Source organism: Schistocerca nitens, chromosome 2, assembly GCF_023898315.1.
Source record: "Schistocerca nitens isolate TAMUIC-IGC-003100 chromosome 2, iqSchNite1.1, whole genome shotgun sequence".
NCBI classification, from domain to species: Eukaryota; Metazoa; Arthropoda; class Insecta; order Orthoptera; family Acrididae; genus Schistocerca; species Schistocerca nitens.
This window is the reverse complement of record NC_064615.1, coordinates 1159653315-1159941672: the sequence shown is the minus strand read 5'-3', so window position 1 is coordinate 1159941672 and position 288358 is coordinate 1159653315. Positions and strand designations below refer to the sequence as shown.

At 42.3% G+C, this 288358-nt stretch overlaps 1 protein-coding gene and 1 non-coding gene across 2 annotated transcripts; both read left to right on the top strand.

Annotated features, from left to right (window-relative positions):
- The first annotated feature begins 56373 nt into the window (after positions 1 to 56373).
- On the top strand, positions 56374 to 56447 carry Trnas-cga (transfer RNA serine (anticodon CGA)). The gene has a single exon. It is a non-coding gene; the product is annotated as a tRNA-Ser (tRNA).
- An 11483-nt stretch (positions 56448 to 67930) lies between these two features.
- Positions 67931 to 228418, top strand: LOC126235614 (dehydrogenase/reductase SDR family member 11-like). Its single transcript, XM_049944326.1, has 5 exons — positions 67931 to 68062; positions 82515 to 82677; positions 97850 to 97979; positions 103854 to 103976; positions 228274 to 228418. Exons 1-5 carry the CDS (start codon positions 67931 to 67933, stop codon positions 228416 to 228418), a joined length of 693 nt encoding a protein of 230 aa, XP_049800283.1.
- Positions 228419 to 288358: the final 59940 nt, after the last annotated feature.

Sequence of the window (288358 nt, the reverse complement as noted above, 5' to 3'; positions counted from 1 at the left end):
TTAGAACAGTCTGAGTCTGCTTAGGGTTGAGATTAATTCGCCATGTTTGCATCCAGGTCTGTAGTCTTTCTTGTGTTGTTGTGATCGAGGCTGCAAGGCACCAGCATGCCGCGTGTTCTGTGTATAACTGGACGTTTTCTGTCGGTCTATTTACGGATGGAACAACGGTGGTTTATAGGGAGATCGCTGAGGATACTTAGTCCTAAATTTTCACGTGCTTCCAGCAGTTCGTCACCAATAGTGTGATTGTAGAGCACCTGTTTTCTTTTCCTACTGACGCGCAATAAATTATATTTGTTTACGTTTAGGGTCAACGCCAGAGCCTAACCCATTTACCAACTGTTTGCAGGTGATTCTGGAAATCGATAATACCTCTGGTACTGCTAGTTTCTTGTAGGCAACAGTATCATCTGCGAAGTCTTAAAGAGCGTCCTGCGCTTCCTACTATGTATTTTACAATGATTATAAACAGTAACGGTTCTAAGGCATTTCTTTGATGAACTCTGGAGATTACATTTACATCTGATATTTTGTTTCATTAAGAGCGACCTGATGAGCTCTGTCTGTAGGTAAGTATTGAATCAAGCCGCAAATCTGGTCCGATGCTTGATAATCTCGTGGTTTTTTCACTAAATGGCAGTGCGGGACCGTTTCAGATGCCTTCGTGAAGTCAAGGAACGCGGCATAAACCTGAACACCGTTGACTCTAGCGTTATGGATCTCATGAAGGAACAGCACGACCCGAGTTTCTCAAGATGTCTGTTTGCGGAATCCATATTGATTTTCATAGAGGAGATATTCGTTATACAAAATCATCATAATTCTTGAGCATGAAACATGTTCCGTAATTCTACATCAGATTGACACCAATGATATGGATCGATAATCGTGTTCAACCGTTACGCGTGCCTTGTTGAAGTCGAGAACGACCTGTACTTTTTTCCAGTTGCTAAGTACTCTTCGTAGCTCCAATGGTCTACGAATAATCGCTGCTAGAAGGCGGGCAACTTCTTTCGCATAATCTCTATAGAATATTATAGATATATTATCTGGTTCTAATGCCTTTCCACTACCAAGAGATTGTAGCTGATTTTCTTTTCGGCGATCGGTTATGTCAGTATCTGCCGTTTCGACGTTCTTACGATGATTGAAAAGAAGCACTGTGTCACGATCTTCCGCAGTGAATCAATTTCGGAAGACTGAATTCAACATTTCGGCCTTCTCTCTGTTATCTTCCGTTTCGGGGCCAGCATCATTGCTGAGTGAATGAACAGAGGATCGCTTACTGATTTTACGAGTATGTAAGACCAAAACCTCTTAGGGTTGTTATTCATATGTTTTGACAAAATTTTACTTTCAAAGTCACTGAACGCTTCTGTCATTGCTCTCCTTACGCTCATTTTCGCTAACACCTTTCGTTTGTCAGCTAGGTTTTGCATTCTCTTGAATTTGTGTTTACATAACACGATGTTAAACTGGTGTTAAGCTACGCTGGGTCTTTCGCGTCCATTAAGACTTTGTTCGGAACATACTTGAACAGGCCGGACGGTGCGGCCGTGCGGTTCTAGGCGCTTCAGTCTGGAACCGCATGACCGCTGCGGTCGCTGGTTCGAATCCTGCCTCGGGCATGGATGTGTGTGATGTCCTTCGGTTAGTTAGGTTTAAGTAGTTCTAAGTTCTAGGGGACTGATGACCACGGATGTTAAGTCCCATAGTGATCAGAGCCATTTGAACCATTTGATCAGACGTGTCGCCATCGTCAGGTGCGCTGACAAACTGAGCTCCTGAGGGCGCGCGGCCCACTGACACCCGCTGCCCCCACCAGCCACCACGTCCTTTGGCAAATGTAATGCTCGCCCAGATGCTGAATTCCGTGTGTGATAACCCATGGTAACTTGTACAGTGTTTCCTCTCATTTAGGTGTTCATTTTTGAGTATATATTTCTCCAAATTATCCCAAATTTCACTGTCTGTAGCTTCGCTAATTCCCCTTTCGTAAATCAATTCCTTACTAGGAGATGAAACATAAGCTGTAAGAAATGAAGTCGAACGTCTGGAACAGATGATCGACTGGTTAGCGATCAGCTACAGAGCAATATTAGTCTGTGGTTCTTTACTAATTTGCTACAGTTACATTCACCAACAACCGAAGGCTACAGACGTGGTGCCTGTGTCATGATCGACTACATATCTCAGCCAACATATTTTGGGTTTGTTACGGTCGTGAGTTTCAAAAGCTCAATCCAGCCACAGTTGTTGGCCGCTCTTGACTGAGTCATAGCGTTGACAGGAACATGACTTGATTCTCGTTGCCATTCGGTGCTATAAGTTAGTAAGAAGGGAACTCAAGAAAACTGGGCTCTCTGTGCCTTCTCAGAACGATAATGATGGTATACAACCAACGGCAGCCGCTTCCGTTACAGATGTTGCTTGGGAAAGCTAACGAGCACAGTCAAGATACTCCCGCTGGCTGTGTGTAGTGATTTGGGGTGGGAGCTGAAGTGCCCGCAGAATCCTTTGGAAATTTTAACTGGCGGAAGAATTTCTCGTATCAGTACAGGCGTATCAAAGTCTACGCATAGCTTGCCAATGTCCTGGATCCACATGAAAGATATTCGTAGGCACATGTGCACCTATCTCGACGATCTCGTGAGTTGTTCGCGGCGTTACACTTACAGGTGCGGCAACCCTAAAGGTGGCCCACAGTTTACATCTCGTGCCTGGATCGTGGAAATGCAGCAGTGAGGAGTCACTGTTCGCCGGACAAGCATTTACCATACAGCCGCAGACACAGTTGAACGGCACCCTCGAAGTGGGGAGACACACGGATTCACTGTTTAGCTCAACATACCAAATGGGTACAGTATATCGCGCAGTTTCAAGACCAGTAATTACGCCTGTCAGTGTTGCGGTGCATTTACCTCCTTCCCAAGAAGAGGTATTGCAAAGCAAATTGTCAAACACACTAACAAGAATGAGGAGGAAGGAATCTCACCAGAAGGCGCAACATGATCAGACAGCCGAGCATCCTGCGTTTAAGGAAGGCGATTTGATTCTAGTCAGAAACCATCGCCCTTATGATCTCTCAGAAAAGAAAGTAGTCAAGATCTGTCCGCTGTATGACGGTCCCTGCGGAGTCATATAACTTCTGGGCGACCACCGCTACCTAGTTGTCGACCCAGAAACCGGTGCCGTGAAAGGCATACAGAACACTGCAGATATCAGGCTGTTGATCTTCCCTTCACGCTAATGGATTAACTTAAAACTCCACTTTAGCATTCTCAAGTTTAATTTCGTAATGATAGTGTAGTTCACTTAACATTATTTGCTTAGGGATAAAGGGTGAGGTTCTGACAATTATCCTTTATGCTATATATTCCTGGGGTAATGTACTCCGAGTTAAGAGTTGTGATTTACGTGACTGTGTGGTGATTAGCAGGTACTAAGAAGGAAACTGGGGAAAAACTCACGGAGTTCACTATGCACAAAGCCTTTGCAAAAGGCTTGCAATTTAGTGAAACAGTGTGAAAGAGTGGCATCCGGAAGTATAGAGCATATGTCTGGCAGTTGGTATAGGTGACAAGGGTAGCAATAAAGTGGATTTAGATCTCCGTGGGGCATGTGGAAAAGGGATAGCGATTGCCTTGCGTGACAGGCATGATATGAGCAATCACGAAACACTCCCCCACTAATATTTACTGGACACAGATAAGGTTTGAGAATCTACCTGTAACGCCAAGTGCTTCACAAGAGTTGTGAGAAATCGGACTGAACCACCTGCCCCCTCCCATACACATACAGAGGCCAGAATCTAGACTGAAAACCATTTTTTTTTTTTTTTTTTTTGGATCATCAGTCTTCTGACTGGTTTGATGCGGCCCGCCACGAATTCCTCTCCTGTGCCAACCTCTTCATCTCAGAGTAGCACTTGCAACCTACGTCCTACACTGCACTATACTACACTACACTACAGTACTTTGTATTAGAACCAAGCTATTGTCTGCATAGTTATCCCATACCGCACTGAGGTGCAACTCAGGACTCACAGGGGCTGTGCTGCTGTGTCACCAAAGGTGTGGTGAGTTGTAGGTGGCTGTTGGGGCCTCAGAAAATCCATCCTTGGCCTCTTCGAGGCTCATCTCCTGACTGCTTCTGGAAGGTTGTATCTTTTGCCGTGTTGTGAATCGTTTTCATGATGCGTGGCCTTGTCTTCATTGCCTCTCTGCTACGTAGGCTTGAAGTTCATAAACTGATGTTTTAGCCTTAACTGAATTCAGCTGATTCCACAGTTCCTCATTCCTTATTATGTTACAGACTATAGTACTGACAAAGACGTTCCTTTCGTTGTTTGTAACATGTAGGCTGATGGCACTTTCTTAGACGATTTGGTCAGGGTGCCGATTGCTCCACGTTAACAAGTGTACCTTAGTAAGCAGTTAGGTATGGACCACGTCCTTACAGCTATTGCTGCCCTGCCCAGATTTCACGTCATTCTCTATCAATGCATGCAATCATTTTCTTATTCGATGTGGCTCATATGCCCAGTATCTCTTTTAACTTATCATGTTCGCCATTTGTCAGCCAAAATTGTGGACCTGCCTTATTTAAGCTTAGGTCTAGAGACAGCATGCCTATTATCAATGCAGCGCCTCAGACGGTGTTGATCTGTTCGGACCTGTCCGGTGCAGGAGTACGCTTCTCTGTGCTCGCCGTAGAGTCTGGGCTGTCCTAACCTTTGTGGCTCTGTGAGCCCAAAACGCTCGATCTCCAGCCCACAATAGCGATTACGATTGCACTGCGGTGCGTTATTTCTGGTCTCAGTGACAGCAGAAAACTCCTTTTGGCCAATTGCTGCTACTTCATTCAGGATTTTAATGTCTCTCTTGCAGAAGATTACTATATGTCCGTGAAATATTTGCGCTTAGTCGACGTTGGTATCAAGATAAACGGCTGCTGTGATTCAGACCGGGTATGGGAAGGCAATTTTCTCCGTGGCTGTACATCTTCATTGGTTATCCACGGAGAGAAACTGATGTCTATCGTGAGATACTGCAACCACAAGCCCAGTTTTTCCTTGGTAGAGTTGACCATACTTAATGGACGGTTTTTCGTAGTTGCTTCTCATTCGCGGTAATAAGTGCTCACATCGAACTGCGACGGGACGTAAGTTTTGCGTGATGGAAAGTATTCACAAACTAAAATGACAGCTACGTCTCTGAATCTGAAACGTATTGACCGAAAACGTGACACGCCACTATAAGGCCCAGGAGGATAATCACGTAGCATATTAAATGTAAGGTTTTTAAGGGAAGAAATTTCCTATACATACTTCTTTCTTTTAAATGAGTAACTGCGAATTATGAAGGTTGTTGTTTAAAGGTTTTGGATATATTTGTGAGATAAACATCGGCATGATTAAGTACATTTTATTCTGTAGCTCTTCAGTTATCCAGTTAAAAGCGTTTTGCCATTTCTTTATTACTCTCAACTTTTGGGTACAGGTATAATTTCTGATGTGAAACGTATCTGCACATTTCGCCCTGGTCCATTCCTTTTGCCTTACTATGAAACGTCTTTATTCATTCAGTTACTCCGTTCTCATCCTTTTCATCTGGAACGTTTACGCTGTCTTCTTTCCTTCTCTCTTTCGTTCTCATTTTTCCCGTACTTTTCATGCCCTGCACTGATACATAAAGGGGTGCGCAAATCTCCCATCTGTAGCACTTTTGTGTTAGGTCATGTTTCGAATTTAAAGAACTTCAGTGGAATGTGTACACGCCATTTTCAATGAGGGTGTTTCACAGGGAGCTCTTCTATTCATACGCCCAACCTGTCCAGTTGACTTAATGTAGAAACAACTGTAAGCATTGCTCCTTCGTTAATTCTTTAACACGTTGAACGTATTATCAATGTGTGCTACTGTCCACTCTTCTTAACACGACATTTACCCCTCACGATCAGGTGATTTTGACGCTCACGCCATTCAGTGTCAGTTGTTTTCTCCAAAATCAGAAATAAATTTCAATACACTGAAGGAACTATAGATTGTCGCGTTGCTTTAATGCATAAATTTACAAATTCCACGGCGAATGTTTCTTTCAATCATATTTCGTACTCATTTTCGCCAGAATATCACAACATGAAAATGTTTCGATCTGATCACAATAAAATAAAGCGAGGAACGGTTCTAGCTAAACTAACTGAGAAAAATGTGGGTTTTGCTGAATGTCTCTATTACCCATTTAGTTTGTTGTTTTGGGCAAACTTTTAATTAGATTCCGGATTTTCGGTGATGAAGAAATAAATTTTTTATGTTTTCTTCTTTTCTTACGAGGATTGTTGTAATGGATAACAGACAGTTACAAACAAATCGCGTATGGTTTGAAAGTTTTCTACTGTCACAGACGATGGTAACTCTTCAGCATTGTGTCCAGGCGAGGCTCACAACAATGAAACATCGTGGAACGTCGTGCGTGCGTTGCCTAGCATTTGTCTGCCTGGTGAACTTAAGCTATTGGGGTGCGTATCGTTGATTGTAGAAAAAGAATCTGCTGAAAAGTGAAGTGAGGTGCACATCTGTGCTAGAAGGAGTTAAGTCGTCACCGAAAAAAGGTTTATTACTGAAGAGAGGCAGATATCAGAGGAAACCATGAAGCCAGTGGAGGTAAGTGACCAATAACTGTTTACACTGAGCCATCATCAACGTCTAAGGAGAAACCTCGACTGTGTGCATCAAACAAAAAAACCGTTACTGTTGAATGATATTATCTCATACGTCCTAATCAGAATAATATAGAGCTTCGTATGTGGGACTCACAGTCTCCAGCGAGAATCGCCTGTCACTGTACATAGAAATCTATACTCCGCAAGCCACTTTACGGCGTGTGGCCGAGAGTGCTTCTGAATTCCCACCTTTCCTGTTGTATTCGCGAAAGGTGCTTGAGAAGATAACATAATAATTCGCTACCGTAACATCTCTAAACACTCAGGGTTTCACATCATTATGACTTCGCGAGAGCTGGAAACGAGAAAATAATATCCTGTCCGATTCTCTTCGGAACTTACTCTCTCGCAATTTCAACAGTAGCTTCTCCACGGTATACAACAACTCTTTTACCGTCTCCCACTGGAGTTGAGCATTGGCATAACGCTCTCGCACCTGCTAAACGATCCCGAGACGACACATATCCTTCTCCGATGGGTCTCCTGCAACTCTTTTATTACTCCAAGACGATAAACGGCATAGAGTAATGAGCAGTACTGAAGCATTGGTCTAACAAGGCTTTTGTAAGTAGCTGTTTTCGTGGATGAATTTCATTTCCTCAACACTCTTCTAGTGAATCTCAGCTTGGGATCTGCTTTTCCTACAATTATTTGTACACCATCACTCGACTTCATGCCGCTTCTGCGTGTTTTATCGTTGTTTCAGTTTCCATTGATATATCGCCAGTACCGTAATCGAACAATAATGGACTTCTTCAACTATCTATACACAATGAGTTACAATGAGAAGAATTTTCACGGTACTACCTGTTCCTGTGCCACTAATTGATTCACTGCAAAAATTTCTCCATTTTGCTTATAGTCTTTTGGCATTTCAACCTTTCTATAGACGATAGATTCACCACCGTGTAGCCTCAAGGAACGTTCGACGTTAACCACTTAGCTGATCAAGATCTGTGTTTACAGAAGCCTCTTTTTGAACTTTCTTCCTGCAAAAGCTTAATAATGCATAAATATAAAAAAATATTCCACTATTTTCCGAAAGATTGTCTTGGCAATACAGTGATATAATTATGTGCATCTATCCGACGATCCTTTTCGAAAACGGGAATGGCCTGCAGTTCTTATCCAATACGTTGACAACCTCAGTTGCTCATACGACCTACGATAAAGAGTTACTTGAAGGATCACAAGTTCTTAGAGTAATCTCTACAGAATATTCCAGCATCTTATCAGGTCCCAATGTGTTTCCTCTGATGAGCGATTTTAGTTGATTTTCTTTTTCGTGATAACTTGTCTCAAACTACCACCTCGGCGTTTGTCCAGTACCCTATTGCGGTCATCCGTGGTGGAAGATTTTCTGAAAATCGAATTCATTAGTTTGGTTTTTTATTTAAGGCGATTTTCGGGGGACTGTTGACTCTGCAAAGAATTAACACTTAAGGGATTCGCAGTATGGCCTGTTTGGTCTCTATAAAACTGTCGATGTGAGCAACGTATACTGCTTGAGCTAATTTACGTGAAACTAGTATCACCAGTCCACAGAGTAGATGCAGTAATAGGGAATAAGAGGTTGCTAAATTTTAGCTCTCTCTCACTGTCTCTGATGTGTTCGTGTTTCTCCCAAGCGTAGTGAGTCTACGTCCGGTACAGTGGTTCATCAGTACTTCTCCGAACTACCGCCATCAAAGATAAGTCTTTTGCAGTATGTGCTATGCAAATAGATTGCCTTTCATCCGGTGTCAACCAAATTAAACTTTTTGGTAACCAAGACTATCTGAATGCGATCGCTTAATTCCTTAACCACGCGTAATCCGAATGTAGCACTGTGGTAGCAAAATCAGCATTCCACTTAAGAATTTTATTTTCATTAAGTAAAGCCTGTATGTCCAATCACCACAAAAAAAATTGTGTTAAATCCACAAGAAGATGGCTTTGAATGGAAAATAAAAGATATTGCAGCTATAAATCATTACCACTACTTCCTCACAACATCAGAATTTTATTTTCCCACTGCGAAGAAACTACGTTCGTATAGCAACTTATGATCAGCATAGCAATAACATTGTTGTTTACTGAAAGTGATTCGAAATATTTCATACAGGTTGACATGCTCAGATAAATGTGATAAATGTCATTTTTAGCTGTTGGGAAGTCGAGGTACAGTACCTTGCACGACGGTACGATGTCGCGTCGACAACACATAAGAATTTTCGTTCCTGTCACAGCATTTTATAGCTAAGTACTGTGAGTAAGAAGAGAATTCAGGGTTTGTAAATGTTATTTGCATGTTCCTCAAATCTCGATATTTAGTCTTTTATTCGGACACAACGGTATATCAGTCACAGAAAACGTTTATATGGAATATAATTAGTTAAACGCCTCTAAGTGTGTTGTGCATATGTATTAAAAGATCTACTATCATAAAAAACGTGTGGCAATGCCACCGTATTTTATCATCTTGCTACAGCTGCATTTTGTGCTGAGGTGTACATTGACAACGCAACGACTCATAGTAAACGCAACTAGCAGTTATTTTCCGAATCTCTAATGTTTATCCACTATGCATTGGTTGTTGGTACATTTACTGAAATTTATGACTAATGCAGTGAAGGTAATTGTTTAGCGTTGTCGATAATAGAATAGCTTCACTACTTTGGGAGACATCACAGACTCAAAAAAGACGATACCTGTGAACCATCTATTGTGTGGGAAGTTATTGATTTTCCTCTTGAAATATTGAGTGAATTTCTTGAGTTCCAGGTACGAATTTGGAAGATGGAGACTTAATTACTAGGAGTCGAACTATTGACTAACGATAATAAAATTTGCCAACAGATCAAAAGGATGTCTCGAGCTGTGATGGGACTTTAGCTTATGCGGCGGATCACAGTATCACAATATAGCTGAAAGGAAAACGTGGGTGACGTGCGGATAAGACATAGATGTGCCACCGTAAGGATCATCTATTCTCAGGTGTACCGATGTGGCATCTGCCTGAAGTACGGAAATGAGGTAAATTTCAGCTGAGATCGCTGAAAAGCTGGAAACGTAGGATACTCCAGTGTATTAACTTCTACGCCAACGTGTGCGGATCTTCTTACTCGTCCACATTCAAAATATACGTCGTAGCTGATTAAGATTTAAGATTTATGTGCGCCGCTGGGCAATAGACGCATTAACGACACCCATTCCGTTCCTCCTTCGTTGTCGTTAATCTCAGCAAATTACTGGTAGTCCTCTCTTACGAAGGCTATTCCACTATTAAGGTGTGCTGGGTCGCGAAGTCTAAATCACAGGGAAAATCCGATGAAACCTTGCACAGATGTCTCCGGCAGTGTCCCAGTTATGCCCGTCGATCGCGTCATGTGACTCTTTTCAGTTGCCAGAGAACGGAGAGCAAGTGAAAATTCACAGGAAATAGTGTCCCCCACCAAGAACAAGTGCCTGCCGAGAGATTTCGCCTTATCACATGCAGCTCACGTAACGTGCTAGGCATTTCCTTCTTCGTGTCATTTCTGGCCATACACTGCAGCGGCGGTGAAGGTGTTCCTGCAGCGTTTTCGCTGAAAAGTGTTTGATCACCTGCCCTACAGCCAAAAATGGTTCCCTCTGAGTATCGTCTCTGCTCAAATGAACCGCTCTCTGTAAGGAAGAGTTAGTTTCAAATGGAACAGAGACTAGCGTTGCGACACGTGCAACAAATCGGCGCCTTGTATTGGTCTCAGATCATTCACCATGCAGTCCCGGCTAGACAAGACTGCAGGCCGGCGTATAGAATTCTCTGAAAGCGCAGGTAGCTGCCGTCTAAGGCTAGGGTATTGCAAATGCAGTACAAAGATGCGACATTTGTCTAACGCTGAACGGCGACTATGTAGAGAAGTAGGTGGATGGTGCAGCCATGTTTCGCGAACCGATGGATGTTGCGCAATGGTTAGCATACTTGACTCGCGGTCGCGAGGACGACGGTTCAAACCCAAGTTCGGCTATCCGGATTTTTCGGATTTCCGTGATTTCCCTAAATCGCTTAAGGCAAATTCTGGGATGGTTTTTTGACAGGGCACGGTCGTCTCCCTTCTCCATCCTTCCATAATCCGAAGGGAGCGAAGTCCTCGCTGTTTGGTCCCATCCCCAAAGACAACCAACTCATCCAAATAAATCATTTTTGACTATCACCGTGCTTTCCATTTCGCGACCGATCGGATCTTTATAATACAACAGCACTCGTACATTAATCTGCCATATAGGCTGAAACCAACTGGGTCGCAGAGTAGACAAAGTGTTGATTTATCTGAAACTGGCATAAATATAACAGACAACACCCATTATAGTTTTACCTCGTAGGAATTCTATTACTGCTTTATTTGGCTTTAGTTTATTGAGCCACACTCCAAAAAGCTTGGTACAAATACAAAATAATATATGCTGAGTAAGCAGAATATAAGTAGAGCATACAGTGATTTCAATTTATTGTATAATTTCCTCGAAGGGCCATGGTTTGTAGCTAATAAATATTCACATATCACCTACATACAGAGTATACCAAACCCAACTCAGGAGAGAAAGAGAAGCGAAGCATACACATGGGCATTATCACCATTATGTAATCGCAGATAATACACAAATTTCGTATAATCATGTTTTTACCTCCTGTAAATCAAAAAATATTTTGTATCCTCCTGGATCTTGAGCTTAGATATCATGAGTGAAAATTTTATGTCGGTGAACAAAGTTTTTTCTGTGACCAAATAAAACTGAAATATTAAATTACAAAACTTCTTGATATTCACTAAAATATTAGGACACATAGCATATACTTTACATAAGTACTCCCACACGGTTTTCATCCTCATAATGACTTATTTCCGCGGATTAATTTGCTGACATCTACTTAAAAACCTGGCAACTGAAACATATAAATGTGCAATCACAGCAAATTATTAGTTTATTATTATATCTGAAGATACAATAAGATAATTTTAGCCGGATGTGGTGGCCGAGCGGTTGCAGGCGCTTCAGTTCGGAATCGCGCGACTGCTACGGTCATTCCTCGGGCATGGATGTGTGTGGTGTCCTTAGTTTTGTTAGGTTTAAGTAGTTCTAATTTCTAGGGGACTGATGACCTCAGATGTTAAGTTCCGTAGTGCTCAGAGCCATTTAAATTTGAAGAAAATTTTACGTACGAGGCGCCCTCAAATAGTAAGATAGAGATTCTCATGATAGGCCAAGTAACTTTTATTGAATGCTCTCCTACACTTCAAACTGACACAGATACATGAGACAGTTTAGCAACATAGTTACCAAATCTCTGTAGACAGGTCTCGGAGCCTTCTCCCAGTCATTCAATTACTCGATGACAGAAATCGGCTCGTTGGTCACGGAGCCTTTCCAGAACTGCTACGTGAATGTCTTCATCGCAGGAAACCGCGATTTCTTTGAATCAGTTCCTCGATGATCTAGACATTGTCGTCTATGGTCGAAGTCGATATCGATGGCCTTCCTTTCCTATCAGCATCATACACGGCCGTTCAGCATTGGTTAAATTGATGACACCATTTAAATACAGCGGGACGCGTCATTGTATTTTGTACGCACACAACCAGAATTCACGGTCAGTTTGTGTGCAATTCAGATGTTTTGCCCACACGAATCGGACTGCCTCGCGCAGCTCAACTTTGTAGCAGCTTTCCAGTCGCCGTTCCATTTCACTCTCAAAGCGTGACGCAGTTAGTATCCGTAACGCAGTGTAGCTGTGTCTGCAGGAGTCTCAGGACATGTACTCTCTTCTCATAACGCGCCAGTCCAGTTGCGCAGTGATTTTAGCGTGGGACAACGTGTGTTACTCTCTGAAGTAGCTGCGTATATGGCGCTATTCTGCTATTTTTATGGAATTGCAAGAAGTTCCTTTTCCCTGTGAGACAAATGTATTTAGTGCACTGCATAACATGAAACCCTTACATCCAGAAACGCACATCTGAATCGACTTCCCTCGGTTGTATTCAATATCTCGTTGGGCACGACACGTGCCATGGAGCGTCTTTCCTGTAAGTGTTGGCTCAGGGTTTGGTTTTCTAGAGCATTTCCTCATTCGAAATGTATCGCTTTTGTCATCACATGTCACCTCTTCTTCCTCACTCTCTTCTGCGCCTTGTATTGTCTACTGTGAATCTGAATGTATATGTCGTTGCCGAATGTGTACCCAGTGCCACGACGTCTTGCTCAATACTAATGAATCCGAAATTTTTAAGTGAAATTCTTAAGGCTTTTTAAATAGAGCATACGTTATTAACAGTCTACACCTTAATTCTTCATGCCTAAATCACCTCTGCTTGCACTCTTTCATTACTATCAAAGCGAAGTTCTCGAAGGTAATCTTAAAGTTCTGGAAACAGATGGAAAACAAAAGAGACCTAGTCGGGAAAGTATGGCCGATGATCGATGACAGTGGACACAACAGACGGATTGTTGCAAGTGTCGCAGACTCGTCTGTGTTCCATCTGTAGACAAACTCTCCGAATTCGTATTTTCTGTTTTCTGCGACTCTGTTTCTCACGCAACGACATCGTTGCGTTACACACACACACGTTACACGCTAAAACTCGGAGCACTGTAGCGCCAGCGTAATTCAACTTGCGTCTTCGAAGCGGAAAAAACAACCGAGTAATTTGCATGACATGTAATACCTCAACCGATATTGAGAAAAGAATAAAAAATTTGGAGGCATTACTTTTCAGCACGCTCTCGTACATCGAAAAAGTTTATCTTTACATTGTTTTCAGCAAATAAAGCGCCTCTTATTCTATAGAGGAATATATACACATATACAACCTGAAATTACCTTTCTTTATCCAAACAACACTAACACTGCGATAAACAGCTTTCTGGAATCAGATACTGAAACTTATTGGGCGATTGCAGAAACGGAACCAAGTGATGAACAGAAAACACATGGTGCAAAGTACAACCTACAATCAGGCACAACAAGTTCAGTTAATTACCTGACCTAGACCAAAAAAAAATAAAATTTGGATATTTCGTGAAGACTGTGAAGGATATTTCAGGATCTTCATGATGCAATGAAACAGTAGCACTTGACGGAAGGGAGACTTTCAAGATCTTGCTGGAAATAGTTTCTCTGCGTTTTCGATGTATCTGTAGAAAAACAGTTACCAGCCTCCTCCTCTTCTGAAATTTTCGAAACCTGCTGGACCTTCTAATAGGTCCTTGTATTGGAGTGTAGTATTGACTTCTTTGGTACTCTAAAACGCCCCAATCCTCTACCCATTCTTCCTTGATCAGTTTCGTCTTCTGCAACGTGAAATCTGAGGATGGTATATGACATTAATTACAGGGCTAGAAACACCGCCCTCGTTCGCCATCTGTTCGTTCTAGTCATTGCAAACTAATCCCACCCAAGTGACCTCGGTCCCATGGACAGAAGATTCTCGTACCTCTTCGCCTATTTGCAGTACCCGAATATTCATTTTACTGATCCATAGTCAGTGCTGAAAACATTCGTATACACACACATTTGGATTGTTACGCTACAGAACGTTCCGGAGCCCCGCGGAACAACCAGATTTGAGAGTCTCTCGAATCGTTATAGCTTGCGCTGTAGAAATTAGGAAATGTCATGGGAGACGAAATTGCTTGGAATATTTCAGCTTCTGGACAAGAAATACACGTCGTACTGCTGAAATCTCTTGAAAGCACAAGCCACCAGTATAAACATGAACACTGTTCGTCGAATAAGACAGTTGAACTGATTGTGCCAAAACAATTTTTCGTAAAACCGTAGTAGAGAATTTCGAGGTTTACAAACAGATGTAGGAATGGAATAACACATGGGCCATTGTAGATATCAGATTGAATTCAACCGCAGGTGTTGCACACCGGATCTAATGCTTAAACTAGTAAGGAATAAAGACGCCACATATCCGATTTCGGTTTTATATGCGGAAGAATTTCTCTTACATCCCGTATGAGGGTGATTAGCCTACTGTTGGACTGCTGCCTCTCTAAGCCAATATATCTTCTCGCGAAGTACTTGGTTGTCAAGCACAAAATCTAACGAATTTTCTCTGGTCTGGGTTCCAGTTACGATTTCTGAGTTTCCTCGTTGTACTCCACAGATCAGTTATCTTAATATCTCTATTCAACGTTTCACAATTCTACACAAGACGATTTTAGCTATTTTTTACAACCCGTTAGTTTCGCATCCGCCTTCTAGCAGTGAGGTTGTCTGCTGAAGATAAGGAGATCTTATATTGCTTAAAGGCAAGTCCACGTTGCGCATGCGCAGTAATTGTGAGGAATCCGTATTCCATGCCACAGAGCTGTTAATCTGTAACGAAGTAGCATGTCGTTTTTGGGATGGAGAGATCTGTCATATTTAATACACTGCAGAATGTGTAGCAGGATACGTGCTGTGGATCCGTCTGAGGCGCAACTGCTACTGTATTCTCCACGATAGTTTGAAAGAGTGGCAATTTCCTTTGTTAATGTTCAAGGAGAGTTAGGACAGAATTCCACGTTCTTGCTGTCGGTTTGTCATCAGAACATTAGGGAAATGATCTGATCCTAATGCGTCATGCCATATTAAGGAGGAACCCCATCATCTGGTAACGAGCGTAACGTGAGACCGTCAACAGAGGTGTTTTTGTGGGGAAGACCCATCAAGAAAGGACAGCCATGGTTGTCATTTGACAGTATGTAAACAACAGCATCGGTAGTAAGAGTGTGAAAGCATTTGTTACAGAAAATCGATTTTAGACAGTGAGTTAATATTAAAGACTTAAAGGCACATGTAATAATAGCAAATATTACAACTTCAAGTTGGTATCAAATGGCTCTGAGCACTAAGAAACTCAACATCTGAGGTCATCAGTCCCGTAGAACTTAGAACTACTTAAACCTAACTAACCTAAGGACATCACACACATCCATGCCCGAGGCAGGATTCGAATCTGCGACCGTAGCGGTCGCGCGATTCCAGACTGAAGCGCCTAGAACCGCTCGTCCACCAAGCCCGTCCAAGTTGGGATCAATATAGAAGAACATGGCTGTTGACGAACAGATTTGTTCGTCAAGTGCTTTGTTCTCCTATATTGTATACCCAACAGGAGCATCGTCTTAGTGTCATTGTGCTACAGTGCAGGCTCAAAATATGAATATTTCACGCTATCTCTTGCTGCGGTAAGCGGACGCAATTGTTTGGTGCCTTTTGCGTTTGATATGGTGTACGGTGTGTCATAAGAGTCTTGTGGAGGCACCATTAATTTATGGGTGGTTGTCAGAGAACCACTCAAAATTGTTTTCTCATGTATGCTTTCTACCAAAACCGAGCCGCGGATTCCAAGACGGATTTTAATAGCATATGACTGGATTTCCTACGATATACTCCTACAGTACCGAGCCCAGATAACCTTGAAAGTTGTTTTCATATCTTTATCCGTTTCCGTGAGCCGAAGTTCGAAATTTACCCTACTTGAACAAGTAAGATATGCATGTGTAACGGGGTGTGAGGCGAAATAGTAGTTTATACGACGGAGATTCAAGAGTTTCTACTGGTAATGTATTTGTCGAAGTTGATCGTATTGTTCCAAGGTAAAGTCGCTGGCAACCGAAATGTACTGCTTCAAGTTTATGAGGTGCACCTTCGGTATCCATAATCGATGACTGAGCGGAGGAGGCCCTAGGGCATGTTCAAGAGAATGGTGGGCTCCACACGCTACCAAGTTACAGCTACAGATATCATAATGTTAATGCTGTTTCCTGATTACAAGAGATATGTGATCACCCCATTTGAAGCGCGTTCCAAACACCACAGGCTTCAGTCCCCTATGGGAAGGAGAGACTCTGTAATAAAATGGGTGAATTACACCGTCGCAACCATCTCCGGTTGAAGAGAATTATGGAATATTTCTGAGTTGAAATTGTTAGATCGTTGACATCAAAACAGCGTGTTAATGCGTAAACTACTTTGTCTAAAGCCATACAAAGATATTCAAGATCATTCCGTATAGGATTCAAGACGCTGATTAGGCTTCAAGATCGTGGTGTATAGGAGAAAGGTATAAATCATCTGCAAACCGGATAGTTTCAATGCCGGGTGAAATGATGTTTTACGTGGTCCGTATCTCGTGTGTACGTTTAATACATATAAGGGCTGGGCATGGAGCACTGAGGCAGTCCTCTCTAGGTTGTACGAGCAATTTGTTCTGCAGTCAGAGCACTGTATCTTAGGAAGGTTTGAATACCAAACAAAAACGTATCTGGAATACACTTATCGCTTGATTTTTGTAGTAGAAGTGAAATTTAAACATTGTCGTGCGCACTTTTACGTCGATAAACGCTAATGCAAAAATCTTGCCTAGTGTTGAACGTTAGAAAAATTTCAAAATGTATAATACGAAGAACGTATAGTTTCAGTTTTCCTTCGGAAACCCCACCTGGTTTTCTGAATGCAAATACTTCTATCGCAGCTACCACTCGGAGTGGGTCTTAATAAACTGTCTAAGGGTCCTTCTGGATCAAGACGACGTTGTACTTCCGGCCATCCAAATACCGTTCAAAGTTCGTAGAAACTTTGTCAATGCACTATTTGGCGAATTACACAGCGAAGGATGGTGAACATGATCCACTACAAGGACAGAGTTCGTCGAGGACTGCAGCATTTTCTTCAGCTCTTTTAGCTAAAAAGGTGATCGCAGGATATGGCCAGATTCTACAGCTACTGGTGGAATAACGGGACTGTAATCGTGAGACAAGCATTTGGTCCAAGCTCAACTTGCGATTTCTGAGTTTTCATAGTGTATTCAATACATGGGACATCTTAATAACACTATTCAACGTTTCACAATAATTGTTTGTTTCAGATGTTCCTGACTTTTTTTTATTTTTACAATCTGTTAGTTGTAGCATCTGTCTTCCAGCATTGCGCGTAGTCTTTTCAAGATATGGAGATCTTATATTACTTACGTGCTAGTCAACGCTACGCAATCATGTGTGAACATCCCGATTCCATAATATCACAGGGATGTTAACGTGTAACGAAGAAGTGTAATACGTTGTGAGGCGAAAACGTAGTTTATGAAGTGGCATAGCACCGATGAACAAGTTGTAAAGTGTCTTCATTAACATCAGAAGTGTTCTGGGAAGCCCACGTTGTAGTACTGAAGCACAGGGGAAGTTGTGTGCGCGTTAAATCTTCTGTGAGGTGTGAAATTAGATGCGAAATATTTGTTTCATATAAGTGATGTATCAAAATTTTACTGGCCCATAATTTCTATCCATATGAGTGATGTGCCTTACTGTAGCTGGCAAAAGTGGGGAAGTAGCGGAAAAATGCTCCTACCGAAGGACGAAAAAGACAAACACGGTCTTGTTTAATATAATCTGACTGAAAATTGAAGTACCAGCTCCCTCATCTTACTTTCCACAGCACCTATAAAAATTTTCGCAAAGGTTTTGGCATGCAGGCAAATTCTCGCGCTTTTTTATGCAGAGAGAGAATGTTAAAGCGGCAGTGGAAAAGGCACAGATATACTGGAAGATAGAAAAAAGTGGTTGTGGCATAGAAAGATCGAAGGAGACATTAGTAATGTGAGAGAAAGAGAGTGAAACAGTGGCATAGGATCGTAGTTGACAGTGCTAGGAAAAGAGTGAAGGAGACTGTGCCAGTGAGACAGAAGTGAAGGGAAGGTGCAGTTGGAGGTGAGTGAAAGCCAGTGATAAAGAGAGACAGCGTCGATGACAGTGACATCGAGGACGATAGAGATAGCGACAGTGAGAAGGCGGCGGCAGTTTGAAGGGGTGAATAAAATAGTAGCAGTAAGAGAGAGCAAGAGGGAGGCAATGGCAGTGAGGGGATGCAGTAGTAGTAGGGGTGTGGGTTACAGTGAGGGGAGTCTGTAAGAATGAGAGATGAGTTGCGGGTTAAATAGAGTGCGAATACGTTTGCGTGCAAAAAAAACATGTGGGATAGTTTTAAAGGTGCTGAGGGAACTATAATGAGGCAGCTGATAGACCATACTTCAGTCAGAGTCATTTCAAACAGGAGAATATTCGAATTTTGTGCTCCGATAGGATTCGTTTTCTCCGGAACGAATTTACCTATCTTGCGATGTTAGCGTTGAGATCCCCACAGAGCACCAGAGGTTGTTCAACTTTTACCAACAGTGCATTCCACTCCACTTCGCTTACATTGCTTTACGGGGAGAAACATACCGATAACAGGGAGAACGATACAAAACGTAATTATATCTGTGCTACTGCTATCTACAGTCTTATAGCAAGGGAACTGATCTGTCGGTCCGAAAAGTATCTTCCTCCCACAGCAGGACAGGGACACCGCCTTTCCACTCTGGCCTGCTCGACCTGATAATAAAGAACTCTCTAGAAATGATACGTCTGTCTTGTGCCAAAAAGGTTTCGGAAACGCAAGCTGCAGATATAATTGGATATGAAATCTCTCGGAAGACTTTCTTGATTTTCTTTGGCTGACCGAACGCTCCACTGAACGACCCCGAAAACCGTGATAGATGATAGCACATACAATTCCATTTCTTAAATCTCTTATGTGTACCTGTACTTTGGTGGGGAAGAGTACCTCGGTTGTTAATGTGATACTGCTGGTGTTACGCGTGTACTGATAGTGGCTGCCATTCTTCGTGAACGTCGTGAAGGTTACTTGCGTGCCTGCTACATGACATGTCGTTCTTTCCTGGGATAGAGGAGGCAGGGGGATAGTCTGCCAGTTTCCAGCACTCTTTATGTGATATTTTGTAGTTTTAGGGTATTTTTCAAACAAATTGAGGAAAGGGTCAAGTCCATGTGAGAGGTAGTCCACAAAAAATTCGTAACTTACTGACTGCTCTGCAGCAAGAGTTTGAGGCGGTGTCATTTTGCTGTCTGAATACTTAAACTCTGAATCACACTTGTTCTAATGTTCTTTTGTCTTCGCAGGTGCTTTACAGCATTTTGTGCTGTCTGTGTCTTCCCTGCAGGAAGAAGACACGTGATTTGGGGCAGAAATCAAAGAAAGCACGTTCGACGGAAGTCTATGATTACAGAAATGTGGACATGGAGAAGGTAAGCACTGAGCAGGTCTAAGGTGTATGAAAAATTCCACAATGAAGCCAACGCCCAGTTACATTACAGTTAATATAGTCACTGATACAGCACCATACAGAATCTCACTGTATCAGTTTCTGGACTCGGCTAAACTCTCTCACCTACTCGTTATAAACAAGCCATCACCAAACGACAGCTCCTCCTGCAGTGCACACTGACCCCACCGTTTTGTAAGTGCATTTTCAGCGACAGTGAAATAAGTGTGGATCGAGCCACGTAACCCAATTGCAGCCACACGTCTTCGTATCCATCACCCCCGTAACACTAGCCGCTCGCTTTCCTATGAACTTCGGATTAGCGTAATAGCTATACCTGCTTACAAAAGGACTCGTTATAACTGGTGATAACGGAAACAACACGAATGGTTGGCATTAAGCTAGTAAACTGAACTGAAGAAAACATTTCGGCTATACACGTACGCATCCCGGACCGACCAAAACTTCCATATGTCACATATTGCCCATATTATCTATGTTCGCATTTTGTTGTGCATGCGGAGGGAGAGACTAATTATTACAACCATCACACAGTCTGTGTTTATACGATGTCTGTATATTACATTACAATTTCCTTCAGTCAAGCATGCAGTCATTAACGGTTTGAGAAAAGAAGACCGCGTACTTACGTTCTTCCTACTAGGAGGCAATTTCTATACATAATGTGGCAATCAGTCGCAACGCTGCGGACAGCAATATCCTGTCTTTAATAAATAGTAAAGTGAAGTACGCATGAAGCCAACCGAAAATTACATTCAGTCGATATTGTTACAGATTTGTGGGTCAAACCGTAAAAACATGCTTGGTAGGATTAAACATCGTTCCTTTTGAGAATATTTAGGAGTAGCACTTGATGAATGGTTCAAATATTTAGGAAAACTTTATATCTTTTAATGGATAACTTCATTTCCATTTGTAGATGTAACCCAGTCATGTCACACAATCGCAGACTACGCGGTATTAAAATAGGTGCACAGTAGATTGTAAAACGTCTACAGTTATTTACGTCATCAATACTCTTCTCAGCGTGCTACTGCGAGGAATGTGACATGTTTCCCATTTCTGACATCATGAACTTAACCATAGCTTTATGACAGAGCATTATTTTCATGACGCCATCAATAAGGATATGCGTTTAGTGTACACAGATGGTTCAAATGGCTCTGAGAACAATGGGACTCAACATCTGAGGTCATCAGTCCCCTAGAACATAGAACTACTTAAACCTATCTAACTTAAGGACATCATACACATCCATGCCCGAGGCAGGATTCGAACCTGCGAACATCGCGGTCGCGCGGTTCCAGACTGAAGCGCCTAGAACCGCTCGGCCACTCCGGCCGGCCGTACACAGATGTGTGTTCCTTAAATGATATTTGATGTAGCAGGCTTATTCTGTACCAGAGAGGCTTCCAGTCTTTATGTTCTAAACGAATTTTCAAATTCGTCTCATTCGTCAGTAGCATAGAGATCACAGTGGGACGATGGCAGCACAATGAATTTGCCTTCTGCGGGCACGCGCTCCATCGACTATACTAACCGAGAACGACACACGACCTGTCCTCACAAGTGTACTTCCACCAGTGCCTCATTTCCCGACTTCCAAACTTCACAGAAAGGCAAAGGTCTCGTACTCGAGTTTCAGTCCGGCATATTCCGGCATTCATATTTCACTACGTTTTTACTGTATATATCTATCCACATTTGCTTCACATATTCTAAACCTTCATTGTGCAAACAATTTTTCTCCTTTAAAGCGCCAGGTTAACTATTACAGGATGCCTTAGCAGTAGCCATATTACCGTGCCACAGTTTTGTCTAGTGTTTTCCATTACAAACCTCACGTTTTCATTCTTGTAGCTTTTAGTTCTCTGCCTTATTTGATGTCTTAATTTATAACCGCCATCTGTAGCACCGTACTTCACATCTCTTAAACGGTACAGTTATGGACTGCATATGTTGTATAAAATCTATTTCAGTATTGTAAGTCAAGTGTTTAGAATGTTCGCATCTGTTAGAAAAATATGCAACCCACTCTTCCAGGTTTATGGACGCTTGAAAAAGAGGAGGGTGTCACAAGTGCCTTCTGTGTTTGAGATATTTCCCTGCCAATGGACCCCAGAATCAGCCAGTCACATCAGGAATGGAGATAATAGTGTGGACTGTACGCTGAAGGGCGGCTATGCAGAGGTAAGTCAATATCAGTACAGCCGTGTGAAGTAAACTCGAAGAAAGGGTAAGAAAGAACGAGAGCGAAGAATGACCAAATAAAGTATCAAATTGTATGCTTTGCAGAATCTGTTACTCTGCCGGATAACTCTTTCATCTGTACATGAAGGACTAAATAAGAATTGCATTTGATTACAATCCAATATTAGTTTCGTGCATTGGTTACAAGAATCTAAGGTAATTCTAAGGTGCAAAGGAGCAATAGTACTTGTGCACTAAGCTTCGTCTGTAAAACTGTCAGGGCTTCGGAATGTATCACTCGTGTCACACGCAATAGTGTTCTTCCGCACTCCACCTTCACCAAATAAGAAACAAAGGTTAACAGTGACTCAGTGCACCAAAATCTGGCAAGAGCTTTCGACGTGCTACCTCAGTCTCCAGTAGGCAAGATATGGACATAGGGAGTGTTAGTTTGGATACCTGTGCACTTCCGTACATAGGTAAAAGCGTATACCTTCAGTTTAAAAAGAAGACGAAATATGACTTTAATTTGTGTGCAGTAATTTCAGGAAGCAGTACGTATCCACTGTAGAAAAATGAACACAAGGGCACAACGATATAACGTATGTTACAGTTCCAGTGCCTGTGACGCTTACCAAGAGCTCATGCAGGAGAAAGTTTAGAAACTTGAAGAATAGCTGATAAGAAAATAAATAACCGGAACAGAGAACACAGACGTGTTAGAGAAGGTATTAGAGCGTGGGGGTTCTTAAACAAAAGATAACAGTGCTGTCGTAGAGACCCCATGTAATGTTCCAGAATCGAAATTCGAGGCTGATTAGGCAGTGTCAAGGAACACAAAAGATAAACTCAAATGACGATGGTAAGAATAAGCTAAGAAAAACTAGTGTGATCACACTTCAAATTTATTTGATGTTGTGTCATACGTTAACTGTTTGTTGATGCCTTAGCACTAGTAGCAACAAACTACACATAATTTACTAAGTGTGCTCCATAACTATCTTACTTTGTCTTTTCCCCTTGTATCTCTTAGTTCTCTACCTTATTCGCTATCTTAACTTTCAGCACACATCAATAGCACCGTACCAAAATTCTTTTAAAACTACAATTATAGGCTACTTATTGAATATATAGTCTGTTTAATTATTACAATTAAGATATCTAAACCTTTATATCTGCTGTATACATGACGTCTTGTCTAAATTAGTGATGGTAAAAATAAAACTCCCCCAGGTCCGTATATTTGGGCGCTTCAACGTGATAAATGTGGACGAAGAAATTCCTCCGTCTGTTTCCCACGATTTCAAGCTTCCTGTAGAACCTCGCAACCGCCGGAAGAGACGAGAGAAGAAACAGGAAAATCCCATTGATGTAAGTCAATATTATTACTACCATGATAAATAAGCAGGATGGAACGGCCAGACAGCGTGAGAGGGAAGAATGCACAGATAGTATTTCAGATGGTATGCACTGCGGAATCCGCCACTCTGCCAGGTAATACACTGAAAAGCCAAAGAAATTGGTACACCTGCCTGGTATCATGTAGGGCCCCTGCAAAGCACCCAGAGTACCGCAACACAACGTGGCACGGACTCGACTGACGACTGACGTAGTGTTGGAGGGAACTGACAGCATGAATCGTGCAGGCCTGTATATAAATCCGTAAGAGTTCGAGGGGATGGATATCTCTTCTGAACAATCGATAATGATCATGTCTGTCTCCAGCTGCACACGCCTCACACCATTACTGGGCCTCCACCAGTCCCCTGTTGACATGCAGGGTCCATGGATTCATGAGGTTGTCACCATAGCCGTACACGTCCAACCGCCCAATACAGTTTAAACATAGAGACTCGTCCTTCCAGGAAATATGTTTCCACTCATCAACAGTCCAATGTCGGTGTTGACGCGCCCAGGCGAGGCTTAAAGCTTTCTGTAGTGCACTCACGAAGGATATACAAGGGGCCTTCGGCTCCGAAAGCCCATATCGATGATGTTTCGTTGAACCGTTCGCACTCTGACACTTGTTGATGGCTCAGCATTGAAATCTCCATTAATTTGCGGAGAGGTTGCTCTTCTGTCACGTTGGACGATTCTCTTCAGTCGTTGTTGTTCTCGTTCTTGCACGATGTTTTCCCGGCCACATCCATGTCAGGGATTTGATATTTTACCGGACTACTGATATTCACGGTACACTCATGAAATGATCGTACGAGAAAAAAAAAGGATGCCATGTCCCATCACTCGTTTGCCGGATATAACATCACATTCAAACTAAGTTAAACCTTCATAACCTGCCGTTGTAGCAGCAGTAACCAATCTAACAACTTCGCCAGACAGTTATTGTCTTATACAGGCGTTGCGGACCCCAGCGGTGTATTCTGCCTGTTTACATATCTCTGTATTTCAAAACTCATGCCTATAGCACTTTCTTTGGCGCTTCAGTGTATTATTGGGAATCGCTCGAGCTCCATACGTGCTTTCAGAGCATGAGAGACCGCAGCTGACACTCAGATTTACAAGAAGAGCAGAGAGAGACATTCACTCTACTATAGACCAATAATATTATCCTCAACTTGTTACAAGGCCCTAAGGTAAAACTAAGGTTGCATGCAAGAATATAAATTTTGAAAGGAATGCTAGGCTATGAAACTGAAGAAGAAGGAAGATGAAGAACAATACACATAGGGAGACATGGCTCTAGTATAATTGGTGTAAATTTATCAAAGAATACGATATTAATATGTTCGGAGGAATTATGCATCATCTTATAATATAGCAGGACAGTGTGAAAGGAGTATGAATTTAAAATATGTAAAAAACAATATATCGAGACACTGATAAACATATAGAAAATAACTCTACATGAAGTATTGTTAATCAGGCGCAGTATTTCAATCTGGCGAAAGATACAGAGTAGCAATATCAAAATATATTTATATTTTCGTTAGTAATCTTCCTTTTTTAAATCTACCGGCACAGTTATTGTAAGATCGCAAGTAGTAACCACCAAAAACCATCGAAGACGTTACATATCATACGGTTATAAAAGGATGCGTCCTGTGTTTACATCATCATAGTCTTTCTTGGTTTCACTCTTTTGCATGGTCTAATCATTTTACGTCATGACACGCCCTATCCCACTGTATACGCGATGGTCTGATTCTTTTTTTCTAACGTGCCCATATCTTCGCAATTTTAACATACATCAAAAACACTGTATTTCACGTTTATTACAGTCTACAGTTAAGCCTTAGTTATTTAATATTTAATCCATTTATGAATGCTGTGAGAGACGTCTAAAGATTTCTGTCCTTTAGACACATGCTATTCTAGCTCAGTCACTAATGATAAACCTCCCACAGGTCAATTTTACTTGGGACTTCGGTGAGGAAGAGATGGCTGAAGAGATTCCACGTTTTGAGGGCGAAACTTCCGAACTGAGCGCTCAACCTGAAATTTTACCGCAGAAACCAGAGTTGCTCGATGCTCCGCAGGAGTTCCGTACTGAGGTAAGTCAGTAGCATTACTACCATGAATAGTTAGTAGGGAGAAATGGCCTGACAGGGTTACAGCGGAGAATATCCAATTACACGTCTGACTGCATGCATTGCAGAATCACCCTCTCTGCGAAATTTGTTTACTTATTTGGAATGTCTCACGCTCCAGACATTCCTACATGACAGTAAAATGCAGTCGAAAATCAAGTTTACATGAAGGACTGTACAAACGATTGATTTTATTATAATTCAGTAATACTAAAGTCCATTGGTTACAAGCTGTTAAGGTAAACTTCAGATCGAACTCAATACTACTGTTGAGATACAGTAAGCTTCAGTTGTAAAATTTCCATGAGTTCGGAATGCCACTAGCGTGACCCATGTCGGTCTAAAAGGAGTTGGGATGCACCGATTATAGACGACAGCCTTGTAGAGTCGCAGCTGGTAGAGCTCTACTGCTGGCCAGACTCTCATCTGTCCATCGGTGTCGTAAGCTCGAGGCAAACGTGTAGGATTAGAAGCTGGCTTTCAGTTTGCGACGATCGCGTTATACACGCAGTGCGATTTGGAATTGTGGGCCGAGCGAGATTGAAATCGGTTGCCTCATTATTAACGCAACTACGACGAGGATAGTGTTGAGCGATTTATGGAAACGTGGAGTACATAAATCCGCGTGGCAAAAGTGAAATTATCACAGAACGTACTTCTTGCGGAAATAAATCCTTGTTTACCTTGTGTCTTTAAGAAAGATATAATACTTTACTGAAGCATACGACCGTATCAAAGCTGGACTGTTCTGATTCTTGCCACTAAGCTTAAGTTGACCAGTGGTTGCCAGTAGATTGCGTCCTCAGCCATTTTGTGGGAGAAACAGACGAGGTCGGCTACTGGCCTCACTGTACTGTAAATGTAGACCGCAGTTGCACAACTTGTCTCATCAACACACACTAAACAGAGGTATCATTGCGAAGACGTATCAATAGTAAACGGAAAAGCTACGATGCAGTTCTGTAATTGTGTGACATTACGCAGACCTATTAGTTGAAATGATGTCTCGGATCCGACATCCGGATGTCAGGGGATTTGAAACCAAGAGCTGGAAATAAATGACTATGAACGCCACTAGTTAACATGTTGCTTGGCAGTAGGGGATAGATAAAGAAGACAGAAGGAATCACAACATCTCAATGATTGTAGCCGACTAGATGGTGTACTTATGGAATATTCTATAACATCCACAAAGGCGCTCTACTGGGACTCTTTTATCTACCTTCTAACATAGTTCACACCTAATTGCTCCAGCTAAACTTTAGTGGCGTCTGTTTTGTCTTATTGTGATACTGCCAACGGTTATTCTAATGCTGAAGCTCACGTGATCTTTTAATTACGTTCTTGATGAAAACTATCTGGATAAGTAGACTGTAAGAGTATAAAAATTGTAAGAGGATACGAGCAGTTGGCAGAGACCACATGGAATCAACGGCACAAGCCGTAAGGAAAGGGCGAATGAAGGGTGGCCGAGGCATATTCGGTACAGGTTCTGACAGACGTACCACGAGAACTGAAACAGTGCCATCCCATCTGTTCGTCCACACCGGTATCTATCGGATTTGATGCCGAAGTTATAGATAATTACTATAGTATTACGACGTCTTTGTTGAATAGCAATTCATAAAAACTAATATGACAAGAATTTTCATTTGTACAGTCAGTAGTCGGCTGCCTTCGAGGCTACATTATTTAAATGAAACAGTGTTTTGGATCACCTTCCGTCACAGGCTGAGCAACATCTTATGAGGCAAACTCTATATCTACATATATGCTCCGCTCGCCACCATGCGGTGTGTGGCGGAGGGCACTACTCGCGCTATAGTCATATTTACCCCCCACCATCACACACACACACACACACACACTTTTCCACTCGCGAATCGCACGAGGGAAAATCGACTGTCTGAACGCCTCAGTACGAGCCGTAAATTCCCTTATCTTTGAATGGTGATCATTGCGGAATTTGAAAGTTGGTCGTAATAATATGTGCTCTACATCCTCGGCGAAGATAGGATTTTTGGAATTTAGTGAGCAGCCCCTTCCGTTTAGCTCGTCGTCTATCTGCAAGTGTTTCCCACTTCAAACGTCATAACCATGTAATCAGAAGACAACGAATGTGCGAAATACGACTTACATAGTAGTATTTACCAAAAGACTGCGCTTCTTAGTCACAAAAGAGGATTACCTCTGACCAATTTTTACTTCAGGTACTTAATCAGAGTAAATGAATAATTTAGTAGGAAATGGAAATTTGTGCAAAGTGTGTTACGGGTTCCGCTGGTCCTGTTATAAAACATAGTCAAGATGCATCGAATGGAAAAGAACACATGCTCTTTCACCCATCATCCTCTCCCATATCTAGACAAAGTTTTCTAATGACCTCGTCAACGATGGTACGTTACGTCTCAATCAGCATACTCCCGTCATTGCGGCTGCCACTGCACGTACTTTCTACATGTTATGTTGCCTCGCCACAGCTGTTCAAATGGTTCAAATGGCTCTGAGCACTATGGGACTCAACTGCTGAGGTCATTAGTCCCCTAGAACTTAGAACTAGTTAAACCTAACTAACCTAAGGACATCACAAACATCCATGCCCGAGGCAGGATTCGAACCTGCGACCGTAGCGGTCTTGCGGTTCCAGACTGCAGCGCCTTTAACCGCACGGCCACTTCGGCCGGCGCCACAGCTGTGCTGTTAGGGATACGTCGGATAATATCTTTTTGTAATTTACTACTGTGTGGTTGATGGTGTTGCACTGGTTATCTGAAATCCTAAGGAAGTCGAATACTTTATTGAATGACACGAGCTGGGACAGATTCTATACGGCTAAAAACGCTCCTCACACTTATTAGCTGGGATGATTTGACCGAAGAGAGTGACGCACATAAATGCACGCAAAATAGTTCCACGTGATAACACAGTAATAATTCTAGATATAAAATTGTTACCACTGCATGAATACAAATGTGTGATACGTAACGAAACAGAAAACATTAATGAGAAATATATTACTGAACAAGACGATTACTAGTAATGCATTAGGAAGTAATTCTATTTATTGGAGGTTAAAAATATGAAATCATACGTATAACAGACATCAGTTAAGTAGAAGAACAACATCTGTTGGGGGGAAGCGGCTGTAACTTTATTGGAGTGAATTAAAACATAAATCTTTAACAACAACAGAGCAATCATACAAGTTCTGGTATATGACAGATGAACGTGAAAGACGTGTGAACGTTTTATACTTGACTAAACATTCTTCTGCGTGATCATTTTGTATTATGGATTGCACGAAGCACTGCATGGGCAATAACCTGCTTCTTATGTTCGAACCTGAACGTATCTTAACAATTCTTACTTTCAAGCGCCCGATTAATTATTCCTCCTTGCCTTACCAGTATTCACGTTAGCCTTTCTCATCAGTCTGGCCCATAAAAGTGTTCCCCCTCCATTACATTCCTGTACCTGTCACTTCTCTACCTCTATCTTACTTCTTAACAGGCATCTGTAACACTGTTCTTCAGCTTTATTACAACCTACACATAGAGATCTCGTATAAGCCATTTTAGAAAGTTAAGTCAGTGTGTAAGGTTCTCTGTAGGTTAGACGCTTGCCATTACAGCAGAGTCAGTGATGATGAAGTCAAACCGTCCACAGGTCCGCGTCATTGGGCGTTTCGACGTGACCAATGTGCTAGAAGATTTTCCACCGCTCGAAGACGGCGCCTCTAAACTGACTGTGAACGCCGAGACTATATGCAAGAAAGCAGAGGTGGAATTCGTTGATCTTCCGAAGGAGGATCCCGCTGAGGTAAGTTAGTGTTATTGGTACAATGAAGAGCTAGCAGGAATAAATGGCCACTCAGTTTGGAGCAACGAAAAGACAAATACATCTCAGACTGTCTGTATTGCAGAAACAGCCACCCTGCCGGACGATAATTTTCGCGAACCGCTCACAATCCGGTTACCTTTCACGAATGTAAAATGTAGTCGACTGTCTCGTTTACATGAAGGACTAAACGAGAGATTCACTATATTCAATCCTATATTACACTCTAAGACAAAAGAACGACGCGCCACAAACGAATTATCAGAATGGGAAGGATATCGGTAGACGTGATGTACAGGTACAGACAAACAAATGACTATGCTTTCAAAAACGTTGGATGAGCTTAACAAACTGAGCAAGTGAGAAACGCTTTGGTACACCTGTGGACCTTCTCCAAGCAGTTGGTGGCCTTGGCACTGATTGATATCATTGTTGGATGTCCTCCTGAGATATCCTGCCACATTCTGTCCAGTTGGCGCGTTAGCAGCTCAAAATCCTCAGTTGCTTGAAGGTTCCCTTCCACAATGCTGCAGACGTTTTCAATTGAGAAGAGATCCGGCGACTTTGCTGGTCAAGTTAAGGTTTGGCAAGAACGAAGACAATCAGCAGAAACTCTCGTCCTGTGCGGAAAAGCATTATCTTGGTGGAATTTAATCCGAGGATGGTTTGTCATAAAGGGCAATAAAACGGGGTGCAGAATACGTTCGACGCACCACTGTGCTGTAAGATTGCCACGGACGACAACCAACCGAGTCCTGCTATGAAAGGAAAAGGCGCACTAAGCATTATTTCTGGTTGTCGGTCCATACGTCGGGCGACATTCGAATTGGTATCTCACCGATGTCTGGGGTGTATATATGCGTTTTCAGCTATGTATCTCTTTGACACGAGTAGAATTGTCTTCAGCGAAGAAGCTCTCTTCGAGTTGAGCACCGGTGACCAAAGAAGACGTGTCTCAGGAAGCCCCTGGGCGCCGCCCTCCGTACAGTCTGACAGCCAGGAGTGACGGTCTGGGGCGCCATTATTTTTCACAACTGGAACTACTTGGATTCCATTCGCGGCACCTTCACAGTACAGCAGGACGTCGACGATATTCCATGCAACGCTTTGTTGCTATCAAGGGCTTATATTTCAGCAAGGTGAGAGTTTATACTGCCGCCTTTCTTGCTTCTCAGATCCTACCATGGCCATTCAGTTCGTCGGCTCTCTCCGCAATTCAGAGCATTCGGAGTGTTATGCGTAGGCTCCTCCGTCCAGTTCGAGATTTTGATGCTCTAACACTCCCATTGGCAGAATATGCCACGATGCCAACAGGACATCCAGTTACTGCAGTAATCTGTGCCGCGTCGAAAAACTGCTGCTATAAAGCCCAGACGAGGAACAGCGCATTATTGACTCCCTCAATTTGTGAAGCCCTTTCTCTTACATAAATAATTCAGTTTAACTGAAACTGTAGTAATTTGTTTGTCTATATATGTACATCACTTGGTTATTTAGAGTGTACTCACGTCCTCCAATTACTAGACACTAAACTGAATCCAAGGTCTAACGCGATGGTATCACTAGAGATTATAAGCTCCCACTACACAATTGTCTCGGGTTCGATATGGTTACATGGCACCCTGCAACGACTTGAGTCGTGCCAGTTGTAGACCATAGTTTCAAGTGATTTCAAGTACCTCTTGCTTCAACGAGATTGCATCCTTAGCTACACTCCTGGAAATGGAAAGAAGAACACATTGACACCGGTGTGTCAGACCCACCATACTTGCTCCGGACACTGCGAGAGGGCTCTACAAGCAATGATCACACGCACAGCACAACGGACACACCAGGACCCGCGGTGTTGGCCGTCGAATGGCGCTAGCTGCGCAACATTTGTGCACCGCCGCCGTCAGTGTCAGCCAGCGAGGGCGTATAGTGGGCATGCGGGAGGCCGGGTGGACGTACCGCCGAATTGCTCAACACGTGGGGCGTGAGGTCTCCACAGTACATCGAAGTTGTCGCCAGTGGTCGGCGGAAGGTGCACGTGCCCGTCGACCTGGGACCGGACCGCAGCGACGCACGGATGCACGCCAAGACCGTAGGATCCTACGCAGTGCCGTAGGGGACCGCACCGCCACTTCCCAGCAAATTAGGGACACTGTTGCTCCTGGGGTATCGGCGAGGACCATTCGTAACCGTCTCCATGAAGCTGGGCTACGGTCCCGCACACCGTTAGGCCGTCTTCCGCTCACGCCCCAACATCGTGCAGCCCGCCTCCAGTGATGTCGCGACAGGCGTGAATGGAGGCACGAATGGAGACGTGTCGTCTTCAGCGATGAGAGTCGCTTCTGCCTTGGTGCCAATGATGGTCGTATGCGTGTTTGGCGCCGTGCAGGTGAGCGCCACAATCAGGACTGCATACGACCGAGGCACACAGGGCCAGCACCCGGCATCATGGTGTGGGGAGCGATCTCCTACACTGGCCGTACACCACTGGTGATCGTCGAGGGGACACTGAATAGTGCACGGTACATCCAAACCGTCATCGAACCCATCGTTCTACCATTCCTAGACCGGCAAGGGAACTTGCTGTTCCAACAGGACAATGCACGTCCGCATGTATCCCGTGCCACCCAACGTGCTCTAGAAGGTGTAAGTCAACTACCCTGGCCAGCAAGATCTCCGGATCTGTCCCCCATTGAGCATGTTTGGGACTGGATGAAGCGTCGTCTCACGCGGTCTGCACGTCCAGCACGAACGCTGGTCCAACTGAGGCGCCAGGTGCAAATGGCATGGCAAGCCGTTCCACAGGACTACATCCAGCATCTCTACGATCGGCTCCATGGGAGAATAGCAGCCTGCATTGCTGCGAAAGGTGGATATACACTGTACTAGTGCCGACATTGTGCATGCTCTGTTGCCTGTGTCTATGTGCCTGTGGTTCTGTCAGTGTGATCATGTGATGTATCTGACCCCAGGAATGTGTCAATAAAGTTTCCCCTTCCTGGGACAATGAATTCACGGTGTTATTATTTCAATTTCCAGGAGTGTATTTGCTGAAAAAAAAAACAGAGGAAATTACCTACCTGCTGGACAGTAATTTAAACATTGACCGCAGTAGCATCGGTTCGTCTGCTCGATTTCGCACCAAACAGAAATATTATAGCGAAGACGTATCATTATCGAAGGAAAAGATTGCGATGTACTCACATGTCTAAACGACGTAAGAAAACCTATTACCTGAACTGGTCGCCATAGTAGGGTATGCTAGTGTAATAGGATATGAAACCGGGGGCAGAATGAGATGTCGCCTGAATACCACAGATGAACATGTTATGAAGTATAATATCATCGGTATAGCAGTGAAAAACAATTACATTACTACAGTGACTGATACCCACGAGAATTTGACGTCCCATGTAACGCAGCTTTTAGGAACCGACGGAATTATGGCATTAACGTAGTAAGTTTGGTAACGAGGACTTTCGTTTCATCCAAAGTTACATCTAAGGACATGTCGGGAACAGATGTAAGATTCATTGAAATATTTATGACGAACAATGATACTGAGCCTTTCTGCTGTGACACAGTGATAATTCACTGAATGTTACACCAAAGAATGCGGATAACCTAACACACAAAATAACGGTGAACGTTTTATCATGTGATATGACAATAATAGTGAACAACGACGAGTTTAAAAGAGAATGGTATGATGAAGTGTGTTGAATGTCAGGAGATTAATAAAGCTACTGCATGTGAAGGTACAAGGACAACTCCTATGTTACATAAGTTCAGTCGCCACTGCTACCAGAATATACCATGACAGAATATTTTTCGTGTAAGGATCCGTCTGTTTAGCCTCACCCACTATTTTGCTGTGAATAGCTTCAGTACAGCTATAACCCTTAGTACGCATGGAACAGCCTACTATTAGAATTTCAACCAGAGGCACAACCGTTGTTCTTGTTGTCTCCTGTCTGAAGAATGGCATTATGCAGCTCGCCACAGTAGTCCATCGAGTGAGAGCCTCTTGGTTTCTTCATAACTATGGCAAGCGTGATTCATGAGTCCACTTTACATGTTCAATTCTTCATCCATCAGCATAATTTTACAAACATCCCACGTTCCACGACCACACACACTCCCTCAGTCCTTTTTCACCAACCTGATAACCCCCTCAGGCTTTATGATGCATCCTATCAACAGATTCCATCTTTTATTCACGTTCTGTCATAAAAATATATTTCTCCCCAGCTCGATTGAGTTGCCACATGTAAGGCACGCCCTAGGTCCACTTCGTCTTCAGAACTCTCATGGAAAACTCCCCTTAAAAACCATCTGCTCTTTTCTGCCCTGAACTGCTTACAGTTCACGTTTCATTCATGTACAAGGCTAGAATACAGACAAATACCTTCAGAAAAGACCATGTGACATTGGAATTTGTCTTCTATGTTAAAAAATTTTGCTATACGCGTTCTCAGTTTTACATCTTCTGCACTTCAGCATCCATCTGAAATTTTTCCACCCAAGTAGCGAAACTCATTTGATACTTTCAATGTCATTTCCTAATCCATTTCCCTCCGTAGCTCACAATTTCTATTTTATTCTACTGCATTTTATTACCTTACTTTCACTTTTTTAACGTTCGACTAACAACATATTTTCAATAGGTTAGGTTACCCATTTCGTTCAGCTGATAATTCAAGTAAAGTACCGTCTCTGATATAATTCCACTGTCATCGACTAAACTAAAGTTTTATTTCTTTTATTCCAGAACTAAAATATTCATTCCAAGTTTCGGTTTCCTTTCCGTATTGCTTGCTGAATGTCCACACTGAATAACATGTGGAATAGGCTAAAAGCCTGTCTAATTCATGACTCGCATTTCGTCCTTGTTACCTTCAGAAGTGCAGCAGGTATGAACGTCGGTTTGCTTTGCTTCAGTGTATCTCCCAAGTCGTAGAATTGAGTCAGTAATGGTTCGTGCATCTCTACATCCCTCTTGAACCTAAATTCAAATTTTGCCAGTCTAATCATAATTTCGTGTTAGTTCTTTTCCAATCAATCCATTAACATTCACACTCCTTTGGAATTTTCCCACTTTCGAAGTGGGATCATTACATGTGTTTGAAGACTGAGAGTATGTATCCAACCTTGCACGTGTTACATGCCTGGTGAACTCTTTTTTTCTTGCTTCTCACTATGATCCCAATAACAGTAAAGAAATTTGGCTACTCGAGGTGTCCTTCTTCTACATATGTCTTTAAGTGGCCTGTGAAATTCGTTTCACAGTATAATGTGTTTCTTCTTACCCTCGTCTAATTCCTCTTTCCTTTCGATAATAATTACTTCAAGCTGGTGCTCTTTGTTGAACCTGTCCGTGCACTGTATCCCAGTTGCAGTTTATCCTTTCTTGCCTCATACTGTCTTGCAATCTGAGCCCTAGGTATTGATTTATGTGATTGAGTTTTTTCCAAAGTTTTCTTAAATTTTCCTGTGTCTATTATTCTCACTATCAAGTTTAGAGTTTCTTCTCCATTATTTTTAAACTTGTGTATTCACATCTGCTGGCTTAATTTTCTGTATTTAGGTATTTTCTTCTTTCGTGAATAAAATTCATTACTGATGAGTTGTCTTTTCCTCCGTTTGATCCTATGCATCTTTCATTAACACATCTCTTGAAACCAACCGTTCGTCATCTTTTGCAATACATATCCCTTTCTGAATCAGCGGTTGCCTAAACCTCCCTTTGAAACACTCGAAAGTCTTCTGAAGTCTTCTGGTATCTCCAGGTTTCCAAAGGATACATAGCTTTCTTTCACTTAAAAAAAAAAAAAAAAATTAAACTGATTTCTGTGCACATTTTTCCAGGCACCTTTCTTTACAATTACTTGCCCACAGCTCATGGTGCTCTGTTTTATTTTATATTCTCTTGCTCTCGAATTCCTGCCTTGCATCACAATTACTTGTTTTCTCCTTACATGCAAGGAATATGTTTTTTCTATTTATACTTTATTTATTTCCACCTTATAATTATGTACAAGCTAGCAGCCTATGGTACTAACCTCATGTAAGTGTAGGACTGGTATTTATCTGGCTACTCATGTTCATCTGGCTAGTAAGTTGTTCGGCCGCATTTCTATTTTCTTGTTAATAAATAAATCATCTCATGAGAAATTTCCTTTTGCTTTCAGCTGTAGGAAGTACCCCACGCCTCAGCCAGGTAGCAGGCTTCACCAGTGAGGCAGCTGCATACACTGACACTTTACACTATACGCCGGCAGGCAGTGAGTTGTCTTTTCGTTTGCGATTCCATCATTTCATTGCAACAGATTCCCTCATACCCTGACGCCCAGCACAATATCACATATTTCCGTATTTACTTTAAGTTATGTTGGGTGTCCAGAAACCGCAAAATGCACTGAATAAGCAAATGTGCACTAGGGGAAGGAGAGGAAATGGGTAATTTTGGAGGACTCGTAACAGCTGAAATCAAACGATGCTTATAACTGACACACAGATCTTCATTGAAGAAAAGTAAACCACCGAGTTGGGTAATTCCCAGTTACAAGACTGCTCGCAAGCAGTTGAACTATCCGTTTTAGATTAACACCAACAAATTCAGAACAGATAATTCGATAACAGTAACAACACCCACATCAGACTGACTTACAAGCAAGGAATTACACTGAAAGGACAACTTAATTAATAACCTGCCAGAAATCGTATCAGAGTGTATCTAGTTAAAGTCCCGTTGCTAATAGAGAGATCTTCAGCGGTATCCCATTGAACATTGTGCGATAGACGAAGACTCTTGTTTGTAAACAATTTACATCTCTTTTATATTTTTTAACGGTTAGCAGCCGTACGGTATTCTCTGAAGGCTGGACTTCTTAGTGTCATTTTAGCGCTTCTCTGACGTTGACAGGACGTTGTGCTCCTTTCCTGGATTTGATTATACTCTGCTGCTACAACTCGAAATCTTCTATCATTGCTCGTGGAACTCGTACATGAGGCCATCTTTGGCGATTGAATGTGCTCGTATATTATAAATGTTGTGAGGTTGGTCTAAGATTTTTAATTTTCTCAAGCAGTTTAATGCTGTTTTGTTCAACCAACTAGCCTATCATGAATGACTTCATTAAGTTCATTATGTAAGTCTCTGGCTCTAGACCATCGGAGTTCTTTGAAAATGAGTCTCAAGCATCTCTTTCATATGATTTTAAAAAAATTTATATTTGTCTGGTGTACTGTGCCTCAAAACGAACTTCTGTATGTCATGGCCTTAATCGTAAGTGCCTTATAACGTCTAATTTTTATATTGACGATCACGTTTTCGCTGTCTAGTAAGTCATGTAGGGCATCAATTAGTCTGATCGTCTTCCCTTTTTTAACTTGTATGTGTAAGTTGAATATAAATTTATTGTCTAATAATACACCTGGGTATTTGACGTGGTTGCTCCCCTGTATCTTTGTGTTATTGATTTTCAGTCGGCCCCTCAGGTCTGGTCTTCTTGTGGAGAACAGGACTAAGCGTTTCTTATCGGCACTTAGACGCTCCATGTTATATTTTGTCCGCTGCTCTGTGACAGTCAGATGCCTCTAAAGGCGGCCTATGGCTGCATTCACTCTGCCTCAACATCGTTTGCTAAATACCCCAATTACAAGTTTATAAATTCTAACAGACCGGAGACGACATGTAAAAGTGTATTATTTATTAGCTATCAGCTGTTATGAGTATCGTTAAAGCTTCTTTTTATTTCTTCTCTTCTTTGCAATACACGCGTAATAACAAGAATGGTATTCCATATTAACTGTTTGTTCGTCACAGTGTCTGGTTATACTTTGCTACTATTATTTTATTACGTAAGTCCTAGGTGAAGACTGATTTTGTCACAACTATAGCTATGCTGTTTGCCTAGGTGGACGCTGCTGATAATGAAAAACCTCGTAAGGAAGTGGAGGAAGGGGCAGCCGAGGATTTCAGCAGCCATGCTTCGGTTGCTGCTTCCAGCAACTGAAGAAAAGATTTATTTGTTCCAATAGTTCTTGTTTGTTTGGAGTTTTTTGTTCTCTTCGAGTTATTTGTTCAGTTTTGTTCTTTGTTCTTGTGTTCGAGTTTTATTTTTGTTGAGTTTTGAATTTTCATTACCAATCTTTTTCTCATTTATATACAAAAAATAAATCTTTTGTTTTTCGTCAACTGTTGTCTAGTTCTTTAAGTGTGTTGCTGTAAAATGAGAGTTCACGAACATAGTTTCTAAGAAGTTCATTTTCCTGTATTTAATAGCAAGCAATTGTAGACGCTTTACATTCTGGAAACTGATCAAAGATAGCTATTTAAAATAAAACAACACAGCCTGCTGTCAACCGAATGCCGAACACGAGAGCCTCTCGTCCACAGCACCAAATACATTGTCACCTCACGGCTGAGCCATTTTATGTAGTCTTATAGACGTGGGTATAGTGCACTTCTCATTTCGTACACAGCCAGATGCCATTCAGAGAAATAATATATATATAGATATATGTATCCTTGTTGCCACAGGATACATTACTTGTAATTGATCACCATATCCAGCTGTATTACCAGCAACAACTACGATGAGCGTTCAAGACAGTCTAAGACACTTGAAAACCTGAGTACAGTGCCATAAATAGGGTAAACATGTACCTCCGACAGTGGCGCATATTTTAGCTTAGTTTACTATACCACATTCACTTCACAATGACACACTTCATAAGATGCTGAGAAGCTCAATTTAATTTTATAATTTTTAGAGTTGGTTCGATAAGTGTGTGTAATGAGAGGTAGTACCATATCTCCAATGACTATGGGTAAAATCATGGCCTGGAAATTTGTCCACACTTGTGAACAACTTATATGGGGGTATATACCAGCCATAAGATCTTTAGTACTCCCTTGGATAAAACATTGATGGAACTTTGCGAAGAACTCTCATAATCTACTTTCTCCTACGAAGCTTACTTCCATGTAGCAGATGCGTACATATCTGAAGATTGCGCGTTCGTACCGATATAAATCGGCGCCCTCAATCTGATGTTTAAAAGACATTCAAGAAGCAAGGCAGTGCGTAAAGAAATATTTGCCAGTCAGTTGGGTATGTATGTATTTTCTGTTTGCTTTATATCTCCTCTGTTAACTACAAATTCCCGCTGATTGCTTCTTTCCTTATTCCATGGTGATACTGTAATGGACATTTTCTCCGCGAAATAACGAAGTGCATTTTCAGTGATTCATTAAATATGTAACGATAATGTGATATAAGTTATACCACTGGTTTTTTTGTTATTTTGTATTTAAGTGTCAATTAAATTGAAGTATTTTAGATATTGTAATGTTACAAGCACTTTGGACTGTATGCAGTTTACAAGTATAGAGATCGCTTTCGTCTAGCAGGAAAACTTTTATCTGTGCAAAATTTTGATAAGGAGGAATCGAAAAATGGTAGGGGTCAGTCGCTGATGGCGCTCGGTGACCTAATGACGAACAGACAGGACAAGAAATTCAACCAGTGAGAAAGAGTGATAGTTTCGAGGAAAGTGAGGGAGTTTCTTTGTGACGAAAGTCACTAGATTTTATGTAGAGCTTAGAATTATCGTAACGAGTAGAAGAATGCTGTTTGACCATGCAGAGACGACCAGAGTTTTAAGAATAGACACCGATGTTAACGGTATAAATGAAGAAGAGGATATGCAACACAAGAATATTTCAAGCAAAAAGATAGAAAAAATATCAAAAAAGGCGATTCAAGACTGTAAAATTAGACAGTGAATAAATGCATGAGAAAAGAAAAATCAAGCCATCAGAAGTATGAGAAGAACTAGCAGTCATCACAGAACGCTAGCGTACAGTGAATTTGCCGAGGCTGAGTACACTGAATAGTTATCAGCTTTATTTTCATTGAGGGAAAACTATGAACGTCAATACTAATGTGGATGGTGTTGTGAAAAGTGACTGTTTAGCGGCCTACCATGTTTATAGAATTTGGTCTGAGAATTGACTGTCTATTAAAAAATTACCTGTAATGAGGACCAAAGCAAACATTATTTGAAGAGTGTTCCTCAACACATATTTTGTGCAGACGTTAATTATAGTTAGAGTCATTTAAAAGACTTTGAAGGTTAGGGAATGTTATCCAAAAGAACGATTGTTGAGCTGATATATTTTTATATTCACTGAAACAAAGATCTGTCTTGCAATTAGATGTTGTTCTCATGTTATTAGAGACTGTATGATTTCTGTATAGTCAATATTTTTCTTGTACTTTAAATTGCAACAGTTGGTGTAGGTTAAGTCCTGCATAAAGTTTGCCCTCCTGCGAAAATGAATAATTCTCAATTATTATAATGAGGTCGGGCTACTCTCAGTGACGATTCTCAGACCCCGACACTAAAAACGAGCAGTGTACTTTATAATTGATGTTTAAAATAGTCAGTTTGTCAGAAATGCTTCAGGACAAGGTTTTTAAGGAATAGAAAACTGCGCTTGGCAAGTCATGATCCTAGCTCCGAACTAAGTAGTCCCCTTGGCTATCTACTAACGGTTACTAACGTTGCTGGAGGTCTTGGAAGCAAGCAGGGAAATTTTCAGTTGTGGTGTTTCTAAGTTCATTTCTCAAAGCTTATAGGATGTCTGCGATATCTTGATGCAACTTTCCATTCAGTCACCTCTTCATTCGCGGAAACAAGGAAAAAATTTGAAGGCGAGAGATCGGGAGAATATGGTGGATGTGGGATGTCAATAATAGAATGACTGAACAGATACTCGATAACAGATGAAGCAGTGAGGTGTCTTGCGTTGTCATGCAGTAAGAAGCAATGTTGTGAATGCCGCAAATTAGGGAGGCGATGTCGAATTGCTTGTCCCAAACCTTTCAAGACTTCGATGTAAGCAGTTTTGTTCACTGTTTGACCTGGAGGAACATACTACAGGCGAACTTATCCTTTAGTATCAAAGAATGTGTTCAACATTGTCTTTGTTCTCGAAGATTGTCGTTTGCTACCGGTAGCACCAAACTTAATCACTAACAATAATTTTTGACCGAAATGTGGAATGACTCTATCCAGTACTTTAGCAGAATCTCTTCGTCTTCCCTCTTTCTGTTCGTCTGTTAGTGTTTGAGGGACGAGTTTGCAGTATTTTTCCGTTTGCCTAAATCTTCGCATAAAGTCTCAAGACACATCAAGATTCAAATTGAGTTCTCCTGATGTCCCACGCACAGCTGCAAGTCGCTTGGAATAAAAGCCTTACACGCTCCTCGTTTGCATCGCTATGTGCTGTAGACGGGCGACCAGATCGTGTTCGTCTTGATTCGAATCTCTGTCTTCACGAAACCCTTTGTATTCTTGAAATTGCCTCGCCTGCATTTATTGCCCAGTTTCACTAGAGGTTTTCCAGAGCTTGATGCAGAACTTTACACTCACTCTTTGCTCATGATCAGTATCCATTGTGTTAGCGTCAATAATGTGCCAAAAACCCAAACAGTGTGTTGCTAAGCACACCACTGTCACATCGTTAGTTTGTACGGTAACATTGCAGAGGTCATTTCAGGAATGGACACATGCCAGGTAACATAAAAACAACATTTGTCCTTTTTAGTATTGCAAACTCAGAAACAAAAAACCTTGTCCTAGAATTTTTCTGACAAAGGGAGAGATTTAAAATATTTGCTTCTGTTTATCTTTTCCTTTTACTGAAACAGATTGAATGTTCCTAGGATCTAGCTTTCCTCTGATTAGTAAGATATGAGTAGTAGTTGTGCGTTAATAGATAATATGATTGTCTAACTGTGGCGAGCTTGTAATACCACAAAACGTGTAATCAGATTGATGCAGCTGCCCTCTCAATAAAGTAGCTTAATAAAACAAAAAGTATCGCATTTCTGAATATTCATTATGGGCCACTAGTTCTGAATGAAATATAAATTGAATTGACCCCGAGAGTATTTAACTTGTTACTTCTACTCAAGGCTTCGAAGAAAGCTTGTTTAGCAACGCATGTTGACTCACAAAAACTGTGCTTCATTTAACATTGGAATGGATTTGAAATAAAACGTATAAGATTTATTACTTGGACTATTATTGTGCCTCATGTACACAAAAGTCCCCATAGTGACGTCACCTAAAGTAACATGTATCACATGTTGTCCTTAGCACCCCCTTACAAAAATCAGTTTTTCGACGGATATTTGAAGTGATGTCAGGTACAGCTTATTCGGTGAATGAAATACCGACTTGCTAAAGCCAACCGCAAGATAAAGCCATTTCATAAACAGAACTCAGGCTATTTCAAAGAATCGTATTCATTGAGAGTCACTCTGTCCTCAGACAGACAAATTTGCACAAACCAACAAGGCCTGCACACTGCCAGCATTTTGTAGTGCATAATGGTTAGATATGCCCAGGAGAGCTTTGTTGGTAATAAAGTTTCTGACACCTACCAACTATTGCCGATTCACACACACACACACACACACACACACACACACACACACACATATATATATATATATATATATATATATATATATATATATATATAAAAAAATTGGCTGGCACATGGCCAAGCCGGTCCGGCACGTCCAGACCTGCGCGTGACCTTGGGGAGCGAAAACGCGGAATCGGCCCACTAGTAATACTAGGTGGGGTCGATTCGCTTTCTAAAGGGGCCCCCACTGGGGCCACCGCAGCCCGACAAATCATCGGGCGTACCGTGGAGGAAGTATAGTAGACGTAATCATTTTAAGTTTGTAACGTATTGTAAACCTGAAACAAGTGCAGACATAACAAAAGTAAGAAATTGGGCTGAACTGGAAAATCAATGTATATGTAAAAATAAATTGTTTCAAGGAATTAACCCGTTTTATGTTGGATTACAAATTGCCGGTGATGAACCGGAGAAAAACGATGTTGTTCAAAGTGAAGTAAAGTATGTAACATTTGTTGTAAGAAACCGTGTCTACATGACATTTTGTAAGCGTAAAGGAACTGTCACCTTTTGAATAAATATTGTTGTTACAGCTCATGTCTGCGTTGGAGTTCTTTTATTCTAATTGGGAACACATCCGAAATTACCCGGACGATCTTCGCATCGCCTTCCTAGTTCCTACTACACAGGATCGCATCGACGACTTGGCATTGACGTTTTATGGCAATAAAATCAACTACTCTGCTGCCGTGTTAGTGTTGGAAGAACTGTGGTTTTATAAGCCAAATCTAGTGCAATTGATTGAACAATTGAACAAATGTTACATACTTTACTTCACTTTGAACAACATCGTTTTTCTCCGGTTCATCACCGGCAATTTGTAATCCAACATAAAACGGGTTAATTCCTTGAAACAATTTATTTTTACATTTACATTGATTTTCCAGTTCAGCCCAATTTCTTACTTTTGTTATGTCTGCACTTGTTTCAGGTTTACAATACGTTACAAACTTGCCGATATTCGTATCACCGTACAAATACAATTGCTTCTTACGTACCGTTTTGGTCCGAAAGGCCTCATTATACCACTTGACCACACGGCCCGCCCAGCCATTGTAAACAAGATGGCACTCAGTCAAATTACGAACAGTAAGCTTCTTCGCCTGAAAAGATTCGAAGTATTTCTCAATAAAACGTACCCGTGACCAATTATTGACTAAAAATGGGTCTGTATAGTCAACAAAATTTGTACGTTCGGCCCAACGCCTAAGACGCACATTAAATGACAACGCTGAATCGTTACAATTCGAAATAGGTTCTGCATCATATTTAGTAATGTAAATTAATACAGTCTTCCTGCTACGGCACTTCTGCACATCGAAAACACCGTTAATGGACCCAAACATAAATTCAATATCGGACCTGACATCTGTAAGATATTTACCGTCGGCTAACTTTATATATGCATGTATGTGTGATGCATTACCTTTAGCGAACGGTTCTTCGGCAACACAATACTCCAAAACGTTCCAAATTGACAACACAGTGTCCGAAATTACCCGGACGATCTTCGCATCGCCTTCCTAGTTCCTACTACACAGGATCGCATCGACGACTTGGCATTGACGTTTTATGGCAATAAAATCAACTACTCTGCTGCCGTGTTAGTGTTGGAAGAACTGTGGTTTTATAAGCCAAATCTAGTGCAATTGATTGAACAATTTCGTCTTGCTTATAGAGAATTCTGTTTTATGCCAAACGGTGTACGCTGTGCTCATCGTTATTTTGATTTCCGACAGGGTAGATACAGACCGCTGTGGTACACATATTAGAACCACGTTAGTAAGCTCACAGCCCTTCTCAGACACACAGCCGTAGACCATCCTAGAAAATGGCCTCACGGGTAGTGAGGTCTCCCTGTCAGGGTAGAGACAAATATAGGCTTGTGAACAAGTTGTCAGAAGATAAAAAGAAATGGCATTGTACATGTACCATGTATGTGAACATTATCGTGCGCAGTCTATTACCAGGCTATTTTATTTTCTGGATATTGCAGGATGGCGTACCACCTGCGTCCCGCTGTGGGATACCGTCGAGCAGTGCATGAAGATGTTACCGGTCGTGTACAATCGACCGAAACCCAAGAACATAACACAACTACTAATACACAGGGAAATAGGCCTCAAGAAAACACTACACACACACACACTCACACACACACACACACACACACACACACACATATATATATATATATATATATATATATATATATATATATATATATATATATATATATATATATATGTGTGTGTGTGTGTGTGTGTGTGTGTGTGTGTGTGTGTGTGTGTAATGACACAAACCTGTTCCTGTGTGTATGTGAAAGCAGCAATAATTTCCATGTGTCATATGTATTCCTCAGCATGTGTAAATGCAGGCACTTGCAACAACACATTATTTCACGCTGTATGATAGAACATCATATCCATACCATAGTCATGGGCAGATGAATAAGAAGCCTTCATTATTGTCCTGCTTTTATATGGCCAATGACTTTGAAGTTGATTACCCGGTTGGCTGGGGCACTCCTGCGCTTGTTAACCTTATCATGTACACTGTCACAGCAGATCACATAAGAAAAGTCAATCAGTGGGTTGAAAGGCGAGAGAAAAAAATCCCTTGCAGATAACTGAGATGAAACAAACCGAATCTATAGGATTTGGCAAATATCCAAATATAATGAACAACTGTCATCAGACGCTCTTAAAACTGGAGAGCATGTTCAAACTTTTTTATCAAGGTAAAAAGAAGAACATATTCCGACCTGATCGCTTTTCACAACCTCTACCGCTAGGAAATCGTACTTATTCGCAAGTACAATCAGAATTAAAATATTTCATTATCCACTATATAGTTGTTAATTTGTTTGATAAATAGTCTTGACAAGTTTCTACATGTTCATCCTGTAATTATCATCAATGTCTGTGAGAGCAATTGTATTCTATGCTCTTGAGTAACAACATTAGTAATAATTTTATACATGTAACACTGATTTAGTACAATATAAGAAGTTTCTAGGAATGATACTTGAAGGATGTTACCCATATCGAAGGCATGACTGCAATATGAGTTACATTATTTACAATTAATAATAAAAGCTGTGCAAAACACTTAGATTGAAAAAGCTCTTGCATAAGAGGCAAATGAAAATCCCCACAAAAATGAAAATGTACATGACTTAGTCAAAGCTATGGCCTCATTGTTGTCGTGATGTAAGCGAACATCAACAGCTCATATGTGAAAGTAATACAAACTACAATTTATCTCTACGAATCGGATTTCTATCAATACCAGCACATACACATGGTTTCAAAACACACGATCACTGATAGTCAAACAGTAGGCCTACCTTTTGGTGTAGAAACTCCTAATGCTAGTGTCATGAGGTCTCTCACTGCAGAGTGTCGCTTCATAATGCAGCCTAATTTTAAAATACTCAGTGAGTACAACTTTGTTTAACTGGCGAAGGGAGGACAGTTTGTGATATGTTAATTCAACTAAGGAAAACATCATTGCTTAAGTTCTGTAAATCTGCTGTGAACAATTTTTTCAAGGGGTTTTTAACATTTAAAATGGATGTTTGCTTTAATACTCTCACCCATTTTGCAGATAAAACAACGTTATTCGATGGAATAGACAAGGTACCTGTGTTCTAATGTTCAAGACCGCTGCCAGTGGGACACTGGACATAGTACCAATTGGAAAATACTGCACTTAACTTTTTGACGAATTTCCTGGCCACAAATCCAGCAACGTATCCGACAACATTATTCAGATATCAAGTGAGATAGCTAGATGCGTTATATAACCATGGTCACTATTTATTAATGCTATCCCTGGAACAGATGGCAACTGATTGCATTCAACTTCTTCATTTACAGATTAGTTTATGTTACGCTGAGAACGGCATCGTTGGTAGAACAATTTGCAGTTGTAGGTTTTCCAGTTTGGAAGTGGACCAGAAGTCTCTTTAAAGTAGCTTCAAATTGCTGAGCTATGGGTGTATAATTCTGACCCCCCCCCACCTCCCCCACCACTAAATACCGGGTGATCAAAAAGTCAGTATAAATTTGAAAACTTAATAAACCACGAAATAATGTAGATAGAGAGGTAAAAACTGACACACATGCTTGGAATGATATAGGTTTTATTCGCACCACCCCATATTTCTAGACGCGTCAAAGACCTGTTGCGCGCGGCGTTTGTTGATGATCGTGTGCTCAGCCGCCACTCTCGTCATGCTTGACCTCCCAGGTCCCCAGACCTCAGTCCGTGCGATTATTGGCTTTGGGGTTACCTGAAGTCGCAAGTGTATCATGATCGACCGTCGTCTCTAGGGTTGCTGACAGACAACATCCGACGCCAATTCCTTACCATAACTCTGAGCATGCTTTACAGTGCTGTTCACAACATTATTCCTTGACTACAGCTGTTGTTGAGGAAGCATGGTGGACATATTGAGCATTTCCTGTAAAGAACATCATCTTTGCTTTGTCTTACTTTGTTATGCTAATTATTGCTATTCTGATCAGATGAAGCGCCATCTGTCGGACATTTTTTGAACTTTTGTATTTTTTGATTCTAAGAGAACCCCATGTCATTCCAAGAATGTGTGTCAATTTGTACCTCTCTATCTACATTATTCCGTGATTTATTCAGATTTCAAATTTATACTGGCTTTTTGATCACCCGGTACTTCCAAGTGATCTTGACTAAGTTTCTGTGCCAATAAAAATGTAATTCCTTGTGCAAATCTACTTGTAATATTGTCATACACAACTAGCGACGAACACAAATGATCATGCATATAAACCCAATTCATCTTGTGGAATGCACCAGTAATGTTCCCCCAACAAATTCTTTTAATGTAAACAGCCAATATTTCGCATCCTTTACTTATGTGCGTACATCACTGTACGTAGTTGGGGCTAGAGGTCTTTTGTATCCCCTGCAATATAGGTTCCTATTACTTAACATGTAGAACAAATTGTGTGCTGTTGCCTCACAGCCCTGAAACTTGGACATTCACAATTTTTTGTCACAGTATTCATTAGCATTGGCTACACTTCCACTAAATGTCTTTTCAGCAAGTTTAACCTTCATGGGTTCTTTGTGCCAATTAATACGGCTTCTTTTTAGTTCTGTCCCCAAATGCAAACCCTCTTGCCTCTGTAAGTTCCATAATTCCACAAAATAACTGCATTATATTCAGTCAATTTTATGAAAATCATCCCCTTTGTGGCAAGACAGTCTCTCACAAGTTGTGTGATGTGGCAAGCATCCAACGGAATACGATCTTTTATATCTGTTGATAGATTTATGAATCTTGGTTTCACATCGTCTGCACGAAGTTCATCCCCCAAATAATGAGCCATCACCAAGTTAACAGCGGTACATCAAATCTTAGGAAGAGCACGTTAATATCTATGTGTTTCAGGAAATCAAGACAAGCCAGAACTAAATTGTTACTTTCACTACCACTCAAACCACATGAAAGAAAATACCCCACTGGAATTTTGCAGTAGTCTCTCAGTGCAACAGCCACGAAGACCAAGCCATCTTTTACCTCGGATAAGTCATCACACCTAGCTTCAGCATCACAATCTGCATTTCCAACAAACCACTGACCATCAAATTCTGTGTGCTTCCTGATGGGCATTTATTTCATCATGAGAGAGACCACAACTTTGTTTGCCCTTAGTTTTAATATGGCGTGATTTCAAGATACGTGCAGTTTTTTCTTCTGCACAGAACTATAATTTACCATTTACTCCTTGGTGCCATTTTCGGTAGGATATGGTAACGTATTTTCAAAAATTTCTCTAACGTTGTCATAGGCTAGGCTTGAAAAAAGTTAAAAGTGAGTGCAAATTTACATAGCTCTTTAGCGTAGTCCTTTCCATATTCTCCTTTAAAGCTACTCAATAGATGGACAACAACTGGTGGGAAAATATTCTACAAACAGAAAAGGAACAACTTGTGATAACAACTGAATAACAAATTTGCCTAAAATTACACAAGTGGACAACTTATTAGCAGTAAAATGTGCATTTAGAGTAATTTTAGTAAGAGTATGGCAGGTGTATACTACTGCCCTTAAGCTCCAACACTTGTGTTTGAAAGATTAAATGTACAACATACAAAACAGTAAACATATCTTTGTAGCGATATACAGGTAATAAGACAAAGCATTTGCAAGTATTGGTTTACCTCCGCCATGTCAGCTGTTTTAATTATGAGGGTAGTTACTGGAGCAGTATCGAATTTGTTTGTTAAATGACGGCGTTTCTGTCTCTCTAAACGTAATTTTTTCTTCGTCACTTCAAGTCTAAATGTCGCAAATTCCACAAAATTAGTCGGTTTATTTGGAGATAAAGTTACTGGTTCCTTTGTGTAATCCCCTATATACGATTGTAAGAAAGTTGTTGGCCATTTTAGTTGATGTAGATCTGTGACAGGACTAAAAAGAAGCAATATGATGACAAAATTTCCTGCACTGATTTTGAACACAAATTTAACGTTTTACTGCTAGCAACTGCAGTTATACAACGTATACATAATCAGCTAATTATGTTATCATGAAATAGTTTGCACATTATGCTAACCGACTATTTCTGTGTACAGTATATCTTGCTCCTTTTGAACCACACTTACAGTAGAGAATTTCTGCGTGGGAAAACTCCAGCTGCAATAATACAAAAATAATTTATTCATTGCAGAAAAAGGAAACTAAGACCATCTTCAATAAAAAACTGAGTCATGCAGAACTGCCTACCATAATCTAAAAGTTTTAACGTTACCATCCATTTACATGTACAGAACAATTTCGTAAATCGTTGCCAGTGTATTACCAGGGGAAAAAAAACCATGTGTTCATTCACATGACAACAAATAAAGGCCAACGTAGAAGTATGCCACACAAGCTGTGAACTACTGAGAAAGCTTCTTGGTACTCGGTTGTAAAACTTAACTTCCTAAGAGTGTACAGGGCAGGATGGTTAAAAAGGTATTCCGGAAAGAGCTAAAGGATTATTTAATGGAAACAAACTTTATGCATCACATAGTTTTGGATGTATGATCTGTCGTTAAGGAATATACGAATAGCTTTAAGACCTAAATATTAATCGAGAGAAAAATCTATGCAGCCTACTATCATTATCACCAAATTTATGATATATATTTTAATATGTAGGCTATGTATTTTAAGTATTAGATTAAACTGACTTGTCCTATATTACAAGTACACACACTGTAGATAATGTAATGATATGGAAACAAAGGTAAATAAATAAATGAAACATTTTGATCTGAGTAACCTTCCAATTGTCTGTTAACAAAAAATTTTCCTCAGCGATACTATTCAGCTTTTTATTCAAACTAAACCAATCTTGAGCTAAATGTAGTTTCAGATGGAATCAAATTATACGTGTAAGTCAGTCAGACTTGTGCACAACAAGTTTCGTTGCAATCGTTTCTATGAAAGTACAAACAAAATGCTACTTATATAACATTTTCGGAATTAGACGACGCTTCTTCTACATTTTTCCGAGTTGGTGATTTCCTCTTTTTTCGCTGAGGTGCTAAGTGCCTAGGAAGATCAAAAATTATATATATGAACATAGTAACTGTTCTCGAAAGAACAGCTACCATTAATGACCGTGTATTTTCTCTGGAATGAATGATAATTAATTGAAACCCCCAGCTGCCGACAGGTGTTGTTGATATACCTCGATGGTGACAGCTGAAAATGTGTGCCACGACCAGGATTCGAACCCGGTATCTCCTGCTTACATGGCAGACGCTCTATCTATCTGAGCCACCGAGGACAAAGACGAACAGCACGACTGCAGGGACTTAGCCCTTGCACGCTCTCTGTGTGAAATTTAAGAGGATGCTTTCTTCTTCAAATGCGCCGCTATTTCGGCTTGCTCCTAACTATCATATGAACAGTAGTCACAATCTCATAAACAATTTTTCAACAAAATCCCCAAACAGAGTAATTAATATCTCTCAAATATCTGTACCCGGTTTGTCTCCCCGTACATAATTTTCATGACGTAATCGGTAGACTGACTACATACCGACGCTTCAAACTCGTTAATTTATCTGAAATTCAACTGAGGCGCTATAAATAGTTTAGGGGACGACTTCTGTTCCCTTCTCGGACATAAAGGAAAACTTCATCGATTTACTAACAAAGCTATTCAACTCTACAACAAATATACTACCCTAAAGATAGGAAATGTAAGCAGGAAGGCTGTACCCTGGCTAACTGAGGAACTAGAGACGCTGTATATCGGGCATACAAACAGTGCCCCACAGGTGAAAATCAATCCGCTTACAAGCAGAAGCAGGAAAGAGTCGGCCAAGAGGCGACAGATGTAAAACGCAGGCATGGCCAGAAATTAACGTACAACAGAAATAGACCAGTTGACCTACAGGAAAAGCTGCGTGGTCTTGGTGTAGGCAAAGTAAAAGCTGTAGTTGTTCCAACTGTCCCACCCGAAAAAATGAATCGATATTTCACATTACCTCGGAACACAATTGAACTACAAACAAAACAGAGACTCACTGATTATCTCAAGGGAGTAAACGACTCTAGCCACGAAAAGTTGTATCTATAGCATGTTACTTGCAGTGTGGTAAAAAATGCAATCAAGAGTATCGGATCAGTGTCTACCGGACACGATGGCATCGCAGTCCAATGGTGAAGCTTATTATTGAGCCACTACTGCCCACTATAACAGACGTATTGGACCACTCTTTAACTACAAATACTTTCCCTGTGCCCCCAGCTGCCGACAGGTGTTGTTGTTACTAAAATAATTTATTACTTGCGCTATTATTGTGCCTCATATACACAAAATTCCCCATTATGACATCACCTAAAGTAACATGAATCACAAGTTGTCCTTAGCACACCCTTACAAAAATCAGTTTTTCAACGGATATTAGAAGATCATGTCAGGTACAGCTTATTCGGTGAATGAACTACCGACAGCAAGATAAAGAGATTTCACAAACAGAACGCAAGCTATTTCTAAGAATCGTATTCTTTGAGAGTCAGTCTGCCCTGAGCTAGACAGATTTGCACTAGCCAACGTGGCTCGCCCACTGCCAGCATTTCGTAGTGCATAACACACACCCACACACACACACACACACACACACACACACATATATATATATATATATATATATATATATATATATATGGGTGTGTGTGTGTGTGTGTGTGTGTGTGTGTGTGTGTGTGTGTGTGTGTGTGTGTGTGTGTCCGGAAACGCTTAATTTCCATGTTAGAGCTCATTTTAGTTTCGTCAGTATGTACTGTACTTCCTCGATTCACCGCCATGATTTCGTACGGGATACTCTACCTGTGCTGCTAGAACATGTGCCTTTACAAGTACAACACAACATGTGGTTCATGCAAGATGGATCTCCTGCACATTTCAGTCGAAGTGTTCGTATGCTTCTCAACAACATATTCGGTGACCGATGGATTGGTAGAGGCGGACCAATTTCATGGCCTCCACGCTCTCCTGACCTCAACCCTCTTGACTTTCATTTATGGGGGCATTTGAAAGCTCTTGTCTACGCAACCCCGGTACCAAATGTAGAGACTCTTCGTGCTCGTATTGTGGACGGCTGTGATACAATACGCCATTCTCCAGGGCTGCATCAGCGCATCAGAGATTCCATGCGACGGAGGGTGGATGCATGTATCCTCGCTAACGGAGGACATTTTGAACATTTCCTGTAACAAAGTGTTTGAAGTCACGCTGGTGCGTTCTGTTGCTGTGTGTTTCTATTCCATGATTAATGTGATTTGAAGAGAAGTAATAAAATGAGCTCTAACGTGGAAAGTAAGCGTTTCCGGACACATGTCCACATAACATAATTTCTTTCTTTGTGTGTGAGGAATGTTTCCTGAAAGTTTGGCCGTACTTTTTTCTAACGCCCTAAATGATGATGTGCTACAGACGCGAAATTTAATCGACAAGAAGAAGATGCTGTGATATGCAAGTGAATAGCTTTTCAGAGCATTCACACAAGGTTGGCGCCGGTGGCGACACCTACAACGTGCTGACACGAGGAAAGTTTCCAACCGATTTCTCATACACAAACAGCAGTTGACAGTCGTTGCCTGGTGAAACGTTGTTGTGATGCCTCGTGTAGGGTGGAGAAATGCGTACCATCACGTTTCCGACTTTGATAAAGGTCGGATTGTAGCCTATCGGGATTGCGGTTTATCGTATCGCGACATTGCTGCTCGCGTTGGTCGAGATCCAATGACTGTTAGCAGAATATGGAATCGGTGGGTTCAGGAGGGTAATACGGAACGCCGTGCTGGTTCCCAACGGCCTCGTATCACTAGCAGTCGAGATGACAAGCATCTTATCCACATGGCTGTAACGGATCGCGCAGCCACGTCTCGATCCCTGAGTAAACAGATGTGGACGTTTGCAAGACAACAACCATCTGCACGAAAAGTTCGACGACGTTTATAGCAGCATGGACTATCAGCTCGGAGACCATGGCTGCCGTTACCCTTGACGCTACATCACAGACAGGAGCGCCTGCGATGGTGTACTTAACGACGAACCTGGGAGCACGAATGGCAAAACGTCATTTTTTCGGATGAATCCAGATTCTGTTTACAGCATCATGATGGTCGCATCCGTGTTTGGGGACATCGCGGTGAACGTACATTGGAAGCGTGTGTTCGTCATCGCCATACTGGCGTATCACCCGGCGTGATGGTATGGGGTGTCATTGGTTACACGTCTCGGTCACCTCTTGTTCGCATTGACGGCACTTTGAACAGTGGACGTTACATTTCAGATGCGTTACGATCCGTGGCTCTACCCTTCATTCGATCCCTGCGAAACCCTACATTTCAACAGGATAATACACGACCGCATGTTGCAGATCCTGTACGGGCCTTTCTGGATACAGAGAATGTTCGACTGCTGTCCTGGCCAGCACATTCTTCCGATCTCTCACCAACTGAAAACGTCTGATCAATGGTGGCCGAGCAACTGGCTCGTCACAATACGCCAGTCACTACTCTTTGATGACCTGTGGTATCGAGTTGAACCTGCATGGTCAGCTGTACCTGTACACGCCATCCAAGCTCTGTTTGACTCAATGCCCAGGCTTATCAAGGCCGTTATTATTGCCAGAGGTGGCTGTTCTGGGTACTGATTTATCAGGATCTATGCACCCAAATTGCGTGAAAATGTAATCACTAGTCAGTTCACGTGTAATATATTTGTCCAATGTGTTATATATATTCTCAGCATGTGTAAAAGCAGGCACTTTCAACAACACATTATTTCACGCTATAAGACAGAACATCCTATCCGTACCATAGTCATGGGCAGATGAATAAGAAGCCTTCATTATTGTTCTGCTTTTATATGGCCAATGACTTTGGCCCTGATTACCTCGTTGGCTGGGCCCTCTTGCTCTTATTAACCTTATTATGTACACTATCACAGCAGATCACATAACGAAAGTCAATCAGTAGGTTCAAAGGTGAGAGAAAAAATCAATTGCAGATAACTGAGTAGAAACATACCGAATCTATAGAATTTTGCAAATATCCAAATATAATGGACAACTTTCATCAGAGTCTCTTAAAACAGGAGAACAGGCTATAAACTTTTTTATGAACTAAAAAGAAGAACACATTCCAAGCTGACCGCTTTTCATAACCTCTACTGCTAGGAAGTCGTAATTATTTGCAAGTACAATCAGAAATAAAATATTTCAATAACGACTAAATAGCAGAAAATTTATTTGATGAATAGTCTTGATAAATTTCAACATGTTCCTCCCATAATTATCATCAATGTCTTTGAGGGTAATTTTATTATATGATATTGATTAACAACATTAGTAATAATTTTATACGCGCAACACTGATTTTGTAAAATGTGAGAAGTTCCCAGGAATGATACCTGAAAGATGTTATCCATATCGAAGACATGATTGTAATATGATTTAAATTATGTACAATTAACAGTAGAAGTTGTGCAAAATATTTAGATTGAAAAAGCTCTTGCATAAGAGACAAATGTAAATCGTCATAAAAATGAAATGACTTAGTCAAAGCTATTGCCTCACTGTTGTCGTGATGTAAGTGAACATCAACAGCTAATATGTGAAAGTAATACAAAATACAAAAATATGATATTAAATAGTGTAAAATGTTAACTCAAGACCTCGCTGTGGATGTGATGTAACTGAAACATACGTAGCTAGCATATCAATAGAATTACTGTAAGAAGCTTAAGCTTAAGGTTGCTCTCAATAGCTAACTTACAGGTATGTAATTTACGTGTACTATCTTAACTATTTTATAAATCTGAGCACCCATCTCATTCATGCTCTTCTTTGGGGTAGAATTGTATATACCAAAAAACGGAAGATTATTGTTTTGGCAACTTCATCATGGTCGCATGAAGTACACATTAAATGTGTAAAATCACTAAGTTGATGGAGATAATCTATACAGAAAAGATCAAACAACTCTTAATGCTCGAGACCCGATTATTTATCACACCAACGATATTACTGCAAAGCATTATGAAGTGGCTTCCAGTATAGCCTAGTGATACACAAAATTTGCCTCAGGTGGCATGTGCAGTTGCTTAGCTAATGTTGTAATTACCAAGGCTCAGTACGTGAGAGCATTAATGAATGAAGATGGTCCACAGTGCTAGAGAATTGGTCCTTGTCTTGTTAAATTAATGTAGATGAAGTTACAAGTGTCATGCAACACATAACAGTTCGCCATCTGTGAAACATAGAAGGATAAGTGTTGTGTACATAGTTCCGCGTAGTCAATGCGTACACAACTTTCCCAATAGAGCGCGCCCCACTAAGCACAACAGTGCAGGCACAGCGTTCGTCCGTCTCCGCACTACGAGATGGCGCTGTCTTAGAGACGGACCAAATTCTGCTTCCGCCGACCCGCATATTAATATGTCTCGCAGCCAATGAGATTGCTGCTGACGTAGAACCTTTTCTCCTCGTGGATCACACTCGTGCAGTGATATCTGAATGCTCGATGTATTATAACGAGTGTACAGACCTCCGATTAGTCAGTCTGCATTTGTCTGCATTAGTCTGCATTTTTCTGTACCAGTCTATAGTCAAGTTTCAGTCTGCGCCTAATAAGATTACCATATCCCTGTACGTAGCCATGAAGATAAATGAATAGACACTTTGTCAAGTATCACAGATATGTGAGAGTAAGATTAACGTCCCAAGACCAAAGGAACTTCAGATTGTCAGTTGTAAACTGCATCTAGAATGAAGTTACGTTATGTCTTTGCTTTTTATTATGTTAATAAATGTGTGTGAATATTAATCCAGTTCTGTTTAAAGTTGGTCACCGTCAATCTGCTACTCTAAGTGTACAAGTGGCATTTCTATCGTCTGACCTAACGGCAGAAGATAAACACGCCACGATAAGACCAAGAGACATATTGCTGACACTCGCCTACTTCCTTAGAACGACAAATCAAATAATCTGATGGTGTGCGTATCAAAGGTCTTACAGTATGCACACCACAATAAGAAATGAGCTTGTATTTATAAACTTGAAGTAGCAGACATACACATTATTCGTTAGTGTAACAAGGAATGGCTGATCTTTTAGTGGCTCCAGAATTACCTTCCATGCCGTTTGGTGGCTTTAGGAGTATGATGTAGATTTATGGCGCGTGCTCAAAGACAGGACGCTAATCGTTATCTTTGGCGCATCAAGTATACGGAAAGTATTAAAGTATACACTACAATGACAATATTTCGTTTCATTACTATCAGGGTTGTGTACTTCTGCTTAACTACATAATTTGTACTGAATTTAATTGATGAAAGGTGCGAATCAGAAATAAAGATTTTATATTTCCGTTACCTTTATAATATTATTGTTGTATCTCGGGCAGACAATTGTTTTACGTTGGAAGGGCGCAGTAACTTTGTTATTTTCTGCAGATTGTCTCTTTTCTGCTTGCGTTTTCTTAGATTTTTTATCATACCAGGGGAAAAGTTCACACTGTGAATGGATTTGACGCCGGCCGGGGTGGCCGAGCGGTTCTAGGCGCTACAGTCTGGAACCGCGCGACCGCTACGGTCGCAGGTTCGAATCCTGCCTCGGGCATGGATGTGTGTGATGAAACTTCCTGGCAGATTAAAACTGTGTGCCCGACCGAGACTCGAACTCGGGACCTTTGCCTTTCGCGGGCAAGTGCTCTACCACTGAGCTACCGAAGCACGACTCACGACCGGTACTCACAGCTTTACTTCTGCCAGTACCTCGTCTCCTACCTTCCAAACTTTACAGAAGCTCTCCTGCGAACCTTGCAGAAGTTTGGAAGGTAGGAGACGAGGTACTGGCAGAAGTAAAGCTGTGAGTACCGGTCGTGAGTCGTGCTTCGGTAGCTCAGTGGTAGAGCACTTGCCCCCGAAAGGCAAAGGTCCCGAGTTCGAGTCTCGGTCGGGCACACAGTTTTAATCTGCCAGGAAGTTTCATATCAGCGCACACTCCGCTGCAGAGTGAAAATCTCATTCTGGAAACATCCCCCAGGCTGTGGCTAAGCCATGTCTCCGCAATATCCTTTCTTTCAGGAGTGCTAGTTCTGCAAGGTTCGCAGGAGAGCTTCTGTAAAGTCTGGAAGGTAGGAGACGAGGTACTGGCAGAAGTAAAGCTGTGAGTACCGGTCGTGAGTCGTGCTTCGGTAGCTCAGTGGTAGAGCACTTGCCCGCGAAAGGCAAAGGTCCCGAGTTCGAGTCTCGGTCGGGCACACAGTTTTAATCTGCCAGGAAGTTTCATATCAGCGCACACTCCGCTGCAGAGTGAAAATCTCATTCTGATGTGTGTGATGTCCTTAGGTTATCTTGGTTTAAGTAGGGGACTGATGACTGCAGAAGTTAAGTCCCATAGTGTTCAGAGTCATTTGAACCATTTTTTGAATGGATTTGACTTTTATTCGCATTTTATTACGCTCGATATTCAACATATTACGTACCTTTACCCACCTTTCCTAAACGTGGATGATTGCTTGGTTGTGTGAACGTCTGTGTAAATACGAACGCACGCACATCGATAAATTTAGATGGGCCTCTTCGGTCCCGTCTTTGGGCCTTGGAATGGCCGTAGGATCTTTTCCCGGAGGCTACGTTGTGTCGGCAGTCTAGCGGGTGCGAGCAGATGGGGGAAGCTCGGTCTGCTTGTTCATTCTTAACGAGTGGCTTCACGATTGGTTCCTTGAAGATCGCTGCGCAAGAAAAACGATTGCTTCAATTTTTTATGCTTAGGAAATACTGAAATGAGAAACCAGCTGCTGTGTCTGCTGTCTCCTGACTGGAGGAGCCTCTCGGAAAACTGAAAAATCACTTTGTCGACTGGTCAGTTCGCCACTTCCAAGTTTTTATCTGTCTCTTTCCTCGGAGTTGCTACAGACTGAAAGTTGTTCAGATGCAGCAAACGCTGTTCGGGATCTGTTTAGTGTGACTGCCACTGCTGTACTCACTAGAAATGTGATTTTAGTTGTCAGATAGTAAGTGTTACCATGTTAGGAAGTATCTACGATTTTTAATTAATTTGTCAGAAGCACTTTTTGGACACTTCGTGAGTGATAAATATCTGATCGTTTAACTAGATTCAGTTAGGGAAGGCCTTGTTCCTCATCCAGTCATGATTTACTTCTTGCATCGCGATCCTTATTAAGTTTCTTGATGTCTTTCCATTGTCGGCTTCAAGCCAGTTTTCACAGCTCGTCTGCCCTAGAGATGGTGACCTAGTCGTCTGCTCTCTTTAAGTGTCTCGATTTTTGTTTCACTTAAGTGTCCACTTCGAATTTTTCACTTAACCTAATCCTTACGGAATACTGTTGACTAAAATTGTTAAAGCAGACACCCCTCAAGGATCGATAGTGAAAGGACTTTTTAAATTATAAGTGTTTACAGGAGTTGAGTATTTCATTCTGTTTCGTGAATAAATGTAGCTTGGAGTGAACTACTAACCCAAACTTCTCCCTAACGTGCATTCCAGCACACCATCCAATATTCCTGTGCTCATTAACCCCAACTGCCCTGTAATTAAAATCTATAAGAACACATATATTTAAATTTTGTTCCTCATCGGCCGTTCTCAAGTTTGAGTTCCAATTCCCATTGCAAACTTTAGTAAAAACAAAAAAAAGTAATTACGACCAAATTCAATTAAGATATCGTATGACTTCAACCAGTTCGGCGTAGTGGGTGTCCGAGAATGATAGACATTTGTGGGGTCCTGCCCATTCGTCTCGTATAGAATGCCTAAAGGATGCAGCGTTCTCGGAATGCTGTACAACAATTCAAGCAAAATCACATTAATAGTTTTTCTTACAAATAAGAAGAATGACAAAACTTAACTTCTATGTACAACAAGTGGTCGCAAGCAATGGGCGACATGCAAACAAGTGTCCCTTGCTATATACAGTGTTATTAGTGTTATTACAAGCAACTGATATGGATGACACGTCACTGCTACCGTTGCAGTCTCTGCTGGGCCGTGGTGATGCTGTCCGAATACTGAACGGCCGAGGCAGGCAGGAGCGGCGCTTATGTTCTCCTCTTGTAGAGGCCGCTGCTGTCGTGGTGTGGTCCTAATCAGCGGACCACTGGCCGACGTCGTCTCACCGCCTTCTCTTCTCTTGGGCTCTTCAGCTTCGTTGTGGCACTTTTGGTTTCGCCAGAACAACATTGTGCAAAAGGAAACATGAAACTTCGACAATGTCCACGTTACATGCCGAAAGCCCGTCCCACAATATACTCAGTTATTAAAATTTAGACGATATCAGTATTTTTTAAAGCAATTGGCATGTTTTAACCTAGACGAATCTAATTAAGGTTAGTTGAAACAGTTCCTGGTCTCAGCGGAGCATATAAAGACCAGTACTTTCATAAAGGTTTCGAAAGAATACATCAAAACGTATGTGGCGAATGAAATACCGAATTGCTTAACCACAGGGAGAATCAAACGCAGTTTATAAACGGAAACTGCAAAACTGAACTGTAATCGCAGGAAGGCACTCTCCCATGGCATTCTGTGTCTGACACAGATATACTTCGACAACCCAACATTCTCACCAAATACTTAGTAAAGAAAAAATGGTTATCTCTGATGCAGAATAGTCGTACAAGACGATTATTAATTTCACACAAGTACTTCACACATACAAACGTACTAATGCTTTCATATATTGCTGACTCTGTGGCATGCTGTATTGTGGTTTGATTGTGTGTTGTACAATTTCAGCAAGATTACAATAAAATTAGTTACTTGTTATTAATGTAGGAAGTGGTTTTATTTAGTCACTGCTTTTCCGATTAATGATCATTATTTTGTTAAAGAAATCTCCACATGGAAAGGGTTAGCAATGTTGTCTGTCAAGCAGTGTAAATGGAACTAAGTTAACTAAAAACAGGAATCGTATATATGCCAGCAAACAAGCTAAATGTATGATACGTAATATGAACTAAACAAGAGTAATGATTTTATTAATTTTCAGTGCTATTGCATAGGTCTCTTTACTAGTTGCAGATCGTTTATCGAATTTAACGCTACTGTTTTTCGAGATGGCAACACTTTTCTTTCAGGAAAATGAACAGTTTTGTCACACAATACCACACTCACACAACACTAATGTATTTTTTCGCGTCAAAATATTTCATAAAAGTCTTTACGAAATAACCAGGCTTCATACATCAGCATATAAGAATTTGTATCACATAAGATGCTGTTTCCATTTATAGAAGTTCACAATATTTAGGGATTACTCGCAGTCTAACTGGAATTTATTACCTAAGATTGGGTTCTGGGCCACCAATACACAATTATTATCACTATTGTGAGCAACAACATTTATGTCTGTATAGAAAGTTAATTTAAAACTACTGCTGCAGTATATCACTAAGGTGGCGGCTATCGTAAGACAGTGACTTATCGATTCTGCTCCTACCCCTGTTTTACTATTAACAAATAATATATATTAAATCTTTTTGTATCTTTACTATATGTATTAACATTTGAAAATATTTCTTAGTGTTAATCGCTTATTATTCAGCATTTCCCAATAAACCGCACTGTAGATCAATAGTTCCAATGGCTGCGCTTCTTTGTAGCTGCTCAGAAAACTTAACATTTACATATGACGAGAGTCAAAATGAAGTAAAACTCCAATCAAAGAAGATTTATTTCAGTGACACAAAATGGTTCAAATGGCTCTGAGCACTATGGGACTTAACATCTATGGTCATCAGTCCCCTAGAACTTAGAACTACTTAAACCTAACTAACCTAAGGACATCACACAACACCCAGTCATCACGAAGCAGAGAAAGTCCCTGACCCCGCCGGGAATCCAACTCGGGACCCCGGGTGTGCGAAGCGAGAACGCTACCGCACGACCACGAGCTGCGGACTCAGTGACACATAAACTATATTTATCTACTATTAAATTAACAACATAATACACTTTCTTACGGATATCTGTGTTACCAGACATCAATCACATCCTATCAGTACAACAGTTCGAAAAAGAAGAAGGATTATTCTAGAAGAATCATAAGAAAACAAAAGAATGAGATTGCCATTACCTTTCTCCATAGGTATTGCCTGATATATAGTTTCTTACAAAACATTAAATTATGTCATTTACAATAATTATTTGTTTTTTACTAACGATGAAGTCGTTTTTATTAATATGGCAAGAACGTTCATTCACTTTCCACACACAATGCAGTCGTGAATATTATTGTGAGTAAAATGTAGCCGTGGGTATTACAACTCTCAGAGACTTCTCATCATGTACGAGGGGCGGTCAATAAGTAATGAAAGGCATTTATTTGCTCCACCATTTTGGTTAAAAAAATACATATTTTGTTGTGAGACATCGTGGCATATTCCTGCTTCACACCCTCCAGTTTCATGGAATTCCGATAGGTGGTGGCGCTATACGTGGCCTTCAAAATGGCGCCTGTAGAGGAGGTGCGTTACAAGCAGAGAGCCGTCACTGAGTTTCTTTTGGCGGACAACTGGAGTGTCGCAGATATTCAAGCTGCTTGCAGAATATCTACGGATATATGGCGGTGAACAAAATCACGATGACTAACTGGGCGATGTGTCTGTCATCATCACAACGAGGTCGCGTAAGTCGGTCTGATAGCCAAACTGCCGACCGGCCGTACACAGTTGTCACTCCTGCAGTGTTGGAATGTGTGGACTCTGTCTTTCGAAGTGATCGATGAGTCACAATCAAACGCAGTTCTGCACAGCTGTGTGTCTCCGTTGGTAGTGCTGACACACTCAAAGTCATCTGCTAACATTTTGCACCTTCAGACTTCCATCTGTTTGTCCAGTGAAGGATGCAGTCTCCGGGAAGCAGTACGTGGGTGATGGAGAGCTTACTGATATAGCAAGACGATGGCTCAGACGTTGGCCTGTAGAATGGTACCATGCGAGACTACAGGCCCTCCCAGTAGGGTGGCGTAAGGCTGTCACACTGAACGGAGGTGATGCTGAAAAGTAGGATTTTGTAGGCAAAGCCTGTGGGGAATAGTATGGAGTATTTGAATCCATAATACGCTCTCAGGATAAAAAATGGTTGCTTTACTTACTGAACGCCCCTCACGTATATACAGTCGGCCTCAAATGTTCAAATGTGTGTGTAATCTTATGGGACTTAACTGCTAAGGTCTTCAGTTCCAAAGCTTACATACTACTTAACCTAAATTATCCTAAGGACAAACACACACACCCATGCCCGAGGGAGGACTCGAACCTCTGCCGGGACCAGCCGCACAGTTGTCGGTCTCAACGGTACACCATTTTACACCGTAAGAAAGGACACCTTTCTCTATCACAGCCTCGAACAGAAAAGAAAGAACAAGCAGGCTCTGTTTTCCTTCGGAATTCGTAAAAGAATGCCTAACATCTCAGCTCTCTTTCCATTGGTTGGCTTAGGTTATTCACGTCCTAAAGAACTCAAGCAGAGAAACTACCTTAACAGACGTTGCAGTGAAAGTTTATCAGTGGGTTCTGCGATAACAACAGAAGTTCGTCGCGAATAAGCGACACGTAAGTAACTGAAGGTTAGCAATGTGCAAATATAACAAACATATTTCATTTTGATAAGACACGCCAAAAGGAATCGAGGAATGAATCGAGGAATGCCAGTTTCGAAATAGAGGAAGAGTGGAGAGTTAAAAGTACAGTAGAAGACCAGGGTTAGAGTACAGTAACCAGGTTCAAATTGATGTAAATTGTGGTTAAAATTTATGTAAATTTCGGTAGTTACTCAGAGCTGAAGAGCTTTACACAGAACAGACTAGTGCAGAGGACTGCACGAAGCAGTCTTCGACTGATCTCCACAACGACACAGAAGTGTGCAACGCTAAATTATTTACAGATGGTATTCAGCTAGGAAAGCCGAAAATTGAGAAAAGTATTCTTCGCAAAATCTAGGCCGAATTCTTTGTTTTCTCTGTTGTCCTCAGTACTTGACGCAAATTTTTGGATATCCGTCACACCCAATTTGATATTTTGGCTTTCTTCCTGTTGCACTGGATTTCAATGCAAGACCATCCACGGATGTGGATCTGTACCTCATCTGATCTGTACGACCTAAAATTTCTTGGAATATCTTTCGATATGTTCTCTCATTGAAAGATGTATTACTTTCGTCACCGATACATGAAATGTGATAGTTTTCATCTTTCTCCAGAAATTGTGTTATGTTGTGAGGATATAACTTCGCAGGTCTTCCTTGAGACGGGATGACAGTGACTGTTTTCTATTTTGGATAAATACAGATACTCTCGATGGTTTTTTCATGAGTTTCCTGTCTTTTTGAGCAGTTTGTGGGTGTGGCTTCCATAGCCGAAATTATCACATTTGTTAAAATATTCTGGGTTATTACTAGGGTTGTTACCTGAATTTTTGTGAAGAAACCCAACTTTAAAATGGAGAAACACGCATACATCAGCTGTTCCGAAACATGTTCTGCAGTCAGGAGAGCATCACATTCTGTTTGGTTGGAAGTCACGCGCCTGCATTATCATACGATATGCAGGGACACGATAGAGATTATTAAACATACCGATAATTTAATGAGATTAAGCTGATTGTGAAACTGAAAGGTATCTTTAATCCGCTGCTATAGAAGATGAGTACTGTTCTTCTATCATGGGGTGATATCATAGCGAATGCAGTAATCGACAATGGCCAATTACGCTAGAACTTTGAAAACATGGCCGGCCGCGGTGGTCTAGCGGCTCTAGGCGTGCAGTCCGGAACCGCGCGACCGCTACGGTCGCAGGTTCGAATCCTGCCTCGGGCATGGATGTGTGTGATGTCCGTAGGTTAGTTAGGTTTAAGTAGTTCTAAGTTCTAGGGGACTGATGACCACAATAGTTAAGTCCTATAGTGCTCAGAGCCATTTGAACCATTTTTTTTTAACATGTGGCAGCATCTCTCTGCAGGGGAGCACGCAGAAACGAGCTTTTATTGCACTCAGTAATGAGCCAGCAGCTTGCATACTGGAACGCAAGTCGATTTCTTCGAACTGTACACAGAAGAGATAATTAATATAGAAGTATCTTGAAGGACGTCTGCAGCGACTGGATACAATGTTGTGGAATTAATCGGTCCGCGTAACTGCTACAATCACCAGTGAGTATACGACGAGTATAACCAAAAGAAATGTGAACAACTGACACACACAGTCTGTTAGATACACTATTATGCGCGACCGCCGCAGAATATACTTCACTCGGACATAATGCTCGCACAACCACACAGAACAGTGTTTTGACCACGACTGGCATTTTCGACGTACTGTGAACGTTGCACAGATGGCGTTCGTGGCCAAATAGAATGGCGCAACTTTCCGCCTTGGCTCGGAGCTGAATTTACGTCCAACCATGCGTTTTTCGTGGTGTTTCCTTATTTTTACTCAACTTCCGTACAACAACACACACGCACACTAATATGCCTTCCATACTGAGATTAGTGTCAAAGGCTTGCAGTTAAGGCAAATGCAATTTGCAGTTGAAGGTGACAGTCTGCATTTTATTGAAGTGTGTAAAACATAAAAAAGGTAAAACAAAAGGAAAAAAGGAAGATTGGGTTTAACAACCCGTAGATATCGAGGTCATTAGAGATGGAGCACAAGCTCGCATTCTGTTAAGGGTGGGGAAGGAAATCGGCCGTGCCCTTTCAAAGGAACCATCCCGACATTTCTCTGGAGCGATTTCGGGATATCACAGAAACCTACATCTTGATTTCTTACTTATCACTCCATTAAGTTCTCATTTCTCTGATTCATCGAATCAGTAAATTAGTTATCGCCAAAGGTATCTTTCACGATAATATATGTTTATGCTTATTACCTTGTTCTTTCATTTTATTATCGTAAAGCCTAACTCTGAATGACACTGTTTTCGTAGTCTTTATATTCGTGACTGTAGACGATCCAGTCCCATTTACGTGACCACCTGTCGAAACGCTCAACAACCACCTTTTGTAATGCACACTTGCAGGTAGAGAGTCAGTGAGGCTCTGGAAGGTACCGACAAGGACGTGGCGTGGCCAGCTGCTCTATGGATTTTGAACCTCAAGATCAATGGCGTGAACAGCCGGCTCGAGGTGGTCCCATATAATGAGCCAGATCTTATATAGGGGCAGTTTGGTGATTAGGGGAGTCCAGAAAACTCATCCTGGTGCTCTTCGAATCTCACGTGTACACTGCGAGCTGTGGGATGTTTTGCATTGTCCTGCTGGTAGATGCACGAGAATAATGTCACCCAGGGAATGCCACGAAAATGTACTCCAGACCATGGTGCAGTCCGCAGCTCGTGGTCGTGCGGTAGCGGTCTCGCTTCCCGCGCCCGGGTTCCAGGGTTCGATTCCCGGCGGGGTCAGGGATTTTCTCTGCCTCGTGATGACTGGGTGTTGTGTGACGTCCTTAGGTTGGTTAGGTTTACGTAGTTCTAAGTTCTAGGGGTGTGATGACCACAGATGTTAAGTCCCATAGTGCTCAGAGCCATTTGAACCATTTTGAACCATGGTGCAAGCGTGTAAGCTTGCGACGAATGTCGCAGGGCCGTACGCGCCAACGGAAATCTGTACGATGCAGCATAAAACATGATCCACCAATCGCCGCTCAGAGCACGTTCAGTTGCGGTTCTGGCGTGCGAATTCCAGCCTCCGTCGGCGATGAACAGCAGTCAGCATGAGTGCAGGAAGCAGGCTCCTACTGCGGAGGCGCAAACGCAGCAACATTCGCTGAACGGGCATTGAGGAGACACTCATTTATTAAGGAAAAAAAAAGTTTGAAAATGCCTTCCTGACATAATGTTTCTAGTGTAAGAATTATAATATTTACTATTTAAAACAACTGTCACGAGCATGCGACAGGAATGACGAACAAAAAGCAACGTTGCCTAAACCTGCAATATATAGAAATAGGAAACGACAAGGACGAAGAAGAAGTAGAAGACGAAGCTGAAAATGAAGGAAAGTATGCAGAGATTAGTTTTAAAGGAACCAGATTTTAGTGACCCATAAGGAATCGTAAAGATTCAGGCATATTGGGAATTTTCTTTGTTCATGGCGTCAGGTGAAGTGTACAAACGGAGGGTGAATACGGGAAATAAGATGCTTGTTCGCCTCACTGAAGGTGCTGCTCTCATTATGGAACGTACAGAAGCACTCGGACAACCAACAGTACATGTCCTCCCAAGAGTGCGCATATGCAATGAAGCTGACGGTGGGATATTCTAGAATTTATTGTCAACTATAAAACACTTGTAATGTGATATGTACAATAAGCCTTAAGGGGATTCCTTCAAAAAATATATTTTGGAATTTTCACTCCGTAAAAAATGTTGTAACGTTTACAAACTGTTGTATGTGTATGCACGAGTAAACTTGATATTTTATTGATCAGTACTGCAGCTGAATATCACTGTACATTAAGCTCTACTATCTCGGAAACTATTCCGAATATGGCGTATGTCCATATGATGATTTTGCCCTCAAATGATCGTTCTTTTCATATGCCTGAAAAATGACCACACCTGCCGAGAAACCCTGTACATTAAGGGTTTGCAGTTTAATTGTTTTCGTGTTTACACATTTAACACTTGGTTGTGTGAACCAGTGCCTGAAGCTATTTGAAGTGAAATAATAGTGTAAGGGACGTTCAGTGTGTAATGCAACAAATATTTCTGAAGGCAGGTTGGTTTGATTTACCATTCCAGTGCAGGATATTGTTTCTGAAGTGTTGGCAGAAGAGCCAACACCGTGTTGCTAGAGGAGGCCGAAATGCACGCTTTTAAGCTCACGCAGATTGGCGTGAGGTCTGGAACAGTTAAGGGAATTAATAGTAGCAAATAAAGTACGTAGTTGATGTAATACTTAACTTTAATCCATAATTGGTGAACATTGGTCTGACGGTACAGGCATCACAATATATATAACAATCTCAATATAAACTGTTAATGGCGCCTTGCTAGGTCGTAGCAAATGACGTAGCTGAAGGCTATGCTAATTATCGTCTCGGCTAATGAGAGCGTATTTGTCAGTGATCCGTCTCTGGCAAAGTAGGCTGTACAACTGGGGCGAGTGCCAGGACGTCTCTCTAGACCTGCCGTGTGGTGGCGCTCGGTCTGCTATCACTGACAGTAGCGACACGCGGGTCCGACGTATACTACCGGACCGCTACCGATTTAAATGCTACCACCTAGCAAGTGTGGTGTCTGGCGGTGACACCACTGTTTCCCTCTCATTTGGATACGAAACTCTACTTTTTAGCATAATCCTCGTACAATGAGAGGGCCTTACCCCTCCCTACCACGCTGGCCTCTATGCCCGCATGGTACCTCCTACTGGTCGACGTCGGAGCCAACGTCAATAACCTCTCCATCATCCACGCACTGGTTCTTGCGGAGTGCATTATTCATTGGACCGGAGAGATGGGCCTCGGAAAGTGCGAGATCCAGCCTAAAGGGTGAATGAGGAGTGGAGTTTTGTAAGCTCCTCTTGGATACGCAGACATATGTGAGGTGTTGTGTTGTTATGGAAAGGGAGACAGTCATTTACATTTTTGTGTCAACGAACATACTGAAGTCGTTCCTTCAGTTTCATGAGTGCACCAGAGTAAACTTCAGAGTTGGTCATTACATTATGAGGGGTACATCAAAGTATCCACACTACGAACAGAGATGTCGAGCACTGCAGCGAGGTGTCTGTCTGTGATCCGTCACTCATCTCGAATGAAAACGTCCACACGTCCCAGAAGTGCAAGAGTCACAAACGTGTGCAGCGAACCGGCACGTGGGACATCGGTCAGGTTTCCACCAAAAGGAACATAATGACAGCACTCCGCTCTTTGAACGCACCTGCATTACTGATGCCATTTTTAAGGCTATGTATAGAGTCGCCACATACCGAAGCTTCATAAAATTATAGAAGCTGACGCATGGTATTCCGCGATGTCCGCCAACAAATCTTCATGTTTTCAACAGAAAGGGACAGAGAAAAAATGTGTTATATTACTTATTGAACTCTCGTAGAACAATACCTTCATTTCAAATGTGGAGTTTACTCCGTCGACGTTATGTAGCTTAACAAAACGGTCGTCTGCAAACAAATTGTTTGGAACAAATGCTGCTACGTTTTTATTTATTTACATACAGCTGCGGTCAAACCGAATGTCGGTTTGAATAAGACAAAAACTGCTCTTGTACCTGTTCTAGGTTCTAGAAGCTACTCGTTAAGGCGTTCCACTGAAGTCGTCCATCGGACAGACAGATCTGTTTGCCCGCCGGCGGAGAGGAGTATGGACTGCGATCGGGCGATAACGAGCTGCCCTTGCCGGAGCTACGCGGGCCGGCTGTCCTCTGGAGGCGAACAGCCGCTGAGGCGCGCCACTTGCTGTCAGGATGGAGCGGTACGCAGGTCGCGTCGCCCTGGTGACGGGCGCCAACTCCGGCATCGGCGCCGCCACCGCACGGGCGCTGCTCAGGAGGGGGCTCGAGGTCGTCGGCCTCGACAAGAGGATCGACAGGGTCCAGGTAGTTAACTAACCACCAGCCTCGGTACAGCATCTCAAAAGTGGACAGGTTCAAAAAATTGTGCCAGTACTTCAGTTCGAAGCGTTATTTAGCTAACTGCCACAGAAACAGCATGGGTTTCAGAGCAATAGAGAAATGAATGTGATGTATTAAGAGTAAGATCTTACTTTTTTCTATTTTTAGCTCAGTCACTTTTTTATGACACAATCGGAACTGGTTTTTAGTCTTCAAAGCCCATCCTCAGATGCTACTTTTTTTGAGTCATCAGTCTTCTGACTGGTTTGATGCGCCCGTCACGAATTCCTCTCCTGTGCCAAACCCTTTATCTCAGAGTAGCACTTGCAACTGACGTCTTCAATTATTTGCTGAATGTGTTTCCATATCTGTCCTCCTCTACAGTTTGTCCCCTTTACATCTGCCTGTAGTACCATGGAAGTCATTCCCTGATGTCTTAAACAGATGTCCTATCTTGCTGTCCCTTCTCCATGTGAATGTTTTCCTTTCCTATCCGATTCTGTCCAGAAACCCTTCTTTATTACCTTACCATTCAATCTACTTTTCCACATTCGTCTGTAGCACCAGATCTCAAATACTTCGATTCTCTTCGGTTCCAGGTTTCTCACAGCCCATTCTTTACTACCACACAATGTTGTGCTCCAAATGTACTTTCTCAGAAATTACTTCCTCAAATTAAGGCCCCTTTTACCGGTGCTAGTCTGCTTTTGATGTCCACCTTGTCCCGTCCGACACAAGTTATGTTCTTGCCTAGGAAGCAGAATCAACCTACTTCATCCACTTCGTAATCGGTCCTGACGTTAACTTTCTCACTGTTCTCATTTCTGCTACATCTCATTACTTTCGTCTTTCTTAGATTTGTACTCATTAGACTGTTCATTCAGTTCAGGAGATCATGTAGTTATTCTTCGCTTTCACTCAGGATAGCAATGTCATCAGTGAATGGTATCATTGATATCCTTCCACCATGAATTTTAATCCCTCTCCTGAACATTTCTTTTTTTTCCCTCATTGCTTCTTCGATGGTACAGTAGGGTCGAAAGACTGCATTCCTGTCTTACACCCTTCTTAATCTGAGCACTTGGTTCCTGGTCGTCCACTCTTATTATTCCCTCCTGGCTCTTGTACATACAGTATATGACCCGTCTCTCCCTACAGCTTACACCTATTTTTCTCAGAATTTCGAACTTGCGTATCCCACTTCTTTGCGTATTGATTCTTCCTGACTAATCTCTTACACTTCAGCCTGCTCTTCATCACTACTGCATTCTGATCTGCTCCTGGGTACGCCTTACAATCGAGTATCTGATTTCGGAATCTCTGCATGTGTATGACGTAATCTAAGTGAAACATTGCCGTATCACCCAGACTTTTCCAAGTATACCTCGTCCTCTTGCGATTCTTGTACAGAATATTCACTATTTCTAGCTGAAATTTATTACAGAACTGAATCAGTCATTCTCCTCTCTCATTCCTTGTCTCACGCCAATATTCTCCTTCCCTTACAACCGTATTCTAGTCCCCGATTACTATTAGATGTTTATCTCCCTATTCGAGCTGTATTACCCGCTCATTATCCTCATACACTTTCTTTGTCTCTTAATATTCAATTTGCGGTGTCGGCATTTACACATGAACTATCGTTGGTGTTGGTTTGCTGTCGATTCTGATAGAAGCAACACTATCAGAGAACTGTTCACAGTAACACACTCTCTGCCCTTCCTTCTATTTTTAATGAATCCTACTCCCGCTACACCATTTATTGCTGCTGTCGATATTACCCTACACTCATCTGACCATAAATCCCTGTCTTCTTTCCATTCCACTTCACTGACCTCTACTATGCCTATAATGAGCCTTTGAATTTCTCTTTTCAGATTTTCTAGCTTCCCGACCACGTTCAAGCTCCTGACAAATCCACGTCCCGACTCGTAGAACGCTATCCTTTCGTTGGTTATTTAACCTTTTTGTCATGGTCACCTCCCCTTTCGCTGTCTCCTCCCAGAGATCCGAATGGGGGACTATTCCGGAATCTTTTACCAATGGAGAGATCATCATGAAACTTTTTCAGTTACAGGCTACATATCTTGGGGGTACAGGTTATGTTTCTTTAATGCAGTGATTTCCATTGCCTTCTGTATTCTAGATCGCGTTTACTTAAACTTATGGGCTGACTTTTTTCTGGTTCATAAACATTTTATCTTTATCTGTTATTACTTTTATGTTGTAATTTCATGTACTGACACGTTCCATGACCTTGGACGTTTGATATTGTTGATTCTCCCGCCCTTAGGGGCAGTTTCCTAAACCGAGGACAAGAGAGTGGCCTTAACCTCCGTCCGCTCCATCGCCCTCTTTGACAAGGCCGTTGGCAGGAACAGGGTGATTCTTATGTCGGAAATCTTCACCCGCCAATGCTGGTTATTAATCAATATTTAAGTAGTTTCGTGTTTCGAACTTGGGACCGAAAACGTCAATCAAATGAATAATCAAAGACGATACCCCTCGACCACTTGTGCATCACCAATGCTGCTATGGACAATACGAAAGGTTACAGTAAGACCTGAAACAAGTGCTATTTTTTTCACTTGGTTTACTTGTGAGCTTATTAATGTGCTATAACAATGTATATGGTTTCATACATATGAGCGGCATTTGATGGACGAGTGCTCATCACCGTCTCCACAAACGGGATGTTGTTTCTTCCAAATGTATTAACAGTTCTTGCTGCTAACAAGTGAGTCCGACTGTAGGACTGTAACACTCTAAACACTATTCCCTGAACTTGTCATATTCACAGAGACTCAAAACTCGCTATCTAATGTCGGTAAACAAACAAACCAAAACTTACCATAATGTTGTGTTTGGCCTCTATATGCACATGAGTGAAATCCTTCAATAGAGTCCAGATTTTCTCAATACTGTTAACCGTAATGAAAGCGTCGTCCCTACGAGGATTCCCATTTATTTTCACGAAGCATCTTGGTGATACCCGCCTGTTGCTCGAGCGTGTAGTAACAAATCAGGCAGACCGTCTCTGAATTTCTTCGACATCCTCCTTTAATCCGTACTTATGGAGATCAAAAATACTGCAGCTGAGCTAAATTTTAATCAGAATTCTTCCAACGAATTTAAATAGATAAATCGCCTTCCCTACTGCCGACACTGCTTGCCCGTTTCATTTCATATGACTTTGCAGTGTTACACGTAGACATACAGAGCGTAACGGGTGCAATTTATTTTAATTTTATACACACGTCAAGTTCCGCAGGACCAAACTGAGGAGCAAATGTCCGAGGTCATGGAATGGGTCAGTACATGAAATTATAACATAAAGGTAATAGCAGATGAAAATCAAATGTTAGTTAACCAGAAAAATGCCAGTCCGTAAACAATCGCGATCAAATAAGCTAATATTGTTAACAAGAAATGACAGTAAGGAATAGATATATCTATATATATTAAGAGGCCAATATCAAAATACCCTGACTCGCGAACAGTCGTCGACAAGAGGTTCGTGAACTTTCATCACTTATTGCCCGAACCGCCCGTTTCTCAGCCAAAATTATCCTTTTGTAATGGGAAGAGTTACCCTAAAATGTAATACCATACGGCATAAGCGAATGAACATAAGAAAAGTAGACAAATTTTCGTGTGGAACGATCACTCACTTCAGTTACCGTTCGAATAGTAAAAATGGCAGCATTAAGTCTCTGAACAAGATCCTGAACGTGGGCTTCCCATCTATCTGAACACCTATAAATTTGAACTGCTCAGTTTCACTAATCATATGCCCATTTTTTGAAATTAAAACGTCGGGTTTTGTTGAATTGCATGTTACAAACATTAAAAATTGAGTCTTACTGTGATTTAGCGTTAGTTCATTTACTACAAGCCATGAACTTATGTCATTAACTTCACTAATTCACTTTGGCAAACACGGATGGCATAGAAACAAGTCTAAAATAGTCTACATTAACCCTTTACCCTTTTTATAAAGCGGCTTTACTACTGAGTACTTAATCGTTCAGGAAACTGACCATTCCTAAAGGGAAAGTTACAAATATGGCTAAATACAGGGCTAACATGTGCAGCACAGTACTTGAATATTCTGCCAGGCACTCCATCATATCCATAGAGTCCATAGTCTTCAGTGATTTAATTATTGACTCAATCTCTCCCTTTTCTGTATCACAGACGAGTATTTCAGACATCATTCTCGGAAAGCATTTGTCAAGAAAGTTATATGATTCCCTGTAGCAATTTCATTTTTATTTAATTCACCAGCAATGGTCAGAAAATGATTGTTAAATACTGTAAATACATCTGATTTATCAGTAACAGAAATATGTTTTCCAGGAACTGACTTTATATCGTCGACCTCATGTTGCTGACGAGACACTTACCTCACAACTGACCATATGGCTTTAATTTTATCCTGTGAGTTAGCTATTCTGTTTGCATAACACATACTTTTTGCCTTCCTAATAACATTTTTAAGCAACTTACGGTACTGTTTGTAATTGGCTACTGCAGCTTGATTGTGACTACTTCTAGCATTTTGATATAATTCCCGCTTATTCCATTTGTCAGCCACGCGGGCTGCCTTTTACTGCTAGTACCCAGTTTTAAACGTTCTAATGGAAAGCAAATCTCAAAGAGCATGAGAAATGTGTTAAGGAAAGTATCATATTTGTCATCTATGTTATCGGCACTGTAAATATCCTGCAACTCTTGTTCCTTAACGACGTTTAAGAAACTGACTATTGCTGTTCGATTAACGTTCCTACATAGTTTGTAATTATATGTGACGTCTGTTTGAGTACAAAAGCCTTTTAGTGTTAAAATCTGTGCATCATGGTCTAAAAAGCCATTCACCCTTTTTCTAACAGAATGCCCATCTAGTAATGAAGAATGAATAAAAATATTGCCTATGGCTGTGCTACTGTTTCCCTACACGCTAGTTGTAAAGAACACCGCCTGTATCAGATCATATGAATTTAGGAGGTCTACCAACATCCTTTTCCTGGCACCATCATTTAGAAAATTTATATCGAAGTCACCACATACAATTAATTTCTACTACTTCCTACAAAGTGAATCAGGATCCCTCTCTAGCTTGTGCAGAAATGATCTGAAGTCAGAGTTGGGGGACCTCAAACAACATTAATTAGCAGTTTAGTGTCACTAAGTTCAACTGCCCCTGCTCAACATTCAAATATGTGTTCAGTGCAGTGCTGTGATACGTCTATGGACTCACATGGAATTCTGTTTTTTACGTACATAGCCACTCCTCCATCCCGCAAGGGATGAAAAACAGCCAGCTAATCTGTATCCTGGTAAAGGAAGCCTCTGAAGTGTGAAATTATTTAAGTGGTGCTCCGATATACCAATAATCTATAAGCAGTTCACTAACTTTGCCTCTAATACCTCTTATATTTTGAAAAAAATATGCTAATTCCTTCTCCACTTGGAAACATGACGTCCTCTGAAGGTGAGCCCTTTGTTAGAGGGACTTGCTTTAAGTACGTGCTGATATTTCTACTGCTAGCTGAGGACAGCGTACTGAACAATATTATATCTTTATTCATGTCACTGCAGACTAAAAGTCATAGTCAGTACAAATCATATATTTTCAGGTGTGAAGTGTGGACGTGTAGACGCAAAAGGCTTAGTGTATACTGACAGGCATAATACTCTTAATGGTGCAGTATGGTCCTGCAGTAAGCCTCAGGTCGTAAAGTTTCTGATGTGTTTGTGGGAAGACTGTTCCAAGCAGAGAAACAACAACCAGCACGCTGGTGTGTGTACACATCAAGGTCCTTTGTATGAGAATATCCGCAACTACACCTGTTACAGGCTGTCTAATCTCCGTGTCTGTGTCCTTCAGCACAACACTAATAGTGTACCGAACAAGACAGCAGTGTTATCCCTACTCATTTGCATTAATTGACACTTTTCTACATTTTTAGCAAGCTCTCATTCATCATACCAAATTGATATTATCTCCGACTCATCCTGTAGCCTCTAACACACTCAACGAAAACACTGTCCCTTACATTGCAGTGTAGTCAGCAAACAGTTGCCTTATCCATCACATCTTTTATCCATATATAGAGAATAAGACAGGTTCCATCACTCGTCCCTGACATACTCCAGGTAATAATCTCGTCTCATTTGCCCTCTGGAGCAACGTACAAGGTAGTGTTGTATATTGTCGGACCTTCATTAAAACACAATAGAGCATTGCGTGGAATGCATTCTGGAAATCTAAAAAAGTTGAATTTGCCTGTTGCCTTTCATGAATGGTTTGCAGGTTTTCATACAAGAAAAGGACAAGTTGAATTTTTCACGAGCGGTGCATTCTCAATCTGTGCTGATTTGCGGACAGAAACTTTTCTGTCCAAAGGAGATTTATTATTTTGCTCGATAGCGTTACGGATCCGTTCATCTACTCTTCTTACAAGCACGACTCACCTGCGCTTTTTTTACATTCACTTGAGACTTCGCTGTGGGTGGGAGATTATGCGAGCTAGGTAACAGACCAGTGTCCAAGAGTACTCCCCGTAACACCGAATACCGCATTCCGTACGGACCCGGCGACTGATTTCTTTTCAGCTTTTTCAGAAGCTTATCTATACCAGAGATGACTATGACTATGTTTCCTGTACTGGGGTTTGTGTGACGGTCAACCGATGATGTCTGTACTATATTCCGCCTTGAGTAATTTTTTAAAAGCAAAATTAAAATTACTGTTTCCATTACTGTCTTCTGTTGTCACACCAGACTGGACTGTTCGATGAGTGACTAAATAGAAGCCTTCGACTCAGTTGCTGATTTTATGCACGGCCAGAAATTTCTCCAGGCCTCGTCAAGATCTGCTAAGGTATGGAAGTGGAATTTGTGTGCTTCTTGCTTCTTCTGACAGATGCAAGAATTTCTACTAACTTTTGCCTGTCGTCAGTTCCGTTTCTGTTTTGATCGTTGTGCAATATTCCGAATTTTCTTATTAAACCACGATGGGTCTTGGCAGCCCTTAATCCACTTAATACGTGGCTAGCTGGGTTAAGGTTGTAAGGTGAGAGATGTGCTGTCTAGTGAACAGCGGGCGCCGACAATAAATAACTTTAAGTGTGATGCAGCGTGTTGCATAATTGATGTTTCAGATGATTTTGTTTCTAAGTCTCAGTTGTAGATATCGTTCGTGTGTTTTGTTGACAAAGTGTCTTTTCGTTCTTGTCGAAGTGGTTTAGATCATGTTGTTACAACGACGATCTTATTAAAATGGCGAAATTTTCAGTAGCAAGAAATAACGAACGAACGTCGACAGTAACACGAACACGAAAAATATTTTAAAATACCAAAACTGAAAAGTGTAAGCTTCACGTTAAAGTGTGACCTCTTTTGTTAACTGTTTCTTGTCGTTTCCTAGTAGTGCAATGTAATGCATGAAAACACAATGTTGTGTATGTTCTACAGAATTAATTTATTTAGTTGGCCGGTGTAGAAGGCCATCATTAGACTTTAAAACACTATCATCATCTAACGAGTTACAATATTTGTAAACAATATTCGAAAATATGTTACTCATCTAGACTGAGGCAAAAACACATAATAAATATCATCTTTGACAGTGCGGTAGCAACGCAATTAAAAAGGTAAAAATTTTAACAGTGAACAGATACAAAATGAGCAAACAAGGAAAAGCATTAACAATAACCTCACGAACACTGCCTATGTAACAATTTATATCAATCAAATGAAACTTCATCGTTCCTAAACAATTTTTTCAAGTCTCAAACATCTATTGTGTATGTATGGAGACAGACGTAACGGACGGAAATTTGTACAAAGGCCGGGATTCAAACGCGAGTGTCCTGCTAGTTAGGCAGGCATGCTAACCACTGCATCGCCCTGGCGGAGTGGCTTTGCAGAACTGCAGGGCCTACCCCAGCAAGCCTCCATCCTCAACCAACCTCCCATTCACTTCTCAGCCCACTTGGCACAGCCTCTAAACTCGAACAGTGGAGAGACGCAGGTACAAACTTCCATTCGTCACTTCAGACTGCGTATATACAATTTACATCAAATTAACTACCCCAATAAAATTGGTATTTGTCAAGACTAACAAAAAGTAGCTTGAGGAGGTATTACATACGAAAAGTGAGACAGAAACAGAGTAAAAGATAAATTAGACAACTATAACAACAGAATTTATGAAGTACTTACACGATTACAATAAAATAAAAGTAAATACAGGAAACTGGAAGAATGTTAATAAAGTTGGCAGCGTTAGATGGAATGGAAATCTGAAAGGATTAAGAGAAGTTTAGAGGAGGAGAAGTATCGAGCGGTCTTTCATCATTTGATATTAAATTATAATTGTGGGCCAGATGTATGTTGATTTCCAGGGCTTCCAATACACTGAGTTTCTGGCCTTAGTCTGCTAAGTGAAATGGGACAATAACTGGTAGCTGGAGTCTTCTCAGTACATGTTCAGCGAATGTGGGGTAATCATTCTGCGACCACCTGTTGATTTCATGTTCTGCCAGCAAAATTGCTATCCCTCTGCCTGATTGGCCAATATAAAACTGATCATAATAAGGACAAGTAATTTTTTATATCCCACTTTACCTGTCCTAGCTATGGTATTGTACACTGTTCCTGCAATCAATGCAAAGAGCAGCAGAGCAAGCATAGAAGAGGAATTGAATTTTCGGTTCTTGATTCCGCTGAAAGTTTCGATCTGTCAGCACAGGATTGTAGCTATTGACTGTGACAAGAAATTTGTGCCTCAGCCTAGATGGGTAGCTTCCTTTCCAGTTTTACGATATTGCTCTGCGTGTGTTGTTAAGAAGAACGATGCAATGTGCTTTCGGACATGCATGCATGCCTGGCATTGTGGTGACTACAGCCGTTATGAAATACATAAAATTTATTCACATTAGCGAATGCGAAGAACCATCAGCTTAAGTGAATGACGACAGTGAAAATTTGTGCCCACCCGAGATTCAAACCTGGACTTCCAACTTTATATGAGCATTCACGTTTACCACTTTCGCTATCCGTGAACGACTCATGGCCAGACCTAAACTTCCATATGTCGTCTTTCCTGCAACACAACCTGTACTCGTACACACATTTTGTAATTCCCGTACAGGGGAGGAAAGTTTAACTGAAAGTCGCTGTCCAGCGTTGCCAAATAAATTCGATAGTGCAGTTCGTTCAAATGTCTCTGAGCACTATGGGACTTAACGTCTGAGGTCATCAGTCCCCTAGAACTTAAAACTACTTAAACCTCATTAACCTAAGGACATCACACACATCCATGCCCGAGGCAGGATTGGATCTTGCGACCGTAGCAGTCGCGCGGTTCCGGACTGAAACGCCTAGAACCGCTCGGCCACCACGGCCGGCTCGATAGTGCAGTGCCTGTCGTGATAAGAAGGACGATACACTGTCCTTTCAGACACGCATGCATGCACTTCTGAACCTCATGGATAGGATATAGCAGCCGTCCATCTCGCCTCCCTCCCCCCACCCCCAAGCAGTTTCAGCGTTCAATTTCAGGGCAGCTAACGACTTTTGCAGTGTCTTCCTGACGTCCAGAAAGAATTTTAGTCTGCAACAGAATACGTGCAGATCTGAAACGCCGTTTGTACCAGACTAGGACTCGAACCAAAAACCTTTCCCCAAACTGGTAAATACTCTACTGACTGAAATATCCAGTCGCAGGTCGTGACTCACGATCCACCCACAAATCTATAGTTCTATCAGAGTTTCTACACTTCTTAGCTCGGCATACCTTATAGGTTCAGAACTCCTGGAAAAAAGGATGTTATACAAAATTGACTTGCCCACAGCCTGAATCATTGATCTTGGAATCAATTTAACACTTCAGGAGAGTATTTGCTTGAACATTCCGTCATATAATAACCGTGTGCTACACACTGGAGTGGACTTGTAACTAGGGAGGGAACAAATGTGTCAACATTCAACGTAAAATTTGGAGTGTTCATAGAAAAGACCCACGTGAAACACCAGAAGGAAGTATACTGCGCGTGAACAGGTGATGTTAGAGGTTACAGCAGTAATACGGCAGCCTTGGTGCTGGTTCACTTTCGATACCAAATTGATATGCAACTTAATTAAATTGTGGCAGTTGATTGATTTATGACGTTAACATATTATACTGCTAAGAGATTTTTCATGTAACGCCACCCCCTCAACCTCGCCTTAACATATTGGTCTTTAAATTGATTTATGACATCCTTGGGGTTCATTTATGATCCCCTGAGGATACTCTGCCCTCCTGAGAAAAACCCCTCAACATCCCCTTCATCTGCCTCTTCCTCCACCCGTCTACGAATTCTTTTCGCCCATAGAAATCACATCTGATGTCAAATTAATTGACTAATTAAATTTATTAACTGGTTAAATCCATGCCATCTGGGTAATATTCTAGCCACACCGCCCTCACTCTCCCTCCCCTCCCCATACTAGAAATTAGTAGGAAAGAACTCAGTTGATTAGCTAATTGGCGAGATATCGATTGCTCCATATGAAATATTGTTTAAACAATTTCTGCTGGACGATGCAATGTGTGGAATATTGTTTATTCAATATTTGTGGTTGACGATGCAGTATGGAAATTTTAAATTATTGTGGTGCTTCTTTATTCCAATCATGCAAGGAATGCTGTCATCGAACACTCACCACACGTAATTACTCTGTCACAGAACGCCCTAAACATATCTGGCGAAACTAAACTGTTGATCATGTCGCTGACTGCCAGACTGACCACACTGCACAGCGCCCGCCACTGGCCAGGGACTGCCCCAGCTACGAGATCGCGATAATGCTCCACAGACAAAGGATCAGGTAGTGGCATCCGTCCCAGATTGATACCAGGCTCACTTCCTGTCCTCCTCTCTCTCTCAAGAGAATACTTCCTGTTTGTGTGTACCAACGTATGCGAATACACACACCAAGATATCCTCCCCACACTTCCTCCCTTCCAAACGCACCTGTCCCCCTCAACACTCACGCAGATGAAACTCTGTTAGTGGCTATGTACATTTGTTCTCACACTTCCGCTGCTATGGAAGCCTGTAGCAGATGGAACAAAGACATTAATACATTCAGCAAGAAGTAGGCAGAGTGTGTTGTGTACCCCACTATTCCCTTGTTTGATATGAACGAAGTACTGGATACCTGATAAACCCGCAACTGTGGATGTCTTGGAAATACTCCCTCACTCCATAATATCGATTGAATAATTAATTAAATCGATACTCTTCGTGGCTCTTCCCTTCATTCGATCCCTGCGAAACCCTACATTTGAGCGGGATAATGGACGACCGCATGTTGCAGGTTCTGTACGGGCCTCTCTGGATACTGAAAATGTTCGACTGCTGCCCAGGCCAGCACATTCTCCAGATCTCTCACCAATTGAAAACGTCTGGCCAAAGGTGGTCGAGCAACTGGCTCGTCACAATACGCCAGTCACTACTCTTGATGAACTGTGATATCGTGTTGTAGCTGCAGAGGCAGCTGTACCTGTACACGCCATCCAAGTTCTGTTTCACTCAATGTCCAGGCGTATTACGGCCGTTATTACGGCCAGAGGTGGTTGTTCTGGGTACTGATTTCTCAGGATCTACGCACCCAAATTGCGTGAAAATGTAATGACATGTCAGTTCTAGTATAATTTATTTGTCCAATGAATACCCGTTTATCATCTGCATTTCTTCTTGGTGTAGCAATTTTAATGGCCAGTAGTATATTCAGCAATTACGTCAAGAGCCCGTGCATGATGTGAAAACAAGAGTGACCTGTGCAATTACTACAACTTGAATTACTGAGTCGATCATTTCCCTCCAAACCGAAACATCTTAATCGGTAAAGTTTACGTGATCAGTATACTGTAACCTTTGTCGAGAACTCTCTACTATTGAGAAGACCTACGGCTGTATCATGCAAAACAGTGCGAGAACATGGAGAGCAATTGAGTCAGAGACAGTAGTAAAAGATACGGTATTTGTTCCTTATCAAGAGTGTAACAAAATTTAATTTGCACCGATTTCAAAATGTAGTCTTACTGTTTAACCAAAACAGGGCATCGTTGTCTTTTTATTACCTACACAGAGATCTATAGTAAGTCTGAACATCAGCCACAACTCGTCTATGATTTTGGAATTTGGAGTAAGGGCTCTATTGCGTCTTTTAGGTAGAACTGTCTATCAGTTCCAATATTTGCGAATGATCCCCTTGATTTCTTTATAAATGTTTTCTCTTGGTGACCAACATCGCTAACCATGTTCGCGAATCACTATCTCTTTGTCGGCGGATTCAACATCTTCTACTTTTCTTGTTGTCAGCAGGGCTAAAGTGTTTCTCTCACGCGATTGTTTTGAAACTCGTTTTTCGGAGGAGTTATCTGATGACGGATTTAATATTACTTTACAAGATTGTTTGTTCTTACTGTCGATAATGTAAGTGAAAGTTTCATGGTTTGTACTAGCTACATGAAAGTAGCCCCTTTCTGCTAATGTATAGTTGAGCTACATCCGTGTAATTCAATTTATGCTATGTTGAATGGCTTTACGACAGGCGCTTCTAATTCTGACATCATGTGCAAGCATGCAGTTATCAGACTAACTGGATCACCGTTAAATACTTTCGTCTGTGTGTACTAGCAGTTACGTTTTATTTGAATTTCGCCTAACCTAATAATTTTGCTCGCCCAACCACGAGGAGAGTTTCTGTCCCAACTTTGCGATGCATATTCCCTTTACTGGTGAACGGCGTGTCTAGTGTTATGTGAGAGTTATTTGAAGCTCTCGCTCCGGCAGATGACAACTAACACTTAAGGAATCTCACGTCCCATATTTGATATTACATCGGTTTCAGTTACTGGGTTTTCAGATTACGAATTTTTATCTGGAGATCTTTGGGAATTTCGAGTCACACTCAACAAAACGTGTTGCACACGCCCTCTCTTCCCTCTTGGCCGCTTCTGGTCTTTGGTGGACACTGGGGTAACTGTACGAGTCTCCGTAGCTCGTGGATTCTTCAGGTAAGCCCTGCACCGAACTGACGAAGTTTCTGCTGTAGACAGTCCACTTGGCTCCAGTTCATAGCAACATGCTCGGGCTTTTCATAGTCTTGTACTGTACGTTCTTGGTATACATATATCCAATTGAATATACCCTGAACTGGGGTAATTTGATGTCAAGGAATAGATATTCCAGTTCGCGTTCGTTATTCAGTACAAGATAATGAAGTCAGAAAAGCAGCGATATATACAAGCGACTTGAGACTCAACCATGTCGAAATGATACTGCTTTTGGAAAGCCTGGCAAATAGTTGTTCACAGGTGGCTCGATGACATGAGGCATGCTTGCAGAAGCTGTGTACTTTGCAAAGATAAATATGAGCCGCTTCTGTCTGGGACCCACAGAAAAATCCGGGCTAACACCTATGTTACCTCCTTTCTGACAGATCATACAATATGAAACAAGTTGGCGGACTCTTGATATGTACCGATTCCATGAATACTTTCTTGCCCGTTGCGAGGGCTGCTTGGAGAAAAAACTGCAAATTATATAGTGCAGGTCGTCCTAAGATGACTTGCTACGTCGCAAGAACTCCATAAATCCAAGTTTCGTTGAATAACGCGCTGCTCAGATTGCCCGACAGGAGCAACAATTGGGACACACTTTAATATTCCTTCTTCACCATGACAATTATCAACCACATTTAGCTGAGGCAACGGCAGAATGGTCAACATTATGTTACGACGTCAGCTTCAAAGAAACTGGGTACCGAACTATCTAACAGCGCAAATCACATCAGCCCTACTTCCCAACAATTCTAGTCTAATGCGGAAGATTTTCACAATAGGTTAATAGCAGGCCATGTGGCTTCCAATAGTACGGCACACCTGACGTAGACGGTATCCTATCTGAATTGTGGTTACTGACAGTTGAAGAGGTGGTTTTTTAGTTTTAGGTGCACTAAGTAAATTACAACAACGAGCAGAACACCAACTAAAGTCCTAAAAATTGTTTATTTCTCATACTGATTTGCTATAAGTTCTTAGAAGAATTCTGAAAATGTAAGTTTTTGGTTGTTACCTGCTTGGTGCTTTAATTCGATTAGTTAGTGGCGAAAGCTTAACACTGAATGACTATGTTAAGTTTCTTCACATACATGATCAAGTTAAGTGAGGCTACCTGTGTTCACGAATTCCGAGGTTCTGGGGAAACAAGAATATTATCATCCTTAGTGGCAACAGCTTCTTTCTTCATGTAATTACAGCACTCACTTGTGTAGAATTCAAGTTTGTTAAATGGCAAACTTGATCTATCTCCTAATGATTTTTTTTTCTTCTGTCCAGTGCAGATTCCACAAATCTGTCGTTTATTTCTTGCAGGCTCGAGAACTGAAGGACGCTCCGGGTAGGCTCTATCCATTGCAATGTGACGTCAGCTGCGAGGAGAATGTTCTACGGGCCTTCAAATGGATCAAAGAGAATTTAGGAGGGGTCGATGTTCTTATCAACAGCGCCGGCATTTGCAGAGAAAACCTTCCAACAAGTAAGTGAGCCACAGTTCGTCTCCGTTCAAGTAAGAACCTTGAGACATCATGATGCTGCAAAGGATCTGGAAAGAGATTTATAGTTTATACGAACAGGTGGTAAATTACGCACACAGCCGGTGCTGAAAAGGCTTCTTGTACGCTTACTGTTTCTCTCTGACCACGGCTGGATGTCTTGTTTATATCGTGTCATATGTTTGAGACCCAGAGCAAGGATCAGGTGGGCCAACTTCGTGAGTCATCTATCATTCCCCTCAATAAACATTTTTATTTAATAGTCATTCTATCACAAGCCAACTAAAAGTTACCAAGAATCTTGCTAAATTAATACAGATAACTGAGGTTTTAAAAGTAATATCGCAATGCATAATGACATTTGCACTATACTTAAAATTACAAGTGGTAGTATAAGAACATGTCAACGGTGCAACACAGTTATGGCCCGATTACAAAGGGGCGTGGAGTAGCCGCGCGGTTTGAGGCGTCATGTCACGGAGTGCGTGGCCCCTCCTGCCGGCGGTTCGAGACCTCCCTCGGGCATGGGTGAGTGTGTTGTTCTTAGCTAAAGTTAGTTTAAGTAGAGTTTAAGTCTAGGGGCCGATGACCTAAGCGGTTTGGTTCCTTAGAGATTCACACACACCGATTACAAACAATAGATGAAATAAACGGGTGGCAGGGCTGAGTCCGCACATCTAGCAGCACAACTGTGGGCTAACCCCACAACAGGACTTGAATTCAAGTTGAACAAACGACAAGTAAAGTACGTTAAAATGCATACATCTCCAGTGCATCAGTAAGCTCCAGACCTGCTCCGAGGCAAACATTGGACACAAGTACATATAATGTTGGTGTCCAAAGTCTATTAGCCACCTCACGCTAGGTGGTACACGATCATGTTAAATATTCCTTTTACTAACAATAATGGGGAGCGTAAGGCAAACGACAACACTTTGGTGCCATAAGACATTGTTATTCTCGTCCCATATAGACAAGAAAAGGACAAGCTGGCCAAACGCAATCGTCGTGTAAGAACCGTGCAAACTGTAATACTTGACTGATTGGCTACAACGCTGTTACACACAAATCAAGTACTTAATAAGCTACTGGGCCCCTAAAACAAAATAAACTACCGGGCCCCTACTAAAATGGTAATGACAATTAAACCCATAATATCTTTAAAGAAATCAAAAAACTCTGCTCAGTTTGCCCAAAGGCTTTCATCACATTCCCACAAGAATCTTGCAATAACAGAAACACTGACAAAATTACTTTCTCAAATGACCAAAGCCATGTTACCAAAAGAATGGAAATAAACTGCTCAGCTTGAGGTTGAAATGGGAGATCCGCAGAAGCGTGTGTGACCTGCCAACACCTAGACCTCGTGCGATGACGGGAAAGCCGCCGAAGCAGAAGGAAGACGCGTCCCTGCATCGGACCAGCAGAACAGCAACGCGTCAACCGCTGCCGATACATAGCTGTCAACATATACCAAAGGACAAACAGCAGACAAGTTTGACAGAAATTAACATACACAGTAGTATATAAGCTGACATTTAAAATTATTTCCAAGGAAACCAACTATTAAAACTTCAGTATAGGAGCACCCCGTTCATAAACATTGGAAGTTAACCTTCCTACAAATAACAAGGAACAACGTAAAAAGTCATTTAAAAGAATAATTACATAATAATTGAAGCAGTACCTTTACTGGGGCGTCTTGGTGACTGAATGACACTGTAATTCGCTACGCACCAAATGTCAGATGGTCGGCCATAAGGGCCGGCCGGAGTGGCCGAGCGGTTCTAGGCGCTACAGTCTGGAACCGCGCGACCGCTGCGGTCGCAGGTTCGAATCCTGCCTCGGGCTTGGATGTGTGTGATGTCCTTAGGTTAGTTAGGTTTAAGTAGTTCTAAGTTCTAGGGGACTGATGACCTCAGAAGTTGAGTCCCAAAGTGCTCAGCGCCATTTTTGAATTTTCGGCCATAAGGTCTACAACAAACAAAAATCACACTCAGTAGTGTCAAATAATCAATGATAACAGTGACTTCAGGTACCAGATTGACATTGCACAATGCAAGCTTGGCGCTTGAAGAAACCTCCAGACTGACACACACAGGCCCGAAAGGTGTCACTGAAAGGCATAAAAGAACCGGATTCGTGGCCAGCTAGCATCGTAGGACAATTAACAGTCTTTAAGTACAGTAGTTACTGAATAGTCTTCGTACATGATTTCACGTTAATGCGAAGGAGGCCAATAGCTTCAGGACTCCAAGTAGGGACTGGATAACACTGACCTCCTGCTCGTAGCTGCTAACAAGAGGTTCAGTACATCTCGGCGTATTTAGCCCACCACAATTAACTGATGCATTTCGTGACGAGAGCCGCTCTTTGCCCCCTCAGCTCACCGGCACCAACGGTAAACGCTACATGAAAAGGCGGGACCTACGAACCAACGGTCAACGGTTTCAACTCTCTGCATTCGTCAGTACGCCAGCTACTCAGACACACCCGTCCAGATGCGACTTCCATACACCACTCCTTACTTCACAGCTCCAGAGGTAACACTCAACCAAGCAAAGATGATACGACGAGGGCCAGAATCGATGGAACGCGCGCAGAAATGGCGCCAGTACGATCGCACTAGCGCACCTTCACAGAAGCAACCACTACTCATTTTTGTTGTACAAATTGCGTGTAGCATAAGAAGTAAAACTGTCACACAATATTGACACAATTTTCGATAAAGCATTGTTCAGTTCACTAAGTTTGATACGCCCAGTCAATGAAAGTGGGAAAGAGGCAGCAGGTACAACAAAGAAAAGAATCATACGCTACTCTGGGAAAATGCTGAAAGCAAACCAGCCGTCTACGACGTTCCAAGATGGCAGATGAGGCAGTTCTATGATGAAATAGCAAAGACAGTGTGTGGCGGTATGCCCTATCATGAGCCCAGCTATAGACTACGTAGCCAAAGAAAACTAATAGTATTAGGCGTTCACAGGCGGGCAGATAAGGCAATGCCATGTTGAAACGGCAAACACACTGCGAGATAAACCAGTTGTTGAGACTAGCGATAGGACACGTAGCTGTTGTTCACAGCTCACGGAATTTGAACGAAAAATAAACAGGTGGAATCTCTTAGCACACACACACACACACACACGAGGGAGGCCTAATTTCGTCCTATATACGTATAAGCAGGAACTACCTCGAACTGGGACACAGGCTGACAATTACAGTAACTGTAGTGCTGCGGTATGAGGGAGATATCAGCGTATTACAGTATTCGAATCTGTGGAATTAGCTTGAGATAACGCCCATCTGCTAATCTGTATCGTTCTGATCTGTAGTAATATCCGTACAACGACAGTTACAATCATTCCATTATACAGCTGATGGTTGCCCATAATCGCAACTGCGAATACATTTCATGTCACTGAAGGCTGTCGTCCGTTGATTAACAGCGGCAGTAGCGGCGCAACATTGGCCTGACCTGTCTGGGGTTTGAATGAGTCTCCAAGGCGTGTGCTGTACAGGCCTAGACAGTTATCCTGGTAGACGACACAGATTAATATAGCGTTACTATAGCTAGAATAAACTGCCATTCGGTTTTATTATCTCTGATCTCAGATAGCTATTGCTTTCCTCGAAGCCTTCCCAACAATTGGTAAAATCTTATTATTTTATACACACTGATGAGCCGAAACATAATGATCAATTACTTAAAAGTCTGTTGGTCCACATTTGGAAAGCAAATGAGCGGCGACTCTGCGTGCAATGGGTTCTAGAAGCTCGTGATAGGTTTTCAGATGTTTTCCCCGGTCAAATATTATTTTTAAGCGTACGTGAGGAAAAATGTTACGGTTACTTTGTGATTGGAAATCTTCGCAAGTGAAGAAAAATCCTTTTTATTAATAATTTGTGGAAAAAATTCGTTTCATGCTCTAGGGGTAGCGTCTTTGATTCATAATCAAAATGTCTTCGGTCCCGCGTTCGATCCCCGCCACTGCCTAAATTTTGATAAATAATCAGCATTGGCGGCCGAAGACTTCCGGCATAAGAAGTCAGCCTCATTCTGCCAACGGCCTTGTCAAAGAGTGCGGAGGAGCGGATAGAGGTTCAGGGCACTTTCTTGTCCTAGGGGTGGGAAATTGCCCCTAAAGGCGGAATAATCAGCAATGGTCAACGACATGAGGATGCAGAAGGCAATGGAAAGCACTGCATTAAAGACACGTAACGTGTATCCACAGGACATGTGGCCTGTAATTCAAGAAGTGTCATGATGATCTCTCCATTGGCAAAAGATTCCGGAATAGTCCCCCATTCGGATCTCCGGGAGGGGACTGTCAAGAGGGAGGTTACCATGAGAAAAAGATTGAATAATCAACGAAAGGATAACGTGCTACGAGTCGGGGCGTGGAATGTCAGAAGCTTGAACGTGGTAGGGAAACTAGAAAATCTGAAAAGGGAAATGTAAATGCTCAATCTAGATATAGCAGGGGTCAGTGAAGTGAAGTGGAAGGAAGACAAGGATTTCTGGTCAGATGAGCATCGGGTAATACCAACAGCAGCAGAAAATGGTATAACAGGTGTAGGATTCGTTATGAATAGGAAGGTAGGGCAGAGGGTGTGTTACTGTGAACAGTTCAGTTACCGGGTTGTTCTAATCAGAATCGACAGCAGACCAACACCGACAACGATAGTTCAGGTATACATGCCGACGTCGCAAGCTGAAGATGAACAGATAGAGAAAGTGTATGAGGATACTGAAAGGGTAATGCAGTATGTAAAGGGGGACGAAAATCTAACAGACATGGGCGACTGGAATGCAGTTGTAGGAGAAGGAGTAGAAGAAAAGGTTACAGGAGAATATGTACTTGGGACAAGGAATGAAAGAGGAGAAAGACTAATTGAGTTCTGTAACAAGTTTCAGCTAGTAATAGCGAATACCCAGTTCAAGAATCACAAGAGGAGGAGGTGTACTTGGAAAAGGCCGGGAGATACGAGAAGATTTCAATTAGATTACATCATGGTCAGACAGAGATTCCGAAATCAGATACTGGATTGTAAGGCGTACCCAGGAGCAGATATAGACTCAGATCACAATATAGTAGTGATGAAGAGTAGCCTGAAGTTCAAGACATTAGTCAGGAAGAATCAATACGCAAAGAAGTGGGATACGGAAGTACTAAGGAATGACGAGATACGTTTTAAGTTGTCTAACGCTATAGATACAGCAATAAGGAATAGCGCAGTAGGCAGTACAGTTGAAGAGGAATGGACATCTCTAAAAAGGGCCATCACAGAAGTTGGGAAGGAAATCATAGGTACAAAGAAGGTAGCTGCGAAGAAACCATGGGTAACAGAAGAAATACTTCAGTTGATTGATGAAAGGAGGAAGTACAAACATGTTCCGGGAAAATCAGGAATACAGAAATACAAGTCGCTGAGGAATGAAATAAATAGGAAGTGCAAGGAAGCTAAGAAGAAATGGCTGCAGGAAAAATGTGAAGACATCGAAAAAGATATGATTGTCGGAAGGGCAGACTCAGCATACAGGAAAGTCAAAACAACCTTTGGTGACATTAAAAGCAACAGTGGTAACATAAAGGGTGCAACGGGAATTCCACTGTTAAATGCAGAGGAGAGAGCAGATAGGTGGAAAGAATACATTGAAAGCCTCTATGAGGGTGAAGATTTGTCTGATGTGATAGAAGAAGAAACATGAGTCGATTTAGAAGACATAGGGGATGCAGTATTAGAATCGGAATTTAAAAGAGCTTTGGAGGACTTACGGTCAAATAAGGCAGAAAGGATAGATAACATTCCATCAGAATTTCTAAAATCATTGGGGGAAGTGGCCACAAAACGACTATTCACGTTGGTGTGTAGAATATATGAGTCTGGCGACATACCATCTGACTTTCGGAAAAGCATCATCCACACAATTCCGAAGACGGCAAGAGCTGACGTGAGAATTATCGCACAATCAGCTTAACAGCTCATGCATCGAAGCTGCTTACAAGAATAATATACAGAAAAATGGAAAAGAAAATTGAGAATGCGCTAGGTGACGATCAGTTTGGCTTTAGGAAAAGTAAAGGGACGAGAGATCAATTCTGACGTTACGTCTAATAATGGAAGTAAGGCTAACGAAAAATCAAGACACTTTCATAGGATTTGTCGACCTGGAAAAAGCGTTCGACAATATAAAATGGTGCAAGCTGTTCGAGATTCTGAAAAAAGTAGGGGTAAGCTATAGGGAGAGACGGATCATATACAATATGTACAGCCGGCCGCGGTGGTCTAGCGGTTCTGGCGCTGCAGTCCGGAATCGCGGGACTGCTACGGTCGCAGGTTCGAATCCTGCCTCGGGCATGGGTGTGTGTGATGTCCTTACGTTCGTTAGGTTTAAGTAGTTCTAAGTTCTAGGGGACTTATGACCTAAGATGTTGAGTCCCATAGTGCTCAGAGGCATTTGAACCATTTGAACAATATGTACAACAACCAAGAGGGAATAATAAGAGTGGACGATCAAGAACGAAGTGCTCGTATTAAGAAGGGTGTAAGAGAAGGCGATAGCCTTTCGCCCCTACTCTTCAATCTGTACATCGAGGAAGCAATGATGGAAATAAAAGAAAGGTTCAGGAGAGGAATTAAAATACAAGGTGAAAGGATATCAAAGATACGATTCGCTGATGACATTGCTATCCTGAGTGAAAGTGAAGAAGAATTAAATGATCTGCTGAACGGAATGAACAGTCTAATGAGTACACAGTATGGTTTGAGAGTAAATCGGAGAAAGACGAAGGTAATGAGAAGTAGTAGAAATGAGAACAGCGAGAAACTTAACATCAGGATTGATGGTCACGAAGTCAATGAAGTTAAGGAATTCTGCTACCTAGGCAGTAAAATAACCAATGACGGACGGAGCAAGGAGGACATCAAAAGCAGACTCGCTATGGCAAAAAAGGCATTTCTGGCCAAGAGAAGTCTACTAATATCAAATACCGGCCTTAATTTGAGGAAGAAATTTCTGAGGATGTACGTCTGGAGTACAGCATTGTATGGTAGTGAAACATGGACTGTGGGAAAACCGGAACTGAAGAGAATCGAAGCATTTGAGATGTGGTGCTATAGATGAATGTTGAAAATTAGGTGGACTGATAAGGTAAGGAATGAGGAGGTTCTACGCAGAATCGGAGAGGAAAGGAATATGTGGAAAATACTGATAAGGAGAAGGGACAGGATGATAGGACATCTGCTAAGACATGAGGGAATGACTTCCATGGTACTAGAGGGAGCTGTAGAGGGCAAAAACTGTAGAGAAAGACAGAGATTGGAGTACGTCAAGCAAATAATTGAGGACGTAGGTTGCAAGTGCTACTCTGAGATGAAGAGGTTAGCACAGGAAAGGAATTCGTGGCGGGCCGGATCAAACCAGTCAATAGACTGATGACAAAAAAAAAAAAAAAAAAAAAAAAAAGCTGAGCCGTCATTCAGCTTAGAATTTTGAAGCATGGATTACTCGGAAGACCAATGAGTGATCACAAATTCCCATTCCCCCTATGGCATGTCCGTATATTCTTAGGTGGGGTGTTTATATGGAAACATGACAGAGGACAACTTTGAGGTTGTGTGACTGACTGTTCTTAATTATTTATTCCAGGGTGTCTGTGTACGCCATGGTTTTCACAACACAGTATGATGTCTTACATGTAAGATGTGAAATTCTCCAAATTGCTGGCATGATGGCAGTAAACGTACGTCGAACAGAATTCATCTGTCTCGCAACGTGTGACAGAAACCTTCGGCTTAATGAACCCCATAAAACGCATTGCACACAGGATGACAGATCAGGACTTCGAAGCGGCCACTTCAAAAGTACACGCGAATGGACAGAACGACATCCAGTCCGTTTGTAATGAAATGTCTCATTGAAGCTTTCTCTAATGGCGATAACAGAATGGACTGGTACCCTATCCTGCTGAAACCACATACGACCGAGCAGTCCCCGATCTTGCAGATACGGAATAAACAAATCGCGTAACATGGTGAGATACGCAGTGTGATTCACAGAACCGTTGAAGAAATATGGAGCTACCAAGTGGGTTACAGACATTGCAGCCAATGTCATGACATATGGTGGGTTGTGTTCACGTTAGTCATAAAAATATTGGTCTTCTTTACTCCAGAAACGTTTCTGGCTCTTGCACTGCGATATATTACACACTTGTCCGAGAAAAACAATTTGTGCCTTGAAGGAATAGTTGCTAAGTCATCAACCATTCACCCCCACACAAGCCTAATGACTTTTCGGGTGTCGTTACCATTCATTTCCTTGGCAAACGAAGGTTTGAATGCCTTTAGCTTGTAATCATTCCTCATATGATTTTGTAATGTAGAGTATGGAACTCCCAATTCCGATGACCGCTTACGAATGGACTTCTTTTAGCGAACGTTCGACAGGCACTGCATCCTCCAGATAATTTTGCATTAGTATTTATAGTCTTCCTGATCGCATCTCATGTTTTATACATTGAGATGAAATTGGTTTTTCTCACACCGTAAAATTGTTAGGTTTGGTAGGAAATATTTATGAAACATTGCATTGAAATCTAGACGAATATTTCTTATTGATTTTGCTGTATGAGGTCGTTCGTGAACACACATGCTCATCACGATCCGTTCCTAGATGGTGCAAGTGCGCTCATCAGCCATGATTTAGATATATGTGACTGCCTACAAGAAAAAGAGAACAACGTAGCTTCCCTGCAATACATAGGGGTTAATGGGACTTTGTGATAACCCTGTAGAAGTAGTGACGAAGAAACAAGCAGGAAAGCGCCCCATCTTCTATTTACAGGCGGTCATTAGTCCTTGACGTCTTATTTTCACATGCCACACATAATTATAGCTCTTTTTGATGTAAATACGTATTTGAGACAGAGCCAGATATGGGAAACAAGTGAGTACAACAGAAGTGAAAGATTTACAGTCTAAATTATTTTGAACTATAACTCCAAAATTAAATACGTCAACCAGAATTAAGTGATGTCACTTGCAGAGTGTACAACTAAAATGTATTCCCTCTTTCTCGTTCCGTGAGCAGAGGCAAGCGTGCAGTGCGGAGGGAGGAGCACAACGACCGCCGCGGGGGCGGGAGGGGGGAAGGGTGTGACAGGCAGGGAGCAGAGGCTAATAGAGATCTCGCATTACGTCTAATGTGCACGCTTTGCGCTTCGTACCGATTGCTTGCTGTAATTCACATGATAGGCGGGAGAGAAAAGTTTTGTGTCAGTGCGTATGTACGTAGACTGTTATCTTCACATGTGGTATATATTGACAGCACACCACAAAGATAAAGAAATACCCGCTCACCTGTTAGTCGCGAACTGACGGACTGTTCGCTGCAACGCTGAACAGTGGTAGATCGCCGACTATGGCAGAAGTTGCAAAAGGCACGAAACGTATAGAATTAAGTCAAAAAATTCCTAACGGAACTGTGGCTCTCAAGAAACAAGACTAAGTGGACAGACGATAGCATGTGAAATAGGACCCGCAATAATACTGGTTTGCATTTGGCTAGCTATTTCGCCGTGAGACAGAACAAATATTGGCCTTCTTACAACAAAGGAAAGCACTGATAAAGTCAGCCAAATTGCCATCCTCACGTGCACCCATTATGTTCGTATTTTCGTCTTCGCTTACTTCAACCAGTGCTTCGCTAGTCTCTTATATTTTGTACTAAAGATGGACGACTCCATCAAATCTACTTTCCGCTTCACCCCTGTAGTTTTATGAAGTTTCAACATCTGGCGGCGCCATACGTAGAATTCAAAATGGCGTCTGTAACAAGTGGTGCGTTGCAAGCAGAGAGTTGTTGTTGAGTTTCCTTCGTCGGAAAACCAGAGACTCACAGGTATTCGTAATAGATTGCAAAATGTCTGCGAAGACCTGGCGCTGAACGAAAGTAGGATTAGTCGTAGGGTGAGGCGTTTGCCATCATCGCAAATAAGGTCGCGAAACCTTGCGATCTCCCGCGGTCTGGGCGGCCGCACACAGCTGTCACGCTTCATCTGTTGCAACGAGTAGCCACTCTCATTCGAGCTGATCGACGGATCGCAGTCAAATACGCAGTCGTTCTCCAATTGGAGTACTGAAAGATGTGGGTTCCTTGGCGACTGACAGGTGACCAAAAAATAACTACGAAGAACCGTCTGCGTGGAATTGCTTGCCCGTTAAGAGGTTGATCGAGGCAATTATTTGTAAGAACAGCCACAAAGGCGATGAAACACGGGTTCATCACTTCGAACCGGAAATAAAGCAGCAGTCCATGGAGTCACGCCACACCACATCTCCTGTGAAGAACAAAGCCGCATCCTCAGACGATAAAGTCATGGCGACGGCCATTTGGGATTCTCAAGGGGTTATTCTGTTTGCTGCCCTACTTCACGGGGCAACGATCAACTTTGAACTGTGTTCTGTTACCTTCAGGAAACTGAACGAATTCAGTGTGCTCGACGCCACAAAAATGCAAACAAACTGCTCCTTCTCCAAGACAATCTAAGCCCTCACACAAGTATGCGCACCCGAGAGTACAGAACTTCGTTGGGCTGTTCCTCCTCAGCCACCGTACGGCCAGGATCTCGCACCTCCCGACATTTGTTGGGTCCAATGCCTCCGATGTCGTCCAGTAGAGTCGTACCATGTCAACATACTGCCTCTCCCAGCGAGCCCAGCGAGGTGGTGCGAGGCCGTCACATTGAACGGAAATAATGTTGAAAAATAGGGATTTGTGCCAAAAGAGTGGGGAATAATAAGGTTTAATAGAATCCTGAATAGAACCAACCTGCTTTCAGAAAAGAAACGCTGCGTTACCTATTGAACGCCCCTCGTCTATGACCATCAAATCTGCCCAACGTCGCACGGATACACAAAAGAAACCAAAAATTGTTTTCACCAAACAAAAGAAGGAAACTGCGTAGCACGATGCCTTTGCAGCTAGAATTTGCGACTAGAATTAGGGAATAACTACTGCAGGGAACTAGAAATGCTTGAGGATTTATCTAAAATTCGCTTTTGCATTCCTATGTTCTTGCCTTTCATATTAGTACAGTCATTCTTAAACAAATGAATATGACATAGTAAAGAGTAAGGCAGATGAAATAATTAAAATGTGACGTAAGATTTTAGTTATTGTTGTCAATTGCTTACGTACGTGAATGGAGCTTATTGATACTGCCGGCCTTTAACGTTAACATGTTAAGACGCACCTTCTTAAGGAGTGGTTGCTATGAATCTCGGTCCCAGGTATCGGGCATAACTATCAGCCCATATCAAACGTCAGTCACCCTATTTGCGGTAGTAACCCCCCCCCCCCCCCCAAAGAATGATTCTCCATCTGTCCCCGCTCCGATTTTACACCCCCCCCCCTCCCCCAACACCACCACCCACAATGACACGTGCCTGTAACTCTACCAAGGTGAGTTCAGCCTTGCGACGGGAAAGGATCAAAGTCAGTTGGCTCAACAGTGGACACTATGAGGAATGCTGGGATAGATGAAGAATAAACTGGAATTCAAATAGCTGAGACAGATATCTTACAAATGCAGATGACCCCATACTGGTTGCAGAAGGCTTGGCTCTGAGCACTATGGGACTGAACTGCTGAGGTCATCAGTCCCCTATAACATAGAACTACTTAAACCTAACTAACCTAAGGACATCACACACATCAATGCCCGAGGCAGGATTCGAACCTGCGACCGTAGCGGTCACGCGGCTCCAGACTGTAGCGCCTGGAACCGCACGGCCACTTCGGCCGGCCGATTGCAGAAGGTGGAAGAGAGTTAAACATCCTCTTACTCAAAGTGAAAGGAGGAAGTACAGAGGCTGATCTGAGTTAGAACGTCAAGAAAACGAAAATTATGCAACTGCACGTATCACTTCATGGCATACGGGAGGAGCAAAAATGGAGGTAATTTCTGTGATGTTGAATGCAGCTACGAAATCAAGAGACCGTTACTGTGGTGTCACTACCAGACACCACACTTGCTAGGTGGTAGCTTAAATCGGCCGCGGTCCATTAGTACATGTCGGACCCGCGTGTCGCCACTGTGTGATCGCAGACCGAGCGCCACCACACGGCAGGTCTCGAGAGACGTACGAGAACTCGCCCCAGTTGTACGACGACGTTGCTAGCGTCTATACTGACGAAGCCTTTGCTCTCATTTGCCGAGATACAGAATAGCCTTCAGCTAAGTCCATGGCTACGACCTAGCAAGGCGCCATTAGCCTTAGATAGCTTGTATTTAAAGAGTCTCACTTGTATCTCCACTATCTCCAGATGTCTCATCAAGAACGATGTATACAAAGGAAGGATTAAAAGATAAGTAGTCCAGAAGTTACGAATTTTCTTTATAGCATTCATTAAGTCTCCTGTTTCAGACCTCACTCCATCCTTCGTGAGTTAACGCGTGCATCTTGGCCGCCTCTTTCAATTAGTGTGCGTAGTGTTGGCAAGTCTGCCGACACTACAGTTACCGCTTTGAGGAGAGGGGAATTACAACTCTGGCAGTGTTTTAAGGAGTAGAGACGTAACTTTACAACAAAAATCTGTATAGTCAGTTGTGATATACGGATGTAAGACCTGAATCGCAAGAAAGGCTGAACGGCGTGGAATTGTGGTATTGGAAGAAAATTCTTAAGAGTTCCATGGAGTGAAAAGAGTATGAATACAGTAAATAAAAACCAGACTGCTGCTTAAACGGTATAATAAAGAAGCAAAAAAACAGACCTGCTTTGGGGACATTACGAGAAGACACCATTCGATAGAAAAGACGGTAATGCTGGGCAAGATCGGAGGCAGAAGAAGAGGGCGGGCAAGGATGAGATGAATCGATGGCGTCACATCAGTAATGGATTCGGAGCTTCTGCAGGAGAAAATGCAGGACTGAAGAAATCGACATGCTCTAGTTCATGGGGTCATGGAGAGTGGGAATCGACTACACAAATAGAGAGATAGAGAGAGACACTACATACCAAATTAATGCAGTTTTACTTGTTGGATTGATCCGAGAGGGCGAGCTAATGCTTGTTCATCTACCCTCTTACTTTTATCCATTTTTAACCAGGGTTATACAATGGAATAATTCCCTGCCGCATTCATTAGTATAAGTTTGGCACAACCACCTTGATTCTCAAACGCAGTTTGTAAATAGCGAGACAAACGAACGTTCATCCACTAGACAGTGGACCAAGGCAGGTAAAAGACCTGGATGTGTCAGGTTGTGTACTAGCAGAGCACCTCTGTGATGCGACTTGCATTAACTTCCTTCATCAATATTGTTTGTATTTACCATTTTGTAACGAAGCAATTATGTATACCTTTGGTATTATAGGTATTTTTAACCTACAGAACTTGCTTCAATAATTTTTGTTTAAGTTGAGTCTTTTTCAATTAGGCAGCAGGTTCCATTCGCACAGTACGATTGAATTATTTTACGATATTCTCACTAGAGGCGACTTGTTTTGTTTTAGAGGTGTTCTTTGTAGTTTAAATTCATAAATTTATTGGATGTTAGATTTTAGGCACATTTCTGATAAAATATCAGCTACAAATGATTTATGATGATTCCTTCAAAACATTAACGCAATACTGAAATTGAAAAATAAAATATGAGATTAATGAAATATAATGAAATAAAATTTTTTGATAGCAAAGGAATTACAGTGTTACGTACTGTTTCATAGTGTCGAAAGTGGGACGCTTAAAACTAAAATCATTGACACAAATCCTCAGCGAGGCGACGAGTCTATTTACGCAGACAATGGTTTAAGAACATGAGAGCTTTCTAAAAACATGGTCAGCGTCCAAAAAGCATTACGTAGAGTGGAAAAAAATGTAATATCGGAAAGTGTGAACATATTGGATTGAGACTGATAAAGAGAAGGTTACAAGTGTTGGAAGCCAATAAAGACCTGTTTGCATCCCATCTACTGGCCAGTGACGAAACGTGAATATACAGGGTTGTGCTAAACAGTCTGAATAGCACGTAATGCTGTTGCAGGGTAAGATGTGCTGATAAATAATTCGATACGTTGCGCCGTGTCCGAGTAAAAGACAATGGAAATCAGGCCGTTGCAACTTGAGCACGCAAATTCAAGAGGCCCGCCAGAGACAGTGTCGCCAAACATGATCGTTTGTTTCCCGAATACCGAGCAATAGAGCAACACAATAATTGGACACGGGACGGCAGTAAGGATCGAACCAGAGCCGAAGGCTGAGTAGTCTCGAATGTTGGCTTCCTTGCTATAACAACTGATACCAGCTGCATCTGGCGGGCCGCTTGAATTTGTGCGCTCAAGGACCTTCAGTGCTTGCTATTTCTGAAACGGCGCAACGTATCGAGTTCTTTTCTTAACAACTATTTCTCAACTCAGCCTACACTGAAACACCCTCAAAAGATTTTCAGACTGCATCCGACCACCCTGTATATAATCCAGAATGAGAAAGGTCCAGGTACATGCGACGCATCACCTTCCGAATACTAAACAAATGTAAGAGGTAGCCATCGGCAAAAAAATTCATAATTACTATTTTTGGAATGATAAGGACGCAGTTCTTGATTTTCTGTAATGCCGCTGTTCGTAAATAGCGAGGGACACGTTCACCTTTTACAAGCATAAAGTCGTCACTACCACGAAGAGATTACACAAGAACACGGAAGCGGTTCAAATTCACAATGGTAATGCCAAACCGCACGAATCTTTGGCAGCTAATCTGGCACCTTCTTAGACTGGATCAAGATCCCTTACGCTTCGCACAGTGCAGATGTGACACCCTCCGACTTCTACAGGTTGGACCCGTGGAAGACAGTCTTCAGCGTCTCAAATTGATAATACTGGTGACATAAAGTGGCTGTGAAGACGTAGATACAACAGTTTGCACTCGACTTCTTGTGACGAGGATTACAGAATCGGCTTAAACGGCGATGCTCTGTCACTACATTTAAAATAGTGGCTGTTCTGAGTAGCTTCATTGTATACATGATCACTAACTTTAACAGCATAAGCATTTCGAATGATGTGACGGTACACAGGGTTTCACTGCAGTCCTCGTCCTTCGCTTTATTGCTGACTGATGATGGCGGCATGATGTGTTCCCAGCTGGACAGACAGCCGAGTGGCGGCACACACTGGACGTCAACGTCCTGGGGCTGTCCGTCTGCACGAGGGAGGCCGTCCAGAGCATGCTGGACAGGGGGGTCGACGACGGCTTCGTCATCCACATATGCAGGTAGACCTCAAAGCGCCTATAGCAATACTTTTTCGTCTTGTGAGTCTGTGTAGAGGTATTCTTAAAAATACAGCCATTCAGCATGTGACTGTCAGGGAAGATGCTTTATTGGGCTTCTTAGCTTCCGATAAACGTTGACATCAGCTACCGTGTGAGAATCATTCTTTCGGGTACATCAAAACCGCCCTATGCTCGAATTCTGCACTGACACCTGCGATAGCTCTGACATGAAGATCATTTCATGAGATACCTTAGGGAGGAAGTAATAAGTTTCTTGACAGTTCTTGGATTACAGTACTCCTCTTCATCATGTAGCAAATGTATGTAGCAATGTACAATGAGATTGGTTCAGAATTCTCCAGTGCCGTGCTGTTTATTGCGATTCTCAAGGAATAATCCACATAGATTAGGTGGGAAAACGTGGAACCGAACCTGAACCTTATTATACTTCATTCCCGGATCGTTTTACACTTGTGTTGGCTGACGGAAAACCTAGGCTGGCACACAAAAAAGTGCTCTTTCACCAGTATAATGCTCCATCCCACACATCAGTGATAATGGTGTAACTGGGCTTTGAACTGCTTCCTCATTCGCTTTGCACACGAAGCTCAGCTCCAAGTTACTTTTTTCGGTACCATAACTGGAAAGTTTGGTTTGCTGGGGAGGAATTCTCAACAAATGAAAACGTTACAGCCGCAGTCAACGAGTATTTCGAAGAGTCTGACAGAACCTATTTCTATTGATGGGATGAAACAGCTGGCAGATCGCTGGACCAAGTGTGTTTCCCTCATAGGAGACAACGTCTAGAAGTAAGGTGAGTTGTTTAACGAGCAACTTTTTTCCATGATTTTTCACTACACTTAGTAAACCAACTTCGTATTACCACACAGCTTAAAATAAATTGTTGCATTACGCCTCATTTGACGCCTACTGTTAGGTTGCAGATATTTGTAATCTTGTACTCTGTTTTTTTTTTTTAGACCTATCATAACTATTTCGGTTTTTTACGTTCACCAAGTTATCAGAGCAGAAAAATGTACATATTTAAATATACTTTTTTCAGGATTTGTAGATTATCTACCCAGCTATATAACTAGAAACGATTTTTCGTGGTATAAAAATTGAATATTGCTTTGAAAAACCACAAGCAATGTCATCTCGTAAGTACACTTTTGCAAATTTTCGTGCAGGGTTATAAACGTGCGTGATACTTTTCCTGTTATGCTTAGTTTTACACTCATTTAGCTTTCATTATTAGAAGACTAGGTACTTTCTTTACAATTTGGACAGTACAATTTCAGGTGATGATATCACTGTGTACTGTCGTTGAAAAATAATAAAATGATTTCCGTTTTATGAATACCCTTTTCTCGAAGTATTGGTACATATTTATAGCTGCTAAAAGAACAAACACTACCTCACTTGTTACAAACAATGTAGTGTTTACCCAGCTTAAGATAACACTTGAAGATTTGCAGTTGGTGCAAAATTGAACAACTGCGCAATTTACAAGATTCTGTTTTGTTGTTGTTGGGCGTTTTCGTTGCCGAATTTCCAATCAACGTCTCACGTTTCGAGAATGGCTAGAAGTTCTTGTATTTTTGCGTGTTTATTAACGAACATGAAAGCTGACTCTCATCTCCACAGTCTACACTGGTGTCCAAAATTAAAGCAACAAACCACTATTTTCCCGTCCCGTGCCTAATTCACGATATAATCATACAAAATGTCGACAGATGTCCGTACAATCATGATCTGCATAAAAGATAGCATTCCGGTCAACGGACAAGCACGCCAACGTTGACGTCAGAACACCCATCAAACGAGGTAGTATTTGTCGAGTTGTCCAACATCCACGGTCGTGGTGTACACTGCCACAGACGGTGCAGGGCGGCACAGAGAAGTCGCCAATCAGACTCTCTGCAGTGGAGAGCCGTACAAAGAATGGAAGCAGGACAGTCGCAAACTAATGTACCCCGATGGCTTAATGTGAATCGTTCTCTTGTTTACAGATATCGAAACTGTATCCCGATGATCAGGGCGGGGCCGACCACGTGTAATATCAGAAAGAGAGAACCATTATTTGGCTGTAAGAGCACGACGGACCGCCTTAGTAGCGCATGGCAGCTGGCGTCTGACATCGCTGCACCCGCTGGACGTGTTGTAGCGAGGCAAACGCTGTGTAGAAGGCTACAGCACAGAGGCCTTTACTGTCTGAGATCTGCTGTATGTGTTCCTCTGACGTGTCATCTCAGAAGAGCCATGAACATGCCACAGTTGGCCAATGTTCTTTTCACAGATGAGTCCCGTTTTTGTCTGGAGAGTGATTATCGACGCAGACGCATCTGGAGGGAACGTGGAACTCATTTTCGGAATCCAAACATTGAGGAAAGACAGTGGTATCGAGGAGGATTCCTAATGCTGTGGGCAGGGATTACGCTGACTACTCGAACATCTCTTCATTAAATTGTACGAGTGAACAGGCAATGTTTATCTGATGTCAGTTATCGCGATGAGAACTTGGGACCTCATGTGCAGTTCTTGCGAGGTGCTGTGGGCCCATACCTCGCACTGATGGATGACAGTGCTCGACCTTCAAAGCACGGATGATTGATATTCTTTTGGAAGCGGATAATACTGCTCGCTCCCCAAATTTGAATCCCATCGAACATGTCTGGCATGCGCTAGGAAGACAGGTTGTATCACGTCAGCATCCACCAACCACTCTCCAAAGCTTCCGAGCAGCTCTGCAGGAAAAAATGGCGTTATTGCCTCAACATGAGACTGATGACATCATTCACAGCATCGCCACTCTTAGTCAGACATATATTGCAGCCAGAGGTGGTAACACCCCATGCTAAGTACATTAACCAGTTGTCGGAATGTGTGTGAAAATGCTTTAAGTTGGAAAAAACGAAGAACATCTTTGTCTACCGTTATAAATGGTGCAGTTGTTTACGTTCTATATTTTTTACGTTGTTTCTACTTTACTGTCACCTGTTTATATTGTTTTGTTGCAAAATTAATGCAATCTTGCACTATTTCCGTTTGTTGCTTGGATTTTGGACACCGGTGTAGATAAGACGTTTGATTGTCAGAAGAAAATATTTGCATTATATCCGGTTTTCCCGATTGAAGGAATCGTTGCAACGGGTCTATTTTCTCTTCCCTTTAAAATACAACGTCTATGAAAGAAAGTAATGTAGCATTCTGTTACGATGTAGAATTCTCGTGCTTCTAAGGAAAGACGAAAATTCGCATTGTGCGAGACGGTGTGGTGGGTAAAAAAGGCGGACTTTTGGATTTCAGACCCCCGTCCAGCGATCCGCATGGAAATTTCCTGTGGTTTCTTTGTTTATTTTAAGGCCCAAGCCAGAATAATTCCTTCAGGGTCACCACCGTTGATTTCCTAACATGATCATTGTTAAACTGAACTAGTGTTTGTCCTAGTAACCCCGATATCGACGGAGCATTAAAACTTCTTCGCCTAGACCTGACGAAGTGCATTTCAGATGGTTTCAAGTCCGCAACATAGAGAAGACTTTAATGCGAGTCACCGTCTCTGTCCTGTGTAAGACCATTTAGTAAAAAAGAGAAAAAAAAATTATGGTATACTTTTTTGTGTTCACTCGGACTATAGAAACGAAGGCACTCAGTTATTGTAACCTACAGATCTTCATAACCTACTCTCTGTAGAGCTCCATGCATTTTGCTGTATCTGTGTACTAACGCATCATGTGCCAAAACCACTGCCCAGTAGTGATAAAACTGTGACTTGCTCACTGTTACGACCAATAACATGCTGCAGAGTTGAAACCAACATTAGTAATACTCATCAACGAAAAATTCCGCGGAGGAACTAAATGTACAGCACCTCTGGTGTATCAGTTCCTGCACATGTCGAATCTATCAAACATTCTCCTCACACGTAACCCTCTGTTTCATTCCTATGGTTGGTAGGGAGGAACCTGGAAATTCTTCAGTATCACACTGAAGTTTATGTATTTTAAGGATAGAAAATAATGATAAATACAGACTTGTGTTCATAAGGGTCCCGTCACTTCAGTGCTAGTACTACCCCTTCTAATTTCGTGTGATTATGTGTGATAGCAGTAAATGACATGATGGCAACGGTGTGGTATCGCCGAATAAGTGAATTAAATTAGCCTTGCCAATGACAGTCCCCAGCTGCGGTAGTCCCCAAGCTGTGACGATACTCCACTCTAAATTGACCAAGATCGGTGACTGGAGACTAATTCTAGGAAGAGTAGAACAACCGCGCACTGATAATACTTTTATTATAAAAACAACTACCAAAGATACAATGCAAAGTGAACATTCACTGAGACAGAACGTTAACTCCAACTCACTAACCTAAATTGGAGATTCGCAAATCGTTCATGACGTGACTCGAAATCGCGTCCCCGCTAATACGACGGAAGCACTTAAGCGGCCGACACTGATTAACATCGAAGTTACGGAAGCCTCTAGCCTTACTGGCACTGACAATGAAGGGCACTGCGATCAAAGAAATGGAACTTAATACACATACTGTTAAAAGAGTTCCTATGTGCCGAGCCGTGGTGCGTATATCGCTGAATTCAATTCTGTGAAGAACAATTCTGCAGCGATTATCTGGGACCTACTGCCAGTGGTCGCAGAGACAAAGTGCGTTGCGTAGCTGAAAATTCTGACTACACAGAGGACGTCAAATGGCGTCTGCAACCTCCTGGGGTCGAGGCCACTTCCGTCTAATGCTGGACACGAATTAAGAATTCTACTTCCTTATAAGCCAGGAGCAGAGACATTTCATAAATGTAAGGTCGTAAAGAAGCACTCTGTAATGACTTCGTCTCCCCGAAGGAGCACAGGTACGTACCTCTGCTCACAGAGAGACGAATGATGGCGATCCTATTGGCAACATCAGCACATTCGAATCTAATGCTGCGACAGTTCTCTGACGCCTCGCCAGCAATGTCTCAAAACGGTATCCACCTAAGTTTTTCACTCACCGACGCTCACCAGAGAGCTCTCAAAATCGCTTTGTAGCCAAATATATCCTACCGACACCACCAAGAGACGCCCCCCGCCAGAAGCGTCCAGTTAGTAAACCTCCCGTCGTTAGTGTGTATTCTCCTTACAGCCATTCACAGCCCCCACTACAAATTGAGTACCTTCCACTCTACACATCAAGAAGCTATCAGTCAACGTGTTACAGCTCATGTTTAGCTCAATAGAAACTTCTAGAACATATTATGACCCCTCCTCCATCTGCAATTGAACTAACCAAATTCGTTTCTGTGTCTTTTAGCAGGAATGTGGCTTGGCCTTCTCATAAAAACTTCTTTCGGCCGTTAGCACGCATTTGCGGCAGGCATTCCACGTATAAAAGGCTGTTCATGGCACTCTCTACAATCTCATGCTTTCAGCATCATCTTGCCTAAGCCTCCTAAGCGACCACAACCAATCACGAGAAGCTCTTTTCCACTGGCCTCACGAAGAGGCGACAGTCCTGGGCTGTAAACTACCAGCATTCTCCTTTTAGATCTATGAAACTGGCTTCCCAGCAGCCCTTGTTCCATGTCGATCACAGGGACCATGAAGTCCCACTTTCGTCTTTCTGTCAGAAAATTACACTTTCAGTTATCATCTCCACAGAAATGTTAGTATGAGGCTACCCAGTATCAACCAAGAAACGATTAATTATTCTATAGTTCCCGCCCCCTAAAAAATGCGATCCCCTACTAAGTAAATGAAATACGAATTGTCAAAATTATTCATGTTTGGTGGTTAAATCTTGCCGACTTACACAGTGTATAATCTGTATCCATATAGTACAGGCAGTACAAGTTTGTTTCTTTTTCTTGTTTCCAGTATAGCTGGCCACATCATGCCATTCGATCCATTGTGCTCGATGTACCACGCCAGCAAACATGCTGTCAGGGCTCTGCTTGAAGGACTGAGGATGGACCTGGTTGCCAGGAACAGCAAGATAGGGTGTGGGGTAAGTTTCAAATGCATTATGTTGTTACGTTTCGAAGCCTCCGAGCAGGACCGGTGTTTCATAATTTTGTGATTACGTAAATACACTTTTCAATCATACAGAATTTTCCAGTCTGGTAAACACACAGTTCAAACAAGTATATATAAATTGCAGGAAAGAGAATGGATTGAACAGAACGTTAAAAAGCAAATTATAAGTATCCAGGCTTCGTGATAGAAATAGGAAGTTAAGTAAAGAAACCATTGCTAACACAATCTCACAGATGAATTCTCCACTATGGAGCAGACTGTGTGCCCCTCTTAAACTTGCTGTCTGTCTGATGCAGTGCTCTGAGTTTTTGACTCCAACCTGAAACCTTGACTTCGGTAGCAAGACTCCTACTGGCTGACTTACCCACACAGAACCCGTCTTCTTACTTCCGCAGTCGCTCTGCCTCCCTTCACTCCGTCCTGCGCTCCAACCTTCACAGAAGCTCTCCATGGGCACCTTGGTTCACTGTCCTTCTTGAAAGAATGAATATGGGAAGAAATGCAATGAAGTAATCCCCTGTTGTCGCATTTATCTAGTATATAAGATTTTCAAATATTAAAGTCGTGTAACAGTAATTGTTTATTCCGTGCTTGGAATCCACAAATAATCCGAATTTTCAGGCCTAGTAAGATAAAGACGCTGCTCAGCAATTAGACTTGCAGCGAGGAATTGACCATTTTACCTGCCATGCTGAAATCAGTCGTGCATGAAGGCGAAAGTGTGCCGACATGACTTGTCAGTTTGCAGTTGAGGCTGCGTGGTGCCGCGTGGCTGTTGACAGACATCTGGTGGCTTTTATCTTCGTATTTCTCTGTAGCCGGCCGCGGCTTTACAAGCAACACTGAGAACAGTTCAATACACATCATGTGCGATGTTTTCTCAGTAATCGTTCTGCAGGAGAAACGGTCACTCGACATTGGCACAGAGCTGCTGTCCCATCCAAATCGATCGTTTCCTGTCGCCCAGAGTACATATGGTGAATTTTATCTGCAGTAATTTAACTGAATGGGTGATATCCAAGCTATATTTTGGCAGTTGTAGGTCAGTTAACAAGAACACAGTCGGAAAAGTGGACTGAAAGAAGAACCATACGACACTGAAAGGAAGCTGAGAATGTCACAAAATGACAGCAGATCTTTGGATGAATGCAAGACTCAATCAAAACTGAATAGGAGACAGACTGAAATGTTCCCTGAACGCTAAATCAGAGTGCCCACTCTGAAACACAGTCACCTCTTCACTTTCAATGCCCTCAGATCAAACAATTCCATCCCCTCGATGGCCCGTGCTCAGGAGTTTTCTTCTTCTTCCCCCCAATATTGCTTTTGATGGCACTGAATTTTCCATACTGTCACCATGTTAATGGTGGGCTCATTTCCACAGTAGCACAATAAAGGGCAGAAATTAAGTAGCTCCACCCTGTCATTCGACGTTACAGGCTGCCAACCACTTCGATCCCACTCCAGAGAATAACTCCACGGCGACCAGTATCGAGACAAGATGGTCCCATGGCAGTCTCAATAAACTCGAGGCACCAATCACAGTCTGCATCAAGTTCCCTACATACTCACACGCCAGCTTTTCGTGAATGCGTCCAAGTTTCTGTTCTGTGCATTGAAGAGTCGCCAACATGGCACCAGCTCAACAGAAGGTCCGTTAGCTTCTACTGGGAAGGCCTTTAAGGTTCCCACAAACGTTTATCAGGTACTTGAAAACTCGGTGTCATCCATTAGTTGTCTCAGCCTTTTAATGGGATACTCATTTCAGAGTGAAGTGAAACACAACTACCATTTTTCAGTGACTGCCGGGGAAGTCTTGAAATTCCTGATAATAAAGCGTGGCTTAACTGGAAGCCTATTGCTCAGAGCGTTGCATAATTTTTAGTACACACAAGAGGTCGTCACTTCATCGCTATTCAGATGTACTTCTGTGTAATTACATCTGTAATATCTTACATAGAATAAAAGGAACCTCAGTGTTGTAAATATTTTATTAACTTATCTTCAAAGCTAAATGCTTCGTGGGATGATAATCATTGAACACCATTTTGTAAATGAAGTCTGGTTTACTGCATTCTTTCTATTTTACATCACGTTATATCTAACTGTAAACGGCATGGATTCACGTATTTTACATACCACTTCGCTATGTTCCAAAGCCCTTTCCCTCTCACCTCCTGTCTATTCTCTACAGTTGGTGTTTTTATGCTTTTGTTTCCTAACAGGGAGTCTGCCGATTGTCAAATGACGGTATGTTCGTATGCTGCTCCTGTGTGAACGATTTTTTGAATGTGAAATATAAAACTTTGGATTTCGTTGTGCTGTCTTCAATTGCCACACCAGACTGATCAATAAGAGACTGAATGGACGCCTTAGATCCGCTTAGCAGGTTCTATGCAAGATCTTTCGCTAAGGTGTGACGTTGGTAGTTGTTGTATGCTTAGCGCACAGAACTTTTCACAGACGCACTTGTCATCATTTGTGTGTCCCCTTCTGAACCTAGGGTACAGTAGGCTCTGCTTACTCAGCATCTGGGCCGGCCGAAGTGGCCGAGCGGTTCTAGACGCTACAGTCCGGAACCGCGCGACCGCTACGGTCGCAGGTTCGAATCCCGCTCGAGCATGAATGTGTGGCATGTCCTTAGGTTAGTTAGGTTTAAGTAGTTCTGAGTTCTTGGGGACTGATGACCTCAGAAGTTAAGTCCCATTGTGCTCAGAGCCATCTGAACCATCAGCATCCGGCAAATTCCGTTGTTAAACCATGGTGGGTCTTTTCCATCCTTTATCCACTTACTAGGCACGCACCAGTTCAGATCACAATTTGCAGTCTGCTTAAACTTTTCCCACAATTCATCCACATCCATCTTACTGGAACTAAGTGATGCCAATTCACTGCCTAAGTGAGATTTTACTATCTGCTTACCTGCTCTATCCAGCAGAAACACCCTTCTAGCCTTCTTGACATTTGTTAACTTTCGTTATCATAGTTGCTACAATGAAATGGTTCAAATGGCTCTGAGCACTATGGGACTCAACTGCTGAGGTCATTAGTCCCCTAGAACTTAGAACTAGTTAAACCTAACTAACCTAAGGACATCACAAACATCCATGCCCGAGGCAGGATTCGAACCTGCGACCGTAGCGGTCTTGCGGTTCCAGACTGCAGCGCCTTTAACCGCACGGCCACTTCGGCCGGCTGCTACAATGACATCATAACCGCTTCTCCTCGTTTGTATGCTGACATTGTCGATAAGGTGCGGCCTATTTGCAGCTACAAGGCCTAAGGATTTCCATCGCTTGTGGGCTGCCTAGCTAGCAGCTCAAGACAATTTTCAGAAAATCTCTTCAAAAGTATTTCACATGACTGACGTTTTGTAACCCCCACAATGAATGCATAGACATCCCAACCTATACTTGGCAGGTTAAAGTTGCCTCCAACTAGTATTGCTTGATCTTGGTATTTACGCGGTAAAGACCGTAGATTTTCTTTGAGTCATTCTAGAACTGTCAAAGCGGAATGAGGCGGTCGTTAAAAAGTCCAACATTGAACATAGATTCACCTACACCTGTTATATTCGACCAGGTGACTTCACTGTTACAGTCAGCTTCGACCTCAAAAAAAAGGTTTAAATGGCTCTGAGCACTATGGGACTCAACTGCTGTGGTCATAAGTCCCCTAGAACTTAGAACTACTTAAACCTAACTAACCTAAGGACATCACACACATCCATGCCCGAGGCAGGATTCGAACCTGCGACCGTAGCAGTCGCACGGTTCCGGACTGCGCGCCTAGAACCGCGAGACCACCGCGGCCGGCGCTTCGACCTCAAAAGAGACAATATTTTTGCCAACTGAAATGAACACTCCCACTCATATGGCCCATAATCTGTCTTTACGATATACGTTCCACGAGTCGCTAAATATCTCAGAGCTTTCCACTTCGGGTTTCAGCCAGCTCTCGGTCCAGAGAATAATTTGAGGGCGACAACTCTCTTGGAGGGCAGTAAATTTGGGAACTTTATTACGAATACGTCGACAGTTTACTGATAAAATTGTGACAGTCGAAATGGCTCTACTCTGAAGTCAGTTTGACTCCCCTTTCTGTGGATCTACTGACGAGTGTTCATCAGAGACCTTAGCCTACCATCTAGCCAAAAAACCCTCATGTGAACTCCACAAGTACTCTGCTGAGCAACTGCTTCGTTTGTGTTGTGCACCCCTGACCTGTTAAGGAGTGTCCTACAAATCCCCACACAATAATGCAGGTCTAGAAATCTGCAGCCAAGATCGTCACAGAGTCGACGAAGAATTTGGTTGAGATCCCCCACTCGGCTCCAAATTAAAGAACACCGACCAGCTCTGGGAACGATGTTGCAAATTGCTAGCTCTGCTTGCACCCCACACACGAGTCCAGCAGTTTCCACCATCCCCGCCAGATGGCTGTACGAACTGAGGATCGCTTCAGGATCCATGCGACAGGCATCGCTGGTGCTGACGTGAGCCACAACTTGCAGACGATTGCAACATCACGCTCTGTAGCCACAGGCAAGGCCGCCTCCAGATCTCGGATGAGGACGCCCCAGCAGACATACTGAGGGCACATTGGATTTCTTTCCAGCCCTGAACGCTATCTGTCGAATGGGCTCCATAACGCGCCTAACATTACAGCTCCCAATAACCAATAAACAGCTCCCCCTGCTCGGGCACTGCTGAAGGAGCGTCCACCTGTCCACTCACAGGGTGAATGGGCGAGGCCAGGCTGCCAGTCTCCACATAGGCCCTTCACCTCATGCGACGTGACAGCGTTACTACCCGCCACTCACCCTCTGTGACGGCGAAACAGAGCCCATGGGCTGAACAAGTGACACCTGAGGTGTCCCATGTGACGTGCAAGACTCGTGATGTATCATCAATGGTCGCTGCTGCGTTCAAGAGCTACGTTACTGGCTGTTCAGTGAGCAACTATTGCGCTGATGACTGGATGAAATAACATTTACAAAAGCGCGAGATTAACCCTCTTAAACATAGAAACGCACGAAATTTACTAAATACACTACGTGGACGCACTCGTAATACGTACGTCACGTCATAGGAGAAACAATTTTGGATACTTCGTCAGTACGACGATTAAAGTACTAGTGGTCGATTGCTAGTTGTATCAATGGTCCCTTGAAAGCCTCTCTGTGTATCTAAAATCCCAATCGTCCAAAACATAAATTAATGTGTACACAGGGTCCAGGGTCCGGAATGTAAACTCACGTCCTAGCATTGATGTTCAAAATGTTCAAATGTGTGTGAAATCTTATGGGACTTAACTGCTAAGGTCATCAGTCCCTAAGCTTAGACACTACTTAATCTAAATTATCCTAAGGACAAACACACACACCCATACCCGAGGGAGGACTCGAAGCTCCGCCGGGACCAGCTGCACAGCCCATGACTGCAGCGCCCCAAACCTCTCGGCTAATCCCGCCCGGTCGGCATTGATGTCTCCAGCAGGCAAGGCACAGGTATTGCTGCAAACTGGAAGATCGGCCTGATCTCTAGTTGCAGCAGGCAGGTCAGAACACCCACGGTGCAAGTCGGCTGTTCTCAGTTTCTGGACCTTTCGTGATACCGAGAAGATTATTTTGGACCTGATCTGTGTCTCAGGTTGAATCAGAATGTCGTATCGTGCATGATACTGCTGCTTATGAGTCATCAGTTTTCCAATTCGACTGCAGCTGCAAGTGATGCAGCAGTATGCGTTGTGGTTCCAGCTCACGGCAGCTGCAGAGCTATAAAGGTCATTTAACCTTCCCGTCTATATTTATACAGTTGGTGTAGGAGGTAAATTGTGCAGAGCGAAAATGCGTCCAAATTCCGAATAAAGGCCTCAATACAGTTCTGCCTAAATTGTGCCGGGAAAAGTTTGGTCTTAATACAGCACGCGGGAGGTTGGATTAACCACATTCAGTGAGTGGTCCCTCCCTGCTAAGCATCATGCGGATGAGCTAAGTTAAGAGGAGTACTTTTACACCGGCAGTGGCGATGGAACAGTGTGTTTTCATTGTGATGGTGTTTTAAAGCGTGAAAAACGATGATCCGAGGACAGCACAGACTCTGTGGTTCTCCAAATGTATGTTTGGGATTCGTGTGAAGGACACTGACTCTGTGGATGCTATCTGTCGACCGAAACAGGCGATAATTACTGCAAACGATGTGTGAAATATTAAACCAGAGGCAGATATTCTGAATAAAGCAACGAGGATATCCGTCTGTGCAAAATTTGCTTCCAAGACGAGGGCAGCGCAATGTTCCATTGACGTCGACATGCTATCACCTGTGTTAAACGTGCATTGTGCACTCTTCATTTCCTCCAATGTTGCATGTTTCTTTTTTGCAAGATGTTAAACTTCACAGTTCACCTAACTGATATCTAACTGTTGTAATGCGCAATAAATGTATTTTTTTGTAAGCAAGTTCACTTAATTCATAACCCTGCCCACGAGCTAAATTACGTGTTTATACATACCCACTGAAAACAGCTGTACGGAGTGTCTGAATTATATACAGCAACGCTCAGACTTTGAGGTAGGGACCTGATTTGGAAATCCATATAAGCAAGCAGTATTAACATCGCCACCGGTGTATGGTGCTATTGTTACACATGCCGGTGGGCTTGCTGAAGTGCTATATACCCGAACTTTATGACGCATTACAGGTAGAGTGACATAGTTTGAGAGCACTATGTCAGCAGTATCGGCTTGTTGTTGATCGTTAACACCGCTGCGGTTTCACCTTCCTGCTGCAGTCAAATCGTTTACAGCACATGAGAACTGGGTAACACATGACAATTTATCATCAACCACTTACAGCAGGTTCCGCTCACTGTATTCGAGCGCACAGTCCGGTAATGTGTCTCCTGCTCTTGCACGCTGTGTCTCCAATGCTGCTAGCGTTGGGTCGGAAGCCCCTCCGCTGTTTGTCTACTGGATTAAAGGAAACCGATAACTACTATATTCTGCCCGCATGCTATTATAATAAGATTCTCGGACTCCAAAATAAGCGGAAGCGTTATTCTCCGCAGTACCGTCGGTGGTACGGTCTGTACGTCGCTATTTGGTACTCTGTCACACAAATCGCGGAATTTACCATTAAATTACGCCGTTACGTTATTATTGGCCAGCATTTATTTTCTTCCGGCATATTAGACGAAGCCGTTAGTTTACACACAGCGCAAGTATCCTGCCTCACGAAACTGCACTATAAATCTGCATTAACGGAACCAGCTTGCTTCGGCAGTTCTGTAAAGTTGTTGCAGTGCAGAGCGTTGGATGTTCTAGGGGACATGTTGCATATAAGCGACACGTAGGGTTGTGCTATACGATAAGAGTGTTTAATATGGATGACCTCCAAATGTAGAGTAAAAGTTATGTTTCATATATGTGTCAAATCAGAAGTCCAGAAGCAGGCAACGTTATTAGTAGCCAGCTTATAGGTTTTACGAAGTGACCACGCACGTGGCTGAACATGGTCGTGTGTTTGATATCTGTGCAACACAGTGTAGGTAATAACTTGATGTCTCTTCAACTACTCTGTTATGGAATATAATTACGTTATATGGGCAGCTACTGGAAATTCCGCACTACTATTGCTGCTGTACTCACATTATTTCCCGTGTAGTGTGGCTCTGTTGTCTTCAGAGCGGCACCGTCATACTGCTACACTGCGATGTTGAGGTACGTGCCTCATAATATTTGCAGCTGTTTTGTGTAAGCTTTCCTTATTGGAAGTCCTAGTATGGATGATGTGGGAGAGGGTTTCAATTAAGCGTATATTCTAGCTGAGGCAGCATCATGGGCTGCTAGAACCTATGGTTGCGATCCACTAATTTCTTTTTAGAACATGACGACTTCCACATCTACATATCTGTACGTTATAGATAATAGCATCTCATTAATACGTGTTGTGGCATTTGTTTAGTCTTGTTTAGTCTTTATAGCAATGGAGTGAATTCATACGAAGCGTACCAATTCGAATACTCGTCGCGATTTTGTTTGTGTTTCGATAATCATGTGTTTTAGTGAATTATACAGAAATCTTAGATGCGGCAGTATTTAATCTGTGCTTGCGAAGTGCGAGGCGCCTCGCAGTATATTATAGTACACATTTTTTTTTCCCGAGGTTCAACTCTGACATTATCTTTGGAATCGTCACATATCCCAGTGTTACCTTATTTCGTTGTATGTTTTTGTAAGCTGTACATTTTCTTCTGTCACCAAAGTAATATTTTTTGTAGTAAAAAAAATTGTTCTTTGCTTCCTTTCCTAATAAGACAATTATGTTACAAATATGTTTGTGGTAGTGTAGATAGTTACTGATTTCTATTTTCGCAAGGCGTATTTTGCGGAAATGCAACTGTAAAGATCGAATACTCGCAGTAAGTATTTAACAACGTGAACAGGTGGTCATTAACTCTGGCAATACCAAGCCATTTTCAGTAACGTGTATTACCAAGGGGGACAGGCGTACTTTGTGCCAATCACAAAAAAATTAAAAATAAATAAAATTCATTAATTGTACTTGAATTACATTAGTGACATACTCCTGGAAGACCTATTGATGGATAATTAGGATCCAGAACATGAACATTTCTTTTAAAACTGTTTTTAGAAATTCGTTTTACATCTTTCAGTTGAGTTTAGGAAGTCTAATTATTTGGAGAAAAATTAGTAGTAAAAGTCGTTAAAGTACTATTGAAGTACACTACACTAGAATTTAAAAAATATCATACAATATAAAATAGTATAAAAATATATAATATAATATTAACAAATATAAACTTAAGGTAATGTACAAATAGTTTAGGTACATAATATAGTTTTTTGACAAGATTTATTCACCACTTTTTTCGGAATCTACTCACACTTTGAACATACAACAGTTTTTTTGCTCTGTTTGTCACAAGAGTATCTGTTATAATTGTTGCAGATTATTGTTGTTTTGTTAACTTTGTTGTACTTTTCCGCTTTTGAATGGCTTACACTAACACACAAACGACATCTACCTTTACCTCCATGAGCTTTCTTTGCACCGAACTTCTGCTTGATTTTCCGTCCGAGAATACCCTCCATACTTGAAATTACAGGCTTTGGCAGTCCTGCAATATTTGTAACCCTTTCTTCAACGTATGGTTTCATGAGCAGTAGTCCCAGTTGTTGAAGAAATGGTCGTCGCTTATTACGTTTTTTTCTTATTCCTACCTGGGTAGTTCTACAAAAATAGTGTATAATTTACCGCTGCTATGTCCACATGAGTACAGAAAACACCTCTCAGTTGAATATTTCCCTATCATTTGATCTATCGTGTCAACGCCATCTTTAGTGTCATTATAATGTAAATTTATAATTGTTTTCTACTTAGTGTCAGTAGGTGAACCCACAGCAGATTCAGTGTCTATTTGAATGCCAACGTAGCATATATTTTCCTGCAGCTATAGGCCTGAATAGGTTAGTTTTACGACATCGAATTTTAAAGCCTAATTCCTAAAATGATGACTTTTGATCTTTACCTTGGGGTGCATACTTCAGACTTTTGTCATTAATTTAACGACTGTACATTTGTGGAAATTAACTTGTTGTGTCGGCAGACTTGCCAACACTACGCACACTAATTGAAAGAGGCGGCCAAGATGCACGCGCTAACTCACAAAGGATGGAGTGAGGTCTGAAACAGGAGACTTAATGAATTCTATAAAGAAAATACGTAACTTCTGGACTACTTAACTTTTAATCCTTTCTCTGTATACATCGTTCTTGATGAGACATCTGGAGATTGTGGCGATACCAGTGAGACTCTTTAGATACAAGCAATCTAAGGCTAATGGCGCCTTGCTAGGTTGTAGACATGAACTTAGCTGAAGGCTATTCTAACTGTCTCTCGGCAAATGAGAGCAAAGGCTTCGTCCGTATAGTCGCTAGCAACGTCGTCGTACAACTGGGGCGAGTTCTCGTACGTCTCTCGAGACCTGCCGTGTGGTGGCGCTCGGTCTGCGATCACACAGTGGCGACACGCGGGTCCGACATGTACTAATGGACCGCGGCCGATTTAAGCTACCACCTAGCAAGTGTGGTGTCTGGCGGTGACACCACATAAACACCACATAACTCACACTTTCTTTTACACTGCAGTATTGCAATATTGCCACATCAGACAGAATTTTAACCTCTAATAGAAATGTAAATTTTGCATTTTTCTTGCTGCTGCTGTTTTTTAATTGACACTGGAGCCATCTATTGGCGTGGTGCATAGATCGAACTATGGTCTCGATTTTACAGTGCAGTATTCTGCTGGTGATTGGAGGAATTAGGATTTGCAATTATTTCGCGTTTTCTGGGTTTGTGTAGTAGCATTTAAGCTACAGATCGCTTTCAACAAATACGAATTTTTAATTTGTTATTTATATTTTCGAAGCAAATGTTGATTTTTAATTATTTACAGAAGAAATATCGATTTTTCATGCAGCCATCTGGTAAGTAACAGGAGCAAGTAGGATGTGAAAATGGAATTGCTGTTACTTATGTTTTCAGACCTTGTGGGACAGTATTTAAAGTAAAAATCTCATTTTCAGTGAATAAGAATTTGTAATTCGTTACTTATATTTTAGAGCAAATGTTGATTTTTATTTGTGAATTAAGAAGTATGCAATTTACTTGTTCCAGTATTCCACGGCAAATGATACTTAGCTACCAACGTGAGGACTGGTATAGGCAGTCCTTAAACCAATATTTGGAAGTTAGTGATGAAAAAATAGCTGCAGAGTGGAAGTCAAGGTTTGCGGAATGTTGGAGAGTGGTGTAGCGGGATGTTTCATGCAAACAGTAGTGTATTGGGGGATGGGGGGGGGGGGCTGTTGAAAGTGTGATATGGCATGCATGTGAACTGAATCTCGCTCCCACGAATGCGAGGGGTGCTGAGTGTGTGTGTGGAGGAGGGGTGGTGGGGCGGGGGGGGGGCGTGGCAGGGGGAGGGCTTAATGCAAAATATGAAAAGCTCAATTGCATGAGATTCCCCAGAATCGCCTCTAGGTTGGGCTCAAGGATGTCTCTTTCTCTCCCTGTCCTACTACTTCTAGAATGGACCAACTTTCTGTGGTAAGATATTTGGACTTAAATTTTAGTAATTCAAATGGAAATCAGTTTGAAATGAGGGAAGCAGTGGTGTTATGTGGCTATGATCCAGTGAGTTTTGAAAAGTAAATAATAAAATGATTTAACGAAGATGAAAACACAGCTAGATAGAAGCAGTGGTCAATAATACGATTATGCTGTATCTATGAATGGGAAATATTCAGGTATGCCGTCAGGAAGTAAAGCATTTTACCTAGGTACTGAGTTTACATGTTGCTCATTACACAACAAAATTTTCTACTAAATGATTCCGTAATGAATATGTAGGAACTGCAACAGTTTTAGGACAAAGGGCCATGTATATATGTGTTCTTCAGTGATTATGTGTTTCAGAGATGACAAATAAAAGAAACTGATGACTAACAGACGTGTTAGGCCCTGAGGAAACTGTTCCGAACTAGATGGACTTCCAGATTTGATTCATTGCTGCCAAACAGAGTTTCATACAAATTTCGCAATGCCTATCCAGTACAATTTCGGGGAGCAACGAAAGAAGCGAGAGAAGTTTAATTTTTTAATGGATGGAAGCATTTGAGTTCGTCCTGCCTCTTGTATTCCACATTAGGATTTTGGAAAATAATGACTTCGTTTCTAAACTACTGCATTCTTGTACTACTGATGTTTCTAAGCGCGGGTTCCTATTCTAGTTTTGTTCCTCGAGACACATTCAATAATCCCTTTTCCACATCGCCACCCCCTTCCGCCGACGTTTGTTGTAGTATTCCTGGGATACTGTATGTGTGTGTGCGCGCGCGCATGAGTGTATAAAGCTCTGGCCCTATATTTCCGTTTCACTCGCTTGCCAGATCAGCCAACCCAAAGAGGCACGTAGAAATTTTACCTATGTTTCAGGAAGAGTTAAAACAAATCCACGCCTTCAAAACGTAATGGAAAACTGACAATGAAAGTTCAACTGTCTAAAAGTAGTGAAATGAGTCTTTATGTAATTTTACCTTCGTAACATAGCTAACAGCTATGGATTTCTGAAGACTTTTGGGCGAATGATGCATGTATAAGTTCTTCATTAGCTAAGAGCACACACCATTCTGTGGATACAGTACACACCTACTCGAAAGCATCTGTCTCACAGTACTTATATACGACTGGAAAAATAGTAGCTCAGTAAGCTGACTGAGTATGACCAGGCATGAACTTTACTGTACATATGACAAACATACGCAACTCTCAGGATTGTCAAAGAAGAATTCACACAATATTTTAATCAAATTAACCCACTGAATTCTCAAGAGAGACTCCATCACTAAATAAAGACGTTTACTAAAGTCAACTTCATACTTTCCATGGGATCTAAAATACGACCTTTAGGGAACAGTAATTTAATTATGTAATAGAAATTATTCACTATTTATGAGTTGAACACTTTTTGAAAAGTGCATCTGACCTAGCAACTCTACTTTATGTTTTCTAGACTGGACACGTCTTTATTTTACAATGTATGAGGGGTAATTTGGAAAGTAAGGAATGATTGGTCGCGAAATGGAAACCATCCGATCAAACTTTGCGCAGATGTGTTGGACAGTGTCTCTAGTATGTCAGAGGATAGTGTCAGGTCGCTCTTTTCAGTTCTGAGTGCACAATGAGCGTGAAAAGATGCCCAGAGAATGATGACTTCCACAAAATATGATGCGTGGCGGGAGTTTTTGGCCTGGTTTCACGCAACTCCACGTAATGTAACTGTCATGCATTATCTTCTTCATGACAGTTTACGGCTGCACACTTCAGGGACACTGAGGACACTCCTGCAGCGTTTACCATGGGAGGTGCTTGATCACCCACCACACAGCCCGCAATTTGCTCCCTAAGATTTTCGTCCCTGCTTTGATGTACCGCCGGCTATGAAGGCAACATTTCGGCACAGACAACAAGCTGCAGACCAGCGTAGAAAATTGTCGGAAAACACAGCAGGCTGTCTTCTTGATGAGGGTATTGTATAGTTGGTACAATGCTAGAACAGACGTCTAAGTCGGAGCGGCGACTATGTAGCGAAGGAGGTGGAAGTTGTAACTAACTGTTGTAAAACATTTTTGATTTTCACTGTGGTTTCCACTTTGTGACCGATTGTTCCTTACTTGCCGAATAACCGTCGTACTTGTAATATACTTGAACTGGGACAATAATTTTGAGAAATATATAAATGATCCTTCGATAAATATTAAATTTGAAGGGGAAATAAAACAGTTTTGAAAATTAAACATTATCTTCTGTTTGTTAAGGTTTGATTTTTGTTCTAGGAAATATCGCCAGGAATTGTGAAAACGGATATATACAATAACTTAAAAAAGTATTCGCTTGAAGCACTGGAAAATATGCATACGCCTATGATGGAACCTGAAGACATAGCGGATGCAGTTATCTATATGTTGTCGCAACCTCCACGTGTTCAAGTACGTACTGATAATGGTCGCAAAGGTGCAGATAACCTTTTCTGTGTCTAACATATTTATTTAAGTAGGAATTTCTTCTTCCTAAGAAAATTACAGACTATCATAGTTAATCCAACATCTTGCATAGATTTTTTGAACTGGAAAGACAGGTGTTCAAAGTTTGATAAAAGTTTCATTAAGTTTTATAGTGTTAATAAATAAAACATTGGTTGTTACAAACGCACACTGTTCAAAGTTTGATAAAAGTTTCATTAAGTTTTATAGTGTTAATAAATAAAACATTGGTTGTTACAAACGCACACAGCCCATTTCAGATAAATATTAAATTTATATTAAGGGCCAATAATAATAATAATAATAATTGAGGAACCACCTTGTTGTACTATAACAGGATGTAGAATATTGACAGTGTAGTAGTGCTCAGGAGGATTTTATGTGACACAGTTGAAACTGACAAAGTGGAACCAAGTTTTTGGGTAAGAAACAAAAGTGGCATATTTACTTCAGCTGATTCAAATGAAAATAAAGGAGAGCATAAAAATGGTGAGAACAATAGGAGAGAATTTTCTTCTGTTTACCTGTGAAAAAGAAAAGAAGCTTTGGTCGGTAACATTATCACGATCACATAGGAAAAACTACGACTTGTTGTTAAATGTAGCTTGTATATACCAGAAGTAAAATACCACTATTTGAGCGCAAAGAAGGCAAATGTAATCCTCTATAAAAGACTTTAACTGAAAAGTGGGTAACCAATTGCGTCAGTCCTCATTCCGACGACCTCACCAAGGATATTGGCATGTGAACTATTCGCACTCTTTTAATAGAGAACATTCTATTTCCTTTTGCCCAAAACCCTCATTGTAGGGATGCCATTATATTCATCATCTCCCTCTCACTGCTACTCTTTACATACATACGTCTCCTTCCCATGTCTACTTCTTCTCCCATTGGACTTTCTCCTGTCTGTCAGTCTCCCATTGTCATTGTCTTCATGCCTTTCTCTCGCTCTTCCTTACGACTGTCTCCTTCTTTCACTTTCATTGTCTCTCTCTGTCACATTACCATTGCTATCTTTCTTTGTCTCCTCTCCATTTGTGTCTTGGGGGTGGTTTCCTCGAGGCTTTGGCCTTAGACGAGGAAACGTTAAAGCGTGGGTGAGGTGGGAAAAGGTGGGCAGGCTTTTCTTGTCAACTTTTACTGGTTGGGAGGGAGAATGGGAAGGTTGCAGACCCCTTAAGCCTATGTGTGGTTCCAGTCATCTTTCTTTCTGGTTTCCATTGTCTCCTCTGTCTTTAGTTTCCACTATTATTACATTCATCCATTTCTGTCTCCCCCAAACCCTCTCTCTCCCCCTCTTTTCTAATGTCAGTATCTCTCTGCTACTGTCTTCCAGCACAAGAAAGCGCGAATATGTTCACATGCCAACAACTTTTGGTGGGGAAAGCGGAAAGGGGACTGAGGCAGCTGGTTCCCCACTTTTCTCTGAATCTTTTACTGGGTAAGCGTATTTGTCTTTTCTGTGCTCCGACAGAAGAATTGTTCAGCTAGTTCCCTTCTTTTGCCTGTTACAGTGGGGTGTGCTGCTTGTATAAGATGAAATCTGTATCTCAGCAAAGTTTTGACATTTTACTTGTATACTTTGCCTTATTTACATAATTCCACACATGTAAACGAAAAATAAATACACGTATCATAAGGTTGAAACAGAATCGTTTTCCGTTCAATAGAAGTTCACTTTACAGTACTTTACACAGAAGAGCGCAATGTTTTTAGGCTACGCCAATAGTATACCAATTCATGCAGTGTTTGATTTACGAGTACCAAAAATTTAGTATGACAATTTTTTGTAAGGTGCCTACGATGTCAAGTAGCACCAACGAATAGTTTCCAGGTCAAGATAGTGGCGTCAGAACCCTTGCAATGAACCCAGAACCCTTACCATGCTGTCTCTACGTCAGTTAAAACTGCATTTACTCCTCATTCAGATGTTTTACATGAGTATGTACAGTGAATTTGGACCTCTGGATCCCTGTAACACATGTTAAAATCGAAAAAGGTTTAGAAGTTCCCAGAGATCATCATGTTAAGGACATATGGTAAAAATTTCAACGATTTACCATTACAGAAGCGACCAGCACAACAAGTAGTACTTTTGGTGCCTAAAATCATGGTGTTTACGGGTTTTTTCAAGTACAGCCATTGAACAAAGAGTAATGTAATAAAGTCCACACTAGACTGCACCTGATGCTAAAGAACCATACACTTAATAATGTGAACAATTTAATTATTATCAACAAAGTAGCCTGTGCCACAGCTAGGTTTAACTGCAACACATAGACTGCCATAGCTCATAAAGCAAATAAAACCATAAAAGAAAATCTTAAGGAAAACAAATTTTCAATATCAGTTCAAATTAAAGAGATAATACAGACATCAACAGGAACTTTTCTAGGTATTGCGCCATTTTGAAAAGTCGGATAACAGCAACACAGCAGTTATTGTGTGACTACAACTCCAAACCACTTGACTTTTTAGAATATAATAGTATCACTATACTAAAAACAGACCACGCCCCTAAATTATAAGAATCAACTGAAAAAAATTCTTAAAATTTAAACTTTCTTCGAACCATTAATGAAGCCCAGTACCGTGTTGTAATGAATAAACAATCCACGAGGCTGAGGTCTCAACTTAAGATTCACAAAAGTGGTTGTCCTATGCGTCCAATTGTAGATCTCATAAACAACTCAGGACACAAAATTCCCACAAATCTTAATAATATACTGAAGAAATATTAAACTATTGAAGTTACCGAAGGCACCTTCACAACTGTGAACTACGTGAACGTTTGTGTGGACCTCCTGCATCCCTTCCTGCTTGATGGCCGCCTCGACGGCAGTGTCATATTGCAGTAGGATAACTGTCCGTGCCACAAGTCCAGAATTGTGCTAAAGTTGTCTGAGTGGTGTTACAGTGCATTCAAATGACTGTCCTGTGTTGATCACTAGTTTCAACTGATCTGAAACATATAGGACACGTCTGGAATGCTATTGAGGCCAGCTCTGTTCGCAGAGACAGTAGGTTCGTAATTTGTGGCAGTTGCCTTACCTGTGCGTTTCAGTCTAGTCCCACATACCTGCAGAAACGCATCAAGAAGTTCAACATCTATGCCACGCTGAATGGCTGCTGCACTGCGCTTCAAAGGTGGACGAATACGCAGCTAAGCAGCTGGTCCTAGTGTTATGTCTCATCAGTGTAGATATTTCTGTGAACGCTGTTGGGGTTTTACGGGAATTACATAAATGATTGGGCCGCTCTCAGTCCCCGCTCGAGTATCCCCGTTCTCTTTTCATCTTACCTGCCAAGAATTAGTAGTGTGTGAAGAGAACAGATGGAGACACAGTTCTGTCTCGGTCTCAATAAGGGAAAGTGCTGCGAGTATTGTTAAAAATAAAGTTTTTGTGATTTGGATTCTGGACATAGAGTTGACTGAGCAAGGCAGGGTTGTAGTTGCGACCGAGCCGTACTTATTTCACATCAAAGGCATCGCACATATTCTCAGCAGCTGCCGGGCGGGAGGCCAGATTGTGGGAGCGAATGGGCATTTGCGAGAAGCAGGAACACCCAGCGTTGCTCTCTGGATGACTAGCCGCGAGTGTGCACCAAATACTGCAATAGAAAATCAGCAAGGATACTTAGACAGAAACACTTTTAATTAAAACGAGAAATTGTAGGTTTAGTAGGAGGCTCACTGAAAAAAGAAACCAGGAATTTAACACTAGCTAATACTGAAAAATAATATCGAAGGTACGCAGTATGTGAAGCACCCAGAACACATGACCGGATCTCACTATAATTTGGTACATGTACATACCATCGGTTGGTACGTAAATGATCCGACTTCCAAATTTGTCGCTGGTAGAACGGACATCGTGGTGCGTCAGTGTCGTTCGTGTCCAGCGCTGTTACCAGTCCTCATAGGGTTTACGAGGTGCATGAACATCGCCAAGTGTTGAGTGATCACTGTGAAAGCCACATAGATACCACGTACTCCAGTGACACAGCGTTATCAGCACGTGACAAAAGTACGAAATGTCTCCATTTGGCCACTAGGTCGAATAGTGCACTGTCCTGATTTGCGATGTTGCTTTGCATTGGACGGCGTGGGAATATGAGGGAGGGCGTACTTTTTATCAAGATTCCGGGCCTCTACAACACACCACGGAACGGGAGGATTGTCGAATCGTGCACACATCCGCACCTGCCATCCGAGAGAAGGTACTGAACATTCTGTCTAATCGCTTACCATTATTAAGAGACCAGCAGCAGGCAGACTAGGGAATTACCGTCCCCTGCATAGGATAAAGTTACCATCACCACACAGGTGGGTGCGTTTGGAGTGGAGCTGAGACTAGAAAGCATGGACTGCTGACGAATGGCGTCGCCCAATGTTCAGGGATGAACCATAGTTCACGACCCTGGATGACCATCGACGGCGAATATGGCGGCGAACTGAGGAGAGGTCCCGTTCCTCCGGTGTTTCGGAGAGGCAAAGTGGTTTGCAGCAAACTATTCATGTGAGGAGCCATCGGCTGTGAGTTCAGGTCAAGGCCGGTCGTCATTGAGGAAACTTTGACGGCAGAGCGGTACGTAGCAGACGTCGTGCGAACTCAAGTGTTAACACTCATGCAATAAAATCTTGTTTTCATTTTTTAACGGGACACTGTACTTTCACTCATGGCAGTGATTCTGTGAACTGCCTGGGCTATACTGCGTTACTCTTGTGGTCAACAACATCGCTAGATCTCTCCTGGACAAAGAATGCGCATGCGCAGCTCGGTCGTAAACTCCGTTCAGTAAGAGTTTCCAGGGTGTCAAGGAGCCGCTACTGAGGGCCAGCATGCCTCAGGAGAGGACACAACGTCCTTATGGCACACTTCCTAACCTAATCTGTGCATGCATCCATGTCAAGGAAAGTGAGGCTGTTATTGAGGCCGTAGGAAGCGTTACTCGGTATAAACTTCACCATGTCTTCTGGGAGCGTCCAATTATTTTCTTGTCCAATGTGTTTTAACTGCCGCTGGAAGGCAAAACTTACGTTTCAGCCAAGGTTGCTGCGACCTTCCCCTGCGAATGTATTGGGTTCAGTCATCTAGTAACAATTAACAACAATGAGTGCTCTGTACCCTGAAAACTTGCATGTCAGATAACAACAGATAGCACCTTAAAGCATAAATGTTGTTCACAAAATTGGAAGTGCTTTCGGGAATCTGTTTTCGTACTGTAATAAATATTTGCTACTAATGCAGCATTTTAAATCCCTATTTCTTGGTTTCTTACTGCCTGTGACAGACATATTTGATAGTTACGGTATATACTATGTTTATGTATTTACTAACTTGCTTAAGATGTGTATACTCCACAGGCATAAACATAATTAAAATTTATAAATAACAGTAAACATTCTAATACTTTCTGCAGATTTTTCGTTCTGTGTACAGTTGTAGCAACCAACGCTAGAAACGCATTTTATTACTGTCATGTATTATACAAATTATTAGATAATTGTTGTAACAACAACGATATTAACGTCTCGACATCGGGCGTGATATGAGCCGACAACAACAACAACATGACATGACCTGTCATGTTATAACTGACTCAGGCCATTGCTTATTAGGAGTAATCTTATTCTAAGATTTTAACTTTCCCAAACACAAAATATACAAAACCAGTAACAGACAACAGGGTAGAGTGACGAAATACTGAACCATGGGCTAAAGCTGAAGTAATACAGTGCTACTCGACTTGGTGAATATCATACCGTAAAATGGTTTAAGAAAATGTCGTGTTATGTCTTTGCTTTAATGCATTTCTATTTCTCACTTGTTTACGTGGATGTCTTCTCTTCTGTCTGCTTGTATAACTGCGAATAATTATCCTCTTTCTGTTGCAGGTCTACGATATTATCATTCGTCCAACAGGAGATTTATATTGCTGACGAAATATTAAAGTGCTTCATAAAATTCACCGAAGACGCAGCAAATCCTCTTACAGGAGCCGTACTCGCGTATACGACGCAAAATGCAATACAAAATTCAAATGCATAATATAAGTGTGAACAGACAAGAAAATAGTTTCTCGGTATAGTATTTGGTAACGAAATTCTTCAGATTATAGCTTGTTGTTAAACCTTCAGCTTTCATGTTCACACTGGAAATAGCTCACAGAGCCTCTGAGCTGGAGACTACATCTGTGGCATCATCAGCAATACAGTAAAAAAATACACAGTGGAAAATAAACGTGACACACGCTACAACAGAGACAAACTGAATCAATCTATGCATGTGAAGCAGCCCTGTCAATTTTCTGAAGATCATGGGTTAATAACTCGTATATTAACAAACTTCATTAACATCAGTCTTTTGTTATGTGTCTATGATTGTAAGGTTCTTCTGTTGCAGTGGAAGATTAAAAATTAAAATATGTATGAAACGTCGGTGCCATCCAATGTGAGTGACTGATTACTTACGAAACAAGTCACATAAATGGATGTGATTCCCAATTTCAGAGGTATTCAAGACCAGAGAAATCATGACAAGAAATATATGAAGGGTGGAAAATGTCAACGTTCTAAACATGTTTTGTTTTCAAAATGCGTTTTCAGAGCTCTTGTGATTTTAGTACTTCGTTTCATGACATTGGACTTGTTCCAAATGTCAAATCACGGAATAAATCTTTGCAACATCATTACCAGAAGCTACATGGTCTTTGTGAGAAGCAGTGCATACCTCAGCAGTTCCATCCGCTGAAATTACGTACTCGTTCCATGCGACTCAGATGCATACAACTGACTACTTTGAACTTAAAGACGCTGCTGAAACGTTGTCAGTGCGGGCGGTAAGATCTCCAAATGCCCTTTCTTCAAGATGTCTGATCCTCACCCATATCACACAGCTATTAAAAATGTTTACTCTGACACAGAAGAATGGAAAACTGTCATTGTTTTCAAAAGAGGAAACACCATGGCAGGTCCATGCCATGTCGTACTTCATCTCAAAACCACCCATGGTTTACCTTTTGACAATGCTGCCATTTCTTCCTCAACAGCACAAGCAGTTTACGTGTAAAACTTCGCAACAGATGAAGCAACAGAATTCGATACCGAGGGACTTTTTCATGAATTAAATTTTGCCACACCCTTGTAAAGAAAGAAGAAAAACCTTTCATGTGATGGTCCATGTTCAAACTAAATGTAACTTACCAGTATGGAAGTAATAAGTAATATCTAACAAACCTGTAGTTGCATCCGTTATCCTGCGTATTCGAAAGAAATATTTTATCACTGTAGGTAACATTAATATCAGTGTATTTACAAATACGTGGTGGAAGCTGATTAAGAGATCAGATGGGGAATAAAAAATTTATACACGCTTAACTTTCATTTAAAGTTTTTATCCCTCACAACAAGAGTAGTGTGGCCGAAAATATTGTTCTTCAGGTTGCCGGAGCTATCGAGAAATACCTCCGTTTTTCATTGTCCCACTCCACAAACATGTCACTGCCCTTCCTAAATCAAAATCGGGAGCGAGTTGCCTCAGTGCACCTCTTCTTCGCCTGAACCTAGTTGCAAATCCCATAACACACCTGTTTAGTGCTCCACTTACAGCAGTATCACAAGCTCATAAACTTGCTATCGCGACTACTACGAGCAATACAGGTAGAGTTACTGAGCTATTACTACCCTGAGAAATACAGAAAAATTCTCAAGATTGTTTCTTTACGTTTCTTGCACAGGACTGTTGCTATCACTCCCGATCCTGTTCAGAGTTGGATGCTTATCAATGCAGTTCGCATAATTATCCGTAATGGTTGAACAACGACTTTTATGCACTGCAGAAGGAACATAAAACCCAAACATATACATAAATGTAACAATTAAAAACTTAATTGGCATGAATTTATCGTAACTGCGCACATCAAGTTAGTCTAGTCTGACCTGAAGGTGTTTTAGATGCAGCCCTACCATAAAATGTAACTCCTTACAAATGAGCAGAGCTAGTTTTGGACTGGAAACAGGAAATGTGTTGTGTGAAGTTAAATGAGGTTGGGATTACACAAGACAGCAGTGACACACGTTCTGTAAATTGCGGTGGTGTGCAGTGTTCTCAGGCATTGACAGTGGACGTCGTCAGCGACACTTGAGTTGACTTATAGAACGTGTCAAAGTGGTAAGCCTAGCTTGTCACTCATATCGTTTTTGCATTAAACAATGTTTTACTTAGCCGGCCGCGGTGGCCGAGCGGTTCTAGACGCTTCAGTCCGGAACCGCGCGAATGCTATGGTCGCAGGTTCGAATCCTCCCTCGGGCATAGATATGTGTGATGTCCTTAGGTTAGGTTAGGTTTAAGTAGTTCTAACATCTACGGGATTGATGACCACAGATATTAAGTCCCATAGTGCTCAGACCCATTTTAATCATTTTTCAATGTTTTACTTAGGAGAAACAAGGAAACACACACTGCCACAATCATGGCTTCGTTTCAGCCTGAAACCATCAACGTCAGTATTCGGGCAGTGCTGGCTCTTGACCAAAGTACCTCACTCGTGGCGTCACCGATGGCACCGTCAGATATCCTCACTCCCCTCCCTCCGCCCATGTGACAAAGTCTAGCTGCCTTATGTATAAAATGGCTGTATATTCAACACTGTAAGGTCTTCGTATGTTTACTGCCATTGAAAATAGTTCACCTTTGCTATACTGTGAAAAAGCTGAATGAGCGCACTGCACGAGCAGTGAGTAATATCCTTGACTGTGTTTATCTGTGGTTCGCTTGCTCGCCTGTGAGTTTTGCAGCGCTAGGGCGTTCTTACTTGAAGTATAATAGTGAGCAGTTCAGTTTTGTAGAGAAAGAAATTCGGTAATTGTGAATCTGAAGGCAAATATCTGGAATATTTTATTATGGAGATGACAACTTGTTTGTAAACATATGTCATTGGTCCTACTCATAGAGAAGATTTTTGGAGGAATATTTCAAGATAGCCAGTGCACGGTAGGAATGAAATGCTTGTTTGGCAGAACTGTTAACTGAGGAAATTTTTGTCCCTTAAATGACGAATAAGATTCATGATTAGCGTTAATTTGATCTCTTTGTTCTTATTACGTCACAAGTAACACTATTGACTACATATCCGTAATTTTTGTAATTAGAGGATTTCGTAATTTTCAGTCATCTTATGTTATATAGTCCCTTTTTGACAGTAATCAATGGTTAATTTTTCAAGAACGATTTTCATTAAAGTATAAGTCACGTCAATTATTCTTAGTGAAGTTTTGAATGTTGTGTCCAGTGTGCATTGCCCCTTACTCCACATGAAGCCACAGATTGTGTTTGACGAGCAAAAACAAATTTTGTAGTATTTAGTTTATTTTCTCTTTAGCTGTTGCTTCTGACGATTTCAGTTTGCTTTCCAGAACGCCAGTATATCAGTCATAAAATAGAATCGTGAGCAAGAGGTAAGTTACTTTTTTTCAGGGCAGATCTCACTTCGCACAGTTCATAGTCAGATTTCTCAGGTGTTGAGCCAAGCAAGCAGATTAATTTACAGAATTTTTCTTCTGAGTAGAACGACGTCTTATTTTTGTGAACATTTCAAGTCAGAAATTGGACGTCATGTCATGCAACTATCATAATGTAGTTCAGTACTGAGTTTCAGTTAAATAGTATGCGCTGAATGCAGAGTATGTTACATTTGGCATTTAATTAGATCAGTGTTAATTATTTCAGATTCAGTATTCCAGTGATTTTAAAGCTTTGTTACATAATAGTGTCCAAATGCGCGACGCAGTAGTTGAATAGAATATGTAATTTGCACATCCCCCAAGGAGGGAGACTTTGAAGAAAGAATATTTTGTATTTTAATTGACACATAAATTTTAATGCAAAACTTAAAAATTAGGAGGATAATCAAAAAAATAGATGTTTTGCTCTACCCCTCAGACATCATGGAAGAAGCAGATAAATTATCCAAGCATAAATTAGCAGGAAATTAAAAAATGTTCGATGTCACATTCTCATAGTGACAGAAATAGGCCAATTTAACAAAATACAGAATTCAAGTTGGCCACTGTGTTTTTCTCTCATATCACTGAGGAAGAGGGGATTTAGTCCTAAGTATAGAATCCTCTAGAAGACTGGTGCGATCGAGACCTGCGAGAAAGACAGGCCGCTGCGCATAAGCCACGAAGATAGGTCGAGCACGCTTGCTAGCTCACTCAGCTCAGGAACAAACTGCGTACCTACACCTGTTAATTCGTAACTGGGTGTGCATCTACAAACGAGAATTGCATCTTCTACTTGAAACCACTATTATGTAGTTTTATTGTTAGTAATCTCAAAACGATATGAAGTCCATGGGCCTACTAATAATTAGTTACCGCTGTACTGGGGTAGAATGAAATAAAAATCATGCCAAATGACTACCAGTTGCATAAGGTACCACATCTTGTATAAAATGAGGACTGTTATGCAGAAAAGACTAACTGCTATAAAAAAGGCGTTATACCATTTATGTCAAGAATTGATCGAAAATTTTATTTCAGGGCTACTAATCAGTCAGACTTCGTAATATCAGATTCCAGTAGAAGATGCAATTCTCGCTACTACATACACCCCTAGTTATGAATTAACGGATTTGGAAACGCATTTTGTCTGCTGAGTTGAGCGAGCGATCGAGTTCAGACCGCCGGCCGAAGTGGCCGTGCGGTTAAAGGCGCTGCAGTCTGGAACCGCAAGACCGCTACGGTCGCAGGTTCGAATCCTGCCTCGGGCATGGATGTTTGTGATGTCCTTAGGTTAGTTAGGTTTAACTAGTTCTAAGTTCTAGGGGACTAATGACCTCAGCAGTTGAGTCCCATAGTGCTCAGAGCCATTTTTTTTTTAGTTCAGACCTACATTCGTGAGGTACGCCCCACGGCCTGTCTATTTTATCTGCAATCTCTATGGCGTCAGAAACCAAGACGCTAGGACAGAGGGAGCTAACGCGGCTGGCCACTTGTTCTAAGGGTGGAATTCCACATCACCCGCGAAAATTCACCCACAGCCCGCTAGTAAGCCCTGCTAGCCTCGACACTTCTTACAGGAGCTTGTCAGGTTGTGAAGTTCAACCTGTTGCAGCAAAGCACTGACAGCTGACTGTTTCGTACTGCTACTGTGTGGAGAGCCTGGTGTTAAACAAGCAGCATCTTCTGATTCAGCGGACTTGAAAACCTTCTGTTTTTCTTATGCTTCTGGAGCATAGGAAGCTATATGCTTAAGCACAGCTGGGGATAAATATTCATACATAAGATCAATTATCAGTCTTGAATTGTTTTCCCCACTGTTATAACAAAAACGTGCCGGATTTCTATTTCTGACACTATATACATTTCCAACTCTCACACCGAAGGCTTACGAGTACGAAAGAAAACTTCCCATAAAGTCCGACACTGCATTTAGGAAATTCACGAATGACACTGATGGATAGTACTTGCTGCCTCCAGTAATGTTACGGGAGAACGTCAAGTCCATTAATGAATATTTAAGTGCATTATTGAAATAACTTGACAAGCTGAAAGGGGTATTTCGCTTAGACCTTTCATTGGTCAAAGATGAGAGATTGGCAGCAATGAGATGTGTTTAAGGGAAAAAAGTGCAAAAATGTTTATGAGCATACTTACTTCACAGTTTTAAAATTTCGAGTTTCTTGTCAATATTATGATTATTATAAGCGAATGTCCCCATTGGAGAACGATAATCAGGTGATTTTCGATGTTTCTTAGGGTTCTTCTTATTTTCCCAATATTTCTTCATTTCCTCCCTGAAGACTTTCTTTCGTTCTTCAGCCCACTTTGCTCGGTATCGTCTTAGATCCATTTCTGGAATAAACTTCCACTAGTCAATTTTGCTTCTGAATGTATCCCTGGTTGATGTGTTTGTTACCTTAATTTTTGCTTTCATCAAATCCTTCTTAACTTTAGTTACCCAAGGTATTGATCCTTTAAGGGATGTAACATAGTTCAATAGACTTGTGGTTAGTCTGTTTCCGGGTAAACTGTCTAGGTGTCCATAGAACTTTATTCCTCTTTTTCTGACGTCAATTTCGATGTTTGATACTTTTTCTGTTGTCTCGATTGTTTGCAGTCTGTATCCATCTCGTGTGTATCGTGGTCTCAAAATTTTTCTAATAAACTTTCTCTCTACTTTCTGAATTTCTTGTAAATCTAGTTTTCAATTCAGTGAGTGTGATTCACTTGCATATGCGACTGTCGGTTTGATTACTGTGTTGTAGTGTCTGATTTTAGTGTCTTTTGGAAGGCATTTTTTCTTACCTAAATTTAAAACAAGCCTGGCCACTTACTTGATTTCCTTCAATCTGATTTTTCTGCTATTTTTTAAAGCCCTGTTGGTTCAATAATTCCACCGCGGTAGGTAAAATGTTTGACTCTGTTGATCTCACCTCATTTTTTTAAGTTTCGGAATATCTAACTTGGAACACATGAATTCAGTCTTGTCAAAGTAGGTTTCCAGGCCAACCTTCTCTGCACATTCTTCGAGGGTCTCGATTTGTTTTATTGCTGTTTTGTTGGTTACAATCGCCAAGTCATCTGAAATCGCGAAGCATGGAAAGTTCAGTTTTCCTTGCTCTCTTCCTAGTTCGATTGAATTCCAAAAGTTTTGTATTCTTAGTTCCATTTCCCATTCTTTCATTACTTTGTCTAAAACTATGTTGAATAATAGTGGCGGGATCCCATCTCCTTGTCTTACCCCTGTTTTAACTAAGAATGGTTACGAAATTTCATATATCAATTTAATTTTTGATTTGGTTTCTCACAGTGTTTGTTCGAACAGTTTTCGAGTTTTCGTATCTAGTCCGCGTTCTTGTAGAGTATTGCATAGATATGGTCTGTCTATAGAATCGTATGCTTTTTTTTAAATCAGCAAATGTGCAGAGCAATGGTTTCGTATTTATTGATTTAATTTTTAAAATAGTTTTAAGATTAAAGATCTGTTCAGGGCACGACCTATTAGGTCTAAAGCCTAATTAAATTGAAACTGTATGTTCTAGCTGTTTTTGTGCTCACTTTAGAAGACACGAGGATAAAATTTTGTGAGTGACCGCAAAAGTAAAATGTCTCTGTGCTTGTTTGCATCTGATCAATCACCCTTTTTGTGCAATAGATGAATTAAAGCACATTTCCAATCCTCTGGAATTTTTTCTGTCTGCCAAATTTCTTGGATGACTTGATTAATCTCTTTTCAGGAATTTGGAGCACTGTTCTTCAGTAGTTCATCTACAGTTCCACCTTCTCTCAATGACTTATTATTATTGAGCTTTTTAATGTGACTATAAATTGCTTTTTCAGTTGGCGGTACTGAAGTTTCTTTCATATGTGCTGGTTGTAAACTGGGGAATCTCGTACATCGTTGTGAGCAGTTTTGAAGTCGTGAGATATATTTGGCTAATTATTGACAATTTTCTTTGTTAGCTAGAGCCAATTTTCCGTTTTGTTTCTTGAAACAAAGGTTTCGTGGAATGCGTCGTTTCCTATCATACAAAGAATTCCTTCCTCAAATTAAGGCCTCCGTTTGATGCTAGCAAACCTCTCTTGGCCAGGACTGCCCTTTTTGCCAGTGCTAGTCTGCTTTTGATGTCCTCCTTGCTCCGTCCGTCAATGGTTACTTTGGTGCTTAGGTTATGTACTTTGTGACCATCAAACCTGACGTTAAGTTTCTCGCTCTACTCATTTCTGATACTTCTCATTACTTTCGTCTTACTTCGCATGACTATCAGTCCGTATACTCTACTCATCAGACTATTGATTCCATTCAGCAAATCTCCTTCAGTTTCACTCAGGTTAGCAATGTTATCAGCGAATCGTTTCTTTGATATACTTTCACCTTGAATTACAATTTCAATATTACACCTTTCTTTTATTTGCCTAATTGCTTCTTCGATGCACAGATTGAACAGTAAAGACGAAAGAGTACATTCTTGTCTTACACCCTTTTTAATCCGAGCACTTCGTTGATGGCCGTCCATTGTTTTATTCCCTCTTGGCTCTTGCACATACAGTATATTACCCCTCTCTCTATAGCTTACCCCTATTTCCTCATAATTTTCGTATGAACCTGTCTTGATTTTTGTTTAGTCTTGCTTCCATTATCAATTGCAACGTCAGAATTGCCTCTCTGGTGACTTTACCTTTCCTAAAGCCAAACTGATCGTGATCAAACACATCCTCAAGTTTATTTTCCATCCTTCTGTATATTATTCTTGTCAGCAACTTGGCTGCATGAGCTGTTGAGCTGATTGAGACAAAATTTTCGCATCTATCAGCTCTTGTTGGCTTCGGAATTGTGTGGAAGATATTTTTCCGAAAGTCAGCTGATATGTTGCCAAACTTAAATATTTTACACAACAACGGGAATAGTCGTTTTGTTGCCACTTCCCTCAAGAACGTTAGAAATTCTGATGAAATGTGATCTATCCTTTCTAAGTTCTCCAAAACTCTCTTAAATTCTGCTTCTAATTTTGGATTCCCTGTCTCCTATAATTCGACACCTGTTTCATCTTCTATTCATCAGACAAATCTTACCCCTCATAGAGGCCTTCAGATTACTCTTTCCACGTATCCGCTCTCTCCTCTGCATTTAACAGTGGAATTCACCCTGCAGTCTTAATGTTACCACACTTGCTTTCCTATAAGCTGAGCGAGTCCTTCCGACAATTACTTCTTTTTCGATTTCTTCACATTTTTCATGCAGGCCTTTTGTCTTAGTTTCCCTGCGCTTCCTGTTTATGTCATTCCTCACCGACTTCTACTTCTGTATTCCTGAATTTCTCTCAACATTTTTGTACTTCCTTCTTTCATCGATCATCTGAAATATTTCTTCTGTTACCCATGGTTTCTTCGCAGTTACCTTCTTTCTACATCTGTTCTTCTTTCCAACTTCTGTGATTAGTCTCTGTAAAGATGTCCATTCCTCTTCAGCTGTACTGCCTACTGAGCTATTCCTTATTGCTGTATCTATAGCCCTTGAGAACTTCAAGCCTATGTCACCATACCTCAGTATTTCCGATTCCACTTCTTTGCGTACTGTTTCTTCCTGACTAATTTCTTAAACGTCACCCTACTCTTCATCACTGCTACATTATAATCTGTGTCTATATCTGCTCCTGGGCATGCCTTACCATCCAGTATCTGATTTCGGAATCTCTGATGTTGTTGTTGCTGTGGTCGTCAGTCCTGAGACTGGTTTGATGCAGCTCTCCATGCTTCTGTAACCTGTGCAAGCTTCTTCATCTCCCAGTACCTACTGCAACCTACATACTTCTGAATCTGCTTAGTGTATTCATCTCTTGGTCTCCCTCTACGATTTTTATCCTCCACGCTTCCCTCCAATACTAAATTGGTGATCCCTTGATGCCTCAGAACATGTCCTACCAACCGATCCCTTCTTCTAGTAAAGTTGTGCCACAAAATTCTCTTCTCTCCAATCCTGTTCAATACTTCCTCATTAGTTATGTGATCTACCCATCTAATCTTCAGCATTCTTCTGTAGCACCACATTTCAAAAGCTTCTATTCTCTTCTTGTCCAAACTATTTATCGTCCATGTTTCACTTCCATACGTGGCTACACTCCATACAAATACTTTCAGAAATGACTTCCTGACACTTAAATCTATACTGTATGTTAACAAATTTCTCTTCTTCAGAAATGCTTTCCTTTGCCATTGCCAGTCAACATTTTGTACCCTCTCTACTTCGACCATCATCACTTATTTTGCTCCCAAAATAGCAAAACTCCTTTACTACTTTAAGTGTCTCATTTCCTAATCTAATTCCCTCAGCATCACCCAACTTAATTCGACTGCATTCCATTATCCTCGTTTTGCTTTTGTTGATGTTCATCTTATATCCTCCTTTCAAGACACTATCCATTCCGTTCAACTGCTCTTCCAAGTCCTTTGCTCTCTCTGACAGAATTACAATGTCATCGGCGAACCTCAAAGTTTTTATTTCTTCTCCGTGGATTTTATTACCTACTTGACCATAACTGAAATCTTACGGTATCAACCCGCCTTATCCATGTATACCTTGTGATTACTGAAGAGACTAATCGCTACTACTAGCTGAAATTTATTAGAGAAAATTAGCCTTTCTCCTCTCTCATTCCTTGTCCCAAGCCCATATTCTCCTGTAACCTTTTCTTCTGCTCCTTCCCCTACAATCGCATTCCAGTCCCTCATGATTATTCGATTTCCGTCTCCCTTTACGTATTGTAGTACACTTTCAATATGTTCATATACTTTCATAATCTCTTCATCTTCAGCTTGCGACGTCGGAATGTTTTGTATCCCGCCTGGAAGGCGGCGCATGGGTTGGATCAGGAAAACGTGAAACACGTCGGTACTGCTGTATGAATTTAAATCCCCTTTACTCAAGCAATAAGAATACATAACGTGGAATGTGGTGCGAAGCTGAAGCGAAGTGTCCTGGCTGGCTGCACCTGATGAAATGGGTTGAATCTGTAGCGGAGCTCGTAGAGCTGCACAGCACCAGCTAGAGGATGCAGCCGTCGGTGTCTCGTGGTAGTGCCAACCTTTGAAACTATGTGGCCTCGTTACTATCGATACCACAGCATGTATACCTGAACTATCGTCGTCGTTGTTAGTTTGCTGTCGATTCTCATAACAACCCTGTCACTGATCTGTTCGCAGTAACACACTCTCTGCTCTACCCTACTATTCATATAGAATCCTGCTGCCATTATACGATTTTCTGATGCTGTTGAAATTACCTTATACTCATGTGACCAGAAATCCTTGTCTTCTTTCCACCTCCACCTTTCCACCTCACTAAATCCTACTATATCTAGATTGTGACTACATTTCTCTTTTCAGATTTTCTAGCTTTCCTCCCACGTTCTAAATTCTAACATTCCACGCCCAAACACGTAGAACGTTATCCTTCCGTTGGTTAATTAATCTTTCTCTTATGGTCACCTCCCCCCATGACAGACCCCTCCTGGAGATCCGAATGGTGGACTATTCCGGAATCTTTTGCTAGTGGAGAGATCAGCATGACACCTTTTCAATTACACTCCATATGTCCTGTGGATACACTTTATGTGTCTTTAATACAGTGCTTCCCATTGCCTTCTGCACCCACATGCCTTTGATCGTTGCTGGTTCTTCCAGCCTTTAGTGGCAGTTTGCCGTCCCAAGAACAAGAGAGCCCTGAACCTCTGCCCGCTCCTCTACCCTCTTTGACAAATCCGTTTGCAGAATGAGGGTGACTTCCTAGGCCGGAAGTCTTCGGCCGCCAGTGCTGATTATTAACCAAAATTTTTGCGATGGCGGTTTCGAACCCGACACCGAGGTTGTTTTGATAGTAACGAAAAACGCTAACCGGATAGCTCGGGCAATATAATCATCATGTACAAATGCTTTTTACCAACGATGTTGTAGCAAAGAACCGTCACGTATACATCAAGATGGTGTCACTCCCAATCATATGATTCTTCTTGTGAATCTCAGGCTGATGTTTGCTTTTCCTACTATATTTTTTAAATACCGGTGTTTGATTATAACAGTCTGAGTCTTCTTAGGGTTGAGATTAATTCGCCATATTTGCATCCAGGTCTGTAGTCTTTTTTGTGTTGTTGTGATCGAGGCTGCAAGGTACCAGCATGCAGCGTGGTCTGTGTATAGCTGGACGTTTTCTGTCGGTCTGTTTACGGATGGAACAACGGTGGTTTATAGGGAGATCGCTGAGGATACTTAGTCCAAAATTTTCACGTGCTCCCAGCAGTTTGTCACCTATAGTGTGATTGTAGAGCACCTGTTTTCTTTTCCTACTGACGCGCAATATATTATATTTGTTTACGTTCAGGGTCAACGCCAGAGCCTAAGCCATTTACGAACTGTCTGCAGGTCATTCTGGAAATCGATAATACCTCTGGTATTGCTAGTTTCTTGTAGGCAACAGTATCATCTGTGAAGTCTTAAAGAGCTTCCTGCGCTTCCTACTATGTATTTTACAATGATTATAAACAGCAACGGTTCTAATACGTTTCTTTGATGTACTCTGAAGATTACATTTACTTCTGATATTTTGTTTCATTAAGAGCGACGTGTTGAGCTCTGTCTGTAGGTAAGTATTGAATGAAGTCGCAAATCTGGTCCGATGCTTCATAATCTCGTGGTTTTTTCACTAAATGGCAGTGCGGGACCGTTTCAGATGCCTTCGTGAAGTCAAGGAACGCGGCATAAACCTGAACACCGTTGAACAGCGTTATGGATCTCATGAAGGAACAGCACGACCTGAGTTTCTCAAGATGTCTGTTTGCGGAATCCATATTGATTTTCATGGAGGAGATATTCGTTATACAAAATCATCATAATTCTTGAGCATGAAACATGTTCCGTAATTCTACAACAGATTGACACCAATGATATGGATCGATAATCGTGTTCATCCGTTACGCGTGCCTTGTTGAAGTCGAGAACGACCTGTACTTTTTTCCAGTTGCTAGGTACTCTTCGTAGTTCCAATGATCTACGATGAATTGCTGCTAGAAGGCGGGCAACTCCTTTCGCATCGAATATTATAGATATATCATCTGGTTCTAATGCCTTTCCACTACCAAGAGATTGTAGGTGATTTTCTTTTCAGCGATCGGTTATGTCAGTATCTGCCGTTTCGACGCTCTTACGATGATTGAAAAGAAGCACTGTGTTACGATCTTCCGCAGTGAAACAATTTCGGAAGACTGAATTCAACATTGCGGCCTTCTCTCTGTTATCTTCCGTTTCCGGGCCAGCATCATTGCTGAGTGAATGAATAGAGGATCGCTTACTGATTTTACAAGTATGTAAGACCAAAACCTCTTAGGGTTTTTATTCATATGTTTTGACAAAATTTTACTTTCAAAGTCACTGAACGCTTCTCTCATTGCTCTCCTTACGCTCATTTTCGCTTCACCTTTCGTTTGTCAGCTAGGTTTTGCATTCTCTTGAATTTGTGTTTACATAACACGATGTTAAACTGGTGTTAAGCCACGTTGGGTCTTTCGCGTCCATTAAGGCCTTGCTCGGAACACACTTGAACAATGCTTTTGAATTTTCCTCATTTGTTCTCCACGTCATTGTCCCAACACTGAATATTTGATGCTGACTATTCACATACTGTGCAGTTGCTTGTAAAACCAGCGCTCATAGTTGCCAGCACGGCTTTATTGTGACTGATACCTTCCTCTACGTTAACTGATTCGGTAAGTTCCAGGTCTGCTTGTTTGTAGGAGGTCTAAGACGTTACCTTCTGGAGTCTGTTCTCTAACTGTCTGCTCGAAGTAGTTTGCGGACAAAACATTCACAATAATAGCGCACGAATCCCTACCTCTGGCGCCAGTGTTCATAGCATGACTCTGCTAATCTGTAACTGGTAAACTGAAGTCACCCCCTATTACAACGGCACGATCAGAAAAAGTGTTGTCGATGTCCTGGAAGTTCTCTCTGAAGGATTTACCACCACAGCTCCTAACGAAGGCGATATATAAAAGCATCCGATTACCATTTTTAGCGAGTTTTCAAGCTTGACTTCACCTAGGTTAATTCATGTTCGGAATCCGTGATGTCCTCCTTAGATATTATCTAATTCTTTACCTCAATAACTTACCAATTCGTATTTCCCTAGAATCAATAAACAATGTTTGGCAACAAGTAAATGAAATAAGCTCTTATCTTTACCGGCAATGGGTCAACTCTCGAAGAAACAGTTATAGCTGAAGGGAGGTTACCACTTAGTCCCACAGTCTTTCTGGAACATCTTCACACGACTTTTTTTACTGCTTGTTGAAGGCGACGTAAAAAATACCTTCATACTCTCCGATTGTTTTACAGTTTCCTTCGTTTGTTTCCCTTGTCGTTATTGACGGTATGTACAACCTAATGTATTTTTTTTCACACGTAATTTCGTGATACAGTTGGTCGTTGTGCAGGCAATAAATCGAATAGCCTCTCAAAAAGTGCTGAACGAATGTACTCAGAACAACACACTACCATGGAACAAGAGCACTCGAAAATACCAACTGAACGCTGTGGTCTGGCTTCACGTGTTGGTACCACGTTGGAAGTCATTGCAGACTATGATTTGGGGAAGGAACGAAAGGAGCAGACACTGCAGGCTAGCGCGCGCGGTTCTGCGTACCTAAATAGTTTATCACTCATCACTGAGCAATGACGCAGTGCTCATTATTTTGCTGTGAACAGCGGACGTAATTGATAAGTTGAAATAGCCTGAGGTTAATAACACCCAGTCATAATAATTTTATTCGTATCACAATTATTATCATCACTCTCCATGGCTGAGTGGTAGCGTTCATGCTTCTCGTGTGGTGGACAACACCCTATGTCAGTTGGCCTCAGATGTACGCGACTGGTTTTAAGAACGTTGTGAGCGATTCGAACGAATTTTTCGACCAATCAGATCTCCCGACACTAATCCCATCGAACATTCTACACTCCAGTTTCTAGCGTACACAGCTTCGCTCACTGTCTCCAAATGCCGGCCGGAGTGGCCGAGCGGTTGTAGGTGCTTCAGTCTGCAACCGCGCGACCGCTCCGGTCACAGATTCGAATCCTGCCTCGGGCATGGATGTGTGTGATGTCCTTAGGTTGGTTAGGTTTAAGTAGTTCTAAGTTCTAGGGGACTGATGACATCAGAAGTTAAGTCCCATAGTGCTCAGAGCTATTTGAACCATTTTTTGGCTCCAAATTACAGAATGGCAACATGTAAACTGAAATAGCAACAGTGAAATACAACTAAAAAGTGACAATCGATGAATAAATCCATGACATACGGAATATCATCATGCAAAACAAGAACGCTACGATGTTATGCCCTGAACTAACACACTGCAACAGTTGCGAAGCTTTCATATGTGGTGTCACCGCCAGACACCACACTTGCTAGGTGGTAACTTAAATCGGCCGCGGTCCTGTAGTACATGTCGGACCCGCGTGTCGCCACTGTGTAATCGCAAACCTAGCGCCACCACATGGCAGGTCACAAGACACGGACTAGACCTCGCCCCAGTTGTACGGACGACATAGCTTGCGACCAGACGTACGAAGCTTTCCTCGCATTTGCCGAGAGACAGATAGAATAGCCTTCAGCTTACTCTATAGCTACTACCTAGCAAGGCGCCATTTGTATCAGTGCTTATAGCTAACGAATATTCAAGAGATGTATTCCAACAAGAGAATAAAAGTTAAGTAACATCTACGTACTTTTCTTCTTATTCATTAATAAGTCTCATGTTCCAGAACTTCAAGCCCGTCTGCGTTAGTTTAGCGTGCACCTAGCTACCTCATTGTGTCTATGCTTTCTGAAATAGACACAACATCATATACACGGCACAGAGTGTACCCGTGAGGCCGTCAGGCGGGGGGTGGTTGCGACCGCTTGTGCACATAACCCACATCGCAATATTGTCTAGATTTTCGATATGTTCCATCTTTACTGCAGTCGGAAACATCGATGTACATTTCAAATATATGTAACAACTCAGACGCTTCCAAAAATGTAGTCGTACATCAATATCATTTATTGCAAATTTTTCAGCACTTCAATTGTTGTGAGGGTAGCGTTATAGAATCGATACTACTATGCGTCTATTGGACTCGTATTCGCGAGGACGACGGTTCAAACCCGCATCCGTCCTCCTTGGTTTAGGTTTCCCGTAATTTTCCTAAATCACTATAGGCAAAAGCCGGGATGCTTCATTTGAAAGGGCACGACGGACTTCCTGCACCATCTTTCCCTAATCTGATGGGACAGACGACCTCACTGTTTGGTCCCCTCCCTCGAATCAACCAACGAACCAACTATACGTCTGTGTCCGAAGCCAGATATCAACAGCAGTTGCCAGCCGCGGTGGTCTAGCGGTTCTAGGCGCTCAGTCAGGAACCGCGCGACTGCTACGGTCGCAGGTTCGAATCCTGCCTCGGGCATGGATGTGTGTGATGTCCTTAGGTTAGTAAGGTTTAAGTAGTTCTAAGTTCTAGGGGACTTATGACCACAGATGTTGAGTCCCATAGTGCTGAGAGCCATTTGAACCATTTTTGAATCAACAGCAGTTGCTGCCTATCCTAGGCTTCCGGGGGAAAGAAAAATTTCATTTTCAATATTTCACGTAATTATTGACCGAATTTAAAACGCTATCACAATGTACTTATTAAGAAGTGTTATCTTAGTGAAATGTTTAACACAATAAGAAAAGTATACAGATAGAAATCTCATGTTTTTCTGGAAGCAGCGTACCTGAAGGTGGCCAGATACCTGGACTTTATTGATGAAGTATTTGAGAATGATATCACTTAGGGACTTCCAGCAGACTTTGCACATAATATCAAACCTTTATGAAACTCTTTCTTCCTGACACCCACTGTAAAATGACGAATAGGATAAATCTTTTTGGAATATTAAATTTTGACAGACTTCTGCATCAGACATGACGATTTAATTTATTAGTTCCTCACTATGGCCTCTACTCTGAACACAGTTTCCAGAATGTGTCTATATACCAGTGAACGTGCCAGTAAAGTTATATGATTCTGCGACACGAAGTTTAGGAGGTATGACGTCGCAGACATGTAGATAAGTGACAAAGTAGCTTCTGCTAGAACTGGCGTGCAGTAATAGTTCAGTGACGTTCCAGTTTATTTTCTTTACTACCAGCTCTATTCGCAACACACTTTACAGACAGAACCTACATATATCATTGAATATTCCTGCAAAATTATATCATTGTACAACACTCCTGCAAAATTATATCATTGTACAACACACACTTCAGGAGATATGACGTCATAAACATTAAGATACCTGATAAACTTGTCTGAAATGGTTCAACATCTGAGGTCATCAGTCTCCTAGACTTAGAACTACTTAAACCTAAGTAACCTAAGGGCAGCACATATCCATGCCCGGGGTAGGATTCGAACCTGCGACGATAGCAGCAGGGCGGTTCCGGACTGAAGCGCCTACAACCGCTCGACCACAGACAATATTCGTGCAGTGTTCCGTAATGAGAGCGCTTAGCGACTTTCAACAAATTTTAAACATAATTTCAATTATTTTGCACAGTTTTTGTCGCTAATACGTTTAACGCCAAACATTTGATACGTTAACTCATTTGTAAAGTAATCAATACTTGTAAGGTCATTTATACTTGGGAGTTCCATTGTCTAAGGAATCTGGAGTTTACCGGTATTGTACTGAACCTCCTGGATCCTCACTTCGATCCTAGTCGCCGCTTGAAATTTAAATAAAAATTGTCAGTAACGGAGCCCAAACACTTTGAGACCCCAAACGTTTTCTGCCAACGCTTTGTTCCACAGGGATTGAGCGAGTAGATGTCTAGGGCATCTCCCACTTCTCCTCTGTAACATTACTACATAAACCACCTTACAATGCATGGCGTACGTTACTCTGTGTACCATTGTCGCTCATCCCCTTTCTTGTTGAAGTTTGCAAATGAGGTTCAAATGGTTCAAATGGCTCCGAGCACTATGGGACTTAACTTCTAAGGTCATCAGTCCCCTAGAACTTAGAACTACTTAAACCTAACTAACCTAAGGACATCACACACATCCATGCCCAAGGCAGGATTCGAACCTGCGACCGTAGCGGCCGCGCGGTTCCAGACTGTAGCGCCTTTAACCGCTTGGCCACCACGGCCGGCTGCAAATGAGGTGAGTGAAGATCAGTTGTAGGTGAGTCTCCGTGTGAGCTCATATCTCTCTAACTGTACCTTCAAATGGTTCAAATGTCTCTGAGCACTATGGGACTCAACTGCTGTGGTCATCAGTCCCCTAGAACTTAGAACTACTTAAACCTAACTAACCTAAGGACATCACACACATCCACGCCCGAGGCAGGATTCGAACCTGCGACTGTAGCAGTCGCACGGTTCCGGACTGCGCGCCTAGAACCGCGAGACCACCGCGGCCGGCCAACTGTATCTTCACGGTCTTTACATGAGATGTAAGTTTCTAAGCAATATACTGAGTCTTCCAGGAAAGTATACTCAGAGAATAATTTTAAACATTTCTCCAGTTTCTCTCGGCGTCTTTGTTGATCGAAGAGGCCACGGGTGCACAGTCGTTTCGTAGTGTCGAGCGGACACAAAATTTCGGTGATCAGACGTGGCCGGCGGCTGTGGACTAGCGGTTCTAGGCGCTTCAGTCCGGAACCATGCTACTGCTACGGTCGCAGATTCGAATCCTGCCTCGGGCATGGATGTGTGTGATGTCCTTCCGTTAGGTAGGTTTAAGTACTTCTAAGTCTAGGAGACTGATGACCTCAGATAAGACGCGCTCCTGCCGTCGTAGCGGAAGGAGCTCTCAGCCGGCGATGGTCGGTGCAACGGTAGCTATTGGGGTTTAGGCCTCGCTGACCGCTCTGCTCTACAGAGAGTTCCTTTCTAGGCGTCAGTAGCGCTCGGTGGATCGGCGGAAGGTTGAGCTTGCTCCCTTTCGTCGAAAAGCCGCGTAGCTCGCGGAGAAGCTCTATTGTCGTCAAGAGTCACTGACTCACAGCAACCCGTAACTTCGGTTACAAACCTAGCGAGACTCTCTCGTTCTTTGTTAGGGTTAATCAGTGCCCGGGGCCCGTTCACGTCGGACCACCCCGCGTACTGTAGGCCACTTCTCTTCCTCCGCACCTCCTTTAGGTGCCGCGCCACTGCACCAACGGCGCACGCTAGGCCGTAGGGCAATCCCCCCTCTTCTGTAGGACCTTCTAGCCTTTTCTTTTCAGAAAAAGCATAATTGTCGTGCCCACCTTACCAAATAAAGCTCCTAAACACTATGATGGCAGATTCCGCCGGTGTTTCCCCCGCCCTAACCCGCAGCATGGCTGCAGCTAAAGAGGCGCGAGAGTCGGCTGTTCCCGTCGACGTCAGCGTCCCGCTTGCCGCCGTTGAGGAGGTGTTGGCCGACAAGGACCGGCAGATCGCTGCGCAAGCGCAGGAACTGCTGAGCCAGCGTCGGTTGTTAACCGACCTCTGCGGCCCAAGTGAGTCCCCCACACGAACAAGCACACTCAACATTACGCTACACTCACCTGCAACTGGTGACTCATGCACCACTGTCCCACTGCGGCGGCTGACTCCAATGGCGGAACCAGCAGCCGCAGATGCGGACACAGAACAACACTACACTGGGCCCTGGCAGGTGGAGGGCCCACGTCGCAAACAAAGAAACACGCAAACAAGCGAGCAACCACACTCGCAAGGTAGCCGAAAGGCGCTGCTACCTACACCAAAACCCGCACTTCCGGTTAGGAACACGAAAACAACAACAAACACGAGCCGACCTGCGGTCAGCAACACCGTACAAGTACCAGCTGCAGCTACGCCCGCACAACAGAAGACTGGTTTTCCCCCAGTCGTAATCCAAAACTACGGGGACCTCAGCGTCCTCAACACAACATTCGCGGAAAGGCACGCACCTTGCACGCTACACACAAAGTACTCTGGGGATAGGGCCTCACTGTACGTATCAACTAACAATGAATACAAAGATCTCCTTATCTTCCTCAAAGAAAAGGAAATCGAACACTATACGTACAGGACCGCCGAAGAACGGACACAGCAGTACGTGGTAAAGGGGGTGGACCCCAGTACCCCAAACAACACTGTACAAGCGGCGCTTAACTATCTTGGATTCGACTGCAAAAGTGCTTCCAGGATGACAGGCTTCCGCTCCCACCACCGTCTACCACACTACCTGGTTGAGATGGCCGACACGGCCACCTCCCGCGGCCTTCTGCAGATAAAAAGCCTTCTGCGGATGGACGTAAGGGTAGAAATCTACGAACCGCCACAGATCCCCCAACAATGCAACAACTGCCAGCGGTTCGGTCATTCGGGCCTCCGCTGCGGCCTGGCACCCCGTTGCCGCGGATGCGCTGGCAAACACGCATCCAACACATGTACACTGATACATGAAAACATACGCCGTTGCGCCAACTGTGGCCAAGCCCATGCGGCCAACTACAGGGGCTGCAACGTGTACAGAGAGGCGCAGAGGCGCAAAAACCAACAGTCAAGGCCATCCAACGTCATAACACGACCAAGGCCCGCACCAAACCCTGTCAGGAACGGAGTGTCGTTCGCCATGGCTACACGCCCTGGAGGAGCGGTGCAGGCCGCGGAACCTCTGCGCCCAGCACACGCACCCATCACAACCGCTGCGACAGCAACACAATCGTCTCAGCCAACAAACGACACTGCACCCACACCGGTACCAACACCAGCCCCCAGAAACAACACGACCCCACCCCCTGTAGCCACTGCCTGCAAACCTACACATAACACACAAGAAAACACACTAACACAAGGAACCCCAGAACCAAAAACCCAGAGAAGGCGTAGGCGAACACATGGAAACAGGAGCGGGAACACACGTGCACCACAACAACGCACCCAGCGACAACAAAACACTGACACACAGACACACAGTCAGCAAGCCAGTGACACTACCACACGCGCTACCCCACCCCCGACAACGTCTGACACACAGGCACCTCATGTTCCACATAACAACAACACAAGCGCCAGCCCACACATAACGCCAACACCCGCACCAGCGGCCGCCAACACCACAATCGAGCCACAGGCCGACACACACAACACCAACACAACATCTGGGGGTTTATTGGAAGCAATATTCCCCCGTCATACGACCGCCCAGATCCTTCACAAGGTCTGGACGGTCGTCACCACACTCTGCACACAGCTCACGACTGCTCAACCCGGGCAGTACTTGGCTGTCATACAAACAGCATTCACCACACTGTTTGCACCCATACATGGATAATACGCCACACCCCGCCCCCATCGCAAACAACCAGACACTAACACAGATCCTGTTCTGGAATGCAGACGGGATCAACAACAAAAGGGCGGAATTCGCCGCGCTCATGGAGCGTAAGGGTATCCTTATCGCACTGTTGAGCGAAACTAAGCTCAAACCACGCAACCAACTAAACTTCACCGGTTACTGCGTCTATCGTACCGACCGACCGGACGGCTCCGGTCACGGCGGAACAGCCATCATCATACACAAAGACATAGAACACACAAACATAGTGCTCCCTGAACTTGAAAAACTAGAGGCAACCGCCGTCAGGGTCATGTTCAACGGAGCCTACACTACACTGGTGTCAGTATACAACAGCCCTAAAAACATCAAAACACGCGACATCAGCACAATACTCAACATATCACCGCGCGTAATAGCCGCTGGAGATCTTAACGCTAAACACCCGGACTGGAACTCACGAATACGAAACTCCAACGGCAAGAAACTATACGAACACGCACTAGGACGAAACTACATCACACTAGCGTCGACCGAATCGACGCACATTCCCTACCGGAGGGGACACAGGCCAGACGTGTTAGACATGGCCCTCATCAAGGGCATAACAACGACACTCAACGTTGCCGTTGAAAACGATCTGCCCTCAAATCACCAACCCGTTATACTATACATTGAAGAAACACTGCAGCACATGGAACAACGCAGGATGTTAGACTATAGGCGCGCGAATTGGACCCAGTTCAAGGAAACGCTTGACAGTCGCATCCCACCAATCCACGCGATTAACGAGACAGCCCAAATTGACGAGGCAGTCTAAACCCTCACCGGCGCCGTCGAGGACGCAATAGCCGACACCATACCAATCCGCACGCCACAACAACACAGTGCTGCCCTGCCCCAGGAAATCCTGGGCCTAATCTCAATGAGGAACCGCCTCAGGAGACACTGGCAGCGTACCAGGCGCCAGCACTTCAAACGGCACATTAACAGGCTCCAGGGTATAATCCGGGAAAAAATACAAACATTCAAGACACAACAGTGGGACCAGAAACTCGAAGGGCTAGACTCCACGCGACCTGGCGTGTGGCAGCTAGCCCGACACTTCACCAGGGAGAAACTGTACACCCCCACGCTTCAAGGGCCAGACGGACCAGCATATTCTGCGGAAGAAAAAGCGGAACTGATGGCCCTCACACTCGCAGCGTCATTCACACCGAACCTGGATCCCTCAGACCCAGCGTTCACACTTGCTACGGACCAGGAGGTCACACGCATCCTGGCCCAACCGGCGCGCAACAACATCCGACAAGCTAGTACAGCAGAAGTCAAATGGGCCATCATGCATACCACCGCTAGGAAGGCCCCTGGTCACGATGGCATTCAAAACCGTGTCCTCCAGGAGTTCACGGACAAAGCTGTAGATTACCTAGCACACATTACGAATGCCATACTCAAGCACCAACACTTCCCCGCCTTTTGGAAGACGGCCAAGGTCCTGATGTTCAGGAAGCCGGGGAAAGACCACTCCCTCCCACAAAATTACCGACCCATCAGTCTGCTGAGCGCGCTCACCAAGATCGTTGAGAAGGTAATATTGAAACGACTCACCAGGCACTGCATAACAAACGACACCCTGAGACCGGAGCAATTCGGTTTCAGGAATCACCACTCAACAACACAACAACTCCTCCGCGTCGTTGAATACATAACACACGGATACAACACAAGCAAGGCAACTGGGGCGGTGTTCCTGGACATCGAAAAGGCTTTCGATCGTCTATGGCACAACGGCCTAATACGCAAACTTAGTGACGCAGGGTTCCCCGACGGGCTCGTACGTCTCATACACTCATATCTCACGGATAGGAGTTTCAACACTGACGTGCAGGGCAAACAATCGACACGACATGGTATACAGGCAGGAGTACCCCAAGGAAGTATCCTAGGGCCCTTACTGTTTAACCTCTACATTAACGACCTCCCAGCTACACATAACACGACGGTAGCAATCTACGCGGATGACACTGCCATCCTTGCGCAAGATTGGAAGCCGTCTAACATTAACTCACGACTACAGACCGCACTCAGAACGGCGGAGCCTTGGCTGGTGAAATGGCGTGTTAGAGTAAACGTCGACAAGTGCGAGGCCGTTCTGTTCACTAGAAGACCGAAGCAACTGCGCAAACATCAGCACTGCAACCCAATAACACTACACGCACGCCCAATACGTTTCCGCGAGAAGGTCAAATACCTCGGTGTCTGGCTGGACAGGAAATTACTCTGGGGGGACCACATTCAAGACGTGACCAACAAAGCTAACGCGAGGCTCAAACAACTCTACCCTATGCTTAACAGGCACAGCACACTGAACAGGAGGGTGTCTAGGTCCATGTACATGACACTTATTAGACCCCTGATGACGTACGCAGCCCCTGTCTGGGGATACGCTGCGCCAACTCGCCTGCGCCGTCTGCAGCTCATACAGAACAAAGTACTCAAAATCATAAGCAACGCTCCGCGCTACACACGCATCGCGGACCTTCACCGGGAATACCGGCTAGATACTATCTTGCAGGTATTCCAAAAACTCTCCACACGACTATACAATAACACGAGACACTCGCGCAACCCGTTTATCCTTTCTCTGGGTAACTACGACCACAACCATAGATGGAAGCATAACAGACCAAAGACATTACTGGCTAGGAACTGAACATCTATGGTCCATAGAACGCTAACACGACAGTACTGGCGAGCCCCTGCAACACAGTTATTACTGGATATCCAGATGTGCGACTAGCCGAAAAACAGGCAACCGCACGGAAACCGTACTGTACACAGCACGCAAACCAGCCACACACACCCCCTACACCGTCTGTGAGTCGATCTATGACCGATCGCCCACTAACCCACAACGACCTTGAACTGTTGCAGGGACGCAGCAACTACAGCGAGCGCCGCAACAGGCTCCAACACCGACAAAGGTAACGATGCACGATACCTCGAACTAACTCAACCACACCTTGCATGCACTGTCGCAGATAGCAAGCCGCTACTGCCCTTACTACCCGTCCTACTGTCGCAGAGGTTTTTTTCCCTTGGCGCTGGCCTTGGCACTTTTTTTCCTCTGCTCTTAAAACCGCTACCCTTCGATCGTTTTCGACCACTTCTATCTCCTGATGGACCATGTTAATGAGTAGTCTTACCCAGACGCATGGATAACATCACAGCCCGCATCCTGTGACGCCTGATTCATAAACTAACATGTTTACGGAGGTGACAGTAGAACTTTTGTGTTGGTCACCACGTTGGTGTGGGCGTGGAGGGGCCCCATCCTTTATTTGATGACCTCAGATGTTAAGTCCCATAGTGCTCAGAGCCATTTGGACCATTTGATCAGACGTGTCGCCATCGTCAGGTGCGCTGACAAACTGAGCTCCTGAGGGCGCGCGGACCACTGACACCCGCTGCCCCCACCAGCCACCACGTCTGCGGTCGCGGAGACGCTGGCGTCGGCGTCTGTGACAGCGCTGATGTACGTTCCCTGTCCATCGTGGTCGCCAGATCGTTTTGTTTGCTGAGCGTCTTCTTAATTAAACTCAATGCATGTTCCCAAGCCTTCAAGCCTTGCTAAGATTATAGCCGCAGTCTCGGTTGATGAGACCGTCCCTGGTGCTAATCTCTGTGGTCTCTCTAACGACGTTGTCCCAGTATTTGGGAGTCTGTGGCGAGATCCTGGTACGTTCGCAGTCCGTCGCGTGACCGTCGGGTAAACAGTGCTCTGCGACAGCTGACTTATTGGCGTACCTCAGTCGAGTGTGCCTCTGGTGTTCTCGGCAACGACGCCCGACGCTGCGCCCTGTTTGTCTTCTCACACTGGCATTGAATCTGGTATACGCCGGCCTTCCGCGGCTTGTGAAGGTCTTCCTCTTCAATAAACATCCGAGTTTTCTGAAATTGTAATCAATCGTTTGTTTTCACCTTTACATCACATATACCGATTTCCGTCCCTTTTCGGATAATTTCTGTGTGCTGCGTCGTATTTTTTTTTTTTTCTTAGAGCGTACTTTATCAAAAGTTGTTTTCACTTACTGCTTACTGATTATTGGTATGTAGTACACTAATAATGTAGCACAGAGACTATTACACACAGTAACCACAATATTCACTCTGTTGGAACACTTTCAAATTGGAACAGAATATTTCTTCTACAAGAGCATGATGACGTTCGAACAGATTTTCGCATTTGGAAGACTTTAGTTTTCGGACATAAGTGTTTGTAATTTCAGAGAAAGACTTCAGCAGTGAATGCTATCATTTCAGTTTTGAATGAGAGAATATGCTCAACTTCAGTTACAGAACCGTCAAAATCCGGAAACCTGAAACGGGTTGCAAGGTACAACACTCTAGCTAGCCTAGTGAAGCACCGTAACCGGCAATGGAAATGGCTCTGAGCACTATGGGACTCAACTGCTGAGGTCATTAGTCCCCTAGAACTTAGAACTAGTTAAACCTAACTAACCTAAGGACATCACAAACATCCATGCCCGAGGCAGGATTCGAACCTGCGACCGTAGCGGTCTTGCGGTTCCAGACTGCAGCGCCTTTAACCGCACGGCCACTTCGGCCGGCTCCGGCAATGGAAATCAAAGTGTTCCTTAGTAGCATATGAGTTGGTATTTTACGCAAACCTTAATATACGGCCACGGACTTTCTTCGGTAAAGCACACAGCGATGCAAAACGCTTCCCTTCTAACGTAGGCAACTGGACTTGGCTACACCGTTTTGTGACGGCACCGTGTTTAGTAAATACTCTTCGTGTATTTGGAGTGGCAACGTTTTCGGGGTAGTGGCGTGCACGTATGTGTCTTACCCTAATCGACGTATTGGTCACGGCAGTATTATTAATTCAAAAATGGTTCAAATGGCTCTGAGCACTATGGGACTTAACATCTATGGTCATCAGTCCCCTAGAACTTAGAACTACTTAAACCTAAGGACATCACACAATACCCGGTCATCACGAGGCAGAGAAAATCCCTGACCCCGCCGGTAATCGAACCCGGGAATCCGGGCGCGGGAAGCGAGAACGCTACCGCACGACCACGAGCTGCGGACTATTATTAATTGGCCAGCAAGATCGCCAGTAGATCTTACGCCAGTAGAATATTGTTTATAATTGGGTGAAGTCTTAGGTGTGTAGACGAATGTTGAATACGTGAAATGAGCTGCTTGGTCGCGTCATGGATGCTGCTTCCCTCCTTAGAGATCGCACAGAGGCACTTGGACAATCGATATAACGTGTTCTCCCCAGAGTGCAAACATGCATTGAAATTGACGGTGGCATATTCGAAGATTTCTGGTGAACTGTACATCAGCTGTATTTTGATACATAGATTTCAGGCCGTTTCCATCTCACATTTTCTCGCAGACGCCGCAACAAGTCCCGATAGTACCATCGATTAACACTCTGCCCCTGTGGCAGAAATTCATGATGAAGTAATCCTTGAAAGTCAAAGAAAACTATCAGCATGGCTTTGACATTTGACCTGCTTTTTCCAGTCTTTGAGAAAATTTCCCGAACCACTGTGGAGATTGAACCGTGGTCGCAACATCATAACCGTAGACCTACGTCTTATCACCAGTTATGATACTCTTATGGAACATCTCTTTCTCATTTGCGCGATCCAGAACCTCTCCACAGTCTGCGAGGCGAAGGTCTTCCTGGTGTCGACTCAAGAGTAGTGGGAAGAACTTGGCATTCCTAGATGCTGTGTCAGGATTTCAAGACGATACAAGTGCAATATCTCGGAGAGTCAATCTTCGACTGGCACGCACAATTTCATTGTTCCTGACATGTGCGTCGTCAGTAGACGTCGAAGGGCGTCCTGAACGAGGGCCGTCTTTAACTTCCGTCTGGACATTTTTAAACCGTGTGAACCATTCGTAATACCAAGTACAGCTTAAGCACTCATCGCCGTAGGCTCCCTGCATCATTTGATGTAAACGTTTTTTTTTTTTTTTTAGTTTCATGCAAAATTTAAAGCAGATACGCTGCTTCTCTAACTCTTCCATCTCGAAATTCGCCAACTGTGAGGCATACGGTTCTACTCACTACAGCACAGAACAATAACTAACAGACATACAACACTGAATCTTCCGCAGTTACACATAAGTACAAGCGTGAACAGGGGTGCCAGCCGCATTTCGCTGCAACACACCATTGGCGCAAAATTACAAATGTTCCAGAATTTTTTGAGCAGACTTCGCATATATACTTATTTCTTTACATTTGTTGATGATCCACGTTGAACATTCTACGGCAGCCGTCTTATCGCTGTGTACGAAAAATGACTGTTTCCCTGGTTCCCGTTGACTCCATGTCAACTTTTTCTCGTATACTTATTATTGTCACATACATTTTTCCCACGTTAAAGGAATTTCCTGCACTAAACATACATGTAAGTACTCCTTTATTGTCCTACAGTTTTCCCGAATTTGGCGTATTTTCCCTCAATTTAGATGTATTTTCCGTCAAATTCGGTAATTTTACAGATTTTATGTCACTTCTGCTCGTGTAATCATGACATCACGTCTCACCACGTATTCTAAATCTGCTTGCACGTGCAGTACAACTGTCACCACCTAGCACAACTACGCTCTTTTTCTATGTGTTTGTGTCTGTATCGGTTTCACGTTCTGGGACCTTCGTGGCACAAGGTTTCTTGGGGATATGATCAGGATAGGGATTGCATTATATCAGGAATAGTGTCTGAGGGTGCATTCCCCACGCATTATGGTCCGGATAGGGTTCGAATATGAACCTATCATACATTACGGGTGGGTTAGTGTTCGAAACTGGATCCACCATGCGCTATGGCCAGGAATTCGTTAGGAAGTGCTTCAGAAGTTAATCCACTCGCTATATGTGTGGGGTCGTGGATTTATTGGTGGTAGGTTAGGAGCGTGGTCTGGAGGCCTCCCATGGGAAACTGGGGAAACTGAAGGACAGTGAGGGAGTGCTTACATGTCTGATTCACGCAGGAAAGTTCTTGTACATCAGAACGAGTATGCGGCAGCAAGAGAAATACGAGTAAAAGGTGACACGGGAGCACTCGGAACAAGGGGAACAATCATTTTCCGTGCACAGAAATAAGACAGCTGTAACAGAATGTTTAACGTGGATGACACCAAACGCAGAGTAATAAATTTATACATGTCAGATTACAAGCACAGGTGTGAACCCAATGTTATGAGCAACTACCTTGTAGACTTTTATAAAGTGTCCTCAGCTAAACAGCATTGTATTATCATTTTGGGGGCTGCAATATACAGCTACAGAATGGAGCACATGATTCACCCTGCGCAAAAGTGTTTATGTCTTCTAAACTCTAATAAACAGCAGTTACAATGTGTTTCTACGTATTCTCTAACAATCACAACCACACGGAGTCAGCTAACAAGCACCTTACAGAACAGTTGTTGCATGGTTTTTTAGCAACATTCTGCTGTATGTCTATTGAGGTAATAGTGATGGCGCTCGATCATCCACCATAACCAAGTCCATCAATATGAGGTAGCAAATATGAGGTAGCCAAGGAGGTGGAAACGTGGGCTCTACTATGCCAAGACTGCTCGGTAGCTACAATTAATGTAGGTGCTTAAAATATACTACCTGCATTGGGGTATTAACAGTGTTGCATTCCCCACAACTAATATATCTGAAACTACATTGCTTTAACATTATAGCATGTCTAAGTGTAGAACTGTATCGTATTAGGAGCTTGTGTTCGTGTTCGAGAATCATTTTTCCCTTTTCCAGTACCACCTTGGTACAGAATCCAAACACTAGAAGAGTACTACAGAACTGATAGCACAAGTGATTTACATAAAATGTTTGAAACCTCTTCCATCTGGAAGTCCATCACTCATAAACCATACATTTTTTCCTTCTTCTTAATCGTCTGTTATGTTACCATAACGCCCTCAAATGTATCGGGCTTGTATCTACTATACGGGATGAAGAAAACGTGTGTCACGATATTTTAACTGTGGATAGCTAATGCCAGTAGGAACCAAAATTACTAATGTCTTGTAGGTTGATAATGCACCGTTTTTAAACTACGGAAACTTGGCGCCACGCGCTCCGATTGGGCGTAGGATTGCTGTTCGTCGTCTGACGGATAGCGCTGTGGTTGTCGGTTCATATTCACACATTCAAACGTCAATCGCCCTGAGACTGCCCCAACGTGATACGCACACGCGTCGAACAGGTCTCCACCTCACGTCAAAGGCATTCACACCTAAGACGCCACCCACATCCGTAGACGTTTACAGCAAGTCACCGGCGACTTGGCGAAAACATATTCGTCGGCTGCATATCGTAGTGGTGCTGGAAGACATCGAACACGACGGGACGCTGCATTTGAAGAGACTGTTCTCGAGCGTTTCGAGGAAGCACATATGACAAGTTGGACACGACTTGGCTCACTCATCGGTTAGTCTGGGAGATTTTGAGGGATGACGGTCAGCATCCATTTAGTTTCCGCCCTGTCCAAGACCTAAATCCTGTGGCGGACTATGAACACGGGCTAGGGTTTTGTCAGTGGTTTCTGCGACGTGTTGCACCAGATCCCGACTTCCCCGCCATTCTGTTGTTTACCGACAAGTTCACCTTCCATTGGGATGGCCTTTACAACACGCGAACCATTCATTACTGGGCAAGGGGAAATCCTCACCTCATGTACGTCCACGAACAGCAGGAACGATTTTCCCCTCAACATTTGGGTAGCCATTGTGGGTGGCCATCTGACTGGGCCGTTTCAGCTACCTCCTCGACTTACCGGAGCAAATTACCTTTTCGCAAGAAACTCTAACCGAGCTGCTGGAAGATATTCCCCTGGACATAGGGCTACGTATGTGCTTGCAGCATGTTGGGGCGCCCGCATATAACGGTCGTAGTATGCAGGATATTTCAATGAACTCTTCGACGGCCGGGCAATTGGCAGAGGTGCGCACAGGAAATGGCTCCCGCGATCACCAGACCTCACGCCACCAGACTTTCTCCTATGGCGATTCTTCAGGGCTCTAGTTCACCCACCTGGACACGAACCACCTAGAAACGAAGAAGAATTAATGGTTCGCGGTCAACATGCCGCCAATCGCATCAGAGCAATGCCAGCAGTCTTTGAAAGAGTTCGGTAAAACACTGTTCGATATTACCAAGCTTGTGTCGCGTCAGAGGATTGTCAATTCCAACACCTGCTTTAAGTAAACAATGTCATAGCAACATAAAAGGCCCTTCTCAGAGTCGACACAATTTGTAAAGGACTTACTGTACACGAATTAACAGCTGTTGGCGGGAGTGTTCCCGGTACGTCTTATCATGAAACTACAATGGATGTGTCGGGACCCCGGCGGATTCGCCCCCAGGACCTTAGATACATAGCGATCTCCGTTTGGCAAAGCATTCGCGGTCATGTGTTGTCCAGGGCACCCTGCAAAAGGGCAATCCCGTGGCCAATCGGAGCATGTGGGGCCAAGTTTCCATAGTGTAAAAACTGTGCGTTGTCGACCTACGCATCATTAGTAATTTTGGTTCTTACAGGCTTCAGCTATCCAGGGCTAAAATTTCGTGACACAGTTTTCCTCCACCCTGTATACGTTTGATTGAGAAGAGAAGTGATTTTTTATGTTTTACATTCTTACTTTGACATTTGGCGTATCAGTTTCTGTATTGCCGATGTTAGAGGCAATGACCTTTTTTCTCTGCACACAATAGCCTACATCTGACAGTTTTCGCCCTGATAAACGTACTAAATTTTGCTTCCCTTTCGTCTCCCCTTTTTACGTTATTTTTAGTTACGTGGAGAGATCCCCAGCTGTGGGATAAAACTTTTTGAAACATTCTATACGATGATGTATTTTCAGGTCTAAGGAATCGTGGTCTGCAGCCGTTCACTATGGTATGCCTTCGTCTGCGAGTAACAGACGAAAAAATATATCGGAGTTCCCCCTGACGCTGCGTAGCTTTAAAAATAGTAGTACAGTACAGACTGGCTTAATAGCGTAACTGTTAAAGTCTGACCTCATATGGAGAAGGTTGTGGGTTTCAATCTTGTGAGGTGCCTTGAACTTTTTTTTTATTTTTAAGTCTTTATCGAGATGACTTTGATCATTACTTGTATTCGTTAACTGGTTTAAATGTAACTTGTTTCTATACCTGTGACACGTCGTATTGGTAATCGTATGAAACACATTATTTGATTTCATGTCTCTTCCTATCAGCCTTTTTCCATAGTAAACGTAAACATGGTCCGTAATAACGTTTCTTTAATCATGCGATTAGCCAGTTTCAACCAAGCGTCATTTTCAAGCACGCTTGTAACATCGGTATTGCACGTCATTTTCAAATCACTCTAAATTAAAAGTAAATACTAGCCATAACAGTGATTTCAAAATGACATGACATACAGATGTTTCAAACGTGCTTGACAATGACACTTAATCGAAATTAGCTAATCGCACGATTAAATAAACTTCGCGTTAGAGCCTAATACTGACCATGTTTATATTTATTAAGGATCTGGAGGCTGTGGCTCGCCACAAATACAAAATTTTAGGCGTTTTTCCAGTTTGAGTCCTTGTTCGTTTGATTTTGATTATTGTTATGCGTTAACTTCGATTTAATTTCTATCAATTCTTCATCTTCCATGTTCTTCCATGTTACTGTATTGGTTACTTCTATTTCTCATTTTGTGAATTTCGTTTTACTTATAATCGTCGCTTTCGTTTATATCATCTTAGTGCAATAATAATTAATGTTTTAAACATTTTTATGACGTCTGACATTCAAAAATTGTACATCTTGTAACGAAAATCACGTTCTCGACACCAATGCACAATCAGTATAAATTGATTATTTCGTCTTCTGTTTTTTAACCGACACATCGGTATTTTAAAATGTTTAAACACTATGGTGGGTAAATAAAAATAATTAAATTTACGGGCTCAGATATTCCAATTGGAATAAAAATGAACTATTGAAGATGTTAATACGTTGATTAAAATTACGTGACAGAGGAAAAAAATATAAAAAATTGCATGTAAATCAAATAATTTAACGAAAAAAGCACAAAGCACCTCACAAGATATGAACTCACAACTTCATCCATAGGAAGTCAGAATGTTAACCATTGGGCTAAAAACCAGACTCTTATTCATCATTGTGTGTAAAGCTATAAAGTATCAGACGAAATTTCGAAACTTTTTTGTCCATTACTCCTAAACGAGGGCCTACCATGCTGAATGCCACTGGACTTCAGGCTATATCACCGTACAGGTCGTTTCAAACTGTCTATCACGCCACTGGGGAACTGTCTTTGTAAGTGGTGGATCTACCTGGAGTTCACCTTGTTAGGTTTTTACTATTTCGAGTCTTTTTATGTTAATATTTAATTTCCAGTATACTGATGCACTGATGATGCAAATCACAATGACCACTGTCCACCACGGACTGAATGCCGCCTGGTGGCTTTACGAGCAAGTGACGCGCTAAGAAAAATATACAACTGGAGTAGAGAAAGAGAGGGAATCATTTTACCGACAATACGGGCCACAGATGGGAAATCCACTGAGATTTACGAATTCAGTCGACTGTTGTGGCCAGGTGGCTGGGAACGAGCATCTCGGAGTCGGCGAAAGTGACGACTGTCCGCGTGTTACTGCCGTCTGCATCCAGGGAAAGAGACTGAGGGGACCTATCTGTGAAAGGGCTGCACTTTTAACGCTCCTTTCTCCCTCACAGTAGTTCGGATTTATAAAGCAGAAGCAGCTTAAAATTTGTACTTGCAATTAACGTTATCATCCCCAGCAGTTTTGAGAAAATCAGTTAGCTATCGTATTGTGATGTTCACAAAAATATAACAGGCTAAAAACACTGTTTAACAGAGCAAACGTTTTCTTTCGTATCTCTGACAGCATAGCTTAAACATCAGTCAAGCTACAGAAAACGTTACAAATATTATTTTACCGCAGGAAATATATTTAAAAGTCCCCTGGGTCAGTATCATCCTCCGAGGGGACATTCATCTGAGATCTCACGAAGTTTATGGTTGTAATCAAAAGCACCAAGGCAGCTGTGGACTACCTGAATATTATGTCTTTCTGATAGCGATGGCACCTTTCAGCAGGATATCTGTCCGTGTCACAAGCCGATATTTTTGTTACAGTTTTGTTACAGTTTCTTTCCCTACTGCCGTGCGGGATTAGCCGAGCGGTCTGGGGCGCTGCAGTCACGGACTGTGTGGCTGGTCCTGGCGGAGGTTCGAGACTCCCTCGGGCATGGGAATGTGTGTTTGTCCTTAGGATAATTTAGGTTAAGTAGTGTGTAAGCTTGGGGACTGATGGCCTTAGCAGTTAAGTCCCATAAGATTTCACACACATTTCAACATTTTTGAGCACCTACTCACATTGACCTATTGGCCAACAAGTTTGGTTGCTGTCATACGGATGACAAACATATGGGTGTTATCAGGCGTGAACTCCCTACATTCAAACATCGAGCATAATGTATGGCAATTTTGTGACCTGTGCATGGACATCTGATACCACATACCCCTGGAGGACAATCGAGTCGGTGCCATCAGAGCAGCGGCTGTACTACGTTTCAGTGCGGGACAACACACTGTTAAGACAGTGCCCGTAATGTTTTGTTTTCCATTGTATATAATGAAGCGTATTTTATTATTGTCAAGGACTGAGCATTGGGACCCATGTCACTCTTCCAAGTCTCATCTTTCAGCAAGTTCTGGGACTGGATTTTGAAGCTCATTTTGCCACATTTTGTTTGTTCATAACAGATATTCACGAACACAGCATTTTTTTCGCACAGAGATTTCAAGTGTAATGGCTCTCACAGATTACTTTAATGCTTTGCAAACTTCAGATGTATGACTTCGGTTGACGCTACCTGGAGGTAAAAATTGAGTTCGCTCAAATTCGCTTATCAAACCGCGTTACTTAGGTTCTGATGATGGTACTGCCTCTATTGTATTTTGTGATATTTTGAGTGCTTTGTAACATTGCATAGGCGTATTTATTTGTTTTCAGTCGTTGGAATTGTTTTTCACAGACTGTAGCTTCCATAACATTACATTCACCATCAGCGTCATAAGAAAGACTAATAAAATGTGGCATACAAAGAAATATTCTACGGAAGTCCATCCACATTATCATACCAAAAAAAAGTGACTCCATCTTCACGTATAGTCCCACATAGTGGCCTAAAAAGTAATAGCACATAGAAGATCTCATCAAGTGAATGAATCATGGCACACAAAGTACTCTTTAAGGATACATTGATATCCTATGCGTCCAATGTTAAATTATCGAATTTTGTGACCCATTATCTTAAGAACATTTTAAGATGCCAACTTAGAATTTTCTATGATTATTGAATTCACCTTTCCAGATACACAGAACTAGAATTTTTACTAAATTAGTGTTGTGGGGCATGTTATCTTTTTTTTTCAAACACTCAATTTTTTGACAGTATGTTTTAAATAAATGAAAATACAAACAAAAACAACGCAGGATATTTTAATTATTCTAGTTCCATATGTCTTGAATTTCACACTTGGCATGCTGTGAAAATTTCGTGCTTCTAACACCAGTACACTTTAAGAAAACGAGTCATTTATTTCAAAAAGTGTAGTTGAGAGATATTGATGTTAAAAACTATTTTATTACAAATTCTTATACAGACTTACATTTCTGAGTCTTTTATGCACTAGAATTGCCCTGGCCCATAGTCTGTGTCTCATTTAGTGTCACAACAGCTCAGTGCTTGCCTCCTCCTTTTCTTTCTTACTTATTTTGTCATTTGCTGAGCAGCTAACTCTGCTACATGTACATGAAGCTCATCCAGTCCTTTAGCTGTGGTCTGTCCAAATCTTACCCTAACTTCTTTCAGAACCTTACGTCTTTCATAGTTCCCACCATTAAAAGTTATTACAGCATCAGACACTGCTAACTTTAGAGTCATAAGGCAAACAAATACATTTTTAGGCACGTCGCAGCAGACAACATTATTGAAGGACTCATTCACATTCTGGATCTTTCCATGTAAACACTAACTTAGTAGCTGAGGATTTGCCACATCCCTGTAAATAGGTTTGATTGCCTCCATTCCTGCCAAAGGAAGAGAATATTTATGTTTAAATAAGTGACTTTGCTTTTAGATTCACTAGGGGGTGTGGTCATTTCAGAAATATTATCGTTATTTTCGTCACTGCTAGCATATGTGTTTTTAAGTGCTTCAGAAGAAAATGCAGGTCTCACATATCTGTTATCCGCAAATCTGCGTTTCTTGAAGTTGCTTTTAGGTTTAGTCATTTTATTTATGTATAAAAAGGAATAGAATTTAGTGTAATAAAAAAATAGCCAATAATTACACTACTTTCAACGCAAACTGGTGCCAGAAACAAAGGGCTGATTTGTCTATTCGCAATGCCAACATCTGAGACGTAGCAGTGGGCACAAAACAAAGCAATTCACAGCCTTCTAGGCTGTGTAGTTCCCAAGATATGACTGCTCAGCTGTGGCAGTGTATGCCTAGCCGCCAAATTTGACAGTCACACGTCTACATTCAGAATATTATTTTAAGATCTCACAATTGTCTGATTTTAACATATTATATACCAAAATGTTTAAAAAAGTCCCAAGTACATTATGAAGTAGAACACAGAAAACGTCAAATTTATAAAGTTTCACATACAATGTCCCATTTGAAGAAAACACATTCGTTACTTTGTTGCACACAAAAGAAAACTGTTAATTAAAATATAACAATATCACATACACCACAGTGTAACAACATATGATGTTTACTGCTGCCACACACCCCTAAAATTTCATTGATTTCTCTCTTAGTTAAAATTATCCTCATCATTTCTAGCAGGGAGTTCCTCCATCAACGACTTCAACTGGTAACGCCATGTCGACCCAAAAGTGAGTAGTGTCACCTGAAATCATACTTTGCGTTTCCCTGTGACCTCAGTTGAAGCAGAGAAAACATTATCATTCTGGCCAGCGCTGTCCTCTTCAACACGACCATACATCTTGTGGTAAGACATTGGAACTCTTTAGAGATTAGGTTTACACCGAACAGAATGATTTGGTGGAGCTCTGAGAATGTAGGAAGCTTGCAAAAACTGATTTCCTGACCCTACACACTCAAGAAACCAAGCGGGAGTTTTAAAGCCGGACAGAAAAAGTTTTTCATCATTAGTGTACCACGCTTTACTCTGTCTTGTGCTTCCTGAGACCAGTATGTAAAAAAGAAACATCAAAATTTCTCATATTATTCGCAATTGTACTCTAAGTCAAACATCTGCATTGCATTTACCCACCAAGTAACCACACACAAATCAGTCTTACAATTGCCAGGCCGAGGTGATGGGCGTGGAAAAACAAACTACGCCAAGCAAGCATGAGGATGAATGTCATTTAGAATCATTTCATATATATCAAAAAGATTTATGTGCTAATCAACACCAAATAATTCTTCACAACTGTACAAAACACAACCGTACGCCTTCTTGAATGTTTGCTTCGCTTCTTCCTTAATCGGTGACATACTGGCCCCAGTCCTTCAGAACTTTTTTCTGAACTGTAGTAATGCACCACGACTGGAAACTTGATCTTGAATTTGAGTTACCACTTCCTAGTCAGATACCCTCTCAAGTTTTTTTTAAGAAGCGTCATTTGTTCCTTTCTTATTCCACCCTCAAATATTGAAAACCATTTTGTAGCTGTTTAGTTTCCGCAGTAACTACGAGATGAAATTCACTATTACCTTCCAGAGAAGGTGGTAAGCGTTGACAGTGGAATCTGGAGTGAAGTCGGCGTTCTAAATAATCCAGTTTCATGTCAGGACTCTGGGGAATCTAGTCCATTTCTGCAACGTTGTAGTCCTCAGACGATTGGTTCAAAGATGCTGCTTTATAATAGGGTAGAATGTCATACCATAATGAACAATCATTGTCAGCAAAATGACCCCCTACTATATGTACTTCCCTGTACTGTAATATGAGTTCACATCCTTGAGCTTTCAGCGTTATCTTAATCGTAGTAACAGGACCACACCTAACTATAGAAGGCACCCTCATACCGTACCACAAATTTCTTTGTACTCAGTTGACATCTAGTGACTGCTTCACGTTCAAAGTTGCTGATTTCTCCTAACAAACTCGGTCTACAGCTACTACGTTTTCTGCTAACAAACCAGTACTCCCCAACTCGTTTTATACTGCCAGGTCAGCCTCTTGCGACATCTAATCATTAGTAACGCATTAGAGTGAAGTGTACCGATACTACTATATACTGTGATAATAGTTCGCTGTCTCACTAAACAGAAGTACCTACCCTTGCTTCTGACGATGACTCACCATGAATAATGACACAGTCTTTGGTGACATGTATTTGTTTGATGATTCAAGCCTTTTCACGGCCTTCTAGCAATCCTACCTGTACTGATTGCGTGAGACTTTCATGCGATTGCCCTGACCTCTGTAAAAAAACCTCCAGGTGTAAAATGCTTTTCGTTTCTATAGGCTACACACCCATTTTCAGTGGTGGATACATTTGCGGAATCCAGTTTCACAGCTTCTCTGAAGAACAGAACAGTCAGTGCCCGTAGTTTTGCCTTTATCTCGGTTCAAAACAGTCCCAGCTTTGTGGGCTGCTTATCACTATGAGTTGTTACAGTTATTTGCTCGGTCTCTTTACTTTACATGTTTGCAGTAACGACAGGTTTTTTGCTGGATTTCGTTATCCAGAACTGTGGCACTCTGTGTCAGCAATCCACCTATCTACTACGCTAGTGGCGAGATGCTGGCCTCCAATTAAGATGAGTATAACAAGAAGATGTGAGCAGTCGCATGACTGGCAGTCAAGATATTGGAAAAAAAACAGAAAATGTGACAACAGCACTGCATAGGAGAACTCTAGGCTTCGATCAAGAGATCTGACGAATGTATCGAGAACCCGTGTGCTGGACCCGTCAGTTAATGCCCTTTCCTCTGTCTTACAGAATCCTCAGCAGCTTCACTACGAACCAGACAGTGAATTCGATCTAAGCAAAGTAGAAGGCACCACCAGTTGTCATTTGAGATGTTCAGCGACCGTAGCGAGGCACAAGGGGTATGACAAGCTCGACCTATACCACCAATGCCACAACAGGAGGAATATCTACGATTAACACCACATAGAAAGCCACGAATGTCTACAAGACAGCTTTTTGGAGAGCTTAAATTTGATGAGATGCACGTCCAGTACAGTTGTGTATTATTCACCAGACGGCCCTCGACGTGCGTCCGTTTCTTGGTGTTTCAGAGGCTGGTTCGTACGAAGAGGCACGTAGTGAATGACTACGAAAAGTGTGAATCTCGTTTCAATTTGTAGTACAGTACTTTTGTCAAGCACAAAACGCACGTATCGAGGCCACAGCATATGTCCCGACCATTCCCCACCACAACGGAAGAGAGAGTAATAAAATTAATCCTTCAATTCATATCTCAGATTCTAACTGAGAAAAAAAAGAGAAAGATGCGAATAAACTGACGCTTAGCTGAGACGAGTCGATTAATTACTTCACAATTCATCAAACTTAAATACTGAACTGACACTACTAGATTAGTTTTCCCACGTCCACAGACATTATCGAGTTATTGTCTACATACAGTTCCATCAGTTGGAGACGCAGGACAAATTTAACATTTCACGATTAATTAATATAGGAAACGCCCCAGATGGTGAAATCGGCCCTCTCGCCGCTATCTCGAGTCGCTGTTGAAGCCACGCCGTGACGGAGGCGCACACAGTACTCCTGCGTTCTGAGAATTCTCTCCAGTTCAGGTCACCCAAGTTGAGAGCCGGAACTCGGCCACCCCTGACGGCCAGGACAGAAAAAAACGTTTCCACCTCTCACACCTGTTCGGATGGCTACAAGGACGGAGCTGTAACGTAGCTCATTGACCGAGTCTGTAAGCAATCAGAGGTGCAGCTCCCCAGTCCATTCCGTTGCAGTCTGGCGCAACATCGCCAGCTTCAGTGTGCGGTACTTACCGACATTTGGTGGCCAGTGCTTTCCATTACCATGGAAACGGCCTAGTTTAGCCATCCGTGAACCACTCGTTGTGTTTAGAGGTACTAACCACATCGAAATTACAGTACTTGGTACTCTGCTACATCTACCATTGCGCCGAGAGGCACTGGTGCTGCAGACTGACATGTAGTGTGGAAAGCTGTTTGGACCGACCGTTGTTACTGTTATCGTGTGTCCCGTTGTTTGGTTTTTCTGGTATAGCGATATCCTTTATTTCATTTCAGTGATCTCCCAGGGCTGTGGTCTGTATGCTGAAGATGGTTTTCTTGTGTTCATTTATATACTTTCAACTTTGGCAAGTCTACTGCTTGCCCAGTGGCTGAATTCCGTGTGTCATAACGTATAGTAACTTGTACAGAGTTTCCTTCCATTTATGTGTTCATTTTTGACTATATATTTCTCTGCCCGCATCTCGTGGTCGTGCGGTAGCGTTCTCGTTTCCCACGCCCGGGTTCCCGTGTTCGATTCCCGGCGGGGTCAGGGATTTTCTCTGCCTCGTGATGGCTGGGTGTTGTGTGCTGTCCTTAGGTTAGTTAGGTTTAAGTAGTTCTAAGTTCTAGGGGACTTATGACCACAGCAGTTGAGTCCCATAGTGCTCAGAGCCAGCCATATATTTCTCTAGATTATCTCGACTTTCAGTGTCTGTAGGTTCGCTAATTCCCTTTTCGTAAATCAGTTCCTTACTAGGCGATGAAACATCTGCTGTAAGAAATGAAGTCCAACGCCTGGAACAGATGATCGACTGGTCAGCGATCTGCTACAGAACAATGTTAGTCTGTGGTTCTTCACTAATCTGCTGCAGTTACATCCACCAACACCCGAAGGCTACAGACTTGGCGACTGTGTCAGGATCGACTAGACATCTCAGCCAACATATCTTAAGTTTGTTTCGGTCGTGAGTTTCAAACGCTCAGTCCAGCTACAGTTGTTGGCCGCTCTTTACTGAGTCATAGCTTTGACAGGTAAATGACTTAATTCCCGCTGTCCTTCAGTGTTTTAATTCAGTTTGAAAGGAAATCAAGAATACTTGGCGCTCTGTGCCGTCTCAAAACTATAATGATGGTACACAACCAATAGCAGCCGCTTCCGTTACAGACGTTGCTTAGGAAAGCTAACGAGCACAGTGAAGATACTCCCGCTGGCTGTGTGTAGTGATTTGGGATGTGAGCTGAAGTGCCCGCAGAATCCTTTGTAAAACTTACAGGTGGAAGAATTTCTCGTATCAGTACAGGCGTATCAAAGTCCACTCATGGCTTGCCACTGTTCTGGATCCACATGAAAGATATTCGTTGGCACATGTGCACGATTCTCGACGATCTAGTGAGTTGGTCGTGGTGTTACACTTACAGGTTCGGCAGCCACAAAGGTGGCCCACAGTTTACATCTCGTACCTGGATCTTCGAACTGCAGCGGTGAGGAGTCACTGTCAGCTGGACAAGCCTTTACAGCTGAACGGCGTTCCCTCGAAGTGGGGAAATAGACTCGGATACACTGTGTTCAGCTCAGCATACCAAATGGGTACAGTATATCGCATAGTTCCAAGAGATCATTTAATAGTTTGATCCACGATTGTACAAGTTATTCTCCTATTGAGGTTACGCTCCAGACACCAGTAATCATGCCTGTCAGTGCCGCAGTGCAATTACCTCCTTCCCCAGAAAAGGTATTGCAAACAAATCTCAAACACACTAACAAGAACGAGGAGGAAGGAATCTCACCAGAAGGAGCAACATAATCAGACAGCCGAGCATCCTACGTTTAAGGAAGGCGATTTGATTCTAGTCAGAATCATCACCGATGTGATCTCGTAGAAAAGAAAGTAGTCATGATCTATCATCTGTATGCGCTCCCTAAGGAGTCGTATAAATACTGGGCGACGACCGCTACGAAGTTGTCGACCCAGAAATAGTGCCGTGAAAGGCATACAAATCATTGCAAATATCAGACTGTTCATCATCTCCTCACGCCCATGTGTTAATTTAAAACTCCACTTTATCATCACAAAATTACACTCGAGAATGCTAAAGTAGTTCACTTGACTTTCATTTCCTTAGGGTTAAGGGATGAGGTTTTGACAGTTATCCTTTGCGCTGCATATTCCTGGGGTAATGTACTCATACTTATAAGTTGTGATTTGCGTAACTGTGTGCCTTAGGAAAAGGCTTGGGATTTACTGAAAGAGTGACAACCGGAAGTACAGAGCACATGTCTGGCAATGGGGATAGGAGACAAGGGTAGCAATAAAGTGGATTTAGATCTCCTTGGGGCATGTGGAAAAAGGGAAAGCGATTGCCGTGCGTCACAGGCATGATATGAGCAATCATGAACCACTCCCCTACTAATATTTACTGGACACAGATAAGGTTTGAGAATCTACCTGTACCGCCAAGTCATTCACAAGAGTGTCGAGAAGTTGGAATGAACCACCTCCGCCTCCCATACACATACAGAGGCCTCAATCTAGAATGAAGGCCTTTTTTTTTTGTTTGGGTCATCAGTCTTCTGACTGGTTTTATGTGGCCCGCCACGAATTCCTCTCGTGTGCCAACCTCTTCATCTCAGAGTAGCACTTGCAACCTACGGGCCACACAGCATGATACTACACTACATTACAGTACTTTGTATTAAAACCAAACTAGATTACTTGTTTGGACAGTTACCCCATGCGGCACTGAGATACAACTCACGGTTCACAGGGGCTGCGCTGCTGTGCCACCAAAGGTGTGCAGATTTGTAGGTCTACATCTACATCTACATACATACTCCGCAATCCACCATACGGTGCTTGGCGGAGGGTACCTCGTACCACAACCATTATCTTCTCTCCCTGTTCCACTCCCGAACAGAACGAGGGAAAAATGACTGCCTATATGCCCCTGTACGAGCCCTAATATCTCTTATCTTATCTTTGTGGTCTTTCCGCGAAATGTAAGTTGGCGGAAGTAAAATTGTATTGCAGTCAACCTCAAATGCTGGTTCTCTAAATTTCCTCAGTAGCGATTCACGAAATGAACGCCTCCTTTCCTCTAGAGCCTCCCACCCGACTTCCTGTTCCTGAAGCATTTCCGTAACACTCGCGTGATGATCACACCTACTAGTAACAAATCTAGCAGCCCGCCTCTGAATTGATTCTATATCCTCCCTCAATCCGACCTGATAGGGATCCCAAACGCTCGAGCAGTCCTCAAGAATAGGTCGTATTAGTGTTTTATAAGCGGTCTCCTTTACAGATGAACCACATCTTCCCAAAATTGTACCAATGAACCGAAGACGACCATCCGCCTTCCCCACAACTGCCATTACATGCTTTTCCCACTTCATATCGCTCTGCAATGTTGCGCCCAAATATTTAATCGACGTGACTGTGTCAAGCGCTACACTACTAATGGAGTATTCAGACATTACAGGCTTCTTTTTCCTATTCATCTGCATTAATTTACATTTATCTATATTTAGAGTTAGCTGCCATTCTTTACACCGATCGAAAATCCTGTCCAAGTCATCTTGTATCCTCCTACAGTCACTCAACGACGACACCTTCCCGTACACCACAGCATCATCAGCAAACAATCGCACATTGCTATCCATCCTATCCAAAAGATCATTTATGTAGATAGAAAACAACAGCGAACCAACCACACTTCCCTGGGGCACTCCAGATGATACCCTCACCTCCGATGAACACTCACCATCGAGGACAACGTACTGGGTTCTATTACTTAAGAAGTCTTTGAGCGACTCACACACTTGGGAACCAATCCGATATGCTCGTACCTTAGTTAGGAGTCTGCAATGGGGCACCGAGTCAAACGCTTTCCTGAAGTCAAGGAAAATGGCATCCGTCTGATACCCTTCATCCATGGTTCTCAAGATATCATGTGAAAAAAGGGCGAGTTGCGTTTCGCAGGAGCGATGCTTTCTATGGCCGTGCTGATGCATGGACAGCAACTTCTCTGTCTCAAGGAAATTCATTATATTCGAACTGAGAATATGTTCGAGAATCCTGCAACAAAACGATGTTAAGGATATTGGTCTGTAATTTTGAGGATCCGTCCTTCTACCCTTCTTATATACAGGCGTCACCTGCGCTTTTTTCCAGTCGCTCGGGACTTTACGTTTGGCAAGAGATTCGCGATAAATGCGAGTTAAGTAAGGAGCCAATGCAGTAGAGTACTCTCTGTAAAACCGAATTGGAATCCCACCAAAACCTGTCGATTTATTTATTTTCAACCCATTCGGCTGCTTCACAACCCCAGGGATGTCTATCACTATGTCCCCCACACGGGAATCCGTACGAGACTCAAACGGCGGTATATTTGTACGATTCTCCTGCGTGAAAGATTCCTCAAATGTTAAATTTAAAATTTCAGCTCTTGTTTTGCTGTCTTCGGTTGCCAGGTCCGACTGATCAGTAAGTGACTGGATGGAAGCCTTCGACCCGCTTACCGATTTTACATAAGACCAGAATTTCCTTGGGTTTTCAGCAAGATCTTTTGCTAAGGTATGACGGTGGTAGTGGTTGTACGCTTCGCGCATCGCTCTTTTTGCAGCAGCACGAATCTCTACATATTTTGTCTTTCCTCATTCTCCCGATCTTTCTTGTACCGCGAGTGCAACTGCCTTTGCTTACTGAGCACTCTCCGAATTGCGCTGTTAAACCACGGTGGGTCTTTTCGTCCGTAACCCACTTTTTCGGCACATACTTGTCCAATGCATGATTTACAATGTGTTTAAAATTTGCCCATAATTCTCCCACGTCCATCGTACCAGACGTAGATGAAGTCGATTCATTTACTAAGTGGCTGTTAGGGTCCCAGGAAATCCTTCCTTGTCCTCATCGAGGCTCGTCTCCTCACTGTTTCTGGAAGGTTGTCGTCGGTGGATATTTTGCCGTGTTGTGTGTCGTTTCCATGATACGTGGCCTCGTCTTCGCTGCCTCTCTGCTATGTAGGCTTGAAGATCATAAACTGATGTTTTAACCTTAAGTGAATTCCGCTGATGCCACAGTTCCTCATTCCTTATTATGTTACAGACTACAGTATTCCCAAAGCGTTCCTTTCGTTGTATGTAACATGTAGGCTGATGGCACTTTCTGAGACGATGTGGTCAGGGTGCCGATTGCTCCAGGTTAACAAGTGTAATCAGTAAGCAGTTAGGTATGGACCATGTCCCTACAGCTATTTCTACCCTGCCCAGATTTCATGTCATTCTCTATCAGTGCATGACATAACTTTCTTATTCGATGTTGCTCATATGTCCAGTATCTCTTTTAGCTTATCATGTTCGCCATTTGTCAGCCAAAATAGTGGACCTGCCTTTCTTAAGCTTAGGTCTAGAGATAGCATGCCTATTATCACTGCAGCGCCTCGGACGGTGTTGATCTGTTCGGAACTGTCAAGTGCAGGAGTACGCTTCCCTGTGCTCGCCGTAGAGTCTGGGCTGTCCCAACCTTTGTGGCTCTGTCAACCCAAACTATCGATATGTGGCCCACAATAGCGATTACGATTGCATTGCGGTACGTTTTTTGTGGTCGCAGTGACAGCGGAAAACTTCTTTGGCCAATTGCAGCTACTTCATTGAGGATTTTAATGCCTCTCTGGCAGAAGGTTATTATATGTCCGTGAAATAATTGCGCTTCGTCGACGTTGGTATCAAGATAAACGGCTGCTTGTGATTTACACCGGGTATGGGAAGGCAATTTTCTCCGTGGCTCTACATCTTTATTGGTTATCCAGTTAAAAGCGTTTTGCCATTTCTTTATTACTCTCAACTTTTGGGTACAGGTATAATTTCTGATGTGGAACGTACCTGCACCTTTCGCCCTGGTACATTCCTTTTCCCTTACTATGAAACGTCTTCATTCATTCAGTTACTCCGTTCTCATCCTTTTCATCTGGAACGTTTACGCTGTCTTCTTTCTTTCTCTCTTTCTTTCTCATTTTTCCCGTACTTTTCATGCACTGCACTTGTACAGAAAGGGGCGCGTAAACCTACCATCTGTAGCACTTTTGTGTTACCTCACGTTTCGAATTTAAAGAACTTCAGTCGTATGTGTACAAGCCATTTTCAATGAGGGTATTTCACAGGGAGCTCTGCTATTTAGTACTTCATACGCCCAACCTGTCCAGTTGACTTAATGTAGAAACAACTGTAAGCATTGCTCCTTCGTTAATTCGTTAACACGTTGAACGTATCGTCATTGTGTACTGCCGTTCACTCTTCTTAACACGACATTTACCCCTCACGATCAGGTAATTTTGACCATCACGCCATTCAGTGTCGGTTGTTTTCTCCAAAATCAGAAATAAATTTCAATACACTGAACGAATTATAGATCCTCGCGTTGCTTTAATGCATAAATTTACAAATTTGATGGCGAATGTCTCTTCCAATCATATTTCGTGCTCATTTTCGCCAGAATATCACAATATGAAAATGTTTCGATCTGATCACAATAAAATAAACCGAGACCGGTTCTAGCTAAACTAACTGAGAAAAATGTAGGTTTTGCTAATTGTCTCTATTACTCATTTATTTTGTTGTTCTGGGCGAACTTTAAATTAGATTCCGTATTTCCGGTGATGAAGAAATAAATTTTTTGTTTTCTTCTTTTCATACGAGGGTTGTTGTATTGAATAACAGACAGATACAAACAAATCGCGTATGGTTAGAAGGTTTTCTACAGTCACAGACGATGGGAACTCTTCAGCATTGTTCCCAGGCGAGGCTCACAACAATGAAACATCGTGGGACGTGGTGCGTGCGTTGCCTAGCATTTGTCTGCCTGGTGAATATAAGCTTTTGGGGTGCGTTTCGCTGATTGTAGAAAAAGAATCTGCTGAAAAGTGAAGTGAGTTGCACATCTGTGCTAGAAGGAGCTAAAGTCGTCGCCGAAAAAGGTTGATTACTGAAGACAGGCAGATATCAGAGGAAACCATGAAGCCAGTGGAGGTAAGTGACCAATAACTGTTTACACTGAGCCATCATCAACGTCTAAGGAGAAACCCCGACTGTGTGCAACAACCAAAAACCCGCTACTGTTGAATGCTATTATCTCATACGTCCTAATCAGAATAATATAGAGTTTCGTATGTGGCACTCACAGTCTCCATCGTGAATCGCCTATCACTGTACATAGAAATCTATACTCCGCAAGCCACTTTACGGAGTGTGGCCGAGAGTGCTTGTGAATTCCCACCCTTCCTGTTGTATTCGCGAGAGGTGATTTATAAGATCGCGTAATAATTTGCTACCGTAACGTCTCTAAAACACTCAGGGTTTCACATTTTTATGATTTCGCGGAAGCTGGAAGCGAGAAAATAATATCCTGCTCTATCCTCTTCGGAAGTCACTCTCTCCCAATTTCAACAGCAGCTTCTCCGCGGTGCACAACTACTCTTGTAGCCTCTCCCACTGGAGTTGAGCATTTCCATAACGGTCTCGCACCTGCTGAATGACCCCGTGACGACACATATCCATCTCCACTGGATCTCCTGCAACTCTTCTATTACTCCAAGATGATAAAGGGTGTAGAGTAATCAGCAGTACTGAAGCATTGGTCGAGCAAGGTTTTTTGTAAGTAGCTGTTTTCGTGGATGAACTGCATTTCCTCAAGACTCTTCTAGTGAGTCTCAGCTTGGCATCTGGTTTTCCTACAATTATTTGTACAGCATCATTCGGCTTCATGCCACTTCTGCGTGTTTTATCGTTGTTTCAGTTTACATTGATATATCACCAGTACCGTACTCGAACAATAATGGACTTCTTCACCAATCTATAGACAGTGTGTTATAATGAGAAGAATTTAAACGGTACAACCTGTTCCTGTGCCACTAATTGATTCACTGCAGAAATTTATCCATTTTACTTATAGTCTTTTGGCATTTCAACCTTCCTACAGACGATGGATGCATCTCCGTGTATTCCCAAAGAACTTTCTACGTTAACTACAAAGCTGATCAAGATCTTTGTTTTCAGAAGACTCATTTTTAACTTTCTTCCTGCAAAAGGTTCATAATGCATAAATATAAAAAATATTCCACTATTATCTGACAGATTGTCTTGGCATTACAGTGATATCATTATATCTATCTATCTGACGATCCTTCTCGAAAACGGGAGTGGCCTGCATCCAATACGTTGACATCCTCAGTTGCTCAGGCGACCTACGATAAAGAGTTACTTGAAGGGCCACAAGTTCTTATAGTAATGTCTACAGAATATTCCAGCATTTTATCAGGTCCCGATGTGTTTCATCTGTTGAGCGATTTTAGTTGATTTTCTTTTTTGTGATAACTTGTCTCAAACTACCACCTCGGCGTTTGTCCAGTGACTGAAAGGAGGTACCCTATTGCGATCACCCGTGGTGGAAGTTTTTCTGAAAATCGAATTCATCTGTTTGGTTTTCTCCTAATTATCTACCATTTCGGTGCCAATATGGTCACCCGAAAGACCGAATAAAACATTCCGATTATTTAAGGCGATCTTCAGGGGACTGATAACTCTGCAAAGGATTAACACTTAAGGGAGTCGCGGTATGGCCCGTTTGGTCTCTATAAAACTTGATGTGTCGGCAGCGGGGCCAACACCTTGTAGATCGAAGTGGCTGAAAGTGCACGCTAAACTAACGCAGACGGGCGCGAGGTACTGGAACATGAGACTTATTAATGAATAAGAAGAAAAGTACGTAGCTGGAATAAGATACTTAACTTTATTCTCTTGTTGGAATACATCTCTTGAATAGTAGTAAGCTATAAGCACTGATACAAATGGCGCCTTGCTAGGTAGTAGCTATGGAATAAGCTGAAGGCTATTCTATCAGTCTCTCGGCAAATGAGAGGAAGACTTGGTAGGTCTGGTCGCAAGCTATGTCGTCCGTACAACTGGGTCGAGATCTATTCCGTATCTTGTGACCTGCCATGTGGTGGCGCTAGGATTGCGATTACACAGTGGCGACACGCGGGTCCGACATGTACTACAGGACCGCGGCCGATTTAAGTTACCACCTAGCAAGTGTGGTGTCTAGCGGTGACACCACAAAACTGTTGATGTGAGCAACATATATTGCTTGCGCTAATTCACGTGAATCTAATAACACGAGTCCACAGAGTAGATACAGTACCCGGGAATAAGAAGTTGCTTAATTTTAGCTCTATATCACCGTCTCTGGTGTGTTCGTGTTTCTTCCAAGCGTAATGAGTCTACGTCCGGTAAAATGGTTCATCAGTAATTCTCCGACCTACCGCCGTCAAAGATAAGTCTTTTGCAGTATGTGCTTCGCAACTAGGTTGCCTTTCATCCGTTGTCAACCAAATTAAACTTTTTGACAACCAGGACTGTCTGAATGCGATCCCTTAATTCCTTAATCACGCGTAATCCGAATGTAGCACTGTGGTAGCAAAATCAGCATCCCAATTAAGAATTTTTTTTTCATTAAGTAAAGCCTGCATGTCCAATCACCAGAAATAAATTGTGTTAACCCCACAAGAAGATGGGTTTGAATAGAAAATAAAAGATATTGCAGCTATAAATCATTACCACTCTTTCCTCACAAAATCAGAATTTTGTTTTCCACTGCTGAAGCATTGCGAAGAAACTACGTTCGTATAGCAACTTATGATCAGCATAGCAATAACGTTGTTGTTTACTGAAAGTGATTCAAATATTTCATACAGGTTGACATGCTCAGAAAAATGTGATAAATGTCATTTTTAGCTGTTGGGAAGTTGAGGTCCAGTACCTTGCACGTCGGTACGATGTCGCGTCGGCAACACCTAAGAATTTTCGTTCCTGTCACAGCATTTTATAGCTAAGTACTGTCAGTAAGAAGAGAATTCAGGTTTTGTAAATGTTATTTGCATGTTCCTGAAATCTCGATATTTAGTCTTTTATTCGGACACAACGGTATATCAGTCACAGAAAACGTTTATATGGAATATAATTAGTTAAACGCCTCTAAGTGTGTTGTGAATATTAATTAAAAGATCTACTATCATAAAAAAACGCGTGGCGATGCCACCGTATTTTATCATCTTGCTACAGCTGCGTTTTGTGCTGAGGTGTGCATTGACAACGCAACGACTCATAGTAAACGCAACTAGCAGTTATTTTCCGAATCCCAAATGTTTGTCCACTATGTATTGGTCGTTGATACATTTACTGAAATTTATGACTAATGCAGTGAAGGTAATTGTTTAGCGTTGTCGATAATAGAATAGCTTCACTACTTAGGGAGACATCACAGACTCAAAAAAAAAAAAAAAAATTTCTAAATGGATGTTACCTGTGAACCATCTATTATGTGGGAAGAAATATTGAGTGAATTTCTTGAGTTCCAGGTACAAATTTGGAAGATGGAGTCTTAATTACTAGGAGTCAAACTATTGACTAACGATAATAAAATTTGCCAACAGATCAAAAGGATGTCTCGAGCTATGTTGGAACTTCAGCTTATGCCGTGGATCACAGTATCACAATATAGCTGACAGGAAAACATGGGTTTGGGAACAGCTTGACGTGCGGATAAGACAAAGATGTGCCACCATAAGGATCATTTATTCTCAGGAGTACCAACAGGCATCTGCCTGAAGTTACTTACGGAAACGAGGTAAGTTTCAGCTGAGATCGCTGCAGAGTTCGAAACATAGGAAACTCCAGTGCATTAACCTCTCCGCCAACGTGTGCTGCACTTCCGACTCGTCCACATTCAAAATATACGTCGTAGCTGATTAAGATTGATGTGGGCTATTCCATTATTAAGGTCTGCTGGGTTGTGAATTCTAAATAACAGAGAAAATCCGATGCAATCTTGCACAGATGTCTCCGGCAGTGTCCCAGATATGCCCGTCAATAGCGTCTTGTCACTCTTTTCAGTTCTAAGAGAACGGAGATCAAGTAAAAATGCACAGAAGATAGTGTTCCCCGCCAAGAACAAATGGCTGCCCAGGGATTTCGCCATATTAGATGCAACTCACGTAACGTAACTGTTAGGCATTTCCATGACACTTCTGGACACACACTGCAGCGGCAATGAAGATGCTCCTGCAGCGTTTTCGCTGAAAATTGTTTGATTACCTGCCCTACAGCCAGAAATGGCTCCCTCTGGGTGTCATCTCTGCTCACATGAACCGCTCTCCATGTGGAAGATTTGGTTTCACATGGAACAGAGACGAGCATTGCGACACCTGCAACAAATCGGCGCCTTGTGTCAGCTGTCACAGATCATCCACCATGCAGTCCCGACTAGACAAGACTGCAGACCAGCCTATAGAATTCTCGGAAAGCGCAGGGAACTGCCTTCTAAGGCGGCGGTACTGCAAGTGTAGTACAAGGGTGCGACATTTGTCTAACGCTGATCGGCGACTATGTAGAGAAGTAGATGGATGGTGTAGCCAAGTTTTGCGATCCGAGCAATGTGGAGCAATGGTTAGCATACTTGACTCGTGGTGGCGAGGAAGACGATTAAAGAGCGCGTTCGGCTATCCGGATTTATGGATTTCCGTGGTTTGTAGCTAACAAATATACACGTATCAGGTACAGACACATTATACCAAACACAACTCAGGAGAGAATGAGAAGCATCCACATGGACAATATCACCTTTATGTAATCACTGATAAACACAAATTTTATTTAGTCATGTTTTTACCTCATGTAAATCAAAAAATGTTTTGAATCCTCCTGAATATTGAACTTAGATATCGTGAATGAAAATTTTATGTCGGTGGTCAGTGTTTTTTCTGTGACCAAAAAGACTGAAATACTAAATTACAAAAATTCTTGATATTCACCAAATATTAGGACACATAGTATATATTTTACATCAGTACTCACACAAGTTTTTCATCCTGGTAATGACTTATTTCCGCGGATTAGTTTGCTGACCTTTACTTATAAACTGCCGACTGATATATAAATGTGCAAGTACCACAGAATATTAATTAATTATTATATGCGAAGAAAAGATAAGAAAATTTTACGTACGAGGGGCCCTCAAATAGTAAGTTAGTGATAGGCCAAGTAACTTGCAAATTACTCGGTTGGCTTTTCAGCTTCGCAGACGGAAGTTGAAATACGCTGGCGCTAGAGTGCTCTGAGTTTTAGCGTGTAACATGTCTGTGTGCATCTTAACTATGTCGTTGCGTGAGAAATAGAATCTCAAAAAACAGAAAATACGAATTCGGAGGGTTCGTCTACACATGGAACACAGACGATGGCTGTGACATCTGCAACAATCCGTCGGTTGTGTTCAGTGTCATGGATCATCGCCCGTACATTCCCGACTAGATCTCGCCTGTTTTCCATCTGTTTCAAAAACTTAAAGATTACCTTCGACGTCTTCACTTCAATAGTAATGAAAGGGTGCAAGCAGAGGTGATGTAGGCTTGAAGAATAAAGGTGTAGAATGCTGTCTTACACTTCAAACTGACACAGATACATGAGACAGTTTAGCAACATAGTTACCAAATCTCTGTAAATAGGCCTCGGAGCCTTCTATCAGTCCTTCACTTACTCGACGACAGAAAACCGCTCGTTGGTCACGGAGCCTTTCCAGAACTGCTAAGTGTTTGTCTTCATCGCGGATAAACCGCGACTTCTTTGAATCAATTCCTCGATTCTCTGGACATTGTCGTCTGCGACCCAAGTCGATATCGACGGCCTTCCTTTCCTATCAGCGTCATACAAGGCTGTTCAGTATTGGTTAAATTGATAACACCGTTTCAATACAGCGGGGCGCGTCATTGGATTTTGTACACACACAGCCAGAATTCACGGTTAGTTTCTGTGCAATTTAGATGTTTTGCCCACAAGAATCGGACTGTCTCGCGCAACTCAACTTAGTAGCAGCTTTCCAGTCGCCGTTCCATTTCACTTTGAAACTGTGACGCAGTTACTATCCGTACCGCAGTGTAGCTGTGTCTGCAGGAGTCTCAAGGATTGTCTCTCTTCTCATAACGTGCCAGTCCAGTTGCGCAGTGATCTTAGCGTGGGACAACGTGTGTTACTTTCTGCAGTCGCTGCGTATATGGCGCGATTCTGCTATTCTTATGGTATTGCAATAAGCAGTTCGTTTTTTCTGAGAGACAAGTGTATTTAGTGCACTGCATAACGTGAAACACTTACAGCCGGGCAACAACCATCTGAATCAAATTCTCCGTGTTGTATTCAGTATCTCAGGTGGACACGGCACATGGCATGGAGCATCTTCACTGTCAGTGTTGGCTCAGGGTTTGGTGTTCTAGAGCATTTCCTCATTCGAAATGCATCGCTTTTGTCATCACATTCCACCTCTTCTTCCTCACTCTCTTCTGCGCCTTGCATTCTCTACTGTGAATGTGAATGTGTATGTCGTTGCCGGATGTGTACAAAGTGCTGAATCTCTTAAGGCTTTTTAAATAAAGCGTACGTTATTAACATTCTACACCTTTATTCTTCATGCCTACTGTGGTGTCACCGCCAGACACCACACTTGGTAGGTGGTAGCCTTTAAATCGGCCGCGGTCCGTTAGTATACGTCGGACCCGCGTGTCGCCACTATCAGTGATTGCAGACCGTGCGCAGCCACAGTGCAAGTATAGTCTAGACAGACTCCCTACCACTGGCCCCAGTTGTACAGCCGACTTTGCTAGCGATGGTTCACTGACTACTTACTCTCTCATTTGCAGAGACGATAGTTTAGCATAGCCTTCAGCTGCGTCATTTGCTACGACCTAGCAAGGCGCCATATTTAGTTACTATGTCTTCTGAACAGATAATACTGTGAATCATGTACCGTCAAGTGCGACGTTCATCATAATTGATTACGTCCGCTTTCCGAATACTAATTCCTTGTCCCAGACCTCACGCCAGTATAGTCCTTCCATCCTCACGCCAGCCTGCGTGAGCTAAAACGCGTGCTATTTCGGCCTCCTCTCGTAACACGGTGTTGGCTCCTCTGCCAACCCAACACCTACATCACCTCTGCTTGCACCCTTTCATTACTATTGAACCGAAGTCCTCGATGGTAATCTTTAAGTTTTTGAAACAGATGGAAAACAGATGAGACCTATTTGGGACTGTACGGGGGATGATCCATGACACTGAACACAACCGACGGATTGTTGCAGATGTCGCAGCCCTCGTCTGTGTTCCATGTGTAGACGAACCCTCCGAATTGGTATTTTCTGCCTTTTGAGATTCTGTTTCTCACGCAACGACATAATTACGATGTACACAGACATGTTACACTCTGGCACCAGCGTATTTCATCTTCCGTATGCGAAGCTGAAAAGTCAACCGAACAATTTGCATGACACGTAATACCTCAACCGATCTTGTTAACTGAATAAAAAATTTGGAGGCATTACTTTTCATCACGCTATCGTACATCGAAAAAGTTTAGCATTACATTGTTTTCAGCAAATAAACGATCTCTTATTATATAGCGGAATATATACACATACACAACCTGAGATTACCTTTCTTTAATCAAACCACGCCAACAGTGCGATAAACAGCTTTCTTCAGTCAGATGCTGAAACTTACTGGGAGATTCCAGGAGCGGAACCAAGTGTTGAACAGAAAACATATGGTGCAAAGTACAACCTACAATCAGGCACAACAAGTTCAGTTTATTATTTGGATACAGTTACCAGCCTCCTCCTCTTCTGAAATTTTCGAAACCTGCTGGAGCTTCTAATAGGTGCTTTTATTGGAGTGTAGTATTGACTTCTATAGTACACTAAAAGGCCCCAATCCTCTGCCCATTCTTCCTTGGAAAGTTTCGTCTTCCGCAACCTGAATTCTTAGGATGGTAAATGACATTAATTACAGGGTGAAAAACACCGGCCTTGTTCGTCACCTATTCGTCCTAGTCATTGTAAACTAACACCAAGTGTCCTCGGTTCCATGGAAAGGAGATTCATGCACCTCTTCGCTTATTTGCAGTACCCGAATATTCATTTTACTGATCCATGGACATTGCTGAACACATTCGTATACACATTTGGATTGTTACGCTACAGAACGTTCTGGAGCACCGCGGGACGACCAGATCTGAGAGTCTCTCGAATCGCTATAGCTTCTGCTGTAGAAAATGAGAAATGTGGTGGAAGACGAAATTGCTTGGAATATTTCAGTTTCTGAACAAGAAATACACGTCGTACTGCCGAAATCTCTTGCAAGCACAAGCCATTAGTATAAACATGAACAATGTTCGTCGAATACGACAGTTGAGCTGTAGTAGAGAATTTTGAGGTTTACAAACATATATAATAATGGAATACGAAATGGGCCTATGTAGATATGAGATTGAATTCAACCGTAGGTGTTACACACCGGATCTAATGTTTTAACTAGTCAGCAATTAAGACGCTACATTTCCGATTTGGATCTTATGTGCGGAAGAACTTATCTTACATCCCGTAGGAGGGTGATTGATCTACTGTCGGACTGCTGTCCCTCTAGACCAATAAATCTTCTCGCCAAGTACTTAGTCGTCATGCACAAAATCTAACGAATTCTCTCTGGTCTGAATTCCAGTTACGATTTCTGAGTTTCCGTGTTGTACTCCACACATCAGATATCTTAATATCTCTATTCATCGTTTCACAATATTTTATCCAGATAAGACGTTTTTAGTTCTTTTTTGCAAACCGTTGGTTTCGCATCCGTCTTCTAGCAGTGCAGATTGTCTGCTGAAGATAAGGAGAGCTTATATTGCTTAAATGCTACTCCACGTTGCTCAGTAATTGTGAGGATTCCGTATCCCATGTCACAGAGCTGTTAATATATAACGAAGTAGCATGTCGTTTTTGGGATAGAGAGATCTGTCACATTTAACACATTGAACAATGTGTAGTAGGATACGTGCTCAGGATCCGTTTCTGGCACAACAGCTACTGTATTCTCCACGATTGTTTGAAAGAGTGCCAAGGAGTGTTAGGGAAGAATTTTGCTGTCGGTTTGTCATCAGAACATTAGGGAAATGATCTGATCCTAATGGGTCATGCCATATTAAGTAGAAACCGCATCATCTGGTAACGAACATAACGTGATATCGTCAACTGAGCTGCCTTTATGGGGAAGACACATCAGGAGAGGACAGCCATCGTTGACAATTGACAGTATGTAAACAACGAAATCGGTAGCACCCGTCGTAAAGGGTGTGAAAGCATTTACTACAGAAAATCGATTTTAGTCACCGAGTAACCACCTTCAGTGCAAATATTAAAGTCTTGGAGACCCACATAATAATAGCAAATATTACAACTTCAAGTTGGGATCAAATGCCTCTGAGCACTATGGGGCTCAACATCTGAGGTCATCAGTCCCCTAGAACTTAGAACTACTTAAACCTAACTAACCTAAGGACATCACACACATCCATGCCCGAGGCAGGATTCGAACCCGCGAATGTAGCGGTCGCGCGGTTCCAGACTGAAGCGCCTAGAACCGCTCGGCCACCACAGCCGGCCAAGTTGGGATCAATATAGAAGAACATGGCAGTTGACGAACAGATTGCTCTTCTATATTGTATACCCAAAAGGAGCATCGTCTTAGTGTCACTGTCCCACAGTGCAGGCTCTAAATATGAACATTTCACAATATGTCTTGCTGTGGCAAACGGACGCAATCGTTTGGTGTTTTTTGCGTTTGATATGGTGTATGGTGTGTCTTAAGAGTCTTGTGGGGGCACCATTAATTTATGGGCGGTTCTCAGAAAACACCCAAAACTTTTTTCATGTATTCTTTCTACCAAAACCGAGCCGCGGATTCCAAGACGGATTTTAATAGCGTATGACTGGAGTTCCTACGATATACTCCTACAATACCGAGTCCAGATAACCTTGAAAATTGTTTTCATATCTTTATCCGTTTCCGTGAGACGAAGGTCGAAAGTTACCCTACTTGAACAAGTAAGATATGCATGTGTAACGGGGTGTGAGGCGTAATAGTAGTTTATACGGCGGAGATTCAAGCGTTTCTACTGGTAATGTATTTGTCGAAGTTGATCGTATTCTTGCAAAGTCGCTGGCAACCGAAATGTACTGCTTCAAGTTTATGAGGTGCACCTTTGGTATCCATAATCGATGACTGAGCGGAGGAAGCCCTAGGGTACGCTCAAGAGAATGGTGGGCTCCACACCCTACCAAGTTACATCTACAGATATCGTAATGTTAATGCTGTTTCCTGATTACAATAGATATGTGATCATCCCATCTGAAGCGCGTTCCAAACACCACGGGCTACAGTTACCTGTGGGAAGGAGACACTATGTAATAAAATGGATGAATTACACCGTCGCAACCATCTCCGGTTGAAGAGAACTATCGAACATTTCTGAGTTGAAACTGTTAGGTCGTTGATATTGTAATAGCGTGTTAATGCGTAAACGACTCTGTCTAAAGCCATACAAAGATATTCAAGATCATGCTGTACAGGATTCAAGACAATGAATTGGCTTCAAGACCGTGGTGTATAGGAGAAAGTTATAAATCATCTGCAACCCGGAGAGTTTCAGTGCCGGGTGAAATGATGTTGTCCGTGGTCCGTATCTCGTGTGTACTTTTAAAACATATAAGGGCTGGGCATGGAGCACTGAGGCAGTCTTCTCTAGGTTGAACAAGCAATTTGTTCTGCAGTCAGAGCACTGTGTCTTAGGAAGGTTTGAACACCAAACAAAAACGTCTCTGGAATACACAATCCGTTATTTTCTGTAGTAGAAGTGAATTTTAAACATTGTCGTGAGCACTTTTACGTCGATAAACGCTAATGCAAAAATGTTGCCTAGTGTGGAACGTTCGAAAAATTTCAAATTCTATAATACGAAGAACGCATTGTTCCCGTTACCCTTCGGAAACCCCACCTGGTTTTCTGGAAGCAAATACTTCTACTGCAGCTACCACTCTCAGTGGGTCTTAATAAACTATACAAGGGTCCTTCTGGCTCAAGACGACGTTGTACTTCCGGCCATTGCATTAGGTCACGGAGCTGGAATAATTATTTGAGCTGTTCAGTGAAGAGAAGTGTGTCATCCAAATACCGTTGAAAGTCCGTAGAAACTTTGTCAATGCACTAATTAGCGGATTCCACAGCGAAGGGTAGTGAACATGATCCACTCCAAGGACAGAGTTCGTCGAGGACTGCAGCATTTCCTTCAGCTCTTTTAGCTGAAACGGTGATCACAGCACATGGCCAGAATCTATCGCTATTGGTGGAATAACGGGACTGCAACCGTAAGACAAACTTTTGGTCCGGGCTCCATTTGCGATTTCTGAGTTTTCATACTGTATTCAACACATCGGACAGCTTAATAACACTATTCAACGTTTCACAATAATTATTTGTTTCAGATGTTCCTGACTTTTTTTTATTTTTACAACCTGTTAGTTGTAGCATCTGTCTTCCAGCATTGCAGGTTGTCTTTTTAAGATATGGAGATCTTATGTTACTTACGTGCTAGCCAACGCAACGCAATCATTTGTGAAGATTCCGTATTCCATGATATCACAGGGGTGTTAGCGTGTAACGAAGAAGCGTAATACGTTGTGAGCCGAAAACGTAGTTTATGAAGTGGCATGGCACCGATGAACACGTTGTAAAGTGTCTTCACTGACATCAGAAGAGTTCTGGGAAGCCCACGTTGTAGTATTGAAGCACAGGGAAAGTTTTGTGCGCGTTAAATCCTCTGTGAGGTGTAAAATTAGTCGCGCAATATTTCAGTTTCATATCAGTAATGTATCAAAATTTTACTGACCCATAAAATTCTCTCCATAAGAGTGACTTGCCCTACTGTGGCTGGCAAAAGTGGTGAAGTAGCGGAAAAATGCTCCTACCGGAGGACGAAAACGGCGAACACGCTGTTGTTTACAAGACTCTGACAGAAAAGTGGAGTACCAGCTGCCCCATCTTACTTTCCTCAGCACCTTTAAAAAATTTCCCAAAAATTTTGGCATGCAGGCAAATTTGCGCGCTTTTTTATGCAGAGAGTGAATGTTAAAACAGCAGAGGAAAAGACGCAGATATACTGGAACATAGTAAAAGTTGGTTGTGGCATAGAAAGATCGAAGGAGACATTAGGATTGTGAGAGAAAGAGAGTGTACAGTGGCATAGGTTCGTAGTTGACAGTGCTAGGAAATGAGTGAAAGAGACTGTGCTAGTGATACAAGAGTAAAGGGAAGGTGCAGTTGAAAGTGAATGACAGCCAGTGATAAAGATAGACAGCGTCTACGATAGTGACATCGAGGACGAAAGAGAGAGCGACAGTGAGAAGGCGGCGGCAGTTTGAAGGGGTGAATGAAATAGTAGCAGTAAGAGAGAGCAAGAGGGAGGCAATGACAGTGAGGGGATACAGTAGCAGAAGGGGTGTCAGTTATAGTTAGGGGAGTCTGTCGGAATGAGAGATGAGTTGCGGGTTAAATAGAGTGCGAATATGTTCGCGTGCAAAACATTTGGGAAAATTTTAAAGGCGCTGAGGGAACTATAATGAGGCAGCTGGTAGACCATACTTCAGTCAGAGTCATTTGAAAAAGGAGAATATTCGAATTTTGTGCTCCGATAGGGGCTTTTTCTCTGAAACGAATTTACCTATCTTGCGATGTTAGCGTTGAGATCCCCACAGAGCACCAGAGGTTGTTCAACTTTTACCAACAGTGCATTCTACACCATTTCGCTTACATTGCTTTACGGGGAGAAACGTACCGATATCAGAGTGAATAATACAAAACGTAATCATATCTATGCTACAGATATCTCCAGTCTTATATTAGGGGAACTGATCTGTGCTTCCAAAAAAGTATCTTCTTATCACAGCAGGACAGGGACACCGCCTTTGCACTCTGGTCTGCTCGACCTGATAATAAAGATCGCTCTAGAAATGATACGTCTGTCTTGTGCCAAAAAGGTTTCGGAAACGCAAGCTGCAGATATAATTGGATATGAAATCTCTCGGAAGACTTTCCTCATTTTCTTTGGCAGACCGAACGCTCCACTGAACGACCCCGAAAACCGTGATAGGTGATAGCACATACAATTCCATTTCCTAAATCTCTCATGTGTACCTCTACTTTGGTGGGGAAGAGTACCTCGGTTGTTAATGTGATACTGCTGGTGTTACGCGTGTACTGATAGTGGCTGCCATTCGTCGTGAACGTCGTGAAGGTTACTTGCGTGCGTGCTTCATGACATGTCGTCCTTTCCTAGGATAGAGAAGGCAGGGGGATAGTCTGTGAGTTTCCGGCACTCTTCATGTGATATTTGGTAGTTTTAGGGTATTTTTCAAACAAATTGAGGAAAGGGTCAAGACCATGTGAGAGCTATTCCACAAAAAATTCGTACCTTACTGACTGCTCTGCATCAAGAGTTTGAGGCGGTGTCATTTTGCTGTCTGAATACATAAACTCTGAATCACACGTGTTCTAATGTTCTTTTGTCTTCGCAGGTGCTTTACAGCATTTTGTGCTGTCTGTGTCTTCCCTGCAGGAAGAAGACACGTGATTTGGGGCACAAATCAAAGAAAGCACGTTCGACGGAAGTCTATGATTACAGAAATGTGGACATGGAGAAGGTAAGCACTGAGCAAGTCTAAGGTGTGTGAAAAATTCCACAATGAAGCCAACGACCAGTTACATTACAGTTAATATAGTCACTGATACAGCACCATACAGCATCTCACTGTATCAGCTTCTGGACTCGGCTAAACTCTCTCACCTACTCGTTATAAACAAGCCATCACCAAACGACAGCTCCTCCTACAGTGCACACTGACCCCACCGTTTTATAAGTGCATTTTCAGCGACAGTGAAATAAGTGTGGATCGAGCCACGTAACCCAATTGCAGCCACACGCCTTCGTATCCATCACCCCCGTAACACTAGCCGCTCACTTTCCTATGATCTTCGGATCAGCGTAATATCTATACCTGCTTACAAAAGGACTCGTAATAACTGGTGAGAACGGTAACAACACTAATGGTTGGAATTAAGCTAGTAAACTGAACCGAAGAAAACATTTCGGCTATACACGTACGCATCCCGGACCGACCAAAACTTCCATATGTCGCATATTGCCCATATTTTCTATGTTCGCATTTTGTTGTGCATGCGGTTGGAGAGACTAATTATTACAACCATCACGCAGTCTGTGTTTATACGATGTCTGTATATTACATTACAATTTCCTTCAGTCAAGCATGCAGTCATTAACGGTTTGAGAAAAGGAGACCGCGTACTTACGTTCTTCCTACTAGGAGGCAACTTCTATACATAATGTGGCAATCAGTCGCAACGCTGCGGACAGCAATATCCTGTCTTTAATAAATAGTAAAGTGAAGTACGCATGAAGGCAACCGAAAATTACATTCAGTCGATATTGTTACAGATTTGTGGGTCAAACCGTAAAAACATGCTTGGTAGGATTCAACATCGTTCCTTTTGAGAATATTCAGGAGTAGCAATTGATGAATGGTTCAAATATTTAGGAAAACTTTATATCTTTTAATGGATAACTTCATTTCCATTAGTGGATGTAACGCAGACATGTCACACCATCGCAGACTACGCGGTATTAAAATAGGTGCACAGTAGATTGTAAAACGTCTACAGTTACTTACGTCATCAATACTCTTCTCAGCGTGCTACTGCGAGGAATGTCACATGTTTCCCATTTCTGAAATCATGATCTTAACCAGAGCTATATGACAGAGCATTATTTTCATGATGCCATCAGTAAGGATATGCGTTTAGTGTACACAGATGGTTCAAATGGCTCTGAGAACTATGGGACTTAACATCTGAGGTCATCTGTCCCCTAGAACTTAGAACTACTTAAACCTAACTAACTTAAGGACATCATACACATCCATGCCCGAGACAGGATTCGAACCTGCGACCATCGCGGTCGCGCGGTTCCAGACAGAAGCGCCTAGAACCCTCGGCCACGCCGGCCGGCTGTACACAGATGTGTGTTCCTGAAATAATATTTTATGTAGCAGGCTTATTCTCCAACCTAAAGAGGCTTCCAGTCTTTATGTTCTAAACGAATTTTCAAATTCGTCTCATTCGTCAGTAGCATAGAGATCACAGTGGGACGATGGCAGCACAATGAATTTGCCTTCTGCGGGCACGCGCTCCATCGACTATACTAACCAAGAACGACACACGACCTGTCCTCACAAGTGTGCTTCCACCAGTGCCTCATTTCCCGACTTCCAAACTTCACAGAAAGGCAAAGGTCTCCTACTCGAGTTTCAGTCCGGCATATTCCGGCCTTCATATTTCACTACGTGTTTACTGCATATATCTATCCACATTTGCTTCACATATTCTAAACCTTCATTGTACATACAATTTTTCTCCTTTAAAGCGCCAGGTTAACCATTACAGGATGCCTTAGCAGTAGCCATATTACCGTGCCACAGTTTTGTCTAGTGTTTTCCATTACAAACCTCACGTTTTCATTCTTGTAGCTTTTAGTTCTCTGCCTTATTTGATGTCTTAATTTATAACCGCCATCTGTAGCACCGTACTTCACATCTCTTAAACGGTACAGTTATGGACTGCATATGTTGTTTAAAATCTGTTTCAGTATTGTAAGTCAAGTGTTTAGAATGTTCGCATCTGTTAGAAAAATATGCAACCCACTCTTCCAGGTTTATGGCCGCTTGAAAAAGAGGAGGGTGTCACAAGTGCCCTCTGTGTTTGAGATATTTCCCTGCCCATGGACCCCAGAATCAGCCAGTCACATCAGGAATGGAGATAATAGTGTGGACTGTACGCTGAAGGGCGGCTATGCAGAGGTAAGTCAATATCAGTACAGCCGTGTGAAGTAAACTCGAAGAAAGGGTAAGAAAGAACGAGAGCGAAGAATGACCAAATAAAGTATCAAATTGTATGCTTTGCAGAATCTGTTACTCTGCCGGATAACTCTTTCATCTGTACATGAAGGATTAAATAAGAATTGCATTTGATTACAATCCAATATTAGTTTCGTGCATTGGTTACAAGAATCTAAGGTAATTCTAAGGTGCAAAGGAGCAATAGTACTTGTGCACTAAGCTTCGTCTGTAAAACTGTCAGGGCTTCGGAATGTATCACTCGTGTCACACGCAATAGTGTTCTTCCGCACTCCACCTTCACTAAATAAGAAACAAAGGTTAACAGTGACTCAGTGCACCAAAATCTGGCAAGAGCTTTCGACGTGCTACCTCAGTCTCCAGTGGGCAAGATATGGACATAGGGAGTGTTAGTTTGGATACCTGTGTACTTCCGTACATAGGTAAAAGCGTATACCTTCAGTTTAAAAAGAAGACGAAATATGACTTTAATTTGTGTGCAGTAATTTCAGGAAGTAGTACGTATCCACTGTAGAAAAATGTACACAAGGGCACAACGATATAACGTATGTTACAGTTCCAGTGCCTCTGACGCTTACCAAGAGCTCATGCAGGAGAAAGTTTAGAAACTTGAAGAATAGCTGATAAGAAAATAAATAACCGGAACAGAGAACACAGACGTGTTAGAGAAGGTATTAGAGCGTGGGGGTTCTTAAACAAAAGATAACAGTGCTGTCGTAGAGACCCCATGTAATGTTCCAGAATCGAAATTCGAGGCTGATTAGGCAGTGTCAAGGAACACAAAACATAAACTCAAATGACGATGGTAAGAATAAGCTAAGAAAAACTAGTGTGATCACAAAGATAATTATAAACATTAATTTACATTTTCGTTAGTAAGCACTCTCACTTGGAATTCCCTGCGTATCTAATTGTGTACTGGCACTTCAAATTTATTTGATGTTGAGTCATACGTTAACTGTTTGTTGATGCCTTAGCACTAGTAGCAACAAACTACACATAATTTACTAAGTGTGCTCCATAACTATCTTCCTTTGTCTTTTCCCCTTGTATCTCTTAGTTCTCTACCTTATTCGCTATCTTAACTTTCAGCACACATCAATAGCACCGTACCAAAATTCTTTTAAGACTACAATTATAGGCTACTTATTGAAAATATAGTCTGTTTAATTATTACAATTAAGATATCTAAACCTTTATATCTGCTGTATACATGACGTCTTGTCTAAATTAGTGATGGTAAAAATAAGACTCCCCCAGGTTCGTATATTTGGGCGCTTCAAGGTGATAAATGTGGACGAAGAAATTCCTCCGTCTGTTTCCCACGATTTCAAGCTTCCTGTAGAACCTCGCAACCGCCGGAAGAGACGAGAGAAGAAACAGGAGAACCCCATTGATGTAAGTCAATATTATTACTACCATGATAAATAAGCAGGAGGGAACGGCCAGACAGCGTGAGAGGGAAGAATGCACAGATAGTATTTCAGATGGTATGCACTGCGGAATCCGCCACTCTGCCAGGTAATACACTGAAAAGCCAAAGAAATTGGTACACCTGCCTGATATCATGTAGGGCCCCTGCAAAGCACCCAGAGTACCGCAACACAACGCGGCACGGACTCGAGTAACGACTGAAGTAGTGTTGGCGGGAACTGACAGCATGAATCGTGCAGGCCTGTATATAAATCCGTAAGAGTTCGAGGGGATGGATATCTCTTCTGAACAAGACATTGTAAGTCTCAATAATGATCATGTCTGTCTCCAGCTGCACACGCCTCACACCATTACTGAGCCTCCACCAGTCCCCTGCTGACATGCAGGGTCCATGGATTCATGAGGTAGTCACCATACCCGTACACGTCCAACCGCCCAATACAGTTTAAATATAGAGACTCGTCCTTCCTGGAAATATGTTTCCACTCATCAACAGTCCAATGTCGGTGTTGACGCGCCCAGGCGAGGCTTAAAGCTTCCTGTAGTGCACTCACGAAGGATATACAAGGGGCCTTCGGCTCCGAAAGCCCATATCGATGATGCTTCGTTGAACCGTTCGCACTCTGACACTTGTTGATGGCTCAGCATTGAAATCTCCATTAATTTGCGGAGAGGTTGCTCTTCTGTCACGTTGGACGATTCTCTTCAGTCGTCGTTGTTCTCGTTCTTGCAGGATGTTTTCCCGGCCACATCCATGTCTGGGATTTGATATTTTACCGGACTTCTGATATTCACGGTACACTCATGAAATGATCGTACGAGAAAAAAAAAAGATGCCACGTCCCATCACTCGTTTGCCGGATATAACATCACATTCAAACTAAGTTAAATCTTGATAACCCGCCGTTGTAGCAGCAGTAACCTATGTAACAACTGCGCCAGACAGTTATTGTCTTATACAGGCGTTGCGGACTCCAGCGGTGTATTCTGCCTGTTTACATATCTCTGTATTTCAAAACTCATGCCTATAGCACTTTCTTTGGCGCTTCAATGTATTATTGGGAATCGCTCAAGCTCCATACGTGCTTTCAGAGCATGAGAGACCGCAGCTGACTCTCAGATTTACAAGAAGAGCAGAGAGAGACATTCACTCTACTATAGACCAATAATATTATCCTCATCTTGTACAAGGCCCTAAGCTAAAACTAAGGTTGCATGAAAGAATATAAATTTTGAAAGGAATGCTAGGCTATGAAACTGAGGAAGAAGGAAGATGAAGAACAATACACATAGGGAGACGTGGCTCTAGTATAATTGGTGTAAATTAATCAAAGAATACCATATTAATATGTTAAGAGGAATTATGCATCATCTTATAATATAGCAGGACAGTGTGAAAGGAGTATGAATTTAAAATATGTAAAAAACAATATATCGAGACACTGATAAACATATAGTAAATAACTCTACATGAATTATTGTTAATCAGGCGCAGTATTTCAATCTGGCGAAAGATACAGAGTAGCAATATCAAAATATATTTATATTTTCGTTAGTAATCTTCCTTTTTTAAATCTACCGGCACAGTTACTGTAAGATCGCAGGTAGTAACCACCAAAAACCATCGAAGACGATACATATCATGCGGTTATAAAAGGTTGCGTCCAGTGTTTACATCATCATAGTCTTTCTTGGTTTCACTCTTTAGCATGGTCTAATCATTTTACGTCATGACACGCCCTATCCCACTGTGTACGCGGTGGTCTGATTCTTTTTTTCTAACGTGCCCATATCTTCGCAATTTTAACATACATTAAAAACACTGTATTTCACGTTTATTACAGCCTACAGTTAAGCCTTAGGTATTTAATATTTAATCCATTTATGAATGCTGTGACAGACGTCTAAAGATTTCTGTCCTTTAGACACATGCTATTCTAGCTCAGTCACTAATGATAAACCTCCCACAGGTCAATTTTACTTGGGACTTCGGTGAGGAAGAGATGGCTGAAGAGATTCCACGTTTTGAGGGCGAAACTTCCGAACTGAGCGCTCAACCTGAAATTTTACCGCAGAAACCAGAGTTGCTCGATGCTCCGCAGGAGTTCCGTACTGAGGTAAGTCAGTAGCATTACTACCATGAATAGTTAGTAGGAAGAAATGGCCTGACAGGGTTACAGCGGAGAAAATCCAATTACACGTCTGACTGCATGCATTGCAGAATCACCCTCTCTGCGAAATTTGTTTATTTATTTGGAGTGTCTCACGCTCCAGACATTCCTACATGACAGTAAAATGCAGTCGAAAATCAAGTTTACATGAAGGACTGTACAAAGGATTCATTTTATTATAATTCAGTAATACTAAAGTCCATTGGTTACAAGCTGTTAAGGTAAACTTCAGATCGAACTCAATACTACTGTTGAGATACAGTAAGCTTCAGTTGTAAAATTTCCATGAGTTCGGAATGCCACTAGCGTGACCCATGTCGGTCTAAAAGGAGTTGGGATGCACCGATTATTGACGACAGCCTTGTAGAGTCGCAGCTGGGCGAGCTCTACTGCTGGCCAGACTCTCTTCTGTCCATCGGTGTCGTAAGCTCGAGGCAAACGTGTAGGATTAGAAGCTGGCTTTCAGTTTGCGACGATCGCGTTATACACGCAGTGCGATTTGGAATTGTGGGCCGAGCGAGATTGAAATCGGTTGCCTCATTATTAACGCAACTACGACGAGGATAGTGTTGAGCGATTTATGGAAACGTGGAGTACATAAATCCGCGTGGCAAAAGTGAAATTATCACAGAACATACTTCTTGCGGAAATAAATCCTTGTTTACCTTGTGTCTTTAAGAAAGATATAATACTTTACTGAAGCATACGACCGTACCAAAGCTGGACTGTTCTGATGCTTGCCACTAAGCTTAAGTTGACCAGTGGCTGCCAGTAGATTGCGTCCTCAGCCATTTTGTGGGAGAAACAGACGAGGTCGGCTACTGGCCTCACTGTACTGTAAATGTAGACAGCAGTTGCACAACTTGTCTCATCAACACACACTAAACAGAGGTATCATTGCGAAGACGTATCAATGGTAAACGGAAAAGCTACGATGCAGTTCTGTAATTGTGTGACATTAGGCAGACCTATTAGTTGAAATGATGTCTCGGATCCGACATCCAGATGTCAGGGGATTTGAAACCAAGAGCTGGAAATAAATGACTATGAACGCCACTAATTAACATGTTGCTTGGCAGTAGGGGATAGATAAAGAAGACAGAAGGAATCACAACATCTCAATGATTGTAGCCGACTAGATGGTGAACTTATGGAATATTCTATAACATCCACAAAGGCGCTCTACTGGGACTCTTTTATCTACCTTCTAACATAGTTCACACCTAATTGCTCCAGCTAAACTTTAGTGGCGTCTGTTTTGTCTTACTGTGATACTGCCAACGGTTATTCTAATGCTGAAGCTCACGTGATCTTTTAATTACGTTCTTGATGAAAACTATCTCGATAAGTAGACTGTAAGAGTATAAAAATTGTAAGAGCATACGAGCAGTTGGCATAGACCACATGGAATCAACGGCACAAGCCGTAAGGAAAGGGCGAATGAAGGGTGGCCGAGGCATATTCGGTACAGGTTCTGACAGACGTACCACGAGAACTGAAACAGTGCCATCCCATCTGTTCGTCCACGGATGTAACTTTATTGGAGTGAATTAAAACATAAATCTTTAACAACGTCAGAGCAATCATACAAGTTCTGGTATATGACAGATGAACATGAAAGACGTGTGAACGTTTTATACTTGACTAAACACTTTTATTGTAAATGAAATTAATTATCTGGACAACTGAGAAATATGCTTCCTTTTAACTCCAACGATATCACGATTATTGGATGTATTACTTAACTTTATACATGATTCAGAGTAGTAATAAAAGACATATATATCGACATTTTCTTTAGCTAGGTCTCTTCTTTAGAGTTGAGTGCATGTTTTGCTACGTAGTTTCTGTACGTCTTTATGTGTCCTATTGTAAGAAGTAAACAAAAACCATCACAAACATTACATGCCATGTAGATCACCGAGAATGTCTGAAGTTTTTAGATCATCATTCTCTTAGCAAGTTTCATTCTTCTACGTGATCATTTTGTATTATGGATTGCACGAGGCACCGCATGGGCAATAACCTGCTTCTTATGTTCGAACCTGAACGTATCTTAACAATTCTTACTTTCAAGCGCCCGATTAACTATTCCTCCTGGCCTTACCAGTATTCACGTTAGCCTTTCTCATCAGTCTGGCCCATAAAAGTGTTCCCCCTCCATTACATTCCTGTACCTGTTAGTTCTCTACCTCTATCTTACTTTTTAACAGGCATCTGTAGCACTGTTCTTCAGCTTTATTACAACCTACACATAGAGATCTCGTATAACCCATTTTAGAAAGTTAAGTCAGTGTGTAAGGTTCTCTGTAGGTTAGACGCTTGCCTTTACAGCAGAGTCAGTGATGATGAAGTCAAACCATCCACAGGTCCGCGTCATTGGGCGTTTCGACGTGACCAATGTGCTAGAAGATATTCCACCGCTCGAAGACGACGCCTGTAAACTGACTGTGAACGCCGAGACTATTTGCAAGAAAGCAGAGGTGGAATTCGTTGATCTTCCGAAGGAGGATCCCGCTAAGGTAAGTTAGTGTTATTAGTACAATGAAGAGCTAGCAGGAATACATGGCCACTCTGTTTGGAGCGACGAAAAGGCAAATACATCTCAGACTGTCTGTATTGCAGAAACAGCCACCCTGCCGGACGATAATTTTCGCGAACCCCTCGCAATCCGGTTACCTTTCACGAATGTAAAATGTAGTCGAGTGTCTCGTTTAGATGAACGACTAAACGAGAGATTCACTATATTAAATCCTACATTACACTCTAAGACAAAAGAACGACGCACCACAAACGAATTATGAGAATGGGAAGGATATCGGTAGACGTGATGTACAGGTACAGACAAACAAATGACTATGCTTTCAAAAAAATTGGATGATCTTAACAAACCGAGCTAGTGAGAAACGCGTTGGAACACCTCTGGACCTTCTCCAAGCAGTTGGTGGCCTTGGCATTGATTGACATCATTGTTGGATGTCCTCCTGAGATATCGTGCCACATTCTGTCCAGTTGGCGCGTCGCAGCCCGAAATCCTCAGTTGGTTCAAGGTTCCCTTCCACAATGCTGCAGACGTTTTCAATTGAGAAGAGATCCGGCGACTTTGCTGGTCAAGTTAAGGTTTGGCAAGAACGAAGGCAATCAGCAGAAACTCTCGTCCTGTGCGGAAAAGCATTATCTTGCTGAAATTTAATTCGAGGATGGTTTGTCATAAAGGGCAATAAAACGGGGTGCAGAATACGTTCGACGCACCACTGTGCTGTAAGATTGCCACGGATGATAACCAACCGAGTCCTGCTATGAAAGGAAAAGGCGCACTAAGCATTATTTCTGGTTGTCGGTCCATACGTCGGGCGACATTCAAATTGGTATCTCACCGATGTCTGGGGTGTATATATGCGTTTTCAGCTATGTATCTCTTTGACACGAGTAGAATTGTCTTCAGCGAAGAAGCTCTCTTCGAGTTGAGCACCGGTGACCAAAGAAGACGTGTCTCAGGAAGCCCCTGGGCGCCGCCCTCCGTACAGTCTGACAGCCAGGAGTGACGGTCTGGGGCGCCATTATTTTTCACAACTGGAACTACTTGGATTCCATTCGCGGCTCCTTTTCAGCACAGCAGTACGTCGACGATATTCCATGCAACGCTTTGTTGCTATCAAGGGCTTATATTTCAGCAAGGCGAGAGTTTATACTGCCTCCTTTCTTGCTTGTCAGATCCTACCATGGCCGTTCAGTTCGTCGGCTCTCTCCGCAATTCAGAGCGTTCGGATTGTTATGCGTAGGCTCCTCCGTCCAGTTCGAGATTTTGATGCTCTAACACTCCGATTGGCAGAATATGCCACGATGCCAGCAGGACATCCAGTAACTGCAGTAATCTGTGCCGCATCGAAAAACTGCTGGTATAAAGCCCGGAGGAGGAACAGCGCATTATTGACTCCCTCAATTTGTGAAGCCCTTTCTCTTACATAAATAATTCAGTTTACCTGAAACTGTAGTAATTTGTTTGTCTATGTACATCACTTGGTTATTTAGAGTGTACTCACGTCCTTCAATTACTAGACACTAAACTGAATCCAAGGTCTAACGCTATGGTATCACTAGAAATTATAAGTTTCCACTGCACAATTGTCTCGGGTTCGGTATGGTTACATGGCACCCTGCAACGACTTGAGGCGTGTCAGTTGTAGACCATAGTTCTTGCGAGTCACAAGTGACGGTATGTCACTGATGGCTGGAGTCACCTCCTTCCGTCTACATGGCAGGTTCGAGGTAGTGGTGTAAGATAAGCAGTTAACTTTTATTCCGCGACACAGACGTTATTTACGTAGCGTGATTTCTGATTGGGAAATGACGGATACTCAAATCGATTGACTCACTTTCAACGCATCTATCAATGTTTTACGTAATTTTTGGAAATGTGAACAATCTAAATCTGGATAGTCGGTGAACATTTAAAAGGGCACGTACTGATTTCCAGTATTGTGTCTTAGCCAACTCACAACTTCTACACATTGTAGTTTTCTTTGGAATACCGTCTCTATCTGGTTTGTTTCTTCCGGAGATGTAAGACTTCGTCGAAGTCGACTCCTTCAGAGATGAACTGTTCCACTAGTTTCAAGTGATCTCAAGTACCTCTTGCTTCAACGAGATTGCATCCGTAGCTATTTGCTGGAAAAAACAGAGGAAATTACCTACCTGCTGGACAGTAATGTAAACATTGACCGCAGTAGCATCGGTTTGTCTGCTCGATTTCGCACCAAACAGAAATATTAAAGCGAAGACGTATCATTATCAAAGGAAAAGATTGCGATGTACTCACACGTCTAAACGACGTAAGAAAACCTATTACCTGAACTGGGCGCCATAGTAGGGTATGCTAGTGTAATAGGATATGAAGCCGGGAGGCAGAATGAGATGTCGCCTGAATACCACAGATGAACATGTTATGAAGTATAATATCATTGATATAGCAGTGAAAAACAATTACATTACTACAGTGAGTGATACCCACGAGAATTTGACGTCCCATGTAACGCAGCTTTTAGGAACCGACGGAATTATGACATTAATGCAGTAAGTTTGGTAACGAGGACTTTCGTTTCATCCAAAGTTACATCTAAGGACATGTCGGGAACAGATGTAAGATTCATTGAAATATTTATGACGAACAATGATACTGAGCCTTTCTGCTGTGACAGAGTGATAATTCACTGAATGTTACACCAAAGAATGAGGATAACCTAACACACAAAATAACGGTGAACGTTTTATCATGTGATATGACAATAAGAATGAACAACGACGAATTTAAAGGAGAATGGTATGATGAAGTGTTTTGAATGTCAGGAGGTTAATAAAGCTACTGCATGAGAAAGTACAACTTCTATGTTACATAAGTTCAGTCGCCACTGCTACCAGAATATACCATGACAGAATATTTTTCGTGTAAGGATCCGTCTGTTTAGCCTCATCCACTATTTTGCTGTGAATAGCATCAGTACAGCTATAACCCTTGGTACGCACGGAACAGCCAACTATTAGAATATCAACCCGAGGCATAACCGTTGCTATTGTGGTCTCCTGTCTGAAGAATGGCATTATGCAGCTCGCCACAGTAGTCCATCGAGTGAGAGCCTCTTCGTTTCTTCATCACTATGGCAAGCGTGATTCATGAGTCCACTTTACATGTTCAATTCTTCATCTATCAGCATAATTTGACAAACATCCCACGTTCCACGACCACACACACTCCCTCAGTCCTTTTTCACCAACCTGATAACCCCCTCAGGCTTTATGATGCATCCTATCAACAGATTCCATCTTTTATTCACTTTCTGTCATAAAAATATATTCCTCCCCAGCTCGATTGAGTTGCCACATGTAAGGCACGTCCTAGGTCCACTTCGTCTTCAGAACTCTCATGGAACACTCCCCTTAAAAATCATCTGCTCTTTTCGGCCCTGAACTGCTTACAGTCCACGTTTCATTCATCTACAAGGCTAGAATACAGACAAATACCTTCAGAAAAGACGATGTGACATTGGAATTTGTCTTCTATGTTAAAAAATTTTGCTATAAGCGTTCTCAGTTTTACATCTTCTGCACTTCAGCATCCATCTGAAATTTTTCCACCCAAGTAGCGAAACCCATTTGATACTTTCAATGCATTTTACTACCTTACTTTCACTTTTTTAACGTTCGACTAACAACATATTTTCAATAGGTTAGGTTACCCATTTCGTTCAGCTGATAATTCAAGTAAAGTACCGTCTCTGATATAATTCCACTGTCATCGACTAAACTAAAGTTTTATTTCTTTTCTTCCAGAACTAAAATATTCATTCCAAGTTTCGGTTTCCTTTCCGTATTGCTTGCTGAATGTCCACACTGAATAACATGTGGAATAGGCTAAAAGCCTGTCTAATTCGTGACTCGCATTTCTTCCTTGTTACCTGCAGAAGTGCAGCAGGTATGAACGTCGGTTTGCTTTGCTTCAGTGTATCTCCCAAGTCGTAGAATTGAGTCAGTAATGGTTCGTGCATCTCTACATCCCTCTTGAACCTAAATTCATATTTTGCCAGTCTAATCATAATTTCGTGTTAGTTCTTTTCCAATCAATCCATTAACATTCACGCTCCTTTGGAATTTTCCCACTTTCGAAGTGGGATCATTACATGTGTTTGAAGACTGAGAGTATGTATCCAACCTTGCACGTGTTACTTGCCTGGTGAACTCTTTTTTTCTTGCTTCTCACTATGATCCCAATACCAGTAAAGAAATTTGGCTACTCGAGGTGTCCTTTTCGACATATGTCTTTCAGTGTCTGTGAAATTAGTTTCACAGTATAATGTGTTTCTTCTTAGCCTCGTCTAATTCCTCTTTCCTTTCGATACTAATTACTTCAAGCTGGTGCTCTTTGTTGAACCTGTCCGTGCACTGTATCCCAGTTGCATTTTTTCCTTTCTTGCTTCATACTGTCTTGCAATCTGAGCCCTAGGTATTGATTTATGTGATTGAGTTTTTTCCAAAGTTTTCTTAAATTTTCCTGTGTCTATTATTCTCACTGTCAAGTTTAGAGTTTCTTCTCCATTATTTTTAAACTTGTGTATTCACATCTGCTGGCTTAATTTTCTGTATTTAGGTATTTTCTTCTTTCGTGAATAAAATTCATTACTGATGAGTTGTCTTTTCCTCCATTTGATCCTATGCATCTTTCATTATCACATCTCTTGACACCAACCGTTCGTCATCTTTTGCAATACCTATCTCTTTCTGAATCAGCGGTTGCCTAAACCTCCCTTTGAAACACTCGAAAGTCTTCTGAAGTCTTCTGAAGTCTTCTGGTATCTCCAGGTTTCCAAAAGATACATAGCTTCCTTTCACTTTAAAAAAAAAAAAAACCAAATTAAACTGATTTCTGTGCACATTTTTCCAGGCACCTTTCTTTACAATTACTTGCCCACAGCTCATGGTGCTCTGTTTTATTTTATATTGTCTTGCTCTCGAATTCCTGCCTTGCATCACAATTACTTGTTTTCTCCTTACATGCAAGGAATATGTTTTTCTATTTATACTTTATTTATTTCCACCTTATAATTATGTACAAGCTAGCAGCCTATGGTACTAACCTCATGTAAGTGTAGGACTGATGTTTATCTGGCTACTCATGTTCATCTGGCTAGTAAGTTGTTCGGCCGCATTTCTATTTTCTTGTTCATAAATAAATCATCTCCTGAGAAATTTCCTTTTGCTTTCATCTGTTGGAAGTACCCACTCAACAAACCCCACCTCACTCACCAACTTAGCTCCCTTTAGCAGGAATACGGGTTTTAGAGGAAGGTGCCTAATCAGGACGCAGACGAGAAACTTACTTCGTCTCGCAGGTTGCAATGGGGCACGCCTCAGCCAGGTATCAGGCTTCACCAACCTCACCCAGCTGGTCCTCCTCCCAGTGATACGGGGCTCTGTAGCTCAGGAGTGAGGCAGCTGCATACAGTGGCACTTTACACTATGCACCGGCAGGCAGTGTGTTGTCTTTTCGTTTGCAATTCCATCATTTCATTGCAACAGATTCCCTCATACCCTGACGCCCAGCACAATATCACATATTTCCGTATTTACTTTAAGTTATGTTGGGTGTCCAGAAATCGCAAAATGCACTGAATTAGCAAATGTGCACTAGGGGAAGGAGAGGAAATGGGTAATTTTGGAGGACTCGTAACAGCTGAAATCAAACGATGCTTATAACTGACACACAGATCTTCATTGAAGAAAAGTATACCACCGAGTTGGGTAATTCCCAGTTACAAGACTGCTCGCAAGCAGTTGAACTATCCGTTTTAGATTAACATCAACAAATTCAGAACAGATAATTCGATAACAGTAACAACACCCACATCAGACTGACTTACAAGCAAGGAATTACATTGAAAGGACAACTTAATTAATAACCTGTCAGAAATCGTATCAGTGTGTATCTAGTTAAAGTTCCAATGCTAATAGAGAGATCTTCAGCGGTATCCCATTGAACATTGTGCGATAGACGAAGACTCTTGTTTGTAAACAATTTACTTCTCTTTTATATTTTTTAACGGTTAGCAGCCGTACGGTATTCTCTGAAGGCTGGACTTCTTAGTGTCATTTTAGCGCTTGTCTGACGTCAACACGACGTTGTGCTCCTTTCCTGGATTTGATTATACTCTGCAGCTACAACTCGAAATCTTCTATCATTGCTCGTGGAACTCGTACATGAGGCCATCTTTGGCGATTGAATGTGCTCGTATATTATAAATGTTGTGAGGTTGGTCTAAGATTTTCAATTTTCTCAAGCAGTTTAATGCTGTTTTGTTCAACCAACTAGCCTATCATGAATGACTTCATTAAGTTCATTATGTAAGTCTCTGGCTCTAGACCATCGGAGTTCTTTGAAAATGAGTCTCAAGCATCTCTTTCATATGATTTAAAAAAAATTTATATTTGTCTGGAGTACTGTACCTCAAAACGAACTTCTTTATGTCATGGCCTTAATCGTAAGTGCCTTATAACGTCTAATTTTTATATTGACGATCACGTTTTCGCTGTCTAGTAAGTCATGTAGGGCATCAATTAGTCTGATCGTCTTCCCTTTCTTAACTTGTATGTGTAAGTTGAATATAAATTTATTGTCTAATAATACACCTGGGTATTTGACGTGGTTGCTCCCCTGTATCTTTGTGTTATTGATTTTCAGTCGGCCCCTCAGGTCGGGTCTTCTTGTGGAGAACAGGACTAAGCGTTTCTTATCGGCACTTAGACGCTCTATGTTATATTTTGTCCGCTGCTCTGTGACAGTCAGAGGCCTCTAAAGGCGGCCTATGGCTGCATTCACTCTGCCTCAACATCGTTTGCTAAATACCCCAATTACAAGTTCATAAATTGTAACAGACCGGAGACGACATGTAAAAGTGTATTATTTTATAGCTATCAGCTGTTATGAATATCGTTAAAGCTTCTTTTTATTTCTTCTCTTCTTTGCAATACACGCGTAATAACAAGAATGGTTTTCCATATTAACTGTTTGTTCGTCACAGTGTCTGGTTATACTTTGCTACTATTATTTTATTACGTAAGTCCTAGGTGAAGACTGATTTTGTCCCAACTATAGCTATGCTGTTTGCCTAGGTGGACGCTGCTGATAATGAAAAACCTCGTAAGGTAGTGGAGGAAGGGGCAGCCGAGGATCTCAGCAGCCATGCTTCGGTTGCTGCTTCCAGCAACTGAAGAAAAGATTTATTTGTTCCAATAGTTCTTGTTTGTTTCGAGTTTTTTGTTCTCTTTGAGTTATTTGTTCAGTTTTGTTCTTTGTTCTTGTGTTCGAGTTTTATTTTTGTTGAGTTTTGAATTTTCATTACCAATCTTTTTCTCATTTATATACAAAAATAAATCTTTTGTTTTTCGTCAACTGTTGTCTAGTTCTTTAAGTGTGTTGCTGTAAAATGAGAGTTCACGAACATAGTTTCTAAGAAGTTCATTTTCCTGTATTTAATAGCAAGCAATAGTAGACGCTTTACATCCTGGAAACTAATCAATGATAGCTATTTAAAATAAAACAACACAGCCGGCTGTCAACCGAATGCCAAACACGTAAGCCCCTCGTCCACAGCACCAAATACATTGTCACCTCACGGCTGGGCCATTTCATGTAGTCTTATAGACGTGGGTATAGTACACTTCTCATTTCGTACACAGCCAGATGCCATTCAGAGAAATAATATATATATAGATATATGTATCCTTGTTGCCACAGGATACATTACTTGTAATTGATCACCATATGCAGCTGTATTACCACCAACCACTACGATGTGCGTTCAAGACAGTCTAAGACACTTGAAAACCTGAGTACAGTGCCATAAATAGGGTAAACATGTACCTCCGACAGTGGCGCATATTTTAGCTTAGTTTACTATACCACATTCACTTCACAATGACACACTTCATAAGATGCTGAGAAGCTCAATTTAATTTTATAATTTTTAGAGTGGGTTCGATGAGTGTGTGTAATGAGATGTAGTACCATATCTCCAATGACTGTGGGTAAAATCATGGCCTGGAAATTTGTCCACACTTGTGAACAACTTATATGGGGGTATATACCAGCCATAAGATGTTTAGGACTCCGTTGGATAAAACATTGATGGAACTTTGCGAAGAACTCTCATAATCTACTTTCTCCTACGAAGCTTACTTCCATGTAGCAGATGCGTACATATCTGAAGATTGCGCGTTCGTACCGATATAAAATCGGCGCCCTCAATCTGATGTTTAAGAGATTTGTAATATATTTTCTGTGATTCTCCTTACGCCTTCCAAGAGTACCGTACCTTTCTACTCGTAGTTTGTTTAGGAATATTGTATACATATTCTATACGAAATTCTCACTTCCATCTTCCGTTGATATACGGGGTAGCTACTTCAGGAAAGACATTTAGAACAAAAACTGTTAATAAATGGCAAGCTCTCAGGGAAGAGGTTTGTCTCCCATTATTTTCAGGTATGGATAGCTGTATGGTTCAGTGTGCATAATACATACGCGTTAATGTAAGAGTACAATTTTTTTCCCAATAGACATGGAAAGTGTTGGCTCTTTAACGTCAGTTTAATTAATTGTACTGCATCTTGCCAAGATCATACCAAAATTGCGATTTTATCCTGTGTATGCAGCCATGAATATCCCCTAGTGCAGAACTGGGTGATAGGTCGGCACAAAATGATTTTAGCTCTGTTAATCCTGGCTCTGCTTGATCTTTGTTATTCGTTGTGTACGCCAGCTGCACTGATCTCACCTTACTCATAACTTTGAGTGAGGTCATTTTCGTAAACCTGTTCTACTATCCTCACCCTACTTATACAGCATCAATTGAATGCGATCAGAACCTTCGGAGGAGAGGTAATGTCGCTCGGCATATATGACATCCAAAAACTGGCAAACTAATAGAGAGATGAAAAGGCCAACGCCTCTTGAGCCGATATGTTTCGTCCGCACTGCGGTGGAACGTATGAATGGACCATAGCAGAGCGCAAAGTTCACAAAAGTATCTCTGTCGCTGAAATAAAAATAGAAAATAAAATTTGGAGGAAGACTGCGATGAACGTTCTTTGAACTATTGGTTTGTTGATAGACACGTCTCACTTTTGCTACTCGAAATACACGGAATGCATAGAGTGAAAGTAAAAACTATTTCGGTATAATCCTGATGGGAAACTAATCCAGCAGACAAACTACTAAGCTATCAAAACACAGACTACATAGCTATGTGGTGTAAGAATAATTTTCCTGGTGGAATAGAAGACAGAAATAAATACGCTACATAAGATAAATTTGTAAGGAGTCGTCCGTTTCGTCGGTCCGCAAGTGTTTGAAAGCACAAGAAAAAGTACGGTAGTTAAATGCTTTCTTAAATTATTCGTCGATTCAATTTGAATGCCATTCTCGAGTAACTCAACGAATAACAAGCGCTTGTGACACTACGCAATGTATAAATAACCGCAGTAAATAAATAAAAGAACAAATATCACAAGAAATCAGTCTCTATCTCACAGTAAATATTAATGCCCTACTTCAGAGAAAAAACTAACAGCTCCAATTATGTCATGAGGCTGACTATTTGTCTTACAGTGAAATGTGCTTCAGTAACCAACTATAGAAAAAGTGCCTGCAATTAGCCAATATATTGGAACCGAAATAAAGCCTTCTGTTATGAATCATAATAAAACACCCTATGTTCAGACAACCACGCAAAGAGAATGACAAACATTACAAGCAAATCATGGTGGTTGTATGCGCGAAATTTTAATGAAACGCAATGCATCAAAAAATCAATAGATTCCAATACTTGGTGATGCGTATGATGTTTACAGGAACAAACTGAAACATTTGAAACTCTGGCAGTGAATGTGAGTATAGTGAGGTAGCAAACAGTTATCGTGTCAGACATCCCTTACAGAAATCATCAAATAGATTCTTCTTGTGTAAAAGACATTCAAGAAGCAAGGCAGTCCGTAAAGAAATATTTGCCAGTCAGTTGGGTATGTATGTAATTTCTGTTTGCTTTATATCTCCTCTGTTAACTACAAATTCCCGCTGATTGCTTCTTTCCTTATTCCATGGTGATACTGTAATGGACATTTTCTCCGCCAAATAACGAAGTGCATTTTCATGATTCATTAAATATGTAACGATAATGTGATATAAGTTATACCACTAGTTTTTTGTTATTTTGTATTTAAGTGTAAATTAAATTTAAGTATTTTAGATATTCTAATGTTACAAGCACTTTGGACTGTATGCAGTTTACAAGTATAGAGATCGCTTTCGTCTAGCAGGAAAACTTTTATCTGTGCAAAATTTTAATAAGGAGGAATCGAAAAATGGAAGGGGTCAGTCGCTGATGGGACTCGGTAACCTAATGACGAACAGACAGGACAAGAAATTCAACCCAGTGAGAAAGAGTGATACACTCCTGGAAATTGAAATAAGAACACAGTGAATTCATTGTCCCAGGAAGGGGAAACTTTATTGACACATTCCTGGGGTCAGATACATCACATGATCACACTGACAGAACCACAGGCACATAGACACAGGCAACAGAGCATGCACAATGTCGGCACTAGTACAGTGTATATCCACCTTTCGCAGCAATGCAGGCTGCTATTCTCCCATCGTAGAGATGGGACGATCGTAGAGATGCTGGATGTAGTCCTGTGGAACGGCTTGCCATGCCATTTCCACCTGGCGCCTCAGTTGGGCCAGCGTTCGTGCTGGACGTGCAGACCGTGTGAGACGACGCTTCATCAAGTCCCAAACATGCTCAATGCGGGACAGATCCGGAGATCTTGCTGGCCAGGGTAGTTGACTTACACCTTCTAGAGCACGTTGGGTGGCACGGGATACATGCGGACGTGCATTGTCCTGTTGGAACAGCAAGTTCCCTTGCCGGTCTAGGAATGGTAGAACGATGGGTTCGATGACGGTTTGGATGTAGCGTGCACTATTCAGTGTCCCCTCGACGATCACCAGTGGTGTACGGCCAGTGTAGGAGATCGCTCCACACACCATGATGCCGGGTGTTGGCCCTGTGTGCCTCGGTCGTATGCAGTCCTGATTGTGGCGCTCACCTGCACGGCGCCAAACACGCATACGACCATCATTGGCACCAAGGCAGAAGCGACTCTCATCGCTGAAGACGACACGTCTCCATTCGTCCCTCCATTCACGCCTGTCGCGACACCACTTGAGGCGGGCTGCACGATGTTGGGGCGTGAGCGGAAGACGGCCTAACGGTGTGCGGGACCGTAGCCCAGCTTCATGGAGACGGTTGCGAATGGTCCTCGCCGATACCCCAGGAGCAACAGTGTCCCTAATTTGCTGGGAAGTGGCGGTGCGGTCCCCTACGGCACTGCGTAGGATCCTACGGTCTTGGCGTGCATCCGTGCGTCGCTGCGGTCCGGTCTCAGGTCAACGGGCACGTGCACCTTCCGCCGACCACTGGCGACCACATCGATGTACTGTGGAGACCTCACGCCCCACGTGTTGAGCAATTCGGCGGTACGTCCACCCGCCCTCCCGCATGCCCACTATACGCCCTCGCTCAAAGTCCGTCAACTGCACATACGGTTCACGTCCACGCTGTCGCGGCATGCTACCAGTGTTAAAGACTGCGATGGAGCTCCGTATGCCACGGCAAACTGGCTGACACTGACGGCGGCGGTGCACAAATGCTGCGCAGCTAGCGCCATTCGACGGCCAACACCGCGGTTCCTGGTGTGTCCGCTGTGCCGTGCGTGTGATCATTGCTTGTACAGCCCTCTCGCAGTGTCCGGAGCAAGTATGGTGGGTCTGACACACCGGTGTCAATGTGTTCTTTTTACCATTTCCAGGAGTGTAGTTTCGAGGAAAGTGAGGGAGTTTCTTTGTGACGAAAGTCACTAGATTTTATGTAGAGCTTAGAATTATCGTAACGAGTAGAAGAATGCTGTTTGACCATGCAGAGACGAACAGAGTTTTAAGAATAGACACCGATGTTAACGGTATAAACGAAGAAGAGGATATGCAACACAAGAATATTTCAAGCAAAAAGATAGAAAGAAAAAATATCAAAAAAGGCGATTCAAGACTGTAAAATTAGACAGTGAATAAATGCATGAGAAAAGAAAAATCAAGCCATCAGAAGTATGAGAAGAACTAGCAGTCATCACAGAACGCTAGCGTACAGTGAATTTGCCGAGGCTGAGTACACTGAATAGTTATCAGCTTTATTTTCATTGAGGGAAAACTATGAACGTCAATACTAATGTGGATGGTGTTGTGAAAAGTGACTGTTTAGCGGCCTATCATGTTTATAGAATTTGGTCTGAGAATTGACTGTCTATTAAAAAATTACCTGTAATGAGGACCAAAGCAAACATTATTTGAAGAGTGTTCCTCAACACATATTTTGTGCAGACGTTAATTATAGTTAGAGACATTTAAAAGACTTTGAATGGTTCAAATGGCTCTGAGCACTATGGGACTTAACTGCTGAGGTCATAAGTCCCCTAGAACTTAGAACTACTTAAACCTAACTAACCTAAGGACAACACACACATCCATGCCCGAGGCAGGATTCGAACCTGCGACCGTAGCGGTCGCGCGGTTCCAGACTGTAGCGCCAGAACCGCTCGGCCACCAGAAAGACTTTGAAGGTTAGGGAATGTTATCAAATGGCTCTGAGCACTATGGGACTCAACTGCTGAGGTCATTAGTCCCCTAGAACTTAGAACTAGTTAAACCTAACTAACCTAAGGACATCACACACGTCCATGCCCGAGGCAGGATTCGAACCTGCGACCGTAGCGGTCTCGCGGTTCCAGACTGCAGCGCCAGAACCGCGCGGCCACTTCGGCCGGCGGGAATGTTATCCAAAAGAACAATTGTTGAGCTGATATATTTTTATATTCACTGAAACAAAGATCTGTCTTGGAATTAAATGTTGTTCTCATGTTATTAGAGACTGTATGATTTCTGTATAGTCAATATTTTTCTTGTACTTTAAATTGCTACAGTTAGTGTTGGTTAAGTCCTGCATAAAGTTTGCCCTCCTGCGAAAATGAATAATTCTCAATTATTATAATGAGGTCGGGCTACTCTCAGTGACGATTCTCAGACCCCAACACTAAAAACGAGCAGTGTACTTTATATTTGATGTTTAAAATAGACAGTTTGTCAGAAATGCTTAGGACAGGGTTTTTAAAGAATAGAAAACTGCGCTTGGCAAGTCATGATCCTAGCTCCGAACTAAGTAGTCCCCTTGGCTACCTACTAACGGTTACTAACGTTGCTGGAGGTCTTGGAAGCAAGCAGGGAAATTTTCAGTTGTGGTGCTTCTAAGTTCATTTCTCAAAGCTAATAGGATGTCTGCGATATCTTGATGCAACTTTCCATTCAGTCACCTCTTCATTCGCGGAAACAAGGAAAAAATTTGAAGTCGAGAGATCGGGAGAATATGGTGGATGTGGGATGTCAATAATAGAACGACTGAACAGATACTCGATAACAGATGAAGCAGTGAGGTGTCTTGCGTTGTAATACAGTAAGAAGCAGTCTTGTGAATGCCGCAAAGTAGGGCGGCGATGTCGAATTGCTTGTCCCAAACCTTTCAAGACTTCAATGTAAGCAGTTTTGTTCACTGTTTGACCTGGAGGAACATACTACAGGCGAACTTATCCTTTAGTATCAAAGAATATGTTCAACATTGTCTTTGTTCTCGAAGATTGTCGTTTGCTACCGGTATCACCAAACTTAATCACTAACAATAATTTTTGACAGAAATTTGGAATGACTCTATCCAGTACTTTAGCAGAATCTCTTCGTCTTCCCTCTTTCTGTTCGTCTGTTAGTGTTTGAGGGACGAGTTTGCAGTATTTTTTCGTTTGCCTAAATCTTCGCATAAAATCTCAAGACACATCAAGATTCAAATTGAGTTCTCCTGATGTCCCACGCACAGCTGCAAGTCGCTTGGAATAAAATCCTTACACGCTCCTCGTTTGCATCGGTATGTGCTGCAGACGGGCGACCAGATCGTGTTCGCCTTGATTCGAATCTCTGTCTTCACGAAACCCTTTGTGTTCTTGAAAGTTCCTCGCCTGCATTTATTGCCCAGTTTCACTAGAGGTTTTCCTGAGCTTGATGCAGAACTTTACACTCACTCTTTGCTCATGATCAGTATCCATTTTGTTAGCGTAAATAATGTACCAAAACCCAAACAGTGTGTTGCTAAGCACACCACTGTCACATCGTTAGTTTGTACGGTAAAATGGCAGAGGTCATTTCAGGAATGGACACATGCCAGGTAACATAAAAACAACATTTGTCCTTTTTAGTATTGCAAACTCAGAAACAAAAAACCTTGTCCTAGAATTTTTCTGACAAAGGGAGAGATTTAAAATATTTACTGCTGGTTAACTTTTCCTTTTACTGAAACAGATTGAATGTTTCTAGGATCTAGCTTTCCTCTGATTAGTAAGATATGAGTAGTAGTTGTGCGTTAATAGATAATATGATTGTCTAACTGTGGCGAGCTTGTAATACCGCAAAACGTGTAATCAGATTGATACAGCTGCCCTCTCAATAAAGTAGCTTAATAAAACAAAAAGTATCGAATTTCTGAATATTCATTTTGGGCAACTAGTTCTGAATGAAATATAAATTGAATTGACCCCGAGAGTATTTAACTTGTTACTTCCACTCAAGGCTTCGAAGAAAGCTTGTTTAGCAACGCATGTTGACTCACAAAAACTGTGCTTCATTTAACATTGGAATGGATTTGAAATAAAACGTATAAGATTTATTACTTGGACTATTATTATGCATCATATACACAAAATTCCCCATAGTGACGCCACCTAAAGTAACATGTATCAAATGTTGTCCTTAGCACACCCCTACAAAAATCAGTTTTTCGACGGATATTAGAAGTGATGTCAGGTACAGCTTATTCGGTGAATGAAATACCGACTTGCTAAAGCCAAACGCAAGATAAAGCCGTTTCATAAACAGAACGCAGGCTATTTCAATGAATCGTATTCATTGAGAGTCACTCTGTCCTCAGACAGACAAATTTGCACCAACCAACATAACCTGCACACTGCCAGCATTTTGTAGTGCATAATGATTAGATATGCCCAGGAGAGCTTTGTTGGTAATAAAGTTTCTGACACCTACCAACTATTGCTGATTTTCACACACACACACACACACACACACACACACACACACACACACATATATATATATATATATATATATATATATATATATATATATGTGTGTGTGTGTGTGTGTGTGTGTGTGTGTGTGTGTGTGTGTGTAAAGACACAAACCTGTTCCTGTGTGTATGTGAAAGCAGCAATAATTTCCATGTGTCATACATATTCCTCAGCATGTGTAAATGCAGGCACTTGCAACAACCCATTATTTCACGCTGTATGATAGAACATCATATCCATACCATAGTCATGGGCAGATGAGTAAGAAGCCTTCATTATTGTTCTGCTTTTATATGGCCAATGACTTTGAAGTTGATTACCCGGTTGGCTGGGGCACTCCTGCGCTTGTTAACCTTATCATGTACACTGTCACAGCAGATCACATAAGAAAAGTCAATCAGTGGGTTGAAAGGCGAGAGAAAAAAATCCCTTGCAGATAACTGAGATGAAACAAACCGAATCTATAGGATTTGGCAAATATCCAAATATAATGAACAACTGTCATCAGACGCTCTTAAAACTGGAGAGCATGTTCAAACTTTTTTATCAAGGTAAAAAGAAGAACATATTCCGACCTGATCGCTTTTCACAACCTCTACCGCTAGGAAATCGTACTTATTCGCAAGTACAATCAGAATTAAAATATTTCATTATCCACTATATAGTTGTTAATTTGTTTGATAAATAGTCTTGACAAGTTTCTACATGTTCATCCTGTAATTATCATCAATGTCTGTGAGAGCAATTGTATTCTATGCTCTTGAGTAACAACATTAGTAATAATTTTATACATGTAACACTGATTTAGTACAATATAAGAAGTTTCTAGGAATGATACTTGAAGGATGTTACCCATATCGAAGGCATGACTGCAATATGAGTTACATTATTTACAATTAATAATAAAAGCTGTGCAAAACACTTAGATTGAAAAAGCTCTTGCATAAGAGGCAAATGAAAATCCCCACAAAAATGAAAATGTACATGACTTAGTCAAAGCTATGGCCTCATTGTTGTCGTGATGTAAGCGAACATCAACAGCTCATATGTGAAAGTAATACAAACTACAATTTATCTGTAGGATTCCGGACTTCTATCAATACCAGCACATACACATATTTTCAAAACACACGATCACTGATAGTCAAACAGTACCTTTTGGTGTAGAAACTCCTAATGCTAGTGTCATGAGGTCTGTCACTGCAGAGTGTCGCTTCATAATGCAGTCTAATTTTAAAATACTCAGTGAGTACAACTTTGTTTAACTGGCGAAGGGAGGACAGTTTGTGATATGTTAATTCAACTAAGGAAAACATCATTGCTTAAGTTCTGTAAAGCTGCTGTGAACAATTTTTTCAAGGGGTTTTTCACATTTAAAATTGATGTTTGCTTTAGTACTCTCTCACTCATTTTACAGATATAGACAACGTTATTCGATGGAATAGACAAGGTACCTGTGTTCTAATGTTCAAGACCGCTGCCAGTGGGACACTGGACATGGTACCAATTGGAAAATACTGCACTTAACTTTTTGACGAATTTCCTGGCCACAAATCCAGCAATGTATCCGACAACATTATTCAGATATCAAGTCAGATAGCTAGATGCGTTATATAACCATGGTCACTATTTACTAATGCCATCCCTGGAACAAATGGCAACTGATTGCATTCAACTTCCTCATTTAAAGATTAGTTCATGTTACGCTGAGGATGGCATCGATGGTAGAACAATTTGCAGTTGTAGGTTTTCCAGTTTGGATATGGACCAGAAGTCTCTTTAAAGTAGCTTCAAATTGCTGAGCTGTGGGTGTATAATTCTGAACCCCCCACCTCCCCCACCACTAAATACCAGATAATCAAAAAGTCAGTATAAATTTGAAAACTTAATAAACCACGGAATAATGTAGACAGAGAGATAAAAACTGACACACATGCTTGGAATGACATAGGGTTTTATTAGAACCACCCCATATTTCTAGACGCATGACAGATCTGTTGCGCGCGGCGTTTGTTGATGATCGTGTGCTCAGCCGCCACTCTCGTCATGCTTGGCCTCCCAGGTCCCCAGACCTCAGTCCGTGCGATTATTGGCTACACATCTACATCTACATCTACATTCATACTCCGCAAGCCACCCAACGGTGTGTGGCGGAGGGCACTTTACGTGCCACTGTCATTACCTCCCTTTCCTGTTCCAGTCGCGTATGGTTCGCGGGAAGAACGACTGTCTGAAAGCCTCCGTGCGCGCTCTAATATCTCTGATTTTACATTCGTGATCTCCTCGTGAGGTATAAATAGGGGGAAGCAATATACTCGATACCTCATCCAGAAACGCACCCTCTCGAAACCTGGCGAGCAAGCTACACCGCGATGCAGAGCGCCTCTCTTGCAGAGTCTGCCACTTGAGTTTATTAAACATCTCCGTAACGCTATCACGGTTACCAAATAACCCTGTGACGAAACGCGCCGCTCTTCTTTGGATCTTCTCTATCTCCTCCGTCAACCCGATCTGGTACGGATCCCACACTGATGAGCAATACTCAAGTATAGGTCGAACGAGTGTTTTGTAAGCCACCTCCTTTGTTGCTGGACTACATTTTCTAAGCACTCTCCCAATGAATCTCAACCTGGCACCCGCCTTACCAACAATTAATTTTATATGATCATTCCACTTCAAATCGTTCCGCACGCATACTCCCAGATATTTTACAGAAGTAACTGCTACCAGTGTTTGTTCCGCTATCATATAATCATACAATAAAGGATCCTTCTTTCTATGTATTCGCAATACATTACATTTGTCTATGTTAAGGGACAGTTGCCACTCCCTGCACCAAGTGCCTATCCGCTGCAGATCTTCCTGCATTTCGCTACAATTTTCTAATGCTGCAACTTCTCTGTATACTACAGCATCATCCGCGAAAAGCCGCATGGAACTTCCGACACTATCTACTAGGTCATTTATATATACTGTGAAAAGCAATGGTCCCATAACACTCCCCTGTGGCACGCCAGAGGTTACCTTAACGTCTGTAGACGTCTCTCCATTGATAACAACATGCTGTGTTCTGTTTGCTAAAAAATCTTCAATCCAGCCAGACAGCTGGTCTGATATTCCGTAGGCTCTTACTTTGTTTATCAGGCGACAGTGCGGAACTGTATCGAACGCCTTCCGGAAGTCAAGAAAAATAGCATCTACCTGGGAGCCTGTATCTAATATTTTCTGGGTCTCATGAACAAATAAAGCCAGTTGGGTCTCACACGATCGCTGTTTCCGGAATCCATATTGATTCCTACATAGTAGATTCTGGGTTTCCAAAAACGACATGATACTCGAGCAAAAAACATGTTCTAAAATTCTACAACAGATCGACGTCAGAGATATAGGTCTATAGTTTTGCGCATCTGCTCGACGACCCTTCTTGAAGACTGGGACTACCTGTGCTCTTTTCCAATCATTTGGAACCCTCCGTTCCTCTAGAGACTTGCGGTACACGGCTGTTAGAAGGGGGGGGCAAGTTCTTTCGCGTACTCTGTGTAGAATCGAATTGGTATCCCGTCAGGTCCAGTGGACTTTCCTCTGTTGAGTGATTCCAGTTGCTTTTCTATTCCTTGGACACTTATTTCGATGTCAGCCATTTTTTCGTTTGTGCGAGGATTTAGAGAAGGAACTGCAGTGCGGTCTTCCTCTGTGAAACAGCTTTGGAAAAAGGTGTTTAGTATTTCAGCTTTACGCGTGTCATCCTCTGTTTCAATGCCATCATCATCCCGGGGTGTCTGGATATGCTGTTTCGGGCCACTTACTGATTTAACGTAAGACCAGAACTTCCTAGGATTTTCTGTCAAGTCTGTACATAGTATTTTACTTTCGAATTCACTGAACGCTTCTCGCATAGCCCTCCTTACGCTAACTTTGACATCGCTTAGCTTCTGTTTGTCTGAGAGGTTTTGGCTGCGTTTAAACTTGGAGTGAAGCTCTCTTTGCTTTCGCAGTAGTTTCCTAACTTTGTTGTTGTACCACGGTGGGTTTTTCCCGTCCCTCACAGTTTTACTCGGCACGTACCTGTCTAAAACGCATTTTACGATTGCCTTGAACTTTTTCCATAAACACTCAACATTGTCAGTGTCGGAACAGAAATTTTCGTTTTGATCTGTTAGGTGGTCTGAAATCTGCCTTCTATTACTCTTGCTAAACAGATAAGCCTTCCTCCCTTTTTTTATATTCCTATTAACTTCCATATTCAGGGATGCTACAACGGCCTTATGATCACTGATTCCCTGTTCTGCACTTACAGAGTCGAAAAGTTCGGGTCTGTTTGTTATCAGTAGGTCCAAGATGTTATCTCCACGAGTTGGTTCTCTGTTTAATTGCTTTGGGGTTACCTGAAGTCGCAAGTGTATCATGATCGACCGTCGTCTCTAGGGTTGCTGACAGACAACATCCGACGCCAATTCCTTACCATAACTCTGAGCATGCTTTACAGTGCTGTTCACAACATTATTCCTTGACTACAGCTGTTGTTGAGGAAGGATGGTGGACATATTGAGCATTTCCTGTAAAGAACATCATCTTTGCTTTGTCTTACTTTGTTATGATCATTATTGCTATTCTGATCAGATGAGGCGCCATCTGTCGGACATTTTTTGAACTTTCCTATTTTTTGATTCTAAGAAAACCCCATGTCATTCTAAGAATGTGTGTCAATTTGTACCTCTCTATCTACATTATTCCGTGATTTATTCAGTTTTCAAATTTATACTGGCTTTTTGATCACCCGGTACTTCCAAGTGATCTTGACTAAGTTTCTGTGCCAATAAAAATGTAATTCCTTGTGCAAATCTACTTGTAATATTGTCATACACAACTAGCGATGAACACAAATGATCATGCATATAAACCCAATTCATCTTGTGGAATGCACCAGTAATGTTCCCCCAACAAATTCTTTTAATGTAAACAGCCAATATTTCGCATCCTTTACTTATGTGCGTACATCACTGTACGTAGTTCCTGCAATATAGGTTCCTACTGCTTAATATGTGGAATAAATTGAGTGCTGTTGCCTCACAGCCCTGAAACTTGGACATTCACAATTTTTTGTCACAGTATTCATTAGCATTGGCTGCGCTTCCACTAAATGTCTTTTCAGCAAGTTTAACCTTCATGGGTTCTTTGTGCCAATTAATACGGCTTCTTTTTAGTTCTGTCCCCAAATGCAATCCCTCTTGCCTCTGTAAGTTCCATAATTCCACAACATAACTGCATTATATTCAGTCAATTTTATGAAAATTATCCCCTTTGTGGCAAGACAGTCTCTCACCAGTTGTGTGATGTGGCAAGCATCCAACGAAATACGTTCTTTTATATCTGTTGATAGATTTATGAATCTTGGTTTCACATCGTCTGCACTAAGTTCATCCCCCAAATAATGAGCCATCACCAAGTTAACAGCGGTACATCAAATCTTAGGAAGAGCACGTTAATATCTATGTGTTTCAGGAAATCAAGACAAGCCAGAACTAAATTGTTACTTTCACTACCCCTCAAACCACATGAAAGAAAATACTCCACTGGAATTTTGCAGTAGTCTTTCAGTGCAACAGCCACGAAGACCAAGCCATCTTTTACCTCGGATAAGTCATCACACCTAGCTTCAGCATCACAATCTGCATTTCCAACAAACCACTGACCATCAAATTCTGTGTGCTTCCTGATGGGCATTTATTTCATCATGAGAGACACCACAACTTTGTTTGCCCTTAGTTTTAATATGGCGTGATTTCAAGATAAATGCAGTTTTTTCTTCTGCACAAAACTATAATTTACCATTTACTCCTTGGTGCCATTTTCGTTAGGATATGGTAACGTATTTTCAAAAATTTCTCTAACGTTGTCATAGGCTAGGCTTGAAAAAAGTTAAAAGTGAGTGCAAACTTACATAGCTCTTTAGCGTAGTCCTTTCCATATTCTCCTTTAAAGCTACTCAATAGATGGACAACAACTGGTGGGAAAATATTCTACAAACAGAAAAGGAACAACTTGTGATAACAACTGAACAACAAATTTGCCGAAAATTAGACAAGTGGACAACTTATTAGTAGTAAAATGTGCATTTAGAGTAATTTCAGTAAGAGTATGGCAGGTGTATACTACTGCCCTTAAGCTCCAACACTTGTGTTTGAAATATTAAATGTACAACATACAAAACAGTAAACATATCTTTGTAGCGATATACAGGTAATAAGACAAAGCATTTGCAAGTATTGGTTTACCTCCGCCATGTCAGCTGTTTTAATTATGAGGGTAGTTACTGGAGCAGTATCGAATTTGTTTGTTAAATGACGGCGTTTCTGTCTCTCTAAACGTAATTTTTTCCTCGTCACTTCAAGTCTACATGTCGCAAATTCCACAAAATTTGTCGGTTTATTTGGAGATAAAGTTACTGGTTCCTTTGTGTAATCCCCTATATACGATTTTATGAAAGTTGTTGGCCATTTTAGTTGATGTAGATCTGTGACAGGACTAAAAAGAAGCAATATGATGACAAAATTTCCTGCACTGATTTTGAACACAAATTTAATATTTTACTGCTAGCAACTACAGTTATACAACGTATACACAATCAGCTAATTATGTTATCATGAAACAGTTTGCACATTATGATAACCGACTATTTCTGTGTACAGTATATCTTGCTCCTTTTGAACCACACTTACAGTAGAGAATTTCTGCGTGGGAAAACTCCAGCTGCAATAATACAAATATAATTTATTAATTGCAGAAAAAGGAAACTAAGACCATCTTCAATAAAAAACTGAGTCATGCAGAACTGCCTACCATAATCAAAAACTTTTAACGTTACCATCCATTTACATATACAGAACAATTTCGTAAATCGTTGCCAGTGTATTGCCAGGAAAAAAACCATGTGTTCATTCACATGACAACAAATAAAGGCCAACGTAGAAGTATGCCACACAAACTGTGAACTACTGAGAAAGCTCCCTGGTACTCGGTTGTAAAACTTTACTTCCTAAGAGTATACAGGGCAGGATGGTTAAAAAGGTATTCCGGAAAGAGCTAAAGGATTGTTTAATGGAAACAAACTTTATGCATCACATAGTTTTGGATGTATGATCTGTCGTTAAGGAATATACGAATAGCTTTAAGACCTAAATATTAATCGAGAGAAAAATCTATGCAGCCTACTATCATAATCACCAAATTTATGTTCTATATTTTAATACGTAGACTATGTATTTTAAGTATTAGATTAAACTGACTTGTCCTATATTACAAGTACACACACTGTAGATAATGTAATGATATGGAAACAAAGGTAAATAAATAAATGAAACATTTTGATCTGAGTAAACTTCCAATTGTCTGTTAACTACAAATTTTCCTCGACGATACTATTCAGCTTTTTATTCAAACTAAACCAATCTTGAGCTAAATGTAGTTTCAGATGGAATCAAATTATTCGTGTAAGTAAGTCAGACTTGTGCACAACAAGTTTCGTTGCAATCGTTTCGATGAAAGTACAAACAAAATGCCACTTGTATAACATTTTCCGAGTTAGACGACGCTTCTTGTACATTTCTCCGAGTTGGTGATTTCGCCTTTTTTCGCTGAGGTGCTAAGTGCCTAGGAAGATCAAAAATTATATATATGAACATAGTAACTGTTCTCCAAAGAACAGCTACCATTAATGACCGTGTATTTTCTCTGGAATAAACGATAATTAATTGAAACCCCCAGCTGCCGACAGGTGTTGTTGATATACCTCGATGCGGACAGCTGAAAATGTGTGCCACGACCAGGATTCGAACCCGGCGTCTCCTGCTTACATGGCAGACGCTCTATCTACCTGTGCCACCGAGGACAAAGACGAACAGCGCGACTGCAGGACTTCGCCCTTGCACGCCCTCTGTGTGAAATTTAAGAGGATGCTTTCTTCTTCAAATGCGCCGCTATTTCGGCTTGCTCCTAACCATCATATGAACAGTAGTCACAATCTCATAAACAATTTTTCAACAAAATCCCCAAACAGAGTAATTAATATCTGTCAAATATCTGTACCCGGTTTGTCTCCCCGTACATAATTTTCATGACGTAATCGGTAGACTGACTACATACCGACGCTTCAAACTCGTTAATTTATCTGAAATTCAACTGAGGCGCTATAAATTGTTTAGGGGACGTCTTCTGTTCCCTTCTCGGACATAAACGAAAACTTCATCGATTTACTAACAAAGCTATTCAACTCTACAACAAATATACTCCCCTAAAGATAGGAAATGTAAGCAGGAAGGCTGTACCCTGGCTAACTGAGGAACTAGAGACGCTGCATATCGGGCATACAAACAGTGCCCCACAGGTGAAAATCAATCCGCTTACAAGCAGAAGCAGAAAAGAGTCGGCCAAGAGGCGACAGATGTAAAACGCAGGCATGGCCAGAAATTAACGTACAACAGAAATAGACCAGCTGACCTACAGGAAAAGCTGCGTGGTCTTGGTGTAGGCAAAGTAAAAGCTGCAGTTCTTCTAACTGTCCCACCCGAAAAAATGAATCGATATTTCACATTACCTCGGAACACAATTGAACTACAAACAAAACAGAGACTCACTGATTATCTCAAGGGAGTAAACGACTCTAGCCACGAAAAGTTGTATCTATAGCATGTTACTTGCAGTGCGGTAAAAAAATGCTATCAAGAGTATCAGACCAGTGTCTACCGGACACGATGGCATCGCAGTCCAATGGTGAAGCTTATTATTGAGCCACTACTGCCCACTATAACAGACGTATTGGACCACTCTTTAACTACAAATACTTTCCCTGTGCCCCCAGCTGCCGACAGGTGTTGTTGTTACTAAAATAATTTATTACTTGGGCTATTATTGTGCCTCATATACACAAAATTCCCCATTATGACATCACCTAAAGTAACATGAATCACAAGTTGTCCTTAGCACACCCTTACAAAAATCAGTTTTTCAACGGATATTAGAAGATCATGTCAGGTACAGCTTATTCGGTGAATGAACTACCGACAGCAAGATAAAGAGATTTCACAAACCGAACGCAAGCTATTTCAAAGAATCGTATTCTTTGAGAGTCAGTCTGCCCTGAGCTAGACAGATTTGCACTAGCCAACGTGGCTCGCCCACTGCCAGCATTTCGTAGTGCATAACGGTTAGATTTGCCCAGGGGAGTTTTGTTGTTAATAAAGTGTCTGACACCTGCAAACTATGGCTGATTTACACACACAAACACACACACACACACACACACACACACACACACACACGTGTGTGTATATATATATATATATATATATATATATATATATATATATATATATATATATATATATATATATATATCCTGGGGGAGTTGCTAGTCTCCTACCAGGCGCCTCCCCAGGTGGCGGATAGGGGAATGCTCACCAGATATGGTGGGTACCGGGGAAATAAAATACCCGGGGTAGACCAAAACTAGCAAACTAGGGCACGACGGTTCCACATGTCAGTGGCGGTTTCCCGACAGCGTCTGTTCCACATGTTAGTGGCGGCTGATTTGTGTTTCAAGGCTCCACAATATTGATCCTACCAACTGGCACATGTCAGACCAAAATACAATTACAAGTAAAATCATGGTTCGTGTATGTAATAACAAAAGTACCCCAGGTGGTGAAATCCACCCACCTAGCAGAAAGGTGGCAACCGGTCTATCGGATTCTGGGGAGACCGGACCTACACGACTTGTGAGTGGATCGGAGCACTCTGGAAAACTTCCCAAAAATGAAGATTACATTGGAACAGTAAACATAAGGACACTAATACAAACCGGAAAATTATACACATTAACAGAAGAATTAAAGAAGCTGAAAATCCAAATCCTAGCAGTACAAGAGACCAGATTTCCTGATAATCAAATCACTGACTACAATGGCTTCAGAATTTTCAAAAGTGGAACGGACAGAAAAATTGGTAAAGGGGCAAACATGCTTGGTAAGGCCCTTATGGTCGAAAAATCCTCAGTTAAATTTGTAAAATCTGTAAAAACTATTAGCAATAGACTAATGTTTCTTAGGTTGAAACACAAGAATAAATATTACACTCTAATTAATGTTCACGCACCCTGCAACGTTGACAATAGAAAGGACCTAGACAATGTGGATAAATTTTGGGAACGATTAGAACTTGAAATGTCAAAGATACCGAGGAATGATGTCAAAATACTTCTTGGAGATTTCAATGCACAGATTGGCAGAGAAAAGAAATACAGGAAGACGGTTGGGCTATACCCAGCACACAAATTGACCAACAAAAATGGCATGCGACTAATCCAACTTTGTCAACAATTCAACATGAAAATCAGCTCAACGTCGTTCAATAAGAAACCAAGAAAACAGAAGACCTGGAGATCCCCTATAAGCCAATTGGGAGAATTTCAAATTGACCATGTGGCCATCTCATATAACTTCCAAAAAGAGATCAGAGATATCCAGGTTAGGAGAGGTGCAAATATTGACTCAGATCATTATCTCACAAGAGTTCGGGTCCAATTCACCCCAAGAAGGAAAACACCAAGAATTCCACCAGCAATCCCAAAATTTGACCTACAAAAACTAACAGAATCAGAAACAATTAAAAAATGGGAAAATTCTCCCGCAAACAACTGGGAAACATTCAAGGAAAAAATCACAAAAATAGCGAAGGAGCAAATACCATTGAAGAAGAAGCACAAACATCCATGGTGGAATATGGAATGCGAAATGCAATTCAAGTTCGTACAGAAGCCTTTACGAAGTACAGTTGAAATAAAAATGAGAAAACTCTTCAAAACTTTTTAGAAACACGGAAACTTTCAAATAAACTTATTAGACAAGAGAAGAGAAAGTATGTAACTCAGCAACTGGAATCAATAGAAGCAGATTTTAAAAATTATAATACGCATGGATTCTACAAAACTTTTGCAAACCAAATTAAAGGGTATATCCCTCAAAATGTCTGTTTTCGGAAATCAGATGGGAATCTGGCACTAAGCGACGAAGAAAACTGTGAAGAATTAGCCAAATTTTTTGAAACGCTACTAAACTGTCCAGAACCAACAGAAGCTCTTCCAATATCCAGCACTAAAGCCCCGCAACAGCAAGACTCTGTACCGCCAACTGAAGAAGAAATTATCAAACACATAAACAAACTCAAAAATAACAAAGCATCAGGAGAAGATGGAATTGTAGCCGAATTTCTCAAAAGTCTAGGGTCTAACTCAAGAAATGATCTAGTTAAAATTATCCAAAACATATGGGTTACTGAAGAAATACCAGAAGATTGGAAATGTGCCCTAATACATCCGCTACATAAAAAAGGGGATAAATCGGCTGTGAACAACTATAGAGGAATCTCCTTACTTGCCGTCACATACAAGATATTATCAGCTTGTCTTCTTGAAAGAACACAAAAACTGCTAGAACCCAAAATCTCAGATTTCCAAGCTGGTTTCAGACCAAACAGATCATGTCCAGAACAAATTTTAAACTTGAAATTGATTACAAGGATGAGACAAATGCGAAGGAAGCCTACAGTATATGTCTTTGTCGACTTTAAAAAGGCATATGATTAAATTCACAGACCCACACTATTTAAAATTCTTGAAGAACAAGGACTGGATAAGAAGACACGGAACATCATAGAGCAGACATTAACAAATACAAAATGCAAAGTGAAATTCATGGGAAAATTTTCAAAATCATTTGAGATAAAAACTGGGGTTAGACAAGGGGATGGATTATCACCTCTGTTATTTAACTTAGTTCTGGATAGAGTCATGGCAGAATGGGAAAAAGAACTCAAAAAAGAAAAGTACTGGAAACCAATATCACTGGGAACCAAAAAAGATGACCTACAAATCCCCTACTTAGCCTACGCAGACGATCTTGCAATAATGGCAGATTCTAGTGAAATGGCAGTCAAACAGATAGAAACCTTAAAAGAGTGTGCAGGAAAAGTTGGCCTACAGATATCTTTTGAGAAAACGGTGTTTACAACAACAAATCTAGAAATTTCTAAGTTACAAACCAAATATGGAGAAATGAAGAGGGTACCATACTTTAAATATTTAGGAGAGATAATTTCTGAAAAATACTCACAACAAGAAAGAATATTAAAAGCTCGTAGTGGTCTAGGGCTGGTCCAAAACATTTACAATAAAAAATGTCTATCTATAAATACAAAAATTAAACATTATAAGTCCGTAATTAAACCAATAATGTTATATGCCAGCGAAACCTTGACACTTAAAAGAAAAATAGATATGGAAAACCTGAAGAAAGAGGAAAGGAAAATCATTAGAAAAATTCTGGGACCAAGATGGACCAAAGAGGGGTATAGATTACAGAAAAATTCTAAAATTGAAGAATATTCTAACATAGAGATAGACATGAGGAAGAGGCGTCTAAAATTCTATGGCCACATAATGAGACTTCCCGATCACAGACTTACAAAAAGAATAGTAAGATACGTAGCATCCCTTGTTAATGGAGGAGAATGGATCAAAAATGTAAAGAAAGATCTGGAATTAGCCAACATTACTACTGAAGACATGAACAAAAGAAACAATTTCAAACTTAAAGTTGACAAATGGGAGGTCAAACCAGAGACAAAAGCGCCGAGAACTGGAACAAAGTGGAGCGAAGAAAGAAAAGTTGAATTCTCGCAAAGAATGAAGACCTGGTGGGCAAACAAGAAGAATAAGAAGCCCCAGAAGTGAACCATCTTTACTTAGCGTCTTCAATGTTGGGAGCTTTACGACTAATAATATATATATATATATATATATATATATATATATATATATATATATATATATATATAGGGTGATACAAAAAGTTATGGCCAAACTTTCAGGAAACGTTCCTCAAACACAAATAAAGAAAAGATGTTCTGTGAACATGTGTCCGGTAACGCTTAATTTCCATGTTAGAGCTCATTTTAGTTTCGTCAGTATGTACTGTACTTCGTCGATTCACCGCCATGATTTCATACGGGATACTCTACCTGTGCTGCTAGAACATGTGCCTTTACAAGTACAACACAACATGTGGTTCATGCAAGATGGATCTCCTGCACATTTCAGTCGAAGTGTTCGTATGCTTCTCAACAACACACATATATATATATATATATATATATATATATATATATATATATATATATACTACTGATCATTAAAATGATGATGTGCTACAGACGCAAAATTTAATCGACAAGAAGAAGATACTGTGATAGCAAGTGAATAGCTTTTCAAAGCATTCACACAAGGTTGGTGCCGGTGGCGACACCTACAACGTGCTGACACGAGGAAAGTTTCCAACCGATTTCTCATACACAAACAGCAGTTGACAGTCGTTGCCTGGTGAAACGTTGTTGTGATGCCTCGTGCAGGGAGGAGAAATGCGTACCATCATGTTTCCGACTTTGATAAATGTCGGATTGTAGCCTATCGGGATTGCGGTTTATCGTATCGCGACATTGCTGCTCGCGTTGGTCGAGATCCAATGACTGTTAGCAGAATATGGAATCGGTGGGTTCAGGAGGGTAATACGGAACGCCGTGCTGGTTCCCAACGGCCTCGTATCACTAGCAGTCGAGATGACAAGCATCTTATCCACATGGCTGTAACGGATCGGGCAGCCACGTCTCGATCCCTGAGTAAACAGATGTGGACGTTTGCAAGACAACAACCATCTGCACGAAAAGTTCGACGACGTTTATAGCAGCATGGACTATCAGCTCGGAGACCATGGCTGCCGTTACCATTGACGCTACATCACAGACAGGAGCGCCTGCGATGGTGTACTTAACGACGAACCTGGGTGCACGAATGGCAAAACGTCATTTTTTCGGATGAATCCAGATTCTGTTTACAGCATCATGATGGTCGCATCCGTGTTTGGGGACATCGCGGTGAACGTACATTGGAAGCGTGTATTCGTCATCGCCATACTGGCGGATCACCCGGCGTGGTGGTATGGGGTACCATTGGTTACACGTCTCGGTCACCTCTTGTTCGCATTGACGGCACTTTGAACAGTGGACGTTACATTTCAGATGCGTTACGATCCGTGGCTCTACCCTTCATTCGATCCCTGCGAAACCCTACATTTCAACATGATAATACACGACCGCATGTTGCAGGTCCTGTACGGGCCTTTCTGGATACAGAGAATGTTCGACTGCTGCCCTGGCCAGCACATTCTCCCGATCTCTCACCGACTGAAAACGTCTGATCAATGGTGGCCGAGATACTGGCTCGTCACAATACGCCAGTCACTACTCTTTATGACCTGTGGTATCGTGTTGAACCTGCATGGTCAGCTGTACCTGTACACGCCATCCAAGCTCTGTTTGACTCAATGCCCAGGCGTATCAAGGCCGTTATTACTGCCAGAGGTGACTGTTCTGGGTACTGATTTCTCAGGATCTATGCATCCAAATTGCGTGAAAATGTAATCACATGTCAGTTCTCGTGTAATATATTTGTCCAATGAATATCCGTTTATCACCAGCATTTGTTCTTGGTGTAGCTATATTAACGGCCAATAGTATATATATATATATATATATATATATATATATATATATATATATATATATATATATATATATATATGTGTGTGTGTGTGTGTGTGTGTGTGTGTGTGTGTGTGTGTAAAGACACACACCTGTTTGTGTGTATGTGAAAGCAGCAATAGTTGCAATGTGTTATATATATTCTCAGCATGTGTAAATGCAGTCACTTTCAACAACACATTATTTCACGCTATAAGACAGAACATCCTGTCCGTACCATAGTCATGGGCAGATGAATAAGAAGCCTTCATTATTGTTCTGCTTTTATATGGCCAATGACTTTGGCCCTGATTACCTCGTTGGCTGGGGTCCTCTTGCTCTTATTAACCTTATTATGTCTAACCGAACACCATAAAGAGCAAAGGAGAACCATCTGCGCGGAATTGCTTGCTCGTCATGTGGCTGAGGGTGACAATTTCTTGTCAAAGATTGTTACAGGCGATGAAACATGGGTTCATCATTTCGAACCTGAAACAAAACGGCAATCAATGGAGTGGCGCCACACCCACTCCCCTACCAAGAAAAAGTTTAAAGCCATAACCTCAGCCGGTAAAGTCATGGTTATAGTCTTCTGGGACGCTGAAGGGGTTATTCTGTTCTATGTCCTTCCCCATGGTCAAACGATCAACTCTGAAGTGTATTGTGCTACTCTTCAGAAATTGAAGAAACGACTTCAGCGTGTTCGTAGGCACAAAAATCAGAACGAACTTCTCCTTCTTCATGACAACGCAAGACCTCACACAAGTCTTCGCACCCGAGAGGAGCTCACAAAACTTCAGTGGACTGTTCTTCCTCATGCACCCTACAGCCCCGATCTCGCACCGTCGGATTTCCATATGTTTGGCCCAATAAAGGACGCAATCCGTGGGACGCACTACGCGGATGATGAAGAAGTTATTGATGCAGTACGACGTTGGCTCCGACATCGACTAGTGGAATGGTACCGTGCAGGCATACAGGCCCTCATTTCAAGGTGGCGTAAGGCCGTAGCATTGAATGGAGATTACGTTGAAAAATAGTGTTGTGAAGCTAAAAGATTGGGGAATAACCTGGTGTATTTCAATGCTGAATAAAACAACCCCTGTTTCAGAAAAAAATGTGTTGCATTACTTATTGAACTGCCCTCGTAGCAAAGACATCAAGGTGCGATGAGGACGACCGTGGAGCAACTCAGCCGGCGAGCGACCATCTCCGGGCTGAGAGCGATACGACGACAAAAAGAGCAACAACGCGTCCTCCCGAGAATGCGACTCTTTTAACTTCAACATCTGTGACTTGAAAGTCAGGACCAACCTTTCAGCGGCACCGTTTGACTGAGGCGAAAACGGCGCGGAAGTCAGATGTTGAATACCATTGGCCTTGCGGAATGACTGAAATTCTGCGGATATGAATTGTGGGCCATTGTCGGAAACAATAGTCTGTGGAAGACCTTCAATGCAAAAGATAGCGGATAACGCTTGGATGGTGGCAGATGACGTCGTGGAAGACATCCGGACAACAAAAGGAAAATTACTGAAGGAATCGACCAGAACCAACCATCGAGCATTCCAGAATGGACCAGCAAAATCGATGAGTAAGCGTTGCCAAGGGGAAGTGGCTTTTGGCCATGCAAAGAATTTCCGCGGTGGTGCGGATTGTTGTTCGGCACACGCCATGCAAGAAGAGCACAACTTCGTAATCGCAGCATCGATTCCGAACCAAGTACAGTGCTGACGAGGAAGTTGTTGCGTTCGCACTATACCCCAATGTCCTTGGTGGAGAAGCCGTAAGACAGAGGCCTGTAACGAACGTGGGACCACGACCCTGGACTGATCATTATCAGAACGCAACAGCAAAACACCAGGTAGTACAAAAAGTCTCTCCTTGTGAGCAAAAAATCGGCGAACCAACGGATCCGCGATCCGTGACTTTGACAAGGGCCATTGCGGAGCAACAAAACGCAAAACGGTAGCAAGGACAGGGTCAGCAGCTGTGGCTGTAGCTACACGACGAAAATCAATCGGAAACGATTCGACCACGTCATCGGTTTCCGCATCAATGAACATGCAAGCAAGTTCGGAGGAATCGAATGCTCTATCCCCAGCAACAGGCAAACGGGACAACGCATCGGCGTTTCCGTGCTTAGCAGTGGACCGATACAAGATATCGTAGCGGTACTGCGAGAGGAAAATAGACCAGCGAATGAATTTCTGCGCTGTACGTGGAGGTACAGGCTTGTTCGGATGAAAGAGCGATGTCAAAGGGTTGTGGTCTGTGATGATGGTAAAGTTACGACCATACAAGAAATCATGAAACTTTGTAACACCAAATACGAGAGCCAACGCTTCTTTCTCGATCTGTGAATAATTTCTTTGCGCAGATGAGAGCAATTTGGACGCAAAGGCAATAGGGCGATCATGCGATCCTTCTTTGTGCGCAAGCACAGCACCGATCCCGAAATCCGATGCATCTACCATCAACAAAAGGGGTTTCTGGGGATCGAATGGCGTATGGCAAGTATTGGAAAGCAACGCTGATTTCAGCCGGCGAAAGGCGCGTTCGCATTCTGTCGTCCAGACGAATGGAACACCTTTACTGCGTAAGCGATGAAGCGGAGCTGAAATGGAAGAGGCATGCGGCACTTACGTGTGATTATACTTGATTTTTTTCCCAGCACACTCTCTGTAGCTGCTTCAAATTCTGCGGCGAAGGCAAGTCTTGTATGGCACGGAGGTGCGTGGGACTAGGATGTATGCCTTGGGCGTTGAGTACATGGCCCAGGTATGGCAAGTCACGAGCAAAAGACACACATTCGTCCTTCCGCAAGGGAAGACCATTATGTCACAAGACCTGAAATAATGTTCTGAGAGTGGCTAAATGTTCTTCTTCCGTCTTTCCGGAGATCACAATATCGTCCAGATAGTTTGCTGCAGGAGGGACCGAGGCACAAACGGTTTGCAGATATCGCTGAAACAATGCAGGGGCGGATGCACACCAGAATGGCAGTCTTTTGAATCGATACAAACCAAATGCGTATTAACCACTAAAATGCGCTGGGATTCTTCGTCCACCGGTATTTGCAAGTACACATCTGCTAGGTCCAACTTCGAAAAATTTACCCGAGCACAGTTTGTCAAAAAGATCTTCTGGGCGGGGTAAAGGAAAAGTTGCAATCACTAGTTGTGGATTCACTGTAGCTTTCAAGTCCACACAAAGTCTCAATTTTCCTGAAGGTTTTGGCAAAATTACTAAGGGTGATGCCCAGAGAGAAGCCTGCACACGTTCAATTACACCTTGTGATTCCAAATCGTGTAATGTTCGTGCGACCTCATCATGCAATGCGTGGGGAACATTGCGCACTCTGAAAAATTTTGGTTGCGCGTTTACTTTCAGTTCCAAATATGCTTTATAGTTCTTAGCTCAACCAAGGCCCGGTGCAAAAATGTCAGCAAATTCTTCACATAGACGAGAAACACTGGCTGAAGGCACAGTCTGGTTCACTGATAGGACCTGATTGACTATAGACAAGTTAAACAACTGAAATAAATCTAAACCAAACTAGTTGACTGCAGAAGAAGAATGAAGGATATAAAATGACACAAGTTTTGTTTGTCCCTTGTATGTTGCAAGAAGGCTGCACTGTCCTAACACAGGGATATTCTATCCTGAATAACTATGTAACTTAATATTTGCGGATCGCAACGGAGGTGTGCCCAGTTGTTTGTACGTGTCTTTATTTATCAATGAAACTGCAGCTCCGGTATCGAGCTGGAATGGTATCACGTTGCCATTTATGACCAAATCTACAAAAAGTTTATTGTCTTGCTGACAAGAGCGACTGTCTCGTGCAACGTGAACTGACACTGGTACAGAATCACTTGCGACTTGACGTGATTTCCGTCTATGTCGACGCACACTATTTGTGGGACGAACACAGTCACTGTTAGAGAAAGTGGCACTGGGCGGAGTGGAATTAACTACATGAATGTCCATGGGTGAAGGTTCACAAGCCTGAGTATTCGTGGTTCGATTCCGATTCCGGCGCGAAGCAAAGGGCCTGGAATGGTTGTTAGTGTCCGATCTGAGCTTTTTCTGGCAAACACTCTGAACATGTCCTTTTTTATTACAGAAAAAGCAAATAGCTTGGCGGGACAGGCAATTCTCACGCGAATGTCTAGTAGCACACTGCGGGCATGATTTTAGCACTGCGTTTGCGTGCTTGCGCGGCACACTTAGAGGAGAGCTTGGCGACAGCTGCGCGGACGGGCGCGAGGGCTGTTTACTGTTCCATGCAGCTCGCCCGGTGGGCCGGTCAATGTGACACACAGCTGGCGAAGTTTCAAATGATTCCTGAGCAAAGTCAAGTGTGTCCTGCCTATCCAATATGTCCATCACTTGTTGAAGGGAGGGATTGACTAGTTTCAAAATCTGTTCCCGTATACGAACATCAGAAACATTCTGTGCAATCGCATCACGCACCATAGTATCTGAATGAGGGAGTCCACATTCTCACTCAAAAGCACAATCCCTAGTAAGGCCTTGCAAAATTGCAAGCCACTCCCTATTAGTCTGACCGGCCGTACGTTTTGTACGAAAGAAAGTATACCTTTTTGCAACTACATTGACTGATTCTTTGAAATATGCATCTAATGCAGACAAAATTTCTTCGTAGGACAGAGTTGCTATGTCACGTCGGGGAAATAATTTCACTATCACACGGTACGTGTGCACCCCGACGGATGCTAACAAAAAAGGCTGCCGCTCGTTACCTTGAATTCTGTAGGCGGCGAGATGGAATCCAAATTGGCGTGACCACTCCGTCCAGCTTTCCAGTGCCGCATCAAAAGGACGAAAATGTGGTGCAACTGCGTGTTGTGGCTGCGTGAGCGGTGGAGCTGGGGCTGCCGCATCGTTTTGCATTGCACGTTGACCCTGGACGAGCTGTCCAAGGGCATCCAATAAGGCCTGCGTCTGCTGATTCCGCAAGCGATAAAATTCGGACAGTATAATCTGGAGATGGTGGCGAAGCCATGACACAATGAAATCAATCTAACAATACGAACACAATCCCATCCTCGTCGCCATGTGAAGTGTTGGCAGAAGAGCCAACACCGTGTTGCTAGAGGAGGCCGAAATGCACGCTTTTAAGCTCACGCAGATTGGCGTGAGGTCTGGAACAGTTAAGGGAATTAATAGTAGCAAATAAAGTACATAGTTGATGTAATACTTAACTTTAATCCATAATTGGTGAACATTGGTCTGACGGTACAGGCATCACAATATATATAACAATCTCAATATAAACTGTTAATGGCGCCTTTCTAGGTCGTAGCAAATGACGTAGCTGAAGGCTATGCTGATTATCGTCTCGGGTAATGAGAGCGTATTTGTCAGTGATCCGTCTCTGGCAAAGTAGGCTGTACAACTGGGGCGAGTGCCAGGACGTCTCTCTACACCTGCCGTGTGGTGGCGCTCGGTCTGCTATCACTGACAGTGGCGACACGTGGGTCCGACGTATAGTACCGGACCGCGGCCGATTTAAACGCTACCACCTAGCAAGTGTGGTGTCTGGCGGTGACATCACTGTTTCCCTCTCATTTGGATACGAAACTCTACTTTTTAGCATAATCCTCGTACAATGAGAGGGCCTTACCCCTACCTACCACGCTGGCCTCTATGCCCGCATGGTACCACCTACGGGTCGACGTCGGAGCTAACGTCAATAACCTCCCCATCATTCACGCACAGGTTCTTGCGGAGTGCATTATTCATTGGACTGGAGAGATGGACCTCGGAAAGTGCGAGATCCAGCCTAAAGGGTGAATGAGGAGTGGAGTTTTGTAAGCTCCTCTTGGATACGCAGACATGTGTGAGGTGTTGTGTTGTTATTTACATTTTTGTGGCAACGAACATACTGAAGTCGTTCCTTCAGTATTATGAATGCACCAGTGTAAACTTCAGAGTTGGTCATTACATTATGAGGGGTACATCAAAGTGTCCACACTACGAACAGAGATGTCGAGCGCTGCAGCGACGTGTCTGTCTGTGATCCGTCACTCACCTCGAATGAAAACGTCCACACGTCCCAAAAGTGCAAGGGTCACAAACGTGTGCAGCGAACCGGCAGGTGGGACATCGGTCAGGTTTCCACCAAAAGGAACATAATGACAGCACTCCGCTCTTTGAACGCACCTGCATTACTGATGCCATTTTTAAGGCTATGTATAGAGCCGCCACATATCGAAGCTTCATAAAACTACAGAAGCTGACGCATCGTATTCCACGATGCCCGCCAACAAATCTTCATGTTTTCAACAGAAATGGACAGAGAAAAAATGTGTTATATTACTTATTGAACTCTCGTAGAACAATACCTTCATTTCAAATGTGGAGTTTACTCCGTCGACGTTATGTAGCTTAACAAAACGGTCGTCTGCAAACAAATTGTTTGGAACAAATGCTGCTACGTTTTTATTTATTTACATACAGCTGCGGTCAAACCGAATGTCGGTTTGAATAAGGCAAAAACTGCTCTTGTACCTGTTCCAGGTTCTAGAAGCTACTCGTTAAGGCGTTGCACTGAAGTCGTCCATCGGAGAGACAGATGTGTTTGCCCGCCGGCGGAGAGGAGAATGGACTGCGATCGGGCGATAACGGGCTGCCCTGCCGGAGCTACGCGGGCCGCCTGTCCTCTGGAGGCGAACAGCCGCTGAGGCGCGCCACTTGCCGTCAGGATGGAGCGGTACGCAGGTCGCGTCGCCCTGGCGACGGGCGCCAACTCCGGCATCGGCGCCGCCACCGCACGGGTGCTGCTCAGGAGGGGGCTCGAGGTCGTCGGCCTCGACAAGAGGATCGACAGGGTCCAGCTAGTTAACTAACCACCAGCCTCGGTACAGCATCTGAAAACTGGACAGGTTCAAAAAATTGTGCCAGTACTTCAGTTCGAAGTGTTATTTAGATAACTGCCACAGAAACAGCATGGGTTTCAGAGCAATAGAGTAATGAATGTGATGTATTAAGAGTAAGATATTACTTTTTTCTATTTTTAGATGAGTCACTTTTTTATGACACAATCGTAACTGGTTTTTAGTCTTCAAAGCCCATCCTGAGATGCTACTTTTTTTGAGTCATCAGTCTTCTGACTGGTTTGATGCGCCCGCCACGAATTCCTCTCCTGTGCCAAACTCTTTATCTCAGAGTAGCACTTGCAACTCACGTCTTCAATTATTTGCTGAATGTGTTTCCATATCTGTCTACAGTTTGTCCCCTTTACATCTGCCTGTAGTACCATGGAAGTCATTCCCTGATGTCTTAAACAGATGTCCTATCTTGCTGTCCCTACTCCATGTGAATATATTACTTTCCTCTCCGATTCTGTCCAGAAACCCCTCTTTATTACCTTACCATTCAATCTAATTTTCAACATTCGTCTGTAGCACCAGATCTCAAATACTTCTCTTCGGTTCCAGGTTTCTCACAGCCCATTCTTTACTACCACACAATGTTGTGCTCCAAATGTACTTTCTCAGAAATTCCTTCCACAAATTAAGGCCCTTTTTACCGGTGCTAGTCTGCTTTTGATGTCCACCTTGTCCCGTCCGACACAAGTTATGTTCTTGCCTAGGAAGCAGAATCCACCTACTTCATCTACTTCGTAATCGGTCCTGACGTTAACTTTCTCACTGTTCTCATTTCTGCTACATCTCATTACTTTCGTCTTTCTTAGATTTGTACTCATTAGACTGTTCATTCAGTTCAGCGGATCATGTAGTTATTCTTCGCTTTCACTCAGGATAGCAATGTCATCAGTGAATGGTATCATTGATATCCTTCCACCATGAATTTTAATCGCTCTCCTGAACATTTCTTTTTTTTCCCCTCATTGCTTCTTCGATGGTACAGTAGGGTCGAAAGACTGCGTTCCTGTCTTACACCCTTCTTAATCTGAGCACTTGGTTCCTGGTCGTCCACTCTTATTATTCCCTCCTGGCTCTTGTACATACAGTATATGACCCGTCTCTCCCTACAGCTTACACCTATTTTTCTCAGAATTTCGAACTTGCGTATCCCACTTCTTTGCGTATTGATTCTTCCTGACTAATCTCTTACACTTCAGCCTGCTCTTCATCACTACTGCAGTCTGATCTGCTCCTGGGTACGCCTTACAATCGAGTATCTGATTTCGGAATCCCTGCATGTGTATGACGTAATCTAACTGACACATTGCCGTATCACCCAGACTTTTCCAAGTATACCTCGTCCTCTTGCGATTCTTGTACAGAATATTCACTATTACTAGCTGAAATTTATTACAGAACTGAATCATTCATTCTCCTCTCTCATTCCTTGTCTCACGCCAATATTCTCCTTCCCTTACAACTGTATTCTAGTCCCCGATTACTATTACATGTTTATCTCCCTATTCGTGCTGTATTACCCGCTCATTATCCTCATATACTTTGTATCTTAATATTCAGTTTGCGGCGTCGGCATTTACACATGAACTATCGTCGGTGTTGGTTTGCTGTCGATTCTGATAGAAACAACACTATCAGAGAACTGTTCAGAGTAACACACTCTCTGCCCTTCCTTCTATTTTTAATGAATCCTACTCCCGCTACACCATTTATTGCTGCTGTCGATATTACCCTACACTCATCTGACCATAAATCCCTGTCTTCTTTCCATTCCACTTCACTGACCTCTACTATGCCTATAATGAGCCTTTGAATTTCTCTTTTCAGATTTTCTAGCTTCCCGACCACGTTCAAGCTCCTGACAAACCCACGTCCCGACTCGTAGAACGCTATCCTTTCGTTGGTTATCTAACCTTCTTCTCATGGTCACCTCCCCTTTCGCAGTCCCCTCCCAGAGATCCGAATGGGGGACTATTCCGGAATCTTTTACCAATGGAGAGATCATCATGAAACTTTTTCAGTTACAGGCTACATATCTTGGGGGTACAGGTTATGTTTCTTTAATGCAGTGATTTCCATTGCCTTCTGTATTCTTGATCGCGTTTACTTAAACTTATGGGCTGACTTTTTTCTGGTTCATAAACATTTTATCTTTATCTGTTATTACTTTTATGTTGTAATTTCATGTACTGACACGTTCCATGACCTTGGACGTTTGATATTGTTGATTCTCCCGCCCTTAGGGGCAGTTTCCTAAACCGAGGACAAGAGAGTGGCCTTAACCTCCGTCCGCTCCATCGCCCTCTTTGACAAGGTCGTTGGCAGAAAGAGGATGATTTTTATGTCGGAAGTCTTCGCCCGCAATTGCTGGTTATTAATCAATATTTAAGTAGTTTCGTGTTTCGAACTTGGGACCGAAGGCGTCAATCAAATCAACAATCAAAGACGATACCCTCGACCACTTGTGCATCACCAATGCTGCTATGGACAATACGAAAGGTTACAGTAAGACCTGAAACAAGTGCTATTTTTTCACTTGGTTTACTTGTGAGCTTATTAATGTGCTATAACAATGTATATGGTTTCATACATATGAGCGGCATTTGATGGACGAGTGCTCATCACCGTCTCCACAAACGGGATGTTGTTTCTTCCAAAATGTATTAACAGTTCTTGCTGCTAACAAGTGAGTCCGACTGTAGGACTGTAACACTCTAAACACTATTCCCTGAACTTGTCATATTCACAGAGACTCAAAACTCGCTATCTAATGTCGGTAAACAAACAAATCAAGACTTACCATAATGTTGTGTTTGGCCTCTATATGCACATGAGTGAAATCCTTCAATAGAGTCCAGATTTTCTCAATACTGTTAACCGTAATGAAAGCGTCGTCCCTCCGTGAATTCGCATTTATTTTCACGAAGCATCTTGGTGATACCCGCCTGTTGCTCGAGCTGTAGTAACAAATCAGGCAGACCGTCTCTGAATTTCTTCGACATCTTCCTTTAATCCGTACTTATGGAGATCAAAAATAGTGCAGCTGAGCTAAATTTTAATCAGAATTCTTCCAACAAATTTAAATAGATAAATCGCCTTCCCTACTGCGACACTAGTTGCCCGTTTCATTTCATATGACTTTGCAGTGTTACACGTAGACATACAGAGCGTAACAGGCGCAATTTATTTTAATTTTATACACACGTCAAGTTCCGCAGGACCAAACTGAGGAGAAAATGTCCAAGGTCATGGAATAGGTCAGTACATGAAATTATAACATAAAGGTAATAGCAGATGAAAATCAAATGTTTGTTAACCAGAAAAATGCCAGTCCGTAAACAATCGCGATCAAATAAGCTGATATTGTTAACAAGAAATGACAGTAAGGAATAGATATATCTATATATATTAAGAGGCCAATGTCAAAATACCCTGACTCGCGAACAGGCGTCGACAAGAGGTTCGTGAACTTTCATCACTTATTGCCCGAACCGCCCGTTTCTCAGCCAAAATTATCCTTTTGGAATGGGAAGAGTTACCCTAAAATGTAATTCCATACGGCATAAGCGAATGAACATAAGCGAAGTAGACAAATTTTCGTGTCGAACGATCACTCACTTCAGTTACCGTTCGAATAGTAAAAATGGCAGCATTAAGTCTCTGAACAAGATCCTGAACGTGGGCTTTCCATCTATCTGAACACCTATAAATTTGAACTGCTCAGTTTCACTAATCATATGCCCATTTTTTGAAATTAAAACGTCGGGTTTTGTTGAATTGCATGTTACAAACATTAAAAGTTGAGTCTTACTGTGATTTAGCGTTAGTTCTTTTACTACAAGCCATGAACTTATGTCATTAACTTCACTAATTCACTTTGGCAAACACGGATGGCATAGAAACAGGTCTAAAATAGTCTACATTAACCCTTTAACCTTTTTATAAAGCGGCTTTACTACTGAGTACTTAATCGTTCAGGAAACTGACCATTCCTAAAGGGAAAGTTACAAATATGGCTAAATACAGGGCTAACATGTGCAGCACAGTACTTGAATATTCTGCCAGGCACTCCATCATATCCATAGAGTCCATAGTCTTCAGTGATTTAATTATTGACTCAATCTCTCCCTTTTCTGTATCACAGACGAGTATTTCAGACATCATTCTCGGAAAGCATTTGTCAAGAAAGTTATATGATTCCCTGTAGCAATTTCATTTTTATTTAATTCACCAGCAATGCTCAGAAAATATTTGTTAAATACTGTACATACATCTGATTTATCAGTAACAGAAATATTTTTTCCAGGAACTGACTTTATATCGTCGACCTCATGCTGCTGACGAGACACTTACCTCACAACTGACCATATGGCTTTAATTTTATCCTGTGAGTTAGCTATTCTGTTTGCATACCACATACTTTTTGCCTTCCTAATAACATTTTTAAGCAACTTACAGTACTGTTTGTAATTGGCTGCTGCAGCTTGATTGTGACTACTTCTAGCATTTTGATATAATTCCCGCTTATTCCACTTGTCACCCACACGGGCTGCATTTTACTGCTAGTACCCAGTTTAAAACGTTCTAATGGAAAGCAAATCTCAAAGAGCATGATAAATGTGTTAAGGAAAGCATCATATTTGTCATCCATGTTATCGGCACTGTAAATATCCTGCAACTCTTGTTCCTTAACGACGTTTAAGAAACTGACTATTGCTGTTCGATTAACGTTCCTACATAGTTTGTAATTATATGTGACGTCTGTTTGAGTACAAAAGCCTTTTAGTGTTAAAATCTGTGCATCATGGTCTAAAAAGCCATTCACCCTTTTACTAACAGAATGCCCATCTAGTAATGAAGAATGAATAAAAATATTGCCTATGGCTGTGCTACTGTTTCCCTACACCCTAGTTGTAAAGAACACCGCCCGTATCAGATCATATGAATTTAGGAGGTCTACCAACATCCTTTTCCTGGCACCATCATTTAGAAAATTTATATTGAAGTCACCACATACAATTAATTTCTACTACTTCCTACAAAGTGAATCAGGAACCCTCTCTAGCTTGAGCAGAAATGATCTGAAGTCAGAGTTGGGGGACCTCAAACAACATTAATTAGCAGTTTAGTGTCACTAAATTCAACTGCCCCTCCTCAACATTCAAATATGCGTTCAGTGCAGTGCTGTGATATGTCTATGGACTCACATGGAATACTGTTTTTTACGTACATAGCCACTCCTCCATCCCGAAAGGGATGAAAAACAGCCAGCTAATCTGTATCCTGGTAAAGGAAGCCTCTGAAGTGTGAAATTATTTAAGTGGTGCTCCGATATACCAATAATCTATAAGCAGTTCACTAACTTTGCCTCTAATACCGCTTGTATTTTGAAAAAATATGCTAATTCATTCTCTACTTGGAAACATGACGTCCTCTGAAGCTGAGCCCTTAGTTAGAGGGACTTGCTTTAAGTACGTGCTGATATTTCTACTGCTGTCTGAGGACAGCGTACTGAACAATTATGTCTTTATTCATGTCACTGCAGACTAAAAGTCATAGTCAGTACAAGTCATATTTTATCAGGTGTGAAGTGTGGACGTGTAGACGTAAAACGCTTAGTGTATACTGACAGGCATAATACTCTTAATGGTGCAGTATGATCATGCAGTAAGCCTCAGGTCGTAAAGTTTCTGTTTGTGGGAAGACTGATCCAAGCAGAGAAACAACAACCAGCACGCTGATGTGTGTACACATCAAGGTCCATTGTATGAGAATATCCGCAACTACACCTCTTACAGCCTGTATAATCGCCGTGTCTGTGTCCTTCAGCACAACACTAATAGTGTACCGACCAATACAGCAGTGTTATCCCTACTCATCTGCATTAATTGACACTTTTCTACATTTTTAGCAAGCTGTCATTCATCATACCAAATTGAAATTATCTCCGACTCATCCTGTAGCCTCTAACACACTCAAAGAAAACACTGTCCCTTACACTGCAGTGTAGTCAGCAAACAGTTGCCTTATCCATCACATCGTCTATCCATATATAGAGAATAAGACAGGTTCCATCACTCGTCCCTGACATACTCCAGGTAATAACGTCGTCTCATTTGCCCTCTGGAGCAACGTACAAGGTAGTGTTGTATATTGTCGGACCTTCATTAAAACACAATAGAGCATTGCGTGGAATGCATTCTGGAAATCTAAAAAAGTTGAATTTGCCTGTTGCCTTTCATGAATGGTTTGCAGCTTTTCATACAAGAAAAGGACAAGTTGAATTTTTCACGAGCGGTTCATTCTCAATCTGTGCTGATTTGCGGACAGAAACTTTTCTGTCGAAAGGAGATTTATTACTTTGCTCGATAGCGTTACAGATCCGTTCATTTACTCTTCTTACAAGCACGAGTCACCTGCACTTTTTTTTCCATTCAGTTGAGACTTCGCTGTGGGTGGGAGATTATGCGAGCTAGGTAACAGACCAGTGTCCAAGAGTACTCCCCGTAACACAGAATACCGCGTTCCGTACGGACCCGGCGACTGATTTCTTTTCAGCTTTTTCAGATGCTTATCTATACCAGAGATGACTATGACTATGTTTCCTGTACTGGGGTTTGTGTGACGGTCAACCGATGACGCCTGTACTATATTCCGCAGTGAATGATTTTTTAAACGCAAAATTAAAATTACTGTTTCCATTACTGTCTTCTGTTGTCACACCAGACTGGACTGTTCGATGAGTGACTGGACAGAAGCCTTCGACTCAGTTGCTGATTTTATGCACGGCCAGAATTTTCTCCAGGCCTCGTCAAGATCTGCTAAGGTATGGCAGTGGAATTTGTGTGCTTCTTGCTTCTTCTTACAGATGCAAGAACTTCTACTAACTTTTGCCTGTCGTCAGTTCCGTTTCTCTTTTGAACGTAGTGCAACATTCCGAATTTTCTTATTAAACCACGGTGGGTCTTGGCAGCCCTTAATCCACTTAATACGTGGGTTGTGGTGACATACGGATCTGTAGCGCGCCCCAAGGTCTTGGTTAAGGCTGTAAGGTGAGAGATGTGCTGTCTAGTGAACAGTGGGCGCCAACAATAAGTAACTTTTAAGTGTGATGCAGCGTGTTGCATAATCGATGTTTCCGATGTTTTTGTTTCTAAGTCTCAGTTGTAGATGTCGTTCGTGTGTTTTGTTGACAAAGTGTCTTTTCGTTCTTGTCGATGTGGCTTGGATCGTGTTGTTACAACGACGATCTTATTAAAATGGCGAAATTTTCAGTAGCAAGAAATAACGAACGAACGTCGACAGTAACACGAACACGAAAAATATTTTAAAATACCAAAAGTGAAAAGTGTAATCTTCACGTTAATGTGTGACCTCTTTTGTTAACTGTTTCTTGTCGTTTCCTAGTAGTGCAATGTAATGCATGAAAAACACAATGTTGTGTATGTTCTACAGGATTAATTTATTTAGTTGGCCGGTGTAGAAGGCCATCATTAGACTTTAAAACACTATCATCATCTAACGAGTTACAATATTTGTAAACAATATTCGAAAAGATGTTACTCATCTAGACTGAGGCAAAAACACATAATAAATATCATCTTTGACAGTGCGGTAGCAACGCAATTGAAAAGGTAAAAATTTTAACAGTGAACAGATACAAAATGAGCAAACAAGGAAAAGCATTAACAATAACCTCACGAACACTGCCTATGTAACAATTTATATCAATCAAATGAAACTTCATCGTTCCAAAACAGTTTTTTCAAGTCTGAAACATCTATTGTGTATGTATGGAGACAGACGTAACGGACGGAAATTTGTACCAAGGCCGGGATTCAAACGCGATTGTCCTGCTAGTTAGGCAAACGTGCTACCACTACACCGCCCTGGCGGAGTGGCTTTGCACAACTGCAGGGCCTACCCCAGCAAGTCTCCATCCTCAACCAACCTCCCATTCACTTCTCAGCCCACTTGGCACAGCCTCTAAACTCAAACAGTGGAGAGACGCAGGTACAAACTTCCATTCGTCGCTTCAGACTGCGTATATACAATTTACATCAAATTAACAACCCCAATAAAATTGGTATTTGTCAAGACTAACAAAAAGTAGCTTGAGGAGGTATTACATACGAAAAGTGAGACAGAAACAGAGTAAAAGATAAATTAGACAACTATAACAAAAGAATTTATGAAGTACTTACACGATCACAATAAAATAAAAGTAAATACAGGAAACTGGAAGAATGTTAATAAACTAGGCAGCGTTAGATGGAATGGAAAGCTGAAAGGATTAAGAGAAGTTTAGAGGAGGAGAAGTATCGAGCGGTCTTTTATCATTTAATATTAAATTATAATTGTGGGCCAGATGTATATTGATTTCCAGGGCTTCCAATACACTGAGTTTCTGGCCTTAGTCTGCTAAGTGAAATGGGACAATAACTGGTAGCTGGGGTTTTCTCAGTACATGTTCAGCGAATGTGGGGTAATTATTCTGCGACCACCTGTTGATTTCATGTTCTGCCAGCAAAATTGCTATCCCTCTGCCTGATTGGCCAATATAAAACTGATCATAATAAGGACAAGTAATTTTTTATATCCCACTTTACCTGTCCTAGCTATGGTATTGTACACTGTTCCTGCAATCAATGCAAAGAGCAGCAGAGCAAGCATAGAAGAGGAGTTGAATTTTCGTTTCTTGATTCCGATGAAAGTTTCGATATGTCAGCACAGGATTGTAGCTATTGACTGTGACAAGAAATTTGTGCCTCAGCCTAGATGGGTAGCTTCCTTTCCAGTTTTATGATACTGCAGTGCCTCTGTTGTTAAGAAGAACGATGCGATGTACTTTCGGACATGCATGCATGCCTGGCATTGTGGTGACTACAGCCGTTATGAAATACATAAAATTTATTCACATTTGCGAATGCGAAGAACCATCAGCTTAAGTGAATGACGACAGTGAAAATTTGTGCCCACCCGAGATTCAAACCTGGACTTCCAACTTTATATGAGCATTCACGTTTACCACTTTCGCTATCCGTGAACAACTCATGGCCAGACCTAAACTTCCATATGTCGTCTTTCCTGCAACACATCCTGTACTCGTACACACATTGTGTAATTCCCGTACAGGGGAGGAAAGTTTAACTGAAAGTCGCTGTCCAGCGTTGCCGAAAAAATTCGATAGTTTAGTTGGTTCAAATGGCTCTGAGCGCTATGGGACTTAACGTCTGAGGTCATTAGTCCCCTAGAACGTAGAACTACTTAAGCCTGTAAGGAAGGTTCAAATGGCTCTGAGCACTATGGGACTTAACATCTGAGGTCATCAGTCCCCTAGAACTTAGAACTACTTAAACCTAACTAACCTAAGGACATCACACACATCCATGCCCGAGGCAGGATTGGAACTTGCGACCGTAGCAGTCGCGCGGTTCCGGACTGAAACGCCTAGAACCGCTCGGCCACCACAGCCGGCTCGATAGTGCAGTGCCTGTCGTGATAAGAAGGACGATACACTGTCCTTTCAGACACGCATGCATGCACTTCTGAACCTCATGGATAGGATATAGCAGCCGTCCATCTCGCCTCCCTCCCCCCACCCCCAAGGGCAGCTAACGACTTTTGCAGTGTCTTCCTGACGTCCAGAAAGAATTTTAGTCTGCAACAGAATACGTGATGATCTGAAACGCCCTTTGTACCAGACTGGGACTCGAACCAAGAACCTTTCCCCTAACTGGTAAATACTCTACTCACTGAAATATCCAGTCGCAGGTCGCGACTCACGACCCACCTACAAATCTATAGTTCTATCACAGTTTCTACACTTCATAGATCGGCATACCTTATTGGTTCAGAACTCCTGGAAAAAAGGATGTTATACAAAATTGATTTTCCCACAGCCTGAATCATTGATCTTGGAATCAATTTAACACTTCAGGAGAGTGTTTGCTTGAACATTCCGTCATATAATAACCGTGTGCTGCACACTGGAGTGGACCTGTAACTAGGGAGGGAACAAATGTGTCAACATTCAACGTAAAATTTGGAGTGTTCATAGAAGAGATAGGACCCACGTGAAACACCAGAAGGAAGTATACTGCGCGTGAACAGGTGATGTTACAGGTTACAGCAGTAATACGGCAGCCATGGTTCTGGTTCACTTTCGATACCAAATTGATGTGCATGTTAATTAAATTGTGGCAGTTGATTGATTTATGACGTTAACATATTATACTGTTAAGAGATTTGTTGTGTTGGCAGAAGGGCCAACACAGTGTTGCTAGAGGAGGCCGAAATGCACGCGTTTAAATACACGCAAACTGGAGTGAGGTCTGGAACAGGACAATGTCTTGAGCATTGCAATAAAGTACGAAAATCTTGTAATACTTAACTTTAAACCACAATTGGTGAACATCTCTCGTTTCTGTACATCATTTCCATATTAATTATCAAATGCTATGGCGCCTTGCTAGGTCGTAGCAAATGACGTAGCTGAAGGCTATGCTAACTATCGTCTCGGCAAATGAGAGCGTAATTGTCAGTGATCCCCTTCTGGCAAAGTCGTCTGTACAACTGGGGCGAGTGCTAGTACGTCTCTCTAGACCTGCCGTGTGGTGGCGCTCGGTCTGCTATCACTGACAGTGGCGACACGCGGGTCCGACGTATACTAATGGACCGCGGCCGATTTAAAGGCTACCACCTAGCAAGTGTGGTGTCTGGCGGTGACACCACAAGATTTTTCATGTAACGCCATCCCCTCCACCTCGCCTTAGCGTATTGTTCTTTAAATTGATTTATGACATCCTTGGGGTTCATTTATGGTCCCCTGAGGATACTCTGCCCTCCTTAGAAAAACCCTTCAACATCCCCCTCATCTGCCTCTTTCTCCACCCGTCAACGAATTCTCTTCGCCCATAGAAACTCACATTTTATGTCAAATTAATTGACTAATTAAATTTATTAACTGGTGAAATCCATGCCATCTGGGGAATGTTCTAGCCACACCTCCCTCACTCTCCCTCCCCTCCCCATACTAGAAATTAGTAGGAAAAAACTCAGTTGATTAGCTAATTGGCGAGATATCGATTGCTCCATATGAAATATTGTTTAAACAATTTCTGCTGGACAAGGCAATGTGTGGAATATTGTTTATTCAATATTTGTGGTTGACGATGCAGTACGGAAATTTTAAATTATTGTGGTGCTTCTTTATTTCAATCACGCAAGGAATGCTGTCATCGAACACTCACCACACGTAATTACTCTGTCACAGATCGCCCTAAACATATCTGGCGAAACAAAACAGCTGAACATGTCTCTGACTGCCAGACTGACCACACTGCACAGCGCACGCCACTGGCCAGGGACTGCCACAGCTACGGGATCGCGATAATGCTCCACAAAATCGGGTAGTGGCATCCGTCCCAGATTGATACCAGGCTCACTTCCTGTCCTTCTCTCTCTCTCAAGAGAATACTTCCTGTTTGTGTGTACCAACGTATGCAAATACACACACCAAGATATCCTCCCCACACTTCCTCCCTTCCAAACGCACCTGTCCCCCTCAACACTCACGCAGATGAACCTCTGTTAGTGGCTATGTACCTTTCTTCTCACACTTCCGCTGCTATGGAAGCCTGTAGCAGATGGAACAAAGACGTTAATACATTCAGGAAGAAGTAGGCAGAGTGTGTTGTGTAACCCACTATTCCCTTGTTTGATATGAACGAAGTACTGGATACCTGATAAACCCGCAACTGTGGATGTCTTGGAAATACTCCTTCACTCCATAATATCGATTGAATAATTGATTAAATCGATACTCTTCGTGGCTCTACCCTTCATTCGATCCCTGCGAAGCCCTACATTTCAGCAGGATAATGCACGACCTCATATTGCAGGTTCTGTACGGGATTTCTGGATACAGAAAATGTTCGACTGCTGCCCAGGCCAGCACGTTCTCCAGATCTCTCACCAATTGAAAACGTCTGGTCAAAGATGGCCGAGCAACTGGCTCGTCAGAATACGCCGATCACTACTGTACCTATACACGCTCCGTTTGAGTCAATGCCCAGGCGTATCAAGGCCGTTATTAGGGCCAGAGGTGGTTGTTCTGGGTACTGATTTATCAGGATCTTTGCACCCAAATCGCGTGAAAATGTAATCACATGTCAGTTCTAGTATAATATATTTGTCCAATGAATACCCATTTATCATCTGCATTTCTTCTTGGTAAAACAATTTTAATAGCCAGTAGTGTAGTTAGCAATTACGTCAAGAGCCCCTGCATGGTGTGAAAACAAGAGTGACCTGTGCAATTACTACAACTTGAATTACTGAGTCGATCATTTCCCTCGAAACCGAAACATCTACATTGGTAAAATTTACGTGATCAGTATACTGTAACCTTTGCCGAGAACTCTCTACTAGTGGGAAAATCTACGGCTGTATCATGCAAAACAGTGCGAGAGAATGGAGAGCAATTGAGTCAGAGACAGTAGAAAGAGATACGCTATTTGTTCCTTAGCAAGAAGGTAACAAAATTTAATTTGCACCGATTTCAAAATGTTGTCTTACTATTTAACCAAAACAGGGCATCGTCGTCTTTTTATTACCTACACAGAGATTTATAGTAATTCTGAACATCAGCCACAACTCGTCTATGATTTTGGAATTTGCAGTAAGTGTTCTACTGCGTCTTTCAGGTAGAACTGTCTATCAGTTCCAATATTTGCGAATGATCCCTTTGATTTCTTTATAAATGTTTTCTCTTGGTGACTAACATCGCTAACCATGTTCGCCAATCACTATCTCTTTGTCGGCGGATACAACATCTACTTTTCTTGTTGTCAGAAGGGCTAAAGTGTTTCTCTCACGCGATTGTTTTGAAACTCGTTTTTCGGAGCAGTTATCTGATGACGGATTTAATATTAGATTACAAGATTGATTGTTCTTAATGCCGATAATGTAAGTGAAAATTTCATGGTTTGTACTAGCTACATGAAAGTAGCCCCTTTCTGCTAATGTATAGTTGAGCTACATCCGCGTAATTCAATTTATGCTATGTTGAATGGCTTTACGACAGGCGCTTCTAATTCTGACATCATGTGCAAGCATCCAGTTATCAGCCTAACTGGATCACCGTTAAATACTTTCGTCTGTGTGTACTAGCAGTTACGTTTTATTTGAATTTCGCCTAACCTAATAATTTTGCTCGCCCAACCACGAGGAGAGTTTCTGCCCCAACTCTGCGATGCATATTCCCTTTACTGTTGAACGGCGTGTCTAGTGTTATGTGAGAGTTATTTGAAGCTCTCGCTCCGGCAGATGACAACTAACACTTCAAGAACCTCACGTCCCCTATTTGATATTACATCGGCTTCAGTTACTGGGTTTTCAGATTACGAATTTTTATCTCGAGATCTTGGGGAATTTCGAGTCACACTCAACAAAATGTGTTCCACATGCCCTCTCTTCGCTCTTGGGCGCTTCTGGTCTTTGGTCGACACTGGGGTAACTGTACTAGTCTCCGTAGCTCGTGGATTCTTCAGGTAAGCCCTGCACCGAACTGACGAAGTTTTTGCTTTAGACAGTCTACTTGGCTCCAGTTCATAGCAACATGCTCGGGCTTTACATAGTCTCTTACTGTACGTTCGTGGTATACATATATCCAATATGAATATACCCTGAACTGGGGTAATTTGATGGCAAGGAATAGATATTCCAGTTCGCGTTCATTATTCAGTACAAGATAATGAAGTCAGCAAAGCAGCGATGTATACAAGCGACTTGAGACTCAACCATGTCCAAATGATACTGCTTTTGGAAAGCCTAGCAAATAGTTGTTCACAGGTGGCTCGATGACACGAGGCATCCTTGCAGAAACTGTGTACTTTGCAAAGATAAATATGAGCCGCTTCTGTCTGGGACCCACAGAAAAATCCAGGCTAACACCTATGTTACCTCCTTTCGGACAGATCATACAATATGAAACAAGTCGGCGCACTCTTGATATGTACCGATTCCATGAATACTTTCTTGCCCGTTGCGAGGGCTGCTTGGAGAAAAAACTGCAAATTATATAGTGCAGGTCGTCCTAAGATGACTTGCTACATCGCACGAACTCCATAAATCCAAGTTTCGTTGAATAACGCGCTGCTCAGATTGCCCGACAGGAGCAACAATTGGTACACACTTTAATATTTCTTCTTCACCATGACAATTATCAACCACATTTAGCTGAGGCAACGGCAGAATGGTCAACATTATGTTACGACGTCAGCTTCAAAGAAACTGGGTACCGAACTATCTAACAGCGCAAATACACATCAGCCCTACTTCCCGACAATTCTAGTCTAATGCCGAAGATTTTCACAATAGGTTAATAGCAGGCCATGTGGCTTACAATAGAACGGCACACCTGACGTAGACGGTATCCTATCTGAATAGTAGTTACTGTTCAGTTGAAGAGGTGGGTTTTTAGTTTTAGGTGCACTAAGTAAATTACAACAACGAGCAGAACACAAACTGAAGTCCTAAAAATTGTTTATTTCTCATACTGATTTGCTATAAGTTCTTTGAAGAATTCTGAAAATGTAAGTTTTTGGTTGTTACCTGCTTGGTGCTTTAATTCGATTAGTTAGTGGCGAAAGCTTAACACTGAATGACTATGTTAAGTTTCTTCACATACATGATCAAGTGAGGCTACCTGTGTTCACGAATTCCGAGGTTCTGGGGAAACAAGAATATTATCATCCTTAGTGGCAACAGCTTCTTTCTTCATGTAATTACGGCACTCACTTGTGTAGAATTCAAGTTTGTTAAATGGCAAACTTGATCTATCTCCTAATGATTTTTTTTCTTCTGTCCCGTGCAGATTCCACAAATCTGTCGTTTATTTCTTGCAGGCTCGAGAACTGAAGGACGCTCCGGGTAGGCTCTATCCATTGCAATGTGACGTCAGCTGCGAGGAGAATGTTCTACGCGCCTTCAAATGGATCAAAGAGAATTTAGGAGGGGTCGATGTTCTTATCAACAGCGCCGGCATTTGCAGAGAAAATCTTCCAACAAGTAAGTGAGCCACAGTTCGTCTCCATTCAAGTAAGAACCTTGAGACATCATGATGCTGCAAAGGATCTGGAAAGATATTTATAGTTTATACGAACAGGTGGTAAATTACGCACAGAGCCGGTGCTGAAAAGGCTTCTTGTACGCTTACTGTTTCTCTCTGACCACGGCTGGCTGTCTTGTTTATATCGTGTCATATGTTTGAGACCCAGAGCAAGGATCAGGTGGGCCAACTTCGTAAGTCATCTATCAAATGGTTCAAATGGCTATGAGCAATATGGGACTCAACTGCTGTGGTCATAAGTCCCCTATAACTTAGAACTACTTAAACGTAACTAACCTAAGGACATCACACACGTCCATGCCCGAGGCAGGATTCGAACCTGCGACCGTAGCGGTCTTGCGGTTCCAGACTGTAGCGCCTTTAACCGCTCGGCCACTCCGGCCGGCAGTCATCTATCATTCCCCTCAAAAACATTTTAATAGTCATCCTATCATAAGCCAACTAACAGTTACCAAGAATCTTGCTAAATTAATACAGATAACTGAGGTTTTTAAAGTAATATCGCAATGCATAATGACATTTGCACTATACTTAAAATTACAAGTGGTAGTATAAGAACATGTCAACGGTGCAACACAGTGATGGCCCGATTAGAAAGGCGCGTGGAGTGGCAGCGCGGTTTGAGGCGTCATGTCACGGAGTGCGTGGCCCCTCCCACCGGCGGTTCGAGTCCTCCCTCGGGCATGGGTGAGTGTGTTGTTCTTAGCGTAAGTTAGTTTAAGTAGAGTTTAAGTCTAGGGGCCGATGACCTAAGCGGTTTGGTTCCTTAGAGATTCACACACACCGATTACAAATAATTGATGAAATAAACGGGCGGCAGGGCTGAGTCCGCGCATCTATTAGCACAACTGTGGGCTAACCCCACAACAGGACTTGAATTTAAGTTGAACAAACGACAAGTAAAGGACGTTAAAATGTGTACATCTCCAGTGCATCAGTAAGCTCCAGACCTGCTCCGAGGTAAACATTGGACACAAGTACATATAATGTTGGTGTCCAAAGTCTATTAGCCACCTCACGCTAGGTGGTACACAATCATATTAAATATTCCTTTTACTAACAATAATGGGGAGCGTAAGGGAAACGACAACACTTTGGTGTCATAAGACATTGTTATTCTCGTCCCATATAGACAAGAAAAGGACAAGCTGGCCAAACGCAATCGTCGTGTAAAAACCGTGCAAACTGTAATACTTGACTGATTGGCTACAACGCTGTTACACACAAATCAAGTACTTAATAAGCTACTGGGCCCCTAAAACAAAATAAACTACCGGGCCCCTACTAAAATGGTAATGACAATTAAACCCATAATTTCTTTAAAGAAATCAAAAAACTGCTCTGTTTGCCCAAAGGCTTTCATCACATTCCCACAAAAATCTTGCAATAACAGAAACACTGACAAAATTACTTTCTCAAAATGACCAAAGCCATGATACCAAAAGAATGGCAATAAACTGCTCAGTTTGAGGTTGAAATGGGAGATCCGCAGAAGCGTGTGTGATCTGCCAACACCTAGACCTCGTGCGATGACGGGAAAGCCGCCGAAGCAGAAGGAAGACGCGTCCCTGCATCGGAACAGCAGAACAGCAACGCGTCAACCGCTGCCGATACATAGCTGTCAACATATACCAAAGGACAAACAGCAGACAAGTTTGACAGAAATTAACATACACAGTAGTATTTAAGCTGACATTTAAAATTATTTCCAAGGAAACCAACTATTAAAACTTCAGTATAGGAGCACCCCGTTCATAAACATTGGAAGTTAACCTTCCTACAAATAACAAGGAACAATGTAAAAAGTCATTTAAAAGAATAATTACATAATAATTGAAGCAAGACAAAAAAAGTCAATCTTATACCTTTACTGGGGCGTCTTGGTGACTGAATGACACTGTAATTCGCTACGCACCAAATGTCAGATGGTCGGCCATAAGGGCCGGCCGGAGTGGCCGAGCGGTTCTAGGCGCTACAGTCTGGAACCGCGCGACCGCTGCGGTCGCAGGTTCGAATCCTGCCTCGGGCTTGGATGTGTGTGATGTCCTTAGGTTAGTTAGGTTTAAGTAGTTCTAAGTTCTAGGGGACTGATGACCTCAGAAGTTAAGTCCCATAGTGCTCAGCGCCATTTTTGAATTTTCGGCCATAAGGTCTACAACAAACAAAAATCTCACTCAGTAGTATCAAATAATCAATGATAACAGTGACTTCAGGTACCAGATTGACATTGCACAATACGAGCTTGGCGCTTGAAGAAACCTCCAGACTGACACACACAGGCCCGAAAGGCGTCACTGAAAGGCATAAAAGAACCGGATTCGTGGCCAGCTAGCATCGTAGGACAATTAAGTCTTTAAGTACAGTAGTTACTGAATAGTCTTCGTACATGATTTCACGTTAATGCGAAGGAGGCCAACAGCTTCAGGACTCCAAGTAGGGACTGGATAATACTGACCTCCTGCTCGTAGCTGCTAACAAGAGGTTCAGTACATCTCGGCGTATTTAGCCCACCACAGTTAACTGATGCATTTCGTGACGAGAGCCGCTCTTTGCCCCCTCAGCTCACCGGCACCAACGGTAAACGCTACATGAAAAGGCGGGACCTACGAACCAATGGTCAACGGTTTCAACTCTCTGCATTCGTCAGTACGCCAGCTACTCAGACACACCCGTCCAGATGCGACTTCCATACAACACTCCTTACTTCACAGCTCCAGAGGTAACACTCAACCAAGCAAAGATGATACGACGAGGGCCAGAATCGATGGAACGCGCGCAGAAATGGCGCCAGTACGATCGCACTAGCGCACCTTCACAGAAGCAACCACTACTCATTTTTGTTGTACAAATTGCATGTAGCATAAGAAGTAAAGCTGTCACACAATATTGACACAATTTTCGATAAAGCATTTTTCAGTTCACTAAGTTTGATACGCCCAGTCAATGAAAGAGGAAAAGAGGCAGCAGGTACAACAAAGAAAAGAATCATACGCTACTCTGGGAAAATGCTGAAAGCAAACCAGCCGTCTACGACGTTCCAAGATGGCAGATGAGGCAGTTCCATGATGAAATAGCAAAGACAGTGTGTGGCGGTAAGCTCTATCATGAGCCCAGCTATAGACTACGTAGCCAAAGAAACCCAATAGTATTAGGCGTTCACAGGCGGGCAGATAAGGCAATGCCATGTTGAAACGGCAAACACACTGCGAGATAAACCAGTTGTTGAGACTAGCGATAGGACACGTAGCTGTTGTTCACAGCTCACGGAATTTGAACGAAAAATAAACAGGAGGAATCTCTTAGCACACACACACACACACACACACACACACACACACACACACACACACACGAGGGAGGCCTAATTTCGTCCTATATACGTATAAGCAGGAACTACCTCGAACTGGGACACAGGCTGACAATTACAGTAGCTGTAGTGCTGCGGTATGAGGGAGATATCAGCGTATTACAGTATTCGAATCTGTGGAATTAGCTTCAGATAACGCCCATCTGCTACTCTGTATCGTTCTGATCTGTAGTAATATCCGTACAACGACAGTTACAATCTTTCCATTATACAGCTGATGGTTGCCAATAATCGCAACTGCGAATACATTTCATGTCACTGAAGGCTGTCGTCCGTTGATGAACAGCGGCAGTAGCGGCGCAACATTGGGCTGACCTGTCTGGGGTTTGAATGAGTCTCCAAGGCGTGTGCTGTACAGGCCTAGACAGTTATCCTGGTAGACGACACAGATTAATATAGCGTTACTATAGCTAGAATAAACTGCCATTCGGTTTTATTATCTCTGATCTCAGATAGCTATTGCTTTCCTCGAAGCCTTCCCAACAATTGGTAAAATCTTATTATTTTATACACACTGATGAGCCAAAACATAATGATCAATTACTTAAAAGTCTGTTGGTCCACATTTGGAAAGCAAATGAGCGGCGACTCTGCGTGCAATGGATTCTAGAAGTTCGTGATAGGTTTTCAGATGTTTTCCCCGGTCAAATATTATTTTTAAGCGTACGTGAGGAAAAATGTTATGGTTACTTTGTGATTGTAAATCTTCGCAAGTGAAGAAAAATCCTTTTTATTAATAATTTGTGGAAAAAATTCGTTTCATGCTCTAGGGGTAGCGTCTTTCATTCATAATCAAAACGTCTTCGGTCCCGGGTTCGATCCCCGCCACTGCCTAAATTTTGATAAATAATCAGCATTGGCGGCCGAAGACTTCCGGCATAAGAAGTCAGCCTCATTCTGCCAACGGCCTTGTCAAAGATTGCGGAGGAGCGGATAGAGGTTCAGGGCACTTTCTTGTCCTAGGGGTGGGAAATTGCCCCTAAAGGCGGAAGAATCAGCAATGATCAACGACATGAGGATGCAGAAGGCAATGGAAACCACTGCATTAAAGACACGTAACGTGTATCCACAGGACATGTGGCCTGTAATTCAAGAAGTGTCATGATGATCTCTCCATTGGCAAAAGATTCCGGAATAGTCCCCCATTCGGATCTCCGGGAGGGGACTGTCAAGGGGGAGGTTACCATGAGAAAAAGATTGAATAATCAACGAAAGGATAACGTTATACGAGTCGGGGCGTGGAATGTCAGAAGCTTGAACGTGGTAGGGAAACTAGAAAATCTGAAAAGGGAAATGTAAATGTTCAATCTAGATATAGCAGGGGTCAGTGAAGTGAAGTGGAAGGAAGACAAGGATTTCTGGTCAGATGAGCATCGGGTAATACCAACAGCAGCAGAAAATTGTATAACAGGTGTAGGATTCGTTATGAATAGGAAGGTAGGGCAGAGGGTGTGTTACTGTGAACAGTTCAGTGACCGGGTTGTTCTAATCAGAATCGACAGCAGACAAACACTGACAACGATAGTTCAGGTATACATGCGGACGTCGCCAGCTGAAGATGAACAGATGGAGAAAGTGTATGAGGATATTGAAAGGGTAATGCAGTATGTAAAGGGGGACGAAAATCTAACAGTCATGGGCGACTGGAATGCAGTTGTAGGAGAAGGAGTAGAAGAAAAGGTTACAGGAGAATATGGACTTGGGACAAGGAATGAAAGAGGAGAAAGACTAATTGAGTTCTGTAACAAGTTTCAGCTAGTAATAGCGAATACCCTGTTCAAGAATCACAAGAGGAGGAGGTACTTGGAAAAGGCCGGGAGATACGAGAAGATTTCAATTAGATTACATCATGGTCAGACAGAGATTCCGAAATCAGATACTGGATTGTAAGGCGTACCCAGGAGCAGATATAGACTCAGATCACAATATAGTAGTGATGAAGAGTAGGCTGAAGTTCAAGACATTAGTCAGGAAGAATCAATACGCAAAGAAGTGGGATACGGAAGTACTAAGGAATGACGAGATACGTTTGAAGTTGTCTAACGTTATAGATACAGCAATAAGGAATAGCGCAGTAGGCAGTACAGTTGAAGAGGAATGGACATCTCTAAAAAGGGCCATCACAGAAGTTGGGAAGGAAAACATAGGTACAAAGAAGGTAGCTGCGAAGAAACCATGGGTAACAGAAGAAATACTTCAGTTGATTGATGAAAGGAGGAAGTACAAACATGTTCCGGGAAAATCAGGAATACAGAAATACAAGTCGCTGAGGAATGAAATAAATAGGAAGTGCAGGGAAGCTAAGAAGAATTGGCTGCAGGAAAAATGTGAAGACATCGAAAAAGATATGATTGTCGGAAGGGCAGACTCAGCAAACAGGAAAGTCAAAACAACCTTTGGTGACATTAAAAGCAACGGTGGTAACATTAAGGGTGCAACGGGAATTCCACTGTTAAATGCAGAGGAGAGAGCAGATAGGTGGAAAGAATACATTGAAAGCCTCTATGAGGTGAAGATTTGTCTGATGTGATAGAAGAAGAAACAGGAGTCGATTTAGAAGAGATAGGGGATCCAGTATTATAATCGGATTTTAAAAGAGCTTTGGAGGACTTACAGTCAAATAAGGCAGAAAGGATAGATAACATTCCATCAGAATTTCTAAAATCATTGGGGCAAGTGGCCACAAAACGACTATTCACGTTGGTGTGTAGAATATATGAGTCTGGCGACATACCATCTGACTTTCGGAAAAGCATCATCCACACAATTCCGAAGACGGCAAGAGCTGACAAGTGCGAGAATTATCGCACAATCAGCTTAACAGCTCATGCATCGAAGCTGCTTACAAGAATAATATACAGAAGAATGGAAAAGAAAATTGAGTATGCGCTAGGTGACGATCAGTTTGGCTTTAGGAAAAGTAAAGGGACGAGAGATCAATTCTGACGTTACGTCTAATAATGGAAGTAAGGCTAACGAAAAATCAAGACACTTTCATAGGATTTGTCGACCTGGAAAAAGCGTTCGACAATATAAAATGGTGCAAGCTGTTCGAGATTCTGAAAAAAGTAGGGGTAAGCTATAGGGAGAGACGGATCATATACAATATGTACAACAACCAAGAGGGAATAATAAGAGTGGACGATCAAGAACGAAGTGCTCGTATTAAGAAGGGTGTAAGACAAGGCTGTAGCCTTTCGCCCCTACTCTTCAATCTGTACATCGAGGAAGCAATGATGGAAATAAAAGAAAGGTTCAGGAGAGGAATTAAAATACAAGGTGAAAGGATATCAATGATACGATACGCTGATGACATTGCTATCCTGAGTGAAAGTGAAGAAGAATTAAATGATCTGCTGAACGGAATGAACAGTCTAATGAGTACACAGCATGGTTTGAGAGTAAATCGGAGAAAGACGAAGGTAATGAGAAGTAGTAGAAATGAGAACAGCGAGAAACTTAACATCAGGATTGATGGTCACGAAGTCAATGAAGTTAAGGAATTCTGCTACCTAGGCAGTAAAATAACCAATGACGGACGGAGCAAGGAGGACATTAAAAGCAGACTCGCTATGGCAAAAAAGGCATTTCTGGCCAAGAGAAGTCTACTAATATCAAATACCGGCCTTATTTTGAGGAAGAAATTTCTGAGGATGTACGTCTGGAGTACAGCATTGTACGGTAGTGAAACATGGACTGTGGGAAAACCGGAACAGAAGAGAATCGAAGCACTTGAGATGTGGTGCTATAGACGAATGTTGAAAATTAGGTGGACTGATAAGGTAAGGAATGAGGAGGTTCTACGCAGAATCGGAGAGGAAAGGAATATGTGGGAAATACTGATAAGGAGAAGGGACAGAATGATAGGACATCTGCTAAGACATGAGGGAATGACTTCCATGGTACTAGAGGGAGCTGTAGAGGGCAAAAACTGTAGAGGAAGACAGAGTTTGGAATACGTCAAGCAAATAATTGAGGACGTAGGTTGCAAGTGCTACTCTGAGATGAAGAGGTTAGCACAGGAAAGGAATTCGCGGCGGGCCGGATCAAACCAGTCAGTAGACTGATGACAAAAAAAAAAAAAAAAAAAAAAAAAAAAGCTGAGCCGTCATTCAGCTTAGAATTTTGAAGCATGGATTACTCGGAAGACCAATGAGTGATCACAAAAAAAAGTCCCATTCCCCCTATGGCATGTCCGTATATTCTTAGGTGGGGTGTTTATATGGAAACATGACAGAGGACAACTTTGAGGTTGTGTGACTGTTCTTAATTATTTATTCCAGGGTGTCTGTGTACGCCATGGTTTTCACAACAGAGTATGATGTCTTACATGTAAGATGTGAAATTCTCCAAATTGCTGGCATGATGGCAGTAAACGAACGTCGAACAGAATTCATCTGTCTCGCAACGTGTGACAGAAACCTTCGGCTTAATGAACCCAATAAAACGCATTGCACACAGGATGACAGATCAGGACTTCGAAGCGGCCACTCCAAAGGTACACGCGAATGGACAGAACGACATCCAGTCCGTTTGTAATGAAATGTCTCATTGAAGCTTTCTCTAATGGCGATAACAGAATGGACTGGTGCCCTATCCTGCTGAAACCACATACGACCGAGCAGTCCCCGATCTTGCAGATACGGAATAAACAAATCGCGTAACATGGTGAGATACGCAGTGTGATTCACAGAACCGTTGAAGAAATATGGAGCTACCAAGTGGATTACAGACATTGCAGCCAATGTCATGACATGTGTTCAAGTTCGTCATAAAAATATTGGTCTTCTTTACTCCAGAAACGTTTCTGGCTCTTGCACTGCAATATATTACATACTTGTCCGAGAAAAACAATTTGTGCCTTGAAGGAATAGTTGCTAAGTCATCAAGCATTCACCCCCACACAAGCCTAATGACTTTTCGGGTGTCGTTACCATTCATTTCCTTGGCAAACGAAGGTTTGAATGCCTTTAGCATATAATCATTCCTCATATGATTTTGTAATGTAGAGTATGGAACTCCCAATTCCGATGACCGCTTACGAATGGATTTCTTTTAGCGAACGTTCGACAGACACTGCATCCTCCAGATAATTTTGCATTAGTATTTATAGTCTTCCTGATCGCATCTCATGTTTTATACATTGAGATGTAATTGGTTTTTCTCACACCGTAAAATTGTTAGGTTTGGTAGGGAATATTTATGAAACATTGCATTGAAATCTAGACGAATATTTCTTATTGATTTTGCTGTATGAGGTCGTTCGTGAACACACATGCTCATCACGATCCGTTCCTAGATGGCGCAAGTGCACTCATCAGCCATGATTTAGATATATGTGACTGCCTACAAGAAAAAGAAAACAACGTAACTTCCCTGCAGTACATAGGGGTTAGTGCGACTTTGTGATAACCCTGTAGAAGTAGTGACGAAGAAACATGCAGGAAAGCGCCACATCTTCTATTTACAGGCGGTCATTAGTCCTTGACGTCTTATTTTCACATACCACACATAATTACGAGGTGTGGCTAGAAAAAAACCGGACTAGTACTGGTGAAACAATAAAACGAATGCAATAAGGCTGAAAGTCGCATGGCCTGTCACGTGACTCTCGCTCCGCCTACTGCTCGAGTTTCATCTGCCTCCTGCACTCACTCTGCCCGTGGCGTCTGTTTTAAGTAGTTGACGTTTTGTCTGTGCGTCGGAAAATGTTGAGTGTACAGAAAGAACAGCGTGTTAACATCAAATTTTGTTTCAAACTAGGAAAATCTGCAAGTGAAACGTTTGTAATGTTACAACAAGTGTACGGCGATGATTGTTTATCGCGAACACAAGTGTTTGAGTGGTTTAAACGATTTAAAGATGGCCGCGAAGACACCAGTGATGACACTCGTACTGGCAGACCATTGTCAGCAAAAACTGATGCAAACATTGAAAAAATCGGTAAACTTGTTCGACAAGATCGCCGTTTAACAATCAGAGAAGTGTCTGAGTTAACAGGAGTTGACAAGGAAAGTGTTAGGCAGATTATTCATGAAAGTTTCAACATGAACAAAGTGTGTTCAAAAATGGTTCCAAAGTGTCTCACAATTGAACAGAAGGAACGCCGAAGAATGATTTGTTCTGACATCCTGGAAAACATTGAAAGTGATCCCACCTTCTTACAAAATGTTATTACTTGCGATGAATCGTGGTTTTTTACTTACGATCCCGAAACTAAACGCCAATCGATGCATTGGAAAACTCCTGGTTCTCCACGACAAAAAAAAGCACGAATGTCAAAATCGAAATTCAAGGCAATGATGATTGTTTTTTTTTGACATCAAAGGGATTGTGCACATTGATTGGGTACCAGAGGGACAAACAGTGAATCAGCATTACTACATTAGCGTCCTGGCTACCCTACGACGTGAGCGAGTACGGAGAAAACGGACCGATTTGTGGAGAAAAAAGTCATGGATCCTTCACCAAGACAATGCCCCAGCTCACAATGCGTTGTCAGTGAACACGTTTTTGGCAAAACACAACATTCCCATCTTAGATCATCCACCCTACTCACCTGATTTGGCCCCCTGTGACTTTATTCTTTTCCCTAAAGTCAAGTCAGCTTTGAAAGGAACTAGATTTGAGACTGTTGAAGCAGTAAAAGAAAAAGCGACGGAAGTAATGTATGGACTTACCGAAAATGATCTGCAGCATTGCTATGAACAGTGGATAATTCGTATGGAGCGGTGTAGAGACCGAGGAGGAGAGTACATTGAAGGAGATAACATGAAATTGTAAATAATTGTAAATAAATGTTTTTTCCAGCATCAGTCCGGTTTTTTTCTAGCCGCACCTCGTATAGCTCTTTTTGATGTAAATACGTATTTGAGACAGAGCCAGATATGGGAAACAAGTGAGTACAACAGAAGTGAAAGATTTACAGTCTAAATTATTTTGAACTATAACTCCAAAATTAAATACGTCAACCAGAATTAAGTGATGTCATTTGCAGAGTGTACAACTAAAATGTGTTCCCTCTTTCTCGTTCCGTGAGCAGAGGCGAGCGTGCAGTGCTGAGGGAGGAGCACAAAGACCGCCGCGGGGGCGGGAGGGGGGGAGGGTGTGACAGGCAGGGAGCAGAGGCGAATAGAGATCTCGCATTACGTCTAATGTGCACGCTTTGCGCTTCGTACCGATTGCTTGCTGTAATTCACATGATAGGCGGGAGAGAAAAGTTTTGTGTCAGTGCGTATGTACGTAGACTGTTGTCTTCACATGTGGTATATATTGACAGCACACCACAAAGATAAAGAAATACCTGCTCACCTGTTAGTCGCGCACTGACCGACTGTTCGCTGCAACGCTGAACAGTGGTAGATCGCCGACTACGGTAGAAGTTGCAAAAGGCACGAAACGTATAGAATTAAGTCAAAAAATTCCTAACAGAACTGTGGCTCTCAAGAAATAAGAATAAGTGGGCAGACGATAGCATGTGAAATAGGACCCGCAATAATACTGGTTTGCATTTGGCTAGCTATTTCGCCGTGAGACAGAACAAATATTGGCCTTCTTACAACAAAGGAAAGCACTGCTAAAGTCAGCCAAACTGCCATCCTCACGTGCACCCATTATGTTCGTATTTTCGTCTTCGCTTACTTCAACCAGTGCATCGCTAGTCTCTTATATTTTGTACTAAAGATGGACGACTCCATCAAATCTACTTTCCCACCTTGCTGCACTCAGTGGCTTCAACTTTAGGATACATAAAAGGGGCGTTCAACAAGTAATGCAACACTTCGTTATCTCATCCAATTCCGGCTGGCAAATTGCGGAATTTGCTGTGGGACATGGTGGAATATTTCCGCTTCACCCCTCTAGTTTTATGAAGTTTCAACATCTGGCGGCGCCATACGTCGAATTCAAAATGGCGTCTGTAGCAAGTGGTGCGTTGTAAGCAGAGAGTTGTTGTTGAGTTTCCTTCGTCGGAAAACCAGAGTCTCACAGGTTTCCGTAATAGGTTGCAAAATGTCTACGGAGACCTGGCGCTGAACGAATGTAGGATTAGTCGTAGGGTGAGGCGTTTGTCATCATCGCAAATAAGGTCTCGAAACCTTGCGATCTCCCGCGTTCTGGGCAGCCGCACACAGCTGTCACGCTTCATCTATTGCAACGAGTGGCTACTCTCATTCGAGCTGATCGACGGATCGCAGTCAAATACGCAGTCGTTCTCGAATTGGAGTACTGAAAGATGTGGGTTCCTTGCCGACAGACAGAAGACCAAAAAATAACTACGAAGAACCATCTGCGTGGAATTACTTGCCCGTCAAGAGGTTGATCGAGGCAATTATTTGTAAGAACAACCACAAACGCGATGAAACATGGGTTCATTACTTCGAACCGGAAATAAAGCAGCAGTCCATGGAGTCACGCCACACCACATCTCCTGTGAAGAAGTTCAAAGCCGCATCCTCAGACGATAAAGTCATGGCGACGGCCATTTGGGAGTCTCAAGGGGTTATTCTGTTTGCTGCCCTACTTCACGGGGCAACGATCAACTTTGAACTGTGTTCTGTTACCTTCAGGAAACTGAACGAATTCAGTGTGCTCGTCGCCACAAAAATGCAAACAAACTGCTCCTTCTCCAAGACAATCTAAGCCCTCACACAAGTATGCGCACCCGAGAGTACAGAACTTCGTTGGGCTGTTCCTCCTCAGCCACCCTACGGCCAGGATCTCGCGCCTCCCGACGTTTGTTGGGTCCAATGCCTCCGATGTCGTCCAGTAGAGTCGTACCATGTCAGCATACTGCCTCTCCCAGCGAGCCCAGCGAGGTGGTGCGAGGCCGTCACATTGAACGGAAATAATGTTGAAAAATAGGGATTTGTGCCAAAAGAGTGGGGAACAATAAGGTTTAATAGAATCCTGAAAAGAACCAACCTGCTTTCAGAAAAGAAACGCTGCGTTACCTATTGAACGCCCCTCGTCTATGACCATCAAATCTGCCCAGCGTCGCACGGATACAGAAAAGAAACCAAAAATTGTTTTCACCAAACAAAAGAAGGAAACTGCGCAGAACGATGCCTTTGCAGCTAGAATTTGCGACTAGAATTAGGGAATAACTACTGCAGGGAACTAGAAATGCTTGAGGATTTATCTAAAATTCGCTTTTGCATTCCTATATTCTTGCCTTTCGTATTAGTACAGTCATCCCTAAACAAATGAATATGACATAGTAAAGAATAAGGCATATGAAATAATTAAAATGTGACGTAAGATTTTAGTTATTGTTGTCAATTGCTTACGTACGTGAATGGTGCTTATTGATACTGCCGGCCTTTAACGTTAACATGTTAAGACGCACCTTCTTAAGGAGTGGTTGGTATGAATCTCGGTCCCAGGTATCGGGCATAACTATCAGCCCATATCAAAAGTCAGTCACCCTATTTGCGCTAGTAACCCCCCCCCCCCCAGAATGATTCTCCATCCGTCCCCGCTCCGCCTTTACACCCCCCCCCCCCAACACCACCAACACCACCGCCCACAATGACACATGCCAGTAACTCTACCAAGGTGAGTTCAACCTTGCGACGGGAAAGGATCAAAGTCAGTTGGCTCAACAGTGGACACTATGAGGAATGCTGGGATAGATGAAGAATAAACTGGAATTCAAATAGCTGAGATAGATATCTTACAAATGCAGATGACACCATACTGGTTGCAGAAGGCTTGGCTCTGAGCACTATGAGACTCAACTGCTGAGGTCATCAGTCCCCTATAACACAGAACTACTTAAACCTAACTAACCTAAGGACATCACACACATCCATGCCCGAGGCAGGATTCGAACCTGCGACCGTAGCGGTCACGCGGCTCCAGACTGTAGCGCATAGACCCGCACGGCCACTTCGGCCGGCCGGTTGCAGAAGGTGGAAGAGAGTTAAACATCCTCTTACTTAAAGTGAAAGGAGGAAGTACAGAGGCTGATCTGAGTTAGAACGTCAAGAAAACGAAAATTATGCAACTGCACGTATCACTTCATGGCATACGGGAGGAGCAAAAATGGAGGTAATTTCTGTGATGTTGAATGCAGCTACGAAATCAAGAGACCGTTACCGCTTTGAGGAGAGGGGAATTACACTCTGGCAGTGTTTTAAGGAGTAGACGCGTAACTTTACAACAAAAATCTGAATAGTCAGTTGTGATATACGGATGTAAGACCTGAATCGCAAGAAAGGCTGAACGGCGTGGAATTGTGGTATTGGAAGAAAATTCTTAAGAGTTCCATGGAGTGAAAAGAGTATGAATACAGTAAATAAAAACCAGGCTGCTGCTTAAACGGTATAATAAAGAAGCAAAAAAACTGACCTGCTTTGGGGACATTACGAGAAGACACCATTCGATAGAAAAGACGGTAATGCTGGGCAAGATCGGAGGCAGAAGAAGAGGGCGGGCAAGGATGAGATGAATCGATGGCGTCACATCAGTAATGGATTCGGAGCTTCTGCAGGAGAAAATGCAGGACTGAAGAAATCGACATGCTCTAGTTCATGGGGACATGGAGAGTGGGAGTCGACTAAATAAATAGAGAGATAGAGAGAGACAGTACATACCAAATTAATGCAGTTTTACTTGTTGGATTGATCCGAGAGGGCTAATGCTTGTTCATCTACCCTCTTACTTTTATCCATTTTTAACCAGGGTTATACAATGGAATAATTCCCTGTCGCATTCATTAGTATAAGTTTGGCACAACCACCTTGATTCTCAAACGCAGTTTGTAAATAGCGAGACAAAGGCAGGTGAAAGACCTGGAAGTGTAAGGTTGTGTACTAGCAGAACACCTCTGTGATGCGACTTGCATTAACTTCCTTCATCAATATTGTTTGTATTTACCATTTTGTAACGAAGCAATTATGTATACCTTTGGTATTATAGGTATTTTTAACCTACAGAACTTGCTTCAATAATTTTTGTTTAAGTTGAGTCTCTTTCAATTAGGCAGCAGGTTCCATTCGCACAGTACGATTGAATTATTTTACGATATTCTCACTAGAGGCGACTTGTTTTGTTTTAGATGTGTTCTTTGTAGTTTAAATTCATAAATTTATTGGATGTTAGATTTTAGGCACATTTCTGATAAAATATCAGCTACGAATGATTTATGATGATTCCTTCAAAACATTAACGCAATACTGAAATTGAAAAATAAAATATGAGATTAATGAAATATAATGAAATAAAATTTTTTGATAGTAAAGGAATTACAGTGTTACGTACTGTTTCATAGTGTCAAAAGTGGGACGCTTTAAACTAAAATCATTGACACAAATCCTCAGCGAGGCGACGAGTCTATTTACACAGACAATGGTTTAAGAATCTGAGAGCTTTCTAAAAACATGGTCTGCGTTCCAAAAGCATTACGTAGAGTGGAAAAAAAATTGTAATATCGGAAAGTGTGAACATATTGGATTGAGACTGATAAAGAGAAGGTTGCAAGTGTTGGAAGCAAATAAAGACATGTTTGCATCCCATCTACTGGCCAGTGACGAAACGTGAATATACAGGGTTGTGCTAAACAGCCTGAATAGCACGTAATGCTGTTGTAGGGTAAGATGTGTTGATAAATACATAATTCGATACGTTGCGCCGTGTCCGAGTAAAAGACAATGGAAATCAGGCCGTTGCAACTTGAGCACGCAAATTCAAGAGGCCCGCCAGAGACAGTGTCGCCAAACATGATCGTTTGTTTCCCGAATACCGAGCAAGAGAGCGACACAATAATTGGACACGGGACGGCAGTAAGGATCGAACCAGAGCCGAAGGCTGAGCAGTCTCGAATGTTGGCTTCCATGCTATAACAACTGATACTAGCTGCATCTGGCGGGCCGCTTGAATTTGTGCGCTCAAGGACCTTCAGTGCTTGCTATTTCTGAAACGGCGCAACGTATCGAGTTCTTTTCTTAACAACTATTTCTCAACTCATCCCACACTGCAACACCCTCAAAAGATTTTCAGACTGCATCCGACCACCCTGTACATAATCCAGAATGAGAAAGGTCCAGGTACAAGCGACGCATCACCTTCCGAATACTAAACAAATGTAAGAGGTAGCCATCGGCAAAAAAATTCATAATTACTATTTTTGGAATGACAAGGACGCAGTTCTTGATTTTCTGTAATGCCGCTGTTCATAAGTAGCGAGTCACACGTTCACCTTTTACAAGCATAAAGTCGTCACTACCACGAAGAGATTACACAAGAACACGGAAGCGGTTACAATTCACAATGGTAATGCCATACCGCACGAATCTTTGGCAGATAATCTGGCACCTTCTTAGACTGGATCAAGATCCCTTACGCTTCGCACAATGCAGATGTGACACCCTCCGACTTCTACAGGTTGGATCCATGGAAGATAGTCTTCAGCGTCTCAAATTGATAATACTGGTGACATAAAGTGGCTGTGAAGACGTAGATACAACAGTTTGCACTCGACTTCTTGTGACGAGGATTATAGAATTGGCTTAAACGACGATGCTCTGTCACTACATTTAAAATAGTGGCTGTTCTGAGTAGCTTCATTGTATACAGGATCACTAACTTTAACAGCATAAGCATTTCGAATGATGTGTCGGTACACAGGGTTTCACTGCAGTCCTCGTCCTTCGCTTTATTGCTGACTGATGATGGCGGCATGCTGTGTTCCCAGCTGGACAGACAGCCGAGTGGCGGCACACACTGGACGTCAACGTCCTGGAGCTGTCCGTCTGCACGAGGGAGGCCGTCCAGAGCATGCTGGACAGGGGAGTCGACGACGGCTTCGTCATCCACATATGCAGGTAGACCTCAAAGCGCCTATAGCGATACTTTTTCGTCTTGTGAGTCTGTATAGAGGTATTCTTATAAATACAGCCATTCAGCATGTGACTGTCAGGGAAGATGCTTTATTGGGCTTCTTAGCTTCCGATAAACGTTGACATCAGCTACCGTGTAAGAATCATTGTATCGGGTACCTCAAAAGCGCCCTATGCTCGAATTCTGCACTGACACCTGCGATAGCTCTGACATGAAGATCATTTCATGAGATACCTTAGGGAGGAAGTAATAAGTTTCTTGACAGTTCTTGGATTACAGAACTCCTCTTCATCATGTAGCAAATGTATGTAGCAATGTACAATGAGATTGGTTCAGAATTCTCCAGTGCCGTGCTGTTTATTACGAGTCTCAAGGAATAATCCTCATTGATTAGCTGGGAAAACGTAGAACCGAACCTGAACCTTATTATGCTTCATTGCTGGATCGTTTTACACTTGTGTTGGCTGAAGGAAAACCTAGGCTGGCACACAAAAAAGTGCTCTTTCACCAGTACAATTCTCCATCCCTCACATCAGTGATAATGGTGTAACTGGGCTTTGAACTGCTTCCTCATTCGCTTTGCACACGAAGCTCAGCTCCAAGTTACTTTTTTCGGTACCCTAACTAGAAATTTTGGTTTGCTGGGGAGCAATTTTCAACAAACGAAAACGTTGCATCCGCAGTCAACGAGTATTTCGAAGAGTCTGACAGAACCTATTTCTATTGATGGGATGAAAATGCTGGAAGATCGCTAGACCACGTGTGCTTCCCTCATGGGAGACAACGTCCAGAAGTAAGGTGAGTTGTTTATCGATCAACTTTTTTCCTTGATTTTTCACTACACTTAGTAAACCAACTTCGTATTACCACACAGCTTAAAATAAATTGTTGCATTACGCCTCATTTGACGCTAGCTGTTAGGTTGCAGATATTTGTAATCTTGTACTCTGTTTTTTTTTTCTTTGAGACCTATCGTAACTATTTCGGTTTTTTACGCTCACTAAATTTTCAGAGCAGAAAAATGTACATCTTTAAATATACTTTTTTCAGGATATGTAGATTATCTACCCAGCTATATAACTAGAAATGATTTTTCGTGGTATAAAAATTGAATATTGCTTTGAAAAACCACAAGCAATGTCATCTCGTAAGTACACTCTTGCAAATTTTCGTGCAGCGTTATAAGTGGGAGTGATACTTTTCCTGTTAGGCTTAGCTTTACACCTCATTTACCTTTGATTATTAGAAGACTAGCTACTTTCTTTACAATTCGGACAGTACAATTACAGGTGATGATACCACTGTGTACTGTCGTTGAAAAATAATAAAATGATTTCCGTTTTCCGAATACTCTTTTCTCGAAGTATTGGTACATATTTATAGCTGCTAAAAGAACAAACACTACCTCACTTGTTACAAACAGTGTAGTGTTTACCCAGCTTAAGATAACACTTGAAGATTTGCAGTTGGTGCAAAATTGAACAACTGCGCAATTTACAAAATATTCATTAAGATTATGTTTTGTTGTTGTTGGGCGTTTTCGTTGCCAAATTTCTAATCAACGTCTCACGTTTCGAGAATGGCTAGAAGTTCTTGTATTTTTGCGTGTTTATTAACGAACATGAAAGCTGACTCTTATCTCCACAGTCTACACTGGTGTCCAAAATTAAAGCAACAAACCACTATTTTCCCGTCCTGTGCCTAATTCACGATATAATCATACAAAATGTCGACAGATGTCCGTACAATCATGATCTGCATAAAAGATAGCATTGCGGTCAACGGACAAGCACGGCAACGATGACGTCAGAGCACCCATCAAACGAGATAGTATTTGTCGAGTTGTCCAACATCCACGGTCGTGGTGTACACTGTCACAGACGGTGAAATGTTGCACAGAGAAGTCGCCAATCAGACTCTCTGCAGTGGAGAGGCGTACAAAGAATGGAAGCAGGACAGTCGCAAACTAATGTACACCGATTGCTTAATGTGAATCGTTCTGTTGTTTACAGAGATCGAAACTGTATCACGATGATCAGGGCGGGGCCGACCACGTGTAATATCAGAAAGAGAGAACCATTATTTGGCTGTAAGAGCACGACGGACCGCCTTAGTAGCGCATGGCAGCTGGCGTCTGGCATCGCTGCACCCGCTGGACGTGTTGTAGCGAGGCAAACGCTGTGTAGAAGGCTACAGCTCAGAAGCCTTTACTGTCTGACATCTGCTGTATGTGTACCTCTGATGCGTCTTCTCAGAAGGGCCATCAACATGCCATAGTGGGCCAATGTTCTTTTCACAGATGAGTACCGTTTTGGTCTGGAGAGTGATTATCGACGCAGACGCATCTGGTGGGAGCGCAGAACGCATTTTCGGAATCCAAACATTGAGGAAAGAGAGTGTTATCGGGGAGGATTCCTAATGATGTGGGCAGGGATTACGTTGACTACTCGAACATCTCTTCATTAAATTGTGCGAGTGAACAGGCAATGTTTATCTGATGTCAGTTATCGCGACGAGAACTTGGGACCTCATGTGCAGTTCTTGCGACGTGCTGTGGGCGCATACCTCGCACTGGTGGATGACAGTGCTCGACCTTTAAAGCACGGATGATTGATATTCTTTTGGAAGCGGATAATACTGCTCGCTCCCCAGATGTGAATCCCATCGAACATGTCTGGCATGCGCTAGGAAGACAGGTTTTATCACGTCAGCATCCCCCAACCACCCTTGAAAACATCCGAGCAGCTCTACGGGAAAAATTGGCGTTATTGCCTCAACATGAGACTGATGACATCACTCACAGCATCACCACTCTTAGTCAGACATATATTGCTGCCAGAGGTGGTAACACCCCATGCTAAGTACATCGACCAGTTGTCGGAATGTATGTGAAAATGCATTAAGTTGGAAGAAACGAATAACATCTTTCTCTACCGTTATAAATGGTGCAGTTGTTTGCGTTCTGTATTTTTTACGTTGTTTCTACTTTACTGTCACCTGTTTATATTGTATTGTTGCAAAATTAACGCAACCTTGCACTATTTCCGTTTGTTGCTTGAATTTTGGACACCGGTGTAGATAAGACGTTTGATTGTCAGAAGAAAATATTTGCATTATATCCGGTTTTCCCGTATGAAGGAATCGTTGCAACGGGTCTATTTTCACTTCCCTTTAAAAGACGGCGTCTGTGAAAGTAATGTAGCATTCTGCTACTATGTAGAATTCTCGTGCATCTAAGGAAACAGGAAAATTCGCATTGCGCGAGACGGTGTGGTGGATAAAAAAGGCGGAGGTGTGGATTTTAAACCCCCGTCCAGCGATCCCCATGAAAATTTCCTGTGGTTTGTTTGTTTATTTTAATGCCCAAGCCAGAATAATTCCTTCAAGGTCACCACCATTGGTTTCCTAACATGAGCATTGTTAAACTGAACTAGTGTTTGTCGTAGTAACCCAGATATCGACGGAACATTAAAACTTCTTCGCTTAGACCTGACGAAGTGCATGACAGATGGTTTCAAGTCCGCAACATAGAGAAGACTTTAATGCGAGGCACCGTCTCTGTCCTGAGTAGGACCATTTAGCAAAAGACAAAAAAAAAAAAAAAAACTCATGGTACACTTTTTTGTGTTCACTCTAACTATAGAAACGAAGACACACAGTTATTGTAACCTACAGATCTTCATAACCTACTCTCTGTAGAGCTCCATGCATTTTGCTATATCTGTGTACTAACGCATCATGTGCCTAAACCACTGTCCAGTAGTGCTAAATACTGTCACTTGCTCACTGTTACGACCACCAACATGCTGCAGAGTTGAAACTACACTCCTGGAAATTGAAATAAGGACACCGTGAGTTCATTGTCCCAGGAAGGGGAAACTTTTTTGACACATTCCTGGGGTCAGATACATCACATGATCACACTGACAGAACCACAGGCACATAGACACAGGCGACAGAGCATGCACAATGTCGGCACTAGTACAGTGTATATCCACCTTTCGCAGCAATGCAGGCTGCTATTCTCCCATGGAGACGATCGTAGAGATGCTGGATGTAGTCCTGTGGAACGGCTTGCCATGCCATTTCCACCTGGCGCCTCAGTTGGACCAGCGTTCGTGCTGGACGTGCAGACCGCGTGAGACGACGCTTCATCCAGTCCCAAACATGCTCAATGGGGGACAGATCCGGAGATCTTGCTGGCCAGGGTAGCTGACTTACACCTTCTAGAGCACGTTGGGTGGCACGGGATACATGCGGACGTGCATTGTCCTGTTGGAACAGCAAGTTCCCTTGCCGGTCTAGGAATGGTAGAACGATGGGTTCGATGACGGTTTGGATGTACCGTGCACTATTCAGTGTCCCCTCGACGATCACCAGTGGTGTACGGCCGGTGTAGGAGATCGCTCCCCACACCATGATGCCGGGTGTTGGCCCTGTGTGCCTCGGTCGTATGCAGTCCTGATTGTGGCGCTCACCTGCACGGCGCCAAACACGCATACGACCATCATTGGCACCAAGGCAGAAGCGACTCTCATCGCTGAAGACGACACGTCTCCATTCGTCCCTCCATTCACGCCTGTCGCGACACCACTGGAGGCGGGCTGCACGATGTTGGGGTGTGAGCGGAAGACGGCCTAACGGTGTGCGGGACCGTAGCCCAGCTTCATGGAGACGGTTGCGAATGGTCCTCGCCGATACCACAGGAGCAACAGTGTCCCTAATTTGCTGGGAAGTGGCGGTGCGGTCCCCTACGGCACTGCGTAGGATCCTACGGTCTTGGCGTGCATCCGTGCGTCGCTGCTGTCCGGTCCCAGGTCGACGGCCACGTGCACCTTCCGCCGACCACTGGCGACAACATCGATGTACTGTGGAGACCTCACGCCCCACGTGTTGAGCAATTCGGCGGTACGTCCACCCGGCCTCCCGCATGCCCACTATACGCCCTCGCTCAAAGTCCGTCAACTGCACATACGGTTCACGTCCACGCTGTCGCGGCATGCTACCAGTGTTAAAGACTGCGATGGAGCTCCGTATGCCACGGCAAACTGGCTGACACTGACGGCGGCGGTGCACAAATTCTGCGCAGCTAGCGCCGTTCGACGGCCAACACCGCGGTTCCTGGTGTGTCCGCTGTGCCGTGCGTGTGATCATTGCTTGTACAGCCCTCTCGCAGTGTCCGGAGCAAGTATGGTGGGTCTGACACACCGGTGTCAATGTGTTCTTTTTTCCATTTCCAGGAGTGTAACATTAGTAATATTCATCAACGAAAAACTCCATGGAGGAACTAAATGTACAGCACATCTGGTGTATCAGCTCCTGCACATGTCGAATCTATCAAACATTCTCCTCACACGTAACCCTCTGTTTCGTTCTTATGGATGATAGGGAGGAATATGGAACTTCTTCAGTATCACACTGAAGTTTATGTGTTTTAAGGATAGAAGGGGTCCTGTCACCTCAGTGCCAATACTACCCCTTCTAACTGCGTGTGATTATGTGTGATGGCAGTAAATGACCTGATGGCAACGGGTGTGGTCACACCTAATAAGTGAATTAAATTAGCCTTGCCAATGACAGTCCCCAGCTGCGTTAGTTGCGACAATACTCCACTGTAAATTGACCAAGATCGGCGATTGGAGTGTAATTCTAGGAGGAGTAGAACAACCGCGTACTGATAATACTTTTATTATAAAAACTACTCTCAAAGATACAATGCAAAGTGAACATTCATTGAGACAGAACGTTAACTCCAACTCACTAACCTAAATTTGAGACTGGCAAAACGTTCATGACGTGACTCGAAATCGCGTCCTCGCTTATACGACAGAAACACTTAGGCGGCTGATACTGATTAACATGGAAGTTACGAAAGCCTCTACCCTTACTGGCACTGACAATGAACGACACTGCGATCAAAGAAATGGAACATAACACACGTACTTTTTAGAGAGTTGCTAAGTGCCGATCCGTGGTGCGTATATCGCCGAATTCAATTCTGTGAAGAACAATTCTGCAGCAATTATCTGGGAACTGCTGCCAGTGGTCGCAGAGACAAAGTGTGTTGCGTAGCTGAAACTTCTGACTACACAGAGGACGTCAAATGGCGTCTGCAATCTCCTGAGGTCGAGGCCCTTTCCGTGTAATGACGAATTAAGAACTCTACTTACTTATAAAACAGGATCAGAGACTTTTTTTAAGTGTGAGCTCGTAAAGAAGCACATTGTAATGCCTCCGTCTCCACGAAGAAGCACAGGTTCGTATCTCTGTTCATAGAGGGACGAATGATGCAGTTCCTAGTGGCAACATCAGCACATACGAATCTGATGCTGAGACAGTTCTCTGACACCTCGCCAGCCATGTCTCAAAACGCTATCCACCTAAGTTTATCACTCACTGACACTCACCAGAGAGCTCTCAATATCGCTATCTAGCCAATTATGTCCTACCGACACCACCAAGAGAGCGCCCCCCCCCCCCTTCCCCCCCGTCAAGCGTCCAGTTGAGAACAAACCTCGCGTCATTAGCGTGAATTCTCCTTACAGCCAATCACCGCCCCCGTTACAATTGGAGTGCCTTCCTCTCTACACGTCATGAGGCTATCAGTCAACCTCTTTCAGCTCATGATCAAGTCAATAGAAGCTTCTAGAACAAATTATGACCCCTCCTCCATCTGCAATTGAACTAACCGTATACGTTTCTGTGTCTTTTGGCAGGAATGCGGGATGGCACTTCGCATAAGAACTTCTTTCGGCCGTTAGCACGCAATTGCGGCAGGCATCCCACGTACATTCCTTATGCTGAAAAACGCTGTTCGTGGCTCTTGTAAGATTCTATGTCTACAATCTCATGCTTTCAGCGTCATCTAGCCTAAGCCTCCGTAGCGACAACAGGTCAATCAAGAGAAGTCCTTTCCACCGGCCTCACGATGAGGCGACTGTCTTGGGCTGTAAACTACCAGCATTCTGCTTTTAGATCCATGAAACGGGCTTCCCAGCAGCTTCCATATCGATCACAGGTACCGTGAAGTCCCACTTTCGCCATTCTGTCAGAAAATTACACTTTCAGCTTGCATCTCCACAGAAATGTTAGTATGAGGCTACCCAGTATCAACCAAGAAAATATTAAGAATTCCCTAGCTCCTCCCCCCCTAAAAAATGCTATCCCTTACTAAATGAAATACGAATTGTGAAATTTATTCATGTTTGGTGGTTAAATATTGCCGACTTACACAGTGTATAATCTGTATCAATATAGTACAGGCAGTACAAGTTTGTTTCTTTATCTTGTTTCCAGTATAGCTGGCCACATCATGCCATTCGATCCATTGTGCTCGATGTTCCACGCCAGCAAACATGCTGTCAGGGGTCTGCTTGAAGGACTGAGGAAGGACCTGGTTGCCAGGAACAGCAAGAAACGGTGTGGGGTAAGTTTCAAATTCATTATGTTGTTACGTTTCGAAGCCTCCGAGCAGGTCTGGTATTTCGTAATTTTGTGATTACGTAAATACACTTTTCAATCATACAGAGATTTCAGTCTGGTAAACACACAGTTCAAACAAGTATATATAAAGTGCAGGAAAGGGAATGGATTGAACAGAACGTTAAAAAGCAAATTATAAGTATCCAGGCTTCGTGATAGAAATAGGAAGTTAATTAAAGAAACCATTGCTAACACAATCTCACAGACGAATTCTCCAGTATGGAGCAGACTGTGTGCCCCTCTTAAACTTGCTGTCTGTCTGATGCAGTGCTCTGAGTTTTTGACTCCAACCTGAAACCTTGACTTTGGTAGCAAGACTCCTACTGGCTGACTTACCCACACAGAACCCGTCTTCTTACTTCCGCAGTCACTCTGCCTCCCTTCACTCCGTCCCGCGCTCCAACCTTCACAGAAGCTCTCCATGGGCACCTTGGTTCACTGGCCTTCCTGAAAGAATAAATATGGGAAGAAATGCAATGAAGTAATCCCCTGTTGTCGCATTTATCTAGTAAATAAGACTTTCAAATATTAAAGTCGTGTAACAGTAATTGTTTATTCCGTGCTTGGATTCCACAAATAATCCGAATTTTCAGGCCTAGTAAGATAAAGACGCTGCTCAGCAATTAGACTTGCAGCGAGGAATTGACCATATTACCTGCCATGCTGAAATCTGTCGTGCATGAAGGCGAAGGTGTGCCGACATGACTTGTCAGTTTGCAGTTGAGGCTGCGTGGTGCGGCGTGGCTGTTGACAGACATCTGGTGGCTTTTATCTTCGTGTTTCTCTGTAGCCGGCCGCGCATTTACAAGCGACACTGAGAACAATACAATACGCATCATGTGCGATGTTTTCTCAGTAATCGTTCTGCAGGAGAAACGGTCACTCGACATTGGCACAGAGCTGCTGTCCCATCCAAATCGATCCTTTCCTGTCTCCTAGAGTACATATTGTGAATTTTATCTGCAGTAATTTAACTGAATGGGTGATATCCAAGCTATATTTTTGCAGTTGTAGGTCAGTTAACAAGAACACAGTCGGAAAAGTGGACTGAAAGAAGAACCATCCGACACTGAAAGGAAGCTGAGAATGTCACAAAATGACAGCAGATCTTTGGATGAATGCAAGACTCAATCAAAACTGAATAGGAGACAGACTGAAATGTTCCCTGAACGCTAAATCAGAGTGCCCACTCTGAAACACAGTCACCTCTTCACTTTCAATGCCCTCAGATCAAACAATTCCATCCCCTCGATGGCCCGTGCTCAGGAGTTTTCTTCTTCTTCCCCCCAATATTGCTTTTGATGGCACTGAATTTTCCATAGTGTCACAATGTTAATGGTGGGCTCATTTCCACAGTAGCACAAGAAAGGGCAGAAATTAAGTAGCTCCACCCTGTCATTCGACGTTACAGGCTGCCAACCACTTTGATCCCACTCCAGAGAATAACTCCACGGCGACCAGTATCGAGACAAGATGGTCCCATGGCAGTCTCAATAAACTCGAGGCACCAATCACAGTCTGCATCAAGTTCCCTACATACTCACACGCCAGCTTTTCGTGAATGCGTCCAGGATTCTGTTCTGTGCATTGATGAGTCGCCAACATGGCACCAGCTCAACAGAAGGGCCGTTAGTTTCTACTGGGAAGGCCTTTAAGGTTCCCACAAACGTTTATCAGGTACTTGAAAACTCGGTGTCATCCATTAGTTGTCTCAGCCTTTTAATGGGATACTCATTTCAGAGTGAAGTGAAACACAACTACCATTTTTCAGTGACTGCCGGGGAAGTCCTGAAAGGCCTGATAATAAAGCGTGGCTTAACTGGAAGCCTATTGCTCAGAGCGTTGCATAATTTTTAGTACACACAAGAGGTCGTCACTTCATCGCTATTCAGATGTACTTCTCTGTAATTACATCTGTAATATCTTACATAGAATAAAAGGAACCTCAGTGTTGTAAATATTTTATTAACTTATCTTCAAAGCTAAATGCTTCGTGGGATGACAATCATTGAACACCATTTTGTAAATGAAGTCTGGTTTACTGCATTCTTCCTATTTTACATCACGTTATATCTAACTGTAAACGGCATGGATTCACGTATTTTACATACCACTTCGCTATGTTCCAAAGCACTTTCCCTCTCATCTCCTGTCTATTCTCTACAGTTGGTGTTTTTATGCTTTTGTTTCCTAACAGGGAGTCTGCCGATTGTCAAATGGCGGTATGTTCGTATGCTGCTCCTGTGTGAACGATTTTTTGAATGTGAAATATAAAACTTTGGATTTCGTTGTGGTGTCTTCAATTTCCACACCAGACTGATCAATAAGGGACTGAATGGACGCCTTAGATCCGCTTAGCAGGTTCTATGCAAGATCTTTCGCTAAGGTGTGACGTTGGTAGTTGTTGTATGCTTAGCGCATAGAACTTTTCACAGACGCACTTGTCATCATTTGTGTGTCCCCTTCTGAACCTAGGGTACAGTAGGCTCTGCTTACTCAGCATCTGGGCCGGCCGAAGTGGCCGAGCGGTTCTAGACGCTACAGTCCGGAACCGCGCGACCGCTACGGTCGCAGGTTCGAATCCCGCTCGAGCATGAATGTGTGGCATGTCCTTAGGTTAGTTAGGTTTAAGTAGTTCTGAGTTCTTGGGGACTGATGACCTCAGAAGTTAAGTCCCATAGTGCTCAGAGCCATCTGAACCATCAGCATCCGGCAAATTCCGTTGTTAAACCATGGTGGGTCTTTTCCATCCTTTATCCACTTACTAGGCACGCACCAGTTCAGATCACAATTTGCAGTCTGCTTAAACTTTTCCCACAATTCATCCACATCAATCTTACTGGAACTAAGTGATGCCAATTCACTGCCTAAGTGAGATTTTACTATCTGCTTACCTGCTCTATCCAGCAGAAACACTCTTCTAGCCTTCTTGACATTTGTTAACTTTCGTTATCATAGTTGCTACAATGAAATGGTTCAAATGGCTCTGAGCACTATGGGACTCAACTGCTGAGGTCATTAGTCCCCTAGAACTTAGAACTAGTTAAACCTAACTAACCTAAGGACATCACAAACATCCATGACCGAGGCAGGATTCGAACCTGCGACCGTAGCGGTCTTGCGGTTCCAGACTGCAGCGCCTTTAACCGCACGGCCACTTCGGCCGGCTGCTACAATGACATCATAACCGCTTCTCCTCGTTTGTATGCTGATATTGTCGATAAGGTGCGGCCTATTTGCAGCTACAAGGCCTAAGGATTTCCATCGCTTGTGGGCTGCCTAGCTAGCAGCTCAAGACAATTTTCAGAAAATCTCTTCAAAAGTATTTCACATGAGTGACGTTTTGTAACCCCCACAATGAATGCATGGACATCCCAACCTATACTTGGCAGGTTAAAGTTGCCTCCAACTAGTATTGCTTGATCTTGGTATTTACGCGGTAAATACCGTAGATTTTCTTTGAGTCATTCTAGAACTGTCAAAGCGGAATGGGGCGGTCGTTAAAAAAACCAAAATTGAACATAGATTCACCTACACCTGTTATATTCGACCAGGTGACTTCACTGTTACAGTCAGCTTCGACCTCAAAAAAATGGTTTAAATGGCTCTGAGCACTATGGGACTCAACTGCTGTGGTCATAAGTCCCCTAGAACTTAGAACTACTTAAACCTAACTAACCTAAGGACATCACACACATCCATGCCCGAGGCAGGATTCGAACCTGCGACCGTAGCAGTCGCACGGTTCCGGACTGCGCGCCTAGAACCGCGAGACCACCGCGGCCGGCGCTTCGACCTCAAAAGAGACAATATTTTTGCCAACTGAAATGAACACTCCCACTAATATGGCCCATAATCCGTCTTTACGATATACGTTCCACGAGTCGCTAAATATCTCAGAGCTTTCCACTTCGGGTTTCAGCCAGCTCTCGGTCCAGAGAATAATTTGAGGGCGACAACTCTCTTGGAGGGCAGTAAATTTGGGAACTTTATTACGAATACGTCGACAGTTTACTGATAAAATTGTGACAGTCGAAATGGCTCTTCTCTGAAGTCAGTTTGACTCCCCTTTCTGTGGATCTACTGACGAGTGTTCATCAGAGACCTTAGCCTACCATCTAGCCAAAAAAACCCTCATGTGAACTCCACAAGTACTCTGCTGAGCAACTGCTTCGTTTGTGTTGTGCACCCCTGACCTGTTAAGGAGTGTCCTACAAATCCCCACACAATAACGCAGGTCTAGAAATCTGCAGCCAAGATCGTCACAGAGTCGACGAAGAATTTGGTTGAGATCCCCCACTCGGCTCCAAATTAAAGAACACCGACCAGCTCTGGGAACGATGTTGCAAATTGCTAGCTCTGCTTGCACCCCACACACGAGTCCAGCAGTTTCCACCATCCCCGCCAGATGGCTGTACGAACTGAGGATCGCTTCAGGATCCATGCGACAGGCATCGCTGGTGCTGACGTGAGCCACAACTTGCAGACGATTGCAACATGCACGCTCTGTAGCCACAGGCAAGGCCGCCTCCAGATCTCGGATGAGGACGCCCCAGCAGACATACAGAGGACACATTGGCTTTCTTTCCAGCCCTGAACGCTATCTGTCGAATGGGCTCCATAACGCGCCTAACATTACAGCTCCCAATAACCAATAAACAGCTCCCCCTGCTCGGGCACTGCTGAAGGAGCGTCCACCTGTCCACTCACAGGGTGAATGGGCGAGGCCAGGCTGCCAGTCTCCACATAGGCCCTTCACCTCATGCGACGTGACAGCGTTACTACCCGCCACTCACCCTCTGTGACGGCGAAACAGAGCCCATGGGCTGAACAAGTGACACCTGAGGTGTCCCATGTGACGTGCAAGACTCGTGATGTATCATCAATGGTCGCTGCTGCGTTCAAGAGCTACGTTACTGGCTGTTCAGTGAGCAACTATTGCGCTGATGACTGGATGAAATAACATTTACAAAAGCGCGAGATTAACCCTCTTAAACATAGAAACGCACGAAATTTACTAAATACACTACGTGGACGCACTCGTAATACGTACGTCACGTCATAGGAGAAACAATTTTGGATACTTCGTCAGTACGACGATTAAAGTACTAGTGGTCGATTGCTAGTTGTATCAATGGTCCCTTGAAAGCCTCTCTGTGTATCTAAAATCCCAATCGTCCAAAACATAAATTAATGTGTACACAGGGTCCAGGGTCCGGAATGTAAACTCACGTCCTAGCATTGATGTTCAAAATGTTCAAATGTGTGTGAAATCTTATGGGACTTAACTGCTAAGGTCATCGGTCCCTAAGCTTAGACACTACTTAATCTAAATTATCCTAAGGACAAACACACACACCCATACCCGAGGGAGGACTCGAAGCTCCGCCGGGACCAGCTGCACAGCCCATGACTGCAGCGCCCCAAACCTCTCGGCTAATCCCGCCCGGTCGGCATTGATGTCTCCAGCAGGCAAGGCACAGGTATTGCTGCAAACTGGAAGATCGGCCTGATCTCTAGTTGCAGCAGGCAGGTCAGAACACCCACGGTGCAAGTCGGCTGTTCTCAGTTTCTGGACCTTTCGTGATACCGAGAAGATTATTTTGGACCTGATCTGTGTCTCAGGTTGAATCAGAATGTCGTATCGTGCATGATACTGCTGCTTATGAGTCATCAGTTTTCCAATTCGACTGCAGCTGCAAGTGATGCAGCAGTATGCGTTGTGGTTCCAGCTCACGGCAGCTGCAGAGCTATAAAGGTCATTTAACCTTCCCGTCTATATTTATACAGTTGGTGTAGGAGGTAAATTGTGCAGAGCGAAAATGCGTCCAAATTCCGAATAAAGGCCTCAATACAGTTCTGCCTAAATTGTGCCGGGAAAAGTTTGGTCTTAATACAGCACGCGGGAGGTTGGATTAACCACATTCAGTGAGTGGTCCCTCCCTGCTAAGCATCATGCGGATGAGCTAAGTTAAGAGGAGTACTTTTACACCGGCAGTGGCGATGGAACAGTGTGTTTTCATTGTGATGGTGTTTTAAAGCGTGAAAAACGATGATCCGAGGACAGCACAGACTCTGTGGTTTTCCAAATGTATGTTTCGGATTCGTGTGAAGGACACTGACTCTGTGGATGCTATCTGTCGACCGAAACAGGCGATAATTACTGCAAACGATGTGTGAAATATTAAACCAGAGGCAGATATTCTGAATAAAGCAACGAGGATATCCGTCTGTGCAAAATTTGCTTCCAAGACGAGGGCAGCGCAATGTTCCATTGACGTCGACATGCTATCACCTGTGTTAAATGTGCATTGTGCACTCTTCATTTCCTCCAATGTTGCATGTTTCTTTTTTGCAAGATGTTAAACTTCACAGTTCACCTAACTGATATCTAACTGTTGTAATGCGCAATAAATGTATTTTTTTGTAAGCAAGTTCACTTAATTCATAACCCTGCCCACGAACTAAATTACGTGTTTATACATACCCACTGAAAACTGCTGTACGGAGTGTCTGAATTATATACAGCAACGCTCAGACTTTGAGGTAGGGACCTGATTTGGAAATCCATATAAGCAAGCAGTATTAACATCGCCACAGGTGTATGGTGCTATTGTTACACATGCCGGTAGGCTTGCTGAAGTGCTATATACCTGAACTTTATGACGTATAACAGGTAGAGTGACATAGTTTGAGAGCACTATGTCAGCAGTATCGGCTTGTTGTTGATCGTTAACACCGCTGCGGCTTCACCTTCCTGCTGCAGTCAAATCGTTTACAGCACATGAAAACTGGGTAACACATGACAATTTACCATCACCCACTTACAGCAGGTTCCGCTCACTGTATTCGAGCACACAGTCTGGTAATGTGTCTCCTGCTCTTGCACGCTGTGTCTCCAATGCTGCTAGCGTTGGGTCGGAAGCCCCTCCGCAATTTGTCTACTGGATTAAAGGTAGACCGTTAACTACTATATTCTACCCGCATGCTATTATAATAAGATTCTCGGACTCCAAAATAAGCGGAAGCGTTATTCTCCGCAGTACCGTCGCTGGTACGGTCTGTACGTCGCTATTTGGTACTCTGTCACACAAATCGCGGAATTTACCATTAAATTACGCCGTTACGTTATTATTGCCCCCCCCATGAACCATGGACCTTGCCGTTGGTGGGGAGGCTTGCGTGCCTCAGCGATACAGATGGCCATACCGTAGGTGCAACCACAACGGAGGGGTATCTGTTGAGAGGCCAGACAAACATGTCGTTCCTGAAGAGGGGCAGCAGCCTTTTCAGTAGTTGCAAGGGCAACAGTCTGGATGATTGACTGATCTGGCCTTGTAACATTAACCAAAACGGCCTTGCTGTGCTGGTACTGCGAACGGCTGAAAGCAAGGGGAAACTACAGCCGTAATTTTTCCCGAGGACATGCAGCTCTACTGTATGATTAAATGATGATGGCGTCCTCTTGGGTAAAATATTCCGGAGGTAAAATAGTCCCCCATTCTGATCTCCGGGCGGGGACTACTCAAGAGGACGTCGTTATCAGGAGAAAGAAAACCGGCGTTCTACGGATCGGAGCGTGGAATGTCAGATCACTTAATCGGGCAGGTAGGTTAGAAAATTTGAAAAGGGAAATGGATAGGTTAAAGTTAGATATAGTGGGAATTAGTGAAGTTCGGTGGCAGGAGGAACAAGACTTTTGGTCAGGTGATTACAGGGTTATAAATACAAAATCAAATAGGGGTAATGCAGGAGTAGGTTTAATAATGAATAAAAAAATAGGAGTGCTGGTTAGCTACTACAAACAGCGTAGTGAACGCATTATTGTGGCCAAGATAGACACAAAGCCCATGCCTACTACAGTAGTACAAGTTTATATGCCAACTAGCTCTGCAGATGATGAAGAAATAGATGAAATGTATGACGAGATAAAAGAAATTATTCAGGTAGTGAAGGGACACGAAAATTTAATAGTCATGGGTGACTGGAATTCGTCAGTAGGAAAAGGGAGAGAAGGAAACATAGTAGGTGAATATGGATTGGGGGGAAGGAATGAAAGAGGAAGCCGCCTTGTAGAATTTTGCACAGAGCATAACTTAATCATAGCTAACACTTGGTTCAAGAATCATGAAAGGAGGCTGTATACATGGAAGAAGCCTGGAGATACTGACAGGTTTCAGATAGATTATATAATGGTAAGACAGAGATTTAGGAACCAGGTTTTAAATTGTAAGACATTTCCTGGGGCAGATGTGGATTCTGACCACAATCTATTGGTTATGAACTGCAGATTGAAACTGAAGAAACTGCAAAAAGGTGGGAATTTAAGGAGATGGGACCTGGATAAACTGAAAGAACCAGAGGTTGTACAGAGTTTCAGGGAGAGCATAAGGGAACAATTGACAGGAATAGGGGAAAGAAATACAGTAGAAGAAGAATGGGTAGCTCTGAGGGATGAAGTGGTGAAGGCAGCAGACGATCAAGTAGGTAAAAAGACGAGGGCTGATAGAAATCCTTGGGTAACAGAAGGAATATTGAATTTAATTGATGAAAGGAGAAAATATAAAAATGCAGTAAATGAAGCAGGCAAAAAGGAATACAAACGTCTCAAAAATGAAATCGACAGGAAGTGCAAAATGGCTAAGCAGGGATGGCTAGAGGACAAATGTAAGGATGTAGAGGCCTGTCTCACTAGGGGTAAGATAGATACTGCCTACAGGAAAATTAAAGAGACCTTTGGAGAGAAGAGAACCACTTGTATGAATATCAAGAGCTCAGATGGCAACCCAGTTCTAAGCAAAGAATGGAAGGCAGAAAGGTGGAAGGAGTATATAGAGGGTTTATACAAGGGCGATGTACTTGAGGACAATATTATGGAAATGGAAGAGGATGTACATGAAGACGAAATGGGAGATAAGATACTGCGTGAAGAGTTTGACAGCGCACTGAAAGACCTGAGTCGAAACAAGGCCCCGGGAGTAGACAACATTCCATTAGAACTACTGATGGCCTCGGGAGAGCCAGTCATGACAAAACTCTACCATCTGGTGAGCACGATGTATGAGACAGGCGAAATACCCTCAGACTTCAAGAAGAATATAATAATTCCAATCCCAAAGAAAGCAGGTGTTGACAGATGTGAAAATTACCGAACTATCAGTTTAATAAGTCACACCTGCAAAATACTAACGCGAATTCTTTACAGACGAGTGGAAAAACTGGTAGAAGCCGACCTCGGGGAAGATCAGTTTGGATTCCGTAGAAATGTTGGAACACGTGAGGCAATACTGACCTTACGACTTATCTTGGAACAAAGATTAAGAAAAGGCAAACCTACGTTTCTAGCATTTGTAGACTTAGAGAAAGCTTTTGACAATGTTGACTGGAATACTCTCTTTCAAATTCTAAAGGTGGCAGGGGTAAAATACAGGGAGCGAAAGGCTATTTACAATTTGTACAGAAACCAGATGGCAGTTATAAGAGTCGAGGGGCATGAAAGGGAAGCAGTGGTTGGGAAGGGAGTGAGACAGGGTTGTAGCCTCTCCCCGATGTTATTCAATCTGTATATTGAGCAAGCAGTAAAGGAAACAAAAGAAAAATTCGGAGTAGGTATTAAAATTCATGGAGAAGAAGTAAAAACTTTGAGGTTCGCCGATGACATTGTAATTCTGTCAGAGACAGCAAAGGACTTGGAAGAGCAGTTGAACGGAATGGACAGTGTCTTGAAACGAGGATATAAGATGAACATCAACAAAAGCAAAACGAGGATAATGGAATGTAGTCGAATTAAGTCGGGTGATGCTGAGGGAATTGGATTAGGAAATGAGACACTTAAAGTAGAAAAGGAGTTTTGCTATTTAGGGAGTAAAATAACCGATGATGGTCGAAGTAGAGAGGATATAAAATGTAGACTGGCAATGGCAAGGAAAGCGTTTCTCAAGAAGAGAAATTTGTTAACATCGAGTATAGATTTAGGTGTCAGGAAGTCGTTTCTGAAAGTATTTGTATGGAGTGTAGCCATGTATGGAAGTGAGACATGGACGATAACTAGTTTGGATAAGAAGAGAATAGAAGCTTTCGAAATGTGGTGCTACAGAAGAATGCTGAACTTTAGATCGGTAGATCACATAACTAATGAGGAGGTATTGGATAGGATTGGGGAGAAGAGAAGTTTGTGGCACAACTTGACAAGAAGAAGGGATCGGTTGGTGGGACATGTTTTGAGGCATCAAGGGATAACAAATTTAGCATTGGAGGGCAGCGTGGAGGGTAAAAATCGTAGAGGGAGACCAAGAGATGAATACACTAAGCAGATTCAGAAGGATGTAGGTTGCAGTAGGTACTGGGAGATGAAGAAGCTTGCACAGGATAGAGTAGCATGGAGAGCTGCATCAAACCAGTCTAAGGACTGAAGACCACAACAACGTTATTATTGCCCAGCATTTCTTTTTTTCCGGAATATTAGACGAAGCCGTTAGTTTGCACACAGCGCACGTATCCTGCCTCACGAAACTGCACTATAAATCTACATTAACGGAACCAGCTTGCTTCGGTAGTTCTGTAAAGTTGTTGCAGTGCAGAGCGTTGGATGTTCTAGGGGACATTTTGCATATAAGCGACACGTAGGGTTGTGCTATACGATAAGAGTGTTTAATATGGATGACCTCCAAATGTAGATTAAAAGTTATGTTTCATATATGTCAAATCAGAAGTCCAGAAGCAGGCAACGTTTTTAGAGGCGAGATTATAGGTTTTACGAAGTGACCACACACGTGGCTGAACATAGTCGTGTGTTTGATATCCATGCAACACAGTGTAGGTAATAACTTGATGTCTCTTCAACTACTCTGTTATAGAATATAATTACGTTATATCGGCAGCTATTGGAAATTCCGCACTACTATTGCTGCTGTACTCACATTATTTCCCGTGTAGTGTGGCTCTGTTGTCTTCAGAGCGGCACCGTCATACTGCTACACTGCGATGTTGAGGTACGTGCCTCATAATATTTGCAGCTGTTTTGTGTAAGCTTTTCTTATTGGAAGTCCTGGTATGGATGATGTGGGAGAGGGTTTCAATTAAGCGTATATTCTAGCTGAGGCAGCATCATGGGCTGGTAGAACCTATGGTTGCGATCCACCATTTTCTTTGTAGAGCATGACGACTTCCACATCTACATATCTGTACGTTATAGATAACAGCATCTCATTAATACGTGTTGTGGCATTTGTTTAGTCTTGTTTAGTCTTTATAGCAATGGAGTGTATTCATACAAAGCGTACCAATTCGAATACTCGTGGCGATTTTGTTTGTATTTCGATAATCATGTGATTTAAAGAATTATACAGAAAACTTAGATGCGGCAGTATTTAATCTGTGCTTGCGAAGTGCGAGGCGCCTCGCAGTATATTATAGTGCACATTTTTTTTCCCGAGGTTCAACACTGACATTATCTTTGGAATCGTCACATATCCCAGTGCTACCTTCTTTCGTTGTATGTTTGTAAGCTGTACATTTTCTTCTGTCACCAAAGTAATATTTTTGGTAGTAAAAAAAAAAATTGTTCTTTGCTTCCTTTCCTAATAAGACAATTATGTTACAAATATGTTTGTGGTAGTGTAGATAGTTACTGATTTCTATTTTCGCAAGGCGTATTTTGCGGAAATGCAACTGTAAAGATCGAATACTCGCAGTAAGTATTTAACAACGTGAACAGGTGGTCATTAACTCTGGAAATACCAAGCCATTTTCAGTAACGTGTATTACCAAGGGGGACGGGCGTACTTTGTGCCAATCACAAAAAAATTAAAAATAAATAAAATTCATTAATTGTACTTGAATTACATTAGTGACATACTCCTGAAAGACCTATTGATGGATAATTAGGATCCAGAACATGAACATTTCTTTTAAAACTGTTTTTAGAAATGCGTTTTACATCTTTCAGTTGAGTTTAGGAAGTCTAATTATTTGGAGAAAAATTAGTAGTAAAAGTCGTTAGAGTACTATTGAAGTACACTACACTACAATTTAAAAAATATCATACAATATAAAATAGTATAAAAATATATAATATAATATTATTAACAAATATAAACTTAAGGTAATGTACAAATAGTTTAGGCACATAATATAGTGTTTTGACAAGAATTATTCACCACTTTTTTCGGAATCTACTCACACTTGGAACATACAACAGTTTTTTTGCTCTGTTTGTCACAAGAGTATCTGTTATAATTGTTGCAGATTATTGTTGTTTTGTTAACTTTGTTGTACTTTTCCGCTTTTGAATGGCTTACACTAACACACAAACGACATCTACCTTTACCTCCATGAGCTTTCTTTGCACCGAACTTCTGCTTGATTTTCCGTCCGAGAATACCCTCCATACTTGAAATTACAGGCTTTGGCAGTCCTGCAATATTTGTAACCCTTTCTTCAACGTATGGTTTCATGAGCAGTAGTCCCAGTTGTTGAAGAAAGAGTCGTTGCTTATTACGTTTTTTCTTATTCCTACCTGTGTAGTTCTACAAAAATAGTGTATAATTTACCGCTGCTATGTCCACATGAGTACAGAAAACACCTCTCAGTTGAATATTTCCCTATCATTTGATCTATCGTGTCAACGCCATCTTTTGTGTCATTATGATGTAAATTTATAATTGTTTTCTACTTAGTGTCAGTAGGTGAACCCACAGCAGATTCAGTGTCTATTTGAATGCCAACGTAGCATATATTTTCCTGCAGCTATAGGCCTGAATAGGTTAGTTTTACGACATCGAATTTTAAAGCCTAATTCCTAAAATGATGACTTTTGATCTTTACCTTGGGGTGCATACTTCAGACTTTTGTCATTAATTTAACGACTGTATATATGTGGAAATTAACTTGTTGTGTCGGCAGACTTGCCAACACTACGCACACTAATTGAAAGAGGCGGCCAAGATGCACGCGCTAACTCACGAAGGATGAAGTGAGGTCTGAAACAGGAGACTTAATGAATGCTATAAAGAAAATACGTAACTTCTGGACTACTTAACTTTTAATCCTTCCTCTGTATACATCGTTCTTGATGAGACATCTGGAGATTGTGGCGATACCAGTGAGACTCTTTAGATACAAGCAATCTAAGGCTAATGGCGCCTTGCTAGGTTGTAGACATGAACTTAGCTGAAGGCTATTCTAACTGTCTCTCGGCAAATGAGAGCAAAGGCTTCGTCCGTATAGTCGCTAGCAACGTCGTCGTACAACTGGGGCGAGTTCTCGTACGTCTCTCGAGACCTGCCGTGTGGTGGCGCTCGGTCTGCGATCACACAGTGGCGACACGCGGGTCCGACATGTACTAATGGACCGCGGCCGATTTAAGCTACCACCTAGCAAGTGTGGTGTCTGGCGGTGACACCACATAACTCACACTTTCTTTTACACTGCAGTATTGCAATATTGCCACATCAGACAGAATTAACCTCTAATAGAAATGTAAATTTTGCATTTTCTTGCTGCTGCTGTTTTTTAATTGACACTGGAGCCATCTATTGTCGTGGTGCATAGATCGAACTATGGTCTCGATTTTACAGTGCAGTATTCTGCTGGTGATTGGAGGAATTAGGATTTGCAATTATTTCGCGTTTTCTGGGTTTGTGTAGTAGCATTTAAGCTACAGATCGCTTTCAACAAATACGAATTTTTAATTTGTTATTTATATTTTCGAAGCAAATGTTGATTTTTAATTATTTACAGAAGAAATATCGATTTTTCATGCAGCCATCTGGTAAGTAACAGGAGCAAGTAGGATGTGAAAATGGAATTGCTGTTACTTATGTTTTCAGACCTTGTGGGACAGTATTTAAAGTAAAAATCTCATTTTCAGTGAATAAGAATTTGTAATTCGTTACTTATATTTTAGAGCAAATGTTGATTTTTTATTTGTGAATTAAGAAGTATGCAATTTACTTGTTCCAGTATTCCACGGCAAATGATACTTAGCTACCAACGTGAGGACTGGTATAGGCAGTCCTTAAACCAATATTTGGAAGTTAGTGATGAAAAAATAGCTGCAGAGTGGAAGTCAAGGTTTGCGGAATGTTGGAGAGTGGTGTAGCGGGATGTTTCATGCAAACAGTAGTGTATTGGGGGATGGGGGGGGGGGGGGGGCTGTTGAAAGTGTGATATGGCATGCATGTGAACTGAATCTCGCTCCCACGAATGCGAGGGGTGCTGAGTGTGTGTGTGGCGGAGGGGTGGTGGGGCGGGGGGGGGGCGTGGCAGGGGGAGGGCTTAATGCAAAATATGAAAAGCTCAATTGCATGAGATTCCCCAGAATCGCCTCTAGGTTGGGCTCAAGGATGTCTCTTTCTCTCCCTGTCCTACTACTTCTAGAATGGACCAACTTTCTCTGGTAAGATATTTGGACTTAAATTTTAGTAGTTCAAATGGAAATCAGTTTGAAATGAGGGAAGCAGTGGTGTTAAGTGGCTATGATCCAGTGAGTTTTGAAAAGTAAATAATAAAATGATTTAACGAAGATGAAAACACAGCTAGATAGAAGCAGTGGTCAATAATACGATTATGCTGTATCTATGAATGGGAAATATTCAGGTATGCAGTCAGGAAGTAGAGCATTTTACCTAGGTACTGAGTTTACATGTTGCTCATTACACAACAAAATTTTCTACTAAATGATTCCGTAATGAATATGTAGGAACTGCAACAGTTTTAGGACAAAGGGCCATGAATATATGTGTTCTTCAGTGATTATGTGTTTCAGAGATGACAAATAAAAGAAACTGATGACTAACAGACGTGTTAGGCCCTGAGGAAACTGTTCCGAACTAGATGGACTTCCAGATTTGATTCATTGCTGCCAAACAGAGTTTCATACAAATTTTGCAATGCCTATCCAGTACAATTTCGGGGAGCAACGAAAGAAGGGAGAGAAGTTTAATTTTTTAATGGATGGAAGCATTTGAGTTCGTCCTGCCTCTTGTATTCCACATTAGGATTTTGGAAAATAATGACTTCGTTTCTAAACTACTGCATTCTTGTACTACTGATGTTTCTAAGCGCGGGTTCCTATTCTAGTTTTGTTCCTCGAGACACATTCAATAATCCCTTTTCCACACCGCCACCCCCTTCCGCCGACGTTTGTTGTAGTATTCCTGGGATACTGTATGTGTGTGTGCGCGCGCGCATGAGTGTATAAAGCTCTGGCCCTATATTTCCGTTTCACTCGCTTGCCAGATCAGCCAACCCAAAGAGGCACGTAGAAATTTTACCTATGTTTCAGGAAGAGTTAAAACAAATCCACGCCTTCAAAACGTAATGGAAAACTGACAATGAAAGTTCAACTGTCTAAAAGTAGCGAAATGAGTCTTTATCTAATTTTACCTTCGTAACATAGCTAACAGCTATGGATTTCTGAAGACTTTTGGGCGAATGATGCATGTATAAGTTCTTCATTAGCTAAGAGCACACACCATTCTGTGGATACAGTACACACCTACTCGAAAGCATCTGTCTCACAGTACTTATATACGACTGGAAAAATAGTAGCTCAGTAATCTGACTGAGTATGACCAGGCATGAACTTTACTGTACATATGACAAACATACGCAACTCTCAGGATTGTCAAAGAAGAATTCACACAATATTCTAATCAAATTGACCCACTGAATTCTCAAGAGACTCCATCACTAAATAAAGACGTTTACTAAAGTCAACTTCATACTTTCCATGGGATCTAAAATACGACCTTTAGGGAACACTAATTAAATTATGTAATAGAAATTATTCACTATTTATGAGTTAAACACTTTTTGAAAAGTGCATCTGACCTAACAACTCTATGTTTTTTGACTGGACACGTCTTTATTTTACAATGTATGAGGGGTAATTTGGAAAGTAAGGAATGATTGGTCGCGAAATGGAAACCATCCGATCAAACTTTGCGCAAATGTGTTGGACAGTGTCTCTAGTATGTCAGAAGATAGTGTCAGGTCGCTCTTTTCAGTTCTGAGTGCACAATGAGCGTGAAAAGATGCCCAGAGAATGATGACTTCCACAAAATATGATGCGTGCCGGGAGTTTTTGGCCTGGTTTCACGCAACTCCACGTAATGTAACTGTCATGCATTATCTTCTTCGTGACAGTTTACGGCTGCACACTTCAGGGACACTGAGGACACTCCTGCAGCGTTTTCCATGGGAAGTGTTCGATCACCCACCACACAGCCCGCAATTTGCTCCCTAAGATTTTCGTCCCTGCTTTGATGTACCGCCGGCTATGAAGGCAACATTTCGGCAAGACAACAAGCTGCAGACCAGCGTAGAAAATTGTCGGAAAACACAGCAGGCTGTCTTCTTGATGAGGGTATTGTAAAGTTGGTACAATGCTAGAACAGACGTCTAAGTCGGAGCGGCGACTATGTAGCGAAGGAGGTGGAAGTTGTAACTAACTGTTGTAAAACATTTTTGATTTTCACTGTGGTTTCCACTTTGTGACCGATTGTTCCTTACTTGCCGAATAACCGTCGTACTTGTAATATACTTGAACTAGGACAATAATTTTGAGAAATATATAAATGATCCTTCGATAAATATTAAATTTGAAGGGGAAATAAAACAGTTTTGAAAATTAAACATTATCTTCTGTTTGTTAAGGTTTGATTTTTGTTCTAGGAAATATCGCCAGGAATTGTGAAAACAGATATATACAATAACTTAAAAAAGTATTCGCTTGAAGCACTGGAAAATATGCATACGCCTATGATGGAACCTGAAGACATAGCGGATGCAGTTATCTATATGTTGTCGCAACCTCCACGTGTTCAAGTACGTACTGATAATGGTCGCAAAAGATGCAGATAACCTTTTCTGTGTATAACATATTTATTTAAGTAGGAATTTCTTCTTCCTAAGAAAATTACAGACTATCATAGTTAATCCAACATATTGCATAGATTTTTTAAACTGGAAAGACAGGTGTTCAAAGTTTGATAAAAGTTTCATTAAGTTTTATAGTGTTAATAAATAAAACATTGGTTGTTACAAACGCACACAGCCCATTTCAGATAAATATTAAATTTATATTAAGGGCCAATAATAATAATAATAATAATAATAATAATAATTGAGGAACCACCTTGTTATACTATAACAGGATGTAGAATATTGACAGTGTAGTAGTGCTCAGGAGGATTTTATGTGACACAGTTGAAACTGACAAAGTGGAAACAAGTTTTTGGGTAAGAAACAAAAGTGGCATATTTACTTCAGCTGATTCAAAAGAAAATAAAGGAGAGTATAAAAATGGTGAGAACAATAGGAGAGAATTTTCTTCTGTTTACCTGTAAAAAAGAAAAGAAGCTTTGGTCGGTAACATTACCACGATCACATAGGAAAAACTACGACTTGTTGTTAAATGTAGCTTGTATATACCAGAAGTAAAATACCACTATTTGAGCGCAAAGAAGGCAAATGTAATCCTCTATAAAAGACTTTAACTGAAAAGTGGGTAACCAATTGCGTCAGTCCTCATTCCGACGACCTCACCAAGGATATTGGCATGTGAACTATTCGCACTCTTTTTATAGAGAACATTCTATTTCCTTTTGCCCAAAACCCTCATTGTAGGGATGCCATTATATTCATCATCTCCCTCTCACTGCTACTCTTTACATACATACGTCTCCTTCCCATGTCTACTTCTTCTCCCATTGGACTTTCTCCTGTCTGTCAGTCTCCCATTGTCATGGTCTTCATGCCTTTCTCTCGCTCTTCCTTACGACTGTCTCCTTCTTTCACTTTCATTGTCTCTCTCTGTCACATTACCATTGCTATCTTTCTTTTCAGCCACCATTGTCTCCTCTCCATTTGTGTCCTGGGGGTGGTTTCCTCGAGGCTTTGGCCTTAGACGAGGAAACGTTAAAGCGTGGGTGAGGTGGGAAAAAGTGGGCAGGCTTTTCTTGTCAACTTTTACTGGTTGGGAGGGAGAATGGGAAGGTTGCAGACCCCTTAAGCCTATGTGTGGTTCCAGTCATCTTTCTTTCTGGTTTCCATTGTCTCCTCTGTCTTTAGTTTCCACTATTATTACATTCCTCCATTTCTGTCTCCCCCAAACCCTCTCTCTCCCCCTCTTTTCTAATGTCAGTATCTCTCTGCTACTGTCTTCCAGCACAAGAAAGCGCGAATATGTTCACATGCCAAAAACTTTTGGTGGGGAAAGCGGAAAGGGGACTGAGGCAGCTGGTTCCCCACTTTTCTCTGAATCTTTTACTGGGTAAGCGTATTTGTCTTTTCTGTGCTCCGACAGAAGAATTGTTCAGCTAGTTCCCTTCTTTTGCCTGTTACAGTGGGGTGTGCTGCTTGTATAAGATGAAATCTGTATCTCAGCAAAGTTTTGACATTTTACTTGTATACTTTGACTTATTTACGTAATTCCACACATGTAAACGAAAAATAAATATACGTATCATAAGGTTGAAACAGAATCGTTTTCCGTTCAATATAAGTTCACTTTACAGTACTTTACACAGAAGAGCGCAATGTTTTTAGGCTACGCCAATAGTATACCAAATCATGCAGTGTTTGATTTACGAGTACCAAAAATTTAGTATGACAATTTTTTGTAAGGTGCCTACGATGTCCAGTAGCACCAACGAATAGTTTCCAGGTCAAGATAGTGGCGTCAGAACCCATGCAATGAACCCAGAACCCTTACCATGCTGTCTCTACGTCAGTTAAAACTGCATTTACTCCTCATTCAGATGTTTTACATGAGTATTTACAGTGAATTTGGACCTCTGGATCCCTGTAACACATGTTAAAATCGAAAAAGGTTTAGAAGTTCCCAGAGATCATCATGGTAAGGACATATGGTAAAAAATTCAACGATTTACCATTACAGAAGCGACCAGCACAAGAAGTAGTACTTTTGGTGCCTAAAATCATGGTGTTTAGGGGTTTTTTCAAGTACAGCCATTGAACAAAGAGTAATGTAATAAAGTCCACACTAGACTGCACCTGATGCTAAAGAACCATACACTTAATAATGTGAACAATTTAATTATTACCAACAAAGTAGCCTGTGCCACAGCTAGGTTTAACTGCAACACATAGACTGCCATAGCTCATAAAGCAAATAAAACCACAAAAGAAAATCTTAAGGAAAACAAATTTTCAACATCACTTCAAATTAAAGAGATAATACAGACATCAACAGAAACTTTTCTAGGTATGGCGCCATTTTGAAAAGTCGGATAACAGCAACACAGCAGTTATTGTGTGACTACAACTCCAAACCACTTGAATTTTTAGAATCTAATAGTATCACTATACTAAAAACAGACCACGCCCCTAAGTTATAAGAATCAGCTGAAAAAAATTCTTAAAATTTAAACTTTCTTCTAACCATTAATGAAGCCCAGTACCGTGTTGTAATGAATAAACAATCCACGAGGCTGAGGTCTCAACTTAAGATTCACAAAAGTGGTTGTCCTATGCGTCCAATTGTAGATCTCATAAACAACTCAGGACACAAAATTCCCACAAATCTTAATAATATACTGAAGAAATATTAAATTATTGAAGTTACCGAAGGCACCTTCACAACTGTGAACTACGTGAACGTTTGTGTGGACCTCCTGCATCCCTTCCTGCTTGATGGCCGCCTCGACGGCAGTGTCATATTGCAGTAGGATATCTGTCCGTGCCACAAGTCCAGAATTGTGCTAAAGTTGTCTGAGTGGTGTTACAGTGCATTCAAATGACTGTCCTGTGTTGATCACTAGTTTCAACTGATCTGAAACATATAGGACACGTCTGGAATGCTATTGAGCCCAGCTCCGTTCGCAGAGACAGTAGGTTCGTAATTTGTGGCAGTTGCCTTACCTGTGCGTTTCAGTCTAGTCCCACATACCTGCAGAAACGCACCAAGAAGTTCAACATCTATGCCACGCTGAATGGCTGCTGCACTGCGCTTCAAAGGTGGACGAATACGCAGCTAAGCAGCTGGTCCTAGTGTTATGTCTCATCAGTGTAGATATTTCTGTGAACGCTGTTGGGGTTTTACGGGAATTACATAAATGATTGGGCCGCTCTCAGTCCCCGCTCGAGTATCCCCGTTCTCTTTTCATCTTACCTGCCAAGAATTAGTAGTGTGTGAAGAGAACAGATGGAGACACAGTTCTGTCTCGGTCTCAATAAGGGAAAGTGCTGCGAGTATTGTTAAAAATAAAGTTTTTGTGATTTGGATTCTGGACATAGAGTTGACTGAGCAAGGCAGGGTTGTAGTTGCGACCGAGCCGTACTTATTTCACATCAAAGGCATCGCACATATTCTCAGCAGCTGCCGGGCGGGAGGCCAGATTGTGGGAGCGAATGGGCATTTGCGAGAAGCAGGGACACCCAGCGTTGCTCTCTGGATGACTAGCCGCGAGTGTGCACCAAATACTGCAATAGAAAATCAGCAAGGATACTTAGACAGAAACACTTTTAATTAAAACGAGAAATTGTAGGTTTAGTAGGAGGCTCACTGAAAAAAGAAACCAGGAATTTAACACTAGCTAATACTGAAAAATAATATCGAAGGTACGCAGTATGTGAAGCACCCAGAACACATGACCGGATCTCACTATAATTTGGTACATGTGCATACCATCGGTTGGTACGTAAATGATCCGACTTCCAAATTTGTCGCTGGTAGAACGGACATCGTGGTGCGTCAGTGTCGTTCATGTCCAGCGCTGTTACCAGTCCTCATAGGATTTACGAGGTGCATGAACAACGCCAAGTGTTGAGTGATCACTGTGAAAGCCACATAGATACCACGTACTCCAGTGACACAGCGTTATCAGCACGTGACAAAAGTACGAAATGTCTCCATTTGGCCACTAGGTCGAATAGTGCACTGTCCTGATTTGCGATGTTGCTTTGCATTGGACGGCGTGGGAATATGAGGGAGGGCGTACTTTTTATCAAGATTCCGGGCCTCTACAACACACCACGGAACGGGAGGATTGTCGAATCGTGCACACATCCGCACCTGCCATCCGAGAGAAGGTACTGAACATTCTGTCTAATC

What these genes read in the sequence shown, in the direction of transcription:
- LOC126235614 (XM_049944326.1), top strand. Translation starts at nt 67,931, where the DNA reads ATGGAGCGGTACGCAGGTCGCGTCGCCCTGGTGACGGGCGCCAACTCC. An exon ending in AGAGGATCGACAGGGTCCAG is followed by an intron (nt 68,063 to 82,514) that starts GTAGTTAACTAA and finishes TATTTCTTGCAG; the next exon opens with GCTCGAGAACTGAAGGACGC. An exon ending in GCCAGGAACAGCAAGATAGG is followed by an intron (nt 103,977 to 228,273) that starts GTGTGGGGTAAG and finishes ACTTGCCGTCAG; the next exon opens with GATGGAGCGGTACGCAGGTC.